Source organism: Chamaea fasciata, unplaced genomic scaffold (genome assembly GCF_029207755.1).
Source record: "Chamaea fasciata isolate MVZ Bird 193981 ecotype frontalis unplaced genomic scaffold, bChaFas1.0.hap1 SCAF_1, whole genome shotgun sequence".
NCBI classification, from domain to species: Eukaryota; Metazoa; Chordata; class Aves; order Passeriformes; family Sylviidae; genus Chamaea; species Chamaea fasciata.
In genome coordinates this window covers 150,087,529-150,375,886 of record NW_027094086.1, presented here as the reverse complement: position 1 = coordinate 150,375,886, position 288,358 = coordinate 150,087,529, and the positions used below count along the sequence as shown (strand labels likewise).

Genomic DNA, 288,358 nt, shown 5'->3' with positions numbered 1-288,358 from the left:
TTTTAGTCTGCTTTCGCACTAATCCCCCTCTGTTCCTCTCTCCCCAGTTAGCAGTTCAGCTTCTGTGAACCACTTCTGGAGATGTTCACCTCTCAGCCTTGATTGCAGAAAACACCTACAAAGTTCTGTTTCACCTCTTCCAGTGCTGTTCCCCACCCAAAAAGGATAAAATAACCATGAATTTAAATCATTCCTATCTACAACTTGCAGCATGACTCTTCGCTACAGCATGTGAATTTATTGTCAGGATAATGGCAAACTCTGCAAAACATGCAATATATATTTGTTATTCATATCTTTAAAATATTAGCTGGCACATACACAGTTTAGTAACTATGGCAACACTGATAAATTTGAAAATAATGGCTCCTATTTGCTTTGTACAAGAAAGGTCAAGGACTGAACACTTGGTGCACAAACAGGAAGAGCCAATTTTGAGGATTAACTGCTGGAACTGGTGGTGTTAGCATTCCCCATCCTGGTAACATTCATCCCTGGACACAAGGGACCCATTAGGGATTCAAAAGGGGAAATATCTCCCTTGAGTAGCAACCAGGAGGCATGAAATTTCCAGTTTCTAGCAAATGTTCGATTTCCTCTTATTTTTCTCTCACCCTTTGAGTGATTTCATTTTTCTTAAAATCACCCTAATGACCTTAAAGCTTTCCCAGAACTGGGATAATAGGCTATAGTATGACTCCACACATGGACAAATATTGACAGAGAACACTCACATAGGAACTTGCTACAAGCTCTGCTAGGCCTCCACCCTAATTGTTATTGCCAATACCTGTGGCAGGCTTTTTATCAGAGAATTAAATACCCTGGCATTGCCTCATGCTGAGCAAACGGGCTGGAAACCCAGGAAAATAAATCTGGATGGCCTCAGTTTGGACATAACCTGGCTGGCCTGAAGTCTGGCATTTTATATGATTTAAAGCCAACATCTAAACAGGCTTTAAATAATAATAATAACAACAACAACAACCCCAACAACAACAGCAAAAAAAAAACCACAACCAAAAAAACCTGGCTTTAAATCAGAAATGTTAAAGAGGACTCTCTTCAAGGTCTGGAACAGCTTAAATAAGAAATACTGCAGACATCCATGGTTTTTCCTATTTATATCAGGGACAATTTGCCATCAGCAGGATTTGTCTGTGCATGAGAGTGCTCAGGGTGCTGAGTGGGAGAAGAAAAGCTCTGAGTTTTGGGAGAGCTTCAGCAGACACAGCAGAACAAGGGGGCAAAGCCCTGGCACAGATGGGCTTTGCCAGGAGCTGGCATAATTACAGACCAAAAGTAACAAGGCGCTGCCACTTGGCAAACAAAAGTAGGATGGGAATGGAACCTGGGCTCAGTCCCAGAACAAAAGGTTTTGATGAGGCAGAAGGTAGGAGAGAAGTTTAGGCCGGGCACCAGGATTTTCCCTGTCATTTCTTTTCCACAGAAATCACAGAATTCCAGAGTGGTTTGGGTTGGAGTGTGTGGGTTTGTGATCTTCTTTTCATCTGTTAGAGCAGGGTTTAAATGCTCTAGAGATGGTGTTCATGTTCAGACTCAGATGTTTATTAATTCTTATCTATAGCACAGTCTCACAAGTAGTGAGTTCCAGCCAACAAGGTAGAAAATGGCTGTCTCTAACTATTTCCAAGGTCTTTTAAGCACTAATTGTCCAATAACACGATGACACCGATATTTTTTTTTACTTTTAACCCCATAACCGAACACCTGTGGTCCTCAATGAGGATTTTTTCACCCAATTACAAAATACCACCCCAACCCATGAAGAAGAAGGTGAAAGAAGAAGAACGTAGCCAGTGCCCTAAATCCTCCGTCATGCTCTATATACATTACTATAAACTAAAACCTTAAATCCTAAGTTTTGCACCCTGTGAAATCACACACTTCTATTCAAACTACACACCCACAATCCCAGCGCTGTCACTCAGTTTTGGAAGCCTGTTCCACAGCCACAGGTCAAATGTGGTGCTTGCTTGAGAGTCAGTGCCTTTTAGCACAGAAAGCCTAAAATCCTCAGTTTTCAGGGTTCCAACAGGAAGGGACCTTAAAGATCATCTTGTTCCAACCCCTGCTGTGGGCAGAGACAACTTCCACTGGAGGGAAGGTTCTGATGGATGATTAAACAGGATAGGCAAGGTCATCATCTTCCCTTCTCTGGACACTCTGGGGCAAGAGGCACACTATCCTGATGGGTTTCACAGGATATTTTGGTAGCACATGTGGGTGCTGTGAAAATGCAGAGATCCTTGTTCCTGCAGTGTTTAAACCAGGTGAGATTTTCCTCAGCTGCTGTCTAGGGAAAGACATAATCCATCCTACCGAGATTTTTATAATTGTTTTTGGGTTTGATTGCAGGGTCTGCAGGGTGGATCTCTTTGTCATATTCCTCTTAGTGTCAGCCTGAACAGAGCTGGGCAATAACTCAATTTCTCACTGTCCTTCCAGTGCTTTGGATCACCAGGGAGGCAGTTGAGGAAGAGGAGCAGCTTGTAAATCTGTCACAGCAGAATTTCTCCCCTGCTTCCAAGCACACACGTGCTGGATCTTGTGCTGGGTGCGGACATCTGACACTCCAGAGTGTGACAGATAACAAATGTTAGTCTGAGCTCTCATTCCCCAGCCTCAGGAAGTGTTGGAATGTTTCTTTGAATTGAATTGCAGTTGTCTCATGTGCTTGGCAATTTCAAACGTTGTGTGTGTGTGTGCAGCACAATCTTTTTACAGATTATTAAATTAAAAAAAATACAAAAGGAAGTCATCTAATCTAATTTTATGCATAGCAAGAGTTATTAGTGTCTCCTAAATTAACTCCTGTTGAATTAGTACTTGTTTATGAGGGAAAAAATACCCCAAATTAATGCAAAAACTCCTAGAAGTCAAATTTTTTTGCATGCCTGAAGTCCCTCATATCCCAAAAGTAGTTGTTCCAATTGGTACAAATTGTTCAATTGGTTCCAACTGGTACATATTGTTCAAAAAATGCATTTTCATCCAAAAATATGGATTTCAGAAAATAATTTTAGAGCAAATTTATATTCCATTTCTGCTTAATCTATATCAATATACCCTTGATATTCTTCACTTTTATTCTGATTAAATAACTGCTAATCAAGGAAATTTTTGCATGATCAAGAGAAGGGTTGTTGTTTTGTCACCATTTTCCTGTTAAAAGCAAACACATTCATAAATTAACTCCTTATAAAGTGCTTATAAACACATTAAAGAACACACCAGTCATTTAAAATTATTTCTATTTTCTAGCTGCTTTCAGAGGTTCATTTTTCACTATGTATGCTTTGAATATTATTATAAATGTTTTAACCAAACTGTGTTTTGCTGCTTATTGCGCTGATTGTATCTTAATGGCCAGGTCACTCACTCTGGATTACATTGTGGCATCACAGACTATTGTTAACTGAGAACTTCTTGTTGAAAGCACAAATTATTCCTTTCTTGACCAAATTTATTTATTTAGTTTTGTCATGACACAGGTCACAGCTTTCCAGAGGAATAGGGTTGGTTTTTTGACACAATTTGCAAACCCATAGAAGTTTAACAATGCAATTGATGAGGTGAAAATAGGATCTCTTGTTTCTTACAACCTAAGCCCAAGAGTGAAGAATGTGATTCCTGCTCACCTATCGGAAAAAATTAGTAGCAGGGACCCCAGACCCACAAAAAATATCCATGTGGTGTTTCCTGTAAATGTCTGTATTCCAAAAGTGAGGAATAAAATGAAGCACATTGAGTAGAAAACATTTTCCTTATGGAAATTCCAGCCTGGGGAGGAACTGATCTGAGACAAATTGGGAAGGGGCAGAGCCCTGCCACAGTGGAAGTGCTACACCTGCTGAGTGTGGTGCTTTAATCTGCCTTTCCAGTTCAGCTCCTGGAGGAGGAATAGCCAGGCAGGCACGAAAACAGGGCTGGGAAAATTCCCCATGGAAAAGCTGGTTTTGGGGATTGCCTGGAAGGTGCAGGACCTGAGTGACGCAGGCTGAGGTGATACCAGTGCAGAAGATGTGAGAATACACAGGACAGAGGGTAATCCAGACTTAATTAGCATGGCTGGCTTGATAACCAAGATGCCATGACAAGAACAAACAGGGCTTTGAAGATTATGGAAGATGGGATTAAACCAGTTTATAGGAAGAGGAGAGATTCAATCAATTCCCTGCAAGCAAAGATGCTGTAAAACATATAAATTGCTTGTATGATCTTTTAACCTGATTATTGTAGCAGAAAATTCTTAACCTTCTTGAAATGGTATATAAGCTTTTGGAAAACCTGAGTAAAATCGAATCCTGATCACTGAATCAGTCTTCCCGTCTCTCCATCAGTTGTCAATAATAGGGACAAAGGACTTCTCTTTTGTGCTTTCCTGAGGTGGTGGATAGAGAACTCCTGTCAGGTCTTTAAGAGAGACAGAACCACTGGGAGATGTCTTAAAGCGTGATCTATTGCCTCAGGAGTGAGAACGTCTTCTCCACATACTCCAGGAGTTCGTGGCCAGTGGTCCTCGGTGGTCACAAGATCACAGGTTACAAGGTCTCTTAAAGGTTAATTAGCCAATAAACTACTGCCACAAAGAATGTTTTTGCTATCACACCAATCCCTAGTTAATTTGTCCTATACATCTCTACTGCAGTGCAGACTCTGTTGACCAATCATCTCATGGCACACAAACTTACAGAGCTACACCTTAAAACTTCTTATTACCTTTATAACTACTTCTATATCTTAAACTTTAAACTCTAAAATTTTCCACTACCTATATTAATGTGTTTCTGTCTAAACTACAAACTCACATTTTTACTTATGGTCTCTAAGCCTGGAAGCCTTTTCCAAGGTCTCAGGTCGAACCCTGTATTCTTTTCTTGTATTTGGGCCTGCAGGCACAAGATCTTGAGAACTTTCTGGGCCTGGAATTCCCACAAATTCCTGCTTGGGCAGCTCCCTCAGCCTCATCAGAGTGGTGCTCCAGCCCCATTCCCAGCTCCATTCCTCAATGTCCTCCTGGTATCAAGGGGCCCCAAAATCACCCCAGGATTGGAGCTGTGGCCTCACCAGGGACAGTCACTTCTCTGCTCCTGCTGGCCACACTAATTTTGATTAAAATCTGACCACATTTCATTGATTTTGGTGGACTTTCTATGCAACCCATTCTCATTATCTTAAATAAATTATGTGAATCCCTAGGGGTCTCAGTGCCAGCACTGAAAAGTTGCCTTAAATGTACACAAAGAAATGATTACTCTTAGCAGTGAAATAGTGAACAAAATGTCATTGCCTTTGTTACTGTTGGATGAGTTTGTTTATTTATTTAAGCTATTTTTAACTGGAGATTTAAGTTCCATTCTGTAACAGCCGTCTCTGAGCTTACACAAATACGTGTTTTCATCCAAAATAAAATGTCACCTTCTGTTCCTGAGGGGTTTGATAGCTGTTGGGAGAAAGAAGAGACTGCATTTTGTTTGGACAGACATGAACATCATCTAGTGAAAGAAAAACAAATAAAATCAGCCACAGAATGGTTTGGTGATTTATCTTTAGTATGCAATGCCACATCCTGTTAAATTTTGGATATTTGGGTCAAAATATTTGCCACATGCACACAGAGGTTTGTGATGACACTTTAACTGACCACCCTAAGTCTGGTGTGGAAGCAATTCATGTTTCCTCAGGGTCACGTCAAGAGAGATATTGAGTGGTGTCCCTTCAAATGAAATATGAAATTACCTGCAAGCTTTTTATTTATTTATTTGTCTATTTCTTTATCTATTTGTCTACTTATCTCCTGGGAAGGGTAGAGATCTCTCAGTGTAACCTGCTCCCTGCAACTTGTGCTGTGAAATTCAACCTCAGTGACACAATTCATTTCTTTCTATCAGTGTCAGGAATAATTAAAACATTTTCAAGCTGATAAAAACTGGAGAAAATTATCTCAGACCACGTAACCCTAGATTCCTGCTGATATAACACCTACAGTACATTAGGAGTTTTGGAATGGGGATTTTGAGGATTTTTTTTTCTTTCAGAATATTCACCTTGCTTTGAGTTGACACATCAGATAACAACTGACATAATAATTTGTTCATTAACACTTCAGGGTCTTCTGATTTTGAATATTACTTTATTAAGCTACTTTTCCTCCAGTTTCTCCAAGGAACTCCTGGTGAGGAATGGCAGGAACAGCAGGAATTCCCTGCTGGAAAGGATGTGAATATGCATCACCCTGCTAAGAGCTGACATTGATTTCCCATTTGCAGATACCAACTCTGCAAAAAGGAAAAGGCAACTTCCTACTCCTGCCACCTTTGCTGCAGAAGGACATTTGGGTTTGCAGCAGAAGAACATTTTGGATTGCTGAAAAAGAACATTTTGGTTTGCTGCAGATCAGCGTTTTGGATTCCTGGAGAAGAACATTTTGGATTGCAGTAGAAGGACATTTTGGATTGCTGAAGAAGAACATTTTGGATTGCTGAAGAAAGACATTTTGGATTGCAGCAGAAGGACATTTTGGATTCCTGGAGAAGAAAATTTTTGATTGCAGTGGAAGAACATTTTGGATTGCAACGGAAGGATGTTTTGGACTGCTGCAGGAAGGAGAAGTGGTGCCTGAGACCCTGTCAGTGCCTCCCACAGCAGCAGATCCATCCTGGCTCATTCCTTGTAACAGGGAAGCAGCCCCTGGGGGAGGTTGTACCCTTTGCATGAGACCTTTTGGAGATCTCAGGACTTTCTACTGCCTCTGCAGAAGCCTGACAACAAATACGTTGTTTGTTACTATTATTAAATTAATTCTTTGTTGTTAACACTGCGGTGGGTTGGCACTGGCTGGACGGGCAGCCAAGCCATTCTGAGACTCCCCTCTTCATGTGGGCAGGGGAGAGAAAAGGTTCATGAGCTGGGATAAGGACAGAGACACACCAGTGGCCAAATGCAGGCACAGGCAAAGCAGACTCAAAGTCAAGGGTGTTAATTGAATTTATGATTAACAAACTCAGAGCAGGACAATGAGGAGTAAAATAAATCTTAAAAACACCTTCCCCCCATCCCTTTCTCCTTCCCAGCTCTACCTCCCCCCAGAGGAGATGGAAATGGGGATTGTGATCATTCCCGTGTTATTTCTGTCACTTTTCAGTGAGAGGAGACAGAGTCCTTCCTCTGCCCCACTGAGGAGTCCCTCCCACAGGAGACAGCTGATCTCCACATGAAATCTATTATCTGCCTCATAATGATGGAGAAAAATATTCCTGCCTCTCATAATTCTGCGGGAGGCGAGGCAGGAATGACTAAACTATCTGACCATTCCAAAATCACAGATTTAGGACAAAGGCTGCTCCAGTCACCCAGGCCAAGAGGGGATCCTTGCTCATGGGGCAGAAGAGCTGAGGGTAACTGGAGCTGCCTCACTCCCTGAGAGCCCTGCTGGCTGCTGGAACTGGCCTGCTCTTGAACAAACACTGCTGAGGAGGAGTTTTGACCTTTTCATCTGCTGTTTTGTCTCCCACATAACATTACTGTAGGCCGTGATTATGTCTGTTCATTTTTTTTCTTCTTGACAGATGGTCTGATACAGCCCTTAACTCTTGACAGCAAAGGAGCACTAGATATTTCTCTGACATTCCTCTTTATCTTAATTTATTTTACAGTACTTCAGAGTCCCAGAAGTATTATTGTAAAACTTGTTTTAATGGTACCCCTGAAATCCCAAGAATTAAAGTCAGTTGAAGGAGAATATATGTAATATTTTATTACGATGTTAAGGAGTCTCTCCCAGGTTAAGCAATCTGTTTCACTGATATGCTCCTTCTGCATTTTCATTCTTTTCTGACTCTGCTGCAGCTTAACAAGATATTTCTATCTGTCAGGTAATTCTTCCTCTCCTTCTTTCCATTTTGACATGTAAATGTAAATTATCTTGCCGGCGGGATTTGAATAACTTTTGGTTCAAATTTTAGAATTAGGATTTAAAAGCTTAAATGCAGTGATTGGACAAGGGAGAATGGATTTAAGCTTAAAGAGAGGAGATTTAAACCAGAAATTAGGGAGAAATTCTTCCCTGTGAGGGTGGTGAGGCACTGGAACAGCTTCCCAGAGAAGCTGTGATTGCCTCTAGATCCCTGAAAGTGTCCAAGGCCAGGTTGGATGGGGCTTGGAGCAGCCTGGGACAGTGGAAGGTGTCCCTGCCCATGGAAGGGATGGAACAAGAAGAGTTTTAATGTCCCTTCCAACCCAAACCATTCTATGACGTTATGATCCTTGTCCCTGATTTTTTCCAAGGATCATTCCCACCACCCAGTTCCCCTTTAAGGGCTTTGTGGCTTTGTTAACTCACAGTTTTAAACCACTCAGAACGTGCTACAAGCTCTGTGCACTCTGCTAAAACACAAATTAGTCCAGTATTGATTGCACAGGATGGGCATTGAGGCATCACCTCAGGTAAAGCTCTTGTCTGGTGCTAGAACACTCTGCGCTGACAATTGGAGCAGCTGAAAACTCTTGCCAGGGTTGACTCATGCCCTTGAACTGTAACAGGAGAGCAGTTGGATCAATATATTTGACATTTTTCCCATTGCCACACTAAGGTCAAAACTATTGTTCACCCTCAGGAATTCCTGTACTGCCAGGCTGGCGCAGCAGCAAAATGTGGGGAACAGACATGGAAGCTCTTCAGCTCAGCAAAATTACCTCATTAAGAGGGCAACAGGGAGTGGCTAAAATGAGATAAATGGGGGATAAAACCACATAACCTCAGCTTTGAGTGATGTCCACAGAAATTCAGCTTCCAGGTTATGTTGTGCCTGCACAACTGCTTCCGTGCTCCTGAAGTCGAGTGGTTTTGGCTGGAGAAGCCTTAAATGTACATCATCTCTTTTCCTTTTTCATGGTGGGAGTTAGAAAACCAATATTTAGGCCAAGAAGCCTAAGTCCTGTCAATTCACTTGAACCTTTGCCCTCAAGTATCTCTTGGTGCTGTTTTCTTTCTCAATGTCTCTCTTGTTGTGAGGGGCCGAAAACTGACCCCAGGACTGGGGCCTCAGCAGTGGGACACAAAGGGACAATCCTTGCTGTGGTCCTGCCGGCCACATTTGCTGCCACAGGCCTGGTGTCATTGTATTTTGGACAACTGGGCACTCCTGGGCTCATGTTCAGCCCCACATCCAGTAAAGGATGGAGATTCCCCTCCGTCCTCCTTTTGTTGTTGATCTATTTACAGAAAACTCTCGTTTCGTTCCCGACTTCTGCTGCTTTTTATCTTCTTTTCTGCCAGAGTCGGGATTAAATGCACAAGACAGTATTTCTTGTTTGGCCTCAGATGTTTATTAATTCTTATCTACATTACAGTCTCACAAGCCACGAGTTCTACAGCACCACAAACTAACAAACTAAAAATGGAGCCGTATCTCTCTCTCTCCACAAGGCCTTTTAAGGATTTACTGTCCAATTAAGAAATGACACAATCATTTCTACTTTTAACCCAATAACCAACCACTCGTGGCGCACAATGTGGATTTTCCTACCCAATTACAAAACACCACCCAGACCCATGAAGAAGAAGGTGAAAAAGAGGGACTCAGCCTCTGTCCTAAAAACCTCCATCTTGCTTTATACATATTACTATATTCTAGACCCTTAAACTCTAAGTTTTCCACCCTGTGATATCACACACTTCTATCCAAACCCCACACCCACAATCCCAGTCCTGTCACTCAATTTTGGAAGCTTTTCCACGGCCTCAGGTCAAATGCAGTGCTTGCTTGGGGGTCAGTGCCTTTTAGCACAGAAAGTCTAAAATTCTCGGTGACCAGGGTTCCAACAGAATTCCACGCAAAACTCTGTGCTGGTCCAGGCCCATCTTCTTATTTTTTAAAATTTTCTATCTTTTCCTTGCTTTGAATCTTGTGAGCCACAGGCACTGACCTTGTTTTTGTGCTATTTCTCTGACACTCTGTTGGGACCACGGGAAAGACATTAAGGACAACTTACCCACAGAAATTTCTACTTCCCAGCAGCTGTGCAGAAATGAAGCCTTAAATTTGCATTTGTTTCAAAAACAACATAGGTCCTGGAGCCCTGTAACTAACCCCCAGTTTTGGATGGTTTTGTGTTTGGGATGGTTTTTTCACAGTTCTCCCACAGCTGAGGCAGAGGAGAGTGAGGAATCAGGGATCCCAATCAAACTGAACGAGAGTGTTTGAGGCTGAGAGGGGAAATGCAGCTCTCTTTTCTTTCAAAGTATTATGAAATGTCCTGATGTGATTGCCATGTCTTTCATCTCAAAAGAAAGATGAGCCTAGCTCAGCCTAGCTCTTAAAGATGAGAGGTTTTCATAGGTGCAGTGATCATGAGCATGAATTTGTGATGACGCCCAAAATACAAGAAGAGGAAGAATGAGGAGAGTGTAATAAAGGAGAGCATAAATAAAAATAAAGGTGAGTATAAAGTTCTTTAAGTGTCAGATTCTCAGTGAGGGGATAAGGGGGTCACTTCCCTGCAGAAATGTTGGTTAATGTTACTGAGCTTAGTAAACTGTTGTGGTATTGCTGGGTGTGATCCTCCTGCTGGGTGTTCCCTGTGCAGACATCCTGGGCTTGCATTGCAGATCAGACCCAGTCAGGGCAAATTTTTACTAGACCTTCATTAGGTTTAATCATCTTCAGCTTTCTGTGAGCAGAATATCTGTGATTTTTAGTGGAACTTATACCCCTGCAAGGACAATCAGTAAACCTACACCCATCTCAGCACTAGGGTCTAACACCTCTGAAGTATGTCCTGTCTCCTTAAAATTGTGCACGGAATAAAGAATGAACAAAAATCACTGCTCTCATGGCAAAGAGAACAGAACAGCTTCCTCTGAAAGGCTTCAGGGTGGATGGCTTGGATTGCTTTGTTCATGCACTCACCTCCTTGTCCTAATTTTGGAAAGGAATTGAGGCAAAATCAAGCGGAATCAACATGGTGAATAAATAATGCCGTGCCTTTATATAGCTTTTTCTACACCCCAGTCTCACAGAGTACTCGTGGCAGTGCTATTCCAGGCATTTTGCACCTTATGTAACAGAGCTGTCCTACTGCTGACTTTGAAATGGATTGCTCTTGGCCTTCAAATCATCTCCTGACAGAACACACCACAGATCCTCAGCTGCTCCTTCCAGCAAGTTTTACTCTTTGCTTGTGCTTTAGTTTTAAATGTGCAAAGGGAAACATGGAATTCTGCATTTTCCAGGAGTTTGAGCTGGCAGATGCATCTCAACAGCAAAAAAATGTTGGAGAGACTTTGCCCACACAAATATAGTTTTCCTACCACATCATCGATAATGTCCTACACAAAATGAAGGAAGAGAAATTAAATTAACAACTCTGTGTAGTTTGCCACTTCTTACTTTGTTGGATGATTGAAATGAGTCATCCAGGTTTTCATGCCACTGCAGCCATCCTCTGCTGTTTAAGGTAAGGATAAATCCCCTCCAAGGTGTAATTGATATTATCCAAGGGATACCCAAGAGAGGTCGAGTGCATGACTGGTTCTACAGGTGATGTGCTGTGTCTGTTACGTCTATGAAGTGAAATATTCTTAAGTTTAATTCTATGCAAAATAGCTTTCCTCGTGAAAAATAGTTGTAAGTTTTAGATATAAGGGCTTTTCTCATCACCAATCTGATCCAAAAAGTGGCCTCTTCCAAGTTCTTATTTGCAGAATCTTAGAAAAAAAAGTGTTCATATTAACTAACTATATTTATTTGATAATTTTAGTTTTGTACCTAAACTTCTTTAATAAAGTAGCTCAGTTTAGTTCTTAATGTAACACAGACCACCAGGCATCCAGAAATCTTGGAAGTGAGAGGTTTTCTTTTTACCACTTTGTTTTTTACACACCAAAGGAGAGAACACAGTGTTCATCTGAAAGCAGGAGAGCTTGTGCCTGATTATCCCCAGCTATTTAAATACTGGTTCTTATTATACTGCCAAATACTGCATGCATTTATTCATTTTTTCTTCTGATTCTTCCAAACTGAGGTAATCTATTTATTGACGTGCCATAAATCTTTCTGTTCTGCATCCTAATGCGTCAAAAGGAAACATATTGGGTGACAAAAAAAATCAAGTGTCCATTAAACTCAAGGACATATTCAGGTGTTCTTCACAAATACCATATTACAAATATATAATTATTAAAAAAAATTCCTGAAAACCAAACATTTCAATAAATTTTTTTTTCCCCTACTGTTCCCATGAGGGGCCATTTTTATCATATCATCTGAACACTGAGCCCAAAGTGAAATATTCTGTGCAGTAACTTGTGGGATGAGCACAATTAGTCTCCTCCCTCATTTGAAAACAAATAAAACTGAGAAATGCAGTACAAAAAACCACTTTTGAGCTGGCATAGACTAATTAGGGAATCAATTGCAAGTAACAGGACTGATGGAGGCAAAGCAGAAACACCTGCGTGACACACTGGGAAAGATTGGTCTGATCATATTTACCCCTGGACAGAGGGAAAATTTAGATATTTATTTGTTTTACTCATGCTAAACCTGCAAACTGAATGGTGTTATGTTTTAGAATTTGGTTCCAGGGCTGGCTTGAGCAAAGCCAATGATAGCCAAAGGTATTATTGTCTCATCCCTCTTCCTGGGATGGCTCTGTCCCATCCAAAACACATCAATCCCAAGGAATATCCACTCCTGACCTCAGGAGCAGACCAGTCCTGGAGCTGAAAGGATGAAGTGACCACATTCATTTGGGAGGAAGAACTGAATTCAGTCCTCTTTATCTTAGTAATTATATCTTACTTGCTTTATAGCCCAGATAAATCACTCTGGCCTATTTTATTTATTTCCTTCTGTGGTTAAAGTCTGTGGATCCTTCTCTCACATCCTGTGGTGAGGGATTTTTTTTGCAAGCTCAGTGCCATGGTGTTGCTACCTAACCTCTAAATTTATTAACTTTTTTTTTGCTTTTCCTCCAAATTTATTAACTTCAATGCAAGCTTGGCAATCAGAACTTTGCAGGTGTCCTGAATATTAGTGACGAAGAAACCTGCCCTTCTCTGATGCATGCACTGAAGTCTGGATTTGTGCGACAGGGAAAGGTGACACAGCTCATTTGCTTCAGACATGTGAGACCACACAGAAGCAGATAAAATTACAATGCCCCACACTGCCCAGTGCCCTGGCTTGTGCTTTTGCCAGCATTATGAAGAGCACCTCATTTAATCCACAAAAAAAATACGGCAGAGGGAAATTGCTGGCAGCGAGAGTGGGAGCAGTTTTGCATTTGTGATTTTGAGTTTCTCACTGAAAGCCAACTCTTCCTCAGCAGCTCTCCCCAATAAAGTGACTGCCACAAGAGGAATATTTCTATTCATCTGCTTAGAGAGATGCTCCCTTTGTACTATGTCCTAAAAAATCCTAAAAAATGTGTTCACCATCCCTCAGAAGTTTTCCCCAGAGCAGCAACTGCTCTGGTCATCCCATTACTACATCCCCGACTCCTGGATTCCAGTCAGAAAAGAAAAATCATATTTGTTTGCACACTTTGGAGTCTTGAAAAACTTTTACTGCTGTGAGAGACCTCCAAGAGGCAGAGCATTCAGCTTGTCTGACCTGCTTGCCATGGACCACATCAGTCCAATTCCTTTGGTATTTCTCATGTCCATGGGGCTGGATTACTACACTGTTTTGTTGTTGTTTTTTTTTTTTTTTACGTTTTATCAGTTTCTTTCAGCCAGGATTCAAACTTCCTCTCTCTGCCTTCCTTTGCTGCGTGTAAAACTCGCTTTCCCTTTCTGGGCAGAGAAGATAAAGAGATTCAGAACTGGGCAGTGTTTGTTTGGGGCCAGCTAAAACTCTGCAGAGAGGCTGGCTGATAAACACCAAGAAATTTATAGTTTTGGTTGGTGTGGTTTTTTTTTTATTTTTTTTTTTTTTTGTCTATTAGTTGTGGGTTTAATGAGGAAAATGGAGTTACCTGGGAAAAAACCAAAAACAGAAACAAAAACATAGTTCAGACTGAAAAAGGGGAAATTTAGGTTACACATGAGGAAGAAATTATTCCCTGTGACAGTGATGGCAGAGATTTCCTAGAGAAGCTGTGGCTGCCCCTGGATCCCTGGAAGTGTCCAAGGCCAGGTTGGACGGGGCTTGGAGCATCCTGGGATAGTGGAAGGTGTCCCTGTCCATGGCAGGGGTGGAGCTGGATGATCTTTAACCTTCCAATCCAAACCATTCCAGGATTCTGTGGTTCATTATTCTAATGGTGGATTTGAGGGTACTGGCATTATTTAGTGTGCAGTACATTCACACCCTGGAGCTGGAGCTGATTTCTCAATCCCTTTCCTCACCACTTCTCTCTCCCCTCCCAGATCCATTTAATTCCAGGATTTGAGAAGCCTGTAGGCAGAGAGAGGGAAAAAAAGGAGAAATAGAGGGGAATGGAGTCAGGGGAAAGCCATGAGGTGAGGGGGTTCATGTGGTGTGATTTGAATTCCAAACCAAAGGTGAAAGAAGGAAAGCTTGAAGGAAATCTAACCCAGCACAGGGGGTTTGATCTGCTCTGGCTTGGCAAACCAGATAGGGAGAAATGATGCTGCAGTGTTTTCCCAGAAGAAAAGTCCTGTGAAAGGGCTGTGAGAGCTGAGGAAATTAAAGATTAATAAAGTCAGAACCAGCAGTGATGAGGGACAGCAAACATCTACATCTGGGCTTAGTGGAGCAGTACAGCTGGATGGAATGTAGAGATTTTTGAGGTGTGGGGTAGCAACAGGATTTGGCAAAGTATTCCCTGTGAAATGGCAGATTAATGGGGGAGAAGTTGATCTTCACACAGTCCGTGTGACAAAGTCGAGGACAAAACCAGGAGAGCTTAGACAAGATTATGTTTGGCTGTGACAGTCATCCTAAACCACCAAGAAGCTCCGCCTGTTTCCCTCCAGATAAACTGTTAATCCTGATAAACCCATGTCCATACTTCAAACAGATAGAAACCCAGTGTAACTAAACCCATATTGAATTGCACACTGGTGCAAGGTTATTCCAGTTAAAACACAACATTTAGAGGGGAACATTAAACTGCACTGAAATAATGAGCCAGAAAAAATAACAACTGTATTTTACAAAACCCTTGTGTATGGGCTAGATCAGCCTCCTTAAACCACCTCTAGGAGGCTGAAGGCTGATTTCTCTGCTGCTGAGACAGAAAAGCTGGAGCACGGAGGAATGAAACCATTCCTAAGAAAGCACTGGCAGAAATCAGAAAGCCTTGCTGAACTATTTGTTCTCTCCACTACACCCATTTCTTCCTCATTCTCAAGAACGAACTGAGACTGTAAAATATTCCAGGTCTTAGTTGCACTTGGTTCATTGTGTGACTCTGTAAAGTACCTTTCTTTTCATTGTGGGTGGGTTGAAAGGGAAAAGAAACATTTAGTGACAGGTTCTGCAGACCATTTTAAAGCCTGCTTTTTCTCTACCCAAATTATTATTTATTCTTTCTTCCCCTTTCCAATGAGTTTAATGACATGGTACCATACCAAATGTTATTCTGATGCATTATTTCTCTTTGTGTGTCTTGAGTAGGTTAAGATGTCAATAGGGAATAAAGTCCAACTCACAAGGACAGGAAATGGAGAATATTCCCTGTATTTCTTCTCCCCTAGAAAGTTGTGCAGAATTACTTTCCTTAAATGGGAACAGAGACTGGAAACCCTGCCAAAAGCCCAAGCACAAAGGTAAATATTAGTGTCAGAGTACAAGTAAGGAAAACACTTCTAGTTTTATAGTGCCTTTCATCCGAGTGTTTCAAAACATCTCCCAGATATTGATCAAGACTTTCTGAGGGAATTTTTGGAGGTCAGGCACGTCAGTACCAATTTCCCATCACAATGTAAGAGGTAAAAAGCCACTAGAATGGAAAGAATGCTTTCTGTGGTTTGTTTCTGACAGCTGAGAAAGAAATCAAAATAAAAGAGTTCAATTATTTTTTGCAATAATGGAGGCTTTCATGCTGATGAGTGTGTTTAAGGGGGTATTTGGTGAGGAATCCATAAAGAAAAAGTTCCTGGAATCAGAATTAACCTTTTTGCGTCATCCCTTTGAAATAAAATCGGTGGGGTTTAAATAAATAAACTTTATTTAAAGTTTATTTCATAGACCCTTGGAATAGCAGATTAAATGATGCTGAAATCAGATCAGATGAAATTTGTTCATGTTCTTTCCTCATCCTGATTCCAGCAGTTACTCAGACCCTGTGGCTGAAGTTTTTTCACCCCTCCCATTGCTTGCACAGATTTTTTCCTTATCAAATTCAATTCCAGCTGATGCCACAACATTCATGTTTTCCATGGGATGCCTTTTCCAACCAGATTCATTTTGGATGTGGTGAATTAAATATAAGGATACAAACACTTTACACTGCTGGTGTGAAGGTACTCCCCAGAGTAACCTGTGAGTGGAATGTAGAATACAAATCAAAATTCAATCAAAACAGGCTGAAATATGGGTGACCTCATGATTGGTGTAGTTCTGAAATTAGCTGTACATTTATATTCTGTTGTGTGAGCTCAGTATCCAAAGGGATTTCCCCACCTTTTCAAAAACAGAAGCCAGATTTAGGGGGAGCAGTATAAAAGCTAAGAAAACTTGAAGGCAGAAAAATTTCTTTCCACTGCAAAACTTAAAACAAAAGGCAGGAAGGCTGGAAGAAATCTTTAGTATTCAGGAATGTATAACACTGTAGATGAGGTTATTACTCTGACAATATCAAGGGGAGTTCCAATAAAACTTTACAATTTGAGACATTTTCTTGTATTCCAATTGAATTCTTGGGGAACAAGTTTATGGGAACTATATGTAAATGAGACTTGAAAAGATGTCTTTCTAAACTTTTTTTTCTTTTTTTTTCAAAACCCAGTTTACATAAAGCTTTAACAGTGACACAGGTGTTGTTAAAAAAAAAAACTAGGATGTAATTATCCGAGATTCAGAGAGTTACTAATGATTCTCAGAGAGAATGAGAAGCAATTTGGTCGTGCTCTGTTAAAGCGTGAAGTGATTTATGAGGGGAGCAGTAATGAATGTTGTCACTTCTAAACAAAACAAAGTACTTGTAAAGAACATTGATCTGTCCTTTTTTTTTAATTTCCTCCCCCCAGAACTTAGATGGATGAAGATTGCAACATCAGCAAGTTTGACTAAGCGGAGTTAACTCAACTCTGCCAGCTACAAACCCTTCTTCAAAGATATTTCTCTCATTCCACACAAACCAGACTTTTTTCTTTTTGCTTCATAATACAATTCAACTTTGATCCACCTAAAGGCAAATGCATGTCCAAATAAAGCAAACTAAACTAGGAATCAAATTATCAATTTTTCATATTTATATCCTCTTGCTCAAGATGACAACCAGGCTCTAATTTTTTTATTCCTTTTTTTTTTTTTTTTAAATAAAGAACATCCTCCCCTTGATCAGAGGAAAATTAACAGAAGTTTATAACCACAAGCCCTGCAATTTCAGCCAAATTATTCTGCAGTCACTTCTCAATTACCTTTGGATCCATTATCCTGTTAAATGTGGCAAAAACTTCTCATAGGATCATAGAACATCCTGCAGGACTTCTCTCGGTGTAACCCCCACATTTTTTTATTGTTAATGTCTCTTTGTCATCCAAAAATGTTCAAAAATATAAGTAGCATTTTTTTTTTAGTAAATGTTGTATTCTTGGTTAAAAAAGGTAGAACAAATTGTAGGTACTGCAAAGATAATCAATGAACAAATACCCTTGTGAGACACAGAAATTAATTTACAAAATTAAATGTGCTAAAGATGTGCTAAATATATCGACTACTTTGCCTTTTATGAAAGATCAAACTTAATGACTTTTTGCTTACTAATCTTTCATTTTTTTAATTAAACACAGGCAAAATATATTGGACCAATATCCCATTCCCTATCTCTTGATCCCAGAGAGAAAATAAATTCTTTGGTTTCTACAAGGGCACATCCCAGATGCACTTTCCCAGGAAAAGGATTCAGGTGTCTGAGAAGTCTGGGAGGATTAAAGGACAAACAATTTGTCTGTAAGTTTAATATCATTTTTTTTTCCTTAATAAATCGTCCCCTCCCTCTCCCTGGGGACAGGATGGTGAAATCCAACTCTTTTGCTGTGGGACATCAGTGGGCACAGCAGATAAATTATTCCAAGGAGTATAAAACCAAGTAAATTATTTGGATCATCACACCTAGGTTTTGATCCTGTGCCGTGGCCCAGCATGAAGAGCTGGGAACTACATCATATCCAAACAAACTGAGAATTTTATCCAAATAAACAGCACAACAAGATCTTTAAAGAGAGCTGAAAGTCACCCAGAGAATAGGCAAACAAACTGCAGTAATTTCTCCAGCTGTCAAAAGGCACTTGTCAGAATTAACCAAAATTAGTGGGGATATCTCCAATTCATGAGTAAATGTGGCTTTAGTTCTCATTTTGCTTTCATAATTGGAACAAGACACGGTGAAATTGTCTGGACGCCTCCGTGTTAGAAATAAATTAGTTCCCCTTCATAGTCTCTCAAGAAGAGGGACTTAGCAAAGCCTTCTGCTTTCTGCTTATTTACTGAGGCTCTGCAATTAAAAAGAGGCAAATACAACTTGCTAAATAGTGAGAATACAAATGGAAAATTTAATCTCTGAGGAGATGCCTTTGAGCACAGACAATAATTCAGCTGCACACACCTATTGGCATTTGATCAGGTGGGAACATGAGAGTTCTGCCACAACGTAAGCAAACGTGGTTTGGACTGAAAGAAGTGCCATGAGGGGAGAGTTCCAGATCCTCAGGTGGCTGGGGTCATCTGAGATGACCTAATTCTACTCAGGGTACTCCTTGAGGGGATCACAAGTTTGACTGAAATGCTCAGGGATTTTCCTCCAAGAAGAGGCATCAGGCTCACTGAAGATGGATTGATGCAAAGGAGGTGATGGGAGCATGGATTGGATGTTGGAGTAGTTTGGTCAGTGCTCAAATCCAGACTGACCCTGAGGTCTGCAGGAGCAAACATGAGATTGGGGAGTTTTAACCAAATCTACCTTCATGTGCTTCTCCCCACCTCAAAATCCAAGTTTGCCATGTCAGATGGGAATGGTCTTTATAGGGACGTCCCTCAGTAGATCTATATACATCTCCCAGCTTCCCAACCGTTTTTCCTAAGGCTTCCTTCTCTTTTTCTTTCATATTTGTATCCCCAATTCCCTCACCTCAAAATATTAAGGATAATGGATTATCTTCTAGAAACTCCAATATTATTTTGCTCTCTCTCTCCTTAACCCCACTGACCTTTCAGTTCATTTCACTGAGTCTGTTGGGGCTGATCTCCCTGAAAATCCCTTTCTCTGCATTCCATCCTACCTTTTAGCCTTCCTGAGGTTCCCATCCCATAAACACCCAAAAGCCTTTAAAATTCCCACCAGCATATGGAGCAGCACTATCATATCCCCTGAACTTGAAATGAGGAATTGTTACTATCCATCCAAAGTCATGAAATTAACTTTGCTCTCAGGAGCTTTAATTCTGAAACTTGTTAGACTCAACTTGTTTCTCTGAAATTCATTTTGATTCATGAACACAAGGTGCACCCACCATGGTGAAACAGGTATCTCACACACTACTTCTCATGCCCTTAACCATGTTTTTTTTATTCCAAAAGACCCCAAGTTTATTTGTTTACTTCTTTGTTTGCTTTCTTCATCTGTCTTTAAGGAAAGCAACAAATAATACTCTTTGCTCTGGGAAGGTAATAACTCTTCAGGGCAGTCTCTTGAGTATTCATATTCTTCAGAAAGTAAAATAATTTTTCACATAGTTAATAAAAAAAGGAAGAGGTCAAGAGTCGAGCACCCATTGATGTTCTAATATTCAATTTCTTTATTGCCTTTTTTTTGCAGTGAGAGAACAAAATTAAAATTACTGGAATTTTTTTAAAATAAATTGGATTACAGTGTTGGTTGATTGATGACTCTCAGCACTCAAAGTCGTTGAACAAACAAGAAATGCTGAAAGAAATCCTCTTCTATTAAAGTCAAGCCAAATTTCAGTGGTGGCTTCCCAAGTCCAGCATTTCAGTGTATTCTAAGTGCTCTTCAAACAGATTTGATGATGCTCTTCAAACCTCGACTTTGACAGAAATAAAAGTCTTGCCCATGCTTCCCCCATGACTCCAGAGTTCCTTTTGGTGATTGTTTGCCTTCTCACTTGTCCTCCCTCAAAATATGAAGAATCCAGTGCTAAAAACTGCTTCAATTTTTTTCTCTTCTTTCTCACTTCTTTCCACCATCCCTTTCCATGAATTCTTGTGAAGTTCTGCAGTGCTGCTGACACTGAGTGGGAGACTCTTACCCAGTAATCACCTGTGCAGCTGAGGTGTTGGCTTCCTTGTTCACTCCTAAATTTCCTTTATTTTTATCTTGAGGAATATCTCGAGCATTTGTGCTTGGAATTCTGATTCACTGAGTGGGCTTTCAGCTCTCTGGAATTATCTAGATCCAGCTGTACAGGAGTGTTGTGGTTTAAAGCCAGCCAGGAACTCAACACCACACCATACATGCTCACCTATTCTCTGCTCCCAGCAGGACTTAGGGAAAATAAATGGGAGGGTAAAAGCGAGAAAAATCACAGGTTGAGATAAGAATAGTTTAATAACTGAAATAAAATAATAATTGTGACAAAAACAAGAGCAGTAATAGCAGTAACCATAACCATAGCAACAATAACTGTAATCATACCCTAAATATAATATAATGTAGAGGAAAATAAATTTTAAAAGAGAGAGCACAATAAACCTGCAGAAAAACAAATGATGCAAATGAAAAACAATTTTTCACCACCAACCAACAATGCCCAACCAGCCCCCAAGCAGCCATCCCTGGCCAAATTTCCTGCTCGTTTATATGCTGCGCATGGTGCCAAAGGTCTGGAATACCCCCCAGGACAGCCGGAATCAGAAAAGACCTTGACTCTGTGCAAGTGCTGCTTAGAAATAACTGAAGCATCACTGAATTATCAACCCTGTTTTCAGCACATTTCCAAAATTTAAGCTCATATTAGCAACCATGAAAAATATTAACGCTGTTAAAAAAAAAAAAATCAGCACATGGGGTTTTCACTGTGAAGGGGAGAGAAAGGGTATCTTGTTCCCTGGAAGTCTTAATTCCTTTGAAGCCTTAATTCCTTAACACCTCCATTGGGACAGACAAGAACAGAGGTTGGCTACCATCATAATGGGGTTAAATTAACAGGGATTCATGACTTTTGAATGTTTTTCTCCCTTGTGTCGCTGCAGAAATCCCTCCTGACCTCATGGATTCTTTTCACAGAACTCACCACAATAAATACTGGCTGCAGAAATACATCATTCACAACACCAGGTTAGATTTGATTTACTTCCTGGAACCGAATTCCTTACCAGTTCCCAGGGAGCCACAGTCATTCAGACGAACATTCCTTTTCCATAAAAAACCTATGAGGACTTTCAAAAATCCAGCATCTCCAGCACAGTCTCAAAAGCATTTCTGGGGGCCGTTCAGTGTCCTGAGTTTCCAGGAAGGTCATTAGACTTTAAAGTTGTAAGTGGCTAATAAATTTTAAGTTCTATCCCTGTAAATGGAATCCAAGAGAAATTAGGATCCTCTTGCAGTGACTTAATCTAGGCAATGTCCCTCTGCAGTAAATCTTTCCTCTGTGCAGTGATTAGAGCTGTGATTTAGGATCTTTTCAGTCATCTACAGTAAATAACGAGGCTTTTCAGTGGTTGTTATGTCATCATATATCCTGCAGCCTTCCCATTCAATTCTTCCTTGAGGATTGATTTTAGGGGACCTACAGGAGATTATCTGGAATGGTTGACACTCCCTTTTTCCTTGCTTTTGTGTGGATTTCTGTCACAGGCACAACTACACAGGCTCCTGGGCTCAGTGCCCAAACAAACCGGCAAGTCCCCTTCAGGAAAGCATCCAGAAGCTGTTGGCAAGATAAACTTGGCTCCAGACAATTGGCTCCAAGCAGTTATGGATGTGAATCCTGTCTAGTTCTGCTGCCCTTCATCCAAAGCAATCCTTCAGCGCTATCCCAGAAAGATTTGTGCATTCCAACACTTCTATGTCCAACCTAATAAACGAGTGAATCAAGGAATGAAATGTGCCCTCGTTGTCATCCTGTAGAGACAGAGCTCTGGAGCGTTACACCACTATGCCCCCACAGGAACAAAACACCCTCAAACAAATCCTCCAATAATTCCATTTCCGTGGCTTTCCAAACCATCTCTACCTCTCCCCACCTTCATTTCTTGCTCAGATATGGAATCACAGAATCATTGAGGTTGGGAAAACCCTCCAAGACCATGGAGTCCCAGCTGTGCCTCATGCCAACCTTGTCCCCAGCCCAGAGCACTGAGTGCCATGTCCAGGTGTTCCTTGGACACCTCCAGGGATGGACACTCCAAACCTCCCTGGGCAGCCCCTGCCAAGGCCTGAGCACCCTTTCCATGGGGAAATTCCTCCTGATGTCCAAGCTGAGCCTCCCCTGGAACAACCTGAGGCCATTCCCTGCCCTTCTGTCCCTGTTCCCTGACCCCAACACTGGTCGCTCACTCCTGTCGGGTTCTGCACAAAACCAAGTTCAGAACCAACAAATTCTGTCCTGTGCCGCCAAAAACTTCCAAACTTTTGTGTAGGAAACCAAAAGTGAGAACAACAATTTGTCTGAGATTCATTCCCTGCTTTGTGGCAGCAATACTAATAAAGCAAATTTCACGTATTTACCCTGGAAGACGCAATCATGGATTTAAAAGGGCCATATCTAAATGCAAGCCATGTTTTTTGGAAATACTTTTCTCTTTGTTCTTCATCAACTGCTGAAAAAGTGTAGTTTAAACTTGCTTTTCTTTTTTTTTTTTTTTTTTAATGCTGTGTTCTGGAAAAGACAGCATTTAAAATTTTATATTTAATAAGGTAGACCAAGAACTGCCAAATTTAAAAATAAAGGGAAATGTAGGTGTTGAAATAATAGCACAGGAAACATTTTGGGTTTTCTTTTTCTGTAATAGATAGATTTAAATTCTAATTAGAAAACAAAAATAATGGCTTTTGGGTGTTCGTTTTTAAAAAGAAGTTTCTACACTTTTTTTTTTCCTTTTTTTTTCCCTGCTCTACAAGTCACTACTTCTTTAGGAATTAAAAGAAACAGATTCTTAGAGAAACAACGGTAAGACTGTGAGGCAGCTACACATAATTTCAGGTTAAATTGTCTTCAGCCTGTCTTCTATCACAGCTGCTTTTAGTGCATGTTGGGATGTGGAAATGTCTCTGTAGCAGCTAAAAATAAAGAGCACTCGAGCAGGGGTGGAATGAAAAGCCATTTTTGTCTGTGTTTAAAAGTGCACTGTACTTCACACACTTAAGTCGTAGTTGAGATTTTATTAGGTGGAAACAGAAACCTCTTTTTTTTTTCTTTTTTTAAATTATTTTTTGGAACGTCTAGGAGCAAAATGGTTTTTGAGCAAGAAAAAGAATGCAATTTTAGGTTTTAAATCCAACAAAAACTCTATGACTTTTTCAATTATTGCGATGTTGAAAATGTTTTTTATTTAATGTCAGACATAAAATAATCCACAATGTGTATAGAATATATACAGTATATATCTTTTAAAAAAGGACCAAAAGGTAACAGTTAGAATGAAACATAAATATTTTGACATTGGAGGAACCTTTGATCCAAAATTTACCTTTTTCTTTATCATTTTGTTCTTGTCTTTCACTTCTCAAGTCTGTGTAACTCCATGAAATGTTTGGCCTTGAGTCAAGGTTTTTCGTTGGGTTTTTTTTCAGGAAAAGTGTTTTACTGGATCATTTCCATGGATGTCAGCACCTGGTTTTGATGGAAAAAGTAAAGATGGTCCTCTGGTTGAGTTTTTATTTATTCAGGTGTGTGTCTGGAGAAAATTCTATCTTGTTCCTTTCCTTCTTTAGACGGTTGGTACAGCACATCACAGTTTCTCAGACTAAGTCAGAAAATTTTAGATTCAGAGCTTTTTTGATATATTTACTCAAATTCCATGAAGCCAAGCTTTGTGATTGATTAGAAAATTTTAATAACAAACAAAATGGCTGAAAATGTAATAGAAACTATTTCATCCCTCTAAATGGTCAGCCTTGGTTTTTGAAGAGGTGTTTCTTCCTTTTCTCTGACCACACAGAAACGGGTATTTAAAATGGCCACACCATACTTTTTTCAGTCAACTGAATTAAAGTAAAATCAGTTTAAGTCCATTTTCCAGGCATTTCTTCTGCTGCTAATTACAGTATTGGTTGTGAGTTGGGTTTTCTTCTCGGGAGAGGGATTTTTAAAGACTTTTTTTCTTTGCTTTGCATTTTGAGGGTTTTTAAAATATTTCCTTTTTTATTTTTCTTTTGGAAGATGTGACTTTTTTTTCCCCCTCTTATTAAGGTTATTTGTTTCAGGACAGTAAAACAACATAACCAATACAATGCATGAAATACGGTGTGGTGGTGGTGTCAGCCAGCCAAGGGGAATGCAGAGAACAGCACCTCATTTTTTAAACTTCCCCGTTTTATTTTGGATTACAGAAATTCCCATTATGAACTATTTCACTCTTTCATGTGTGTTACCTATGCCAAAATTGCCTATTAACGGGACACCAAAAAGTGAGCGGCATTCATCCTTTATCCAATGGCAAAATCCATTTTGCAGTGATAGGACAAGGAGTAATGGGTAGAAATTAAAAGAAATTTAGGGGAATTTAGGTCAGATGTTAGGAAAAAAAATTGTTTCCTGTGAGACCCTGGCACAGGGTACCCAGAGAAGCTGTGGCTGCTCCTGGATCCCTGGAAGTGCCCAAGGCCAGGTTGGATGGGGCTCGGAGCAACCTGATTGTAGAACTACAGCAGCCTGGATTGGGACAATTTGTAAAATTCTAGAATGAATTTACGTTAAAGAAACTTAATTTCGTCTTTTCATGTTTACTTGAGTGGAAATGGATCAAAATCACATCCATGGCTTGAATTTTTAATAATCACATAGACATCTGCAAAATTAGAACAGAAATTTAAAGAAGTCAAGAATGTCAACAAGAATCATCTTTATTGGAAGTCAAATTCCATATTTTTTTCAATATATTTTGTTTCATTTTAAGCTTTTTCTCACTCATTATGTTTTTGTTTTGATTACATTATTGGCTAAGAATATTAAAGTGAATAACCAAACACATTTTGAACCTTTTTCCAGAGGGACATGACATTGCAAGTTTGCTGCAATATACTAAAAAAACAATCTTCTTATGCTTTTTTGTTTGTTTTAAAGGATGCTAATACTCATTGTTGGAATACAGTTACAGAGGACCAAAAAAATACTTAAAATAGTTGAAAATTTGGTATGTGATAAAAATGCTTCCCAAACTTGACATGTATTTCTTATTATTAATTTTCTTTTTAGTGTCACATTGCATTTTTTACCCTTTGTTTGGAAAACAAATCCTGTTGAAGAGTTTTTCTCTCATTGTTAACTGGGATTCATCTCACTCAGCTACAGAGACCTGAACGCCTGTGGGTGTTGGAAAGTTTGGCTTTTCCAGAGTGGTGATTCCAAGTATAATTTCCAATGAAATCAGACAGGATTTCTGAGTCTGGCAGGGATTTCTGGTGATCATTTTGTCCTGGCCCACTGCTCTGCTTTGGTCAGAGCCTCAACTAGAGCAGGACCGTGTCCAAATAGTTTTTGAACCTCTACAAGGATGGAGACTCCACAACACCCTGGGGCAAACTATTTGTGTTCTGTTGTTGTAGGTCACGAAAGAAAGATTAGAGACTCCAAATGTTTCAGAAAGCAAAGAGAAAAAAGGCATTATTGTCTAATTCTTACTACTTCTTATAAGGTGCTCCGATACAGGCTTAACATAGTTGGTGAATAGAAACGACACCTCTCTAATCTCATGGGTTAAACTAGAGAAAAACAGCAAAACACCACCTGGAGAAAGATTATTTTGAGAAAGGATAGTTGTTTGCCAAGATTGTTTTGAGAAGAAGCTTTCCTGAGAATTTTTTTCTTGGGAAAAAGTTAGGAGCTGCTAGCAGGCTAAAATCTCTCAGACCCAGAAATATCAGGCTCACAGTGTTCAGCCACCCTCACACTAAACAAGACTTTTCTTAAGCTTAAACTGAATTCCTGGTATTTTACTTTCTGCCTTATTGCTGTTCTCCTGTCACTGAGAGGACATTTGCTCTGTAATGTAAACACCATCAGGTGTTTGCACCCTTTGGGAGATCCCCTGAGCTTTCTCTTCTCCAGGCTGAGCTGTTCCAGCTCTCAGCCTGTCCATGTGGGTTAGATGTCCCCATCCCTTTACCATCATTATGATCCTTCCCTGGCCCCACTCCATGCCCTGGTTTAGGGCAAATTTGGGAGGAAACCTCCACATGGAGTCTCTCTAGAAAGCAAATTCAAGTTGCCTCCCCCACAGCTGGTCCGGGAAAAAATCTCTTTAGAGAAAAGTGGAAGAAAACCTGTTTATTCAACAAGCAAAGTGTTCACAAGCCTAAAAAATGAATAGTATTAAACAACAAAACCTCTCGCTGTTCTGAAGAGAGATGGTAAATTGAGAAATCCTTGATGGGGGTAGCTCAGCTCACTCAGTCTCTTATCAGTCCCTCTGGTGCTGAAAAATGCCGAGGCTCAGGTCCCAGTGGGCCGCAGGTGTGAGATCTGGGTGTTTTTCTGAGTTTTTCAGTCCAGAGCAGGTTTAAACAGTCCCGAGAAAAAGAAAAGAGAAACAGTCCAGGGAGCTTTTTTCCCTCAGCTAGCTAAAAACTAACTAAAAGCACAGGAGATCTCTGTCCCACTGTCTGTCCGTTCTGCAGACAGCACAGTCCAGGAGAGGAATGCAGAGGAGGGAGTGCTGTTTCTGAAAATAAACTCAGCGCTTCTCTTTTCCTCCCCTTCCCTCTCAGAACCAGTCTGAAAGGTGTAGAACTTAATATCCAGCATATACAGAACAATTGGGGGTACAAGCATCATAAAGTCTCCCTAAGACACTCCAGGCTCTCCCAGTCTCTTTCACTGGTGCTCAGTGCTGGACTTAGCACTCCAATTGTCCCACCAGAGCTGAGCTGAGGGGAGATTGCCCAGAAAAACTGTAGAAAACTCATCCCTGGAAGTGTGCAAGGCCAGGCTGGACAGAGCTTGGAGAAACCTGGGATGGTGGAAGGTGCCCCATGGCAGGGGGGAAAATGAGATTTCAGGTCCCTTCCAACCCAAACCATTCTGGGATTCAGTGAAGGATCATCTCCCTTGAATTGCTGGCCGTGGTTCTCCCAGTGCAACCCAAGATGCTGGTGGCCTTTTTTTGCCACACGGACACAATCAGGCTCATGGTCAACTCCTCATCCCTGAGGGCTCCAAGGGACTTTCCGGCTAAGTTACTCTCCAACCTGTCGGCCCCTGGTCCATACTTCTGTGTGTAGTTATTCCTGTTCAAGAACTAAAATGAAGTGTAAAACTGACTTAGATTTAACACTGAAATATTAAGATGCTGCTACATGAATCACTCTCATGGCAATGTACCTGCATCTAATTCCTCTTGGCTTTAATGCATTCCAACAGGAAGCAAGTACTTATAAACCTTTCAAGGGCTGGAACTAATCAGTCTGCTAAAAATCATAGAGAATATGTATGAAGGTAAAAAACCCCAATCACTGATCCTTTTTCTGTTTCTCAGAATTACCAGAGTCTTCTGAGCTTCCTGATCCGGTCCATTTTAAATCACCTCAGCCTGACTTTTGATGCTGCTGTTTGCTTCAAGCTCCTTTAATCTTTGAAGAAAACTGTTCCAGTCTGCAAATTGAATAGATCATCACTGAATCAAAATCCAAGGAGGGATATGAAGCTCTACTGGACTGAATCTCCCTCCCACTGCCTTCATTATTTAATGTAACACTTGAAAAGTGGCCTAAACTTATGGGAAATTACAAATCTCCTCAATGCATTGAGCAGAAGGAACAATTCTATTTCCAGGGCAGTTTTTTGATCAGAACCCTTTGTTCCACATGAAGAGGGGTGTGCTTAAGTCATTTTGCTTTTCAGAGTGCAGAAAATCACCCCTTTAATTTATTCTTCACACCTGAATGAGTCTCACTTCCAGCAGGAACTTTGAGAACTTCTCAGTGAAAATGAGAGCATTGTTCCTAACAGCACATCACACACCAAAGCTGCTTAGAAAGAGAATGTGTTGCACAAGACTGGAATGGAAAATGACAGGTAAAAGTCCTCCCTCTTTTCAGGTGTTTTCTTTGTGGGGTCTGAGCCAACATTTGAGACCTTTGGCAAACTGAGTGAAACTCTTTGCCTTTGAGCAACCCCCAGAAAACAAAGGAACTCTCCGTGGATGGTGTTCTGCTCCCAGAGAGAAGAGACAAAGATACTCTGATCCGTGAAAGAGCAAAATTTTCATCTGGACAATAGCATATCCTGCTGGACAAGATTTGGGCAGACAAATGCTTTAAAAAGGCTCGTGGTAGATGAAGGGACAGACCCTTTATCTGGCACTGTTTGGGACTCATTCTCCTTTTTTGACAGAATCTGTGTTTTCCATCCTGTGGCCTTCAGCCGCCATCAGATGTTGCCTCTGATGTTGTTCACTCTTTAGGTGGGGTGAGGCCATTCCCCTGTCTCATCTAGAAGTGTGCAAAGCAGGTTTCTTCTCACACCTTAGGCTAGATCACTCCTTTATCTAATAGGTCAATTTATTATTACTGTTTTATCCTCCTTTTTGCAGGAAACCTTCATCCTAGGCCCTGGAAGGAAATGCACTGGGGTGTTCTTGCAGACAAGTAGAGATATTATAAAAGAAAAGCCTTATAAAAGTATAGTTTAGGCCCTGTTACTCTAGGTAAGCTAGCAGTAGTTTGCAAGTTCCCATTAAAAATTATAAGAATGAACACAACAGCCTATTCTTAAAGAGAGAAATAAGTTTGCACCTGCATAAACAATGAATCTGTTCCATGAGAATCAGTGAAAAAAGTATCAGTGAATAAAAGTAAACATATCTAGAGAGAGGAAATTTAATAAACGTATACGATAGCCCTTACCAACCAATGAACTAAGTTTTACTATATAGATGACCAGTTAGGTTTAACAAGGTGCTTTCGAATGTTTCCTATAAATATAAGTTTTGTAAACAAAGACTTGGCTTTTCTCCATGAGAAAATGAGTCTGATCTACCTATTTATTACAACAGGGTGTGACTGTGTTTTGAGTGTGGTTTTGCACCAAATGATCTTCAGAGGTCCCTTTAAATAGAATTCAGTCTCTGTTTATGGCCTGAAGCCAGGGCAGGAATATAAAAGATGTAAATCCAGGCAGTAATTCATAGCTGGCATTGCTGGGATGGTGCTCTGTGGGTGATGAAGTTCTTCTGTTCAGACCAAAATGAGTAATGGGTCTGTCCCTCAGCATGCAAGACATCCCTGCACTTAATTGGGCAGAGGCAATGGGAGGGGAAGGGGAGAAGAGGACAGCAGTACAGGCTCCAGGTGGACATTCTTGTGCCTTTCCTGGTAAAGCTTCCCTCAAATAAGTAAACTCTGTGAGCCTGGGGCCTAAAGTTCATCCTAATTATTGAACACGTGAGTGTTTCGTCATGGTTCTCATCACCACAAGGCAACACAGATGGGTCAGACTCATTTCTCAGTTTTCACCTGCAGACTGTGATTCCAGCAAGCCTTTTGGTGCTATCCCAGAATGGTTTGGATTGGGAGGGACCTTAAAGATCATCTTGTTCTACACCTTCCATTATCCCAGGTTTCTCCAAGCCCCATCCAACCCGGCCTTGGACACTTCCAGGGATTCAGGAGAAACCACAGCTACTCTGGGTAACCTGTTCTGGTGCCTCATCACCCTCACAGCCAAGAATTTCTTCCTCGTATCTAATTTAAATCTCTCTGTTTTTACTTTAAGACCTTTCCCATTTATGCTTACCCATGTAAAAAGTCACTCTCCCTCCTTTTCCAGAGCCCCCTTCAGGTACTGAAGAGACTCTGAGCTGTCCCCAGAGCCTTCTCTTCTCCCTGAATAATCCCAGCTCCCTCAGCCTGGCTATTGAAATGGGCTTTATTAAAACCCCACCCTGGTGTCAAAACCAGCCAGATTTCTTCTCACGTAGGATCCAAGCTAAACCAGATTTTTATGATGACACCACATCCACCTGCCAAAACTGAAATCAAAATAGTGGTTCAAATCAAAACAGACAGTTTTTAAGGCTTTGTTAGAAATCACCAAAAAAATACCTACCTAAATGTACTCTTGAAAGTATCAGAATATATTCTACACACCTGCCAGCTGTCCTTAGTGCTATGAAATTCATCCCCTGGCACCAGTGGCTCTATGTCAGCATCACTGCATGTACAGACAGTGGAGCATGGACAGGACAGCAAAAGGAAAATTTTCTTTCTGCAGGAGATGATGTAGACAAATGTAGGAGAGAAACCTCTTTTTTTCTTCCCCTCTCGATTTATTTCAATCCAAGCTGCCCTACTTCATTTATTAAGCATCTGTTCTTGATCTCTGTCAGAACAGGATCTTGCTTTAGGCAGAGTCTCAGTTCTTGTGCACAGAAGGGAATAACTTGATTTACTTTGCCAGAGTTCTTGGTAGTTCCTGACCCCCTTAAACTAAAGTAACTCCCACTTCTGTCTGGGGCAAATTGTAAAAATATGTCAAATTCATGTTATTTGAGTTGCAGGTAGGAATCAAAATTTTACTACCACAAATTGGATCTTCTCTCTGCACAATTCCTGGTATGAAAAGAAGAGAACGTAGGGATAATGTGTGTAATAAAAAGGGCAACCTTCCAGCAACTGGATCTGCTCTTCTGGCATCATGATTCTTGCATCCCATGATTTTCTACTGGTTTTTGTATCTATTTTATCTTCTTATGAGAAGGGAGAGGGACTGGAGGTGATGAGCACCTGTATTGGATGGATGCAGCCATGGGAGATGCACAAAACCAAGGGAGGAAGCATTTTGGAGTTCCTCAGCTTTTCCTGAATAAAAAGGGGACAAATTGTTTAATTTAGTTCTGCCTCATTTTATCCACATTCAAAATGTGGAGTGCAACATTAATTTCTCAGCTGTGTATGAAACACTGTGTCAAATTTGGAAAAAAACCCATCATACAGTAAAAAAAAAGGGTCTGCACAAAAGGATAATGTTTTTGATGATAAAAGGGACAGTTCCCAAATCATCTGTTTTATCTCTGATAAACTCACTTCAATCACAACCTCGATTGGCAATGTGGCCACAGAAATGTGTGAGTAAGAGGATGGCAAGCCTCTGAACAAAACCCTGTCTCTGAATGGCTTTGCTTTGACACAGTGGGACAGAGGAATTTCCATATCAGTATTTAGGGCTGAAGAGGGAAATGGAGGCAGAACCCTAAACCCCACAAGTGTGTGCAGGTTCCTGCTGTGCCACCAGGTGGGGCAGTGTTCTTTATCTCTTCCACCACCCATCCTCCCTCCAGGGGATATCTGCTGTTCATGGGCCATCGAGGGTCACTGCATGGCTGATACAATTACATCATCCCATTGGGAGATGCTCCACCCAGGGGGAGGAGCCAACCATTCCTACCTGGATAAAACCTGAGATCCAGAACACCAGCACGGCCCGTTTGCACTGGATTCCCAGAGGAAGACCAGACCCATCTCACCACCACTGGACCTTCAGAGTAAAACTCCACCCTTCATACAGGATCATCTCTGCTCCAACAGAACCACATCTGTCACTGCAGGAGGACTTGACTGGGCTGCTCCCAGCAGCCTGACCAACAGGGTGTCAGGTTGTGTTCTGACTCTGTCAGTGGTTTTTTTGTACTACTGCATTTTCATTTTAATTTTCCTAGTAAAGGACTGTTATCCCTATTCCCATATCTTTTCCTGAGAGCCCCTTAATTTCAAACTTATAATAATTTGGTGGGAGGGGGTTTGCATTTTCCATTCCAAGGGAGGCTCCTGCTTTCTATAGCAGACACCTGTCTTTCCAAACCCAGGCAACCTCCTTCTCCTGGGTTCAGAGTGACTTCAGAGGCTTAAGAGAGGGAAAATAAATCTTTGACAGCCTCAAACTCCAAGGATCAGAGATGTAATGGATATTGTTTTACAGTGATATTTTTAGGCTAAACAAAAATAGTTGGGAGTCATTGCTGGCAGTGGAATATTTGCTTGCAAAGGTGATTGATACTGACTTTAATTAAAATAGATCCTCCCACGCAAGTCCCTCCTCTCCCATTAAAACTCTTCTTGAAATTACTACTTATTGTTTATAAATAGCCAGAGGTTTTTATAGCTCATTCTTGGCCTGATCAACAGTAGCTTTGACCTTGACTTTGAAAGAAGTGGGGTTTAGAGTTAATAAATTCTATATTTTTCCATTTCATTCCTATTCCCATACAAAAAATTGTTTAGTTTCTCCTTTCTATTTCTCCTCAATCATCCATGTAGTGCTTTATTTTGTTTTGTTCTACTTTATTTTCCTTCTATAGCACTCCTATTTTTTGCCTTATCTTCTTCAATTTAATATATGCTCTTTGTCAGTGTTTGCTCCACAGCTGAGTATATTTTACATTTATCTGATTTAGATCTCATTTCTACCTGTAATGTTGATCTTGAATTTAAATTGTTCCTGTTTTCCTTCATCTGGCTACTCATAATTCCTGAAACTTTAATCCATTAACTTGAAATATACATTTTTCAATACCGTGGTCTTAGTTATTTATATAAATATCCAAAAAAACCCTGCAGACGGAGAGCAGATCTTTCCATAAATCAGCGACCCAGATTTGCTCTGAGCTGTTTTTAGATGTAGAACATTTACTGTGACAACCCTTAATTTATATTGGGAAAGATGAAAATGTAACAAGAAGTGATATTGGAAAAAATGCATTTAAACTTCTTTCCTTTGTGTTTAGAAGGGTCTTCCAGCCAGAAACAACAAGAAAATGCAGTTGTAGGACCATTGAAAAAAGCTCCTTCAAATATGGAAGGTTTAGATTTATCACCTCAAGATCTCTTCTTCCACTAAAACTTATTATTTTCCTCACTTTTTTTCTGCCCTTAGTGCACCTTGACTGGCAAGGCTTTTTCTGGATCATGGCCTCTCCAAGACTGAGGACTTTTGGGAAAAGGGAAGGCTCAGCTTAAACTAGCAAGAAGAATGGGGCCACAACATCCCCTGGCAGGCAGAGTTCTGCACTAAAATATTTCAATTTTTTCTGTGAGCAGCAGGATGTTTCTGGTAATTGTATTTTCCCTGCGGTTTGGCTGTGCAAAGCCAGCTCTCCCTGTTTCCCGGCTGCTCATTTGTGAGGTGTGAGCTGCGCTCTGCTGGGCAAAATTTTGCATCAGTGACATTTGAGCTGCTCTGGGGTTAAACCTGGGCTCAGTCATGGGGCTGGGCTTGATCTGTCTCATTATTTTTGTGACTCACCTCATCCTTCCATGGTGTGGGGGCATCCAGATGAAATCCCACGTTTCAAAACACAGACAGAAGTATTTCTCCTTTTAGGATGTGCAGTCAGTCCAAGTTAATTGTCTATAAACATTTTTCAGTTGTGGGATGAGGGGTGTTAAGTCAATATACCAGAATCGCTGTTGTCAAACATTATGCAGCTCGCAGCTGATATGTCACCAGACATTTCAGTGAAATTAGGAAGAAATTACCCTCACAATAAGGAATTTATTCCAAATATTTAATCTAAATCTACTCTTTCATCTTAAGGCCTTTTCTCCTTGTGTTATCACTGCATGCCCTTGTGTAAAATCCCTCTCTTTTTCCATAGGACGTGGTTGGGCAGCAGTTTAAATTCCCATTGAAGTTCGGACATCTCTCAATTTAGTGTTGCTTTTTTTTTAACAAGCCATAAACTAGGCACATTCCATATATATATATATATTTATATATGCCCCCAAAGTTCAGCTGCTTATTCCCAGTGAAATAATCAGGGAATTAATTCTGGTGTTCTCTGATTTGGAGGGGTGGAAAGATGATAAAAATAGGAAACTTCTCAGCAATCCTGTTCAAACCCTTTTTTTGTCAGAGCCTTGGTACTTCATAATTCCCTTCAAAAATGTATTGTTCTCTGCTTTGAATGTAGCTGGCCTTTGCCCCCTTCCCCTTCTTGAGAGGCTGTCACAAAGCTCTGAAAACCATAAATCCTTTAATTTCCATTCTGTATGCATTCCTATTCCATTTCTACCTGTTTTTTCCTGACCCTCAGTGGCTTTTCATTTAAATCTCTCTTCTTCTGCTTTCACCCACCTCGTTCCTTCTCAGTGTTCATTTTTCAAGGCTGAAAACATTCTCTGACTCCTGGAGAGTTTCCCATTCCCTGGCCAACCTGGACATTGCTGTTTTTCCAGCTTGGCCTTTCAGGTTCAGTTGGAAAGTCCAGGAGAGCAGGTAAATATCCCTGACCATTGGAATTTCACAGCAATGGTTATATTTCACTCTGCTTTTGGCTCTGAATAATGAGTTTACTTTTCATTGTTGTGGACATACTGGGATAAGAGTGTTGGACTAGATTTAGGGATGTGTGATGAAGATTAACAATGGCTAAAAGCATTTAGCATTATTTGATTTTCTCATTAAGTCATCTGGTGAAGTTATGCCAAGCCCATTCCCAATATGAAAGGGTTTAAAATGAGGGAAAAGACAGAAAATGCTGCCAAACCCAGAGATCTTTCACCATAATTTGTTCATATCTTGGATCCAGGAACATGAACTGGCATTCTCAGCTGCCAAGGCATTCAGGAATGCTGAAACTCACATTTATCCTGCCTCTCCCCCGGACACCTGTGTAATATCCAGAGTAATTCCAAGAGACATGTTTATTATTGCAAATGTGATATTGGCATGTGCTAAGAGATTTTCTGATCCAGGTATTTGATCTGTTTGCTTTACACAAAAGAATCTTTCTATTTAAGATGATGTTGAGAAAACATTTTGCCATTGGCCTCTAGAATTGCACAAGGAGCCTGGAAAACACCTTCATTAAAACAAAACAAGAAAAAGGAAAAAAAAAAAAAAAAGCAAAAATTCAACACCAAATGTACTGAAATTATCAGAGAATCATAGAATGGGTTAGATTGGAAGAGACAATAAAGAAAATATTTCCTGGTTCTCTGAAGTCTAGGTCTGAGTAGGAAACACGGCATGTAATTCAGGGTTCATGGATTAAAGGAAACAGAAAAAAACAAAAGAAGGAGAAAGAAAAATTCAGGCAGAAAACCTCTGTTTATCTCTCATGAGCTAAAACTATTACCAGAATGTCAGGAAAAAAATGTATTATTGTATTATTATTTTGAGATGAGATGTTAGGGTTCCAATGCTGGGCAATATACAATTTTCTACCCATGCTGAAACTGTAAAAATTATAGGATTTGGAAACCTGAGGTGAATAATCACGGAATCATTTGTGCTGAAATAGATTTTTAGGTTGTTGAGTTCAACCATAAACTTAACACTGCCAGGTCCAGCAGTGTATATAAATAAAAGGTGTAATATACTCTTTTTACCATAGATTTTTTTATGTTTTAAATTCTCTTGGTTCTGTCACAGTCCAGCACCCAAAAGTGAAGAGGGTTAATATTGAGCTGGCAATGAATGGGTAAAAAGGGTTGAAATGTTTAATTTTTGTATTAGGCAGATGTGGCTGCAGAAATTACTGTGAGTCAGGCCAGTGTGGGTGCAGGGACAATTTTGGTGGAGTTCCACAGTAAATAATCTCATTGGTAAATTTGGTGCGACACTTTTCCATCCAGCGCTGAAGACTCCCAGCCCACACACCTAGTGGCTCAGGTGTCTGCTTGAAATTAGTGACAAACCCTGTCCTTTTTTAGGATGGTTCCAGGAGAGTTTTAAGCACTGTTTTAAAGTGAGATTAATTGGTCCAAATGCTTCACTATTGACTGATGGTAATGGGGACCAAAACTCAGCTTGTTTTTACATAAACATTTTCATTATTTTTATTCCTTGAACTGAATTACAATGACAAAGCAAAATTGAGTTTGTACAATGATTTAACTTCCTCAGCTGATATTTTCCAGTTAAAAAAAATGAGACTATCACAGAATGGTTTGGGTTGGCAGCGACTTTAAAGCCCATTTCATTCCAATCCCTTGCCATGGGCAGGGACACCTTCCACTGTACCAGGCTGCTGAATTAATGGATAGAATTCCTTGTGCTCTATCTGTAGTGTTTGGGATGCTGGGATAATGTCCAATCTGGGTAGTATTTGGGCCTGGATTAAGCAGCATAGGAAAGAAGAATGAAAAGATCCTGTGTGCATTTCTAAGATTTCTTTCAGGATATTTTCCCATCCTACAAGACACTGAACACTGCTTCAATTTCTAGCAAGATAAACTTGTAGGTATGTGGTCCAGCTTGGATTTTGAAGGTCTACAGGACAGAAATAAAATTCATGCGGAGATTAAAAAAAACTTCTCTCTTTTCCATTACAACACACCTCAGGGAGATTACTGGACTTTGAATAACTCTATTTCTTATTCCTTTTTCTTATTTTCTTTTCCTGAACAAATAGTCTTAGTAAATCCCAGTTGTATGATATTAAGTAATATCAATTTTAATAGGAGCTTTATGTTCCCATTCTGCCAATGCACTCACTAAAAGATCATCTTTTTCTCTTCACTCCACAAATTTCCAATGTAAACATTAACTGAATTACCAGCACTTTTGAAGGCTGGTCTCTAATGAAAGAAAATAGAGATTAATTGCTAAGAATGACAAATTATTAAAGACAGAAAAATGAGCAAAATCAGTCATTAACGAGAGTGGCATTTTGCAAAGAGAAAATTCATCTTTCAGAACTCTGCAATGTCTGAATCAAAACTTTTTTGAGACTTAAGGCTGAGCCATAATTATTCCTTTTTAAAGCGTGAATGCATACACAGTTGGGTGTGATAAAAATAAACCCGTTTGAAACACAGTTCTGAATAAATAAAATGAACAATAAAGAGCCCAGAAAGGCAAGTTCTTTTCAGCTATAACAAAAATAGTAAAATCTTTTTTGATTTACTGAAATATGGAGAATATAAATTTAATGCTGGAGTAAAAGTTGAGGAAAAATGAGAACACACCTTGACACCTGCAAAAAAGGACAATATTTGCTGAAGAAATGAGATCCCTGATTATTGCTGGAAAGTAACTTTTTTCTTTTCGACCAAGTGGAAAAGAAAAATCACATTAAATGTCAGGTAAAGAGTGTGGACACTGACAAACCACCTGCAGATAATATTGCACTGACAATTCAAACCTAAATCCAGCCTATTTTATGACTTCTACTTGATCCTGCATTTCCCATTTGGAACTGTTCCTTTTAAATCATACAGTTTGTTTTTGAGGTGGCTGTTACCATACTTGTTTTATTGGACAGCACAAATTCTTCTCTGATACATTTGGAAAATCTCATGAGGTTAGAGGACAAAAAAAGTAATAAGAATCCCATTTTGAGTGTTTTGCATTTATTATTTTTGGAGCCTTGAAGAGTTCCCAGTTACACTTTCTATTTCTACTATCCTTTTCCCATAGTCTTTGTCCAGCTATGTGTTAAAAGGGCGAAATTGTAAATTTCAATATGTATTTGTGTTAATAAAGGATTTTTGAAACTAATCTTGGAAGAAAAATCGGGATAATTTTTGTATTTTTTTCCTTCAAAAATACAATGAGAACTCTAAGAGTTCTTTACTGTTGGAACCAGAAATGAGATAATCTTTAGAAGCTCAAACCAGGACATGCAAATCTGGGGCTATGAAATACCTGCACATAACGTGCCTCAAATAATCATGTAAAGTCTCTTAGCTAAAGGCAAGAACTGACTCTGTTGGTCTCAGAAAAGTGTTGGCATTGGGGCTGAGCCCCTTAGTGACCTGAATTGGCCAATCCAGACACAATACACCTTAATATTTCTTCCCCTGGCATGAATTAAAGTGATAAATGTAACCCCAGAGAGAACAAGATCTTTTTAGTTTTTCATTGACTCCACCAAGGACTAAGATTGGACTTTCTTTCATCACTGCTTTTATGTGTCCTTTATCAAACTTGTGATGCATTTTAGTCATCTTCTATACTTCTACTTTTCCTTTGGAACCTTGGAGCAAAACAATCAAAGAAAATAATTTTAAAAAAGGAACAAAAAGTAATAATACAGCAGATCTTTCCTTGGATGTCAGGCTGTACAGGAGTGACTAGGGAGAGGAAAAGTGGAGATTGAGAAAGAGCTTTCCTTTCACTGCATGGTAGAAAATAATTTATCATTGCTGTCTCTTGGGGATGGAAGAACAGGACTGGGGCAGAACACATCCCTCATGTTAAAACTGCTTCCTGAGAACATCAGAAACTTTTGGATAAAACATTTCTTGCACTATAGAGAACCTAAGGGGATAACTCGGTAAGTTTATCAGTCCTGGACCACTGAACTTATTCTAAATGTTGAATTTTAAGCCTTCAGCCATGCCTCTGTCTTGTTCCTTGTTATTTCTTCATCTCCAAGTATTTCAAGTGCTTCTGTGTCTTGCCTTCTTGTAGTGAAGAACAAATCTGAAGAACAAATGAGATTATCAAAGGCTTTTTTCCCCTTTTTCTTCGTTCTCCTTTACCTAGACTTCCCCAGGCTGGTACTCACTGAGGTAACCTGTGCTCTGAAATGAAGAACATATGAAAACTCAGTTTTCTTCTCCTGTCAGAGAATTAGAGTAAAATAAGACCAAATTAGCCAAGTATTTACATCAGAAATCTGGTTTACTTTGAGCCCCTATAAAGTTTACACAGGAACATGTTGCCCAGAGAAGCTGTGGCGGCCCCTGGATCCCTGGAAGTGTCCAAGGCCAGGTTGGACAGGGCTTGGAGCAACCTGGGACGGTGGAAGGTGTCCCTGCCCATGGGTTGGAACTGGATGGACGTTGAAGACCCTTCCAACCCAAACCGTTCCATGATTAAATAATTCCAAAAGTGAAATTATTGTGCTCCTACCACTAAGGTCCCATTCCTGGAACTAGACTGGATTTAATTTGATGCCACTCCCATGGTGAGGAGTTTATTTGTTGAATTCCCATCACAACTATTTCTGTTTCCAAGACCACTTCACTGATCTGAGCACCTCACTAACAGAGATATAGACATTGGTTCTTGAGCCCGAGAATTGTTTGAGGATGCTGTTTGGAGTAGGAGGAAGACTTATGAAGGATAGACAAGTCTGAGGAACTCACACCATTTTTACTTGAAGTGATGTATTCATATTTTATTTCTGACCCCTATTACATGTGCAATGCTACTTTTAAAATGAAAACCAATTAATCACAAAAAAAAGAATGCAAAATCTGTCAACCCCTTTAGCTTGCAGTGCTCTGATCAGAAAGCTGTTCCAGCAATTTCCTTCCATATTTGTCCAAAACTCTCCCACTTCCATCTGAATTTCCTGCTGATATTAGCATTGTCTTGGGTTGCAATGCAAGACTTAACGAAAAGTGTACTGTATTACCTTGTGTTAAAACCAGGTGAGGGAGTGTTCTTTATCTCTCCCACCACCCATCCTCCTTCCAGGGGATATCTGCTGCATAATGGGCCATCCAGGCTCACTGCATGGCTGATACAATTACATCATCCCACTGGGAGATGCTCCACGCAGGGGGAGGAGCCAACCATTCCTACCTGGATAAAACCTGACATCCAGAACACCAGCAAAGCCTGTTTGCACTGGATTCCCAGAGGAAGATCAGACCCATCTCACCACCGCTGGACCTTCAGAGGAAAACTACACCCTTCTACAGGATCATCTCTGCTCCAACAGAACCACATCTGTCACTGCAGGAGGACTTGACTGGGCTGCTCCCAGCAGCCTGACCAACAGGGTGTCAGGTTGTGTTCTGACTCTGTCAGTGGTTTTTTTGTACTACTGCATTTTCATTTCAGTTTTCCTAGTGAAGAACTGTTATCCCTATTCCTATATCTTTTCCTGAGAGCCCCTTAATTTCAAACTTATAATAATTTGGTGGGAGGGGGTTTGCATTTTCCATTCCAAGGGAGGCTCCTGCTTTCTATAGCAGACACCTGTCTTTCCAATCCAGGACAAGCACATGGCTCAGAATTGTCAGGAGACAGCAGTGAGTCAGTCCCGAGTGTCAGTGTCTGGGACTCAGGCTCTGTGGAGATGTACCCAGAGGATTTCTCTGAGCTCAGCAGTGATTCTGGACTCTAGAATAGGTGGTGAGATAAGACCACTTTCTGTATTCAAGACCTTTGGGACTTCAGCTGTTGATTGGATCTATGAAAATAAAATTCTTCAGCCACAGTTGTGGTGCAGCTGTATTAGGATTGTGTCTTCTTGCGTTTAAGCCATGAAATCCCTGGCTTTTTCAGGGACTGTGAAACTGCTTGTCTGCACAGATGAGATAAAGGGCTTGGTGTCTGGTTTGAGATATTGCTCAAAAGTGTAACTAATGGACTGACTGAACAATCAACCATTTAACTGAGTGTTTCATAGCGTGGGGATTTAAAATATTTCTGGAGATTCCCCCAGACATAATCCTGTTCAGCCCGGGCCAATTTGTGTGGTTGATTCGTTGATGAACACCCTGGGACAAGTGACTAAGGGATTTCCAGGCAATCCTGGAAAAAAACCGTGCTGAAGTTATTAAAGAGTGCAGAGATGTCTGCAAACAAACAATGCAAATTTCCAGTGGATGCTGAGATGTTCACGTAGGACAGTCTTGTACACGTGGCTGAGTTTTAGGAGGGTTTTTTCATGTGATTAATATTATTGATAAAGATGGATTTTAGAATCTGAGGGAGTGTTCACATGGGACCAGGGAGCAACTGGATTATAGAATGTGAACTGAAGGGTTTGGGAAGCCTCACCAGATTTAGGTAAAGGTCTTTTTCAACAGAGACCCCTTTGACCCAAGCCCATGGTGAAACTTGAGAGATGTGATTTCACACCTGATCATTGTCCTATAATAAGACTAGTAAGACACTAAAACCTCTTTTTTTCTTTTTTTAAATTTTTTTTTAGCAAGCATCCAGCCTTTGAGCATCTGTGCAAAATATTTATTTCAGGATGAACAGAGTTTCTCTGAAGACTCCATTCTTTAGAGTGAATAAATAATGTCTGTTGGCCACAAAGAGAGAAGTGGGTGACACTTTTACTACCTCTTCACTACGACTGCATTCACCAAGGCACAGTACAAGACACACGTGGGCAGATAAATTCCATCTATATGAAATTTTAAAAAAATTAGTCTTTCAGGAAGCAGTGGAAGAGCTGATGGAGAAATCCATATGGGCTCCATGGCCATTTATAATTCATAGTGCCAAAGGTTCGTTATTATCTTTTAAATATGCTGTATTTTACTTTTGCTGTTTGCTTATTGACTACTTTTTTGCTCCTTACACCATAGCATATAAAATATAATTTAGCACGGCCTGGAGGAATTTTATTAATGCCGATGTGCAGGCTGAAAAACCACATGGCACCCAGTATTATTTAAAAATGAAATGTCTTCACACAGCCATTGAAAGGGGTTGGTCATGTTGATTAATTAATCCGAGTAAATAAAATAGCAAACTATGATTTTTTCAAACACCAAAAATTCCATTTTAATATTTTAAGCTCCCTTCATCCTTTATTGAGTTATAAATTTCAATAAAGTACGGGTAAACTCAATTGTAAAAACATTATACAGTCATTTCTTCAGTTTAGAAGTTTGTTTCCCTCAGTACCTAAAATATGGTGTCATTAGTATCCACCAGGCTTCTTCTAGTGATGCAAATCTTTCTGTCAGGGCTTTTTTGTGGTTTTTTTCAGTGATGTATAGCAACAGTAAATGAGCATAAATGCATTTCACAGCATCCTAGGTCTGAAAATTCAGTTTGCTTCTCCCAGGTACATAAATACCTGGTAAAGGAAGAAACAGAATACTCGGAAAAATAAACCCTGAACTGTTTAAAGGTTTAATGAGACGGCAGTAAAGTGTTTCAAAATATGTAAGAAGGTTCCCAGTCTGCAGCTTTCCCCTCCTCCTACTCACTGGAGCCGTGGAGATCAGTCTTCAAGTCAGCCACATCTTGGGAAAAGGGAGCTTTAAAATTGATTTAAATTTGAGACAGCGTACATTCCCTCAAATGTATTATAAGAAAAAAATCATTTTTTTTAAGGTTTCAGAACTCTATTTAGCAAAGAATCTCTCATGAAAGTACCCCCGTGCTTGGCTGCAGGGTTTACATCATTTACTTCTCTGTTATTTCAGTGGGATGTATTATAAAGCTGGAAAAGCATCTTGCAGAGGACTCCGAGGTTTCCTTGCAGTGGAGTAAAGGAATGTTTCCACAGCATCCTGCTTTCATGCAGGGATTAATGAGGGTTGAGACGGAACAGGGGAAGAATTTGAATAATTGGATTTGCCGTGTGGCTCCTGACTGGAAGATGAGGTAATTTGGGAATTGTTGTGCTGGGTGAGCACCAGCTGATGTCGTGGAGGGTTCAGTGACACCAAGGGAAGTCCCCAGGCCACTCCTGGATTTCTTCTTTTCTGCAAAGCCATGCTCTGAGCCCTGGGCTGAGCTTTGCCTCACTGACATCTCCCACTCCCTTCATTAGAGGGGTCCTGGCTCTTTTTCTGGCGCTTGGGAAGCAAAAATCTGCCATTCTGCAACTGTGAAACTGAAGACACTACAGGAGATCAAACCAGAGCCTGACATGCTCCTGCTTGTGCGATGAAATCAAAAGACTTCCTCAAGGCTCCAGAGCTTTGTGTTCCTTAAAGCATCGGTTTCTAAAATAATGAAATAACATGAAACAGTAACTTTCCAAGGGGAAAAGAAAAGTCCCAAAGAACCAAACAACAAAAACTTTGGACTTTTACTTTTGGAGAGACAAGTTTAATAAATACTGGAGTGTAATAAAAAGCTCAAGTGTTGACAAGGGAGGATTAAGAACAAAAATCCCACAACTTATTTACAAAAGCTCCTCCAAACCCAATCTTCTTTTAATTCCTACATTCTTAGTGGTCGTGACTGAAAAAAATGGAAGCTGCTGATAATGAAGTAATGTTTCTGAAGCTGATATTGTGCTCCTTACAAATCAGTGATTTACAGTTTGTGCACAAATAAGCTTCAAATTGATTCTTTTTCTCCTTGGACAGATGGGCTTGAAGGTATTTTTTGGCTGTTCGGATTCAGCAGCATTGAAGCATGGCTAAAAGTGAAATTCTTTCTCTCCTGGTGGCGTGATAATACTGCCAAATATGAAAAATACCAACAGAAATAAAACCTGATGTGGAAAAGTCTGTCAATCAAAAAGCACAGATTATTCAGCTTGATAGACTGGGTTTGAGCACATAAAACAGGGCAGCAGAGTCCAAAAAGAAATGGTGAGAGGATGTGATGTGCCTTTGCTTTTAGCTTTGATTGCTGAATATTTATTTTACGTCAGTTTCTTTCAGTATTGTATTATTCACATAATTTGTGACAGAGATAAAGAAAAAAATCAGCAACAAAAATATCTTTCTTCAAAATCCAAGACGTCACAATCTTCCAGGTCTTAAAATTTCACCTCCTTTTCTTTTTGATTTTCAATATTTAAAGAAGAATGACACAAAGGATGAGTCAGGAAAGCACCTTGCTGGAGCAGCCGTCACACAACTCAAACACTGTGAAAGAATCTGAGAATATTCCTCGTTTTCTAGAGCTACCCCAATAAATAATGTTACCTCAGTCATTAATTCTCCAAATAAATGAGCAAGGGCACATCCTGCTCTCTGCAGACATCTCAGGAAAGTTCATCTCTTAGGATCCAAGGATGTTCCCACATTTCCACACCAAATGATTAACCTTAGCAGAAATTGACTTGGGTTATTTTTGTTTTCTTGGAGTGAATCTGGGGAGGGTTTGGTTTTGGTTGGATTTTATTGGTTTGGCTTGGCGTTTTTTCACTTTTTGTTTTGTTTTGGTTGGTTGCTTGGTTTGTTTTGGGGTTTTTTGTTTTGGTTTTTAGTTTGGGGGTTTTTTTGAGGATTCTTGTGGCAGTTTTTTGTTGGATTTGTGTTTTCCACGGAGATCCAAGGGACAACTTTGTGTGCTTCTATGGATGGAATATGGCAGACAGGGGAGGTGGACAGGGAGAGAAACACACCCCATGTCCTACCCAAACTGTCCAACAAGTCAGTTGCAAAATAAAGAGGGAAAGGAAACATCCTCTGTTCCAACTTTTTTTCCTAATTAACTTCTGGGCTACAAGTTCAGGCTTGGGGTTCCTAAATCAAAATTCCCTAAATCCTGTGTTCCTATCCCCTCACACACCCCAAGCACAAAAAAACCCGTTCACCCTCTGACCCCCCAGCAGAATTAAGAATACAATTTTCTGCAATCTCTGCTTGGGAAGTGTACAGTGCAATATAAATTCCAGGCTTTATTAATATTTCAGTTCTTTCTCCGCCGTGGTGTAGGATTCCAAGGAGATCCTGCTGCTCTGAGTGTCTCTAGGAAGGAAATCCTCCCATAAAGTCACACATCTCCAACTGGTTTTATGTGATTTGTTAGAAAACAAATTAGGTTCGACTTGGGCAGGAATTAATCCTCCTCCTATCAAGCAGTCCAGCTGAACATGGTTTTGAAAAGATGTCTTTGAAAAGAAAGAGATTTGACCACACAGACATTTACGAACTCTGTATAATTTTATGCTCACCCAACTTTGGCATTTTAACCCCTGGATTTTATGGAATCAAAGCTAACAAGAACCTGTAACGTGCATGAAACTGTAGAATACAAAGGGTTCATGTCCAAGATAATTAAATATTGTTATCAAATATGCTCTGTTTTAACAGCTCCACTCTTTTGCAGCTCCAGAGCTGGAAAACCTCTTTCAAAAACCGAAGACTCCCAGGCCTCAAAATTTACTTGCCTACACGAATATCTAAGAGAATTGAACTGCCAGCCAGTTTATCTTCCTTTATTTTAGGATATAGACAGAACCCTCATCAGCTACAGCTTAAAACAAATAAAACAGGGAGAGAATTTCCTCAGCACAATTACCCATGGTGTAGTGGATAATTTTTCAGGTGAAGGCAGCACTGTTAGTACATTTCTCAACATTAAATAAAAAAAACAGATAATTCCAATGTTTGGTGAAGATGTGGGGACCACAAATTTGCTCATTTATAGGTTCTGGGAGTTTCAGCCTCTCCAAGTCCCACTGAAATACCAAAGAAGTTTGCTTATTTAGGGTCTTTTGATGGTCCCAGGCTTGCTCGACTCAGACATCACTTTTTAACCCAATTGAGTCAAATTCACTCGTTGTCATTTGCTGAATTCAATAGTGGAAATACAGTTTGGGGATCTCTAGACAAGGCTTTATCTCCACCCACAACCTGGTAACTGCATTATTCACCTCATGGCAATAAATATATGCAATTTATACAATAGACGCTTCAAAGGACTGTGTGTGTGAAGGAAAATTACTCCTGAAACACAGGGAATCAGCCACATTTCCTGCACCTACGCCTGTAAATGTTTCCTGTAGCTCGAGTTGTAAAGGCCTGTGATCTCACTGCTAAAGAAAGCAATAATAACAATAATAACAGGGCTCTCATCCCAATTCCTGGTCTCTAGTTCCCACAGGACTTGTAGATTTATTGCCTCTTGTTTTCTGCAGCATCTGGGTTTTGCTGCATTGTACAGAAATACTCTTTCCTAGGAGTTTGCCGCTTGTGTGACTTTTCTTTCCCCTCTCTCTGTAAAGTCCCAATTAATGCAGACCAGCAATACACGGAATTAAGGGGTCGATTCGAAGGGTTGGTTGGGAATTTTTCCCTGGACTGCCAGTTGTTTACCTTTGTTAGTACAACCTGCTTTTACAATTATATTGCAGATCCAAAAGGGACACATTGTCCCAAGAATTAGTCATCACAACAGTATTCAAACCATACTAAAACCCCATCTAAGGACCAATTTTCATTCTGATTTTTATAGGAGTATATTTAGCTTTTGGCAGAACTAATTTAGAAAAGGTAATTCATTTTGGAGCAATCACACCAGGGCTATTGAGATGGGGGCATTTTAATGAAAATGTTAATAATAATTATGAAGTGACCTTTTGCTGTTTATTGAAACACTTATTTTATGAGTGTCTCCTCAAGAAAAAAAAGAAAAGAAAAAAGTACCAGGTGACACAGAAAAAGGGTAAAAGAATGTGTTGAAGATTTATTTATAGTTCTACTTCCAGTATTGTTATTCTCAAACCTAATATTCTAATCCAGCTTAAAACTTCTTTCTGCCTTACTGTTATGAGGCAGAGACTCCACAGACTCCTCTCCCATTTCCTCACGGTGATGTTTCACCCACAAATCCAGGTTCCAAGTTTTATTTATTTAGGGTCAGGGTTATCCTGGCACAGCCTTGGGTGCAGCTGAGGCTCATTTACCTGATCGGGTTATTTGGGTTCCCTCTGCATTTGTGGAAATCAATTTATTTTTTCTTTTCCAGAACCAAACACAACCTGCTTTGCAGAAGTAACAGGAGCACGTCCTAAATCTGTCTGTCTGAAAATACAAAAAGGCCTTGAATGTTTATCTCTTCTATTCTCGATAATTTCTGCCACTGGCTGAGCTGTGAGCGCCTAGGCTAGGCTGAGTGCACTGGAAAATAAATAATAACATTTAAAAATATAAAAAAATAAAATAAATAAAAAATAAACAAAAATAAAATAAAATAAAATATAAAATAAAATAAAACCAGATTAGTTTTGAAAGATATATTTTAGATGTGCTTTATGCATAAGAAGAAGAGGAGACAGAGGGAGAAAAAGCTTTGGAAATCCCTTATACTCAGGTAGGTAGGGTGCAAGCACTGGGAGATTCACCTGGAGACAGAATTCTGAATAAGTGTGAAATTTTAGAGCCAGACGAAGTATCTGGGAGATTTAGAACAGTCCAGTGCTCCTCTTTGGCTACAGTAGACCACAATTTTTACATAAATATTAGAAAATTGACATTTTTAATGTAATCAACATTTTTAATTTGGGAAATACTGTGGCATGAAAAGACTCTCCAGAACAACAGTTGGCATCTTCCCACTGTCCATAGGAGCAGGGCAAGGGATAAATCAAAAGTGCTTTGGCTACTGGTGAAAAGGATTACAGCAATAACAAAAATTCCAGCTGGGATTTGGGAAATTAAATTGCCAGAGCAAACCCACAGCAGTTCTGCTAACAACTCAGAAACAGGAATTGGAAGCTTCTATCTTTCAAGAAAGAAAAATGAAGCATCCAGTGCAATTTCTTGAGAAGAAATTGGGATTTGGTGCCTCCATGACGTGGATGGAGCTTGTCTGACAAAAAAGTTTATCAGGGCTGAAGAACAAAGTCCAAACACAATTCCTTGTCTTGCTGGATTTGTTCTCAAATCTTATTTTGCTCCTCAAACATTTCAGGTGTCTCTGTTGTTCAGAGAGGACGGCAGAAACAGGAGAGTGCAGCTGAAAGGTCAATGCCAAGGAAGCTGGAATTACATGTTTAAATTACTCAGCTTGGTGACATTTTACATGAATTACTGTGGATTGCAAAGAGTAGAAAAATCTGCATAAAAGCAACATTGAGGAATGTGCAGAAATGCTGCAGAGCCCTCCAGTGCCGTGAGCACCCAGCAAAGAGCTTGCAGTCATTTTTATCTCCAAGAAATACAAGATTAACTCAGGCTGATCTATTTCTCCAGGTGAAATAACTTGCACAAAAGTAGGTTACATCGATGACTGTGTGTTCAAATTGTTAATTACAAGTTTTATGGGTTTCCAGTTTGGTGTTGGTGGCACAGCATTATAAATCAGGCACAACCCCATCAACACTGATAAACTGGTGCTGCTTTCTATTGGTGTGAGATGGGAATTGAAATGAAAAAGCTCAGAGGAAAAGTTGTGTCCTTAAGTGACATATCTGGAGTGTGTTTGAAGCAGTGATTGTTGTTTTATACCAGTAGGAAACTGAAATTCCTGTGGAAATATGACCAAATATGAAATAAAGTAATATTCCAGTAAAAGGGATATATTCTGTCCATCTAGACGTGCAAAAATATCAGGTTTTTGTTTGGCTGGTTGGTTTTGGGGGGGTTTGTTTGTTAGTTTGTGGGTTTGTGCTGGTTTGGGGTTTTGCTTGTTTGGTTTTTCTGCTTGTTGAAATGAAAGTATTTTGGATCAATTTCGTGCAACATTAAACATTTGTCTCAACGGGGGTTTTCAGAGCATCAGTCTTCACCTGCACCACTCACCTGTGCTCTGTATAAGTTGGGTCTCACACACCCAACAATCCATAGAACCTCTGCGGAATCAACTGAAATTGTGTGATCCAGTGCTAAAAGGTTATTTTTTTTTTTAAAAAAAAAACCTTAATCAGACTGCTGAAACAACTCTTTTTGTTGTTTGTTTTTTGGGTTTTTTTTGGTGGGCTTTTTTTGGGGGGTTTTTTGTTGGGTTTTTTTTTTTCCCCCAAGTAACAGTCCATCTGTAACAATTTTTGCTCCACATTTCAGTCCCAAGAGGCTATTTTAAAATAGCACTCATCTGGGGACATAATTCACATAAAGGGTGGGGCTTTACAAGTGGGGAGTTCACAAAGAGGGGAATTCTCTTGTCTGATGCAACGAATGAGATCCAAGTGAAGGGAAAACATTGGCCAGAAGCAAAATTCTTTCAGGGTTTTGAGAGGTATTTCTGTTCAAATGGGTTTCTCACAGTAACATTTAAGAATTCAAAGGAGTTATCACCATCATCTACAGGGGCATGAGGCGACAATTGGTTGATATCTTGTAAGGCATAGGGACATAATGGCCAGAGATTGGGAGAAATTTTGTACATCGGGAGGAATTTCTTTGTGGAAAGGGTTGTTAAACCTAGGAATGGGCTGGCAGGGAGGTGGTGGAGTCCTCACCCCCGGAGGTGTCCAAGAACTGACTGGTGGTGGCACTGGGGGACAAGGTGGGAATTACCTAAAAGCTGGACTTGATCCGGGGCCTAAATGACTCTGTGCTAAGGGTTAGATTCAAAGTTTATAAAATATAGAACAAAAGCAGATGTATTTGTGCAAGAATCTTTTTTCAAGTAGGTCAGGAAGGAGTGGCTTTAGAGTTTCCTGTGAGGTGAGGGATGGTTTAAATCTTCTTTTATTACCTTAAATATTAATCATTAGCAAAGTTTCTGAATTTGGAGTACTGTGACAACCACAGAAGGGGTTAATCTAAGAGGTGTAGAGCAGAAAAAGGAAATGGCAGGAAACAGAGGGGAGTGGGGGCATGGCCAACAAGAACAGCTAAAGATGGTGTTTCCCACCAGGAAAAGCTGATGGAAACCAGCACCAGGAGAGCTGCACAGCTCAAATTCTCAGCCTCCAACAAGTTGCTGCAAATAGAAAACAATTTTCTGGGATCAAAATCTGGGGATTAGAAGCTGTATTTCAAATTGGAATCCAATCCGTGCTGCAAGATTGGAATCCAATCCCTAAGAAAGAGGAGACATCTGGAAACACGGGACAAGGGCAGTGTCTTCAGCTACCTCCGAGCCTGCAGAAGGAAGGGAAGCTGAAATCCCAACCTGGCTGTGGTTTCCCTGATCAGTTGGAAACCTGGCAGCAGCCCAAGGTTTAATAAAATCCCTCCAGGTCCTTGCTGGAGTGACAAGCTCATAATGCAGGATCTAACCAGCAGTGGAAGGGATAATAACGTGTAGGCTGATAAAGTCAGAGCTCTTTGAGGATTAAATTGGCCCCACAGCTTCATTCCCACACCCCAGAAGAGGAGGGGGGTTCATTGCTGGGGAAATGATGCTGTCTGTTCCCTGACAGCACCACTCTGTGCAATCCAGCTTTAATCTGGAGCAATTTCCAAGTTTGGCTCTGTCATCGGGCAGCAGGGACAAATCAGGAGGTGGCTCCTCCCTAATGGATGTTTTTCCTCTCCAGGCTGACTGTGCAGAAGAATGGAAATGGCTCATTTGACACATTGCAAGCACATGGCCAAAGGACCCCTAGTCCTGACACCCTCTCAGTGGGGTTTTTACACCACTTTTCCCTCCAGCAGGCAGGTGAGTGGAGTGGCCATGGAACAAAACTTCAGTTACAGAGGAAAATAATCACTGCTTGGAGTTCCCAGGTATGAGGAGTTTTATTGCCTCAGGCTCTGAGCCTTTCTGGGAGCCAGAGTTAATTACAGCTTACATTTTGTACGCTGCCTTAGGCAGAGTGGGGGGGATTCCCTGGGCTGTTTTGTGACATCTGATTTCCTTTTTCCCCTGGGTAGTGGAGTGACAACCATTAAACCCAGCTGCCTGTAAGAATTAGAGCACAGAAATGCCAGCAGAAATAAGCAGCTGTGTTAAGTTTTTCAGATTTTCCTGTTCTGTTCTTGATGCCAGCAATAAGGCACAAAACCCATCAGATGGAGCCCTGCACATTTTCCTTAAGATTGCTCTTGTCACAGCTTCTGGGACAATTTTTCTAGTCCCAGGTACTCAGAGACATGCTGTTATTACGTTTCTAATGTCTGGCACTCATTTAAGGGCAGAAACTGCAATCAGATGATTTGCAGCATCTTTCTCTGATCAGTAAAATTAGGCTGCAAGCTTGATAAGGAATAATAAATCTCTTATATCCTTTCTCGCCTTGTCTTTCTTTTCCGAAACACTAAATTATTGCCAATCGTGATTTTTTTTTTAATGCAACATCTACTTGCAACTTACAGCGTTTAATTTGGAGTTTTAGTTAGTTAATTGGCTGAGAAATAGGGATCATAGAATATGATTGAAAGGGACCCACAAGGATCAGCACAATCTGATTCCAAGCAATATTTCCAAACTTTCTTAAGGAATGGATTTTCTCCTCACCATCTGTCACACCTGTAGGTATTAATTTGGCTTTCTAAGGAAAAATCTCTTCAGCGAGAAACTTTTCTAAGACAGGTTACGTGCACGAAATAAGTGATGGAGAAGAGGCCACATGGAGATTTTATTATTTTTTAAAATATATAAAATACAAATATTAAGAAAAAAAAATTTAAAACCCCCTTCAATTAAACAAACATTTCAGCTCTAGATGAAGCCTGGCTGACTCAGTGTTGCTACATAAACATTCGTTTAAGCAGTAACTGCTGTAGGAAGGAATCAATTAACAGGCTAAATGGTCATGTCAATTTGCAAACAATTAAGAATTAAATGGAGAAAAACCAATTTGTGGTTACTCATGGTCTGGCTCTAAGTCTCCTACAGAGCAAATATCAGCGAAACAAACACCAGCAGTGGTAACTGGGGGGTTCTAATGCTCATTCATTATTTCTGTACTATGAAACAATCAACATCAGCTCCCTGACAGCCCAGAGTCTGAGACAGGTCCAGCAGTGAGGCAAAATAAAAATCTTGAATGGATCAACTCTGTTTCCTATGGTGTCCAAAAGCACACCAGGCTAAAGCATAGATAAATACTCAGAATCTCTCTCTCAGAGCTTTATAAAATCAATTACTGAGTGAGATAACCAGGGTCCCCCATGCCCTTCCCAGACATCTCTTTTGGTAAAGGCAGAATTCTATAAAACTATTTCCGCACCAAAAAAACAAAACAAAACAAAACAAAACAAAACAAAACAAAAAAAAAAAAAAAAAAAACAAACAAACAAAAAAAAAACCCCAAAACTTTTCAAGATGCAGGCTGAATTTGTTTTGCAAAAGCTCATCCTAGAGAATCACTTCCAGGATAATTATCATAACATTCACTTGGGAAGCAAAACTAAAATCAAATTCTGAGTGAAAAGGGCTGAAATTTTGTTCCCTGAATCCCGAGGTGGTTGAATCAACGTGTCCATGAACATGGATACAGCATCCTCATCATTTCCCTTAATTTTTTCATGGATATGAGGAATTAAAAAGTAAAAGCATTTGACTAAATGCAAATACATTTTATTTTTGACCAAATCAGCCCCATTAGTGAACTTTCTGGCACAATTCACTTGACCAGAGCATCCAAAAGGCCACAATGAACCACCCTGGAAGTTTTCCTTTCTTTCCCTGAGTTTCCCAGGGGGAAAAGCTGATCTTACAGAGCCTTAGAGCCAAACAAGAGGAATCTCACCAGCAACATTTAAATCCAATTTACTTCATCAAAGAGCTTCCCTCACTAGATTTATAAATGATGGGCATTTATGGACATGATATGTCCATAAATGCCCAGAACATAAAGACTAAGGTTGCCAGCAGGAATTTAAGGAGTTAATGAACATTTACTGGGATTTACTGAGGACAAATTTCTCAAGGAGAAGGGAGAACCTTGATTCTAACTCTACTTGGAGTAAACTTGGAGAAAAACAGAACTTTCCTCACCCACACCTGAAATTATGTTGCATTGATGGATCCTAGGAGGCAAACAGGGTTACCATGAGCCAGTTCCCAATACAGATTTATAAACTACCGCCACCAGAGAGGTGGGCTATAAATTATCCCTTTTTGGCCCATTCAAGTCATGTGCAGTTTCCTGGCTCACATCAGTGACTTTGCTGATTGAATCTTGCATTTATTATCTGCAAATATTGCCAGATAAATTGGTAAAATGAAATTATTTCCCTGCAGGGCCCATTTTTTTTGTGGATGCAAGATTGTGGAAATTATTGGAAAATAATTTTAATAATTTAATTGAAAAATATCTGTTTACCTATGCTTGTTTACCTTACCGTATTTTTTATAATAAATATTACTGTGGAAAAAATAATTTTTAATTTGTTTCCTATAACTCTTTCTTAGCAATGTCTTGTATTCCAGAACTCCAAGAGATGCCTGTGCAAAAGCATCAGGAGAGAGGATGTGCAGCACTAATTATGGGATTTAATGGATAATCCAGCCCAAATATCCTCCCTTTATGGGTGTCCCCAGAGATCAGGAGGGTGTGTTTATATGGTCAGAGGCACGTCTTCTTCTGCCTTTATTAAACTTTCCCAGCTTTGTATCCCAATCCACAGCAGGATGGAGACCTTTATAAAATTCCTGGGATAATTTGTGGCATGGATAATTTGTTGTGTCCTTGGCAAGGTAACAGAGGAGCTGAAGTGATCTTTGTGTTAAAAGCCTTTCCTGATGAGAAAGGTTCAAAACCAGGAGGAAGACACTGAGTCAGGTTCACCAAGGTGGGTAATATGGCAAATGTCACAGGAAAAATTGCCGTAAATCAAGTAAAAGATCATATGAAACTTTTCAAGAGTCCCAGACTCTTACTTTTAGGATAGAAGTTTCTTTATCCATGGAAACAGGACCACAAAGTGTTGCTTTTTAGAAGCATGTGCCTTTTTGTTTGATTGACAGAATTTTAGAGGAATGTGATACTCACTTTTCTCACCGATTTGTCATACTTTAGCATTCCAAATATTAACTGTGAGCAGGAGCAACTTAGTTTTTGTGGTTTTTGCCTTGGACCAAGGAGGGAAAATTCTCTATATGAAAATCACTGGGTTTTTTTTTTTTGTTTGTTTGGTTTTTTTTTTTTTTAACCTCAAGAACTACTGTAACATTTCCAAACCAAAATCAAAGCAGAGGTGTTCCTTTAAGGTTTTCAAAAGGTTTAAATGTCATCATGGAGTCACAAAGCAATGAGAAACAGTCCAATTGGAAACACCATGAGAAGCTGCAGAGGTCTCACATCATGACTAGAAAAGAAGCCAAGAAATTGGATTTAACATTTCTGCATTAACAGGAATTTCAAAGGGAGCAACCTAAGGAAATTTTAGTTCTCAGTGAATAGAAAAGGGCACAGGAAAAATGCAATTGCATACAGAGGTGACAAGTAACTGCAATGTAAGATTGTATCCAACAATAGCACATTTTGCAAGAATCTTTATTTGCTTCCTGAGGCTTTGTTGAAGAATTGTCTTCACTCTGGCGGCCTGGGGTCCAGTGTGTTTTTTTATAACAATTAGAGCTGCAGAAGGAATAAAATACTTTAGACTGTTCTAAACTTAACACAGAGACTCCGAAAATCCCTTTAACAAAGGTGGGTGTCCTTACTTCTTCCGGATCCAGATGGATGTTTTGAATGGAGCAGTTTTTGAGGAAATACCTTTCTGAAACACAACAGTTTCAATTCCAAGCAGAAGGCAGCACCAGGAACAGTCACAATCCCCAAAGCTCCCCTTGCTTCCCAAATGGTGTTGAGAAACAAACTTTTTTGGCTCTAATTCGTGTCACACCAACAGCTCCGGACCCTCGGTGGGAAGTGTGAGACTCCACTGCAGCACCTCTGATGGGTCCCTTCCAACTCTTTCCTGAGCTACAGAACTTCTCACACGTTTTTGTGGGGTTTTTTTCCACTCATCCTACTGCAGAAGTTCAAAATAAGTCAGCAAAGGGTGGAAGAAATACCCTTTTCTCCCCATGGACTGTGTGGTCAACATCAGTAGCCTTGGTGGAGACACCTGTGACAGTCTGAAATCATCAGTCTGAAAATTTCTTCTCTCCTCTTGTGGTCTCCAGAGTCTGTGTTGAACTGCTGCATCTCAGACTCTGTGGCCTCATCTGTACTGTATCTAAATTGGGACAAATCCATTCCCTCCCTTCAGGAAATCATCCAAACTGCTTCCTGAAAATCAGTGATGGCTTGTCATAATTGATGTGAACAAATCCAGGAATTGATTTAAATGCATGGCCAAAACCATGTTAAAAATGTAATAATTCAGCTGCATGAATAGTCAAATCTGCCCTGGTGCTGAAGTGTTTGCTAGGCTGAAAATGTAACATTTGATTTAAAAACTGATGGATATTTCTGATCCCAGCCTCTAAGTCCCCCCAAAAACCAGAGGAAGCCCAATGAAATTAAAGGTATTGATGGGATCAAGCTGTTTGAATTTACACAGAATACTCAGTATATTACACAGAATACATTTAATCAGGATATTATCAGCTACAGAAACCCATATGGCAAAACATGAAAGTATGGTAGAAAAAAGAAACCATTAATAAAAATAAAATAAATTCAAAAAATAAAAGAGAGGGGAAAAAAAGAATTAAGTTTGTTCAGAGTGGAAAAAAGCATTGTAGCTTTCTAAAACTTTATTTAATGCAGCAGCTCCAAGAGTTAGAGAATCTACCAGGCCTCTTTATCCCATTATTAGGTCACTTAATAGAAAAAAGCTGCAACAGCTCCAACCTGCAATTAAACACTGATCTTTCTCCAAAAAGCACAACTTTCTAAAGGAAGTGCTGCCTTCCCATCCATCATTTCAAATGACAACTCCTAGAGACATGTCAAAAAAAGCAAAAAAACCCCCGAGATGGTTCAGGCTCAGCATGTTCTGTAACAACATAATTGACACAACCCCAGAGGGGAAGGATTTGTCAGACACTGTCAGCCCCAGCAGCTGCAGAGGCTGAATTTTCTCAAAATTATAAGGTTCCCCCTAAGCAGTTTTTGTAACAGAGTAAAAAAGAGTAATGTATAGGAAAGTTTCTTTTTAGGAATAAAAGAGCTGATTAAACCTCCACCATTAACCCCAAAATGCCAACCATTTGCAGGAGGCATTTAAACTTCCTTTGTACTTCACTGTGCAGCTACTGCAAACATACAGCAAGAAAGACGAATTTGCAGGCTAAAAAACACTAATTGAAGTAAGATATTAATGACAAAAGTGTGTTTAGCACAATAGGGTCAGCAATAAACAGCTTTAAATAGTTAAAAACCCGTTGCTTTGGTGAGACAGAGACTTGGTTTGGAAAGACAGGTGTCTGCTAAGGAAGGCTGGAGCCTCCCTTGGAATGGAGAATGTAAACCCCCTCCCTCTGAATTATTATCATTCTGAAATTAAGGGGCTCTTAGGCAAAGATATGGGAATAAGAATAACAGTTCTTTACTAGGAATATTAAAATGAAAATGCAGTAGTACAAAGAAACCACTGACAGAGTCACAACACAACCTGACACTCTGTGGGTCACGGTGTTGGGAGCAGTCCAGTCAAGTCCTCCTGCAGTGACAGATGAGGTTCTGTTGGAGCAGAGATGATCCTATAGAAGGATCCAGTGATGACAGATGGGTCTGATCTTCCTCTGGGAATCCAGTGCAAACAGGCTGTCCTGGTGTTCTGAATCTCAGGTTTTATCCAGGTAGGAATGCTTGGCTCCTCCCCCTGGGTGGAGCATCTCCCAGTGGGATGATGTAATTGTATCAGCCATGCAGTGAGCCTGGATGGCCCGTGAACAGCAGATATCCCCTGGAGGGAGGATGGGTCCTGGAAGAGATAAAGAACACTGCCCCACCTGGTTTGAACAGACGGTGGTAGAATGCACACCTCTGGTTACATCTTGCATTGCAACCCAAGACAGACAGGCACCCCTGTAAACCCTATTTCTGTTTTATCAAGGATAACAACAGGTGCATGTGGGTGAAACAGGCACAGAGAGAGGGGTTTGGTGTCCACTCTCAGAACAGAAATCGCAATGAAAGCTTCCTTCTCATCCATGTGTCACCGCATTGCTGTTTTCCACAAAATTACAGTTCTGGATAGCAAGTCAAGCGAGCTGACTTTTTAAATTTTGTTGGAAGCAGTCTAATAACCCTGATAACTGTTCCAGGTGTTCTCATAATTTTGTTTAATTTTTATTGAGCAGAAGTTGAAGTTTTAAAGTAATTGCAGACATCATTCTGTGTTTGGAATTGGTTTGGACCAGATTCCTAAAGGAATATGCAGTGCCTCTTTATTCAGTTTTATAAGACCTGAGAAGTCAAAATGATTAAACCCCATTTCCAAAATACCCCCTTTTTAAAACCCCTAGGATTATAAACTTATTTCCAACAAATTCCGTGTGTTTCACTATTTTATCTTGTGAAAATCCAGTTACCTTCAAGAATCTGCTTCTAAATTGCCCTGTGGTCCCTAAATAGCTGAGTCAGAGAAACACAGCAGGTTCAACATTCCTTAAAAGAAATTAATAAATCCAGGCTTGATCTCATGGGTTTCAGCCAACTGTAAAAGAGAGATAATCTTATGTCCCTGTCTCTTAAAGAAGCTGTCAAGATAAATAAAAAAGCCTGAAATGCTCAGATCTCTCAATAATGAGGTCATGTAAGTGTCAGAATTAGATAAGAAGAACTGACAGTTCTGATAAACTACATGAAGATTGTATGGATAATCCAGCAAGTCCCTGTAGATCTCCTTTAGCTGTACAAATATTTTCCAGTGTTACATTCAGTTAACAGAAAAATCAATCTAGCAAGATCAAATTGAGTTTGGGTTAATTGAATGAATGCCAATATCAGTGGCAATATTAAAAGGAAAGACAAAGTAGAATAGGAAAGGACATGCAGCTTCTGATTCATAACATTAAAAAGCTAAAACTAAAGGAACAAAACTATGTTTAAAAAAAAGCCAGGCTTCAAGGTTTGGGTTGAAAGGGATTTTTAAAGACTGTCTCATTCCAACCCCCTGCTGCCCCTTCCACTATCCCAGGTTGCCCCAAGCATTTTTTATTCAGATAAATAAGAAATGGCAGAAATATAAAGAAAAAAAAAATTAAATAAAATCCAGAGGATTGTTTTAGAGGCAAACAAGGACTTGCAGGCTAAGTGGGGCCCCCAGTGGGGTCCAATTTAGAGTGCAAGGAAGGATATTTAACATGCCAATTTAACTGGAAATGTGCCCATCATTCCAGGGAACTTAATGCCAGCTTTATATCCCTTATTAATTGTTCTCAGCCTCAGAAAAGCTTCCTTCAGGCTTGGTTTTCTCCACTGAAGCTGTCAGTAAAACACCATTTGTTGAAAAATAGCACATTGCTCAGTCTTTCTTCTATGTGCCCTGTGACCCTGTGGCTGGAACAATTCAGCTGCAGGAGTTTTCATCATCAACATTTTAAATCTTGCAGTTCCCTTTTTTATGTTTTTTGGGTTTTTTCCCCAAAAAAAAAAAAAAAGAAAGAAAAAAAAAAGTGTTTTTCTCCAAGAGGACACAAAACATTGGGAAAAAAACAAGTTAACAATGGGCTGTGATCTTAGCAGGGGCCTGGGCTGAGAAAAGTCCTTTAACAGAGATGTCAAAGTCAAATCCAGGCTCCAAATTGGTTTCTCTAAATTTTACCTGTCGGAGGTCAGAGACCTGTGGATCCATAGGGATCTTCCTGAGATTCATGCAGGGGTTTGCTCTCATATCCAGCATTTATTACAGCAGATACTCTGGGGGGTGGAAAGGCAAAGAATGACTAAGCAAACACTCAAAAACCTGATTACAGCAAAGGTCTGCCTGTAAAGAAGTATCTTTGTACTATTGTTCAGGGGATGAAGGGGAAAATACAATAATTAATCCATTATTGGGACTGCAACATACTAATCATCCATGACCCTTGTTCAAACCTGGAAGGAAATAAGCACAACCTCTGGCTAGGGCAGAATATAAATGTGTGAGGAAGGCTGCAAGTGGGAGATGCCTGGGTCAGAGATGTAAATGCAACATGAGGGGAAAGAAAACACTCATGAAGAGCTGGAAATGAAGTCAGATAATTAAAAATAATAAAATTAAGGAGAGGAAGAGGAAGAGGAAGAGGAAGAGGAAGGAGAAGGATGAGAAGGAGGAGAAGGAGGAGAAGGAGAAGGAGAAGGAGAAGGAGAAGGAGAAGGAGAAGGAGAAGGAGAAGGAGAAGGAGAAGGAGAAGGAGAAGGAGAAGGAGAAGGAGAAGGAGAAGGAGAAGGAGAAGGAGAAGGAGAAGGAGAAGGAGAAGGAGAAGGAGAAGGAGAAGGAGAAGGAGAAGGAGAAGAAATTTAGAAGCCCCTGGAGAGCAAAGACCACTTCCTTGGCTAAATGAGCAAGCTGAGGGATCTAAATGCCAAAGTTGGATGTGGGGGCTGAGCTGCAGCAATGAGGGGTGGGTGTCTGTGAAGGCTGCTTCGTTTGAATCTACTGAATTAAACAGTGTCCACGCTGCAGTGACAGGATGGAAATCATTGCTGTCCCTCCCTCAGCCTCACTGGGAGACAGGCACAGGCTACCAGGCCTAATCATTCCTTAATATCACAGAATTATGGAATGGTTTGGGTTGGAAAAGACCTTAAAGATTATTTTGTTCCACCCCCTACCATGGGCAGGGACACACTTTCCACTATTCCAGGTTTCTCCAAAGTCTGTCCTACCCAACCTTGGACACTTCCAGGGATAAAAATTATTATTCTGAAAATTCCCCAGGATTCCATTTGGGGGAAAAAAAATTGTGGCTAATCCTGGGAAGTCCCTGCAGCTCCCAGCAAAAACCTGCCCGTGGTGGTGCAGGATAGATACAGTGCCCTTAACAGAAGTGGGTGTTTTATCCCAGTGAGGTAGGAATGAGATAAGGCTGGGGGAAAGCCAGCTAATCTGGGTCACCAGATGGGATGCTGCAAAAGGCAGAGGAGCCTGAATTCTCTGAATGGGAGCAAAACAAAAGGGCAGAGCCATTACAGAAGCTCTAATGTTCCTTAACGAGTGGGGATAGCAGAGAAAAACCTACAGTTGACTTATGTTGGTTTATAAGCAACAGCTGTTTAGGAGAACAACATTGCACAGAACAGAAACAGTGCAGAATATTTATTATCAGGGCAATAGTAATGAGAACTTTTCCTGTGGAGACAGAGAGAGCTGCCACTGCTCAGCCTGGAGAAGAGAAGGATCCAGGGAGAATCTCATTTTGGCCTTCCAGTAAATAAAAATGGCTTACAAACAGGAGGAATAACTTTTTACATGGGCTGAGTAATCACGGGACAAAGGGGAAGGATTTTAAACTGCCAAGTTTTAATGGGTAGGGCACATCTGTGCTGTTCTAAAAGCATTTCTGATGTTGCTTTGTGTCTTTCATTGAGGTTTATTCTGCAGGACCGAAGAAATTCATATCTTCTTTTGTAACAGCAGCAGAAATCTGCTTGGTGGCCACTTCACATGATGGACTCAAGGTCTGTCAACATCTGGAGGTAAAATAATTGTCAGCTCCTGTGAAAGAAGCATCAAAGCCCTGAGAAGTACAAATACACTGCCGGAGGCTGAGGAAGAGATGGGCCCTTTCCCTGTCAGTAAGGGCTGACGTGCATTAATTCTGCTTTTCCATTCTACTTCTCAGAATCAAAGTGTATTTGTGATTATTTTAGGAAAAAAAATATAATCCCTAAATATTCCATTCTACTTCTCAAAATCAAAATTTATTTAGCACAATTAGAAGATACATATATAAAAATATAAATATACAAATATATAAAATATAAATATAAATATAAATATAAATATCTAATTATGAGCAGCCTGGGATAGTGGAAGATGTCTCATGAGGTAGAACAATATGAGCTTTAAGATCCCTTCAACCCAAACCATTCCGTGATTCTGTGATAAGCAGTAAAAAAGGATTACATCTCCACAAAAAATACAAACTTTCTGAAAACATGAGGGAGATGTGAAAGCAGAGAAAAAAGCCAACAAAATTTCAAAATTGTTTTCACTTAAGGAAAAGAAGCATTAAAATGATAATGGCTGAACAGAAAACACCTCATAGCAAGTTCTACAAAATTAAAAGAAAATTAAAAATCAGGACTTAAAGCCTGCTTTTAATCAGCTGTGCTGGTTTATGGATTCAGCTCTAATCAGCTGTGCTGGTTTATGGATTCAGCTCATCAGCTTAAGATCTATCTCAGCACCATCCTCTGCCAACCCCTTCTTCCCCTCAGGTCTGAAAACATCCCTGCTCTCCCAGGAACCTGCTTGCAGGCAAAACCACTGCTTGGCACAGCATGGGATTCTCGTAATTAGGGCCTGAATTCCTTTCCCTCTGCCATCAGTGGTCACCCTGCATTAAAGCAAAAATCACTTTTTAATGCGAGGAGAGGCTCCTAACACAGGATGTTTTCCTACTTCAGCAGCGAGTGGCTAAATGAAAGATACCCAAAGAACTCTTTGGAAGGTTTAAAGGAAAGAGTCGGCTCACACAGCACTCAGGGCAGAAATGTGCCGTAAGAGTTACAACAAACCAAGCCATATTCCCTGATGCAGAACTCCTTTGATGGACTCTTCTCCCCACAGACTGCAGCATCCTCACAGCCTGAGCGTGTCCTGTGTGAGCTTATTAAATTGTTCCTTTAATTAGCCAGATCAAATGAACTTGCTGCTGGACTGACTGCTCGGAGTTGGGGCTTGTTGTTTAATGTTCAGACAGCTCCAAGAGAAAAACTGCCCACAAGGAAATAAAGTTCCCTGATGTTTAAGGCAGAGCAAAGAGCCTCCAAATATTAGGAGATTATTAGGTTAAAGGTTTTGGTGAAGGGCCTCAAAGACAGAAAAGATCCCCATCCACAAACAAACAGAAAAAACCCACAAAAAATGCCATACATAAAGAGCCCTTCCTTTCCCCTTTTCCTACAGAAATTTGTTTCTAGGACTCATTATTTCCCTGTCCAAAGGACTTTCCATCCCAGGAATGTAAATACCACTTGGAGTGGTACAAACCAGCCCTGGTGGCCCAGCCTGGAGACCAAAGTTGGGCTGAATTAAATAGATTAATGACATCATCTGTCCCAAATAAATAATAAAAATAAAGGTATTTAGGGAGGAAATAAAATTCCAAACATTTAATTAATCAGTGAGTGAATGAAGAAATATTTACACTTCAAATGATGATTTTTCCCTTTTCCCAAGGTCTCCTTTTATTTATGTTCTGGCTGATCAGAGCAAAATTAAACATGGGACAGCTCCCCAAGCCCAGTTTAGGTGGAACATTGTGGCTCCTGCTTTATCAGACATGAAGAAAAGATCGAGCTTTGCTTTTTCCCCCTCGTGTCTGCCACTCTGACAAAAGGTGCCGCCTCCCTTTCCAGGCTTTGCTTCATTAAATCCAGAAGCAATCCTGCTGCTGGACAAGGTCAGGTTTTTCATGTTGCCACCAGCCACAGAGCAGACCACGGACGTGTGAGGCAGCTGCTCACAACTCTGCCCTTTTCAAAGCCAGACCTCCTGCACCTCGTCAAGGCAGGCACCTGATGCAGATGAAGGCAGTGGGAAAAAAAAAAATGGCTTGAGCACTGCAAAAAGGAGGATTCCTACACATTAATCCAAAAATTAAACTGAAATCTAAATAAAGATCAAAACAAAAATCTGTTTTTCCCCAAGAGCTGTCATATTCGTCTGGCTTTCTGAGAGCGATAGACAGAACAGCAGAGTCAATTAGTTCTCTTAACTAATTAGTGACTGAATAAGGCAGTAAACATGGCAGAGTTTATCTTCCAGGGAAGGCAAAGATGAAGAAATGTGTGTCTAAAATAGGACAAAAATGTGCAGAGACATATTTTATAAAACTTATATTTTAGATAATGATTTATCCAAGGTATATGGCTTGCTAGGGACATTAAATCTAATCCCCTTCTTTTGTCATCTGATAAGGAGAAAGTACATCTGCCCAATTTACCTTGGAAATGGGAAATATGCTTCTAAAATTGCTGTAGAATCACCATTTTGGATACTATTCTCATCATGCAGTTTTGCAGCGCACTCCCACACCCAAGCAGGTGTTTCCATATTAGGAAAAGAGTTTCAGTTTCATCCCTGAACTAATAAGGAGAAAGAACCAGAAATTTCAATGCTTTTCTCACTGTAATTGGCCCAGTGCCAGGACAAAGATACCTGTTGGACTCCTGAACTGTTCCTCAAGGAATGTAGCTGGTTTCTATTGGACAGCAAGCCAAAAACCCCTCCTAGGTCATTGAATACTTAAGAGAGAGCACGGTGTCTCTCGGGGCTTTTTTGGGGTGTCTTAGCAGGTGCAAGGGACTTGCCTGCACTGCACACGGCTTTTTATTCTGTTGTTCTGTATAGTTTGTTATTTTCTCTTTAATTAAAACCTTTCTGCTTTTTCAAAACACCTCTGATCAATTTGTCTCACTGATACAGGCTAACATGGCCAGAGTCTAATAAGCCACATGTTAATGCATCAATATCTGAGGGCCCAGCCTTTGCAGAGAAGTGGTTAAAATTAATTAGCAAGACTGCTCTTCAGAGGTGTTTTGTAATCCAAAAGGTTTAATAAAGAAAAACATCAAAATAACAAATGTTACAGAAAACAAACGATAAGCTGCGCACAGGTGTCAAAGAAATCTCTGACACCCTGCTAGAAACACTTCAAAAAGCCTGTCACTTCCTTTGGGTTCCTTCCTAGATACTGAATGTTCTAGGAGAGACAATCTGGCTTGCTTCCAATAAGATCACCAAGAGGCTTTGATTTACACTCTCAGAGCCCTTGTGCTAGCACTGAGCCAATTACAATGAGAAAAACACAGAACTTTCTAGTTAAACTTCCTAAAATGTCTAGAGGTAAACCGAAACTCTTTCCCTATTTGGAAGCACCTGCTGAGGGTGTGGGAAATGCATTCCTACATCTCACTAATTATTCTTAAGCCATTTCTGGGAGGTTGCTGCTCAGCCCTCAGAGCCTGATACACCTTCGTGGGGCTGATAACAATGCAGGGCGTTATTAGGACAGTCCCTGGCAGCTTTGATTGCCCTGTGGGTCCCTTGTTGAAGCTGCTCCATCTCCTGTCAAAATTCCCTTAATTACATGCCAGGAAATCTAGCAATGATGAGCAGTCATGATCAGCTGAACATTTTGTTTTGGAGTGGGACAGTTCTGGGATGGTTCAGTGTTTGGCTGGGAGACCATCTGGAATTTTGGGAGACCTTGTGCACAAGGAAGGAGGGAGCTGAGGGCGAGCATTAGACCGCATGAGCTGGGTGTGTAATTTGCTGAAAAGTGAGGGAAAAGAGAGGATGGAATATCAGAGGCATTGGGATGGCATCTCAGGGCTGTCCCACAGCCACACTGGTGGTGGGAAGCAGTGAGGAGGGATCCATCTGTCTCTTGTGCTTCTGCAAAGGTGCAGCTTCTCAATCCCCCCAACTTCAGTAATCCTGTGTTTGCGTTCCCATCCTGCATTCCTGAGCTCAGGAAAGAATCCCAAAGCCATGCTCATCATGAAGTGTTGGGTCTGGCTGGGACCGATTTAATTTTCTGCTCTGGGGCTGTGGCAACACAGGGTTGTTTTTGTCGTGGCTGAGTTGGGCTTGAACAGCATCAAGGCCTTTTCTATCTGTCTCTGACCCAGTCAGGAGGCTGGGGGTGCACAAGAACTTTTAACGGGACACAGCTGGGAGAGCTGATCCAAATTGATTGGAGGGGTATTCCACACCTTCTGACATGCTCAGCATAGAGACCTGGGGAGAAGGAGAAAGGGAATTTGGAGTGATGGTGTGTACTAATGCACTCCCACACCTGAGCAGGTGTTTCTATATAAGGGAGTTTCAGTTTTCCTTGGAGCATGCAAGGAAATTAACCTAGAATTTTCCATAACCTTCTCATAGTGATTGTCTCAGTGCCAGTACAGGGAAACTGTTTGGATCTTTAGGATGTTTCTCAAAACCTGCAGCTGTTTTTATTGGCAGTTTGCCAGTAGAACCCTCTTGGGTCATTCAGTACTTAGGGATGAGCACAGAGGTGCTCTGGGCATTTTTGGAGTGTTGTAGGAAGGTGTCAGGCTTCTCTGACACCCGTGCTCAGCTTTTCCTTTTATTTTTTGCATTGCTTGTTATTTTGCTTTTATTAAAACTTGTTGCTTTACAAGAGACCCCTGAGGAGCCATCTCACAATTATTTTAAGCCATTCTGAGAAGTGCAGGACACCCTCAGAAACTTGATAAATTTTCACGTGGCTTATTCCATTCTGGCCACGTGCAAGATTTTATCAATGGTGCTTTCTTCCAAGTCCCTGTTGTACCTGATGGATTTCTGCTTTCCAGGCGTGGCTGAACCCCTGCCTGCCCATGGGGAGCAGGGAATGAATTCCTTGTTTGGCTTTGCTTGTGTGTGGGACTTTGGCTTTTCCTGGTATTAAACCATCTTTTTTTCCACCTGTGAGAATTGTAAGTTCACTCTCAGACTATTTTCAGAAGTTTAATAAGGGAATAAAAAAGGACAATATCCAACACTGGGGTGTTCCTGACTAACGAACACCACAGTACATTAAAGTGGTGTTCTCTATACACTGTTACTTTACTAAGGTACATACATATTCATAAGTTTCATGCATTATTCAAACATTCTTGGGAGCTTTTGATGTTGTAGGAACTTTCCTTTGTTTTGGTTTTCTGCTCTGACTTATCTACACGACATCCTGCAGATCAGGTCAATACATTTTATTCCTGCTTGTGGCTTCATCCTGTTGTTCCACCCTTCCCTGATAACGAGGAGTTAACGAGTTCTTCTCTAATTCTCCTTCAGTGCTCTGGTTTGTGTTGATGCCTTGGGTACGCTGAGCTGGAACAGAGACTGGACTGAGCTGGAGAATAAAGAAGATATTTATTAAAAGGCCTTCAAGGACACACCTTGGGCAGGACAAGAGCCTGGCCAGGGCTACACCCAAGGTGGACCCAAAATGGTCACAAAATGGACCAGAGGTCACAAGGTCTCACACTTTTATAAGTGTTGGTCCATTTGCATCTTGGGGTTGAATTTTCCAATTCCAGCTGCAGGTGATGCAGTCCCATCCTTCTTGTTTCCTCCCTTCAGCCACCGTTGTTTGTGCTTTTGGGCCTGAAAACTTGTCCCAGTTGTCCTTGGTGTGCAGCAGGAGAAGGATTTGTTTTGTGTCCCTGCTGTGTGCAGAGAGCTGAGTGACACTGACTGTGAGCTCAGAGCTGCACCCCTGGGCACCACAGAGTCTGAAATACTTGAAAGATAAAACTTAAGGCATCAGTGTCACAGTTATCACTTGGAGAGATCAATCAGCAGATGTGGGAAACAACCTAATTGCTTTATACAGTTCTCTCAGTTACATAAAAGTATTTTAACAGTTGATATTTTGCTAAAGCCTACAGTAAAATACATTCATCTCATTATTATTTCTAGAAGCTGTAAGGTGTATATATCAACATAAAATATTTGTCACACTACTATTTCTATGGGCTATATGGTGCATACTTAAAAATGAAAAAATAGATTATATTAGCAAGCAGCTAAAAGGGGTTATAAATATATTTAAATAAAAATATGTTTATACAATATTTAAATGAATATATTTATTTATTAAATTTAAATACTTAAAATATTTGCAGTATTTAAATACTTACAATCAATAACCACATTCAAAGACTAATACACAAATGCAAAAGCCAGTATTATGGGGTTGTTTTTAACACACCCATGAGTTTTCTCACTTGCTCTCTCCCGATTTTACTCCCCCATCTCAGGGGAGGGAGGGAGTGAGCACCTGCCTGGTCCTTATTTGCCATCTTGGTTAAACCACGGCACAAAGACATTTCCAAACTCTTTGCTGAGCACCTTTGACCATCCCATCTCTTTTCTACTTCCAAAAATTCGCGTTTCTCAAAACTCAGTTAAAAAATAAAATAAAATAAAGTAAAATAAAATAAAATAAAATAAAATAAAATAAAATAAAATTCCCCTTTGAGACAACCGTAAACCACAGGGATTGAATCAAAGCCCACGTTTCCAAACCCCAGAGTGGATTTTGGCTCGGATCGGCTGGTGGAAGATGCGAAGAGCTCGGGGTCCCTCTGCGGGCAGGAGGAGAGGGATGGAGCCCGGAGCCTCCAGCAGGTCCGCAGCTCCATCTAGTGCCACACAGCCGGGAAGAGAGAGGAAAGCTGGAAATACTGCCAGGAAAATCTTTGGGATGTGAAGTTCTCAAGGGTTAAAAGGGCTTGGTCTTTTGGGAAGGGTGGTATTGCTAGCACATTGCAGTTACAGGTCTTTTCATTCTTTTTCTCCACAGAATTTTGAAAGGGATAATTGTCTCCAAGGACTTGAGATACTCATAGGAAAATTAATGTATTCCAGAGAGTTGCATTTCAAAGAAAAACTGTAAGAGTGTACGGACCAAGATCTAAATTACTGTTGACAGACAAAGCTTTATTTACTGACATGTACAACAGTGCTATGTGATCTTTTTCTGTGCCAGCAGGGCAGAAAAAAATCACCTTTTACTCAGTGTTCTGAGATTTAGATCCTGAATAACAAACGTAGATCTATGATTAGTGAAAACAGTGAAGGAATTTTTTTTCTAATAAAAATGAGCCAGATAATTTTAACTATGATGTGATTTCTGTGTTTTCCAAGTGTTGGTCTCATGCACTGCTCATACACAACAAAAAGTGATGAAGAGTTCGTGCTGCACTCCATAAAACCTTATTTTTATTATTTTGTCCAGACTGTCACTTTCTCAGGACTGACTGAAGTGGGACGTTGGATTTCAATTTTTTTTGGAGGGGAAAACCATTGAGGGCACATAGATATACAGGAATCACACCTTTCATCCTCCATGAAACCACTGAAGTGTCCACAGAAGGATTTAATTTTCAGATGCTTCATATCACCATTTGTCTTCCTGGAGCAGCAGCTGGAGACCAGGCAGAATGTCCCCAAAAATCTCAAATGAGGCCAGATGTTCATCCTTAGACACTTGAATTCTTCTTTAAGTAGCTGCCTGGGGAAAAGAAAAAAAGGATTGCTTTATCAGATTCACGGTAGGAATAATTCCTTTTTTTTGTTTTGACTCGGAGGGTTTCAGTGAAACATTTAAACTTTTTGTCTGAAAAGAAACCTCATAAAAATCACACACATAAAATCATGGCATTTTGAAGATAAAAAAAAAAAAAAAGTTATACCTATTTGGAAAATTTCTGAACTAATTTTAAAGCACAGATTAGGGTTGTTTTGGAAGCGGGGTGAGAATGGAAGGACAATTTATAATTACAAAATTAATTGTAATTTTAATTACAGACTTCCTTCATCTGCCTTCAGATGGTGGCATTCTGCTTCTAGAATTCAGGATTCCATGAGGAAATTAATATTTCCGCTGCCTTCAGGTCTAGCTTTGGATATTCCATGTGAATGACATTAATACTTTGAGACTCAGTTAAGAGCAATGCAGAGATCACAGAGTGTCTCCCCAGATATCACCTTGTTGGTCTGGTTGCAAATGTTGCATTCAAAGTGTGAGCAAACACTTTTTGTGGATGTTCCACCCTTTCTTAGAGGCCCAGACAGCAATAAAACCTGATTATCGTTTTTTTCTTATCAGGTTAATTGGTTCTGCTCAAAGAAAGCCCCAACCCAAAACAAAACAAATAAACCAAACAAGAAAAAAAACCCCAAGAAGAAAACCCAAACATTATTTAGAATTCTTTTATTTCTGACTCCATTTTGTCTGCTCTTTCTTCGTTTGTCATGGGATTATCATTAAAATTTATGCAGCAGCAATCCTTTAAAGAGCTGGCTTTGTGCAAACATTTACCAAGTTTATAAATGTTCATTACACAGACATTTCTTGGTGTGCCCACGTTTCTGTATGGGTTCCATAATGAGGGTGAAGATTTTAATGAAGACTTAAAATCCATCCATGTGATTTCTATTAAGGTCTGCATGCTAATAAACCATCGATTTTCTTGCAGTTTTCTTAGCTCAAATCACCTTTCCAAGGGCTTGACTTGCCTCTGCTTTCACATAAATGTAGCGTTTATATTCTGGCACTTTTCAATATTTGCCCCCTCCTTACCTGTTCTAGCTTTGCAGAGAAATAAGGAGATAAATTAAGGTGACCAAAACATCACAGAAGGTTTTGGGGACAGTTTCTCTTTCACAGTGTTGATATTTACTTTGTTATCTCTAGCAATCTGGGATTGTCCATGAACTTCACTTAAAAAATGGAGATTTCATAAAACCTAAGCAAACTATTCCTACTTGTTTAAGGTTTGGGTTTTTTTGGTTCAGGGGTGTGTTGGAAGGGAAAAAACCCAACCAGGCCAGCCTGAACATCTTTTTCATTTATAAGAAGCAACATTAAGATGGAAAACCAATCATTCCTGCTCCTGCACTTCAAAAATCTCAGTTCTGTGGGGTTCCACACTCTTTTCCTTTTCCTTCCCAGCCAACAACACTGCCTCACCTCCAGTATGAAAGAACCTCAGGCCATGAAGTTTTTGCACATTTAGCCAGCAGAAAAAAAAAGCACAATCTCGCTCTTGCTGCCTCGTGTTCCATGAAATGTCTTTTTAATTATGGTGATTCTACCTCGGTAGCTTTTCCACTAAAATAAGCCCTTCCCTGTCAGGAGGAGAAACAATAATAACAACAAGCCCTGCATTAGGAGGAAACGTTTAAGCCCTCTGTGCCAAGCTCGCTGCCATCTATTAATTAGCAGAGGCCACGGGAGCTGTTTTTGTCCCTCTTGGATGAGAATTATATTTGCAGCTGATAGTTTATACCTCTTGTAATAGGAGCTTGCAGAAATAACCCACTAATCACCTTGTTTCAACCTGAACTGAAGTGCTGGAGCTTCCAGGAAGAGCTCTGAGGATGTGTGCTCAGGGCAAGGATGTAATCGTGGGTCTCTTCAGGATTCATCTCCCTGCCCGGAAAGCGATTCCAGGAATAAACTACCAACGTGGAAAACTCCTCGTTGCTTTCTTCATTCATCCTCGCCCACCTTCTACCTCTGTGTAATTTGATTTGCTGTTAATATTTCCAGCCAGAATTAGATCCAGCAGCAAGTGTAAATAGGAGTGTTGTGACGTTGTTATTCCCTTAATAATATCTCGGGGAAAAACTCAGGGTCTCTTAATGGCAAGCATTACAATAAAACACTATTGCTCCAAGAGCTTTTATTTAAATAGCAGAATCAACTTCCCAGTCCTGAAATGTTTAAAATGAGAAAAGGTATTGGTTTCTCGGTTGTTGAGCGAGGGTTCTTTTGTTTGTTTCCTGCTTTTTTAAAGCTTTAGAACATGAAAACCACCTTGAAAGTGACTTTCAAAAAGGTGAATGTGCACCACAAACATGCAGTGATCCTTCCAAGAGTACATGGCTGATTTCCTGCAAATCTGCAGCTCAGCAGCTCCTGAAAAATGTTCCGGGCCAAATCTGTGAATGGTTTCATGGCTTTTTCCATTGGTCAGTGGCATTCAGCACAATGGTTTAGGCACAGCTGGTCACATTTGGGTGCCTGTGGATCCATGTGGCCCTAGAAATTGATATTGACTGCTGCTAAAAGGAGATATTTATTAAGGATGGTGTCTGATTTCGCTTTTTTCAATCTGTTTGCACCATCACCATCCTGAATTTTTGGTATTTCAGTTGCCCTGTGTGTAAATCTTGACTCTCCTCACGGATTAGAGGATTTTTTCACCACCACTATTGCAGGGATTTTGTGATCCTGTTTTCCGATTTCAAATTTTCGCAATTATTTTCCCTGGTAGAGAAGAAAATTCAGGGAAATAACCACTTTCATGATCTCACACACACACACACCAAAAAAGGCCAAATATTGAAATAATCACTTTAATTTTTGCATCAGGACACAAAAAGCATCAGCAAAGTCGGTGTGGTTAGAGCATGTAAAGGTACCATGTTGTCAGTATGTAAGAATTATTCACCAATTTTTCAAATAAATCATCTGGGAGAATTAAAATCTCTTTATACAAAAATAACTACCAGGAAAAGGGGATCAGTGAATGTGTAGAAATGGCGAACTGCTCAGCTCAGAAAGCTCATTTATAAAAGTAGAAATGGAATTATCCCTTTTCAAGAGGAAATTTATGGGTTTATGTGTTCTGGCCTGACTACTATAATTCCAGAGTTTTTCTTACAGTTTTTGAAATACTGGTGGAGAAAGAAGAGGAAGGCAAACAAAACTGTCTTTAAAATAAAAGGAATTTTTGACTAATAAAGGAATTTAACACAGTAAGGCCTTTGAATAGACAGAGGCTTTAAATCTTAAGGTTTCCTCTGTCTGTTCTTCATGGAACATTTATTTATTCCTGCTCTCCTGGGTGTAAATCAGATGTAACACTGAGTTAGTTTTGATGAACATTCTGTTTGTGAGTTTTTCAGTATAGATCAGTCCTAAGGCTGATGTGGTTTTCATCCAACTATTTGTATTGGGGTTTTGCAATAAGAATTTTCTCACATTATTCAACACAATATAGTATTGAACTGTAGGAAGTTGGCTCGTTCTCTGATTATAATTGTGTAATACACTTGCTATTGCACTGTTATCTAAAAAAACCCCAAAAACCCAAGCAAAAACAAACAAAAACAAAAACAACCTAGACATGCCCCCCCAACCTAAACAAAACAAAATAACCCCACCAAACAAAACCCCCCCAAAACAAACAAACAAACAAAAAACCCCCAAAAGCCCACTTTGTGGTTGAATTCCCTGGTTTTTATTTTAATACCAGAGACTGATGGACCTCCTGTTCCCCTGAGGTTATTACATTTCTGGGCAAATACCAGTGCTCTGATGACCACAGCTTGAGCTGGAAGACCTACAAGAAAGTTTCATCCCTTATAAGACCAGATTCACTCTCATTTGAGGGTTCTGACTCAGAAATCTTTAGTTACAGCATTTTGCCCTCTCAGAAATTGAATCAAATAATTTCCCCGATATATAACTTGCAGTGCCCGGCCTTGAGCTCAAAGTTTCCCTCATGGGAAAAATTTTGGTTCCTGTTATTGTTTCCTTTTTCTTTCATTCTCCTTTTACAAAGTGCCAGCACTCAGAATAATGAGTCTCCAGTGAGCAGATCACATAAAGGATTTATGTGTTGTGTTCCTTTTATAAGTACAGGCAGTTGCATAAAGGATCTGGTTGGCCTAATGGTAAAATGGAAGTTGGTAAATGATAAAATAAAAACCAGAAAATTTTCATGAAAAAGATACACTTAAGCATGTCCTCTTTTCTTCTTTCATTATAAGTAAAATATTGCTTGGGAATTTCAGGTGTACATAAATACCACATAAAACATAAAAGAAGGAGAGAAAAATCTCATTCTTTCTAAGATCAGGGATGAATGAATTAATCAATGAGGAACGATGGTTGATGATACATCAGACTTGTGCCTGTACTTACTTCTGTTTAGATTTTTACATTATTTTTTAAATAACAGGTATTAAAAAAAAAATTGAGTATTTACATCTTCCAATCTTGCTGTGTGTGCAATCTTTAGCTAATCAAAAGGCAACCAATCCTCAGCTAATTGTGCTCTTAGATGGCTCTATTTACACTGTCCCATGACTATTAAGAACTTGGCCCTTCCCAACAGTTTGGGGTTTGGGTTAAACTGAGCCAAGTGTGATATTTCGACAAAGCTGAAATATTGAAATTTCAGGGAGAAATGCTACAAAGGTTGTGTTGAATGACAGGAAGAACTGGAATAGACCAAGAACTTTGATTTTGTTTTTTAGAGAAAGTAGTGGTGGAAAGAGTCTTCTGTTCGTTGTTCACAGAAAGGTTTGTCTCATCAATAACAGACCTGAGCAGGATTTCTCATGGTTAAGGCGAAGAGTAACACAGGAAGGCACAGAAACAACTGATCTCCCACAATTTTTGGCAGCACAGCACTCTGGATTCCCACCAACAGGAAAGTTGTGGAGATCCCACAGATGTCCTGAATCAGCTCTTGCCATAAATCTGCTTTTCTATCACCTTCCCTCCCACAGCAGTTTCAAATCATGTTTGTGTTGACATCCATCTTTAAAATCACCACAGAAACTGCGTTCTCTTAGGAGTGGTATTTTACCACACCCAGAAAAGTCAAGGATAGACTTTGTGATGTAAACATGTTCTGAGCTCTTTAATAAGGGAGTCACAATGTGCCTGTAGTCATGGACATAAATCCTTTTTTATTGTGAGTCCAACCATAAATAATGGAAGATTTGTTTGTGTGGTTCATAGTAATATGCAGAAATACAACCAACAAGAAACAAAAATCTTATAATAATCTCCTCTCAGCAAAAGAGTTTGTTTGGGTTTTTTTTTTTTCTCTTTGTGAAATTAAAGAGTTTACTTTAAATAAAGGAAGTGAAATCTTCCACCAGATGATACAACCACACAAGAAGCTCCATGTCCTGAGGAAAAACAGTCTGGGATGGTGTGGACAAAAGGTTTAGGTAAGGCGCTTGGGTAAAAAAGGAAAATTGGTTTTGATAAAGGAAGCCAGGCTTTGCAATTCAATTCATCTTTGAGAAACACGTGGCAAGGGATTCCTCTTGCTAAAGATGAATGTGAAAAGTCAGCCAAAATCAGATCTCTGGTCTGGCTGGGATTTATCTTATTTGATTTCAGGGCTTGATTCATTTCTCCACACAAAGGAATCTGGTTCCCTTTGCCCAGGCAGCCTCAACCTGTCATGCCTTCAGTGTCTCTATGTCATATCTGGCAGCTCTGAGAGTGTTAAACCAGGGAATCACAAACTGGGGAAGGTTGGGAGGGGGACTGGAGGTGTCTGGTCCAACCTCCTGCTCCAGCAGAGCCCCTCAGAGCAGGTTACTCAGGATTGTGTCCAGATTGCGTTTGAATATCTCCAGTGAGGGACACTCCACGCCCTGTCTGGACAGTCCAGGGCTCAGTCACTGCGAAGGGGAGAAGTTCTTCCTCATGTTCAGGTGGAACTGCTCAGTCATCAGTTCCTGTCCGTTCTTTCTGTGCCATTGCTGGGGCCCAGAGGACAGAGCCTGACCTAACTTCTGACTCCTCACTGCAAACACTTAAAACCACAGATGTCCATATTCTATTAGAACGCATCTTAATTGCTTACGGTCTCCTCTTATTGGGAAACACAACTGAGCCTTGAAGTGTGTGAATTTGTGCAGGATCTTGGGTAATACACTCGATGGACTCTAAAGAACCATCCAGTGGACTAAACAGACAGGAAGGTTCCATTTTTGGTGATTTTTGACCCCAAAGGAAGCTGAAACGTCCAGTTTGCACGTGGACACCGTGGACACCGACACATTGATGTTTGAATTTCCCAATGTCTTTAATAAGCTGCCTTTGAAGTCACTAAAAAAGACAGGATGACTCTGGGTTCAGGATCTCCTACCACAACACAGCACAAACGAGGTTCTAACAGGGGCTGGAAGGGTAAACTGAATAATTACTTTAGTCTGGTGATTAACCACAGTTGGAGTTCACTTTTTTAGCTTTCCCAGCCTGCATTAGGTATTCATAACCCAAGGTGTGAAATGTGTGGAATTTCACCCCCCAGGCAAACCTCCAGATCTGAGCTCTCATCCTTCCCTCCTTTCAGTGGTGGTGGTGGAGAGGAGCTCACCCTGAGAAATTATTATCTTGTCCTCCGTAGACATCCAAATTATGTCAGGCAGATTGCATTCAGCAGTGGGACTGTGAAAATAACCCTGAATGATCAGTTCACATTTACATTCTTAATGTCTGAAATTGAGTGAGATGAGTACTGCTTTGGGGGTGGGTGAGGTGAGTCCCCTCTGCAGTCATTGGAGAAATTGGGAAAATCAAACAGAAAAGTCTGGAAAAATTATGTTCTTTTGGTGGTGGGAGCCTGGCACAGGTTGTCCAGAGAAATTCGTGGCCGTCCCTGGGTCCCTGGAAGTGTCCAAGGCCAGGTTGGACAGGGCTTGGAGCAGCCTGGGAGAGTGGAAGGTGTCCCTGCCCATGGCAGGGGGTGGAATGAGATGAGTTTTAAGATTCCTCCCAACCCAAACCATCCTGGAATTCCATGCCTCTCTCTTTTAAACATAAAAGAAACAAAGACCAGTATGGACCAGTAACTGGACTTCTGCATTGTTAAAAACAGGTTATTCCTCTTTACCCAAATTCAATTTAATAGGCTCAATCTATACCTAGGAGAAACATGAAAATTCTCTTGGCCCTTAGAAAGGGAACAGGCTTAGTCTTAAACCTGCATTTTAATGAATAAAAATCAGGGTTGTTCTCCTCCTCTTGAAAAAAGAAACAGAATTGAAATCGAGTTGAAGTGGCCAGAGGAAAGCAAGAAAACCAATGAATAATACAATGCATAAAACAATTTCTGAGGACAGGAACAGCTGGTCTGTCAACTCTTTAGAGACTATTAATAGCAATGAAGATTTCATTGTGTGTCACTGGGAAAAGTAACTTCCCTTAGGTTGGAAAAAAATAACTTGCTTATTCTTGAATAAAATACAAGGGAAGTGGAGAAGGGATCACTGACAGATTTGTGGTTTATTTTCAAGTAGAAATGCTGAAAAGATGAAAGGAGTTTATTTTCAAAAGAGTTAAATAATATGTTTGTGGAAGACGAGTACAAATTAGATCTGTTTTTCAAATTCACAAAGTGCCTTAGATACTTGGGTGAAATTAAGTTTACAGATCCAAACAGATAGGGCAGAATCCACATAATCCAGAGGTCTGTGATTTCTGCCTTTATTTTGGAGGTGTCCCTGGGGTCAGTCCGGGGAACAGAATATGGGCACAGATGGAGTCAGAGCCCCGGGATGCAGCAGGAGTCAATTTTATCCAAGAAAAACAGTAAAGGAGATAACACAGGCAGGACTTACAGAGAACATCAACTGGACAAATTATCCTCATGCAGCTCCAAGCACTTGCCTGATATTTAGTGCCTTCCCTCTTTAGTATCTCCAACCCAGCCCGTTGCCTTCAGTTGTTTTATTTTCCTGCTCTCACCCCTCTGCCTCAAACACCCCACAGAGATCACTCTCAGGAATAAAACCACCAGCCTTTTTTTATACCTTTTTTTTTTTTTTTTTTTTTTTTTAATACCGTGAAGTTCTGCTGTTAATTACACTCACAATATGTTTCTCAGTAACACCATGTTCTGCCTGAGCACTGAATTATGTACACTCTGTAATTGCAGCCTTCTTCTCATAATCCCAGGGCTTTTTGTTTTGCCTCTTTAGTCAGATTTATCAAAAGATTGTTTAGAAATGTCAATAAATTCACCTTTATGCTCTGGCTGATGGCTCAGACTGCAGTGTGGGGCTGGGACACCCTATTTTCCAGCCTGAGGAAGTGCTGGTGGAGGAAATTCAGGCACATTTCAGGAAGATTTTTTACTATGAAAAACCCATTTTCAGGTAACATACGGTGCCGAAACCCCATTCTCCAGCTTCCACAAAGGTGCTCAGCAGCTCAGCAAATGTCAAGCAATTTCCATTAAATGGCACCAATTGATTCAGAATATCCATGAGGGGGTTTAGGAGGGATCTCAGGTCTGCTGCCTCATTGATTAAGTTTCATACCAACACTAGGGCCTGTTGTTGTTAACGAGAGGACATTTTTATGCACATCTGTTGTATTCGGAGCCCTGGCTGATGCTGTGGAGCAGCAGAAAAACAAACAAAAAAAAATTTCATCTTTGATTAGTTATCCCTTAATTCTTGGAGAAAAAAAATATAATAATGCTTAGTTAAAGGCAGCTTATCAGGCAAGGACCTGCTTTGTGACAAAAAAGTAGCAAAATGCGTCGGAGCATACGAAAGCATTATAAGAAATAAAAATTATTTCTTTCCTGCATTATTTCATTATTGGATCTTTGGGTGCATACAGAGAAACAGCAAAGAGCAAAATGAATAGAGCAAATTAATATGATGAACGGAAATTAGTTTTTAAACTAAATAGGGTTTCAAGGATCTGTTAAAAGTAATGAAGGGATGTAAGAAAACTGAGGAAATTGGAGACTTTAATGTAGGTGAGGTTTATAACATTAACTACAGTGAGATGCGACAAAAACCCAATAAAACAGGCCTGATTTCTTTATTAGGATGGAAAAAATATTCTTGCATATTAATTGAAGTCTCAAGGACGGAAATGTGGACTGATTTTTGATCAGCTGGAGATGAGATTGGAAAAGCAGATGGAGGAGAGAAAATGTATGAGGAAGCAAATATAGAGAGACCAGGTCTGCTCCATCACGCAACGCCTTCTCCTAAAAACTGCTTGCAAATACTCATGTCAAAAAAACTATGTAAAAAATTACAAAAAAAGGTGGTTCACACTTGGGTTTGCTCCAAGCTGGTGGTGATGACCTTAAAAACTTTATTGAAGAGACATTCAAGGCATTAAATAATATAACCCAAGTGAAATACTGGAGGCTGGAATGCCACACATGTTCCTTTAGTGGCATTTTCATGTTTGGAGTGTGGCTCCTCAGAGCAATTCCCTTAGAAACACAAATTCCTGAGCAACAGGACTGTGAAACTTGAGTTGTGAGGGGAGAAGGTTGGGGCCAGAGCTCCATCTCCTGACCCAAATTGTTCTGCTATTCTCTGATCTTGGATATTTGAGTTGGTTGGATAAAGTTCAGCAGGGTTCATGAACTGCTCCTGTCCCGGGGGTGTTTGATAGCTCTGCACTTTGCATTTTTCTTTGCATTAGAAGTAGGAACTGCCTGACACCATGTGTGGCCTGACTTGTAGTGGGATCCTAAAAATTATTCCAGTGTGACAGGAACCACCTTGCTGATGAGTGAAAGTGGCCACAGTTTTAACTTTTCCATTACAGACAAGGAAAAAGTCAAAATCAGACTTTTTTTTTTTTTTTTTTTTTCTTCTTGTCAAAGTTTTAAGTCTCTATTTTCTCACAAATCTGATTTTTGGAGTAACATTTGAGGCTGTGCAGGTCAGGGTTCAGGTGCCATTTTGCAGTAATGAAAGACAAACATAGAAAAGCAAAGATTAAATGAGAATTTGATATACATATAAAACATACAAATGTAATATATTGTATATCTGAAATATTTAGGTGGAGCTGGAAAGCAAGACACAAGACTTGTAGGAGAGCTGTACACCTCTGGACAAAGCTGCAGAAAGAAATATTTCTTCTAATGCTTATTTTGGGGTAACTTAAGCAAGCCTTGAATTTCCTCTGACTGTCTAAAACTTGGGCGCTTCACCACTGGGAAATAGTGAATGATAAACAGGATATGAAACAGCACTTCAGTCTTATCAAGGAAAACTGCTTCTGTCATGTTCATCATTTTGGTTCTCCCAGGTCCTGAAAAGGGCTCGGTGCAATATTCAGTGGGATAAAATCCAGAGCTGGTGCTTGGGTGCTATAAACCTTGACACTTAAATTATTTTTTCCTCTTTTTAAAATTCATTTTCTTCCCCTCCCCCCCTACCCCCCCATCAAAATCTAATCTGTAGGCAAGAAAAGCTTTAACTTTCTGAGCACCACGAAACAAACCTGAGCTCAGGACAGCTTTGTGACACAGGGGCCAAAAAGATCTTGCTCAAGCTGTGGAGGAAATTCTGTTATTGCACAAAAATCTCCGTCTGAGAGGAGAGGGATGCCAAAACCCAGAAACTCCATCTCTAAGGGCCCCAAAGGGAATCCCACTCTGCCAGACCCACTCAGACCCCAGATCCTTGCAAAACCAGCAGCCACACTCCTGGCCCATTCAGCAGAGAACTGCACAGAGAATTTCTGCTTCCCAAAACACCCTAAAGCACACACTGCTGTCCCAGCTCCCTGCTCTGCAGATGGGAGACCAGACAGGTGCGTGGAGGTGAATCCAATATCCCTGGGGGATGCTGGAGAATCCTTGCCCCTGTTCCCAACATTATCCCTCTGTTCCCATCCTTGTCTCTTTGCTTCAATCCTTGTCCCTGTGCCCCCATCCTTGTCCCCCTGCTCCCATCCTTATCCCCCTGCTCGCATCCTTGTCCCCATATTCTCATCCTTGTCCCTTTGCTCCCATCCTTGTCCCTGTGCTCCCATCCTCATCCTTGTGCTCCCATCATCATCCCCCTGTTCCCATCCTTGCCTCTGTGCTCTCATCCCTGTCCCCCTGTTCCCATCCTCGTCCCACAGTTCCATCCTCGTCCTCCTGCTCCCATCCTCGTCCTCCTGCTCCCATCCTTATCCCTCTGCTCCCATCCCTGTCCCTGTGCCCCCACCCTGCGGGGGCTGCCGGGGGTCTCGGCGAGGTTCGAAGCTCTCGGGGCGGGCCCTGGGCAGGTGGGGGCGGGCAGAGTCTCGGCTTTTGGCAGCATCACAACAGGCAGAGGCAGCGGCAGGACCCGGCGGCTGCTGCGGAGGATGCGAACTTTGCGCTGGCTGCTGCTCCCGCTGGTGAGTGCGCGCCCGCGGGGGAACCGCTGGGGCGGGGCGGGGGGACACCGAACATCTGGCTGCCGGCCACAGCTGGATGGCTCCGCAGCTGCCCCACTGCAGCCGGGGTGGGGGAAAGTCCGCAGAAGCTGGGGAACTTTTCTCCTAACAGGGAGCAGGCAGAAAGAGAGAAAAACGAGGAAAGGGTTAAGAAAAAAAAAAAAAATTAAAAAAAATATATATAATGAGACAGAGATGTTGGAGAGAAGGAAAGAAAAAAAAAAATTATCCCTAAGTTAATGTGTTGACCTAGCTCCTTTCATTAAAATTTTCCAACCTCAAGATGCTGTTAATAGATGTCTTTTCATTTCCATTCATGAGAATTGCAGTTTGCAGAGGACAGAAGAGCATGCCCAAAGCAGAACGGCTGTAGCAGGGCTTTAGGAGGACAGGAGGGGACAGGTCACTGTCCCAGCTGTCCTGAGAAAGGCAACTTTGCAGGAGAAGGAGGATAACTAGAAAAGAACAGTTCCTCCTGATGGATGGGGGATATTTTTTCCTCTGAGAGGGCACGGGTGTTTTCAGTGCTGGAGGTTTCTGATCTCATCAAGCAGGAGCATGAACTGTCTCATGTCTGTGTGCACTGAGGACAGCAGGTGAGGCTGTGCCACTGGACACTGGGGAGGATGGATGAGCACAGCGACACAATCCAGGCACGACCAACCCTCCCTGACCTCCACCGCTGGCACTGCCTGGGGTGCTTGACAAAAATCAGTGCAAATCCAAGCACAGTGATTCCTCTTCTTTGCCCTCAATCTTTAGCCTCAGGGAAGTGTTTGGAACGTTTCCTCCGGGTGTGATTACCAGGGACTCGTTAATTCCAACTTTACTCATTTCACAGTGAAATGTTCAGCGTGGGCTGAGATTGAGGTTCCTGCTGGAGCCAGGAGGGAGAGAGTCACCTTCCCAGGAAACATTCCATCTTGTCCTGAGATAGCCAGATGGAGTGGGGGCTTCTCTAGGGCCTGTTTTCCTCTGTGGGTAACTGTGACAGCCTAAATTACAGACTGATCCTGACATTTCATTTCAAAACAGTGAGAGATGGGATGTAAACTTTAACACGTGCACCTCTGGATCTTGTAATTTCCTCTGTATTTACACAGATTTACGTACAAGGGATAGCTTGTGGGTCCTTGCTATGCAAACCTCACCAGTGTAGCTATTATCATGTATTACACTGTTCTTTCATGAAAACCAGTCAGCCTAAAGGGTTAGACTGCTGCAGGTAAAGTGATTTTGGCGTCTGGGCCAGCCTTTTTACACCTAATGGAGGCACAACTCATTCTTGCAGCTGTCAGCAGAGTGGAGCTGATCCCAAGTGATGGATCATGCACATCTGGGGCCTGCCATAGATCATTTTAATATTGCAGCATATTGCAGCAGGCTGTGCCATAATAAAAGAAATTCTATAAACTGCCTGATCTGTGCAGCTTTTGGCCTCAAAATAAGAGCATCAACCTCATGTCTGGTGAGAGGCAGTGCTCTGAATGTCAGTGGGGTTTGTGCCTCAATCTAGGTCTCTTTGCATGTTCGGTTAGAGTCAGGGAAGACCTGAGACCCCCAGGATACAGTGAGGAAATAAACCTTTCCTATTTCAAAGGATCATCTCTGAACAGAGCAATTATTCCTGTATGGGTTCTGCAAAGAAGTCATTAATCAGATATGAAAATAAACCCGGGGGCTAATGGTGAAAACTTCCTCTGAGGAACTGGGTACTGCTACCTTCTGTCAGCTCCACAGGGATGTTGCAGGATACACTTTGTGCCTTGCAGAATAGAGTCCTTGATACTAAAGAAATTACCATTCACTGGCAAGTGACAAGGAACAGAGAGCACTGGAGGCTGAAATGCCTAAAAAATGACTTTTCCTGTCTTAAAGAGTTCAGAGTCTCAGGAAGCAGAGGACAAGGAGCAGAAAACACACAGAAAAGGCCTTCACTGCCTTCACACTGAGCTAAACTGCTTTCCTCTTCAAACACCTACATTTCCCATTTCTGGGAAGGGCTTTAGTCTGATCTAATGAGGGGAGGAGAGAATGGAAGCCCAGGTCGGTCACTCCTGAGCTGCACATTCCCTTCAGCAAAGTATTTCTTGTGCTAATGGGCCCATGGAGCCAAAACCATGGCAAGATGCTGACTCCCAGTTAAACAAAGCTGGGTGTCTAAATTTCCGTGTTTAATTTGTGCTTCTTCCACTGGTCTGGTCCCTGCAGACCTACAATTCCTCCCCATGGGGAGCTGGATGTGTGGAATAATCTGGTTTTCGGTGGTTTTTTTTAGCCTGGAGGGAGTCAATGGAGGGAGACAAGCTCCTGTACAGGTTGTCACTGTCCTGAAACAGGTGTCTGAGCAAAGTAGGAGGAATCCTTCCCTGGAACTGCTTGTTTGCTTTCACTGATCGTTAAGGGAGGCTTGATGGGGGAATTTAGATTAATCATCTACAATTAACTATCTAAAATTAGGAATCTGGTCTAAAGCTACTCATTGAGCCTACTTCAGTGTTCCTGGGAGGAGATGAAAACACTCCAAGAATACAGATCAATTAAATGAACTTGTTGTAGGACTTTGCCTTCCAGGTTTCAGAATTTTGGGATTAGATAACATGAATCTCACCTGCAGGCAACAAAAAAAAAAAAAAAAAAAAAAAAAAAAAAAAAAAAAAAAATTATACAGAAAAGGAGAAATCTCTCTTTAATTTACAGAAATACTTGCAACAGCAGAAAATGGGGATGCTCAGTTTTTAGTGTTCTGTTATTTTTCAAGCGTTAATAATAATTAAATGCTCCAACCAATTTAGCAGAGCACTGATCAATTAATCTTTCTCAAGGTAATATTAATTACAGTGTTCATAAACAAAGTAAATTAGTATGGCTGTGTTGTCTTATAAAGAATACATGTGAGTGAATAAATGTAGTGATATACATGAATAAATATGTATAGCAAGTGTTGTTCTCTATAAGGTCATGCAGTTAAACACAGTCATATAAATACAGTCCAATCCACAGAGGAGCATTCAAGCATTGCTTCAATGTCTTGAAAACAATATTGAAAATATGTTCCTCTAAATGAGTGTGAGGCAATCAGTGTCTCAGCTTCCCTTCTTCCATAGGTAATCAAGTTAGAGAGAGAGAAAACAAACACAGAAAATATCCTCTAGGTAGTCATTTTCAGCCAAAAAGACTCCTGAAATAATCTATTTAACTGGCTGAAGAGAAAGATTGGAAATGAGGCTGCAGCTTTGGGGTTGGAAGCTTCTGGGATCAGGATGGAGTCAGAGCTGGAAGCTGAGGGCAGGATTTTGTGTGAGAGTTGAATTTATTGCTGGGGACTGGAGTTCTGTCACTGCTGAGGTCACCTGGTGATTTCCAGAGTCCATGATGCCTTGGGAACCTAAAACAGAGACTGGACAGAACTGGAGAATAAAGTAGATGTTTATTGAAAGGCTTCTAGGATACACCTTGGGCAGGACAGGGCATGGCCAGGGCTACACCCAAGGTGGACCCAAAATGGTCACAAAATGGACAAATGTTCACAAGGTCTCACACTTTGATAAGTTTTGGTCCATTTGCATCTTGGGGTTGAATTGTCCAATTCCAGCTGCAGGTGATGCAGTCCCATCCTTCTTGTTTTCTCCCTTCAGCCCCTGTTTGTGTTTTTGGGCCTGAAAACTTGTGCCAGTTGTCCTTGGTGTGCAGCAGGAGAAGGATTTGTGTCCCTGCTGTGTGCAGAGAGCTGAGTGACACTGACTGTGAGCTCAGAGCTGCACCCCTGAGCACCGCAGAATCTTAAAAAACATGAAAACCAAAATTTAAGGTATCATCCACAGTGGCAAACATGGCTTGGGGATGGTGGAAAAAAACCTAGATGGATGCAACTGAGCTTTTAAGAGTTGAGTTGACTTTTTTTTACTGCATGACAAATTGTTATTTTTTTATTGTTTCTTGTTTTTTACAGAACACAGCACTACACATAAGGCATTATAAATATCCCAGAATTAATTGTAGGCCAAGGCTTGGACAGGAAGGTTTTCACTGCAGTGACTGGGAATGTAGCTATGGAATGGACAGGGGCTCATGGAGCTCAGGGTGAGCCCCAGGTCCCTCCAAAGCACATGAGAAAATTGGCTTCAGTGTCCTGCGCTCCCCAGTCTCAAAGATTTTTAATTAGCGCTTGGTTTTTTTGAGGAGTTAAGCAGATGGAACGTTTAGATAAGATACATTTAACAGACTGGGAAGTTTATGAGAAAGGCTGAGGTTTTCTTTGTCTGTTACTAAACCTGTCTTCAACTTTTTTTTTCATGAATCTTCCTCCATCCTAAAAGCCATTCCCGCCCATCAATATTTCACTGAAAAATTGTGTGTATTTCAAAGCATATCCTGATTTTCCTGCCTGGTGTCTTTGGCAACCCTGTCCAACTTTCAGGACTAACTGAGCACTTCAGACTTAAAAATGGGGATGCAGGAGTTGTCTTTTCTGTGCTTTTCTATATTCAAATATACCAGGTGAGTTTTAATCCTCCAAGGTGGGAGTCTGTGTGTGACATGAATGGCAGACAAGCCGGTGTGAGGGAGAACTAAAATATTCAGGCATTGGAGTCATATCAGAGCTGGGGAAGCACAGACAGCAGGAACTGGGAGTACAGGATTAATTTCAGAGCATATCGGAGATGGGATCTGGGTGAATGCAAGCTGAGGAGACAGAGGCGGAAAGGAAAGCGATGAATATTCTCAGTCAATGATTTATGTACTTGACGCAAAACCCATTTGTGAGGCTTTAGGATTGCAGGGCACTGGAAGCAGAAACAGATCACTGGAAAGAGCCTTCAAATTCCTGGATCCTTCTCATCTTGCCAATGAATTCAGCCAATTCTTCGAGCTTTGATTAATTCTCAAAAAATGACTGAGTGTTACTGCTGGCTCTTTGATCCCATGGAATTGCTTTTTCAAAGGTGAATAATATATTCAGTGCCCAGCTTTGAAGCACTTCCCTAATTTTCAGAGAGCATAGAAAATGTCCCTACTCTTCCCCAAGTGTGCTAATGGACTTCTTAATGAGTGAAGATCTGTCTTTTGTGTGACATCTAAATTACAGTTTTTCTATCCCCATAAGCAGCTTAGGGGCACCATTTTTGAATGGACTCTCAGGAAAGATTGCTTTTAATTAAATGGCACTAAGCATGGCATGAGGATGTTGCTGGAAATACTCCTCCCAGTGCTTGCTAAATCTGTAGTCCAACATAAACGTATCAAAGCCCAAAGTGCCGTTACTTTGATTTTTCTGTGCAGATTTGGGGAAATAAATAAACTATCATGGAACAGAGGAAACAGAAAACAATGTTAAACTACTCACAGTGAATAAGCCACTGAATGTTTTGGTGCAATGACCTTAAAAGATGTGAAGAAAATGAAGTCCAAAAGTAAATGCAAGCCCAACATCTGTGTCTCTAAACTGTCTCAGGTTTTCAGCATGCTCATGGTTGTCATAGGTAATTTTTTAGCAGTCACTGTGTTCCAGGCAAGATTGTTTTTTGTGGTAAGAACTAGGAGTCAAAACGGTGAATTTTGACTCAAATTGGTCAGTAACATTTGATCCAGGGAAAAAATAAACAAACCCTTTGTGTTACGATGCTCAGGAATGCAAAGCTCAATGCCTTGAGGAGCGTCCACAACATTTCCTGAAATCTCTAAGTTTTATGTGTAAATCTCAGAATGAAAGCACCCCACTGTGGTTTCCAGTGAGAATCAGGCCAGGTTACTGCCGAGATACTGGGAAATATTTATCCAAGGAAAAACTTTTTCAATCAGCCTCTTACACTTCTCTCTGTGGCAGGGAACACAGTGCCAGACTGGACAGTGTCTGCCTCAGAAAGCTCTGCCCTGCTTTGCTTCCTAAGTTTTCCCTTTTTTTTATGCTGAGCAGGAGCTACTCTTTTCCTACAAAATCCACCTTTTCAGCAGATGCCTCCCAAATTGCCGTAATATGTCCCTGCACCAAATGCAGAGAGGTCCTGCTTTCTGGACAGCCCCGTCACCCAACCCTTGTAGGCAGATTAGAGCAAAAACTTTTAATTCAAGGCATTGTGAGACTAATAACAGAAAATAAGCCACAGACGACAAATTGCAAGTAATGCTCTGCCCACAAGGCTTTTCTTTAACTATGCAATGGTTTAATGTCTTTCCTTTCCTTAAAGCCTGGGGAAAACCAACAGATTGAAGCATCATCACTGCTCTTGATTTCTTGTATATGTGTCATTTTAGCTTTACTTTTTCTGTCCAACAGTGGCTTTACTTTCAGCGAGGCTGCATGATTATAAATTAATAGCAACAGCCTCGTTTTTGTTTCTTAGGGGGTAGTCTGTGGGTTGCATCTGAAATAGGGCTTGATGTTGATTTTCAACCCCTGAAGTGTCAGTGATACGGAATCTCTGTGATAAAGTCTGGGTTCCTGCGGTTGTAGCCCTGCCCACCCCAAATCCAGCAACCCAGAAGGAAACAAACTTTGGGCCAATGGTGAATTGCTCTGAGTGTCAGTGGGATTGACTGCAGTACCACCATGGGTATCAGAGTCCCAGAATGGTTTGGGTTGGAAGGGACCTTAAAGCTCATCCAGTTCCAACCCTGACACCTTCCACTATCCCAGGCTGCTCCAAGCCCTGTCCAGCCTGAGTTGGACACTTCCAGGGATCCAGGGGCAGCCACAGCTTCTCCAGGCCATCAGTGCCAGCACCTCCCAACCTCTGAGTATCACTACCTGTTGATCAGGACTTCGCAAAGAAACCATCAAATCATGTTTTCTGATGATTTATCACAGTTTTCAGAGGCAGGAGGTAGAACTGGCTGGACCTGTTTTAGCCATTCCTCTGTTATGTGTAAAACCAAGGCAGTACCACGTCCTCAGGGGTGGGGTATGAGCTTCCCCAGGCACTGTAAATTGAGAATCCTTCAATTTTGCCAAAAACTCTGATGGGTGATGGTGTTTGAGGCTCTGGTTCAGCAGAGGATTTACCAAAGGAGAGAAGGCAGGAGATGCAGCCTGCTCTGAGCAGGAGTCTGGCATCCTCAATGTCCCTCGTTGCCCCTGCCTGTGTCTCTCTGACTGACTTTTGGAGAAAAGATTACTCTTCTTCCTCTGAATTTTTTTCAGAACTGATTCTGCATGTTTCTAGGATTCCCAACTTTTCTGGCATGAGGTTATTAATTAAACCCACCACTCCCCAGTGTTTTTTTTTTTTTCTAAGACATTTAAAATATTGTGGTTTGTTTGCACTTTGGGTTATGCCTTTTAGCACAAACTCTTTTCAGAGGACTCAGTGAATATGGTAGAGCATCATCTCAGATTGCCATGACTTTTAAACACCAAACCTAAGAATATTCCAAATACAAAATTATCACTGTAACAGAATCCAGGAATTCCAGAAAGTAGACGGATTTTTTTTCCCTGTCCAGCTGAATCCACCTTTATGAACTGAAATAGTGAGAGATTTATGGAGCAATTATTTTGTTACTTCTACTCAGGGAATTCATTTGTTATGTGGGCAAACTGCAAAGTGAAATGTCTGTTTAAATGTAAAGTGATGAGCAGGGGATCCTATTAATACCTGAAAGATTTCATTTCAGAATTGAGTTACTACAGTCGAAGAGCAAAAAGTACTATTTTAAGAGTCACTCATGCTGATTTATAAAATGTATTTTGAATTACCCACTGGAGTATTATAATGCATGAAAAAGCACCATGTCTTAACTTTCTTTTCAAACAGTGCCCCTAATCCTCTTTCTGTTCTAATATTAGCATGGATGAACCATCTCTGGGGCCTCATAATTAAGACAAGTCTGTCTATGCTCCTTTAAAACCCAAATGTAGGCAGAATTTTTTAAAGGTTTTTAAAGATAAAGTTGTGCTCTAATTTTTGCCCCTTGGCAGATATTATTGCTAAGATGGAATAGTTTGCATAACTTCCAGTAGCATTTCTGTGGAAGCTAAAAGAAATCCTGGTTGCTCTGCTCACTGAAAACATTTTGAAGGCAAATAAATCAGTTTTCTGAGATTGAAAAGGCAATATAGAACTACTGTTCACATCTGCATTGACTTTTCAGTCATTAGAGGTTAAAAGATCCTACAGTCTTCCTCAAAAACATGTTGGGAAGTCTTCAGTCCATAGTTTTTCCATTAAAATCCCTGCTCACTGAGCCCTTGGCTTTGTCTTGAACAGCACAAGTTAGAAAGAAGCAAGAAAAAAAAAAAAGAAAAAAAAAAAAGAGAAAAAAAAAAAAGAGAGAATTTTTGTTCCATATAAAACTGCTCATGTTTTGAGGATCCCAATATCCCAAAACAGGCTTTGGTCCAGTATCCAGTTCTCTGGATACAGTTCAGTGGCTTTCTTTACTCAGTTTAATTCATTTTCCTAAAGATGGGTGTGTAGAAGGATTTGAGACATCAAGTAACGCATTTGAGACATCAAATAATGCATTTGAGACTCCTGCACGTGGCTGACAAAATTCATGCAGAGTCTACTCAAGAGGGCTGAGATACTTTTTCACATCCCAAACAGCACCAACCATTCCTGGGGGTCTGAGACATCCCTGAAATCCCCAAGGGCTGCAAAGGAAACTGAGATAACAAATCAAGTGTAGACACTGACATGTAGTTTCTTTCTCAGAATTTATTTGCCTTTGCAGAGGAAGCCATTTTTGGGTTGTGTAGGTTATTAAGAACATCTTCACAGTCACAGGAGTTGTGATGCAGGACTACAGGAGACATGAAACTTTCTGGAGCGGAAGATGGAGGTCAAAGAAAATCCCTGTCAATAAATGGGACTAAATATCTGTAGCTAAGAGGATGAATTTAGACCCTATTCAACAACTGCTGTCTAGAAATCCATTTAACTGTTTAAATGTACCTTAATCTGTGAAATAAAAAAAAAAATCCTTGAGATTCCCAGTCGTTAATTTTTTTCTCATTTCTTCATCTGTTAAAATGAAAGTAGCTCCTCAGTCTGATGTGTGTGCAACACCCTCAGATAACACATTCATAGAATTTTTCAATCATTCAGATTAAACTATGGCCAAGACTACCATTCTTTAAATAAATTTATTTAATTTCAGTTGACTTATGGAGAAGAAATATTTCTGTGGGCAGGCTGCATTTAAGTTTGGAGAACCTGATGTGAATAATCCCACAGCTAGTGGATTCATCCAATTTTGGCCAGCTGGTAAATACGTGAAAATCCAAAAACTGTGAACATCATTTGAGTTATGTGGGAAACATAACTGCAAAGGGAAGGGGATAAAAATGTCCATACTGGAGAAGAGGTGCTGTATAAGCTGAATATTATGTCACAGTGAAGAATCCATGTGGAATGTACACCCAGAAATGTACACAAATTAATAATTATTTGGGATCACAGACTCCTCCTGCCATTTATATGTTCTATTTGCAAACAACACAAAACGAACAAACAAACAACAAACAAACAAAAAAAAACAACAAAAAAAACCCCAAAAAATTCAGCTGGAGTTTTCATATTCTTAGACCTCAAAGTTTAAACCACAAGGTACAAAAGGACTTTTCTCATTCTGATAATCACAGAAGTTCTTGGTGGTTTTTGGTCTTTCTCTTGCCAAGGTTACGGGAATCCATCCAGAATGCAAAATATTCCAGCAGGTGGTCAAAGAGGAGGCTCTCTGCTCGGAGCACAACGAATCTGCCTCACCTGATCTTAAAGGTAAGATGGTCATTCCCTGGTCCTGAGGGGCATTCCCTGGGTTGGAATGTCTCACATTACTGGAGGGTGTGGTGTGTTCTCTATTTACATACAAAACTCCAAAGAAACTCCCACAGAAGGTACTGAAGACCCCACTGAAGTTGTATCAACGTTGAGGATCATTCCAATCTGGTGAAAATATTCTTTGAAGGGGGGAAAAGATGTTAAAGAAAACCCCAAGTTCTTCTAAATGTTGCATTTTTACGATTTTAGTCATTATTTGTCTGCTTGTAAAGGTTTATTGTGGTGGTGTTCAGAAGTCTATCGCATGCTCAGATATAAAATTCAAAAACTAAAATGAACACGTAACAGGGCCTGTAAAATATATTTGGAATGTTGTGTAAGGTGTTCCCTCCTGGGGTTTTGGCATTGTGGAAACACGCTTAGAAATAACTCAACATGGAATTTTAAAATGCTCAGACTCTTTGAAAAATTCAGTCACATTTTATTCTGGTCAGCTTTACTTAGAAAAATTTGAATCCACCTCAGTGAGATTTTTCAGTCCCATGAATTTTAAGATGTTTGTTTTCTGCAGAGGAATTATGAGACAAAAATACCTCATGCATTTAGTCAGGAGAGAATTATTGGAAACACTTGGAAGTCTGCCTTTAGCAACCTGGTGAAAATCAGAGTCTAACCCCAAAATATTTCCTTTCTCTTTCATATTATTCTGCAGAATTTCCAATCACTCCCTTGTTTTGTATCTCTCATCTAGTTTCCTATTTTATTTTGGTGCTATTTCTCACAGACGCTTGAGGAAAGTCCAAAATACCTGTTTTTGCACTTAGAACACACAGTAACCCACCACAAAAAATCTGGTACAAATTAGGCATTTTCAAAAATGATTCATTACCTGCATTGCAGGAAGTCATTCCAGGCATCTTCCTCGTCAACACAAAAGTAATCACACGGTTTTAGCATCCTGTTTATAGCAAAAGAAATAAAAATCCCTGAGAGTTCTGTTAAACTTTTTAACAATCTTCAACCTTGTCCACTCTGAGCTTCTCAGAGCTCCCCTTTCCTCCTTTTCTTCTCCAGAGAAGGAAAGACTTTAATGAAAGTCTGTTCTGGTATTGACAACATTTGTGAATATAGTTTGAAATTAAATATTAGAGCTGGGAAAACAATTTTTCCCAAATATTTTATCTGGAGGATAAAACTACACTAAGATAAGTAAAAGTCCATTGCTTGTGCTTCAGTTTTTAGGAATTCACTGAGACCAACAGAGGGATCAGAGTTTGTAGGATTAAACTTAAGCAGTCACAGACAATCTGTGCTGGAATCAGTCTGTGTTTTTAAAATCAGGCAGAGTTTTTAATCTAAAGTAGTTCCACATTATTCTTGTGCAGAGCAACATCCAGTGAATGCCACCAGCAGAACCCAGGGTGAAATTCCTCTGATTTTGAAGCAGATGTGTAAAATAGATCAAATTAATCAAGTCCTAACTCCACCTTTTTTTTTTTCTTTTTTTTTTTTTCCCCTTCACTGTCTAGAAATTCCTGGATTTCTGAACAAGACTTAAATATCTATGATGTCATAGATACATTTGTAGATACAGCTCCTACTGCAGTTGTCTTTATGGAGTCTCTGATGGCTTGGACACCACCAGTCTCCTGAAAACCTTGGCATGCAAAATTCCCTTTCAGCCTCTGCACTCAGCAGTGCCTTTGATATAAACTGTACAAGTCACTGGAAATAAATAATTTCTAAGACTTAAGACATAGAGGTTCTGTTCCTACACAAAGTCACAAAAATATAACTTTAAACTCCACATTGCCAAATAAAAACGATTTTTTGACCCAGCTCCTCAAATCTGCCAAGCCTTTCTAAGAGGGACCACTTCAGCAGCTAAGTGTAAGTGTTGGGGCCACTGCATGTCTCAGTTGGACTAATTGGCTTCATTAATTTAACAATTAGCAGCCAAGTTTAGGCTGGGAGCATCAGTGAGAGCCAGGTACTTGCACGGTGTGATTCATCCTGTCCTCAGGAAGAAGCTGCCAACATTTGAGATGAATCAGCTCTGAAAGTCTCTGTCTCTTTCTGTTGTTCACAAAGGTAGACAAGATTAGCTGACATGTTTGAGGCAATTAAAATTTCAGCTAATGAATGAGGGCCTCTATTTTCCCTGGAAAATTTGGTATAGCAGGAATTTCATCCTCGCGGGGGTGATGTGAGGATAACGCTGTGGGAGATTCTCAGGACTATCCTTCTGAAATCCAGGGAGTAACTTTGCTCAGCTCCAGGCAAGAATTGCTTCCACATTTCAACTTGACAACTTGAGATTTGCCTTGTCATCCATCGGCAGAGGCAGCAGAAAAGAATCACGGAAGAAAATAACACCTCCCAATTCGACCCCCTGCTTTATAGCCCCCTTATGACTACCTAGAGATTAGTTTTGGTTAGAGCATGATGCTCTCTTTTATTGTTTCAGGCACATTTACATGCTGGCAACTTTTCTGTGCTGCCCCCACACCCATTTGCCAAGAGCTCCAAGTCTCAGTGTGATGCAGCTGTGACAAAGCTGTGATTCACTGAAACTCCTGAAAACCCTTTTTTTTTAGGGCACTCAGAGCCAGCAGCACACCCTGTGTCATCAGCCAGCAGTCTCTGCTTTAGGGAACACTGTGAATTCCAGACTCACTCCCAGCGATGGTCGTTTTTTATAATGCTGAGATGTTCTCCTAGTTTGGGATGAATTTAATCCCTCAGGAAATCCACCACAAAAATGGCATTGATTGCCTAAGACTGGGACTTCAGCCCGAATTTCCTTTAAGCCAGGTGGAACTGGTAGACTTTTAAACAGGAATGAAAGAGAGGTTCAAGCTGAGTTTTGAGTCTGATGTATTTCAGTCAGACTCTATAATGAGGCATCTCCATTAATGAGAAAGGAGTAATGAGAAATCTCAAGTGCTAATCATTATTCAATACTTTTATTTCGGTGGCTTTTGTTTTGACAACAGGAAAGAGCTCCAATTGATTTGACTTTTGGATTGTGTCTGCTTGAATTTCAGGTACGTTCTCTTATGAGATAAGGAGGGGGAAGGTCCAGCTGGAATACCAAGTGTAAGCAAGGATGTATTCAAGGAGAAAAGGAAAACACTCCATTCCTTCATCTGCAGAGCTGCACGTCCTGCTGTGGCTCTTCTTGCATGTGAATGAGTGGGAAAGCCACAATCTCGTTATGGAAGATCAAATGTGTGATGTTCCCTGTGATTTTCTTTCTTTAGAGGCACATCTGTTTATTTGTCTTACAGGGTGTGCCAGAGACTGGGATGGTTTAACCTGCTGGCCCAGAGCCACATTTGGGGAAGTGGTTAAAATTCCCTGCCCACAATTTTTTGAAGAATTCACCAGTACCCACGGCAAGACTTTTTCGTATTCTTCTATCCCTATTTTTTAATTATTATTATTTTAAATGAATTCTAGTAGTTGAGGATTCCTTTATATTTTCCTGATTTACAATGCTCTTGTGTCAGTCAGCATTCAGTAATTATCCAGACACAAATCTCAGCTTGGGGTCAATATTGACACTCTTATGTTTTGTGTTGTGCCCTACTGAATTCTTTAATCCCTTTGGTGATGTAAATATGATGGACAAGTTCACCATGCTGCTAAATGTATAAAGGAATATGTCTTAGAAGCACTGATTTATAAAACTGTACATTAATTAATATTAGAAACAACCTCCTGAGGTCATCCAGTCCAATCCTCCAGTCAGAGCAGGACCAAGATCAAAGCTTGTGTGGAGCTTCCAATCTGGAAAAGACAGCTCAGGACTTTGCCCAAAATCCCAAAATACGTTGTAAATGTATAATTTGATTTCCTCTGTGGAAGGAATGAATTTGCAGAGTTGATTTCCCTTATGAAATGCACAAGTCCCACTGCATCTTGAAATGCCTGGGAACACGTCCCTCAGGTTTTTCCAAAGGATAGATATATAGAATATTGTCATTCTTATAGCTAATCTCCCTGAACATGACTAAACCTATAAGTCCCACTCTTAGGAACCAAAAAAGTAATAAGAAATTATTGCTACCCATCAAAACTTAAAGAACAGCAGCACCAGCAGCCCTAAATTAATTTTCTGCTGTGTTTTCCCACTGAAGGTTTCCTGCAGAGGAACTGCACACAGGAGGAATATTGGTCAGAGCCGTTCCCCCCATACACCGTTGCCTGTGGCTTTGATGAAGGTTCCAGTAAAGGACCTGAGGATCAGGTGGGGTTTGATTTCCTGTTCCTGAACATCTCCAGAGCATCCTCTCCTGAGTAGCTGGATGGTCGACACATCTGAGTCCTGTCAGGACCCAGTAATTACCCATTTTCAGTGCTAAACTCAAAGGTTTTAGGTTTATTTAGAACTTGCTTAACAAATTAGGCTCAACATATAGCAGCCAGCACTTTCTTCTCCATCCAAATGTCTCCTCTTGGTGTTAAACTCATGTTTAGTTTGCCTGTCCAAACTAACAAAGACTGGTCCTCTGACAAAGGTGGTGTAAATCCTCATCATCCACCCATCTCCCAGGGAAGCCCTACCCACCAGTCCTCAGGGATTTTTTCAGGGAAAAATTCCTTTGGATCCCACCTATTTGTATTGTTTTCCAGATTTTCTTTGAGTCATAGAAATAATATTTCCTAACTTTATACCCTGGTGGTCAACACACATCCTTAGGAGGGAATTCTTGGAGGCCACTGAATATTTCCACACTTTATTTTAGGTGTTCAGTGGAGCAGGAAGTGAATATTTTTCCTATCTAAAAATCCTAATTCATGCTCAATTAAGCTTCAGAATTTCTTTCACCTCCACATTTTGATACGATTTAAATTTTCACATTCCTCCTCGTCATACTGGAGTTCATATCTGGAAGCTCAGTGACCTTCTGTAGATAAGAATATTTGTACTTTGCACTTTGGAGAAAGATAAATGCTTTCAAAGCTTAAATAAATGCTTAGAAAACTTAAGTAACTGCTTAAAAGCCTTCTGGAAACATGCCGGAAATTATCTGAATAGTTCAGAAGGGATGTAAGGTTAATAAAAGGATGTGTATTCCGGAGCACAGTTCTCCAGCACCATGGGGTTCTCCCACAGGACTAAACTCACTCTCCAGATGGCTTTCTACAAGCAGCCACTGGATTAAACTAAACCAGGCATAATTTCTGGCTGGTCTAGGCTAAAATCAAGCAAGGAGCTGTGTTTATATTTCGACAGGATAGCAGATTTCTGCACAGAGCTGCTGTCTGTGCTCTGGCTGTGTTTACTTTGTCATTCCAGTCAGATCCACAAGGTTTGACTATGAAAAGAAGATAAGATCAGCAATCTCTGCTGTGCTGCACACACAGGGAAGTGAGTCAAAATCCCAATTGTGTCCTAAGAGAACCACTTTGTACTTTGTATGTACAGTGAGCACTTATGATGTCTTTTGTATTTCGTGTTGTTTCTTAATCCATCCTACAAAACCAGATACAATAAATTGAAACACTTCATTATGCAATTAAATAACTTCTTTTCAGAAATATTTCTGAAACACCACGAAGATTCCTGTCATGTCAGGCTTACAAGATCTCTTTATGGATCTATTTAAAATTGCTAATTTTTTGTCTCAGCCTAGAATTGCAGCCTTTTGGATAAACAGATTTGGGATAAATTTGAGAACAAATTGTCCACTGGATTTATAATAAGGAAATTTTCCTGGGTTCAGAGAATTTAGTTTCTGGGGATTTTAAATAATTAGGTGATGTTGTGGTGAATCAGAATAAAAATTGCATCATTAAAGCTAAGTAAACAAGCTTTATTTTTCTTGGGACACAAGATTAGGATTTCTTAGGATATAGGTCTTTTAATTAAAAACAAGTGAATTATGAAGAATTTACAATGCTACAATATACAGCAAGGAATTGACTGTCCAGAGAATTAAGGGCTGTGAGATGATTTTCTTGGCTTTAACATACCTCCACAACATGATGCAACTCTTTATCAATGTTTCAGCTTCCTCACCAGCTAATAGAGACTTTTCTTTCTCTTTCAGCTATAGCTGTTTATGAAAATCAATATTTATTGAATCTGGCCCAGGTCTAAAGTAACAGATTCACAAATCTCCCACCAGAAGGTTTCAGTGCTCCAGAGTTTTTATGTACTGACATGAGACTAGGTGGTTACATATCAAAGTTATTATTTTCCTGGTGAACATGCTCAGAGGGGTCAGATGAGCCTGTGGGCTGTGGAACTTCTCTCGTGTAGGGTTAGGTAGGACACAAAGGAAAACATTTGTTAGTGGTGGAGGGAAAATCCTGAAGCAGATCTCGAGCATGAAAAACAGCAGAGAGACTGTGGGGCTGAGCAGTGAGAAATATGAAATATGTCCCAGTGGAATGAGCATCCCAGGGTGCATCCAGTACAAGCCCCTGCACTGGGCTGTGTCTCTTTTTCCCACAGAAATCCTATTATTCTGCATTTTGGCATGTCTACACCGCTGGATATGCAGCATCCATGACTTCGCTCATTACAGCTCTAATTGTTTTTGCTGCCTTCAGGTAAATACAAATGGGCTTTTTATCAGGGTGCCTTAAAACAATTTCTCTCAGATCCTCTGTGGTTTTGTTTAGCGGGATTTTTTTATGGTTGTTTTCTCATCATTCTAAGCATGACACCTTTGATGGTGATGGGTCCTTCTCTACTCGTGCTGTTGTGTTTCCTGCAGATGTTAAAACAATCAAGCTGGGCAGTCTCTCCTTATCTCCTTCCTGACACCATACACTGGAAATTCCCTAACTTTAGATGATTTTGAACATTTTTTGGTCATTCCTACAGTGCATGGCGGGGCAGACTCTGCAGAAACAGTATCCCATGCCCCCGAACCAGAGTTTCCTAAATTGTCCATTCCCCCTGTGAAGGGCCATTTCTTCCATAACTGAGAGACATAAAAAGACATTTGATTAAATTTAAATGCCTCGTTTGATGATGTTGGCTATTAGGAAGTGGATCTGGGGTTTGGTTGAGGCAGAGCCCAGAGCAGCTCCCTAACTGGAGTGGGTTGGCAGCCTCAAAGGTCTTGGCCCTTGCAGAGGGACCCAGGAGCGCAAGGCTGATGTGTCCAAACCCTGAGGGAGATTCCTTCAGCCCAAGGTACAATATGCACAGGGCAGTCTAAGGAAAGGGAATCATAGAAATATTGGGCTAGAAAAGACATTTAAGATCAAGCCCAATAGTTAATCCAGCACTGCCAAGTCCATCACTAACTCAGGAGCCCAGGCATCACAGCCATGCGTGTTTTAAATATCCACAGAGACAGGGACTCAACCACTTCCCTGGGCCAGTACTCAACAACCCTTTCCGTAAAGAAATTTTCCCTAATATCCAGTGTAAACCTCCTCTGGCACAACTTGGGGCCTTTGCCTCTTGTCCTGTCCTTGTAACTCAGGGGAAGAGCCCAGCTCCATCTGGCTGTCCCCTCCTGTCAGGGAGTTGTGCAGAGCCACAAGGTCCCCCCTGAGCCTCCTTTTCTCCAGGCTGAGCCCCTTTCCCAGCTCCCTCAGCTGCTTCTCCTCAGATTAATGCAGTTTAGGTCAACTGCTCTGGGAGCTATCCCATAACATGCGACTGACATCAATCTAATCCTTTCTTGGACCCGAAAGGGACCAAAAAGCTGGATGCAAGCTTGTTCAACAAGAAAAGTTATTAAAAATAAATAAGAGGTATTATCATAATCCAGCCCTAGAGTCCCACAAGTTACTCTCTGCTTCTGGCATCTCCTTTAAATGAATGTGTGGTGATCCAGGGACAATTATCCTGGAATTTTTATTAGCTGAGAAAGGTAACAACTTCTCTGCTCCCTCCTGTCTTGCTGCCTCTCAAGTAATGACGGATCATTTATTGCTTTGCAAGGTGTCTGCAGAATTGTGTGTTCCTGTTTGATTTTTGATAACACCATGAGAAGCTTCTCTGAGAGAACAATTCTTATCTTCTCTTTCCATGCCAGAAAATTCCACTGCACACGGAATTATATCCACATGCACCTGTTTGTCTCCTTTATCTTGAGGGCAGTCGCTGTTTTCACCAAAGATGCTGTTTTGTTTGCAGATGAAACCATGGACCACTGCCTCATGTCAACGGTACTGACTTTCCCCTCTCTCTCACCCCTGGCTGAGCATTTAATTCTTTACCTGAAGGCAACAGGGAGATCTTTTCATCCTATTTCTCCTGTTGCTAAAACTGAAATCTTTAAACAAACAATATTACACAAACCCAAAGACCAAGTGCTAAGGTTGCACTAAGCTTTGATATTTAGGTCTGCTGGCTCTCATGAAACTCTAACAATTTCTACCAGTAAAGAATTTAATCTGTGAGAAAAACTCCACCGTATTTCCCTTTCAAAAATCTAAAATAAAGTCAATTTAAATTGCAAGACCCCAAACCAACAGAAATTTTGTTATTTCTTCATTCTTGTGCGGCGACACTGAATTTTGCCTACATTTCTGTAGAAACCAGCCATAAGGAGAGTAGACCTAAAAGGTTTTTCTTCCTCTGCACTTCCAGGTTGCCTGTAAGGCTGCTGTGGCCTTCTTCCAATTCAGCATTTTAGCCAATTTCTTCTGGCTTCTCATCGAAGGGATCTACCTCCAAACCCTGCTGCTGCTGACCTTTGTTTCCAACAAGAAGTTTGTGTGGTGGTTCATATTTACTGGCTGGGGTTAGTACTTCCTTCCTCTCCACGACTTTCAGTATTTCTGGTTGCTTGCAGAAGTGGATAAAATCTGTGTTTTGAGGTAAAAGGAGCCTGTTGAAGGTGACATTTTTAGAAAGAAGTTGCCTGTTCGTCCAGTGCTGTTACATCAAAGTCACGTCATTGTATTGCCTTTTATATCTCAGTTATTTGCACCATGGTGGTGAATAATCCAGGCCTCAAGAGGATGAGTGATACGGCTGGATAATATCCTAGAAATATGTTGAGTTTTTCCACTCACTAAAGAAGTTTGGGTGACTAAGTCACCTTTTGTTTTTAGCAAGCAGAATTTGACAGATTAATCTTAAATCATGTGAGTCCAGGCCTAGGAATCAAATGATTCTGTTTTTCTTTTATTTTCAGAGATCTTCTGACTTTAAGGAATCTTTTGAGGTTATACAGCAATTGAAGTTATCTCTGACATTCAGAATAGGAATGTGAAATAAATAGGATTTCTTTCACTGCTCAGAATTGTGTATTGTGACTCTCAGATATTGCCATGTCTCACCTTGGCTACTCTAAAATACAGACACCTAAACTGAGTAATTACAATGACATTTTTTGACTTAGATGTGAAATCCAAATTATCCTGAATAAATATTAATTTATCCTTCACCTTCAGATTTTTTTTTTTACTTTATTTAATGTAATTAAATTCTTGTTGGAATTATTCCAAATAGGATTGTCTGAAAGTAGACTCTCAGCCCTTGATTAATCATGGCCAACTTGAGATAAGAAAGCAAACAACTCAATTAATAATGTGGTAATCCTCATCTCCTTCTGCAATCAATGGAAGGTGAGAGATACCTCAGGGGTAACTCACATCTTAGGTGATGTGGAGGGAAATATTTTTTTTCATTAATTAAAAAGCCAACTTGAACTTAACAAGGTCCCAGCTTAAAGGACTTGAGCAAAGGGCTAAAATTTAGAGGGACAAGTCCTGGGCCTTTTCTACAGATCTCAAATGATACTTAGAAAGAAATTACCTCTATTTCTATAGAATAATCAGTGAAAATGTTACCTGCTTCACATTAGAGTCCCAGTTGTGGCAGCTTTGAAAGTCACTTAGTCTTTGGAAATTCAATTCCACAGGAGGAGAGAAAAAACAATTTCTGTTTTATAGGCCTTAAAAAACCCCAGTCAAAAATGTAGAAGGATAGAGTGATAAAGTGAGGCTAGAAATCACTAGATCCTGGATCCAGTTAATTTTTCATGGAATTCTTATCAACTGATTTGTCTGGGGTGATTAGTAGAGTGGTTAGGACAAAATTATGGGCTCTTCCAGCTGCTGTACAAAGGGTGTTTGTTGGCCACAATTCACAAGATAAAAGAGCCCCAGATAAACAAATGATTACTCCATCTTTACAAGTGTTTGTAATTCCTATCCAAATCTTCAAGTAATTCTTTACATTTATTTCTGAAAATGTAGTTTCACACCATCCCCTATTCTCCTTTGCCATGATATCATTCTCCTGCCCTTTCATTCCTTTCCTTTTTCCTTTCCCTGGACTGCAAATTAAATCCTTTCATAAAGTTGTTGAAAATTGTCTGACCCATAACTTGACCTTTAATCCAACCTGGTGCCCTGTGAACCTGCTGGAATAAAGATTCCATGGGACACGAAATTCAAACCAGTTGTTGTGTTCCTGTTGGTTTGCTCAGGAGCTCCCACTGCTGTGATGTTTGCTTGGGTCCTCACACGAATCCATCAACAGAACACTGGGTGAGTCAGAGCTGGGATAAGGAACACGAGGATATCCTAATTTTTGTGGTGTTCTGTTTTTCTGGTGGGGGAAAAAGAAAGATGTGTACAGAAAAAAAGTAAGGGGAAAAAGCTCCCATGATTCAAAGTTTTACCTCTAATTTTTGCAGCTTGTACTGAAGTAAGTGAGAAAATACTTTAAATCTTGTGATTATTATGTCCATACATGGGGTAACAAAACCTAAAAATGTCATATCAACTATTGAAATTTCATTTAAGTTCCCTAATGCCCAGTCCTTGAAATAATTGCATTTCAAGAAAGTTGCTGCTTCTGTATAAAGTCAACCACAAGTTATTAGCCCTAATCTCTTCAAATAAGAACTTTGCAAACAACCAATGTTGTCTTCAGTAGTTTCTTCTTCTGTTTCCATTCAATTATTTTATTTTGTTTCATTTTTATCTGTGTCTTTAAACATGAGCTCCAGACAGAAAGATTGTTTACTGTAAGCTATCCTGGAGGCTTTCAGATCATTTCACATCAGCTGGAAATACAATATTTTATACCTACCTGCTCAGAACTCAGGATAGTTGAATAAGAAGTTGAGTTGAGAGTAGTAAGAAGAACAGAAAAGAAGCCTGAAAATAAAAATTTGTTTTTTTTTTTTTACTTTGCTTTGGTTCTTCAATCTGTGATTCTTGCTGATTAAATTTTCTTTAGATTAGACTACACAGAAACCAGAGACATTTAGACAGTGATTTAGAACTTAGTGTCCAGCACTTTCCTTTCCTGTGGCAGAAGTGCTTTTGTGTGTGATGGGAAGCTCCCATGGGACAGATAAAAACCTGGTTTTGTTTGTTGTTTCAGATGTTGGGACGACGATGAAAATGGAGTGGTGTTATGGATCATCAAAGGCCCCATCCTGCTAACTGTATTAGTAAGGGTTTTTCATTTTCCCTCGAGTTTCTGCATATAGATAATTTTATCTAGTATGCTTTTAAAATGAGTTCTTATGATTGTAACTTAAGACAAAAAAAAAAAATCTCCCTTATCCATGAATTTATACCACCTGAATTTAGGGAGGGAGCGATCTGTTTTTCAGATCTGTTTCTAGTATAATCCCTGTCATAAACAATGACAAGTACAGGGGGGACTTTTTTAGACCATTTAAAATCTAAATTTCAAATCTAAATTTAAAGTTCTGACCTGAAGTACAAGGCATTAGTATCAGACATAAAATGATATTAAGATGTGCAGGTCTACAATAATTCGACATAACTTTCATCATATTTTATGTACAGCTATATATTGGTGGGAAAGATAATTATTCTTTCTAAAGCTATTGATCTGAGCTGAGAACAGATGAGCACTGGTTTATAGCAGTGCAATTCCTACAAGTGGGGATTTTTAGTTATTTGTATCAGCTGAAAGCATGTCCTGGTTTGTAGTAAATTTTTAGATTTTGTCTTGTCTTTACAGATTAACTTTATTATATTCATTAATGTGATCAGGATTCTAGTCATAAAATTGAAATCCCAGGAGGGAGGAGGGAGCCATTCAAGCCACTTTGTGTAAGTATTTCTGGGTCTCTTAGGACTGACGTGTTCTAACTGCTGTAAGAAAATTTTTATGGGTAGGAGAACAGAATGTTCTACTCCTCCTCTAACAGAAAGAGAAGAAATGACAATGTGAACTTTCTTTTTCATCCCAAATCTCACATCTTACTTTTCTTCAGGGGAAGAAGTGTGGGATGGATGTATTGGGGACAAAGAGCAAAGCAAAATATAAAGTACGAAACTTCAAAAGCTTGAAAGTGTAAACACTAAATGTCAGGTGATGAATCCAGCTCACTCCCAGCCCTTTCCACACAAATGGGCACAGAGAGAAAGATGTAGATAATTTCCTTTAAACTCTTTGCAGTAACAGGAAACAATCTGTAACCAAACCTGTGAGAGTGCACTTCACATGGTGGAGTCTGCGCCACAACAGTAGCAGGGGTTTCCATTTTAGGACAGGATTTGGGTTTCATTCATTGTTTCACTTATAAGGTCAAAACCAGAGAGTTCAATACCTTATTTTGGCCGTGTTCCAGCACAAAGACATGTCGCATTTTGGGACATGAAAGAATGAGGCAGGCAGCAGGAAGGTCAGCAGGAAAGTCCTATCTTTAATTTTCTGACTCCATATTATATACAATTTTTTCAGGAGACAAAAGATTGGCTACATAGGTTGCTACCTCTTTGACCCCGTTGGTGAAGATCACCATCAATCACATTTCTCCTCCCAGAGGAGAAATATGTGAACAAAATAGATAAATCTAAAAATAAACATTGTTTTCTTGAAGCTGCATGAGAACAAAATGCAAACATTGAAAAGCACAAAAAGTTAGGGAGACAAAGATGCCTGTTGGATCTTCGAAGCTGCATCTCAAAATCTTGTTACTATTTCTATCGGCCAGGATGCCAAGAATCCCACCTTACTTGGAACATACTTAAAAGAGTGCACAAAGACTTTCAGCACATTTTTGGGGTGTTGTAGCAGGTGCAAAGGTCTGTGCCTTGCACCTGGCATGGTTGGGGTTTTATTCTGTTTGTTTGTTTGGGTTTTTTTGATGTTTGTTTTTTGTTTTGTTTTGGTGTTATTTTTGTTTTGGTTTGGTTTTCTTTGTTTTTTTGGTGGGTTTTTTTGGGTTTTTTTGTTCTTTTTTTTTTGTTCTGTATGGTTTGTTATTTTCATCTTAATTAAAACATTTTTGCTTTTCGAACATCTCCAATAATAATAATAATGATAATGATAATGATAATGATAATAATAATAATAATAATAATAATAATTCCATATTGCTAATATTTTAAGCCGTTGTGGGGCTTAAAATCACCTCAAACCCAGAGGAGATACACCTGTGAGGGGCTCATAACATTCTGTCCCACCATAAATACATCACAAACCTAGTCTTGGTTGCTGGCAAACCCCTTCACAGTCACTGGAAATCCCATCAGTGCAGCCACAGGACCCTTCCATAACTTCTCTGGATGCAATTTCCTACATTTGGTGCAGTCCTCTGAATTAAAAAATGTTCCAACATATAATTTCTGTCACTCGTTTCCTGTTCCTAACAGTGCACTGTTGTTCAATTCTTGCTTTTCCAGGCGCCTTGCAAAATCCACGTTACTTTTGATCCCCCTCTTTGGGGTACACTACATTGTATTTGCATTTTTCCCCGAGAGCACTGGTCTGGAGGCTCGGCTTTATATCGAGCTGGGCCTGGGCTCATTTCAGGTAAGATGGACAAAATGCTCAACAGGTTGAGGTATTTGGTCTGTAATAACCCACTTCAGGCTGGTTATAAGAGCAGGATTTATTAATGCATCCAAATTCAACTCGCTCATCCCATCTCACTCCTTCACGAGCTCTTATGTTGCTTCTTCTTCCCTTATTATTCGAAATCTCTGAGTCAGACTTCATGTGAATAATCACCAAGAGTAAATACAACAGCTACTTTTATTGAATAACAATGGCAGAACACCATGAAGACCAGTCTGTGGATTAAGGTGAACTGGTTGAAAATTATTTCACATGTAATAACAACAAGAGGGGTGGTAAATAAGGGTACATAACCACCTGGTCTGCCCTTACCCTTTCACAGGAGTGAACCACGTTAACATCTCTGTTTATTTTACTGTTCCATGACTCAGAACAGCAGTGTGGATTTGAGAGGGTCAGGGCCTTGTACTGAACAGCTGAGTACTTCTCCCTTCCCCTTTCCCCTGTACCCCACCATGATTTGTCCACATTGATCCGTGTTGCAAATGATTTGTCTCCCATGCTTGCCTTATCTGAGGGAGAGCTTGCTTGCAGGATACAGTAAACAGCAAGTCAATCCTTGTTGTCTCTCTACAATGGCAATAATAAACATAAAATGTCACCTTCATTGAGGAGTTTAATTCAATTATGAAAACTCAGTAAATAGTGTCACGTTGCCTGAACTCCAAGAGAAAACTGGGAAATAAGCATTCTTTGTTGTCTTACACAAGCTGTAAATGAAACCTGATGTCTTTCATTGATTCTAGATTTTAAATCCATGTTTTATCCTCTCCCTACCCTCCCTGTCCTAGGGTTTCGTTGTTGCTCTTCTATATTGCTTCTCAAATGCAGAGGTGAGTAGCCAATCCATGAGATTATCAAAACCTTTAGAACTCACAGTCTCCTCTTGTTTTTTAATTTCTTTTCCTATTTTCAGAACAGATCTGTCTTTGATCTACTCCTGAAACTTTGACATCCCCATATTTTTTTGTTCCTTGGTAGCTTTGTTGACTTTATTTGTATTCACACACTTCTGACAGAAGGACACAAAATAAACTTTGAAACAATGACCCTTTAAAAATGGCCCCCTTCACTTGGCATGCTCCAGCACCTTCCAGGAATGGCTAAACAGAGGTGCAAGATGCAAGTAACCCTACTCAAGGATGAGTAATTCCTAAAATAAGTTTGTTACTTAGGAGAACCATTTATAATGGCCATTCCAAGAGAGTCCCTTCAAGACTTAGCTGTGAATGCAGAAAACTCTGCTTCCAACCTTCCTTCTGTATCATAGACTCCTTGCCAGCAGCCTCTTAATTGCTTCAGCAGCCTTTTAATAGCTTGCATATTGCACCTCACAACACAGAAACCCATTAGGTGCTGAAAACGGGTCAGGCAGAGCCTGATCTCTGCCCCAGGGTGAAGCTGGGTTGGCTTTTGTCCACGTTTCTTAGGGATAACTGTTCCTGCAGCAGCTTGGCCACTCATTACCACTTGGCAGTGCATCTGTCGTGGTTCCCTGCAATCCTAAAATCTAATTATTATTTTCTCTGTGTATATGTGTTTCCGCAGTTCTGAGTGTCTGTGACAATGTGAGAGACTGTGCTGCTGCCAGGCAAGGTGTTATGAGTATGGATGAAACTGAGGAGTGCTGGAGGGCCTTGAGTTTGCTGGGATAGAGCTGGAATACTGGATAATGGTGGAGGAAATCTCTCTTTTATTTATTTGATTCTTGGAAGAGCCACAGACCCATCCATGAAGTTGCACTCGGGGACTGTCTGTGTCTCTGTGTGCTTAACAGGGGAAATTAAGGCAGAATAGGAGACACCAAAATGATAAATATTGCCAGTGACTTGCCCTGGTGTCCAAATGCACTTCTGCATGCCATCCTCTGAAGTTTTGAAATTAAATCTGTTTCTTTTCAAAAGGGACGAGGACAGAGTTCAAGTTCTTCTAAAAATGTGTTAAGGCTTAATCCTGACTTACATGGGCTAAGTAGTCAGGTAGACTTTTCGGCATATTTTACCTCCAGTGTTCATTAAGTCCTAATTTTCTCTTTGTTTGTAACTTCCTGCAGGTTCAAACTGAGCTGAAGAAACAACTGTGCAAGTGGCAGCACCAGGAATATCTGACCTTCACCCACAAACACGGGGCTTTGTCCAGAGAAACCAGCCCGGTCAACTACGTCACTCAGTTATCCCTGCTGGACAAAATCAGCCCCAAAAGGAGAACCTCTGTGCTCCAGGATGGGGTCACCACTGTCTGAGGGTGACACTGCAATGTCCCACCCAAGAAGTGGCCAGCTGGATCCTTTGTGGCTTCCCAGAGTGAGGAGCCTCCTTTAAATTCCTTATCCTGAGCAGGGGCTGCTTTTTTCACCTGGTGCAGATCTGCATCACAACCCTGGTTCTCTCTCTCCTGAAACATTAAGCAAACTTGTTTTGTTGTGAAAAGGCAGACTTTGAGCTAGAGTGAAATGACAGGTCAGCAAACAAACAAACAAATAAAAAAGAAACCCCCCAAAAAAACAAAAAAAAGCAAAACCCAAACAAAACCCCTACATGAATTCCTCCCAGGCCCAGCATGTTTGGCATGCCTTTGTTAGCATTTCCCAAAATTTCCAGTTTCTAAGACCATGATTCCTAACCGTCATTTGAAAAAGTTATTTGCTGGCCAAGCTTTGCCATAATGATTTCTGATGTTTTACTACTTTTTTTGACATGTCTTGGGACAATCTAATGGAAATTAAGCACAGAAACCTGAAAAACACTTACCTATAGAACAGTAATCTGCTTTAAAAGGAAACTCAGACTGTCTTCAGTGACACAAACAAGTGACACAAAACACCTGCTCAATTTTTTTTCTTCTTCTAAGCCTGTTGAACAGAGATTAAATTAGGCCGGAGGACCCCAAACCCTTTCTTGTCCAAAGGAAAATATGGAGCAGTGGAATATCAGGCAGATGTTGTTGTGAAGGAATAAATCAAAGCAAACCCAATGCCAGGTGCCAGCTGGGCTACCTTGTGCTCAGAATCACTCACAGACCCAATCTTAGTGCCCAGATGTTGTTTTTTTATTTTTTTTGTGGGACAGACATTCAGAACCTTGAAGATCCATCTGTGAAACACCCAATTCTACCAGTATTACAAAACTGGGAAAGGAAGTCCTTTCGCAGGAGCAGACCTGGAAACAGGAAAGAGAAAGGAAAAGAAGAAAGACAAAGGAGGAAAAAGTAAAGATAAAGGAGAAAAAGTAAAGGGAAAAGGGGAACAAGAAAGAGGAAAGGAGAAAGGAAAAAGGAAAAGGAATAGGGAAAAAGAAAAGGGAGGGGGAAATGAAGAAAATCACCAGGAGAAAATAAACCCAGAGAAAGTGAAGAGCACTTCAAGCTTTCCACTGAGCCATCATCATGATAGCTCTCCAACGTAAATCAGGAGAAAAATCCCCTGACAGGAAAGCCATCAACCATTTTCAAAGGGTCATTGCTTCAAAGTTTATTTGGTGTCCTTCTGTCAGAAGTGTGTGAATACAAATAGAGTCAACAAAGCTACCAAGGGACAAAGGAGATTTGGGAATTGCCATGGTTTCAGGGATCAGGATGCACACCCAGCTGTGAGGGCTGCTGAAGCAGAGGGAGCCAAAGCTGTGCCTGCACCATTCTTTGTGTGACCTTCCTCTTTCTTCAAGACTGAGCTGGACTCCACCTCAACCTCTCCAAAAGCAAAGGAAAGGCAGACGAAGTACATGAGATGAGTCAAGACAGGAGCATTCCCAGGAGAATCTGCATCAGGCTTGGAGAACGCTGCCATTCACTCACCCTCTGAGTTACAGTATCAACTCAGCTTTAAAAACCCAGTATTCCAGTCCTTCAATTTGCTCTGCTTTTGGTTAATTATTTAGACCAACAGGCATATGACTCCTGGAAATCACTTTGCTGATTTTAGGTGCTTCATCTCTAGTTCTACTAGAGCAGAGATTAATTGTCTAGGCTTCTCTAAAAATGATTCAAATGAGTCATTTATTAATTAGGCATTTAACCCATCTGTCACAGTGTCATATATTTGTGGTAAGGAGTAATTTTGTCTATTCTGACTTTCTTACCAGCTTTATTTGTAAAAGCAATCTCGGTTCCTGTGTTTTGTTGCTGAGCATAGCAATGAGAATTTGTATACAAAATGTATGATGCACATCTATAAAATTCAAGTGGCAATTACTGCTGTTGTGAGTTTGTACATTTATTTTATGTCGGTTTGGATATTTCATCTGAGTTTGTGCATTTAATTTGTGCCACTTTGGATATTTCATTTGAGGCTTTATAAAATAAAAGGTTAATAACCCTGGGGAGTGCTAAGATTTCTTGGATAAATATTTGATTTGTTCTGTGAAAAGAACCCTGATCCCTCTTTGGTGACACACCTGAGCCCGTGTGTGTTTATGAGTCCGAAATGCTTCAGGAAGGGATGTTTTGCTTCTCAGAAGTCCTGGGAAGGCAGCAGAAGTGTCCCAAGCCGTGTTCAGCCGGGCTATGTGTTCCGTGTGCAGCCACTGCCACCTCCTGGAGCTGGATGTGTGCAGCCCAAAAACCTCCAGGCAGGGCTCCCAAACCTCTCCTGAATGAGTTTTAAGCCACTCCCAAAGGGCAGCTGCAAGTGATCATTAAATTACATCACCTGCCTTCTCCTCCTCTAATCCCCCTGATGTCTTCTGCAGAGTTTAACTCCCCAACAATTAATTTTAAATCCCTTTACAAACTACATGACACCCTGAAAAGATCAAAATCCACTTTTTTCAGCTGTTTTTATGATGTTGCAGCAAAGACAATTTGTCAAGGTAACTGAAATTTCTAACTGAGGGTAGATTTCTAACTCTGATAATGTTTTGGTTTTTTTTTTTCAGCAAGTCTGATTGATTTGGCTTCAAATTAAAAGAAATCCTTCCAGCAGGCAGCTTTACCTGTTCTGCACATTGAGAACTTCCCTGAGGCTGCCTAATGCACCCAGGGCAAGAATTATTTGAGTGTCCGAGGAGGATTTGTTCAATTGCAGAAAATACAACTGAATTCAAGGTAGTTGCTCCTTGGTGTGTTGATACACCAACTAAATGAAGTCTTCCTCATTGAAATCAGGTTTGGGATTTGGAGTAAATGTGCTCTAGCATGATATTTTGTCTTTGAAATGGTGGATATTATATAGGGCTTGTAGAGTGGCTGAAATACTTTTGGAGGTGCCTTTTCTTTCTATGCTTAAAAAAAAAAAAAATCACTCAGGCTGCATAAAACCTTCAGAAATTAGAGTTTTTCCAGATTCCCTGTTCTACATTTGCTTTTTTGATTAGATTTCCATGATTAGGGAGGCACTGACTGGTGCAGCCATTCTGCACAGGGTGGGAAGGGGAGACACATCCCGTGTCCCATTTTCCAGCCCAAAAAAAAAAAAAAAAAAAAAAAGGCTGAGGCTGCCTCATGTGATGGTGGAAATCCATGTGAAGGGCATTTTGAGTGATTTGAAACGTAGCAAAAATGAAAATATCAGCTCTGTCCTTCCCAATTCCCCACATGCCCATGGCTCCCCTTACTCCCAGGTCCTGCCTCAGCGATGATGTGGGATGGTCATCTCCAGCCCTGCTGCTCCCTGACACATCTCTGGCCTCAATTTCACTAAATGTGTGTCCATTTTTTTCCATCAAAGCACACTGCACTTTGTGTTTTACCAAACTGACTTTGTATTTTACCCAACTGACTTTGTATTTTACCCAATTGACTTTGTAAAATACATTTACCAAATGCCTGTGCTTTGGCTGAACACTGAGTTCCAGGATGCAGCCTGTGTGGGGGATTCATGGATTCATGGGGGACAGGAAAATGCTTCTGGTAGCTGAAACAAAGGATGAAGCTGGGGATGATACCAGAAATAGCTCATCTTCAGTGGAATCCTCTGTTTCAGGAGTTCGAATGCACTTGATGCTTTAAAAATTACCCTGATCATAAAACTCTCCAGGTTTGTTTTGACTGTAAAAGAAAGGAAGCCTTGAAGCACATCAGGTGTTACAGAGGCCAAACTCCTTCCACCTCTTCCAACTGGAAAACATCTTTGACGTCTTTGTGACAACAGAATTTCTTCTCCTGTTTATACCCTGTAGGAATAATATTTAATCCCCAGAGGACCTGTGGTGTGAGAAATGGATTTGTAGAGGATTCTCAAAGCTGAAAGCTCACAGAGTCTTTACATCTGTGTCCAAACTCTGAGATAAGGTGTGCTGACTTATAGGGGCTGTGGGATAGAGAAGATGTTGTTGAGAGAGAAATTGAACTGGAAACAAGTATCAAACGATGGCCTTGCAAACAGACCAGATATTTAGGATAATTAGGATGGTGAAAGATGCATTGTAGCAAGACCACGTGGGGTAAAATAATCGGTGATTGGCGTTGGAAGTGTTAGCAGCATTGTGTGGCAAAAGCTGATAGGCTGAAAAATAAGATATTATAACAAAGAAATAGGTTGGTTTCTGATAGAATGGCATTGAATTTTACATCTCATTTCACCCTTCTAAGAGGTTGATAATGGAAAAAAAAATCTTTAAAAACACCTCTCAGTTGCCCTGTCTCTGTAGAGCTGGGTTTTCCCAACAAATGGTGCCCCACGGGGGCTTTTAGAGAGTGTGTCACACTTGATTTGGTGATATTAATCCACATTCCTGTGAGATACTGATGCAGGGAGATAAACACCAGTGGTTTATGGAGAAGGAACATTGTGCATGGCAAAGATCTCACCCCTGGCTGGTCCAGGACTGACTTTGCCCAGCAGATTTCAGGGTCTCCCTCCCATGAAGAAGCCAGTGAATCCTTTTAGCCCAAAGAGCTTCTGCTTCAGGAAAAGAATACACTACCCTGTAAGTTCACAGACAAAAAGTTCTCTTTGGTGCAGTTTTATATCAGAACAGACTTTTACAAAATGATAATACATTTATTGTGTCATCTACAGCAGTATACATGTTAAAAACAATTTCTCAAAACACAAAAAAGGTTAGAAAGCAGCAGTTGATATCTGTGTTTCCACCTCATAACAAAGCTGAATAACCCCAGATCCCATGACCAATAAACCAGTTTTGACCAAAAAAGGTCAGTATTAGACCCAACAGGCCAGTAACTTTGTACCTTGACACAGTCAAAAGCCAAAATACAGTTTTCCATCCAATAACTTGGTTCTTCTCAGAGCTATAGCAGGTTGCATTGCCACTAAATTGACAAGTAGAAGGGAAAGAGAATGAACACACCAAATATTTGTTTTCTTTTACAGATTATACTGATACACAAAGGCCTCTTGAGACTTCTCTGCAAGCACAAAGTCCATTGAGAAAGGCATATGCAGAAGCCTAAGTAATTTCAGACACTGAAGAGTGTCATATCACACAGTGTCATATCACACAGTAATTCTTCACATGGATGAATTCCCCAAAAGAAAGCCAATGGGAAATTGCAACTTGAATCATAAGAAGGTGAAAGACCATGAGGTTCAAAACATTGTTCAAGCTCTGCTGGTGTGTTTTCATACACAAAGTACAATGTGTATTTAGCTGAATTTAGCTCTTTAGTACAGATATACACGGAGCATCATTAACATCAGAGCATCCTCAGCTGCTACTGCATCCTCCAAATCTTCCTAACTTGCTCTTAAATGCAATTCTGAACTGGTTGCATGCATGTGCCTGACTGCAAATATCAGAGGGTAAAATCCTTTTTTGTTGTTGTTGTTTTTCACAGCATGTGCACTATATACTGTGGTTTGCTCCCGGACACAGAAGTGCTGGTTGTGTGGACACATTTTGACAGGGAGTACAAAACATCCTGAAAACTCTCCATGAGAATTCCTGACTCCTTACCAGCCATCCACCTCCCCCAAATCTAACTGGTAGTACCCAACAGGAGCCAGCCCAAAGTTTTAGAGGCCATCATTGCTCAGCATGCATGAGACAGAACAAGAATGACTGGGCAAAGCTGCCAGGGAAAATTAATTTCTATCTAAGACTCCCCAGGATCAGCATCTGTCTCCAGTCTGGTCAGGGAGATGCCCTGGTGGGGACAAACAGCCACATGCAAAGTGTGAATCATCCCGCCCTGGAGTAGGCATCAAAAATACATTTGATGCTTGTCCTCTGAAATTGCTCATTTCTCCCTTGTGACGAAAAAGGGCAAAGTGGAGAAACCAGATTAAAGGAAGAAATCTTCACTTTTTGTGTCTAAGTGACGTGGGTGTGTCCCTAGCCTTCTGCTCAGGAACACAAGATCCCTTCCAGAGGTTTGGCTCTGAGCCAGAATACCTAATGCCAGCAGTGCCAGATGTTGAAAGGGACACGTATCTAATATAGCCCTTAATATTGAACTCCTAAGGAAGGAAACTACTTAAGAACAGGTATTTGGTTGTGTTTTTGCATTATGTACTTATCTGCAGCTGCAGAAAATGGGAGCCTGTGGGGAATGGATTTGTAGAGAATTCCCAAAGCCTGACAGAAGGCTCACATAATGTGCATCTGTGTGCAAACCTTGAGATAAGAAATGCTGACTTAGAAATGCCAAGGAATAGGACAGACATTGTTTAGAGAGAAATGGAACTGGAAACAAGTTTCAAAGGGTGGCCTTGCAAATAAGACTGGACACTTTGGAGAAATAAGACTATGAAAGGTGCATTGTAGTAAGACCCACAAGGGGTGACTTTAGATGATTGGCTTTAAGGCATTTACAGCATTGTGTGGCAAAAGCTGATAGGCCAAGAAATGGTTATAATAGATTGTAATTAGGAAATACTTTGCCTTCTGACTGTGATGGCGTGAATTATAACATCTGTATTGTCTCACCCTTCACATGAGACTTAAAATGGAATAAAAGTTTTTAAAATGTGTCTCAGTTGCCCCATCTCTGGGTCAGAAAAGGGTATAATCTGACAGGAGTCCAAGGAACACTGCCTTCACTGAGATTATAAAGCCTGAGTTTGCCCTAAATCCCACCCTGTGAGTTTATCTGTTTCCTAGATATCCATGGACAGGACTTAGGGACTAGAGCAGATACTAATTCTGTCTGGATAATGAGCAGGATCCCATGGGGTGTCCACATTTCCTGTTCTCCCCAGGCCTTCAGCCCTCCCATGCTGTGACAGCTGTGCTGAGGTCACAGTCCCTGCCCTGCAGGGTCACAGAGCAGAGCAGGGGAAGCACGATGTTAATGATATAAACACACCTTGCTCTGGAAGCCTTGCCCACATGAGAAAGGTCTCAGAACAAAAGAGAGAGTCTGGTATCATGGAATCACATAAATTTATGGGAAAATCTTAATTTATTGAATTCTCTGTTTTTGATCTGTGGGAGCATTTGCGTAAATACAAATAGGACCAAAGCTCTTCAGTAGCCTTAAAGAATCTATTTTTATACAAAGAATGAATTTATTTTCCTTAATAATCACCCATGGACACTTTAAAAACCACCTCTGGGCTCTGAAGCCTCCACTGGCCACAGACTGAAAACTTCTGATGTGGGCAATTGTCTCTGAAACACTATTAAAAACCAAGTTAAAATATTGGCAAATAAAGCCAATAAAATTAATGGGGTTTGCAATTCTTTTGTTGCTGCTGTTTGCTAAAGTCCCTGTGAACAATTTTTAATTTTTTTTTTATTTTTTTTTTTTTTTTTTTTTTTTAACTCTGAAATTTTGATATCCAATTTTGGTCAGGACTGGGTTGGGAAAACAGTGTAAAGTTGGATATTTGTATGGTTCACAGGCCAGCTTTAGTAGAGATTTAGTAGTAGTGTCAGGCAAAAGCACTGAAACATCCCAAACTGATACTATCAGTGTATTTTAATGTATTTTAATGATGATTTCCTGCAGTATTTTGACTGAATTTTTGTCCCATCCATTTGACTGGAAAAGCTTTCCTTGCAAGATTATAACTGAAAACAGAAAAGCAAAATATTGGAGTTATTTTCCTTTTAGGTTTGGCTGAACAGAAATTGCTCAACCCCCAAATCTCAATTACACACTTTCAAGAACTGGAAACCTTTCTCTCAATTTTTATTGTTCCTTTTTTATTTCCTTTTCCCCCCAGGATGCTTGGCCTGCTGCTTCCTGGCAATTTTCCTGCTATTCTTAATGGATCCATTTCTGTCTGTAGTTGATTCTTTGCATTGGTTTTGCTGCCCAAATTTGGATTAGAGCAGAGAGAAATGCAGCTTAATAGCATAGTTATTTTTAGTCTTATCTTGCAGCTGTATGATCAAAGACAAACTGTGAAGAAAAGCTGTTTATATCTTGGGAAAAGAGAAGGAAACTGGAGGCAAGATCAGTATGACAAGGAATCCAAGCGAGCGAGGAGTTACTACAAGTCCAGGTTCAGCTAAAGGTTTTTAACTGCCAAAAAATTTTACAGTAAATTTCCAGTGGGAAGAGAAGGTGCTGAATTTTACAAGGAGACGTGATCAGCTTAGGAATGGGAGTAAAATAATATGAAAATAATGGCAATTAAAGAGCTCCCTTCATAATGAGTGAATATGTTTTGTTCTTGACCATTTTGGCTTTGCCTGTTTTTAGTTACTGGTTTCTTTTGGCCATGGCACTTCTGAAAAAAAAACCAAAAGCAACCCTGAATTTTTAAGCTGAGCAGAGGTCCTTTCATATGCAAGCACTGGATCTGTCCTGCTATTCAGAAGCAGAATTTCATCCACCTTTGATATGAAAATATTAAGAAAGAACACAATTTTATAACACATGGCAACTAATCCTTCTGTCACTGCTGAGGAGGATCAGTCTCATGGCCAGGCTTTCAGCATGTGCTCAAGAAACTCTACCTTGTGTCTGATCCTGATCTTCAAAATGCAAGACAGAAGTGGCCAGACTGGAGAAGGTCAAAAGGAGGACCACGAAGATCATCAAAGGGATGGACAATGGGGGCTGTGAAGAAGAACTGAAGGGATTTTTCCCTGGAGAAAAGAATCCCCAGTGGTGACCTCACCAAATTATTCCAGTGCTAAAGGAGCGGCCAGAAAGAGGATGAAGGTTCTCCTTTTCGCAAGGATCCACATGGAGAATGCAAGGGTGACAAATTGCACCAGGAGAGGGATCAGCTTGATATAAGAAAGAAATTTTTTGAGAGTGAGAACAGCCATTCATGGGAACAACCTCCCCAGAGGTGTGCTGTGGTCCCTTTCAGAGGAGGTGACTGGACAGGCTGTTGGATAAATTCATCTTGGCTCCTTTTCTCATGAAAAGTTGGACCAAATTTGTCATTCAGGGTGGCCTCCAGCCTTGGTTGCTGATTCTGTGAACTTCATTCCCTTCTGGAAGGTATCTCACACTTGCCATTGGTGTTGGATAGAGTCCAGGGAGAGTCATCTTTGCAAAGATAAAGTCAAATTATTCAGCACAAAGGTAATCCTTTGCAAAGGCAAACTCAAATTTATCAGCTCTTGCCCACCTCTGGTTGTTATTTAGTCTTGTCATTGCAGGGCACTGTCCTTAAGGTGCAGTGAGAGACAGATGCTGAAAGGGAGGGGCCAAACACCCAATGAAGTGTCTGGATTTAACTTCCAAACTGCATTTTCCTCTGGACTCACCTACCTCCATCCCTTCTCCCACCGTTCTATTTTACCACCTGGTTTTCAAATGCAAATACTTCAATGGCACAGAGGAACTTGGGTGTTTTGCCTCTATGATTCAAAATTTCCCAGAGCTCAGCATTTAAGGTTCTTTCCCTGGGCTCTCAGTTCCAGAAATGCTGGAAGTGAAAGTAAAAGGAGGTGACATGGGCATGCAGCAATGAAACAGCCTCGTCCTTTACAATCTAGGTTGTAGTTTTCATTTTTTGGGATGTGAACTGTCCTGCAGTACCAGCACTTCACACTGACAAATCAATAATCAAAACAGTGGTTAGATACAGTAAATAGTCACAAAACCTGCAGCACAGAAAGTTTTTTTTGTACATTTATAAAAGCAAAATAATAAAATTAGACAGGAAATACATTATGGACATGGTAGAAAAAAATGGCTCAAGGAGCACTGCACACTTTTTTCGTTTGTTTGTTTGTTTTAATTGTGTACTGTTTTTAATAACACAGCCTTTCTAGCTCCAAAATATATTTCACAGTGAAAAATCAAACAAAGCACTGTTACACTCAGTTGGTATTTACACACACAGAGAAGCAAATTGCCTGTTGGATTCTTCCCTCTTGGAACAAATGGAAAAACAGCCACTGTGGGGTGGCCAGGCCTGGCCAGCACCTGCAGTTTACATTCAACAGAGAGATTTGTGGAGAGCTCATTTGTGCCACGGCTTCAGAGTCTGGATCCCAGAACTGCATCCACCTCAAGTGTGAATTTTCCAGGGACACTGGGAAAGTCCCAGTGACTCAGGAAAAGCCAAATCTGCCAGTGCATCTACACTTTTATTCAGAGAAATAAAATCATAATAGAAGGTTATTGTTTTTGGGGTTGTGGAGTTTTTTGGTTTTTTTTGGTTTGTGTTTTTTTTTTTTTTTTGTGTAATATATTAATATATTTAATATTTTGTATGTTGAAGACCCCATTTCTTCTGGTAAATTCAGTGCTGGTGGACAGATTCAATTTTTGTACTGAACAAGAAACACAACATCTGCAACAGTAGAAACTTCCCCTTCTCTGCTCTCCTAACTCCTGAGCATTGGCTCAAGGAATTAAGGAGCAAATTCAACTTTTCACAATTTTTCCATTCTTGGACTCTCTAGCTGGGACCACCAAAAACCAATGGTAATAACGGTGTGCTGAGGCCAAATCCCAATTCCAGGTGAAGTGGGTTTATTCTGACAATAACCGCAGTTTTCTGGACTGATTTTAATGTAGCTGAGGACCTGGTCTCCAGTGTGCAGGGTCGGAGGGTGGTTTTGGTGATGTGGACATTTGCCCACAAGGCACTGGACTGACATTCACCAACTCAAACTGCAGAGCACTGTAGGATGGCCAGGAAAACAACAAAATCCAGAAGTAAGATCAGAAAAATTTCAACAAGAGGGGGGGAAAAAAAAAAAAAAAATCCAGACACCTTCTTGCTCTGGACTGAAACAAGAAAAAGTCTCCAGCTAGAGGCAGTTATTTAGTTATTTGACATATTTTTCTCCACAATTCTAATTTATTAATGATTGAAGACTGGCCAATAGCCATTCATGCAAAAAATAGCTTTTGATTTTTTTTAAAATAATACATTTATGGTGTTGGCAATATAATCCTTGTGAAAGCCCATCTGACAGAAAATTGTCCAAGTATGCATCTGCCTGAAAAATCTGCCTTTCCCCAACTCTGTCTGGACAGCAAAGTACCTGGTTCCTGGGGAAAATTTCTAAAATAACTTTAAGAAGCATCTGAAGAGAGACAAAGGGCTGATCAGTTAAAAACACTTAGACTTTTGCAGAGATTTGGGAAGAGGGAAATAAATTCTGCTCTCAGAGCAGCAAATTAATGCTGTAGACTTGGGGGGGGGGGGAAAGGTATTTGGATCAAATAAATCCCATTTATGAACCTGGAGTAAAATGGGAGTGGTTTCAACTCTTTTGCTAGTCTTCTGTGCCACGGCAGATTTCACATGACAGGGCTGTCCCCAACTCTTAAGAGCATGATCCTCTACGAATATGACCTCAAACAACATTTCCGTCTGTTTTGAATAAAATTTACATTCATTTAGATGGCTCCAGCCAAGAACAGATTATTCCCATATAGAACTATATGTGTTAAGTATTATTATAATTAATATTTCTTTTGCAACTTTCTGAGACCTTTCTTCTTTTCTTCTTTTAAAAATAAGTTAACTAGGATTATCTTTAAAAATCTTTGCTTAAAATGACATCAAAACTCTTTTTTCCTCTTTTTACTTAAACTAACAAAAACCAGTGAAATTAAAAGCTCACACTCAGCTGACACTAAAATTCCGAGTATTTCACTTTTTTTTTTTCCATTTTTAGTTTAAGTTCATGTCAACTAACACCAAAGAAGAAGCCTGAATTTTGAATTTCCTGGTTACTATTAGTTTGAGTTCAAAACCTCACATTTAAAATGCCATTTTCGCCTTTGTTTGTAATATATGCATACACATACACGCACATATATATATATTTGAGATATATATATATATTTCTCAGTTCATAAATTCATAAATCCAAGATGAAGGGAGCGCAAGGACGGCCCTCGAAGCCTTTTTTTTTGCGCTGTATAAAGACTCTCTAGAATTGACATCATTGGGTTGAAGTAGATTTTGTAGCAGTCGTGGCTTTAACTACAAGGCAAAGGTCGAAAGAACATTCGAGTTCCTCTCCAAGAAAAGCAGTGTAAGACCATTGGTGGTGAAACAAACAGGATATTCCAAGAGAGAGAGAGAGAGAGAGAACTGCCAGGTGTGGGAAGTCATCCAAAGTCTTCATCCATTTTTTCCGTGCCATCTCAGGGTTCAGTTTAGTTGGTTTTTGCCCTCACCAAATGAGATTTTTGACCTTCCAAGGTGATCCTGCCAGATCCTTCTTCTCGTGCCTCTTTGCTCTGGCAGGGATGAGTCAGCACGCAGAAGTCCAACCAGGTTGCAAAGGCACGGCACTCCGTGTGACAGTGCTGCCCCAAGCCACCAACGCCACGTCTGGCCCCTGGAGCAGAGGGTTCAAGGTCATCCAGAGGGAAAGGCCGCCCTGGAACTGACTCTTGCTCTCAAGGTGGGAGGGAAGGGACAGTTATTTGTGTTATTCAAAGAGTCCAAATGATCAATCTATCAATCTATGCCAAAAATAGAGCTATATCTCAACTGCATGGCCCTTTTAGAAAATTCACAGCTTAGCTAGAACAGAAAGCATTCCTGGGAGTGTCCCTGGGTAGGGAAAAGCACAGCAGATCCCACTGCTCACGCCTGAAGTTCCTGCACTGATGTGCAGTTCTGTGTTGGCACAGCTGTTCCTTTAAATCCATTGGGAATGTCTGACTGAATCCAGCCATGGACTTAAAATTTTCTGGAGATCCTCCTGAATCAGCTGGATTGATCAACACAAGCTCCATCCTAAGACTCCAAAGAGAAACACTGGAAATTCACGTGCCAAAAGACAGGGACAGGCTAAGACATGTTGGACTAGGGAGAAAAAAAAATTAGGCAAATACAACCCAAAATGGAAACCAGGTGGAAAAAATGACAACAGTCATGTCCATTCACAGACTAGGATCAGTTTGGCAACCAAGGATCACAACTGCACAGCAATCACTTGTTACTTTGGACGGACACGGATCACTTGCAGATGCTCTGAAATGGGAATAGTTGAGTGGGTGGGTTTGGCCTCTTGTTTGTCTTTTGAACATTCTCCATTGATGGCCTTGAGTACAGCTGGGTATTTACAGTGACTGTTAAAAACAGATATTTACACTTTTCCTTTGCTTTTTCAGCCCAAAGGAGGAGAGGAGAGGAGAGGAGAGGAGAGGAGAGGAGAGGAGAGGAGAGGAGAGGAGAGGAGAGGAGAGGAGAGGAGAGGAGAGGAGAGGAGAGGAGAGGAGAGGAGAGGAGAGGAGAGGAGAGGAGAGGAGAGGAGAGGAGAGGAGAGGAGAGGAGAGGAGAGGAGAGGAGAGGAGAGGAGAGGAGAGGAGAGGAGAGGAGAGGAGAGGAGAGGAGAGGAGAGGAGAGGAGAGGAGAGGAGAGGAGAGGAGAGGAGAGGAGAGGAGAGGAGAGGAGAGGAGAGGAGAGGAGAGGAGAGGAGAGGAGAGGAAGAGAGACCTGCACCACCACCAAAACTATTATTTCATATTTTTCTTTTCCAAGGGATGGTTTTTGGTTTGCTCGTTGGTTGCTTTGCTCTCCTCAGCTGCTCATGTCGCCAGGTTCTCTGCATTTATGCTGGACATCCGAATCTGAGAGCTGCTCTTGCTCAGAATGGAGAGTTGTGTCCCCCCGTTCACTCCGCTGCTCGCTAGAGAAGGATGGCGATGTTTGAAATCCACAGCAAAATACCGGTTGACTTTCCAGCTCCTCCATTTTCTCTTTATTTCTGATTGCACCTTTAGGGAGAAACTTCAAAAGGTCATTTTTTATGTACTTAGCCGCTCGAGGACATGCTGACAAATTATCAAGATTAGAAAAAACCCCACAATTCCACAGAACTATTTTTTTAAGGTTAATGTTAAACTCCTCATTTCAGCAAAATCTGAAGTCACTTCTCCATGGCTGGAAGAGGTCTGGGCGTGTAGTGAGGAACTACAGCCCAGCCCGGGTTCTGTGTCTGACTTCAGATAATTTAGGATCAGCCCAGAGGTGCATGGAAGACCTGATCAACACCACCTGGAGGAAAAAAAATAACCTGTTTTCATCAATGGCCACTACCAAAGGTACAATAAGGAGCCAAAGAAAGCAGCAATCAAAATGTACTGGATAATATGGAAACACCCTGTCCACAGAGGCAGCTTCTCTCACCTGCCATTAATGGATGGATGTTTACAGAAAAGTTTGACTCCTGTTTTCAGATCCTCTCCAAGCAGACCAGCTCTGGGATTAATTGCATCTGTGACACCTTCCTTTTCAGTAGAGTTTTTTGGTTTCTTTCTTTGGTGTTTTTTTGTGGTTTTTTTTTTTTGGTGTGGTTTTTTTTTGGGGGGGGGAGTGGGTTTTTTTGTTCATTTGTTTGTTTAGGTGGGGGGGTTGGGGTTTTTTTGGGGTTTTGGCTTTTTGGTTTGTGTGGTGTTTTTTTTTTTTTTTTTTTTTTTTTTTTTCTTATGGGCACCCACAGTAAATTACCAAAAGTAAAACAATCCAGGGTCAGAAGTTCAGTTAGGCGGTAAGTAAATAATTCCATAGCTTTTCTACTTTTCACTCATTCCCAGTTTCCTGGCAACACTGCTGGGGTGTGCACAAGCATATAATTATATAAAGTAGGAAAGATTTAATATAAGAGAGATCATAGTAGCTCAGACCAACATTTACTTGATTCCTCGTTCCTGTTATCATATTTCTGAATGAAAAGGTGTAAGAACAATGAAATACGTAGAGATGTTTGCCCAATATATTTTTTCCAATCTCCAATGAGCTTCTGTGTCAAACATGTTTGTCTTGTCTGTAACAGTCATTGCTAGATTTTCCTGGATAAATATTGTCAAAATGGATCAGTGTAAGTCAAAATGCTAAACAAGGGCTTCAACTGTAGGGACAAAAACTACAGGGAGGAAAAATCCAACTGGAAAACTTACATTATCCTTCTAGGATCTCTAAATTCTTGTTTTGGCTAAAGCACAGATCTTTACAGATTAGATAGAGGATGGAGTTATATTACCTCTGTAAAAAGGGAATAGTGTTTGCATCTGGAAGAGTGAGACATTCCAAACATTCTCTTGCTGTAGAAAATTTAGTGGAGGCACAAGACATTCTCTAATTACCGTTTTCTGATATCTTGAGAGGGAAAATGGCTTGAATTAACCTGGTTGTGTTGGTTTGGCTGGGAGCCACCCCCCACACTCCTTCCAAGGGGCTTCAGGAGATCTTGGCTATGCCTGTAAGTTTCTTTGATGAGCTTGGAGATTGTTGTGGTTTATCTGAGAAGGAATCACTTGGATTAAGGAGTTTGGAACCCGTTTGTACTAGAGGTCAGCAATGCCAGGCTATACCTGCACTCAGCCCGCTTGAAGAAAAGAAAAGAAGGTGATTTTAGGAAAAGACTCCAACTGTTGGGCTGCACAAGAGATGTGTAGCAGTGGAGGAGAGAATGGATGAACTCTAGATGTCCCATGTTCTTCTTAAGGCAACACTGCGCAGGGAACCCTTTTCCATCAATTCAGAAAACATCTACCTCAGATATTCAGTCAGGTAAATCAGCCAGGGAAATGCAGATTGGAACAGGAGAACCAGAAAAAAACACAGATGTGGCTAGCAGCAGCAGGTGCCATGTGCTGAGAGGAGTGTGAGGTTTGCAAGACACCCAGGTGGTGTCTGGGGGATGGCTCTGGGCAGGTGACACCCCTGAGCTGTTTGTGTAGGGATGAAGGTGGCAGGGCTCGGGAGAGAAGCTGGCACCAGTTGGGTGGTGCCAGCAAAAGAGGCCAAAGACCCACTAAAACTCAGGCTCCAGTTTCCCTCAGCCTTTTCCTGGGAAATCTGGTAAGATTTAGAGTTGGGTGGATGATCTGCAAGAGGGGGAGGAGACCACACTGAGAGGTCAACAGTGTTTTTTATTTAGTCTGGCACCTCATCACTAATGGTGTCCTCCAGGTGTTGATATTGGACCCCACACTGTTCCACAGAGAGCATGGAATGGTTTGGGTTGGAAGAGACCTCAAAGGTCATCTCCTTCCACCCCCTGCCACGTGCAGGGACACCCTCCACTATCCCAGCTTGCTCCAAGCCCCATCCAACTTGACCTTGAACACCTCCAGGGATCCAGGGGCAGCCACAGCTTCTCTGGGCACCCTTTTCCAGGGCCTCACCATCTTCATCACAATCTCAGTGACGGACTTGAAAGCATCATCACCAGTTTGGCTGATGGCTCCAAACTGGGTGGTGACAGGGACATGTCATCTCTTGGAGAGAGCTGGACAGGCTGGGAGAGTGGGCTGGTGAGAACAGGGCAAAATTCAACAAAACCAGTGCAAAATTCTGCACCTGGGATGACATGTCAAAAGAGACCTGTCGAAATCCTACCCCTGTCAGGAGACTTTTATCTGAGCCATCATCTCTGGTAAGGCCAATGTTTTGGTTTGATAAAAACATCACAAATCCTTTTTAAGTGTTTTCTATTTTTTGGTTGGTTTGTTGGGGTTTTGTTTGTTTGTTTTGTTTTAGTTTTTGTTTTGTTTTGTTTTTCTGAGAATTGTGCGATTCAGACTAAAGTATCAGGGATTATGGTGGATGAGGAGTTAGAATGGACAGCTGGAACAGCAGTTACTCCCACAAGAAAATGGGATGTTGGTGACAGGTGAAGGACATTAACTATTGAAAGTCTTACCTCCCCATTCAAGAAGCAGTAGAGAACAGCAACAACGAAACCCTAGGGAAATTGGAGAGGAAAAAAAAAGTAATTCAAATCCTGAAGGAATGTCAGAAAATAGCTGGAGTTAAAAAAACAACAAGCAAGCCAACAAACCTCAAATCCTGGTATACGAAACATACACATAAATGAGCAGAGAAACACTCTGGGAGCTGTGCATGCAAAATAGCTACGAAGAAGAGAGATTTGTTTCTCAGGAAAGCTGAATTCAGTGTGTAATCACCTGGAAGGATCCCAGTCCCAATTCAAACACCAGCCTCTCCCGCTTACTGACATTCTCAGGAGAAAAGGCAAACACCGTGTAGTGAATTCCAAACAAGGGGATCAGCAGCAGGGTGGAACGAGCCAGTCTCCTGTCACAACAGAGGGAAAGAACTTTAATGCAGCCTTGCAATTAGCAACCTGTGCTTTAATTAAAAGAAGAAAGCACAGAGAATATTTTGCTGACGGACTTTTGGGAATACGTACAGCGCGTAATTATACAAACAAATATGCAACGTTCCTGTTTTTTCCCAGAGACTGTTTGCACACAGACTGCAGTTTGCTCCCCCCTTCTTCACACTGCTACAGTAATGGCACATTAATTATGCTTAATGCTCTCTGCTGCTATTTTAATTTGCATCATTATAAGCAGGAATTTTCTCCTTCCATGCCAAAAAATGAGGGGAGTCTTGCTAAGGGATTCAGACTGCTACCATGGTACAATTATAAACCTCTCACCCAATTGCTTAATCCCAGTGGAACATTTGAAGTCACTTGTTTTTTGTTGATTTGTGTATGTGTGTGTGAATAGGTTTCTGCACAGCAAAAAAAAAATTTCCAAAACAACCACACAAATGAAGCTAAAAAACCAACAGCCATACAAATAAAAGTTAACCCCTTCTGCAAGTCCTTGTACTTACAACTATTCCTGAAGGCTTGATTTAGTTCTCAATTTATACTGTTGGAAACCTTTGTGCAATTCCACTGTTTAACTACTTCACTGCTTCAAAATAAAGAGGTTTCAGAGGGAAATCTAGCTCGGTAGATATAAACAAAAGGGCTGGAAATGAATATTTTACATGTGAGCATTTAACTGCTGAAATTCCCCCAATGCAGGGGTCAGCCAAGACTTGTGCATGTTTTGGTGGAATGTCACTGTCTGATTGAGCAGAAAAAAAAATTAAAAAAAAAAAAAAAAGAGCAAAGAGAAAGCAAATGTTGATCTGAAAATAAGGCAAGTGCTTTATTAAAAACAAAGTGACCTAAAAAACCTCCAGGACATTTTCAGAGGGGAAGAATATAATTGATTACATTCAGGTAAGTGAAGAAGGCAGATGGAGGACAAAGGAAGGTAAAAAGCCATAAAGAATTTTCAAAGAGCTGAATTATTTGTTAAAACTCAAATGTCCCCTCCTGCTTTTATCCATTTGCTACACTGCAGATGGATTTGAATTTGCTAATACATGCTCAGTGATAACCAAAAATGATGTGTTTGTTTCAGCAGCACTGGAGATTTAATTAACACACTTTCAAGAATTTTGTGAGCACAGTTATCACCAGTAGTGTTCTGGGAATGGGACATGAGTGCAGTGCTGGTGTCTCTCAGTCAGACTTTGAGCCCCAAACTGGGGATAAATTGGGGATAAATTCATCCCAGCTCTTGCCTGGAGACTGCACTAAACACACCTGAGCCATAAATCGGATGGACACCAAACCTCAGGTCTTGGTGGAAGACCCCACAAACCAGAGAACAATGTTCTTGTGGGTTATAAAATTAGACATTGGCCAAAACCTTTTGAAAAAAGAGGAACAGCCTTGGAACAGGGTGATGAAAGGCATTCAGAGTGTGCAGCTTCGATGATCTCTAAAAAAAGTAATTTATACAGGAGTGAGCCAGTGTAAAAGACCTTTTGGAGCCCTCTCTAGTCCTTTTTCTCTATGGACCTGCAGTCAGGTTAATAAAGCAGAACAGAAACATTGAGGAAGAGATTGTAGAATAATAATGTTATCTCTGTAAAAAAGGGATGTAAAGAATATAAGTGTCTTAAACTAGTCATGGAATTAAAAAAAATCAAATTAAAGGTAATAAATGGGACAAAGAAATATCATCTTTCCAGATCTTCTATCATTTATATTCAGACTTAATGTCAACAACGACAAAAGGATAAATGTTGTTTTGATCTAAAAGTCAGAATAGAATTGTCTATTAATATGTTCTGTCTCACTGCACTCTTGGGGGATTAATTTAGGGGAAGATGCAGAAGAAGTCTTTTTATTGGCAGTTTTCTGGCATTAATCATACCTGATTAATCACACAATTAGTTTTAGGATCCGGAAATACAATGCCATCATCAACTTATTCGGGATGTTGTCTTCAATATTGTCACAAAAGTGAGGAAGAAAATGCATTAAATAGCGTATTTAGGAGTTTATAGATTATTAAGATCAATAAAGAAGAAAAGAAGATTTTAATGATAAGAAAAAACTTGAGAGAGATTAAGGCCTGTATGGATGATGATAAATTGCTTTTTTTTCAAGAATATGTGGAAGAGAGAAAACTTAAAGCAGGTCCTGTGAGACATGTAAGTTTATGTGCAACAGGGAATGAAAATCCCAATGGATACAGTGGAATTCTCAGGTATGTAGCAGTCAAAGATATTAATCCTCATTTCTTCCCCCACTCTTTCAAACAGGAAAGAGAGGTGGGAGGGGGTTGGATCTAGAAGTTCTGAGGACAATAATTGTTCAAGTGGCTGTTTGAAAGATAATGTTCTCTAACATTCCAACAGAGACGAAAGTCTTAAGGTTACTTAAAAAAAACCCTCCCAAATTGATATTTGAATATCAATTTTTGTTGAGGCTGACATTCTGTTCTCCAGCTGTTATTTTTCTCAAAATCGCTTCGAACATAAGACTTTCTCCAATGGCACGGCTATGAACATGGACTTGTCATTAAGTGTCAGTACGGACAAATAATGGTACTCTCTGTTCTCCCTCATTCCTCTAATGAATAAAGAATTCCTTCAAATTTCTAATTGAAATGGGAACTTTATGATAAAATAAACACTAAGGAGGAAGACTGTCTAATTTGACCAGTATTTGAGGGAATCATGTTTTTGTTTATCCATTGCACATCCACATTTATTAAGGAGACTGTTAAAGTCTCAACCGCTCAACCTTTTTAAGAAAAAAAAATCAAAAAAGAAGCAAAAGATCTCCAAACCTTAGAGTTTGAAGGAAGATTATATCGTTGTTTTGCCATTTAGTCCTGCCTTTCTAGAGTAAGAGAATTGCCCAGTTTAAAAGCTGTTCTAAGTGAAATACTTGGATCAAACATGAACTTTTGCAATGAAGACATCAAGGTTTGTACTCTTGAAAAGCAAAGTACACCTCACTGAATTTTGGACATACACAGCATAGATATTGAAAATGTAATTGTTTTAAAAATGTCTCTAAAGTCAATGCAGAGAAAAAAAACACACTTTAAAAACATAATTATTGTGTGCTACAGATGTCTTTTTAACAAGAGGTGACTCCTGTTGTAAACCCTGTGGGTACTGAGTACATCTATTAATGTAGGTATTGATTAACTTAATGCTGTGACATATCTGCAGTGATGGCATCTATTTTTAGTTAAATTAAATGCACACTTAAATTCCCTATATTGTCTTTAAAGAGCAAGAATCACTGACACACAAGGACAAATCCTCTGCCCCTAAGAAAATTCTTATCACATCCTAAATCTATCTATTGACCTCAAAGGGAGCCGTGGATTGAGTTTGTCACACAAATTTCTGCCCTGTAGATTTGTGACGTTTAGATTAGAGGAACCCAATATCTCTGGCCAAAGGTACATATTCATCATCCCTGTGATAAATCTGTGCAAAAAAAGAAATCGTGACGTTATTTCAAATTGAAGGATAAAGAGCAAACCAGGAAGGCACAGGATGTCATTAGTAATGAATTGCTCAACACAGCTCATGTTTAATAAACTGAAAGATGTCTTTTATCACATAATGCTGAACATATTAACATGACTTTCAGGAACCTCAGTAATATCCCTGACAGATCATTTCCAGTCTTTCCCAAAAATTTAATTGTGTCTGTAGCGTCACTTCTAAAACACCTGAGGTAACACCTGAACACCTGAATGATTCCAGATTTTTAGTTTTCCTATGCATAAACCACATCTTCAGACCTAAGACTTGAAAAACAGGGAAGCTTACCAAGACTTTTATACTTCAACAGACACAAAAACCATGGGTTTTAATACTTCCTGTTTAGGCTTAACTCTTCTTGCCCTTGACTAGGTGGAGGATTTCACCTCAGAGAGTTATCAGTCTCCCATCTTTCAGAAACATTTCAGAAAAATGTAAAATTTGGTTCCCTGCAAAGTCCCAGCATGACGTGTGTGCTGCATCAGGATGTCCATTAGGCAGTGAACTTTATACTTCAAACTATCTCCTCCTAAACCTAACTCCTAGTTTTGCCTCACTGCTCTTAGTCTTCAGCAGCTCTCTATGTAGAAGATGGAGTTGGTCCTTTCTGTGTTCTCTATTTCTAGCTACTTTTCAATGGTTCTAATCTGTTGACTGAATATTTTTCAGCATCTTCATTGTTCCATTTCTTAAATACCTCAAAGATATATGAAATCACACAGAAAATGCACCTTAATTTTGTTTCTAACTAAAAAGCATAACCATATATGCAGTTAAGTGTCAAATCAATCTTTTTTGCTTAATGGTGTTGAAGATAACTGCTAAATATTCTTTAGAAAAATCCTGGAGTTTTGGGTCTGTGTGTCAGGACACCTCAGAGAATGTTGATTCACACTTATAAAACTGCTGTGATATTCAGGAGACACATATAATAAGTGTCTGAAATTGCACCTCATCTAAACGAAATGAGAGGATGACCTCGGAGCTCTTTTCCAACCTTAATGATTCCGTGAATCTGCGAAAACCTGTGAGCTTCTTGTGCAAGGAGCAAGGAGTCAGGTGGACTTTGGGATAGTGATTAATTCACACAACTCTTGGCTGAATGGCTTTTATTTACTCTTCTAGATACCTCACTCTATATTTGGTGATATTTGACCATGTTGGACTGAACTTGATGATCTTGGAGTTCTTTTCTAATTCAGTCATTCTATGATTCTGTAACTTCTGATGGACACAATTCATTTTGATATTAGGTCAGCTTCAGCCTTTCCTTACCCCTGGGTGTCTATTAAGTTAAGTTCACTAAGTTCAATGGACAAAAGATGTTTTATACCCACTGAGGGTCTGATTGACTCAATCTCACCCAGCTTTTCTAGGAAACTTTCAGGTGAAACATTATCTCTCAGTATGAAGGTGCTCACCTCTTTGCTGTGCAATAAAGAACAGCTATTAATTCTGTACAGACACTACTCAAAACCATAAATAGCATCAGCCATAATTCAAAAAAAAAAAAAAAAAGAAAGAAAAAAGAAAAAAATTAAAACCACCTTAAAATCTTCAATCGTGGCGCATCAGCAAAAAGCACAGTACAAGAACAAAAAAAAAAAATTCTACATGCAACAAGAACTAAATGAATGCTTTTCTCTGTGGTTTACTTCCCCTCTGCTCTCATCCCTTCATTTAATTGCAACATGCGTCATACACACACAGTAATGTCACAGGAGTGCGTACACTTACAGGGTAATGGTTGATAGTTCTGACATCTTGCAAGAGTGCTGGTTAGCCCTCTTAGGCTTACAGTAGCATTTCTGAACGCAGCTGCTAAATATGACAAGATTAGCATTTTTTTCAGCATATCGTGAAACAGGCCAAGGTAGGTCACTTTCAACACAATTTCATGAGACACGTCACAAGGATGGAAAGCGGACACGACAGAATGGAGTCACGGCACGAACCAGCTGCTCGACTGAAGCAGAAATTAAAAGAATTAAACAAAAAAATTAAAGTGTGCTGGCTGCTGCTGGCCGTTGTGATGTGCTGACTCACGGACAGACCAGAACTCAAACACCCTGAAGGCAGGCGGGCAGCGCTGACGCGTCCGAAATACGCACGACCTGCGCGGTCTGGTTTTGTACAGAGGGTCACAGAACAATATACCAAATGGAAGTTGACTGCATGCTCATGGAGAACAATCAGAGAGGAACATAAACTCGTAAGAAAGGGATTAATCTAAGGTGAATTGGATCAGGTGTTGCTCATTTTCACTGTAGTGTGGATCCCTTCTTTTTAACAGAGTTCTAGTAAGGACACCAAAGTGCTTTTCCCATCTTCCTTGGTGAGGGGGCCGGAGCTCAGTGTGGGATCTGCATGTCTGGCTGGTAATTTTGGAGGTACCACTTATTTTTTGTCACACTCACTAAGACAGCGTGCTCATCAAAGCAGCAGGCTCATACACTGTGGAGCAGGACCCTGATCCCTGCATGTTGGATTCCAGGAACAGCTGCTGCAGAGAACAAAATAGTTCCTTTCCAACCAGCCAGGAGAGGACATTTAAATCAGTCACAAGAAGGGTAATCTGAAACATGGAAAGGCATTTGGAGGGATCCTAGGAGAGATTTTAGATCTGGCCAGAAAAGTGTGAAAATTGAAAATAGCAATTTCTTGTCGACTTTCAAAGTGAGAATTTTTGTTTTGTTCTCAATACGTGGTTGTTTTGGTGGGATTCACCTCAGGAGAGGTTGGATGTTTACAGTACAGGTGTCTAAGTAAAATGGACATCCTTAGGACCCTGAGAATCATCAGAATAAACAGTTGAGAGAGAAATACATTTATTGACCAGGTACATACGACCTGTTTTGGATATCCACTCTAGGACAGATGAACACCAAACACCACTGAGTGCCCTGACTAAATCTCCATTAATATAAAAAATAATACTTTTATTTTTAAAATAATTGCCTTCAAGGCAAACATTTAAATTTCAAACAAACCCAACTCCATTTCTGTTACATAGTCTAAGATCTGTGTTCACAGCTCATGGAATTTATAATCTGAACAGTAAACCAGGATGAATTGAAAACATACAAAATTTCTCCCTCCTTTTAACTCCTTTAAGTCAATCCCCATTACTGGAATTATGTTTTGCTTCCTTTTTGGATAATTAAAGCCTGATGACTGTGCTGTTACTTAATATTACAGTATAAGAGCAGGAAAGAACACAGTCTTGTGGCATGCACGCATCCAACAAATAGAAATAGTAACTGTGTTTCCACTCATAAAATGGATTTCATTTCTGGGGTGTTGCTAAGGAAGTAAACATGAAAATGACTGCTCCTTTTACACCATAATTTCTGTGCTAGAATTTTGCACCACCTGCTTTTCACAGGGCTGAGTTGGGTATTAATTGTCTGCTTGGAGTGATCAAAAATGAGCAAGGAGGTTTTAGGGGTAGTTCCATTTTACTGTGACTGAGGCTTTCAGAAGGGATCATGGATTTTGAGCGTCACTCATTTTTTGGATCACTTGATCTGAGCCACATTTCTCAGACCAATTTTTGCCACAAGAGGACTGCTCAACCTGTGTTGAAAAGAAGCACCTACGAGGCTTATTAAGGTACAGAACCTGAAAAGGAAACATCTAAAAATCAATAATCGCTTTGAAAAGTCTTAGCCATGGGTTGTTGTAGAGGTTTGTGGTCTTCAATCATATACTTAATGTTGCCATGGCAATCTAGAAATAAATTCCCATCCATGTTTCCTTTACTGCTTATGCCCCATTTTATTTGTCAGGGATTGATTTTTTAATAGGTTTTCCTGGTGAATAGACCAAACGTGACAGCACTTGGTATTTACTAGAATTATTGGAAAAACAAGAGTTGATTTTGAAAATATTATCTATGGATTAACTGCTGCTCCCCACCCAGTGAGGGGACCTTGACACATGGGTTTGTGATGGAAAACAACGCTAAGGAAAACCTTAATATTTTAGTGTTGTTAGCACTTATTTTCTGCCATTTCTAATTTCAGTCGAATCACCTCTCTGATCTTAGATGGTGTAAAGTGTCCCAGATCTTTAGAGTACAAAATATATAGACATTTTCTTTCCTTTCTCCCTCCCCTTTTATTTTGCAAACTTTATTTATATTCCAAGTAGAGACGTTGGTGGAAGGAAAGGGAGAAAGAGAGAAGAGACAGAGGAGGCAGGAACCAGAAAAAAAATATATATATGAAGGAGGAAAAAAATAGACAAATAGAAGAAAATGAACAGAAATGAGATCATGGCTATGAAGACACTGCATGGATCAGGGCAGGATCCTCAGACCTCTGTAGGCACACAGAGAACGGAACCGGCCACATCTAACTCTACGTGCCAAAGACAGATTCCAAACTGAACTATCACCTTGGACTCAGTCAGGGACAGAGCAGGGACCCCCAGGCTGAGCTGGCCTGTGTGACAGAGACACCTAAGGCACAGGGTATGATGCTCTGTGTGACGGAGGTATCCCTGGTGTCCCCGAGTGATCATAGACGACGACCGGACTGCTCAGATTGAGCACGAGACTTTAGACAGCTAAAGGCAAACAAGCTGAGTCTCACCGCAAGTGTCCTGGGCAGGGACTGCAGCTGCATCTGGGAGGAAGAGGGAGGGTGCTAGGGTGGAAGGGGAAAGAAAAAGTTAAACACTCCCGGGGTGAAATGAGCGATGGATGATGTGGCTGAAGGCCACCGCGCCAGACCGAACACCTGGACGTCTCAATGCGAATGGGAGAGAACACAAACCTGAGGCAAAAGGAGTTGCAATTTGATTCTAGATGTCTCAGAGGTGTTTAAGAGGAGAGAAACGAGCATGCTGATCCAGGGGAAGGATGTTATGATGCATTATTCAGGTACATCCCTAATGAAAATGGTCAGGGCTCTGAATTTAGGTCGCTACCAGCACACAGGGAATGATGAGGTTTGTGCCTTGTCTCTGAATGTGCCGAAGGGGAATCCTTTGGGAAATGCAGTAAAGGCAGAACTTGACTCATGCAAATTAAAACTGTGCCTCATGAAGAATCTTTGTGCACCCTGCTCGAGTAATTCTGTGTAACCTCACCATGAGTAGGATTGGCAACTGTGTAGTAGCAGGAGAAGGAATGCAGAAATAAATGAATGAAATCAAGCATTGGAAATACAATAGAAAGTTAACCAAAGTGGAAATAGAGAGATTGTATGGGAGAGAGAGGAGAAAATTGAAAAGTGGGTCCATATAATATATTATTTATACCGCACACCCGCTTCCCCTCAGCTGATACTTCTCCATCATCTTTTCCTCGCTGCTCAGTAGCTGAGGATTCCCTGAAGCTGCACCTCGTTTCCCTTCAAAACACCAACTACCTTTACAAACCCCGTGCCCTTACAGGTCAGATGGGAAAGTTTGGCAAACAGGACTTGCTCTGTGGGCAACAAATAGATCCTACAATTCCATCCCACTGCAGTGGCTGCAGCTCTGGCCCACTGTGTGCAGGCAGAGTCCTTCACCCCTCTCATCCAGACAGAGCAAGCACAGGTGCTTCTCAGCAAAGCTCTCTTTTAGTTGCATTTCCTTTCATTTTTGAGGTTAACAAAATATCTGCGTGCTTTTTTCCTTGTCACCCCGTGCCAGCTTGGCAGGCACTGGTGAGAAACAGGCCGTAAAGTGAGATTTACCTGGCCTGTTTTAAACTTGTTGTTTGAAGTGAAATAAGCTGTAGTAAAGGATATTATTCTCTGGACTGGGCAGGTCTCTACTCCTGCTGTCTTGCTAAAAGTACAACAAATATTGTGCTCTTCATGGAAAAAAAACCCAAAACAAACAGCAGCAAAAAAAAGGAAACTGTATCTCTAGCCTTTAATGGAAAACAAATCCCTAATTCTTAGTCTGATTACCTAGAGTTCTACTTCTCCTTGCTAAGGCCACCAAAATAAGAAGCTGAAGCTGAATGAGTGCTTGCAGACTAATGCTGTGGTTAAAAATAAATGTTTAACAAACATGAATTTGGACTGGAACCTCTTATCCAGTAAATCTGACCCTTGAGTAGATCTGAAGCTTGAAGGTGGAACAGAATGGTCAAAGAGATCCAAAAATCCCATTTACAGTGTTCATTCTTGGCTTTTCTAACTTCTGCAGAGTGGATATAAAAAAAGAACACCATTGCTATACTTGGAGTAAAATAATGAAGAGATTAAGCCTAATATTTCCCTGTGCTCTAGAGAATAAAGCTGGTAGCAGAGAGCAGAATTTTTCCAACAAAAAACAGCCTTTAAATGAACTGTAGCTTCAAAGTCCTGTGTCCTGATCCTCCCCCTGTATTAATTCTGGAGCTCCTGCTTTACTAAGCTGGGTTATTCTCCCTGACTCCAGAGCACAGATCCAAGTCGTGCACTATGGAATAATTCTGATGGAGGTGCAGTAAGGTAGCTGAGGTGCAGCAGACCACAGAATGTTCAATGAGAAAAATGTACCAGGCCAAATGAGATTCTTATATAAATTAAGATTTTGAATACTTTACTGTTTCAAATGAAGAATGTGCATATCCAAATTCAAGCATAAACATCTGACAATGGGATTTAGCTCATTGTCCTCGAAAGAAAGCAAATGAGCAAAGCCCACAGAGTGTTTATTGTCCCAGTCTGACACAAGAAGTGGATTTTCAAGCATTACAGACAGGTTTTGGTTCCTGTCAGCTGGCAGAGCTCACCATCACAATGACTACGCTGGGTTTATGTAATTTGCAGCTCTGAAGCTGCAGTTACACTGTTTTGACTCACCTACCTTACATGTTACACAATCCCTGCAGATTCCCAGTACAACCCATCTCTACAACTCACCTTAAGGAAAAAAGAGAGCACTGCCTTTGTTAAATAAGCCTGGGCTTGCAGACATTTAATCAGCTGAACAACTCCAGTGTTTCCATTGGAAATATAAAGAGGAATTACAGTTTGGAAATCCCTCAGTAATGATACAGATGGGACTAAGATTGTGATATGAACCTTACACATGGCTTTGGATTGATCCTATCTTGAGGTAGTTTGCATTTGTTTAAATAACCTTTATTGAAACTTAATTCTGTATTAAGCCACCGTAGCCTGGTGGCCTTTGAGGATGTTCTTTTACTCTCCAAGGCAGGCAGAGTCTGTTCTTAGAAAACTGATTATATGCTTTGCACAGTTCCTTTGACACATGGTGTTAGTCACAAGGTCCTCTCAAGAAATTTGTCCTTCCAGATCAAAAAACCTTCTGCACTGGGACAGCATCATCTTCCTTGTCCCCTCCCTACCTCAGGCTGTGTGCTTGCTTGGAGCACATCCTAAAAATTCTCCATATGTGAAACTAACCTTCTGGATGTGAAACAATGCCAGCTGCTGAAGTGAGACACAATAAGTCAATGGCAAGGAGAAACAGAGACACTGAGGGAAAAGTAAATTCCTGTTGCCCTCATATGATAGAGGCAAAAATGTTGATGGTGGGAAAAACTAAGAGGAAGACCATGGTTGCTGTGGGCATTGAGCCTTGGTATAAATTGAAAGCACGCTCGAGATCAGAGATGTCAGAATTAATCCCCATTCCCTGCAGTTTCACATCAACTGCTGCATGACCAGTTGCTTCAGCTCCACCTTCTTCTCTGCATTAAGTGACTGATTCAAAGAATTAGAGGTGCAAACTGATTTGGGGGCAAGGAAAAATTCAGATCTATCCCTTCCAGTGCACTCAAACCAGCAAACTTAGAATGAGCAATGCAAGAGGAAAAGGACAAACAGACAGAATGGTCTGATTTGCATATTCCCAAGTCAATGCTCAAGTTTCAATTTGAAACTTCTAAAAAATTTTCTGATTCTCCAAAGCCATTGTCTTTCCCAGGATCTAAGCAAGCAGCTCTGATAAAAGACAATGCACCCAAATCTGTGGCTAATTCAAAAAGACCAGTGGCCTTGGGCACAGGACGTTCCCTGTCCTGCTGATCTCCACGACAACTGAAGAATATCAATACACATGAAAATTAGGTTATTCACTCTGACCAAGTGCAGTGACTTCAGAAGCACATTTGAGATCTGTTCCTCATTTTCTTCCCAGAAGCTGCCTTATTTTTGCTAATCAGGAAGTTCCAGAGCGTGGCAAAATTCACAAGGTTACAGGAAATTTAGTGAAGTGCAGCCACTCTCCCTTTACAATACAAAGTTTTTGTGTTGTAAACATTGCTAAAGTATTTGTGGCCTTTTAAGCAGCAAGGCTGGAACAATTTTAGATATCTAAAGTGTTTCAGAGAGCACATGCATGGGCAAAATCCTGTATCTACACAGGCACCCTACAGACACAAGCACTTATGTATAAATCCCTCTATTCTGAGCTCTGATCCATACCAGTTATGGTAATCAAGACATGATGGCTTTGGTACTGCCTTTGAAAAATGTTTAGATCTGAAATTTTCAGATGCATGCCTCTAGCATTTCAATGGGAACTGGTAAAACCCTGTTTAGCCTTTTTTTTTGTGCCTAAAACTCTATGAGAACAGGGCTGTTAGGGCTAATCCAAGCCTAGATAGAACTGTTGAGAGTGCAGCAAGCTTTAGTGTGTTTTCTTAAAAAAAAATTATAAAAGTTATTTCTTTAAAGAGAATTGTAGTGTTGGATAAAACCTGGCATTATTCTCTCCCTCACTAATCTGCACACCACCTTGATCTTTCAAGAGCAGGAACACTTTTTAATGCCTTCTCTTCTAATGCAAAATTGGGTTTTTTTTCAGTTCATGGCTTGCTCTTGTGACAGATGGGGGGAAAAGGTCTGTGCTTTGCTCTTTTAGGATGCAATTTGTGGACAAAGAACTTTGTTCTCTAAGGTCTGACTGCCACAGGCCATGGAGCCAAGGAGAAATTTCAAGTCATCTTTAGAGAGTTCTTACACGTGAAACTCAGGCACATTTCAAAATCTCACGAGTTCATCAACAACAAAAATCACCATTGTATCCTTTTCTCTGTCTTTGCATCCATTTAAACTATAAGATTTCCCATAAAAATGCCTTATAGCCACAGAAACAATGTTTAAAGACAAAGTCAGCCTATTTTTCAATTCTACTGCTAAAGAAAAAAGGACAGGAGTCAACCTCAACCACACAGGCACCACCTGTACAGGCCAAGGCCTTGAACCCTAAAATCCCCCTACTAAAGATTTCCAAATAATAGAAGCAGAACCCTTTTTAATGTTGCATTAATCACAGGTGATTTTGTAACAACAAGAAATAAGATTTGTGACCCACAATTTCAAAATCAGATCCCGCCAAAGCTCTGGTCAGGTGCTTGGATATCACTGGAAAAGGAATGGAATTTCCTTTATAAGTATTGATTTGCTCTTCTGGAATATTCCTCTGGCAGGTGGCCCATGGAATAACAAAACTCCTTTCAAGGCAGAAATAGTTTTAGGTCTAATCTCATCATTTATGTAAGAATGTAAAGGATGCACTGGATGAGAGGACAATGCTTAGGTTGGGAAAGTAGATTTGACAACCAAAAATTCATCTTCCTGTCCTTGCCACAGGCGCCTGAGGGATTTAGGTGCATTTCACCCTCAGTTGTTCAGTAGCAATAACAGCTCCCAGGAACATTATAAACACTCTAAATATTCTGTGCTGTTTGATTTTATGGCAATTGAAACCACAGATAGGTAATCAAAGCAGAATAGGGCTTTTGATTATTTTATCTGAAAATAAATAAATTCCTGTTAATTGCACTCCTTCTAATTATGGCACATAGCCTGCATGATCTTACATTCCTAATGAGTACACTCAGTTTTTTTCCAATCCCTACCTGAAAAGACTGGCACAAATGAACAGCCCCATCTTTTCCACCCAAAAATTCCAAAGTGAAAAAACAAAACCAAACAAAACAAAAAAATCCAACCAGCACCCAAAATAATAACTTGCCTTGGGCAATGCACATGTGAAGTATAGTAGTGAATGAGCACCTTTTTTTCTAGAACTTAAAGTAAATCCATCAAGAATTAGTCTCGATAAAAGCGGGAAGTATCTGCTCCCCTGGCATTCCTGAGAAATGAGCACTAGGCCCTTGCTGATCATGCACTGACATCAAATGACCATCCTCTGTGTTTGGCAGTGTATTTTCCTGTGGTAGAAAAGGATGAACCCAAGGACTCGAGTTCCTTTTTGTTGCTGGGTCGTTGGGAGTCCCAGCACCCAGCTGGCGGCACCTGGGGGGTCAGAAATTGCAGCGCCCTGCTAGAGAACACCCTGTCCAACCAATATCTGCCATTTGCTCGTCCAAAAATGAGCCTTTTTTGGCACCAAGAGCCTGTCAATAATTATCAACTCTGGCAGTCTGAGCACTTGCAGCAAGACAAAGCGGTAGCAGAATGAATCACTGCATGTCCAGTGGCTTTGGAGGTGAATTTTAGAGGAGTGTTGTTTACCAAAACATCTGGGTTACAACATTGCTTTGGCTGCCCTAACCCTCTAGGTTGCACCATAGGTAAAATCATACCTACCTATGATATATGCCATGATTCTCCTTTCTTTCCAGCAAGATGCTGATTGGAGGAATGACGTAGACCTGAATTAGCTAGATATATATGTGGGGTTTGTTTTCTTTTCATTGAGCTTTCAACATGTGATACCAAAATTTATGAAGAATCTGTCAAAGCAAAAGCAGAAACAAGCTTCCCCCTCCCCAATTATACCAGTCGTGGTAAACTGGAAATCATAATAAAATAAAAAGAAGATTTTTTTTTTTCAGTTATATGTGCTTGATCCTTGAAAAATGAATGAAGAAACAAAGATTCGATGGAAATGTGTGGGTCTTTTTATTCTTTAGGGTTATTCCAGCATGCATCTACATCATGCACCCACTAAATACTGTGGTCTTTTATGGTAGTGATGATGATGATTTTTCTCTCTAGACTGAATATTTCAGCAATGCAACAATGCCTGTGAAAATAACAGCATGGATTTAAGCTTTGTGTAGGAATTTCTGTAGAAATATGTTTGTTTTTTTTCCTGGGTGGGGGGTGACGTACTCTCTCTACAACAACTTGACCAAAACCAGGATGTCTGAAAACAGATTCTGACACACCAGGTTATACGCTGTTGGGTGGATTTTTCATGGTAAAAACAGTGAAGGATGCCAGATCAAGTTTATTATCCATTTCCTAAAATTCCAGGGAAGAAACTGGTAGATGATAAATCCATGTAAATTATGTGGGCCTGATGTGCTGCTCTGGGTGCTGAGCCAGCCATTGCAGGGCTGTGAAAATGTGTTTGCAGTCCCCAGGACTGTGAGATCCCATTTAATTCATGGACTCCTGATGTGGTGCTCCTGGGCTCTCAGCACATGGGGTAACTACCCCTAAATAATCTCCTACTTCTTCAAAATACCTACAAACTGCAGTTGGAGGTTGCTAAAAATCAGGGGGGTCTTTTTGCTTGGAATCATATTCCTTAATTTATAACTGGATGGGAAATACAGGAACCAATTCAAGACATGGTCATTTGTTCTGTGAGATTAAATAGGAGATGTCACAAGGGGGAATGGCTTAAAATGGAAAGACAGCAGGTTTAGGGTGGATGTTAGGAAGAATTTATTTACTGTGAGGGTGGGGAGGCCTCGGCACAAGGTGCCCAGAGAAGCTGTGGCTGCCCCTGGATCCCTGGAAATGTTCAAAGCCTGGTTGGACAGGACTTGGAGCAACCTGGGGCAGTGGAAAGTGTTCCTACACATGGCAGGGGTGGAACTGGATGATTTTAAGACCCCTTCCAACCCAAACTATTTTGTCTGAAAATCATGGCTCATTACTGCTGTTTATTTCACCAGCTGGGGTGAGAAACCTGCCTGAACTACGTTAATAGCTGTCTTAATTACTCTAAGAAGATGATCAATAGCCCTTTATGCTTCCCCACCACCTGGGATCTCAGAACTTCTCCCTCAGATAAAAATCTATTCTATTTGCATTACTGATCTTGCTTCAGTTCGATGCTTAATTTGGCAGAATTATTCAGGACTGACAAAAGATTAAGTGAAACCAGACACGTTTTAAGAAAAAAATCCTACATCTTTGGCACTCCTCACAGTAAAAAGTAACGAATGGTTATGATGAATATTGGGAGGAAGTATGAAAGTTTCTTAGAGAAATAACCCAAAATAATAATAGAATTAAAATTATCATTAAAGGAGTGTCTTCTATGTAGTTTTTGAATTCCTACCTCAGCTGCTTAGACATTTTGATGAATCCAACCCCCAGTATTTTCAGCCATAAAGAGTTTCTATCAAAAATATCAGCAAAACAAAGATGGAGTGATTGCTCTCCCAGAACCTGGTGGGTTTTTGGGATCTCAGGCTGAGATGGGATCAGCAGCATGCAGGCAGCTCTGAGGGGAACTAAAGGCATGAGGAAAGGCTGGGGTGGCATGAGACCGGTGATGAATGACTGAACACACAGGTGGAGAAAATGGAAGTTTAGAACCATCAAAGCACTTGGCCACTCCAGGAAAATCATCAGGAATTAGCAACATGCTTCCAAGTTTTTCCAGCCCAAAGGCAAAGGCTGTTGCACACAATGATCAGGTTGTTTAGAGAGGAAGTCTATTTTTTTTTTTTTTTTTTTTAATGGGAGCAAAGCCCTGGTAACAGGCGACAAATGATACAAATGATTGTTTGATTTATTTTCAAACAAATCTTACATTCCTCAGTGGCTACACTGCATTAATTAAGCCTCAGCTCCCCTGCAGTGCTCTCTTCTGCCATGGTCCTGCCACAGCTACCAGCCAACTTCTCCAGAGGGAGATTTAATAATGAATGCACAGTGGTAGCAATGTATGATTAATCTTTGAATTTAAGCCCATCCCCAGGGCTTTGAAAATCAAATCCAGGCTTAAGTGCTTGGCAGAACCATCACCACAATGTCTATGAAGTAGAACCAGAGGCAGATTTTTTCTAACAAAGATAGTCATTTCAAGGACCTGAACCTAGGCATGTACCAAACATATAAAAAAAACCTGCTCAAAGTCAGTAGCCGAGTTTTTTGGGGCTTCCATTTTTATATATATATATATATATATATATATATATATATATATATATATATATATATATATATATATATATATATATATATATATATATATTATATTTATATTTTTATATTTATATATTTATATATTTATATATATATATATAATTTTTTTTTTTTTTATGATGGAAGTATCAGCTGTCTAAAGGGTTATTCCAAAAAATGGAAGACTGGTACTAAGATAGATCTCAATCCCTACTGCAGAACCATGTGGTATTACCTTCAGAAACAGGCTGAAAATCCTTCCTCAACCTCATCGTTCCTCACTACTAAAGGGAAAGTGCTTAAAGATGTTCTGGAATAAAGACCTGGATGAGGAGTTTGGTCTGATGGAATGATGCTGTAATAGCTTGAAACAGCGAAATAGAACATGGAAAATGTTCAATATGAGCTGCAGTCTAAATGTGAGATATTTCAATATGGTGACAGAGCCAGATCGTGATCTACTGTCTTCCTTGCTTAAAAACTCTCTTTTTACAGGGTATGTGTGCACAAATATTGACTCTGTCTGGTGTACATCTGCACAGAATTATTAATTTCGTTCCTTTTAATTGTCCCTGTGTGAACTTTCCTGCTGTCAATTCTGTTTGGATAAACAACACTCCACTCCATAACACATACATCAATGCGAGATCGATTTACACACGCCCGGTTATAAAAGTTGCAAAAAAATATATGAGAGGGAAAAAAAAAAAAAAAAGTAATGGCAGCGAATGGAACAGAAAATATGATGTTTTCTCTTGGTTTTGGTGGCTAACTATACACATAGGAAAAACACCAGCAAAACCCAGTCACCATATTGATCCAAGATGCCAAGGGGATGTTTGGTAACCCAGTTAAATCTTTGGGGTCCGTGGCATGCTTTGCTTCATCCGTGAGAGGTGCAGCAGACACCAAACATGCACTTCAAAACTCAAGACTCAGCACGAGCTCTGCGCATCTCGGGTGTTAATTGCAATCTACAATTACATCAGGGGAGACTTCCCAGCAGCACATCTATGGGAAGCCTTCATGCAAGCCCTAGGCAGACCATGCACAAGTTAACCCAGTCACTCACTCTCACCCTGAGTTTGATTTCTCAGGTGAATCTACCCACAGAATCAATTTAAAGCATTATTTTTTTGGCTGTGTAAACACAGTTTGGAGCAAGGTGAAAGGGCCTGTGCTTTCAGTAAGTGCATGTCTGGCTGCAGACATGAAAATTGATATAGAAAATATTATTATTTAATGCGAATCTAAACTAGATAACAGGGGAAAAAAAAAGTAAAAAAGAAAAATAGGCAGCTGGAGAACATATTTTTCCCTGAAGATTGTCATTTAGATGGATGACATCATTATACAATGATTGTGCTTACTTAGGGTGAAACTAATCACTGGATAATTACATTTGCTGCAAAATAAGCTTCTCCTACTTTACCCTACACCTTTTAGTTTTATTTAAGGTGTTCATAGCTCGTCTATTTTAACCAGGAGTTTAGTACTAAATTAAATAGTCCTACCTATCTCTTTGAGTGCGTCAAAACACCCAAGCTCAAAAAAAAAAATCCCAAATCTAAATAAATGTGTGTGGTGTTTAGGCCAACACCAGATGTGCTGCCCCATATCCTAGTTATTTCAGAGGATAATATAATTTTTATAAGGTGAATGACTCCATGCACTCAAAATGATAATGACAACCACCTCAACTGGCCATCCTCTGCCTCCTTACGAGGTGGAAACTAATAAAAAGGATTACAGCTTAAAAAAACTTATTAATTGCAAAGGTACAGACATCTAGAGGGAGATTTTAGGATTTGTGTGCATTTTAAAACAGTTTTAAGGGTGTGTGTGTGATATGTTTGGCTTAAGTGGAATGCATTTAAGTTTACAAGAAACATGGACATAAGCATGTCTAGGGGATCTTCCTACACTATGATTCAGCCTGATGCTAATTAAACTTTTTCACCAAATCTCATTGATGTGACCTTTGAACCATGTCCTGGAACTCATGAAGCACAGCAAACCATCCCATGAGTATAACAACAATTTTTATACCTGGTCAAGATGTTAATTTTCAGATAACTGACGTGTGAAAACGTCAGATTTGGTTTGGGTTTGTTTTTAATCTTGTGTTTATGGTTATTTTATAGGCCTTTTAAAGAAAGGTGAAAGCTGGCATTAAAATGCACTTTCACGGCTGATGGATTAAAAATTAAAGTAAAAATCAAACAAAATGATTTAACAGACCTTGCAACTCTTTTCAAAAATCAACCTAATTCAGCTGAAGTTTCTTTTTTACTTTGTGGGTTTTTCCTATGTGTATATCAGTAATTTAAATTGATTGCTGTTTTGTTTGTACTTACAAGTAAATGCTGGATTCATTGCCCCCGATATCAGGTGACTGGAGTTTCTGCACAAGTATCACAATTATGCCAATAAAAAGCACAAAGTTTATCTGGGGGAAAGAAAAAAAGGAAAAGAATTGTGACAATGACATACTTTTACAAAGTATGAGAATGAGGCATTCCCAGTGATTTGCTGGTTACATTCTCTTTTTCTTCTCCAAACCACAGTCTAAAAGTTTTATAGGGTCAGGATTAATGGGGAAAGTTCACAAGAGTCTTATCCCCCTTGTTTCAGCTAAAATGAGGCAGAATTTCTGCAGCTTCAAGACAGGCAAAGAGCAACATAAATGGAAAAGTTTCAACACTTTTCATTATCAGCTTGTGCAGAGCACAAAGAAAGATTCCTGCACACAAAAATCATAAAATAGAGACCTCAAGAGTAAAGGCATTTTTAACTCCCATTCTATGATCAATGGACTTCTCAGTTTAACAGTTCCCATCAGTTTCAAAACCCTGGAGACTGATAAAATTATGTTTTTTCAATGCTTTGGCTCGAGATTTGGCCATAAACTCCACAGCTTCTTAAAGCCAGAACAGTGAAAATTTAAGTTGGACTGTTACAAAAATCTTATACTCCTTTAGGGAGACCAGAAACTAGACATGAGCATCTTTTCCAGCAGTTTCCATCTGATCTGAGGACTACAAAGGGTTGGAGAAGCCCAGCTGTCCCTTGCTGGTTGCTTGGTTCTTTAATGCCTTCGATAGAAACCAGGTTTAACTGATTCCCCAAGCAGAAGGTGATCCCTCACAGAACACGTGTGTAAAACAGGGAAATTCACACAAGGACGAAAACCTCTGAACCCTCTCTATTTCAGTGCTGAAATTGGCTGATTTACCTTTGATTTATCTGGCAATCGCTGGACTTTACAGAGCTGCCCAAAGTCTTCAAAAGAGAATAAAAACCTCCTGTTTTATTGGTTCCCCGTGAGCTAGATGGCTGAATTTCCAAAAGAGCCACTGAAAACCTGTTTAATTCTATCTGTGGAGAGCAACTTGGGGTGCCCACACTGAGACTCTTACAAGTGGCAAGCCCAAGATTTTCAGGTGCCTCTGACCATATTGTCCAGGGGCTCAATTTATTTTCCTAAAAGCAGGAGTCCAACTGCATTTTAAAACCCCCATGTTATTTGGAACACCAGAATATCTCCTTGTCTTCAGATATTCCAAACCCATCTGTACACAATCCTGAATTATATGTTCCAGGAGATCCTGCTTAAACAGGGAGGTCGGACTAAATGACTTCCAGTGATCCTTTCCAATTTTAGCTATTCTGTGAAGCCCAAACAGGGCACTTTAGAACCCCTCAGTCCTCCATGTGCAGGTATCTGTCAAAATTTGAGCCAAATCCAAGGGTTCCATCAACTAAAGAGATCTAGACACCTTGCTGACAACTCAGCATCTTGCACTATGACCAAGTTCTATTTAAAATCTAATATTAGATAAATAAATGTAGCAAAATTATTCCCCTTCTGCAGAAAAAAGCCTAAAATCTTGGTCACTGACATTTACTATTGTTTTAGACGCCCTGGATTGTCCCAGTTGGTCTTCAGCTGGCACCCCAATTGGCCCAGAATTTCCATACATCCTATAACATGTCTGTCAGCCCCAGACAAATGTTCCACATGCTCTGGGGTCTTAATTACTGCATTTGTGCCTATATTTAAGCAACAGAACAACTCCTTTCCCACAGGGTCTTTGCTTGCAGGCAGAGCTCCATCATTTAATTTGCATTAATCCTTATCAACAATGAAATTCCTTGGCATTGTGGGTGGCAAACGATGAAAATTTAGAGGATTTGCCCACCAGTCCAGTACGGCGATGGACTTCAAATACTTCTTCAAATACTTTACAGTTTGTAAAGTGTTTGAAGGTGTTTGAATTGGTGATTTGTCCTCGGGAGAGCTGAGGAAGTGTCTTCTTCAGGGGCTACTCACCATGATTGACCCAACCACGGGACCTTTGATCACCCACCACAAGGCAGTGTTGTCGTTCATGTCCCAGCAGCTGCAGCCAGCAGGGAAAGAATGGGATGGGGAAAGAGAAGGAAAGAAAACAAGATACAACAATGAAACTAATGAACTTGCAACTGGTTTTAAGGGGGCAGAATGTGGGAGATTGGTTTCGCAGCTTGAATTATTTTATCTAAGTTCGAAGTGATAGTTTTTTTCTTTGTCTGATTGCAGGTTTCTTTTACAGATTTTCCACAACCATTTGGAAGTAAAATAATTGTGGCAGTTTCAATGGTGCTTCCTATTAAACAGCTTAGACATTTTTGAAAAACCCTTTAAGTGTGTTTCTGTTTCCATAATACCACTGTAAATCTGTCTCAAAAAAAAAAAAAAAAAAAAAAAAAAAAAAAAAACCACAAAAAAAACCAGATACGCCAATGGATGCAGGCTTTTTGATTGTTATTCCAAAGTTTGATGTCTCATTTACTTTTCCAGGGCTAACAGACACGAATGTGGGTTTTTGGCCCTGACACGAAGAATTTTACACATTTCCAGTACACCAGGATCCTGGTTGTATTCACATATTGGAATGATTTTCCAGTCATTGGGTTTCAAGTCTTTTCCAGGATTCACCTGAGAAGGATCAAATACTGGGCAACAGTTGGGGTCAGCTCCTTTGTTAAGCTGTTGTTAGTGAGTAATCATAAATAAAATGACGTTTCTACCCCAGAATTTAAAATCTGCCTCTGAAATCACCAGAGGATTCTGCAGAAGTTTATTTCACACAGGCGCACTTGGACATTCAAATATATGGTTTATATTCATAGAGGGTTTGAATGTTAATGTACATTTTTAGAGCTAGAAAAACAATAATAATGAAAAGAATCTTATTTTCCAGGCCCAGCTACACTATTATAATGACTACTATTTATTATTGAGAAATGTCTTCATCACTATTTTAAGTCATCGAGAATTTGTCAGCTAAAATTTTTCTCCCATTTTCTTCCACTTTCTTCCCCTTATTTTCTCCCTAGAAAGCACAAATTCACGGAAATCTGTCTAAACTGTACCTGCAGTTCTGAGAAGGAGTTTTTCCTTCCCACTGGAAAAAGAGCCAAAGTCCCAGCAGAGGCTGTCATGGTGCATTTGTCAAATGCCAAAGAACAATGGGAAAGAACACACAGGAATAAAACACTGCTGCTCTCATGAGAGCTTAATGCAACTTGTGTGTCATTTAAATGGTTGTGTGGCAGCATCTGGGGGGAAAGTGAAAATCTTTAAACAAAGCTGTGTACACGTGTAAAAGTGAGGAGGCAGAGCTAAAATCCCATCATCAAAGTGCCTGTGGGAGAAATCCCAAAAGGCTGAGTGATGCCTGGTTTAGAAACTTCACTTAAACTTGTTTTTGCAGTTGAACAATATTCATTATTTTCAGTTGAACATTTTTTATTCACTTCAGATGAGAAAGAATTTACTGGATTCCCAAAAACCAACAATAGGGATGTGTGTGGTGCAGCTGGTGAGAAGTGAGAAAAATTTAAGGTGGGGTGTCAAATTTACACAAAATTATGTATTTTTGCTTCTGTTTGCACAGCAGGGAAACCTGAAATCACCCAAAATCTAAGGGGCTGATGACTGAGATTTTCAAGTGCAAATCAATATTTCCTAGTTATCTCACTTTGGATGCCCAACTTAAAATATTTGAAATGGGGAAAAGTGCTCAGAGGGATCTCCTCACCCACAGTCTGGAAATCAGGCTTTTTTGTCAGTGATCAACAATGCTGTGGACCTAAAATCGCCAATTATCTTTTAAATTCTTTGTCTTCATTTATAAGTTAGGAGTTGTCTAGTGAAAATTACCCATTATTTGCAGAGCTCAGCCTCCTTATGATGGACATTAAATCTGCCCTGAATGTCTTTAATGAATTGACCAATGTTGGAAGATTCTGGACAAATTCTCATATTAATTTAGCTGCACAAATAGATATTGATGTATGGCAGTTTTTCCATGTAGGAATGAGGAATTACAGGAATCCACCTCTAATTCCAGTTATCTGGATTGTAGAGTCCAACAGCCCAGTTAATCATCCAAGAATCTGTTTGTGACAGAGAGAATCTTGGAGGCTGTTTTGGGTGTCCTTTTCCCACACTGAGGTGTTTTTAATGTGTACTCTGGGGTGATGCATCATCCCCTACAAATCCCTATTCTTAGACCTCTCTGCCTTTTATTTCTCCTCTTCTTAGACCTTTTCTTCTACTTAGACCCCTCCTCTGTTTTCACAGGACATGTCCCCAGCGAGCTCAATTCCCAAATTCCACCTTGCAGATGTCAACAATGAATCAGATCAAGCTCACACAGAGTTTTTTTTCAAGAACTTTCAAGAATGTCCAGCCCCCGTGACACCTACGGGATAAATGTGGGGGAAGGAGTCACCATCCCCTTCTCAGATAAAAATGTGGGAATGCACAACAGAACATTTGGGATTTTCTGTACTATGTAAACAAACTCCCTAATTTCTGTCAAATGCTTCCCTGTGGGCAGGATGAAAAGAAATTATTCTTTTCCAGGATGGATGAAGGGAAGGGAGCCAGGGGGCTGGGGAAGAGATGTGATTTCCATTTGCAGAGGCCAGAATCTGAATCTCTGGTACAGGTCTGAAATAACTCCACTTAAATCAGAACTCTGGATCAACAGCCAGCTGCATTCATCTCCTCGGTCCTGCCACTTACAGGGATGGAAGTCGGGAGCTGAAGCTGAGGGAGCTCTGCCAGTTTGATAAGGAACAGACAGGAGGGGACTCAGGTTCTGAGCCTGGATTTCAGTCCATGCCTTTGCCACTGTGATTTTCCAGTTCAGTAATTTCCACAACGTTTTCAGGCTCATGCTGGCTTCTCCCTCACTCTTGGAAAAATGCTGGCTGATTTTTAAAAAGTGACCACTGAGACTCTCAACTAGAACCTTTCTAAATGTCTTGCATACTAAATAGCTTCTCTAAATAAAAGGAATGGGTTTTAATTTTTTTTTATTATCATTTTTTTTTAATTCTTTTTCCTTCTGCAAGACATTCTCCCCACCTGCAAAATGCAAGGGCTGTTTGGACTTGTAAAAGAAATTAGTGCTTTCAGGGCCAGTGCTGTAATCCTAATAATGACACAACAGGGGTTTCTGGCTTGTTTCGCATGGAAATAAATTATTTAATTTGTCTTAATGTCAAAATAGAACATTGGGTCACAGCACTGGCATCCCCAGTGGAGGCAAGGCTTTATTTGCTTTCCAGAGGGAGTCTGAAAGAACAAGGATGAAGTAAACCTGCCAGAATAATGAGTTTTGTGGAAGTTTTGCATCCAGGTATCTCCAGTATTAGGTAAAATTAAAGCATAAGTCTCAATTACTTGGAAACAGGATTTGGGTACAGAGTGCCTTTCCCTCAATTCTGTGTTTTCAAGGAACCACCGACTGATTTTTGAAATTTTACTCAGTCTGCCTCATTTTTTCTAGCATTTCACCAGGTTCAAACATAGCTCTCATGAAAAAGCTTTGCCAAGTTTGTCTTTTCAGGGTGTAAATACACATCCACTCCTGCCTGCCACACCTGCTGCTCCATTGGAGCAGATACCGATGACCAAAACATGCAGGTCCTGCTCTGGGAGAAGCTTTTCCTTCTGGTCCTTTAGAATAGCATCTCTGCAGTTTTTTTTTTTTTTCTCTACCAAAAAAGACAATTTGGGAAGGATTTACCCTTTTGAATTCTTTATGATTTTTTTTTTTTTCCTCACAGAAGACAGAATGTGGATTTCCATCTCATCCCTATTCATCTCCCCGGCAAAATTCATGGAAAACCCTCCTCAGTGGGAAGCTAAACTCCTAACTGCCCTGGTAAATCAGGTCAGCAATGCCTTGTGCAGATTTCCCTCACTGTACTAGATTTTATCTCCAATAATTTCCACTGCTGACTTCATCACCTTCATCTTCCTCCACAATCAGTGGGAAAGAGGCAGAGAATGATGTGGGATTCCACTCACAGCTCTTGTAAGATGAGACAAACCATACCCTGGACTCCAGAAATTTAGTGGAGCAGGGAATGGGGTCATCTGCAGGTTTACAGTTTTGCTGCCTGAATCTTCTTTTAGGAATTCCCCGGTGCAGTGGTGGCACAGACACCAAACTGTAACTCCATGAACAGAAAAGTGCTTGGACCCTGGACCTAAATCACGTGTGTACACAAATGGATGTCAGAAATGAAAGGAAGAAACAGAACAGGAGGAAATGGCCTCAAGTTGTCCCACAGGAGGTTCAGGCTGGACATCAAGAAGAATTTTTTTCACTAAAAGGGTTTTTGAATTTTGGATGGGGCTGCCCAGGGAGGTTTGGAGGCCCCACCCCTGGAGGTGACACTCAGTGCCCTGGGCTGGGGACAAGGTGGACCAGTCACAGCTTGGACTCGGTGACCTTGGAGGTCTTTCCCAACCTAAAGGATTCTCTCACTCTGTGATTCTGTGCCCTGCTATCACCACATTCCTATGGCACCCCTGCCATGATGCTGGATGCCCCTGGAATAGTTTCCCACCCAGCAACACCTACCCAGTGTCATCGAAGTGAAGCCTCAGCACTGCCCAGACAGTGACACAAATCGTTGGAGTACCTGCCGAAGACAAGACAGGGACACATTAACAGTCCAGACACACCTGATATTCAGCAAGGAGCATTTATGCAAACCCTCCACTGGAGTTTGGTTCCCTAACAGCGCTTGTGCATGGGATAATGCAATGTATTGAGTTAATTCAGAGTTCCAGAAACATCTCTCTCTCTGTCAGGAGTGGGATTTCAGGGGCAAAACTGATGACAGGAAAGAATGGTGCTGTGCCAGATCATTACTTTATAATGATATATATTTATAAAATAAACATAAATACTAATAAATAAATAAAAAATAAATAATACATAACATGTAAAATAATATAAATAACAATAATAAATATTAGATAAAATGTATCAATTTATAATGATATTTTTATAATAAAAAACTATTTTATAATTTTATATCATTATGTAAACAGATCAGTGTTTTACTGCATCTTGCTGCATGAAGAATGAAACGAAGTCTGGACAGAACACAATCAACCACATCCGTGTTTGGAGCTACTGGAATCATGCAAGAATTGCAGTGCCAGATGTTGAGCTGGAATGGCATTCCTGGATTCTGTGTATCCTTCTGTGGTTTTGTTGTAAATGATTTACATATGTTGCATTTTCTCTGTTGCTGTGTAAATAACCAGTTTTCTTTATTTATTCAACCAAAACAAATCCATAGATGAGAAGTTTCCTCTGCTCGCAGAAATATCTGGGGGTTTTTTCATTTAAAAAAAATACCCAAACAAAACAGCAGACTCTAAAAAGAGAATATTGGAGTAAGGATTTAATTCCTATTTCAGACGTTTCTTCACTTTTAAAAAATGCATGTATAATGCAAATTTAATTAAAACAGTAAGAATCCACTGAGAAACCTGGATTTATTTTCCTTTCTGAAAATCCTCGATTTTTTTCAGTTGAAGCATTTTTCTAAAATAATGCATTTATGCAAGACAACCCTGGGTAAGTTGGATCTCCACTGTATGGTAAAAAAAAAATCTTTGACTAAGAAACTGCTGAAATCTGTTCAGGCACCACTGGAAAAAATAAAGTGTTAAAAAACAAACAAAACAAGGACCTTGATAACCCCAGCTCTCAGCAGAGCAAGACTGTGGTGAGTTGACAGGAACAATTATCTTTAATACATTTTGCAAGGCTGTGTTGATGTCACATTAATTAGTCAGTCATTTGAACCCACTTAGATAAGTCTTTGCCTAATCATATTCCCACCACCAGAAATAAAAATATCCCTGTTAGACCTGGGTGACTGATGGAGCCCTGCTCCTTCAAAAAAACATACAGAGAAGAGTTTGAAAGGAAAATGATACAAAGAAATAAAATGACAGGCTTTGGAGTGAAGAAATCATGCATGTTTAATTTCTGTTGAAGTCTGCTTTTCTCACAGGTGAATACGCAGAAAACACTGAGAAAAACCCTTTTTGACCTTAAAGGAGTGAAAATTAATATTTAAATGGCAAAATTTAATTTTAAATTTATCAAATTAACCTTGAATCATCAAATATTTGCCCAGAGAAGCTGTGGGTGCCCCATCTTTGGAAGTGTCCAAGGCTGGGCTGGATGAGGCTTGGAGCAACCTGGGATGGTGGGAAGTGACCGGGGAAGGAGGGTGGGAATGAGATGAGTTTTAAGGTCTCTTCCAATCCAAACCATTCTATGATTGTATAAAACTCAGTTTCATGTCTTTAGGTCTTTCGTTTTAGGTCTCATGTTTTATTTAGTTTCCTCTGTATAAATTGTAATGCTATGAATAGGGTTCCAAACCCGTAAAATGTGCAGGGAGGCAGAATCAAAACTAAAAGTGTCATAAAAACACATTAAAAAAACCCCACGTTTCAGATCAGCCTGGAGTTTTGAGCCATCTGCTGTACGAATATACATATACTCACAGCACTTCTCTTTACATCAAAAGATTTTTATCTCTCCATCGCCTCCTTTTCAGCTTCTGAGGAACGTTAGAAAACAGAGAAGCCCCAAAGGCTGAGATTTATTCTTGCTGACTTGTGCTACTCTGACTTAAGAGCAGGCATTAGCAGAGAGCTCAGGAAGACAGCAGTCTATCCAGAGAATTCACCAGCATATTGCAGATTTAGGAAGAACCAACTGCCTGGGTGAACAGAGCCATATGTAGCTCTCACTAATCCCTGATGACGAGGACGCTCTGCACATTGGAAGAAACAGATCAACACCCAGATGCTGCAAAGTGCTGAACTCTTGTCTCTCACTGCCTCAGTGCAGCTCCCTCCCCACCAGCCCCAAGCTGAGGGGCTGCTTTTGCCCTCCACGGATTGAATCCAGAGTCTGGATGTGCCTCTGTTGGCTCTGCGAATTGCCAGTTGCTCCCACCAGGTCAGGGGAACTGTGAGTCCAGCTGAAACACGCAGGAGATGAGAAAATAACTGTGTTTAAAGAAAATAAAGAAAAAGCCAACAAGAAAACCATCCAAATATGGAGACTTATCAATGGATATTATGGGTGCTGCTTTGAATCTGAAGTGATTTGAGAGTTGTGCCCACCAACACGACGTGGACCTGCTGAAATGAATCCAGAGGAGGCCACAGAGATGCTCCAAGGGCTGGAGCTCCTTTACTGTGGAGAAAAGCTGGAAGAGCTGGGAATGTTCACCTGGAGAGGAGAAGGCTCCAGGGAGAGCTCAGAGCTCCTTTCCAGGACCTGAAGGGGCTCCAGGAGAGCTGGAGAGGGACCGGGGACAAGGCACGGAGGGACAGGACACAGGGAATGGCTTCCCACTGCCAGAGGGCAGGGATGGATGGCAGATTGGGAAGGAATTCTTCCCTGTGGAGGTGAAGAGGGGCTGGGATGGAATTCCCAGAGAAGCTGTGGCTGCTCCTGGATCCCTGGAAGTGTCCAAGGCCAGGTTGGATGGGGCTTGGAGGAGCCTGGCATAGTGGAAGGTGTTCCTGCCCACGGCAGAGGGTGGAACAGATGATCTTTAATGTCCCTTCAAACCCAAACCATTCTGGGATTCTATGAAATTTATAAATGGAACAGCCAGTCATTATCTCTGGCACTCAACTAAAAAGTAAATATTTTGAGGTTGCATTATGGAATGAGTCCATATGGGAAGTTCATTCATTACGAGGACTAATAACAAAAATATTGAAGTTAATATATGCCGGTTTTCAGTATTCTCACATTCAGACAAATCTACAAATATGAAAACTGTTCAAACCTAATTAAAGGAACTCAACCTCTGATTTATATTCAGATTACAGAGATTTCACAGTTTGCAATTTTGCATTGCTTTCTTTTCTAATTGTCAGATTTTCATGCACACAACTCCCAATTTCTCCTTGGAAAATCACTTTTGTCTCAGCTATAATGTGATTATACAGCTGTAGATGGTACAAAAGGAACCCTGAACACCCTTTCCAATAGTTTTTTTTTCCAAAAGCCTTTTCCAGGAACCCTCCATTTCCAACAGCATTTTTATGGCACAGATTATTTATGATAATTTGTTCACTCATTTCTCTCTATACCTTCTCTACCTCTATACCTTCTAGAAACACTTTTTTCTCCCTACTACCAGGAGTCCTTGCCAGGAGATGAAAAATTTTGGTTTGTGTACAGCTGCTTCAGGAGGCAAAAAACAAGACCATCTGTTGATTTTTTGAAGGTTCAGGCTGCATAAGGATGGGTGTTTTTCAAAGGAGAGTAGTTTGAGGCATGGGGTTTGTGTGTAGACTTTACACATGAATATAGAGAATTATTTCTATTTCAGAAGTGTCTAAAAGTATAAAAATTGAGTTTAACCTTCTCATGGAACATTTTAAATTAATGTATTCTTCTGCATTCACCATCTGACTTCTGCAGAAAAAACATCTGCAAAGAATTGCTTGCATTAATATGTCACGGGAATCAATTTATATCCAGAAGGCCAGAATGAAAAATAATTACCATGGTTATCATCATTTAACTGGCTTTTCTGAAATAAATCTTCATCCTTCCCAGTGCAAGTTTTTATTTCTCATCCAGGTAGGATAAGCAGATGTGAATACCCTTTGGACACATTTTCAATTTAGGTATTATCTGGAAGAAAGGCACAAATGAAGCCTTAGAAAATGGACTTGCAGATTTGATTAAGCTGGAGAAGTTGATGTTCAGATCATATCTCGTAGGAGGCAATTTTCTGTTGCAGATTACACCTCTGTGAGGGATGTGGCGTCCTCCAACTCCATTCACACAAAAAAATCACAGCCCAATTTGGGCTGCAGCAGTGCTTTGATACAGTCTCACACGTGGCCAGAGTGTAATGAGCCCAGTCAAGGTGTATCAAGTCTGAGGGTTGATCTGCAGCCTCCCAGGATGGCTCAATAGTATTGCAAGGGCTCCTTGGGTGAGTTTGGTAAAGAAAAGGTTTTAGTAAGAGAGAAAATAACAAACAATACAGAAACAAAAGAACAAAAGCTGTGTGCAGGTGCCAGAGGAGCATCTGACACCTGACTAAGACACGCCAAAAAGCACCTGAGCACCTCTGTGCTCCTTCTAAATACTTAATGTTTTAGGAGGGGAAATTTGGCTTGCTGCAAAGAGAATCCAGCTACATTTCTAAGGAACAGCTAGAGACACCTATCAGTGTTTTTATCCTGGCATTGAGACAATTACTGTCAGAAAAACAAAGAAGTTTCTGGCATTCCTCCTTTACAAGGTCCTTGGGTGAAACTGGAACCCTTTTCCTTATATAGAACGATTTGCCTGGTGCAGTGCAACAGAACTTCCCTATGAAGACTGAAATCATAGTTTGGAACCTGATGTGGAAATGCTACGCACAGTTTGTGGAGTCCTCCTGCACACCCAGACATGAGTGAGAGATGAAGTGCCACCTACCCCAGCCGATGATCGTGTACCAGTAGAAATATCTCCTCTCCGGGAAGAAGGTTTCCACCAGCAGAGTGAAGAGGTACAAGCCCTCGATGAACAGCCAGAAGTAGTTGGACATGACACAGTAGTGGAAGAACACCATCACTGCTTTGCATTCCACCTGCAGAGGATCAAAAAGAGCAAAGTTATTTCCACCCTTGCTTTGGTCTAACAGAGAAAATGCTTTCAACCTCTCCAAATCTCTGTGGAAAGAGCTGGGACTGGTGTCACACACTTTTAATGGTGAAGTGTAGGAATGCACCCCACACCCGTGCAGGTGTTTCCGTGCAGGGAAAGGTTTAAGACTCACCCCTTGCTGTTATTATAAGGTAAAGGACCTAGAAACTCCAATGCTCTTTTCCCAGTAATTGGCCGGGTGCCCAGCAGAGATACCTGCTGGATGCCTGGACCTGCACCTCAAAACCTGTTGCCAGTTTCATTAGGCAAAATTCCAAAAAGCCCACCTAAACCCCTAAGTACTTAAAAGACTGCACAGAACTGCTCAGTGCTTTTTTGGACCGCCTTAGCCCGTGCAAGAGTTCTCTCTACACTGTGTTTGACTTGTGTTTATTTTCTTTGATACTGTTTGTTATTTTTGTCATTATTAAAACCTTTTCTTTTACAAAGCACATCCAGAGAAGTTGTCTCACTATTACTAATCCACTCTGGGAGGCTGCAGGTCAACCCTCAGACTTGATACATCTTCAGGGGGCTCATTACACTCTGTATCAGTGGAGGTTTTAAAGAATGTGAAGAATGTCAGGTATCAGACAGCAAAGCCAGGATGGGGAAGAAGCCAATTTTACCAGTGGGAAGTGGTCAAGGAGCATTTCAGAGCAGCTTGAGCACATCCTGTATTGCTGAGGGCTCACAGCCCCAGTGAATACCAATTGCTGGACTTAAGCTCCTTTCCAGGATTAACTGCAGGGAAGGAGAAAAATCCACCTGTGTACCGAGAAGCCCAGAGAAGGATGTGAAATGGCAGGATGACTGTGGAAAGCCCTGAGAGTGGGATCTGAAAGGATGAACCCTCCTGGGAGTTGCACTTCCTTGCCATCCATCATCAGTGCTATCACTCAAGGACAGAAAATGGAAGTAAGTGTGAGGGAAAAGGAGGCCGAGTGACCAGCTGTAAAAGGAAAGATGGAAGCTTTCATTCAAGGATAGGAAGAAGAAGGAGCAAACCAAAGAAAAATGAAAACTAGAAATAAAATTAAAATAAAATATAAAATTTAAAAAAAAAAAAAAAAAGAAAGAACAGAATGTTGTTTAGGCTTGACAAAAGGGGGCTCAGGGAGGACATTATTGCTCTTTACAACTCCCTGACAGGAGGTGGTAACAAGGTCGGTCTCTCCTCCCAGGTAACAAATGCTAGCACAAGATGAAATTGTCTTAAATTACATCAGGGAAGGTTTAGTTTGGATATTAAGGAAAATTCTTTCCTGAGAGGGTTGTCAATCACTGGAACAGTGTCCAGGTCAGTGGTGGAGGCACCATGCATGGAGGTGTTTAAAAGATGGGTAAATATGGCACTTGGGGATGTGGTTTAGTGGTGGATTTTGGAGGTGCTTGGGAATGGTTGGACTCAATTTCAGAGGACTTTTTCAACCCAAATGATTCTGTGAAAAAGGCCTAAGGTGGCAACCAAGCTCTACCCTGTGAGAGTAGGACACACTGGTCTTTCCAGTGCTGCACCCCAGTGAGATGCCATTACTCCTACAAAAGTAGAATTTTCCAACAAATCTGAGCAGAATCTGTGTATAAAATGGAAGCTCCTGCTGAAGGCAGTGATTAGTTCCCACTTTGACTTCATCCTCTGGGCCAAACCTACCATCAAGGTGCTCAAACCCTCAGATCTCAAGTTTCATCATGGAAGCTCTACCCAGGCTGAAGATCTGGTCATAGAAACGACTGATTTTAACGTGTTTTATGCTTTAAGTGTTTCCAAACAAAGAGGCCGATGCCACCACTGGGAGAGTGGCAGGAACAAATTACAGACCTAACATGGCTTCAGCTGTCTCATGGAGAAGAACTGAGAGAAAAACTAGTTTCAATGACAAAGAAAAGGCTGACTAAGAAACTACACAGCTGCACTTGCCTTGTGGAAGTGACTCACAAGGAATTCAGCTCATAACTCGGTGGATAAAGGAGAGCTCAGTTTGTAATTCTATCATAATTACACCCAGTGAGCTGATTTATATCAAATACTAGCCTTAAATGTGAAAGGAATTGGGATTTACAAATAATAAGTGCTAAATGCATCAGTGAAAGAGTGCTCTGCATGGAATTACATATTTAAGAGACAAAGATGTGGGAAATGCTGGTGATTTTCTGAGAATGTGGCCATCAGGTATATTCTCTGTGTCTGAATGGTCACCCTGTTTACACGTGACTCTGCCTGACATCCAGAACAAAGGAGGCTCTGCAGGAAAACCAGACCCTCAGATGAAGGAAATTGCTCATGTCTGCTCTCATCCCACCTATCACTGAGCAGATCTGGGGAAGGCAGGAACAATCAGGGCAGAGTCTGAAAACAAAACCTGTGGGTTTGTTCTGAAGGATGCTGATGACACCATGAGATGAAACATCCAGTCTGGCTGTGAACTGGGAGGGAAATTAAACACCAACTACCTTTTCCTCTAATAACTTCTCAGCTTGTGATACTCCACAGACTGCTGCCTGCCCCTCTGCTTTTTGTAATCTTGTGCTGAAGAAAAGCGAAGGAGAAGGATGTGGTTTCGGTTTGACTCACCGTGGAGATAAAACAGTGGTTTCCATCCTGCTCAGCATAAAGAACCCCGTCCTTAATGAACACAGATATTGCACGGAGGATGAATGAAACAAAAAGGTTCATGTGGATGAAATTCCGAGTGCAGTGAAGCTTCCTGGAGAGGAAAGAGGAAAGGAGGGGGGGTGGGGGGGGTGGGGGGGGGAAGAAAAATAAAGAAGAGAATACTTTTACTTTGTGGAAATGTCACAGTGGGCCTGAACACACCTGACCAGAGCACCTTGGTGGTAAGAACAGCAACGTCTAAGCCAAGACTGTGTTAGTACTGACCCTAAACCTGAGAAAGAGGAGGATTTGGGGATTTTTCTTGTAAAAGGATGTAGAGAAGCATAAAACAGTGAACAGAACGAGCCCAATGCAGCTCATGAAGTTTCATAAACCAGACCTACAGCTTCTCCTGCCGCATTTACACTCTGCTGAATTATGACTTCTGGAGCGTGTCCAAGCTGGGGGAGCAACTCAGCTAAATTGTTATTCTACCTAAAGGTGAGAAAAAACCTTTAACTCTGTTTGGGGCAGCTGGGCTCCAGCTCCCTTCCTCCAGGGCCTGAGCAGCTCTGTGCTGGTGTCCCCACTCACCTGAAGCGACAGAGGATGACCATGGCAGTGGTGAGGGAAACCAGGGACGTGCTGTATCCCACGGTGTACAGAGCCTTCACCGAGAGATAGTAGTAATCCTTGGGAGGCAAAAACCACAGGGTTAAACCCTCACTGACAGCCACACACCTGCCAGCATGCAGGGGGAACCAGAGGCAGGATCTATGTCTCAGACAGCCTGGTCTGTCCTCATTTCCTCTGAGGTCTCACTGTACATCAAGCTCTGCTCTATGGCTGGGCCTGAATACCACAAGGTTATTTATCAGTGAGCTAGAAAAGGCTATGTATCTATCTATCTATCTATCTATCTATCTATCTATCTATCTATCTATCTACCTATCATCTATCTATCTATTTTAAATAAGTGTCTGTAGGAAAAAAAAATTGGTTAAGAGATTCTTTATCAACAGGGGTGTCGTAATAGGACACGAAATAAAGATGCTTGACTCCAGTCAGGAGGCAGCAGAAATCAGAAGGCTTTATTTACAATTCATTCAGTTTTTTTATAACATGCTGCACTAAGAAGACACATTATTGGTTCATAGGACTGGCACCTCTCTTATTGGTTAAATAACAGAAATAGCAAACAACACCTGTTGTTATGGGAAAGGAATATTGTTTACACAAGGTTGTTTTGGGAAAAAGAAAACTGTTGAAAAGTTTCCCTTGGGAAGAGCTAGCAATTCTCAGGCTCAGAAAATATCAGGTCCACACAGGAGTAGAACTGAGGGTTAACCTACAATTCCAGGAGTTCCAAGCTACATCAACACTAAAAGCTCATCTTCTATAAACGCTCAATACAGGCCCAGGAAGGAGTCAGATCTCACCTCTCACAGTTTTATGTCCATCTGATTGATTGTTCCAATCACTGTCAAATCAGAACATGACCAGAGGCTGGACAGAAAGCAGTCTGCTGTTTCCCATCTTCCCCCTTCATTAGTTTTTAATTATGAGAGTAATTCCCACCTGGTTATCGGACTCCGTTTCGTTCTCATCGAAGCCGCAGGCATCATAATAATGAGGGAAAGGTTCAGACCAGCCATCCTCAGTGCAATTCCTGCTGATGTCCCCTGTGCCAAGGACAGGTGGGAATGTGACATCACAAGAAAAAAACCCCAAGACATCCCCTTCCTCTCCCTGGTGCAAAGAAAACCCCACAGTTCTAGTGGAAGCACTGCTTGTCTGCCTATCCACAGATTTAATTCTGGAAATTTAATGATCTCTTTAATGATCCAGGCCTACAACAGGCACCTGTGGATGGCTATTACTACAGTTCGCCACCAGAGAGGAAAAATAGTTAATTAGTACATTCAGTGTCTCCAAAAATCTCATTCTCAAGTCGGTTTCTAAGCCAGAAGTCAGCTAAATGTCCATTTCTTTCAAAAAAGCACCTCGAGAGTACAGCTTTGAGGAAGATATCTCCACTCCACGCGGCCAAAGGGGAAGACCAGTGCTTAAAACCAGCCCCTTTGTGCTATTTTTAATAGTTTATATCTGAGGCACACGCATGGGACTGGTGAGAAAACACCAGGGTTACATTATTTTTTTTGGCCCAGGTGCTGGAAGCCACTCAGGATCTTGTGGGATATCTCAGAGAAACGTTATATATCCATGGAGAGTCAGCTGGATTGCTCTCCTGTAGGAAGATAAAATACATCCCACTCATTTATGTCCAAGCCCAGGCTCTGATCTCAGAGTGACTTTGTGGGAAGGGTGTGCAGAAAAGAAAGGAACATGGGCTGAGAATCTCCCTTCCATCCCTGTCCTCATGGCAATGTGTTCTTTTCCATCTGCAGACAGCCAGGGTGGCCTCAGTGAATTCAGAGCTTCTCATGTTCCTCTGTCTACTAATTATCGCAAACCTCATTTATAACCTTAGTTTTAAGCAAATATTGGCTTAAATACTGTAATTTTTTTGACTAATATCATATAAGAACCAGCTCCTAAATGGTTTCATTGACACTGTAAGGCTTTAAAACCATACTGGGAATGAAGAGTTGGAGGCAGAAGAGGAAGAATCTTCTGACACTCATTTACCCAGAAAGCTGCCTGAGGTGGGACAGCCCCTGTGGGGCTCTTTTGAAGCCCCATTATTCCTCCCAATATTCTTCCCAAAGCTCGGTGGCTTTCCTAAAAAATTAGGGATGGGTTGCTGCTGCACTCCTTCCTCTCCAGCACAGAGGAACAGCCTCAGTGTTGGGGGTTAGGTTCCCAAACCAAGACACTCAGTTTATCAAATTATCACACTTCTTGGAGTTTCAGTTGACCAAAACTGATGGAAATTTCCAAGGTTTGGGTCTGCTTTTTGCTATTAGAGTTGTGCTGCTTTGCATTCTTAGAGCAGTTTAGTCTCTCATAACCTCATTTTTAACCTTATTTTAGAGAATCTGTTTGCCATCCATGCAGCAGAATCTATCTCTTTAATCACAGCATTCATTTAAGAACATTGCATTACTTGGCAATTTTTGTTAAATTACTCTTGCACATTCATCTCTAGTTTTCCATGGGAAAAAACCCCCACTGAATCATGGTGCTGACTCCATTTAACACCATTTAATAATTACTGTTAAGCAGGTAGATATAATTTCTAGCAGCACACTTCTTAGATTAAGGCTTAATAGAGGAGGAATAAATTTTCATAATATTGCTAAAAGTAACAGAAGAGAAAATGTCATAACTATTAGAACTGATTAGAAAATAATACCAAAATTGCAGGAGAAAAAAAAACCCCAAAAACAAAACAACAACAAAAAACAACACACACACAAAAAAAAAAAAAAAAAACACCACTGAGAGCTTCCTATTTAACAGAGATAAATAAAAAAAGAGACAAAAATTTCCATGGTTTTGTTTCTTACCTAGGAGAGACTGGGCTGTGCTTTCCAGCAGGTCATAATCACCTAGAAAAGTGGAAATTTGGTATGAAATTGTTTTGATTGTGTTTTCTATTAGAGCCCAAACTGGTCTCTATGGAAATCAGTGAATGGAGTGCAATTGATTTTTATTTGTTTAGATCAAGCCCAAAGGCAATAAATACTTGGTGCTGTCTTCTCAGGAAGTAAACAGAGCTTTACTTGAGAGTTTAAATCAAAATGGAATCTCTAAATTTAGAACTGAAACCACATGCAATAAACAGGGGCAAAGTTCATTGCAAAAATATAGAAGTCAAATATTTTTTTCTGTAAGAATTTACATTTAAGATCCCCAGGTATTTAAATATGGCTAGTTTTCAGAGAACTAATGAAAATTATTTCCATCCATCAATGACAAAGAGCAGTGACTAATTGTTTTAAATAAGATAGTTTAATTTTGTGGCTTTAGGTAAAATCACGTTGATTTATAGAGACTTATGAGATTTTCATTTCACTTTTTGTGCAAGTATTACAGTTAAGTACATGAATCATTGTCATAATGGTTGATACACAGATAACATTTTAATAATCTGAAATTATCACATGCACACAATTTTTGGGAGCAGAAGTACTGAGGATGTACAGCACAACTGGTTCTTACCTGCATGAGTTTGCCCCAAATTATCCACTTCCCAACCTGAAATTAGAAGAATGAAAATAATTAATTCATAATGATAATAGGTGGCAATTCAATTTTGATCAAAGTTTGACTCCCATGAGAAGAATGGATGTAGCAGAGCCCAGAGAAGAACTGCAACTTTAAATCTTTATTTCTGTATTAGCCCTGGGTATTTATGAGTGGAAAAGGGTTTTCAGAAGATGGTTGGTATTGTTAAATATCTGGTTATCATGAAGTTTAATCAGACTCTAGGAAGAATAAGAAAAATGGATGTAGGAGCTTTTCTGTGGATTTTTTAAAAGATTATTATTTAAGGGAATGTTCTGAAGTAAGAAAGACTCACATATTTCCAAAACACTGTGCCCAAACCCACACTGCTTAACAGCCTAAAACCACAACTATCGCAGTTGGAAAGGATAAAACCTTGGATTTACATTAGAAATCTCCTGTTCCCTTTCTTTTACTCTTCCAAAATAAATCGTTTGAAAGATGCGAAAACCACCTCCCAACCCCTTGTGCCCGATTATTAACCCGAATTGGGGTGAATTTTTTTTTTTTTTTTTTTTTCTTTTGCCGAATCCTGGGGGGATTCTGTCTCAGCTGGGGATGCAGGAGGAGGATCTGCCTTGAGCCAGGGGGTGGAGCTGCTGCACCGCGCACGGAGCAGCCTCGGGCAGATGCTGCAAATCGCTCTGACCGTGCCCCAGAAACCGGGGAAAAAGGTCCCCGGCACTTCGCCGACCACTACAGCAGGATAAATGTCCACATCAGTTTAGTTCTGCATCCTCTGGAAAGGCCGCAGGGCTTCAGGTTGTTCCCCTTTTAACCCTGGCTGTCAAATGTAAACTAGGGATTGGAAAAACCCTCTCCAAATTGTACGAGAAGGGTTTTGCTATAAGTAAAATCCAAGCAAAGATTGATTTTGATCCTATGGGAAAGGAGAAAGCACCTAAAGAAATAAAATAATAATGGGGGGCTTTTCAGCACAGCATAAAATGTGGGGGGTTTATTTTATAATTCACATAATAATTTGAAATTCCTTGATTTCTGTACTCCTATTGATTTTGTACTCCTATATTTTCTGTTACTCCTCTAAAGTAAATCAGATGTGCTTCGACACCTCTTAAGACAGAAAAAAGAGGGTTTAATGTGAAAATGATGGTGGGAGTAGAGAAAACTCATCTGAAGCATCAGGCAGGCTGTATTGTGACTTTGGAGGGATTATTAAACATAAATCTGATGCTTTAAGTTTCAGATTTCATGTATTTCAGGCTCTGTGGTGCTCAGGGCTGCAGTTCTGAGCTCACATTCAGTGTCACTCAGCTCTCTGCACACAGCAGGGACACAAAACAAATCCTTCTCCTGCTGCACACCAAGGACAACTGGCACAAGTTTCAAGCCCACAAAATACCGACAACAGTTAGTCTCATTGATGTTAGAATATTACAGTTTAGTTCATTTTTACTTTCAGGACATCCATAGTAACACTTAAAACACATTAATGCAGTTTTTCTGCAAGCTTGTTATAGAAATATTTTTGTATACATACTGAAATTATTATTACATTTCACTGTGTTTGGACATTATGAAGAGATTCAAATTTCTAACATTATTTGTCGGATTTGTAGGAGAAAACCAGCCTTTTATTAACATATATTTCTATACCTGAGTCCTAACTAATGTACTGAAGAAAGTTCCAGTACAACATTTGTCTGTACAGGCTTTTAGGCTTGATTCATCAACTCAATTTTCACTAACAAGTCAAGATACCAGGAAGCTAATTAGATTTACATTGAACATCATGTCCTGAGTGACGACAAAAAGTCAAAGTTCATCTATTGAGTGCTGGGATAAAATGAACACATATACAATTATATTTGTGGGTGTATGGATAGATTTTTGTATTTGTATGTAACTATTTAAATATATGTGCTGATACAAATATGCAAAATATATCTGTATATATACATACATATACAAACATATATATTATATGCTATATGTTATATATATTATATATTATATATTATATATTATATATTATATATTATATATTATATATTATATATTATATATTATATATTATATATTATATGTTATATATTATATATTATATGCTATATATATTACAGTATATATTATATTTTGATATAACATATAACATATAAAATACAAAATAGAAAATAGAAAATATAAAGTATAGAATGTAATAAATATATAAGATATATTATAAAAATATATATAATTATAATCATAAATATAATTATATACTATCATTTTATAAATATATATAATTATGAATTGATATTATATATATTATATATATATACAAACAGATATTTTATATCTCTGTGAACAGATATATATACAGACATATATATAAAATATATAAATAAATTAATTATAATAACAAATATATATATACATATATACATATATACATATATACATATATATACATATATATACATATATATATATATATATAAAAGAGGACATGAGGGAACATATAGCCACCATATGCCTTTGAGTTCCTGCAAGCTGCTGCTGCTGCCCTGCCCTCAGACAGTGCAAGTTTCTGTATCCTGCAGTAAAAATGGATATTTAATGGACAGAAATCCATGGCATTGGTGCTGTTTCCTCATGTCTGAGAATGAAATGGAGTTCAAGTGGATTTATTTTGTGCACAACATTTGACATGTTTACATAGAGAGAAACAAGACCTGACCTTGTATCTAAAGGGTTGTAAGGAATCTCAGACACAGAGGAGTCACGCTCATTTTAAAAAATATTACCTCAAAGTGTTGTTTTTCTGGGTTATATTTTCACCTTAGTGTCTTTGAGGCTCTAGAGAGAGTCCTCAGTAAATTTACTTTGCTGTTAGTGATGGAGTGGACACGACTATGGAACCCCTCACTGCGTGGACTTTCCCACAAACCTTCCTGTTTTCCTACTCCTAGGACACAAACAATGAGAAATTGGCATGTTTGACTTCACTGTTGAAGAAGAGAAAGCCCATTTGTATGATTATACAGTGATCTAATGAAATGCATTGCTCTCTCAGAAATGAAGAATAAATAAAACATTTTCATCTGCATTTTAATTGCGAACACATTTTTCGGGGGTTTGATTCAAGGGTTGTGTTTACAAGGGACTTTTGAGAAGAGCACGTAGTGACAGGATGAGGAGGAATGGCTTTAAACTGAAAGTGGACAGGTTTAGGTCGGGTATTAGGAAGAAATTCTGTTCTCAAAGGGTGGTGGTCAGGCTCTGGCACAGGGTGCCCAGAGAAGCTGTGGCTGCCCCTGGAATCCTGGAAGTGTCCAAGGCCAGGTTGGACAGGGCTTGGAGCAACCTGGGATAGTGGAAGTTGTCCCTGCCCATGGCAGGGGGTAGCACTGGATGAGCTTTAAGATCTTTTCCAACCCAAACCATTCTATAATTCTATTATTCTATGATAACAACATCTTAAATATCATGATTTTATGACTTATTTGGATGACATCTGTGCTTCTCACATGAAGCTGAGCCCAAGCTATGGAAATACGGACACGACAGCAGATACTAAACAGTGCCTTAGAACAGCACTTATTAAATCAATAATTGCTCTTATCAGTCAATAAACTGCTGAGGAAGCTGCTGTAATCCTCGACACAGGATGGTTTATCCGGTGTATTGATAGGCTGTGTTATTTGCTGTTTGACCAGACTTAAGTAAGTGTCACTCTTTGGGAAGTAAATCTACAATTAATGCTTTAATTGACATTGTTAATTAGATGTTATTTGCAGCACTGCTTAGAGATCCTAGAGAAGATCTATCAGAATGCTGAGTTAGTAATTCTAAAGACCAAGTACAGAAAATACTTCTTATTTCTGTTTTCTGCATGAAGAGGTAAAAGAGGGAGGAAAAAAAAAATCCAAGGACTTGCCAATGGCTCCCCATAGAGTTGGTGGCAGGGATCCAGACCTTTCCTGCCCTTTCCTTGCACATTTATCAGACTTTCCTCTTTGATCTTTATTTACTGAGACCCAGAACTCATAATTCACCCCTCACTATGCAACGACTGATTAGAAACTCGACAACAGCAATTGCTCCTGATTTAAAGTGGACAGGGATGGGGGAGCTGAAGCCAAGAACCAGCCTGTGCACCATGAGCCTCAGAGCCTTTTAGATCCTCTCCTTGGTGCCAAATCTGTGCTGGCTGCTCTCCACCTGCCTGGCCTCCCATGGCTTTGTTTATCTGAACACAACTTGCATTTAACCCTTTTGTTCCAGCGTTTGTCCCTTATTAGTGGCAGGGCAGGAGGGGATGAAAGGCTTCCAAAGATGTTTGGTCCTGAATTGGCTTGCCCACACTTCTCCCCTAGTCCTGTCGTTCTCAGCTCAGTATTGTGGGTTGGAGGGCTGCTCCACAAAGGTAATTCTCCAAAAGGTTTTGGGTTTTGGCAGCATTAAAATCAACATGCAAAGCCCGCACTGTATTTACTGTACGTTGTGTCCCTACAGAAAGTCCAGCGACTGGGGCAGGGAGAGGCTGTAGAAAACATTTTCAACCCCTTGTTATCCTGCTGTTCAGCTATGTGGATAACGAGCTGGACGGGCGGGAGTTTAATTTTTTCTTTCCTGCTTTATATAGCACTGGTTGGAAGTTTTACATTCCCGTTTCTAAACGTGAAGTAAACCAGCGAGCTCTCACACCCGACTCGGCGGCATCCACCACGCTGAGCCTCCTCTCTGCCTTCCCCATGGCTGCCTGCTGCTCTCCTGCTCCAGCAATCTGTTCAGCCGGCTGGCAGAGCCACAGTCAGGAGCAGCAGGCTACTTAGCAGCTTTTCTGCAGCTCTCTGAGCTCCCCACACGGGTTCTTGCTCCATCCCCTGCCCGCTGCTTCCCTAGAAGGGACATCAGCCCTCTGCCCCGTCCTGTGCCTGCACACACATGATCCCACACACACATTATCCAACCATCCCGGCTCCTTTGTTACGGCTCTTTGTTTTCCAGAGAAGCTGTGGCTGCCCCAGAATCACTCGAAGTGTCCAAGACCAGGCTGGATGGGACTTGGAGCAGCCTGGGATAGTGGATGTTGCCCCTGCCCATGGCAGGGTATGGAACTGAGAGAACTTTGAAGGTCCCTTCCAACACAAGCCATTCTGGGCTTCTATTATTCTGTCATTTTCTGTAGATCTCCATTTGCCTTGACAAAGGGATTTGTGAACATAATGCTCACACAGAGACTGTACAAAATGGTGCTCATTTTATTTAGAAAACAAGAAAACCAGGGCAGAGGATAATCAAGGTTAAGATTAGGAAGCCTTGTCCATATTTGTGTGTTTGAATAAGAACTGGTGCCTAAAGACATCTGAGTAACTGATCCTGTGGGGCAAACTCATTCTATCCAGTTTATCTACATGAGATAAGTTCACCTGTTTTTCAAGTCTTCTCCCATAAGGGGCAGAGAAACTGGAATTTCCAGAGGGTGGCTGATTTTAGATATCTGTCCTACCATGAGAGGAACAAGCTCCTGCAAAGTCTTCGTAACCCAGAGGTTTGTGGAAGACATTGCAGTGAAGGCATGGACAGACTAATATATAATTAATTTCTTCCTATTTCCCAGTTTACCTTCAGGGCACAGGGACAAGATCCAGTGAATCATGCCTGGAAATCATGGGAGAATTCCAGTGAGGTCCCATATGGAGAACAGAAAGGTCAGAGCACACAGGGCTGGCTAAGGTGGGACAGATGCACAGATATGATCAATAACATCTAAGGGAAATCATGGCTTTGTTCTTTTCTCCCTCTTTCTTGTTAGAGGATGTGAAACTAGAAGTGGACTGAGGTCACCATAGCAACTAAGCATCATCTAAACATTGTTTGAGTCCTTCCTTTGAGTCTGTCTGTCACAGGAGCATCCATCAGAGAGCAGGATCAATGCAATTACTATTGAAGGGTCTCCTAGCTCTGAAGAGGGCAGGGATCATATCTGAGAGAAAAACAAAGTTTTTCAAACAAGAACCATGAAAAAATTTGGAACGTTGCCCAACGGAGATTGTCAGTTCTGAAATAACTCCTAGAGAAGAAAGCAAATTAAACGCCTTGCTCAAAGCTAAGAATGCACGTGTGCCCACCACACCTAAAATCCTGCAATCACCTGGAACTCTTCCCAATCATTTGGGTCAAGAGGAAAAACATGAACAGAGCAAAGACTGTTAGGAAAGGTTGAAGGGTCTGCTCATGTTGCCCCTACAGTGATACTTCAACATTTTGCAGTCCGTGTTCTCCAAACAACTCTCAGCAGCTCTCAGCATCTTCCACCTTTGCATTCTTCCCAAAGATGCAGGATCTTTTTCTTCCCCCAAGTTCAAATTAGCTCTCAGATCGTTGACAAAGTTCTTGAGCTGTGTTGCAGCTTTCCCCTGACCACTGCAGGATGTTCCCCTGCAGAGGACCAAGGACTTGATCTTGAGCTGAAACGCTCTTGCTCATGCTGCACTTTTGAGTATCAGAGCTTTATGTCCCCATAATTTGGTGGGAAAGGCCATAAAATGTCATTTTCTTTTCTGCTAGAAAACATCTGAGAGGACTCAGCTACTTGATTAGAAATATAGATCCAGTTCCTGTCCTTTGATGACAGCATTTTCCTCCCATTTTCTCTGCACTGCAGATGGACTTTGTGATGCTGTGACCATGGAGGCTTAATTATAGCTTGTCCTCCTCTCATTGGAAAAACTGGAATAATCCCATGGCTTTACTGCCTGTGCAAAGCCCAGGGATGAAAACCAGCTGTAAATGACTTGTTATCTATCAAGTGCCATTTTAAATATACATTTTTTTTCTTTCTCCTTTTTAAAATTTTCCTCTAATGGTTTATCTATAAAATAGATACCTTTGCATTGAACTTGACTGTGACTGCTATGTAGGATCTTATGTAAAATTAAGAATGAAACAAAGGTTTCAGAGTCCTGGATGCTTCAATATATAAATATAAATAAGCTCCAATGGCTCATTATTATTCCCATGATGAGAATGCTTGGATAGGTCATACCTGTTTTCCAGAGAAAACTTGGTTACAGGGTTTTCCTTCCCTCAGTTTCCAAGCAGGATGCTGGAACGCTCATCCAGGCAAAACATCCTTGAAGAGAAATCTGGACCTTTGAATTGATCTTTTGCCTTTTTGACAGGCAAATGCAATTTCCAATTTCACTCTGCTGCAATGCTGACCTTAATTTCAGTAGTAGCAACAAACTGAACTGCATCTTTTACCTCAGTAGAAAATAAGCACACAACCTTCCAGGGTTTAGGATATTTGGGTGTTTAGGAGTCCCCTGATCACCTTTTCTTCCTGTCTAAACAAAAAACTATCAACGCATAACCCAAAGTAATAGAAACTGTGACCTGCAAATATTTTCAGCAGCTTTCACTTTGGGAATTCAATGACTTTTATTGTCTTTTCACCCAGTTTGGGGGTTTTGTACCCTTTTCCCACGCCAGCTTTTAAAGGCTTTACCAGGACTGTCTCCCCAGAGAGGACATAAAAGCCTCTCCACATTCAAAGATGGAACATCACTTCCCCTCTCATTAACTCTTTCCTTGTCACCTTATTCTAATTGATTAGGGATAACATCTAAACTCGGGCACAAACTGCTTCCCAAATCCAATTAACTCCGTGTTCCTTAATCCCACTGTCCACCCGTGGCATCTCTAGTGCAGCATTTATGAGGCTTGGGGTTCTCACAGAACCAGTTAATCAATTAATTAGTACAACAGAGTACTTGAGTGTTTCCCTGTGTTTTAAATGGGATCAGTGACAAGACTATTCCCAATTTCTTGGGATAACAGAGCTCGTTGCCTGAGCACTGACTGTGTTCAACCAAGAGAAGCAACAAGCGAAAGAGTTTGGTTCTGAAATGTGAGGATAGGATGTAATTCCCTCTAAACTCTCTAATACCTGATTACATCCCTTTATTCTACTGGATTTTAATTAGGAACCCTTAATCCTGGTACCAGCATAGGATAGATTTTATGCCTTTGATAAAAATTAGGAGAATTTTCTCTGTTGTACATGTTGAACCATGTTTTGTGGTAAATGCAGCAGGGAGTGTCCTAAACTGAGCACCAGATAATCTACCTGAATTGCTGGAAGATTCAGTAAGAGCTGCTCATATTTATTATTTGGATTTGTGAATGAAAGTGTTTTCCAAATGTGGAGCATATGGAAAAGCTCAAAAACTATTATAGTTTGTATTATTTTTTACTGCAACTCAAAGGACTGAAAATATGTTCATTTCTGATCTGGTTATTGAGTTTCATTCTGTGGTCCCTTTGGGTGTGTGTTTACAGGTTCCAGAATACTTCAGCTGTACGGTGCAAAGCAGAAAAAAAATAGATTTTGCTTCTGTAGATTTACATTGCCAGGCAGAATCACCTCTGGGAAAAAAACCAAAAAAAACCCAAAAAAACCCCCAAACCTAAACAAAACAAAAAAACCACAAAGAGGAGAAAATTCTCCAGCTGGGAGTGCAGATCACTGTGTTAGGGCCATCTCTAGGTCTTGCTGTGTCCTACTGAAAGGCAACATCACAGCTTGACATGGTTTTCTTCTTTTTACCTCAGGAAAGATGCGTTGGAAGGCTTTAAATATGTCCTGTTGTAGAGTGGGTGTTTCTGGAGCCAGTGCTGGGAAGGCACTGGAGAAAGAGTAACATACAACAGAGAGGTCACGGAAGCGCCAGCTCCTAGTGGAAATAATGATTGATGGATATCAATCAAAGAAATCCATGTAGAAGAGGCAAAACAAATAATTTTGGGGAGCTATCTAGGAGGATAGACACTGAAATCCCTAATTTACAAGATGAGAAAAGACTCAGGAACAAATAAGCTTTTTTTCCATTGGAGGAAAGGAATCTCCAGTGGAGAGATTTTGAGAACTACACTTTCGTTCACAGTCTGCATCTGAAAGGAATGAAAAATTCTGGTGATTTTGGAGGATCAAAAAGGTGAAATGAAATTTTAGAAGGCAGAGTTGCCAAGCATACAGAATTTCCCTTTGAACTTTCTGCATGATGTTGACAGTAGCTCAAATGTTACTCCTTGGTCCTACTGCAGCGAGGGTTAAAGCAGAGCAGATTAAAACCAGCAACAGCTGGTATTTTTAGCTAAATACCCAGCTAATTTTTCCAAAAAGCATCCCTCCAGATGACAGCTTAGTTAGTTAATTTTTCTTTTGTAGTGTCTTTTATTTTTTTTTCCCATTTTACTCCATATGGAAATCAGACAACCAAGTAAAGGCATGCAGATTCCTTTCTGAAGTTCATAAAACAAGCAGTGACTTTGTTCATCTCCAGACAAGCATTGGAGAGGGGACAGAGAAAGAATCTTCTACAAGTGCCTATTGATTTCTATCCACTCAACCAGAAATCCACGTGATCACTTCAGAAATTCACATAAAAATTTAAGGCCAAGTGAGGTATTTCCTACCCACTCTTCGAGATTAGCACACCCCATTATTTCCCTGTGATTACGTTGTACCTAGAGGTGCTTCAGAGCACAAACTGAACAAAAATACTTTTTTAAAAAGTATAATTTAAAGTTATTGCTGTGTTTGTAAAAATTATCCATGGCCATATAAAAATGTTGCTGTACTAGGAATGATTTTGCTATTAATAAAAATTAGTGTCCATGCCCAGCCTCGCTCCATACTCTAGAAACGGAGCAGCAGCCAGAGGACACTGTAACAATCCCTAAAATGTGATTATCCATGTCTTAGAAACATTATAGTTCTCTAATAACCCGTTATTTAGGGAACCATCATGAAATGTGACTTTTTTCATTAAACCCTCATTGAACAAATACACTTGGCTAATTAAAATCAGCAGCAGCAACGGCAAAGCTGACACTGATTCACCCCGGAGAGCACTTTGGGATGTTGGTAATTCCACCCTGGGGTCAGCAGTGCAATCCCAGCCACATCTGCTGAGATTTCCAGCTACTCCAGGTTAAATGTTTATTTGTTTATCTAGTGAATTACGAATCTTGGGTTCTTCCTAGTGAACAGATGTCCAAAAACCCCTCAAACCCAGCCCTACATGAGGTAACAGCTGCCACTTTTATTGGGGATCCCGTGAGGAGGTAAAGGAAGGGAACGTGTGTTTCCACTGGATGGAATATTCCTCCCTTGAGGTCGTACTGTCACGACCTGGGAAAATGACTTTAAAATGTTATTTCAGCCCTTTATTTTACATAGGTAAAATAAATGCAGATATAAATAAATAAATAGAACTTACATATATATATATGTATGTGTGTGTGTGCGTGTGTGTGCGTGTGTATGTATATATATATTTAATTGCTCCTCTAAAGGCTCTATTTTTTTATTGACAGAAATTATTTTAATGCAATTGTTAATATTTTTGTTTAAATAATTTTATGTAAATAGGTAAAATCTTTATTTAAAGAAATAGAAGCCATAAATGTAGTAAATACAATAAAAATCTTGATTTTATTTAAATAGACTTTTTTTAGTTTAATTATTAAAAATATAATTAAATTCTGATTGTTTTTATTAAAATAATTTAATTCAAATAAATAAAGTTAATAATAGATTATTAGTAATGATAACAATAAATTAATAAATAATTAAAATTTCTATTTAAAAGCTTTTTCCATTAACAGGTAACCATTTACTTAAGACCTGGAATGGGTCAAATTGAGTTAATTAGTTATTGTTAATTCGGTCAAATCTTGTTTCTAATGTGGGTCATGGTTTAGGTGACACTGGTGATGGACATGCTGGAATGGATGTGTTAAAAGTGAGGATTTCAGAGCTCCTGGAGCTGTGTTTGAAATTCTGTCTCCTAAAAATGGTGCTCTGTGTGTGTGACGATGCAAAAAAAAAAAATCAGATTTTGGACTCAAGGCTGTAAATGAATAATTAATTGGTAAAATAAACTTTGAGAAAAAGGATCCTGGGGGACAGTGACGAACTTGTTCCTCAAAGGACAGTGCTAATTAAGGATCTGCGGTGGGTGCTGGCTGCTGGGAGCAATTGGACCAATTTGTGTTAATTACCAGCACAGGGACAGAGGGATGTTTACGTCTCATTTCCACAGACCACAAAAGAAGTGTGATGGAGCTTCTGCCTCTCGCCAGGAATCTTTAATTCCTCCCTGGACCCCCAAGATGGGAGCTCCTCACTGCTCATCTCAAGCCTGTGTTCTCCTTCAGCACAAGAAGAACCTGCTCTACATTTTAATTATTTGCTAAAATAGATTCCAGCTGTGTTACCCAAGGCCCAAATACAGATTTGGGTCCCCACTGAATTCAGTGAGACCCAAGGGCAGAATATTCCCTCTGGCAGGTAAAATTTGTGGTATTTTCATATTTTGTAGTCTATGAAGGCTTTTTTTTTCCACACCTTTCCTCCCACCCCACCCACACTCATGTATCTACACACAAATATCCTGGTTTTCTGCAATTTATTTATAGCTGTAGCCCAGCTATAGAGTTTTTTGATGTCTCTTTATCCCGAGGATCTAAGTGAGGTTTGACACTCGTGCTGGCCACGATGCTTTACCAGGCAGAGGTGAATAACAAGGAGAAAATACTTTACCATCTTCAGAGATGATAAATCTGAACAGTGCAGGACACTTGACAAAGACAATTTCTCCCACACTTGCAGGTTTCCAGCATGTGATGTTGTCCCACATTCCTGGGCAACCTGTGGAAGAGAAGGAGGGATAAAATACTTTAGTGGTGGAAATCCATCCCTTTCCTCACACTGTTATTGAGCTTTGTGGTTGGTTCTTCTTTCTAAAAATAAAAAAAAAATATTCTTGTTTAGAATAGTAAACAGTGCCAATTTCCCTGGGAAAAAAGTATTTTTCATTCATAGGAATAGTATAAAATCTTTAGTGGCCATCACACAGTAATGGGAAGACTCTACTCTCCCAGAAGATGACATTCCTTAGTCCCAATTAAATCACTAAAAATGCCAGAAACAAATTTTCCCCTGAGTATGAAACCTGCTGCCATTTAGTTATCTTTCAGAAGTGCTGGGCTAAAACTACAACAACAACAACAACAATAACAAACTTATGGATCATCTCTTTGATTAAATTCTATCAATTTCTCTGAGTTTTAATTGTTGTGAAGGTTTGGGAACTCGCTCATTTTGGAAGTTTTCTGGAAACTGAAAAGCAGTTTCTACTTCATCCTGCAGCCATTTCTGTGGGTATGTGAGACAAACTCACTCTTCCATCCTGTTTATTTTCTAAAAAACTTGTCCTTCCTCACCAAAGAAATGTCCTAACATCATTCATTATTTTTACTGCAGTCTTTACTCTAGAGAATATAAACTCACAATTTCAAAAGAGGATTTTTTTTGACCTCTAATGATTTAATGCATACGCTAAAAATAGATTCAGGTCTTTAGTAACAGTTCAAAGATGAGGCTTCAGGTAAGAAGCAAAGGTCTGAGAGGTAAAAAATCCCAATTTCCTGCGACATGAATGTGGGATGAGGAGTTGATGGGACTGTGGGTGGAAGCTGTCTTCTCTTGGGATATAAGAAAAATTAATTTAAAATTTATTGTAAATACAGTAAAGGAGCCCAGCTCCTGCTTCTTTCTGGTCTCTGTGCCAGAGGTGTGGAAAACTGGCTTTCAAGAAGAATAAATCTTCCTGTAATTCTGCAAACCACCATCTATCCAGCTCACAAACCTAGAAGGCTTATCCAGTGTACACAAAATTTCAAAGCAATCTCTCAAATTTCCTACTAATATTAAAAAAAAAAAAAGAAAAATACTTGGTGAGTGAATCTTAAATGAAAACCACAGCGGGAAAAGAAAGAAGAACCAAACTGAAATATTTCCGCTGCTTATTTGCATTTGATGTTGAGATTGAGCAAACAATTCTATCAACTGAAAAAGAGCCTCCAGCTCCATGATTTCCTACGAGGTTTTCTGTCAAAATTCTCTCTCTTTGACTGCATGCCAAGGGAAATAAAACCTTCAGGAAAAGCAGATAATACTTCCAAGTGTTACTTTCTGCCTGGCACGAGTCCAATGTAACGAGATGTGGGTGATGGACTTGTAAAAGCTGAGTGGGCTCCATCAGCTCTGGTGATAGCAGAAGATCCCCATCAGTGGAGGAGGAATTCTGTTGTCAGGACAAGAACTGGTGCCTTTTTTTTTTTTTTTTTTTTTTTTTTTCCATCAGCTTCAGTGGCTGCAAACCCAATCCTGTGCTTTCTCACAAAAAAATATAAGGCTGAGAGTACCACGTGTGGCGAGCAGAGCAGTTCTGGGTGAGTTGGTGTTTGAAGAATTAGGTCAGGGTCAAGCAACGTTGTTGTGATGTTCAGCACCATAATAACGAGACCCACCAGACCCACCAAAATACAAAATTGTGGCAAAAATGCTCATTAAATCATCACAGGAGCTGGAAAAAAAAAAAAAAGAAATCCTTTACATTTGCTTCTCTACCTCTCTTCTCCCACTGCTACCCCAGAATGTTTCCTCTGCCAGATGAGGATCTCATCCCAGGAATGCTGTAATGCGCTAGAATATTTCTAAAAGTATCACAACTGGGGTTTGAAAGGTTTGGAATCCCTCAGCACACGGTGGGGACATTGGGGTGACCTGTGCAGGGCCAGAAGTTGGGCTCCATGTTCCTTGTGGGCTCCTTCCAGCTGAGGATATTCTGATTTTATAATTTTGTGATCCTCTTTGCGTACTAAAGATGGAAATCAAGATCACGTTGAGTGCTATTAGATTTTATTGTCTTTGATAGATTGTGTCTGTCCACGCAGAAGGAAATTTGTATGTAAATCTGAGGATGTGCAGCAATAGGTTTATAGCTCACTGAAGTGTGGCACCATGTACAAAAGTAAATTATGTGTGAACATCCACGTTAATGAGACATTTGCTTACAAGAGATGCCGGAGATAATCAGTGGTTAATGAGATCTTTGGAGAAACACCTGTTGGTCTTGCTTGATTTAACTGTGTTGAGTAAGAATAGGAAAAATTTTCTTATTTCTTCTCATTGTTTCAACATAGATTCCTTCCAAGATATAGATATTATCCAGCAATGGATAATGCAAACCAGAGAAATGCAAAGATATCCTCAGGCTGCAGAACAGGAACAGCCACAGTATAAATATCCCACGGCAGTGTGGATGATATTCAGTTATAGCAGGTGGCTGATTTTGTGGTAATTCCATGCAGAGATAAAAACCAGCCCAACTTAAAAAGAAATTACAAGTTCATTGTGTTAGAAAACACTGATGTGGCTGACATTGGGAGAGAGAAGCAGGAAGTCAAGTAATTTACCTCAGAACAGGGGGAGAGATGGAGATTGTAAAGAATTCCCCATTGATAAGAGCATTGTCTGATCCCGCTTGGAAAAGTGTACTTGAAACAAACGATTTAGAAGAGCAAAGAAAAGGATGACAACCAAAAAAAAAAAAAAAAAAAAAATAAATAAAATAATAAAAAAAAATGGAATAAAGGGCAGCATGCACAATCTCCCTGAATTTGTAAACCAGGCTGCAGCCAGCAATTCCTGCTGGGTGAAATCTGCCCACGGAAATCAAAGTGACTTGAGTGTGAAACTGCCCAGCAGGGCCTCCTCTGGCACTGATGGGGTCTCCCCACTGCCCAGTGACGTAGGAATGCCCAAAAAGGCCTGGAAAGAGTTGGTTCACAGACTCCAATTGAAGTTGGACAAATTTTCCTAATTTTTACCATCTTAGGAAGTCAGTAATAACAAGGAATGGTTTTAAAGTATAAGGTTTCACATGGGACAGAATGAAAAAAATGAAAAGATTACAGATAGTGGTCTTGATAATGAATGGTCTTGGAAGCAAAATAATCACATATTTAGAGAGTCATTAAGGTTGGAAAATCCCTCTTAGAACACCAAACCAGCACTCCAAAGTCCACCACTAAACCCTGCCCCCAAGTGCCACATCCGTGTGTTTTTTGAACACTTTTAGGGATGGTGATTCCACCACTTCCTTGGGCAACCTGTGCCAGTGCCTGACCACCCTTCCAGTGAAGAAATTTTCCCCAATATCCAATATAAACCTCCCCTGGCACAAGCCAAGGCTGTTTCCAGAAGGCACAAATCCTGCTTTCCCTTCCTATGTCTGCACTGCCACCTGCAGCTGGAATTCCTGCAGGATTCATCCCAGATAACACAAGTGGTGCAAAACTTGGCATCTGCTCCTGGGTAAGTGCTTCTGTCCTTCTCTTATGATGGGCAGAGAAGTGCTTCCATTTATTCAGTTATTCCACTTACTTACCCCTCTCCTTTGAGGGATGGATGATCCTTTGGGAGTCCCTATCCTGTGCCATTGACTTTTGAGGAAACACAAAATCGTGCCACTATAGATTAAGTCTGGATTAGCTGAACTTCAGATGTCTAATTTTTTTTTTTTCCTTACCCATATGCCCTACTCATCAGAGCAAAGTTTCCTCTGTAGCTCAGGGAAAGAAACTTTCCAGACAGGAATAATCCCATTTTAAGGTGGCACTGGTGGGGAATCACCCTGTAAAGTGGACTTGCATCACCTCACTGACTACACTCAGTAGAAGGGGGGTAAGAAAAAGCTTAGTTTAGACAGCTGCCTTTGACACGGTTTTTAGTTTAAATGTTTGCATTCCCTACAGGTGCTGTGTGGTCTTCTGGGGTAGAAATGAACCAACTCTGTTCTTTGGTCAGAGGGATCACCAGTGGCTCCACAATCTCCTTTAGACACTTCCCAATCCTGAGAAAAGGAGTCCAGCTGAGGGCTGGGACGTGTCCCTGAGAAATCTGAACCACAGGCAAGCCATGGTGGCTGCTTTTAAATCCCTCATGATCAGTCCCTGTATCTCTGCCTCAAACTTCTACTTGTACAAGGGGAATAAAATTCATCTTTAGACTGTGAGGTCCATGTGACTGGATCCACTTTGTCCTTTTCTTTTACTTCAAAAAACAGAGTCCCTTCTGCTGAAAAACAATGTCTGTGTAAATTTTATATGAATTTCTATGTGAATTTCAGATTGTGGATTCCATGTTGTGGATTTTATATAAATTTCAGGCAAAGCCCGTGACACCCAAGTTTAAATTCCACATTGAAGCCGAGGGAGGCTCCTCACACACCTAAGGATGGCTTGGCAGCCACTGGAAAAGAACAGCTCATTCAGAGAAAAGGCTGCATTTATTAAAGAGGAAACTACATTTTAAAATTATATTATTAAATAATAAATAATTATTACCAATTATTATTATAGTAATGATATTAATTATTAATAGCAAATATTATAATTATTATTAATAATATAAAATATTGGGTTTTTATTGCAGAGCATCCTGATGCATTTTTAAAAATATACCCAGCATTAAAACCATTCTAGTCATCCTGCCTCCATGGATGTCCTCACAAACCTAGTTCCCATTTTTCATTTCACACTCTCCCTAACCTGCTACTCCTGGCAGCTGAAAGGCTCCCACTTGCCTGAAATTTCTGGACAAGCACCAAGAGGAAAGAAAAAAAAAATATCCCGAAAGCAAAGCCATGCTGGCAGGAGAGCAGTGATAAACAGCTCTTCTGAAATTGCTGATGGTCCTCTTGCTCGGAATCAGAAGAAAAACCCTCAAAACAACATTAGAATTGATAACATAAAGAGCAGTCTTTTAATGAAAGCTCTCAGGTGCAAAAAATATCCCCATGAGCAGGCATGGCATGGGATTTTCAGAATTTTTATAAGGCTAATTAATTATCTAAAAAAGAAATCCCATAGGAGACTGGTTGCCCTGGTAACCCACCCTGCCCCGCCGGAGTCCCTTCAAGGGGTTCTTAACCCTATATCTTGTTATGTCCCGCAAGTGCTGGTGCAAAACAGGGCATCCTTGTTAGAATTCCTTTTCCTCTAGAAATTCTAGAATTACTTTCTTTAGAAAATCTAAAATTATTTTCTCCAGAAATTCAAAAATTGGGCTTTTTCTCATCGCCTTTTCCAATTATGGGGAAGAAAATACGCATCTCCAGGTGATCATTTATCTTAGAATAGGCTGTCCAGAGAAGTGGTAGATGTCCTGTCCCTGGAAGTGTCCAAAGCCAGGTTGGATGGGGCCTGGAGCAGCCTGAGATAGTGGAAGGTGGCCCTGAGACTAAACAGAATTTCAGGAAGGTGACACAATGTATGAGAAAGGGTAACTACTGTCCCAAAGTGTAAGACAGTGCTAGAAACTCTACAGCTAGATGTTGAAAACCTACAAAGCCACAAATTTATAAAAAAAAATTAAAATCTTTGGGCGTCAGTCCCTTATATTCCTTTTCTCCTCTGTCTAGGGCTGTCTTGACTGTCACAGTTTACTAGGGGCTAGATACAAACCCAGATTTTAGGCAACCCCAAAGGTGAAGTTCACTGAGTTGAAGGAATGGACCTAATTTTAAACCAGCTGAGGGCAGGGCCTGCTATCTTCCACCAACACAGAGTCACTGTGTCACCAGGATTGTGTAAAAACTTTTTGGTAGATCTGTGTCCTGTTTTCTTATGTTTTCATAGATTTATGTCCTGTTTTCTTATGGTGCCTGTATCTCAATCTCCTCTCTATTTACATTCTCTATACTAAAATCCTCTTTATAGTCTCCACAACATCCTGCCATGTCCTCATCTTGCCCCAGTGGAAAACACTTCCTCTCATCCCTGACAACTTTTTGGCAAAGAGAAGGTGCAAAGCAGTGATGGTTTTTTTGGATGGCAAATCCCTGTGTAGTAACTCACTATTTACTCATTTCCTCCTCTGGAAAAAAGTGGGTAGCTCCTACCTGTCTCCTTCTTTATCAAAGTTGTTATTTTGACATTTTTTTATATCCAGCACTCCTTTTTCAAAAATAAGGGACTGAACAAAGGAGTAACAGTGTGATGGGCAATGGAATTTATGGATTCATGCATAGACAGGAGGTAATAGACAAGAATTTGCATAAAATTTGTTCCCTTGGCAAATCAAGAAAAAATGTAATTACATAAATGTTAGACTTCTGTATTTTTCATGTAAGGAAATAAAGGTCTGAGATGAAAATCCACCCTTCTGGCTTACAGCATTCAGTTTGATTTTCCGTTCCTCTCCTCATTTATTGGTTTAAAATATCACCTTCAAGGTCGTATTGCCTTCAGGAGAGTAATATCAAAGGAAACGTAATGTAACAAACCAGCATATTAAACTGAATTATGTGGTGCACAATAACTTCTAAAGGGCACACTACATATAAAGCCTTTCAGAGAGAGGGGAATATGAGATAGGAGCTCTCTGTTCCTTCATAAATCTGGGTAAATACCAAAATAAATAAGGGCTTGAGCGTGGCCTGGGTATGGGGATATGATTTCCAAAAGTAATTGACATTTCAAAGCGCAGGTGTCTTTGAGGAGCTCCTGTCATGGAAATGTTGTTTCTGGAGGTGTTTGGAGCTGGGCACCAGCCCTGGAACCCTGTCAGACCCAGCCCAGAGAGCCAATTGTGCTCCAAAAGCAGGGTGGGCAGCAGGACGAGGGAGGGGATTCTGCAGCTCTGCTCTGCCCTGCTGAGATCCCACCTCCAGCATAGGAAAGATGTGGAGCTGCTGGAATGAACCCAGAGGGGGCCACGGAGATTCTCCCAGGGCTGGAGCTCCTTTACTGTGGAGAAAAGCTGGAAGAGCTGGGAATGTTCACCTGGAGAGGAGAAGGCTCCAGGGAGACCCCAGAGCCTCTGCCAGGCTCCAGGAGAGCTGGAGAGGGTCTGGGGACAAGGGATGGAGGGACAGGACACAGGGAATGGCTTCCCACTGCCAGAGGGCAGGGTTAGATAAGGTGTTTGAAATTCTTTACTGTCGGACACTCTAAGAGGTTCCTAGAGAAGCCCCTGGATCCCTGGAAGCGTCCAAGACCAGGTTGGAAGGGGCTTGGAGAGACCTGGGGTAGTGGAAGGTGTCCCTGCCCATGGCAGGGGGTGGAACGAGATGATCTTTAAGTTCCCTTGCAAACCAAACCATTCTAGGGTTCTGGGATTCTTCTGCTTAACTTGAAAGGCCAGACCATAACAGAGCGGAAACGTAACATCAACTGGAATTTCAGGGTAAGTTATAAAAGAGAGAAAGATTTTGTTTTTCCCCTTCCCAGTTCTGCTCCTGATAAATTTTGGAATTGTGAGAAGAAAGTCTATTCTTTCATCTGACCATTGTCCCAGTTATTACACCAGGAAGCTTATTTTCTATCCAAGCAATGCTGAGAGATCCAAGTTGCTGCTCAGAGACGCACCTTGTGCTGTCTAACCTGGTATCCACTCACCTCATCAGTATAAAAGCTTTGTGCGTAACTCTAATGGAAGTTCTGCATTTCTTTTACAGTGCAGAAAATTGAAAACAAACAAACAAACCCCACAAAAAAACCAACAAAAAACCAACAAAAAACCAACACCAACATCCACACCCCCCCGAGCCCCCCCCCCCCCCCCCAAGCCAAACCAAAGAAAACCAAACAAAAAACAACTACAACAAAACACACCCAAAAACCCCACAAACAACTGTGGGGGGCACTGCCAGAAGGTTTCTAATTATCACAGAACCACAGAATCATGAAATGGTTTGGGTTGGGAGAGACCTTCAAGCTCATTCTATTTCACCCCCTGCGATGGCTGGGACACCTTCCACTATCCCAGGTTGCTCCAAGCCCCATTCAACCTGGCCTTGGACATTTCCAGGGATGGGACATCCACCACTTCTGTGCAGAAACATGTTCTAAGATAAATTATCACCTGGAGATCCATATTGTCTTCCCCTAATTAGAAAAGGCAGTGAGAGAAAGCCTAATTTTAAGCTTAAAACAGCAGAAATCAGAGGAATTCCACAGGTACAGTCCAAGATTCTGTGCCAGAGTGGTATGTGAAGAACAATAAACTCTGATCCAACTCACCAGCACTTGACCCACCTCAATATTTTCCATCAGCTCTCCTTAGACAGCTGCTGCTTCAGTGTAGTTACTCAGAAATATATTATGATTATTTAGAATCCGTTCTTTTTGTAATGAGACTTAAAAACCACCAGAGCAATTTCTTCTGTTGCAGCATTATCAGTAAAGTCACTTTTTTTTTTTTTTTTTAAATGGGATGACATTCTGAGATCCAAGTGCAGCAGTGATTGCAGTGAACTTTTAAAAATATCACCTTAATTAATTAAAGAGAATGTTAGAAAAAAATTATTTGAGATATTTTACTTCTAATGTAAGAGTTAGTAATAGATTATATTAAAAACTAAAAGGGAAAGCGCTCAAAACATTTTTAATGGGAATAATGGATTTTATAGCACATTATTTTTACAAAATAAATATTACACTATTCTAAAAATATGACAATGATAAATTAAATAATTAAATCATAAATTAAATAATATAAATTATTCTCATTATTTTAATTATAAAAACACATTTATTGTATATTATTATCCTAATTATATGATGTAAATATTTTATATTATTATATATCAAATCATTTATATATTATAAATGTTATTAAATATTTTACAAAATCCATCACACTTGATGCATGAAATATGCTGTATTTTATAACTTTTTTATTCCTTGAAGATTTTATACATGGCAAAGATCAGCATTCAGATTGAAAGTTGAGCTGTTATTTACAATCAGAGAAGTGTAAATTCTTTTTCTCCTTTTAAAGCTGTTTAGTTCTTTGCAGTCACAGGATATTTATTTCTAAGGTCACACTTATTGCTGCTCTCGCATTGATACCTGCCAAGAAAACCTCATCCAAGAACATCTCCAGAATCTTTTAAGTGCTGCCAGCCAATTGGCCTTAGGTGAGCTTTGGAGAGCTTTAAAGGGAAACTTCAATTTGGCAAAATCTCCGGAACATTTCTTTGTCTAATTAGGCAGGAGAGTAAAAAGCCAATAAGCTGGGAAATCAAGAGGAGCTGTTGTTTTTTTAAAACGCTGCTTTAAATATAATTAAAAGGATTGGCTACTCCTCTCTGAGAAAGTCACTGCATTGCTGTTTGGGAGGCAGGGAGAATCGGTGAAATTACTGAAAAATTTGGGAGATTTTTGTTGTTTTGTGATTGTGGGGTTGGGTTTTGTTTGTTTGTTTGGTTGGTTGGTTGGTTGGTTGGTTTAGGTTGGGATTTTTTGTTTGGTTTTTTGGTTTTTTTTGTTGTTGTTGTTTGGTTTTTTGGGGGGGTTTGGTGGTTTTGTTTGTTTGTTTTTTGGGGTTTTGTTTTTTTTCGTTTTGTTTTAGTTTGGTGGTTTTTGGTGGTTTTTGGGGTTTTTTGGTTTTTTTTTTTTTTTTTTTTTTTTTTCTGGTGGGGTTTTTTTGTTTGTTTTGGTTTTTTGGGGGGGGGGGTCTTTTGGGGTTTTTTGATTTTTTTTTTTGTTGTTGTTGTTGTTGTTTTTCTTTTTTTTTCTTTTTTCTTTTTTTTCTTTTTTCCCATCACTGCAGGAGGACAGGATGACACTCCCAAGCTGCCAGAAGCCGAGGCAGTGCCAGGCTGAGCAGCTGCAGATAATTCAGCCTTGCTCAGGACACGGGATGCGGGGGACCACGGGGAGCTGCTGGAGGCAGCTTCGCCCGGCACCACCTGGTCCCTCTCCCTGCCTCTCTTTTTGGGGGCAGCCAGAACAGCATCGTTCTCCCCCAGCACCGGTTCTGACTCACTTCCCTCCCTTTCTGAGGGGAAGGAGACGGCATACTGCACTTTATCAACTCTGTCTGTCATTAATTCTGCAGGCTGAGGCAGATGGGGAGAGGGAGCTGCTGCAGCCGTGCCCAGCGGGCTTCTCCTACAGCAGCACACTGCTGCAAATTTTAATCCTCACACGGCTGGGCTCAGAGTAATTTCTGGTAAAGGCAGCATAAAAAAACCCTGCCTGAAAGGTTGCAGAGTCAAGACAGAGTTTGAGAAGATGGGTTAATGACCATAAAAAAAGTGTTGCTCCTCCACACAGCTTCATCTTCCCTTGGTCACATCCTATGGCCAAAACCTGGCCATAAAAAGCACTGCCACCTGTAGCCTGTCTTTGTCAGTAGTTTAATTAATATTATCTAAGCAGGCAACTGGTTGTGGTGTTGAAGTAGCTGGATAGAAATAAATGTGTAGATATAAAATATTATATATATTTAATATATTTTTCCCACAACTATTAATGTGCCTCACAGTGAACCTGGATTTCAGCTAGGGCTAAAAAGGTAAAAAAATCTTCCCAAGCTGGAGAGCTGAACAGTCCACTGACGGTTTTCCCACCCTTGGAGTGATATTTGGCCCATTATGAGATTTATGGGCCTGTGAAGAAGACATCTGGAAAGATCTCTGGGATAAACAGTTGCCATGGAGACAGAGAAAGCAGAATTTTTTTCAGACTTTTTTGGTAATTTGGAGTCTGCATTCCTTTGAAAATGGAGACAGGATTTAATGGCATGAAAGGAGATGGAGAGAAAATTTAACATCAGGTCTCTTGAGCCTTGAGGATTCGCAATAATAAATTCACGGCTTCAAATCTTTTCTGTCTCAAAAGAAAAGAATGATTACATCTTTCTTTGATTTGTTCGTTTCTAACTAATCTCACAATAGCACTGGAGTGGGACACAAACCTTGAAACAATTTCTGAGTCTGAGTCTTAAAAAAATCCCAACACAGGAGAACAGGATTTTCAATGGAAATTATTCAGCAAAGCCTGAGGTTAATAATTACCCAGTCAATAACATTTTCCAGGAATTTTGACTTGCTTCTAAAAGGATAAATAGACCAAAGAAAACAAGCAAGAAATGAACAACTGAAAAGAGCAACTGACCTCAAGTCTAAATGACTGATAATTTCAGAAATTCAATTAAATTGTGGTACGCATATATTAAGATCCCTCAAAAGGATTTACAAATTATTACTCTGTCTGTTTCAGGGTGGCTCTGGGTGTGAGAAGATTTTCTGCTTTTTTTTACAGCTGAAAAACAAAACCAAACAAACCACAACAAATGGTGACACTGAAATCTAAATGGCTCTCCAGAGCCAGAATTCTAAAATCAAGCTGCCCCTTCGTATTCTGACTCCTGCTCCCCACCTTCTTGCTTTTCTGGTGTTTATAAATAGAATTATCTCAGTGGGAAATGTAGGAGAAGATAACTGATAACCGATCTTGGGCCAAATTCACTCCTGATGTAACCAGAGTGACGCCAGTGGGGACACTCCTGAGAGGCATTTGTTCCTTGTTCACTCCTGCAAACCTTCGGAGGATGAGGAATGGCTGAATTAAATAATTTCTTCCAATGTGCAAAATTCCATAATCTGTCCTGGAAATTGTTCTAGTGGTGAGTCAAACAATTCCTTATTAGAGCTCGTGGGACCTCATGGTTTAGTGGAGGAAACAAAGGAAATAAATAGATTATCAACAGCCAGTCGAGTCCCCTGTGAAGGGGGATGTGCACATGCTGCATTTCATGCTCCTGAACAGGAACAAAATGTTAGTTTAACAAAGTCTTTCTCCTCTTCCACATCAAACTTTTCGCAGTGTCCACAACGTATTCAGAGAGTGAAAAAAAATGACACTGCAAATTCAATGGGATCCAGCCTCACTGGAGTTACTGGAAATGGAATAAACAGCACGGAAGATGCCAGAAGTATTTCTGATGTTTGGGTCCAAGGAACGTGTTGGGTGAAAATGCTCAGAAAACCATCGGAAAACCCAAAATTACAGTTGCGTTAATGCAAAAATCTGAATAAAGAGAGACAAGATAATCCCTTTTTGCTGGTCTTCGAACCAGCAGAAATGTGATGGGTCTGGCTTTCTTTGTCTAAAGGCTGGCAGGATACATGAAGAAATGGGAAGTGGCTGCCAAGAGGACTTGACAATTTATGGTCAATTCACAGGAGCAGTAACACCAAGAACATGAGCCAGAGATGTGGATCAAACCTTCAACAGTGCTGGGTTGGTCACTAAGTCCGCAAAATACACTGATGGAATCATTGAAAAAAAGTATTTTGAAAAGAACGTGGATTTTAACAGTATTTGTGGGGGGGGGAAAAAAAGTCGGCACATCCTCAATTTCTTATGGCTTACTCCTGTAAATAAAGAGTTAATTCCAAAAGAGCTAATTAGTTTCTCCATGTCTAAAGCTGCTGTCAGTCAGAGATTAATTGATTTAGAAAATTTAGAGATGGGTTAAAAAAGAAATATGAAAATTAGGCAAGTATATTATTATTCCTTCACCCCCTCTTCCTATTAGAAAGAGTTAAAGATCGAAGAGGAAGGAAATTGTTCTGTAGTCTTTATCACAAATATGTGTGGGCGGGTAATTACCCCTCCATATGAAGTAATAAATACCTATGAAAATTTGTATACATTTAGTCAATATTTTTTAATCAGAATATGGAATCATTATGGAAAAATGGAAAATAATCCTAAAGGGACCTGTGGAGTTCACAGAGATCCTTCCTGGCATTCAGACAAAATAAACCCATAACCAAAGTATCTAAAAGGAATTTGAGGAGTTCTCATTGTCTGTGATGTTTTCATTAGCTGGACAAAGCATTAAAAAAAACTTTATTATGGGGCACAATTCTGTGTGCTTGAGTTACAAAGACCCAGAAACTTCTTTATGTTTCAGTCGCTTGAGAATTTTTGTCTTGCAGTGATGGCAATAACTTCAGTGTCATATATAAACATATATTTAAAAACATATATAAATTTCTTCCTGATATTCTAAGAATGAACAGATGTTGTGTTATTTAGCAGATTTAAAATTAAATCCTGATGTAAACCTCAGTTAGATGTAAGTAGGTGTGTATTTACGCAGGTATAGAGTACAGGTTTATACATATATTTATCTTCAGATAGTTTACTCCGTGCACAGTCTATTTGAGATACAGGTAGAAGAGAAATTAGGAGGCACACAAAATCCGCTCAGTTTATAACCCAAGTGAGAAATCTTATTCATGTGAGCGGGAATGCTCAGCTGCTGTAATCACGCCACTGGAAAATCTCTTTATCAGTTCTCAATCCAGTGGAATAATGAGAAACAAATCAGTGACTCTGGTCTGTCCTGCATGAAGACAATTATGAAATAGTTTTGCTGACTGGGAGCGCTCGGTTTAATCCTGTTCAGGATTATTCAGTTGTGATAACACTGGGTTCTGGTGTGGGCTGTTTGCAGGTTAGCAAAGAAGGGGTGGAATTGCATTAATCACTAGTTTTTATGGCCAAAAACCTGGAGCAGACTCAAGCCCTTTCCTGTCTTGGGAATAAGGATGAAGCACGTTCTTAAAATACCCCCAACAATCCTTCAGAGCATTTTATTAATTGTTTGTGTTCATTATTGCAATTTGGCTTTGTTCTTGGCATATGGCTTGGGCATACTCATTACACACTCTAATAATTGTTTTCCTTCTCTAAAGCATTTCCTTGTGCATTGACTTCTGTATCCAGTAATTTTTTTCAGCCAGGTCCTGGCTGGTCACCCAGTGATGGATCCTTCCAGCCTTGCCTTTTGTTTGGGTTGTGATTTGCACTTGTGTTGTTTCACTCTGCTTCCTTCGATTTGTTTTTTTTGTGTGTGTGGTTTTTTTTTTTTGTTTTTTTTTTTTTTTTTTCCTCCAGAAGGACACAAACCAATCGATTCCAGCAGCTGTGGGAGCAGGAAATGTATGGCTTGATTACCAAAAGTGCAAGCTGCCATGGGAGTCTGAAATGGCTTTTAGGGTAATCAGAAAGGCAAGGAAAAGGATCAATAAGAAAAGCATCTGCAGGTGCTCGTCCTCAAGACTCAACTATCTGCTCTTGAAGGGTGACAATGAGGCTGTTTACCCATCGTCCAATTATTTCCATGAGGTTCTCATTTTTATAAGGTTCCCATTAAGGTTCACCAAAAAACCAACAAAAAAAACCAAGCAAAAAACCCCACAAAAAAAAAACAAACAAAACCCACCAAACCCCAAAAAACCCAAAACAAGAAAAAAAAAAAAAAAAAAAAAAAAAAACAAAAAACCAAAAAAAAAAAAAAACCCACCTCCAACCAAACAAATAAAAAACCCCAAAAAACCCCAAACAACTCAACAACCAAAACACCCACCAGAGAAAGAAAATAATGTCTATGAACACTGAAAAAAAGAGGAATTCCAGGACTGGGTAGTGAAATAGGCAGCTCAGCTCTCTGAGATTATGGATACACCTTCAGTGGGACTCAGCTTGCTTATTAAGGCACCTTAATTTAAGTTTTTTAATATGCAAAATGGATGTAAATCTCTGTGTCTATAACTCTGCAAGGAGTCTTGGGAGACTCGCCAGCTAATTTAGCCAGTAATTTAGATGTCTAACATCCAGTGATGCAATTTTTCCCCAAAGGGGGCATTTTTTTCCCTTAATACGGAGCCCAGCACAGTTCTCTTCACTGAAACACACGCCAAAAATGCCTGTTGGAATCAGTGAGAGTTGAGATGGGATTGAGAGCAGCAGAATTCCACCTGTTCTTGGGGCTGACAGCAGAACCCTTCCACTGCCAGTTGGGGATTGGCTGCTCTCATTTTGGTAAAAGAATGTGTTTACTTAAGGAATCATCAAAATTTTAAAGATGCGACTTGTCAAAGATCTTTTTAAAAAACAAGCTGATCATAGTTATAAATATTTTATTAGCTGGGAAGTGAGGTTGTTGGCTGTCAAGCCATTTCCACATGGCTTAAGGCTCAAAAATATTCAAGTTAAAACTAAAATTGCCTCTAAACTCCATGTTTACCATGTTGTGCAAGAGACAGGTAATTGCTTTGATTCATCTGTAAATAATTTATAAGACATTATACATTCATTGAGCTGTCAAAATCGTGAGCCTTCGTGGCATCATCCGGGAGCAAAATTCACAAAGGAAAAGAGGAGGAAAGAACATTTATTTTAACAGAACAATCTGAAGTCTTGTTGGCAAGTTTTCTAAATTCTATTCCTTTTCAACTCTTTTGCAGGAATAATGGCTATACTGGGAAGAAAACGGACTCTAATATTCGACATTCCTGTTCATAGGAAATGAAGGAAAAGCAGATGACACATCAATAGGGCAGAAGGTCTTCCATCTTACTTCTCAAGTATCTTAAAATTAATATATTTTCTTAAAATTGGCTGGTCAAATCAACTTTTCTCCTCTCATTTTTAAAACTTTTCCTTTTCATAGGAGAGCCTACACGTCCACTTTAAACAAGCACCCTGCTTTCATCCAGCAAAAGTGAGAATTATTTCACCTTTAAACCCAAGAGTGACATTGCTAAAGAATTTCTGCACCACAGAATAACTTGTTTCTGTGGTGGAACTCATATTAGAAAATGAAATCTCAAGCTGGGAAGCAGAACAGCACAGGCCAAGTTAATTTGTTTTCTTGCACATAATGCAAAATTCTCCTCTCTGGAAGGAAATATTGCCACATATTAAGCTTTATGACCCCCCAAACAAAAGATGAGTTATTTTTTCCTTCATTTCTGTTACAAAGGACTGGAAAAATCACATGACAGAATTTTCCCTTTCCCTGTTCCCTCCTTTTCTCGTGAGGAATTTGGGGAAGGAATTGCACATTTTTCATTCCCTGCCTTTTTCCAGGAGCAATTTACTATGTCCACTCTGAGCCAGCAGTGCTGGATAGCAGTTCATGGGCAAAGCCAAGGATCTCCCTTCCCCACCCTCATCCTCCTTTGCACAGAAACTAGGAAAATAAAAAATACAATGAAGATTGGACCCACAGTTCCTCCTCCATTGTTCTTCCGGTGGTGGAAAAGGCCAAGAACTTTGTAGAAAAAAGTAAAGCTTAGTAAGGGCTCAGAGAGTAAATATTTATGGAATGGTTTGGGTTGGAAATAACCTTAAGGACCATTTAATTCCAATTCCCCTGCCATGGCCACAGAACATATGAATGTGACTTTGTGCAGCTGCTTTTGAGGGTAAATAGGGCCGAATTATCTCGTTTTTGCCATGCTGAGATAAGTATATACAGAGATTTTTCTACCACTTAGCAGACAGAGCAGTTAAAAACTTGTTACAGCACTGTAACTTGCTCGTCCATCTGAAGATGATTTAACTTACTGTGCTTCGGTTTTATTTTGCTGAGGAAAAATCAATATGCAAAGCCTGTCAGGAGTCCAAATTATTACACTTATTCAGCTGCATGTATTATTGAGTAGGCAGTTCCCTGTAATGAAGTTCTTGGCTTAAGTCTGTGAGGTATATTAAGAAGTAGTGGATGTAGCACAGAAGAAGCTGCAACAAGAAATGAAATTGTACAGTTGGGCAGTTCTAAGCACTGGCCACCTCTGTGAGGATATCAGTGTGTGGTGAAATCTCGTAAAAAAAAAAATAAAATTCATGGTAAGAGCAGGCTTAGAAGCCTCTTGAATCTTTGGTCTAATAAAATTTTATTCACAGCTAGAATTTTCCAAGTGATCCTAGAGTACAGGCAAGCAGAAAAAGGAGTGATTTTAAATAAAATGTCAGAATGTTCCTTCAGAAAACCAAGTGCTGGTGAAGAGGTGATTCTAAAGTGGGCACAGAAAAATCTTCCAATAGAAGCGATCAAAAAGAAAGCCATTGAAGTTATCAACAGAACACCATGCGAATTTCTTCCACCCTTTTTTTGCTCCCATCACTTTTATTCTTCTCCCATCAGTGGTCTAAGTACAGGCAACCATTCCTCTGAACAAAGGAAACAGCACCTGGCTAATTTGCTTTCCAGAGTGGGATTTAATGGACCATTGCCAACATCTACATTTGAATGGCCCTCGAAGTTTTTGTAGGAATAGATAGGAACTCTGGAGAACATTGTCCTCACTGGAAAGCAGATGTTCCAAATGCATCCCATGAGTCACTCCCTCAAAAAGCAGCTTTTTTTCCTGGGACTGGGAAGGCAGCTTTGGGACAACAGCCAACCTGGAAACACCTAAGGCACAGAAACCTGCAGTTCTGTGAGGAAAACTCACAGAATCCCAGAATATCCTGAGCTGGAAGGGACACACAAGGATCATGGAGTCCAGCTGCTGGCCCTGCCAGCTGTTGACAAACCGGTGCCACATAGAGTCTCTGCTGCAGTGACTCTGCTCCTTTTCCTGCTCCTGCCCAACAAAAAGCCAGAAGGAACAGGGATCCTGATTGTAATCCCCAGAAACAGGGACAGGGATCCTGATTGTAATCCCCAGAAAAAGGGAACATCGTTACAAACAGGGAGCTATTGCAGAGCACAGATCAAGGAAATGGGCAGATATTACAGTTTTCCCATGACACCACGGGCATAAACATGCCCTTAACGCAGCCCAGAGTCCTAATTTCAGTCTGTGTTGGTAGATCCTGTTATATTCCCTGGCCATATTTAATAAATTAATAGGCTACAGAAGCCCAAAGCTGAAGAATTGAGGAAAGTATCAAAATCTGTATTTTGTCCATACTAATGGTTATATCAACAACTTTTACATCCTTCTAGGCTCTTATAAGCTCAGGCAGGGATCATAAATTTTTGCAGTACCACCCTTAATTGCTGAGCTGTCCTCTCCTTGCCTTTGGGTAATTTGACTAAAACAACCAAATTTCCTGGATGTGGTATGCAGTAATTCTGTGTTTCTCTGTTACAAACAACAAGTGCTCAGAATTATTCACTTTAGTAATCTTTTTGTGGATTTCTTTTTCTTTGTGTCTACAACCAATGTATTTTTCCATAGTTTGGTTAACATCCTCCAGCAAAAAAAAAAAAAACAACTACTTTTTTTTTTTTTTTTAAGGTTTTCTTAGGAAACAAGTCTGCTTCTCTGGAAATGCTTCTCTCTTTTCACTGAGATTCAGAGAATCATTCATTGGTTTGGCTTGGAAAGGACCTTGAAAGATCATCTAGTCCGAATCTGCTGCAATGATCAGTGACATCTTTAACTACATCTTCAGTGTCTCACCTTTCACTCCAGTCCCTGAAGTCAATGTATTCCCCTGAAGCTTTGAAAGTAATTCCAGGGATAAAATGAAGGTGTCTCTAGGCAATGATCTACGCTTTGAAATCTTCCATTTTCCATCGCTTCTATCTATTTTCCATCACATTCAGGGAGCCTGGGTGACAGACTTAGATGGGGCATGGGGTTTTGTGGAAGCTCTGTTAGGTACTCTGAGAATTTAATTTATTTTAACAAAGGTAAGGTTTTACTGCAACCTTAGATTTTTCAAGTGACTGAGTTTCCAGCCTGGATAGACACAAATCTTCTAAAGGTCCCATGTCAGAATGTCTAGATACCCTAAGGAATAAGGGACTCTTGTGTTTATGTGCACCTGCACCTGGTCCTAAAAATCTCCAAAGTAATTCCCTATATCTCTTGCTTCAGGAGCTTATTGGACACTAGAAAACAATTTACAGGCAAAGTCTAGGCTTCATCCAGGATTCCTCTGAAATACAATCATTGCCACAGAGGAGAAACCCAAAGTCCATCAGTGCTGTCTGATTCCATGTCTCATCTCTGGAAATGAAGATCCTAGAAACCAGTCAACTGTGCCATTGCCTCCAGTAAGGATTGAGCTCTCTCTCTCTCACTGCTGTGTTTTCTCAGGGACACAGTCTGAGGCAGCAATAAAGCCTTGCTTTGTCAGAAAAACCAGCAGCCAGCCACAGAAAAAAGCCATGGGAATAGGAACAAAAGAGATTTTCACTGAATTCTCTTTGAAAAGAAGATCCAGCTGTCTAAAACCTGCCTCACTCATTTTTACAGAAGCACAAGATGTTTGCAGGACCTTTATGAAAACACAATTTCCATGCAGAGAAACACAGTTTTTCCAGCACTGTGGAAGAGTGCAGCAGCTGCCTGCTGGGATAGAGCAGTGGTTTAAAAGGAGTTTGCCACCACAGATCACTTATCAATTATCAATCACTTATAATTCAGATGACTCCTTAACAGTTTTTTTTGGGATTTTTTTTAGCCATGGTACTACAGACATTTAAAATTTGATGAGTGCATGTTGTCACAGCTTCCAGCTGCTCATGACTCTGCAGATATTGACAGATGAAACCATCACTCCTTAATTGGGTAAGTTTTACTGCTGCTCATCTGTTGCAGCAACCCTGTTGTTAGAGGGTAGAAATGAGCTGAGGCACAGACTTCTTGCTTATCACAGCATGAAAAGGGTCCTGGTTTATCCCTAATTTCAGTTTAGCCATCCTGACTCCAAATATTCACTGACTGGCTGCAGCAGGCTCCTACTGGAGGTTTTCCTTGCAGCCTCTGCTGGTTATTCCCTGCTAAACTGTGACTGCTGGGATTGGTTTGCAGACTGTGACTGCAGGCTCTTCCGTAGCTAGACTGTGGTTGCATGTATTAGTTTGCAAACTGTGAATGCAGGTATTCATTTGCAGACTCTGACTGCAGGCTTTTACCCAGCTGGACTGTGGCTGCAGGCTCCAAAACCAGCCTCTACCTGCAGCCCCAGACTGACCTCACAACAGTGATTCTCTGTCCCCAGGATCTTTCTTCATGATCCTCTCACCACCAGCTAACCCACTCTCTTTTATTGCACTTACCTTTATTGGATATAGCTCTGACTCATCAGAGGTGAGGCTGTACTGGGCAATTAACACAGCTGTTACTTATCAGGGACAAGGTCACCTGTATTCCTTTCTCCTACACTCATCATTCATGTTTTGACTGCAATGGCCTGGTAGAACATGATTGCAATGACGTGTGCTGCTCACAATTGCTTGGGACAACGTGAATTAGAAGAGTACCCATGTCCCAGAAGTAAAATCGGTTGCAAAGGCATCTAAAATCAAGGAATTATGGAATGGTTTGGGTTGGAAGGGACCTTAAAGATCACCTCATTCCACCCCAACCATGGGCAGGGACACTTTACACTAGACCAGGCTGCATCTACTACGCTGTGTATTTGAAAATGTTCATTAGAAGCCCCAAACCAACCAACCAACCAACCAAGCAAAATTAAACAAAACACAAATAAAAAAACCCACTGAAAGTAGACAATAGATGGGGCAAACCCTCACACTTGAATAATCTCCGCATAAACTGGAAAGAACCTGCTCTCTTTGCTCTTGATCATCATGTACACCATGAACTAGATGGTCAGAGAGGTTTTCTTGATAATATTTAAGTCTGGACCAAAGAAAATAGAGGATTTAGTGAACTAGATGTCACCATAGAAACAAGGAACACAGGTGGCACTGTGTAAATAATGCATATTTTATTTTTAAACACAACACTCACAAAAATCCTGTTCTGTTCAATTAGGTGAGATTTTTTTCCTTTGTCTTGTCTAACATGAAAACAGAGAGTCAGACAGGCAGAGAGGAAATTTCATTTTTAGCTTTTTATCTTGAATTTTTTCATTTCTTTACTTTTCATCCCTAATTCAATTTAAGTACCAATACCTCTGAAACAATGTTCTGTTGAACAGAACAATATGAAATGGCCATATATTTTCATTTTCCAAATTTGTTAATGGTTGCTATTTTTCAGCCTTAATTATTTTAAAATGTTACCTGAACCTGCATTTTTCAATGACTAAACTGGTTGCAGAGAAAGACTTTTATTCAATTCTGGTTCCCAGAAACTCATCTTATCCGAGTCATTATCTTACCCAGCTGCCTGGACAAATTCTAATTCACCTTTCATTTTCTTTTAACCTATGTTCCTTGCCTGTTACAGAAGGACTTCCTGGCAATTCTGGAGATGACAAAAGTAATGGCTTTGAAAGAACCAGGTGGGAATCATCACAATGAATACACTATGGGATGGGAACAGTAGCTCATACACGTGTTTCACAGCTAATGGTGTTTCAGAGACGTAGGTATTAAATTCCAGTACTTTTTTCCCCCTTTTTTTTTTTTTTTTTTGTCCTGAATGTGAGTCCAGCAAATGCTGGAAGATGACTAAACTCAGATTTATCAGCCAGGCTTGCAAAGGTGGCAGTCCTTGTTTCAACCACCAAAGCGTGCTCTTGCTGCCCGAGGCGGCAGTAGAAATCTCTGCCCTATTACAGCAATTTTTGCATCTTTCCCTCTGAGTCATCTTCCCTGACCATCCCCAGGCTGATGATCACCTCACCTCAGCTTTAACCAGCTTAGAGAGCCCATAGGGCTCAACTCATCCTCTGGCCTCCCTCTTGAGACAAGGAAGAGAGAAAAAGGCCACTACAGAGAACCATTTATCCCCAAAGGTCAGGAACCCAGAGCTGGAAAGAAATAGCTCCAAGGAAGGACCCACGGCTCTAAAATGTTCAGACTGTCTTTTAGGTCAGAGAACTGAGGTGTTATTCACTAAAACCCAGAGAGAAAAAATTCCATCCCTGGAGACAAGGCGGTGAAAAAGAACTTGTGAACGTTTGAGTTTAAGATTCTCATGGCAGAGAGTGAAGTAACCACATCTGTCCTGTGTGCCGTGGAAAATCCATGGCAGAGCTGCACCCAGGTGATGCAGGGCACACCTGTGGCCCTGCACACTGCACCCCTTGGCCATGGCTCAGCACTATCCCATGGACAACACACAGCTCTGAAGACAAGGGGACACTGCATTTAGGAATGATTTTTCTGAAAATGAAATGCACATGATTCCAACTCTCCCTGATGGGGAATGGTCCCGACATTCCCAGTTTTGTGGCAATCCAGCTGGACCTGGAAGAAAAAGCTGTTGAATCACATAAACACTATTTCTGCTCCCAGCACCATGAGATTTACAATGCCAAAGGAATATTTCTGCTCATCTGCTGTTAATATTATGTCTAGGGTGAAATGTGGATGGTATTTGAATCCCTCTTTCCACGAATTCTTCACCAGAAAATTTATTAATGTACTGTTTCCCTCCCAGGCAGAGCATCTAGTTAATATAGCTTGGCTTGGCTCTGTATTAAAGAGGGATGAGAAAGAAACCTCCCACAGGCTTTTTCCAAGAAATGTGGTGGTTCATCCATTTGAGTTTTGTCCTGTCTGCAGCCGTGTCTAGCAAAAAACCCTTTCCTTAAATTATTCCAGGGCAGTTTGACTGTGACACAACAGCCTTTCTTTCCCTGGCCAAAGCTGATCCTGAACTTTTCCTGTGGTAATGCACTTCCAGGCTTTCAGCCTCACTGATGTGACTGAATTCACAGTAGGTCAGCATCAACCATTTCATCTTCAGCTGCTCCATTTGAGCAAAAGATTCTTTATGGAGCCAGAAGTTTGGTTTATGCCTGGAAAATGAAGATTTTGGTCATTATTACCAACAGAATTCATTCAACCCAACTTCAGACCTCCACAATGATTGTGTTAACAGGCAAGGCAGAAAAATGGGCATTTATCATACAACCTGCTCAGCAGGAAGTGGATGCAAAAATAGGGCAAGTGTAAGTTCTGTAAGTATTTGTAAGTGTCAGAGAGTTCCAAGTTCTGATTTTGACCTCTTGATTATAACCAGTTTCAATATCTAGCAGTGATAAAGAGCTCTCTCTTTTCTAAAGCCAATTTGAGGTGACGTGAATTCATCCACTCTATCAGGTGAACAAACTTACAGAATAGTAGAATGGTTTAGGCTGGAAAGGACCTTAAAGTTCATCCAATTCACACCCTCTGCCATGGGGACACCTTCCACTATCCCAAGCTGCTCAAATCTCAATCCAAACTGGCCTTGGACAGTTTCAGGGATGGGGCAGCCACAGCTTCTCTGGGAAACCTGAGCCAGGGCCTCACCATCTTCACAGGGAATAATTTCTTCCCAATATTTAATCTAAATCTACCCTCTTTCACTTATACCCATTCCCACTTTCCCAAAAAACATCTAAAAAGCACGATGATAAAGTCAGAGAAATTCAGCAGAGAGCTAAAGAATGAATCAATGCAGGGGACACAGAGATAAGTGAAGCACTTTTCCTTGTATTTGCCTGAGAAAAAGCGTAGTTTGATCACAGCTTGGGTCCCAAAGGGTGCACAGGAGACTTGTACAAAGACTCTACAGAATGGATACCAGAAATAAGCACAGACCCCGTGTCTGACATCACATGTCCCTGGCTTCTCCCTTGAAATTCTTCCTTGTTCCTACCAGCTCTAATATGAATGTGGTAGAAGACACTCTATGCAGTGTCACATGGATAAATCCATCAGTGCCAAAAAAAAAGCATCTTTGACCAAGGAGAGACGTATCCATAGAGATCAAAGCTATCTAGGTCTGTATTCTACTTTAAAAGGAGCCACAGAGAAAACTTTCAGGTGTAGAGACATTTTCTTATCTCTGCCTTTCCAACTCCAGGAATTCATTAGCTTGGATTCAATCCTAGTCCTGTTGTTCTTGGGCACAGCTGCCTCAATAAGGGAGACACAGTGAAGTAATGTCTTCCCAGTGGTGCCAGTGGAAATAACAGCAGATAATTCAAAGGCTCTGAGAGAACAAGAGGCTGATGAGACACTCAATAAAAAATGTGAAACTGAAAAAAACCCCCCTGCTCCATCATCTTTGTATGATGGAAACATAATTCAAAATCTCTCCTTGCATCACCACTCTGCCTCCTAATTACCATCTCTTACCCCTGTGGTGCCCTCACCAGTTTCTTTCCTGTTGATTTACAGGGTAATTTTTAACAAGGACTCAATGTGATTCCTTGCAGGAATCATCACATCCCTTCAAACCCTGATTTCCTTTCAATTCCTTGACATGCCTGGGAATGTTGCTTCTTCTCAACATTTTTCAGAGGAAGGACGGGAGGAGTGGGACTGGAAAACAAGGGCTGAGGGTTAAAGATTGATTTGACAGTGAGTCATGAACCACGTAATCACCAACGAGGCCTCATTACTTCTTCCTCTATTCAAATCCTCCTGCTGAGTTCACTTTTCTTACACCTTGGCTTGTTCCAGGTTAGTGCATTTTAAGCACTTTGAACACTAAATTTTAGACACAAATCTGAAAATCCCTCAAGGAACTCTCTCACCATTTGAGAGACAAGTCTGGAATATCTTGTTCCAACAGTGGAAAGCAAGACAGGGAACAGGCTGGGAAAAGTACTTCATGCCAATCTACGGTTCTCCATTTCATCAGCAGGGTTCTTTCCACCACAATTCAGATTTTTTTGGGTAATCCAGACCTCCAGCATGACCGAGCCAATACAGCTAAGACAGAGGCTGAAGGCGGAATTTATCTGATCAAAAGTAGACACCTAAATGTGATTATTTAGAGCTGACATGGTCACCCTTTATACCACGTGTCCAGAGTGAAAAAAATAGACATCATCTAATCTGTATTGAGGATGAAATAAATTATGTCTCAGTCTCTACTTGGTAGACATCCAGAGATACAGACTGAGGAAGGTGAGTTGCTTATTTGTAGTGCAGATGCAATTGCAGGTATCAACATTTAGATAAATCCCCTGCTAAATGCACATAACCCAGGAAACTGTCATTAATATCTGAGTAACTCCTGTGTTAGTCTTTCCTAGCCTCAGGGTTGGGAACAGGTCAGAAGAGCCTGGATGGGAGAAATAAAAATTTAAAAAGGGTACATGTGGATCAGCAGCGAGATTTATCAATTCTGATCTGGCAGGAAATGCTTGGAGGGTTGGTCAGAGCTAGAAGAGGGTCCAGAACAAACTGGGGGAGCTCCACAGCAGGGCAGGGATAAAAACCTCAAACAAAGGAGATTGGAAACACTGATGTAAGAAATAGCCTGGCACCACTGCCTGGGGAAGTTGAGTATGAAGTAATCACTGCTCTCCTTCCTCTCTTGTCTGCCTTTGGCTTTCATTACTCCTCGTTATCAGTTTAATTCCTTCTCCAGAGTGAGGGAGTCAGATTCTGGGTCCTGCTGAGATTTCATTTCCTTCAAACTCTCCTTTCCATTCAGGCTGTAAGTGATGACTGAACGGGAACGGACACATAGGGTCAGCACATGCCCCCTATTTCTTCTCATATAAAGTTTTCTAAAGAGTTTAGAGCATTTAAGAGGAAGAATCCATCACAAAACTGATGGGGAAAAAAAAATTAACCAGACAGAAAATTTCAAGGCAACCATTGCCTCTGAAGCATTAAAGGCATGGCCCAGCAGCAGGAGGAGAGAAAACAGTTCTGTAAAGGAGAAAGAAGCAATGAGCAGAACATCTGGGCATGAGAGGTAGAGTGGGAGAGAAAGGAGGAAACGTCACAAACCCCATTTGGCCGATGTTTGTGTTCACTGAACACAGCAAGGGGGTAAAGCAAAGGCAGCAGAGATGAATTCTTGCAAAATGTAGGAACCCACAAGTTGTTCTTCCTCCCTTGCCACCCAAGGGTGGGGCTTCCCATGCAGAGAATCATCAGTGCAGAAAACAAGGTCTCTAAACAACAGCAGAGAACCTACTTTAGCATTATCACATTTTGCACCATGTGGGCACCTTGGAGGATTAATGAACCTTCATATTTTATATTATTTACTAATATCTTTTAATATTTTATAGTATTTTATTGTATTTTATAATATTTTTCTAGATACTGTAGAAACACAGAATACAGAGACTGGTCATGTCCCAGACCCAAGTTCTGTACATGACCCTCCTTGTGTCACCTGCCCAAAAAGGTGGATTTTTCTTTTAAGTCACAGTAACTTGACCATGTTCACAAGCCCCTGCAGGCCTCCTAAAAGCCCATGACCCCATTTCAGACCTTGCAGCCCCACTGAGGAGAAATAAATTCTCAAAAAATTTATATATTGAATTTTTCTATGGGAATTTTCATGCAGGAAGAGTCATAGAGGTAATTGTGTGCTTCTCCTCTGAATAAACAGAATTTTATTCACAGATCAGGAGGGATTTCTTCCTTCTTTCAATTGTTTCTGGCAAGCAAGGGAGTTATTCCCTTTCTTTCTCTTTCTTTGAAAGAAACAAGCTGAAAGCATTTCTCCACTAATTGCCATCATGAGTAAGTCTTAATGCTGAATATAAAATAATCATATGGGGCAATTTTCATTTTCCCCAAATAAAAAAATAATTTGTGTGCAGCAGGAGAAATTCAAGAGGGACCAACACCCTGCACTTACAGCTGCTTAGTTTCTGGAGAGTTACTGCATCTTCAGGGAGTTTTGTGGTGAAACATCTCCAAAAATTCAACCAGTAAGGAGGCAGTAGAATTTTATTGATATCCCCATCTTTTGATGGAAGAGATAAAGTTTTATTGGGAATGAGGGTGGCAGGATCTGACTTGAAATAAGAATCATGAAATCATGAAAGATGAGTCTCCAAGTCAGGGTTTAGAGTGAAATGCTGCAGTCCCAGAGGTGAAATGAAATAAACTTAAAACATTTCTACAAAAAAAAAAAAAATTAAAATGCAGAGAAAAAGGCCAGCAAGCAGGATCCATGGAATGAGTGAAAGGACTTTCAAACAAGAAATATACCAAATTCCTTCACTGGAAGATTAATCTCTTGGAGGGGATATGTTGGTTTTGTTTGGGTTTTTTTTTTTTACTCTAAGCCACATCAGCTGGGAACTCGTTGACACAGGATGTGGGGAACAACTAAAAGATGCTCAATGAGCCTGGGAAAACCTTCCCAGTGATTCAGCCTGCAAATACTGGGGGAGCAGAATAGGGAGCAGCTGGGTTCTGCTCTGAGTCTGAGAGCCTGAAAGGATCCTGTCCCTTCCTGCCTGAGTGGGTGATACAATTTCACCACATTGAGATGCAAAAGCCTTTCCAGTGGCTCTGGGCTTCCTCTGAGCTGTGTCCTTTCCATTTGGAACAGGCATGGGAGGAGCTCAGTGTGAACAGACCCCAGCTGTCGGGGTTATTCTGGATTTGGGCGATAAAGAAGTAAAAGCTGGCTGGTGAAATGGTCTCTTTTCACCTGGGGAGTTCTATGAATTCCTGAATCCAAACAATAGGCATTGCATAAGCATAAGAAATAGATCTCATGATCAGCTCCTGGCATCATTATGGGGGTAGGAGACAAGAAACAGGATTTTTTTTCCTTTTTTCCTTGCTCATGCCGCTTCTGGACCAGGGAAAAATTAGGAAGCTCTTCTGCAAAGCACAAAGAAGGTCTCAAAAACACATCCCTGGGGGAGAAATGACCTGCCCCAAGTACACTGAGCCTTCCTCACTTCCACCACACCCCACAGTTCATCTGCCCAGAGCTGGGCAGCAGAACAGAAATGAACTTGTGCATGAGAGGAACGGCAGAACCTTGATGGAAACCCTCCTCTCTCATGGAAACACTCCTAGCAGATAAAATGCAGGAATGGGCTGCTTTAGAGGACACTGGTAACACAGATACCTGCGTTCTGCCCTCCTTTGCCCCTGCACTGAAATGCCCTGCAAGAAAAAGGGGAGACAAACCTCCCCTCCTTTATCACGCACAATGTGATTTATCAGCTTTTATCTGCGGGTTTTATCAATTCCAGTCACAGCAGAAGCAGTTTGGACAGGACTCAGCAAATGGACCCCGATTTCCAATTAGTTTCTTTGTCATTCTTTGCCCTTCTCTCCTCGGTGCTGGCCACAGGCAGCTCCTGCTGCACTCAGGAGGAAATAAGGCAGGATATTAAACTATAAATTTCTTTGCTCGCTGCCTCAGTTTCTTATCTCAGCGGCAGCACAAGTATCCTTCATCAAGATTGCAGACACCACCACGTTCATCCCTGTAAAGGGCTTCAGATCATGTGAGAGATACACAAATTATTACTGAGACGAGGAAGGAAAACGAGCTGCTCTAGAGCAGCACTTTGTGTCACATCCTGTCCCCAGAGCGGTTGTCATCCAGGCAAAAATCATACAGGCATCCTTGCTCTTTTCTTTTCTTTTTTTTTTTTCTTTGATTAGTTTTGCAGACATATTGCCACTCCATTACCTAAAGCGAAGAAACAAATTCCTGACCTCTGATAACAACCAGGAATGGTTCTTATGCACACCCACAGATCGAACTTTTGTCCTTATTTTGCCAAGCTCGTTCAGCCGCAGAGATGCTCCTCTTATCATGAAGGGTTTTCTTTGACAGCGCTGAAAACCCCTCCAGGCGTCACAGGAAATGGTGAAAAACACTTTAAATGGTCAGCTCAACGTGCAGGATCTGAAACTCACCTGGAGAGGAGTCATTGAGAGGGTTCAGGGCCGTGGCCCTCCGGATCTTCTCCAGACAAGTCTCTTGCTCCTTTTTTATGATGCAGTTGGAATGGGTTGCTGCAACCTGAAATATGGGGGGAAATGGAGAAAAAAAATACAGTTACAAAAATAAAATAGTTTTTTTTAACAGTGAGGTGATCAGGAAACTTCAGTAAGTTTTAAGATCCCATTACAAGGAAAAAAAAAAAGGGAAAAGGAAGAAAGAAAAATATCATTTAAAGTTGAGAAAAAACTGTAGCAAACTTCATTTTCTTTCTTTTTTTATCTTCTTTACTTTTTTGTCTTTTTTTTTTTTCTTCTAGCAGGTCTAAGGCCAAGTTAAGTAATTAAAATTCTCACAAGTTATGTGGGGGTTTTATATTGTTGTCCCTGTCAAAATGTGATTTCTAACTTTTTTCTTTATTTTATTTTTTTGAATTCCTTCTTCACATAGAGCTGAACAAGGATATCTCTAAATACAGAACTAATTTAAAGAAGAATTAGGAATAAATTTAGGCTTGGTTTGATCATCCACTTGTTTCTCACGAGTCTTTGCACAATTCATTAAAATCTCTCTGGAATCTAAACCAAATTAAAAGCTGTTTCTCTTATTCTGTCACGCTGTTCATTCCTCAATGTTACCTTTATTTATTTCCAGAGAATTCAAGGCAAATTCTTTTGCCAAAAATAATACTATGTCAAATAAACCAGGCTGACTTGATTCAAATATTTTCTTTCTTTATTTCTATTTTCTGTTTTTAACCCTCTAGTACAGCCCACTACAAAAAAATAGTAAAGGGGGGTGGGGGAAAGAAGGGGATAAAAAATGTAGTTTATGAGAGCATTGCCACCAACACAATCCAGGCAATCCCAAAGCAGCAACAAAATAAGGATGTGACCCATTTCTGGAAATCAATACAGGATTTCATTCCTATAGCAGACAGTGGCCAGGGAATATCAATTCAAGGAGAATAAAAGCTCAGATTTCATGAGATCACTTTATATGGGCACAGCTGAGGTTCAAATCCCACACAGTGGAAAACTTCATGAAAATCAGTGTCCTGGCAGGAGGTAGTTCACTGGAGCAATGTTATTATTTTATTTCTCATCCCACTTCCTTTACTCTTGACAGTGGAAAACCACAGACGGAGTGGCTTGTGACCTGTTTCCCCTTATCTGCTAAGAAGGGACAGGCAAATGGGGAAAGAAATACCCAAATTTAATCTGCTCTGGGTTATCTTGGAGCCCCATCTGCACAGTTCAACTTTTCTTCCCCTCGCATCCCAGGGAAGGGAGTGAACAGTTCGGACCAGGGATGCACCAATCAACAATACCTGAGAGCAAATCCCAAGGCAGGTGAAATCCTTTCAGCAGCTGAAGTGGCTTAGAAAAAAAAGGGAGAGAAACTTCTACACAGGCAGATAGTGACAGGACAAAGAGGAATGGTTTTAAAATGGAAGAGGGGAGATTCAGATCAAGACTAATGAAGAAATTGTTCCCTGTGAAGTCGGTGAGGCTCTGGCACAGGGTGCCCAGAGAAGCTGTGGCTGCCCCTGGATCCCTGGCAGTGTCCAAGGCCAGGTTGGACAGGGTTTGGAGCAACCTGGGACAGTGGAAGGTGACCCTGCCCATGGCGGCGGGTGGAATGAGATCTACCTGTAAGGTCCTTTCTAACCCACACTATTCAGTGTCTCTAATAATCCAGTTTGATGGTGCTGGTTTTGTGCTTTTGTTTGGGTGATGATGCTCTGAACCATCTGTAGGTTTTTTTTTATTTTTTGTTAAATGTTAAAAGCCACCACTGCTATTTCAAGGACAGAGAGGGTTTCCTGATGAACTCTCTGGAAAGCTTTCCTCACCATTTGTAGGAACTCATAATGCTGCACAGTTTCAGCATCTCCAAGATCCCAGTAATAAATTTCAGCTATTTTCCCCCGGGGGACACACCAGGCACAACCATATTAGATTTGTTTGTCTTCAAAACAAACACAGTTCTGTTTTAAGGGCTCCCGAGTGCCTGGAAAAGATAAATTGTCACAGATCTCCAGGATCTCCCAAGAACATAAGGGCTTTTGCTACATCATCCCCTAAGCATCCCCAAAGATAGAGAAAATTGCATTGGCTGACATTCAAGTTCTTGGAATATATTTTAAAAAGATAAAGGGGAAATAGTAAGAAAAACAGAGTTCTGCTGTTGGTGCAGCTTCACTCCCCACAGCTGCCCAGGGCTGACAGGAGTGTCCAGGGGTTTTCTCAATACACAAATGTGGCAGTTTCTATACAGTTCACCAGGTACAGATTAGAAAAGTTGTCATTTAGTAATAATGTTGTCTTTATAATTATATTGTTAATAATAATAATAACAATAATAATAATAATAATAATGCATTGTCTATGCAAGCAGGATATGACAAAACAGAAAGAAATATTCCTTTACACACTGTTAACTTGCAGAACTCTTCAGCTTGAAACTGTGGATGTTAAATGCCACACGTAGATGCACATATTTATCCAAAGTCCATCAAATGATGGAGGTTAGTGAGACACTAGAACAGGCTATTCCAGGTTGCCCCTGGATCCCTGGAAGTGTCCAGGACCAGGTTGGAGATGGGGTTTGGAGCAGCCTGGGACAGTAGAAGGTGTCTACTGGCAGGGGTTGGCACTGGATGATCTTTAAGGTCCCTTCCAATCAAAAGCATTCTGTGATTCTACTCTAGAATATTAAGAAACCCACCACACCCCGTCCTCAGAGAAATTTGATAAGAAAATTTAGTTTCAATCTACCATGAAAAAAACAAAAGAATCTGATTTATCCCTATTTTTTTCTGATCTATTGATTGCTAGACGTGTCTCAAAGCCAGGACTTGATTGATTGTAAAGAAAGCCAAAGGTTGAAAGCTCAGACTTTACTGTTCTCCTTGCAGACTGGCACATCTAGTCAGACGTCTCTGGCTACACTGATCAAATTTAGTCATCTGTGTCCCAGTAAGTCTGGCTTGGGAGGCTCAGGTGTGGACAGAGCACCAGAACCACGTGCTTCACCTGCAACTTTCCTCAAGCTTTCACTGTTGCCGCAATATTCTGATGTGACTTCCCATCACCATCTTTGTGCCATTTTGTAGCACTTCATCAACAAATTAAAAAAAAAAAAAAAATTGGGGAACATGGAAAACGAAACAGAAAGCAAAGAAAAGGAGAAAGCATCAACCTCAGTGTCGGAGGAGAGAACAGGAGCTGCCTGTCATCCCTGCTAACAAGTGATTCTATATCTGGGATAATCAAAAAGGCTTGAATTGTTAATAACACAAGGTTTGTCTGTTGAATGCAGAGACAATTTAACGTTATCAAATTTTCCTGAAAGGATCCAGGACTTTGGTGTTTCCCCATTGACCATGGAGCCTTTAATCTGCCAAGTCAGGCTTCAACAGCTGAAGGCAGAGCTCAATTCCAGTGGCAGTGTAAGCTCGAACTCCAGGCCTGGTGATTCCATTTCTTTTCCCTCGAGGACATTTGTAATTTCCTGTGCTCAGCAGAGACAGTCTGGTTTCAGTTTCCCAGAAGAGATCAGTGATACATGCAGTTAAAGAGTGTTTTGACACATACTAGGAAAAAATCAAGAACCCAAGTCGATAGTGCAGGAAATTCACAGGTCTTTGAAAAATTTATTACTCTCAATGAAGTGAAAGATTCTGCCTCACATCAGTTTAGAAAACGTGTATATTCATTTAGATACAAAGACAGCAAAAGACAGTCAATATCTGTTTAGTTCTGAGGGAACAAAGAAGCTGGCAGGACAGTATAGAGGTACAACAAATTCAGAGCTTTCATTTTCCTTATGTGATTTTTGCTTTGTGCAAATTTCAGTACTAAACTCTTTTCTGTTCCCGTGAAATGATCCTAAAATTAATAACAATCATGTTATATTATTTATTTATATATTATATAATACTTATATAGTTACAATATTTACAGCTCATGTATTTACAATAAATTTTATATATATTTTTTTCACATATATTTATATTTTATAAATTTGGTCTATATAATTGTATATACACACCAACTGTGCAGAACAGTCCAGACAAAAAAACAGAATGTCTTTGACTACAGTCATTCAAAAACACCATTTTGCTCATTTTGTTCTCAGTAAGAATATTCACAACTGCGATCAAACCTGATTTTTCTACGTGAGTTTACTCAGTGGACCTGCAGAAGCGAGATGTCCCCAGCACTCCTGAGAACCTCCAGGATCAGAAAATCTGCATTGAAGCCCTAGTAGTGCTGTGATGGTGAGACAGGAATTCACTTGGCATTTCTATAAAGACCAGATCAAATATGGAAATTCAGTACCTCTGGCTGTTCTTTCCTCTTCTGCATTTCTGTGTAAAGTCTGTAAAGTTCTGATTTTTTTCCTTTTTTTTTTTTCATTTTTTCTTTTCTTTCTTTTTTTTTTTTTTTTTTTTCCTAAGTGAATGGGAACATTTTTACTCCATTTAGGATATGCCATATCAGGCACAGTGACAATGTGAGAGTAGAGAAGGACAGATAAGAAGCAACAACAACAACGAGAGCAAATCTTCATTAAATCCTTCATGGCCATGGTTTTACATACACACAAAGATGAATTAGAGCGTGATTCAACTTATGCCTAAGTGTTGTTTCTAAAATAATGCAAGAGAGGAGTTCAATCCACAAGGTAGATGAGATCACTCACTTCAAGCTGAATTACACACATTTAACTAATTCTATTATGACTTCCAGCATTGAAAAGTTAGCTTCAAAAATGATAAATTGTTCCGTGAGTATTGCCAAAAGAGGCTCACTTTGTCATGGAAACAACACCGTTGAGTCCCTGTTCTCACCAAGCAATGATTCAACTGGTCACACCAGGGCCAAGACTTGCAAAATGCTGTGTTAAAAATAAAGGGCTTTGGGAAGGAGCTCTGATTATCTGGATTTTTTTTTTTTTTTTTTTTTACCAGAACTGATTTGCATCACTGCCGGGCCCCACAGCACTGGTTTGGCAGTCCAACAAGTTGCTGGCCCCAGAAAGCTCTGAGGTTTGTCACTGGATTGAGTTTTTTGCCTTCGTGTGTAAATGACATCCAAACCATGGCTGTGATTCCAAAACACTTCCCACTGAGTGAAAGGCTAAAGCCATTGGGAACTTGTTCAAACCCAGCCACAGTGGTGCAGTCTGCAGCAGAGTCTGGACACCACGCTTTAGACAAATCATGCAAGGAGAAAGAAAATACTCACTGCTGCTTTTTATTTTCTTTTTGCCAAGGTCGGGATTAAACAAGCGAGATGGTGTTTTGTGTTTGGACTCAGATGTTTATTAATTCTTATTTATATTACAGTCTCACAAGCCGTGAGTTCTACAGCACTTCAAGCTAACAAACTAAAAAAAATGACCCCCCAATCTCTCTCACGAGGCCTTTTAAGCACAAACTCTCCAATTAAGAAATGACACCTAAATTATTTTTGCTTTTAATCCAAAAACCAACTACCCGTGGCCCGCATGCAGAGTTTTCTATCCAATTACAAAATCCCACCCAGACCCATGGAGAAGGTGGTGAAAAAGAAGGACTCAGCCTCTGCCCTAAATTCTCCATATTACTTTATATCTATTACTATATTCTAAAACCTTAAACTCTAAGTTTTCCACCATGTAACATCACACACTTGTATTCAAACTCCACACCCATAATCCCAGTGCTGTCACTCAATTTTGGAAGCCTTTTCCTCAGGTCAAATGCAGTGTTTGCTTGGGGGTCAGTGCCTATCAGCACAGAAAGTCTGAAATTCTCTGTACCCAGGGTTCCAACAACCCACCAGCAGAACACGCTGCCAAGGAAAGTCATCAATCCTTTTCAAAGCGGCTGATGGAAATTTAAACTATGGGAATCTTCTAACACTCCTGGCTCCTGGACAGGTGCACATCCCACTGCAGATTCAAAAATAGCAGCAGCACAATCAACAGCTCCCTTCTCTCAGTGGATGCCTTGTGAAATGAATGCTGGACAAAAAGATGTGATACACAACATGGGGCAAAACTATTTTTGAGTTTGCTTGAACTGGCTTTTTGTAGTATCATAGAATTATGGGATGGCTTGGATTGGAAGAGACTTGAGAGTGAATTTTTTTCCAATTTTCCTGCCATGGGCAGGAACACCTTCCACTATCCCAGGCTGCTCCAAGCCCTGTCCAACCTGGCCTTGGACACTTCCAGGGATCCAGGGGCAGCCACAGCTTCTCTGGCACCCTGTGCCAGGGCCTCACCACCCTCACAGGGAAAAAATCCTTCCTAATATCCCATCTAAACCTGCTCTCTTCCACTTGGAAGGTAATTCCCTTTGTCCTGTCACTACATGCTCTTGTAAATAACTTCTTTGTATCTTTTTGCAAGCTGCCTTATCTTGGAAATCAGTTGTAAATCCCCTCTTTGAGCATTGTGAAGCATTCCCAGGATAGCTGAGGATGTCCACGGGAAGTGTCATCTTGGATTAAACCAACATTTGTTTTTTACCCTATCTCTGATAGCAGGTGATGCTTCTCAAAGCCTTGTACTGGCAGGATGAACCATCCACTGGAAAAGTGATTAAAAAATCCTGCTAGATGCAATGTGCTTGGAATGAAACTAAGGGTTTAAAAGCCCTTATGATTGCTGATTTTTTATTTCATAAAAATGGCTTTCTCCAGCAATTCCTGAGAATTTCTTCTCCAAAGACATAATTCTCAACTCCCAATAGCAGTTTGGATCTTTCCTTCATTCCTCAAAGGCCAGCATTGACCTGAAAAGCTGATGACCTCCTGCCAGCATTGCAATTCCCACTAATTTTTCAAATTGCTCAAAAGAAAGGGAATTTAGGTGTCCAATTCAGGGTCTACTCCCTTAGAAAACTTTATGGGAAGACTCTCACAACTTTGAGAGCTTTTAGCATGGAGCAAAATTGGGCTGCAAGGCCTCACTGCAGGATATCAGGGGCGCAGGGCTCGCAAATATCACTGACAACCTCTTCCAAGGACACTTTCCAGCTCCCGACACAGGTTGTGACATGGCAGAGCTGTTGGCAAGAGGAGAGCCCAGTGTGGGTCCAGGGTTTGGCCAAGTCTCTGTCACAGCAAGAGATTTCCTCGATGGGAGGTTACAGGCAAGTCATGCATATGTAAATTGCTGGAATTTGTGATTGACAAAGCAGGAAAAATAATGAGGTTTTTTTTTTCCTCTGTGATCGTACTGCTCCAGCCTCAGACAACAATTTCAGATTTAGCACAGAGGTTCAGATTAAGCAATTAATAAAAATGACTGGAGTGGAAGTTGGAGGGTGGGATCTATGTTTTTTAACACATTGTGCCCGGTTGAGAAGTGAGGATTTATATTGACATAAATCTGGGATGAGATGTTCAGATTCAGCTGAACACCTGAAATGAGAGAGCTGAAATAGAAACACTTTAATTTCTGAGCAATCTGGGACACGCTGTTCACATAATATGAGGAGCTGCTCACCCAGAGGGGTAAATCTGTAGGTGACAATGTTGATTTTTCAACTCTCAGATTTTCTCTGTTAGATCAATCTGTTGTCTTGGCAAAACTACTGGTTACTCTGAACCCTGAAATTTCCACATAAACTCTGAATAGGGAGTTCCAGATGATCTGTAAGAAGGTTCTGGACCATAATTTCTACAGCTGTATTTTCTGTCAGCAACAGCAACAGACAGAGGCATCTTCTCCTTTCCTATTTTTTCCCAGAGGATTTTCAGGAAAAGCACAACTTTTTCACTCTTTAGGCAGTACTGGCAACACAGGAATGTCCCCTGTTTAAAGCAGAGTCTGCCAGAGCAACCCAAAAGCAATAGGATGTTAAAGATAACCTAGAACTTTACCTTTCTTTTCCTGGTCTGCAGACATTATGTTAAAAGCTTCAGTCTCTCCTGCTCTTTGCCTTCACCCAGACATCCCTGTCCCTGGTGGCTTTCTCTGAATGATGTCACCTGCCACACGTGTCTTACAGGGAGAACCATGGAAGCACAGGATAATTCAGGTTGGAAGGGACCTCCAGAAGAATCCAGCTCAACCTTGCACTGAAAGCAGGGCCAGCAGTGGAATTGGTTAAAGCTTCTCAGGGCTTTTCCCACCTGCGTTTTGGAAAACTCTGGGAATGAAGACTGCACAACCTCGGTGGAACTTATTCCAGTGCTCACTTATTCTCAGAGTAAACAGGATTTTCTCCAATATGAACCTGCCTTGTTCCAGGTTGCACCAACATTCTCCTGCCACACATCATGATGAGAACCCTGGCTCTTTCCTCCTGATGGTCTCCTCATAATTACACAAGATTGCTGCAAGGTTGCCCCTTAATTTTCTCTCCTCCTACCAGGCAAAAAAGCCAAATTTCCTCATCCTCTCCCCACAGGCAATCTCAGTGTCCTTCCCTTGAACTTGCTACGGTTGACTGAGATATTTTATGTATTGAGGAGCCTAAAACTGGATGTAATGTTCTAGAAGTAGTAGATTTAGATGAGATATTAGGGAGAAATTCTCTCCTGTGAGGGTGGGGAGGCCCTGGCACAGGGTGTCCAAAGAAGCTGTGGCTGCCCCTGAATCCCTGGAAGTGTCCAAGGCCAGGTTGGACAGGGCTTGGAGCAGCCTGGGATAGTGGGAGGTGTCCCTGCCTGGGACAGGGGGTGGAACAGGATGCTTTTTCTGCCCCTTCCAACTCAAACCATCCTGTGATTCTGTGATGCTCTAAGTGATCCATGAAGTGCTGAGTAGATAGGGATAAACATTTCCTTGCATCTACTGCCTCTGTTCTTAACCCAGCCCAGGGCACTTTTGGCCTTCTCTGCATTCCTCGGGACCCATGCAAAGTGTGCGGAGCCAAGGCTCCCAAAAATCCTTGAATGGTTTTTCACGCTGCAAAGGACTCCTGGGGCCATTCACTGAGGGGATATGTGCTTACATCAGGCCTCTCTCACTGCAGGGACATCGAGAAACAGAGGAGCTTTCAGGAGCTCTGCAGCTGTCGTGCCCCTGGATGCCACGTTCATTTGCAAAGCAAGCTCTTGCCGTTACTTGTTATTATTTGCCCATTTTTACTTCATTACATCTAAACAAAACCCTGAGGAGAAAAGGTCCCCGACAGGAAATTTGTTTTGTAGAGGCTCCCAGCAAGCTCAGTGGAGCCCCATCTGAGTCACACTTGGAACGGGGACGCGCTGATGAGCAGCCACGGGAGGCTGCAGAAACACTTTCTACTCACACAAATGCACGTCCCCTGCCCAGGGGAGGAAGCTTTAATTAATCTGCTAATTAAATTAAAGCTATTTGCCCTCAGCTAGCACACACGTTGTTCCTTTTCTCTCCTCCCTGCAGGCAGCTCCAGTGAATGCAGCTCTTACTCCAATATTCCCCGACGGGGCTCCGGGGATGGGGAGACCACTGGAGATGGGAGGCAAAGAGCTCATTACAGCAGTGGTGCTGTAATTGGCAGTGCTCAGGCTTATTTTTAGTTCCCCTTCTTCTCCTTTCAATGCTCAGAGACGTTGGGATGGGCATTGTGCTGAAGTGGAGGATGAAAAACAAATCACCTCACAGCTGAAAGAACCCCACCGGGATCCCAAAGGAGTCAATTCTTCATACAAAAGGCTGTGCTCAGAGTTGTTTTCTCAGCAAGCTTTTCTTCCTCCTTCTTGTTTCTGGAAAGTTTCATCACTATTTTGCTGTAAAAACTCGAGGAGGGGAGTAAAGTTCATATTTCTGAAGAAAAGAAAGGAGCAGACTGAATGGAGTGTCAGAGCACCAGCGTGGAGCTCAGCTAAAGGGATCAGAAAGGAAAAGATGGAGTAGCCACAGTTTCTCTGGGAAACCTGTGCCAGGGCCTCCACCCCCACACAGGGAAGAATTTCTTCCCAATATCCCACCTAAACCTGCCCTCTGTGAATTTGAAGCCATTTCCCCTTGTTCTATCACTACATGCCCTTGTCAAAAGTTTCTTCGCAGCTCTCGTAGAGGCCCCATGAGGTGGCATTCAAATAATCCAGTTTAGAGGCAGGAAAATTTTTACTTTGAGTTTTAGAAGGTGATGAAATCTCTTCCATGGGGAAAAAGAAATTAGGCCAACAAACCAAAACGACACCGAAAAAAAGCCAAACACACAAACAAAACCCTAAAAGCAAAAAACCCAAACCAAAAAAAAGAGAAGAAAGAAAAAATAAGGAAGAAAAAAAAAGTTGAGCTATATTAACACACTCCTGCAGGATGACAAAAGATATTAAAACAACTGAATTTTCCACGAAATAGAGAATTCCAAATTCTTCCCCTCTAAGGTTATTACCCCCCGTGGTCCCTCAGTCTGGGTTTATACCACGGAGAATGTCACTAATGCCACTTTTATTGGGTGATCTAGCAAAGCAGGGTTCCTGCTTTTAGGATTGTCTGCCTATTGATGGGGCACCTTCTCTCCAATGCTGAGCTGCTGAGGAGCATCAGGAAACACTTCTCTCACAGCCAGTCAATGCTTTGGACACGTGGTTTTGATCAATATTTATGGCTTAAGTTTCCAGGGTGAAAAAAAAAAAGGGAGAGAGGGAGACTTGCAGCATCAGTGTCTCCTGCTGGTAACAAATATGGGATCCCAAGGTGACTCGAGTGGCTGCAGATCCAGCACTGGTGAATCCCATCCCCATCCCGCTTGGAAATTCTGATTTGTGCCTCATTCTTGCACCTCCAGCACCCCAAACTGTAGAGGCCAGCAGAAGTAGTGGACACGTGGTCGAACACCAACATTTAAATATCGGGAAAGGGCTCTTGTGCAGAAATATTTCGTTGCAATTCTCAGGAAACAAAATCTCTGATGGAGCACAGTGGCATCCTGACAGTGAGCAATCAATCCCTGCCAGAGGAGTGATCAGTTCCACCAACACGATTCCCCCCAGCCACGCAGCAGAAGGGATTTGGTATGTCTGCAATTCATTGTTGTTTAACCACACGCAGCATTTCTGTCTTGGGCATCTGCAAGCTTAAAAATAACAATTTGATGTCATTTAATGATGCCCTGGACGCCACTGAGTGTGGGAAGACACATTACCTGTTTTATAGTATCTGTTTCATTAAATGTTTTAATTTCTCCATTAATGCATATTAACAAATAATGACTTTCAGTGGGAGATTTGGCCTTTGTCTTTAACCCTATAATCTATATTGTAGTCATATTTTATATATATTTTATTTTCAGAGCCTGAGAACATGCAGCTCTGAATTAGGATCATGCCATGGTCTGGATGCAGCACAAACGTGCCCCTCTCAAGGACATGCAGTGAACAGGTGATGAAAAACAACTTTGAACCTCAATTCCCCATCCCTGACGTTTCAAAGGAACAATAAAACAACAAAATTCTTTTAGAGATGCCATAAAAGAGAGGCCCAGACTCACAGTCTGTAGGGACTTGTGTATTAGCCACAATTAAACCAAAATAAGCAGTAATTAATTACTGACATTTTCACAGGAGCTTGAGAGGCAGGGAAACACAATCACACCCAGTTCCTCTCTTCAATCACAAGAGCTGAGCTCCAGAACGTCTCAGACAAAGTGTGACAATTAGAGGGCTTTCCTCTTTACAAATCGTGAAAAATTCAGACACATCCACCTCAGTCCATTTCCTGAGGAGCTGAGAGCAGCAGATACAGGAGGAGAGCAGAGATGGGATAGCAAATGACCAGAAAAAACAGAGGAAACCTCTGGGTTTCACATTGGTTTTCTCACAGCCTGGGCAGAATATCCAGAAATGTTTCCTACTAACAACTGGAACCTTCTATACTCTGGAAAATCTTCCCTGGCTGAAGCCAACCCTGAACATTTCTGATTTTTTTTTTTTCCAAATTGCTATGGGATGGGATCCCCAAAAGTTGAGGTTTTTGAAAGGAAACCTACTGTGCAAAAATTTGGACGAGCATGGAACAACATTTGAGAGCAGTCCTTGCTGCAGGTGTTACCCATCCAGCTCACTCTTTCTTTCCATTTTTTTCCTGGTTTTTTCCCTTTTCCTAACATTTCATGTGTTAATATAATTATTTACCATTTCTGTATCAAGAATACTCTGCCATTATAAACTGTCACTCAAAAGTTCTTATGAACCATGATGTAAAAATGCAACTTAATACTTAATCCTGCAAAAATTGCATTTCTTATCCATGTGCTGTGATTCCTTATCTGAATGCTTTACTTCACGTGGCATCAGCACAGGAGAAAAAAAGGTGTGCAAAAATTATTTTATCATGCACTGCTCCTTAGAAAACCCTACCAGTAACCACACAACATTTGCTGAGCTGAACATCTAGGAGGTTTCAAAAGGCTCAGAAATGTCTTGCAAAATAGTATCGGAGAATTACTAGAAACCAAACTAAACCAAACAAACCCCAGTGCCAGACTGCACACCCGCTCTCAAATCCCTGTTTTACTCTTTCAAAACTGTGGGGTAGGGTTTGATTTATGGAGGGACAACATCCAGGGACTGAGATCCTCTTGATGCCTTGGAAGGTTAACCTGAAACAGAGACTGGACAGAGCTGGAGAATAAAGTAGGTATTTATTGAAAGGCCTCCAGGATCCACCTTGGGCAGGACAGGAGCCTGACCAAGGCTGCACCCAGAGTCTACTCTGAATAGCCACACACAAATGGCTGACTGATCACAAGATCTTACATTTTTATCATTTTTGTCAAAGTTCAGAAATGTCTTACAAAACAGCACTGCAGAATTACTAGAAACCAAACTAAACCAAACAAACCCCAGTGCCAGATTGCACACCCGCCCTCAAATCCCTGTTTTACTCTTATATCCCTGCGGGGTAGGGCTTGATTTAAGGAGGGACAACGTGCAGGGAGTGAGATGTTCTCATGTCACCAACAGATCTCCCCCTTAAAGGGTGACTTCACTCCAAACAAACCAGCAGGGCTTGGCTGCCGTTCAGACCCTGACAGATCAGCCACAGGTCTCGCTGTCAGAGCCTTGCCATGACCCAGATTCTGCTCCAGCATCTCCTGCCTTTTGTGCCACACAGAAACCTCCTCAGAAAAATGTGACTAAACAAGGGATGGATTTCATTAACCTGGCAGCACAAGCCCCGTTGTTCTCAGCTCTAACAAGGTACAGCAGTTAATCTGCATTTAATAAAACGTCAATAAAAAGACATTTCTGAAGCGTTGGCAGGTACAGGGACATTGTGGATGCAGCACTGGTGGCACAGGGGTTCTTCCCCAGGGTAGCAGAAGCCTTAGCTGTGCTGTTTGCAGCTGACTGCAGTGTGCAGCCTGTGAGAATCAGAACCTTTTGCATATTTAAACAAGAGACAATTTTTCTTTTTCTAGAAAGGGAAAAAAAAAAAGAAAAAAAAAAAGAGGGCTTTAGAGCCAAAGTATAAATGGTTGCAGCTCTACATGACAGATAAGAAGTGCTGGCTGATATATTCAAGCATCTCTTCCTAAATTTAATGTGCTAAATGTGGAGAAGTGTCAATAACTTGGCACCCTGGAGAAAGAGGTGAGAGTTCTGCTGGGGTTTTTGTGCATTCCATACAAATGGGGTCCCTGACTGTTGACTAAGAGCCCAATCTTACGTATTTGAGTTCCAAAATGCTGGATTCTACCTGATCTGTGACACGGAATCACAGGATATCCTCAGCTGGAAGGGACTCACAAGGACTACTGAGTCCTGGCCCTGCACAGGACACCCCAAAAATCCCACCAGGTGAGAGAAATGTCCAAATGTTCCTTGAGCTCTGTTGGTGCCACGACCACTTCCCTGACAAACCTGTTCCAGTACCTGACCAGCCTCTCAGGGGAAGAAACTCCAGGGAGACCTTTGAGCCCTTTCCAGGGTCTAAAGGGGCTCCAGAAGAGCTGGAGAGGGATTTGGGACAAGGGATGGAGGGGCAGGACAAGGGGGAATGATTTTAAGCTGAAAGAGGGCAGGGTTAGGTGGGATATTGGGCAGAAATTCTTCACAGTGAGGCTGGGGAGGCCCTGGCACAGGGTGCCCAGAGAAGCTGTGGCTGCCTCTGGATCCTTAGAAGTGTCCAAGGCCAGGTTGGACAGGGCTTGGAGCAACCTGGGACAGTGGAAGGTGCCCCTGCATGAGGCAGGGGGTCGCACTGGATGATTTTTAAGGTCCTTCCCAACCCAAACCATTCCATACTTCTCTGATTTTCTGATAATTGTCCATCCTAGAGCCAGACATGTGCAATGGAACAAAGATACGCAGAGCATTTCTTCTCCACTTATTTCTGAATTTCAACATGACAAAAAAAAAAAAATAGAAAAAAATAGAATATAGTTCTGAAGCCCTTGAAATGGTAACATTAAATTGTGATAATGTTCTAATTTATTCGGATTGAAGTTAATAGAAAGAGGAAAGTTTCATTTTCCAGGGAGAATGACAGGATCAGAAATGGGAGCAGCTCTTCTGGCTGCTTTGATTTCCCTGCTCTCAGAAGAAAACATTAACACATGTAAATACTCTCTGTACAATCCATGCTGAAGAGAGAAATAGAGCAGGGATTCCTCTGCCAGGAGAGCAAATTGCTGTCATACTTCAGCTAAACAAAGATTTGAAAGCAAAACTGGTGAAACCCCTTTTATATTATCCCTCATGGATTATTCTGGGTGATTCCAGTATGTTAACTCATTTATTTGATCCTTGAGATTACTGTGTTCAGAATTTCTACATTGCACCTTTGATAACAGATAAATATTTCATGTTTTCTCATATGGAAAAAAAAAAATCACAAAGCTCTGAATAATACAAACAATGCCCCAAAATGCCATCAAGCAGTACTGAGAACAGAATTTTCTCTAGATTAATGTAATTCGTACACATCGCTATCAAACTCCCTTTTTTTTTCCTTGCAATACATTAAATAGGATTTAATTCTTCCTCAGCTTTAACAGCTATTTTACAATGGCTTCTGCCAGCTTCTGCAGCTGGTTGGTGTTTGGTTTTTTTTTCCCAGATCCATGAGCGCAGCTGGAGAATTGCCACTGCACATCCCTCAACATCCCAAAGCTTCCCTTTGCAGGCAGCACCGTGTCATGGGGAGCTGCCCCTAAAACACTGATTGTCGTTCCCAAGGCATCATTTTGGGTTTTGTTAACAGAGGTGTTGCAAAAATCCAGGGATACAAAAGGGAAAAGAAGTTTCATTTCTATCTTTGTATTCCCTAAATCAAATACCTGCAGAATCCATGTTATAACCAGAAGGTGAAAACCAATGGATAAGAAACTTTAATATTTTTTTGCCCTCGTGTACTGCTTTAATTAACAGGAAAAAAAAAAAAAGCCTTGAGTATTGATATAGAATCAGCAAACAGCTGGATAAATAGAATAAATAAACTGCTGTGGAGAAGGAAGAAGTGATCGATGCAAAATTGTTTGAAACAGCACCCAGGGTGTCTCCAGCTGCTGTAGCACGTGCTATCCATGGATACAGATTTCAGGGGGTGAGAATAATTTAGATATGAGGCCATGTACAAAAAAAATGTTTGGGAAAGGCAGAGAAGTAAGGATGTTTGATCATCACTTCAGTGCAATGAAAAATAACCTGAGGTCATCAGATCCAGCTGCTGAAATGTTTTAAAGGCTTGAGCTACAAAAGAGATGGAACACACAACCCAAAATTCCTTTTTTTTTTTTTTTTTTTTTTTTTTTTTTTTTTTTTAATTTCATTTCAGGATATCTGAAAATAGGAAGCTCAGAGGGTCTGAAAGCCAAAGGTCAGACAGCTTCTTACTCTTGGACAAATGGGCCTCACCACCCTAACAGGGAAGAATTCCTGCTCATATCCCATCTAAATCTCCCCTCTTTTAGTTTAAAGCCATCAACCCTTGTCCTAAGATGAGCTCCAGCTTGGATACCCTTCTGCCTAACAAATTTCTTGAGTTTCTTGTGAAATGTATCTTTTTGTGCGGAATTGAGAAAAAACCTCTGCCTCAACATTCACATGAGACTGTTGGAAAATTAATTTTTCTGAGAATGCGGTTCTTCTGTCAAATTCAGCTGAACTGACCCACGGCATTCAGGTTTTAAGGGGTACATGGATGACATGGAGGAGCAGAAAAATAAATATATTTTCATATATGGGATCATATTCGTTTGGTGTCCTCAGGGTATTAAAAGCCCTTCAGCCCTTTTCAATTCATTCCCACTGATGCTGCCTGCCTGTACAAAATTCTTGGCTCTCCCACAGCTGCTCTGCAAATGAAGTGTTCCTGGGAATGCCCACAGCTACAGCCACTTATGGATGAACAGTAAATTCATCATTTTTTGGGGGGAAAACCTTTTAAACTGAAAACACAAGTGAGAGTGGATAGTTATTTTAAATGAGATGCCGTTTGTTCACCTAGTGTTTCTGTATTAGTTCAGACACAATAAACAACATATGATGCCCAAAAGGTTTAGATTTTGCACGTCTGTATTGCTGGAAGAGGCACTAAAACGGACTTAGATTGAAGCTACATGAGAATTTAATTGCTGTTGCAGAGCAAATCTGTTATTTGTTTTATGGCTTTTAAATAATGGAGAAAATTATCATAACTGGCTAACAGAGACCTAATAACTAAAACCAGCTCAGCCAGAGGGCAGCAGGAAAAAAGAACATTTTAATATCTCTGAGGAGGTGAAAACAACTTGCTACCCTTGAGCTTTAGCATATCTCTAATCCTATCCAATCTACATTTTGCATTATCAGTTATCTTGCAAGCCTTTAGCAAACAAGAAAGCAAAAAGTAAAGGTCTAAAACAATTTTGTGCCAAATATCAAAAATGTTCAGATCTGCCTATCAGGGAAGAAAAAAACCCCAAATTAAAATCTCTGGACTGCCCCAAATGTGCAAATATCAGTAGCTGAAATTGTTGACAAACTGTTTTAGAAGTCTTCAAACCAAAGCAAAGCCTGGATTTAGCCTAAATAACCCAATAACACATTTTGGTCACAGATTCTGAGCTGGAGAGAGAGACTGTGGGGCCAAAATCATTTGGAAAGAGGACACAGCAGATCAGGCATTTTATTCTGTCTAAAGCTCTTAGAGAATTAATATTCTCTTAGAGAATTTTGCACTCCAAAAGGAGCCCACTGAGCAAGAACAGAGCACTGCAGAAATGTCTTATTGGGAAGGGCAGGAACAGTAAAATCCTTTATCACTCTGAAATCCTCAAGAGAAATCCAGATATAGAGAAGGCTGGAACAGTGAGGTCAGGCACTGAACACGTACCAAGGTTGGAAAACCATCAAACTCCCCAAGCACAAATTAAATCTGGCTGAAAGATGTTCCTTGAGACTATCTTCCCTCTACATGTTGATTGGATTTACAGTTTAAACCATATTGATAGGAAAAAAAAAAAAAAAAAGCAAAACAAAACAAAAAACCCCCACAAACAACTGGCATTTGTTCCTTTTTAAAAGAGCTGAGGGGTGTTTAAAAGTGCTCATTTCCACATTGTTTCTTGTTCGAAAAAAGTAAGTACTTAGAAATCTTAGATGATACAAAAAAAGAGGGGAAAGTGGTTTAAACTGAGATTGGGTTCTTTGAACTCCATTGGAAATAATAATTCTATGAAAGTACTACAGAATAGTTTTTAAATGTTGTTCTGCAGAGAACATATTTTTCTTGTTTTGTTTAAAATAGATTTTATTTGGGTTTGGGGTGTTTTTATGATGATTCTGAAGTGTTTAATGGATGCATTTGTCTTTTTCTTTTACTCCTGACAAAAAGATCCATTGGCATCTGCCCTCACCCATGCAAGAACATACATTTAATATTCAATTTTAAAAATGTGTTCCAGGAACCAGCAGTAGTAAACAGCATTTGTGATAACCTTACAAACCGCCCTACCAAGATGAGTCACAAGATACTGAAAATTCAAAAGACAATCAATAGGGTAAGGGTGATCTGTCATCTATTCCTGATGCACAGAACATTTATAAATGCCCAATAAAAATGAGATTTCTAAAAACTAAAGAGACCAAAGTCTAGCCTAAGACAATTTTTGTGGGCCCTGCAGTACAGAGAGCATGAGGGGGATTCATGAATGGGTTACACCAATATCTAGAGGTGTCTGTCACCAAGTACAGAAGAACACTTAGTATAGAAGAATCAAAATTATATATTAATAGAGATAAATATCTTAATCTGAAGGGTGCACAGAGAAGCTGTGGCTGCCCCTGGATCCCTGGAAGTGTCCAAAGGCCAGGTTGGACACTAGGCCTTGGAGAAACCTGGGCTAGTGGAAGGTGTCCCTGCCCATGGCAGGTGATGGAACTGAATGATCTTAAGGTCCTTTCCAAGCCCAATCACCCCAGAATTCTCTGATTCTAGTCCAGACATCCAACATTTCGGGGTCTAATTATTGCTCTAAATAAATTTCCTGACTTATTTAGGTGCAGAACTCAGCTCTAACACACACAGGACAGTACAGAGGCAGCTCTCATTCATTCATGGTGTCCTTTTAGGCAAAAAATGGCATTATATGGCATAAAATAAAAACGTCACAGAGATCATCAGATTTTGGGAGAAATGGGATCTACAGCTCCAAAAATCTGCCCTTCCAAGTGATTTCCACACGGGGAAAACAGACCTGAGAGAAACACAACTTTCTTGCCAGGAGCACAGGTTTCCCTGGAGAGAGGAATTCCCCCCTCGCCCAGGGAGGCAGAGCAGGGTTTGTGTGGTTGGGTTCTGTGCCCCTGGGGACTGGCGTGACGGCAGCCCGTGGCCTTTAGGGCTGGCAGAGCTTTCTCAGGGGCCTCACAGAGGTTAAACAGCTGCTTGGTCAAACAGCCATGTGGCCATTGCTTTGGAAAAGAAGCCCTGGGAGCCCCCTCAAGCCTGGAAAACTCTGCTTTCCCAACCCCACAGCTTTGCTTGGGTGATTTTTGGAAGTTTGGTCTGCAGAGTTTGTGGGGTTGGGACCCTGGGATGAGCACTGACCCCATCTGCTCCCCCAGGAAAGCTTCCAGCACCATTCCCTGATCCCGAGGCAGGGCCCAGCACCTGCCACAAGACACACCCTCACTCTGGGAAGCAGCAGGGTTTATTTCATTGATTGGGAAAAATCTCTTTATTGCCAACCCTGATGAGAGGGGCGGGAGGGAATACAAGAGACAAATCCTTAACAGAGGAATTGTGCTGTAAATGTGATTTTTTTTTTTCCCCATATTTTTTGTCCTCTCTTCCTGCTCTTTTGCTTCCCTTTCACCCTCCTCTCCATGCAGCTTTGGTTGTGAATCACAACTCTCTCCTGGAGCTCCCTGCACAGGAAATCCTCCTGGGCTGCTGACTCAGCAAACCCAAGGAATTGCAGGCAACACTCTTGCTAGAGACTTGACAAATATCCCTCCAGGAGCTAGAGAATAAACAGCTGAGCAACATGAAAAATCACTGATTCTGATTAGACTTTTTTCTCTTTTTTATACAGCCTCCTTTTTTAGGAACTCCTCCTAATGCCCAATTTGTTATTTGTCTGCTCATCCAACCCTCCTCATCAATACAACACCAGCAGGGGAAAAAAAAAATCACATTGATTAATGCTCTTAAATCAACGTTGCCATAATTTTATTTGCCTCTCACAGAAATTATTGCTACTTCCAGAGGGCTAAAAAGGGGAACATTTTAATGTAATATAGGGCACATATTTTTTGCTTTGTTACCTGATGCTTTGCACTTCTAAGACCGAGATATCTCGTCTGTCTAAAGGAAAGTTGTGGTGGATACCTGTGTTTGTTCAATGTGTTGTGAACCACATTTTGATAGAATATGCGCATTTTTAGACTTTTTTCTCTCCCTGTCATTCATCTTTTTGTGTGAATCAGCTTAACAAGCTTAAAAATCTTCATGACCAGGCTGGACAGGGCTCTGAAAATCTTGGTTTCGTGGGAGGTGTCCCTGCACATGATATCTGACATTACCTGACCTTTAAGGTCCCTTCCAACACAACCCATTCTATAATTCTATGAAAAACATTCTAACATTTTAACCAGGTGTCTTTCTTTAGTTCCAATAACCCTGACTGGCACCTGGGTGCCCAGGTGAGGTCACAAGTGCCAGGGCACCAGAGAGAGCTCCAATACAAGCTCCAGAGCTCCTACCACCTTCAGGTGTCTTAGGCAGGAGTGTAAACACACAGAGTCTTCTCAGAAAAAAACCAAACCCCAGGGACCTGGAGATGTATCAGGTGGAAATCTGACCCTGAGAGAACTCTCAGTCTGACACTCCCTTCAGTCCCTGTCCCACCTAACTGACAGGATAACTACCATCTGGGACACGAAATCCTAATTTTTGTGCTTCTGAAATGTCCTTGAAGTTGGTTGGTATCAAGGCCTCTGTGGTTCTGCCGCACTGATTTTCTCAGGTGACTTTTTGCGACACTAGAATTCTCAGCCTGCTCTTTGAAACTGCTTTTCCCAGTATTACACACCCAAAGACCTTGTTTTTCTATTTTAAACAAGGCTGTTAAGAGGTTGCTATTTTCTCCCGATTGCCCCCAGCACCAGCTCCTCCTATTAAAATGGAAAAGCTACAATAGCATTAATGCCCTGGTTAGTTGAGTCTTTATCTCCTATGGAGAACATTCCCAGCAGTTCCCTGGCTGTGTTTGTGTATAAAATATTTATGTTTTCATTACATAAATAACTGGGAAGTCGCATGCAACTGTGCACTGTATTCGAGAAACCTGCAGTCCCACAGAGAGCTTGACTTCTCTAACAGGGTTATGAGATGCTACAAATCACCAGGCAGGTAAACTCATTAAAAGCTCTCTCATTAAACCCTGGAATGGATAAAAATAGTTTACTTAAAGAGCAGGGACCAACCCAATCTTTTATGTCTGTGTCTGAGGAGCCTCACGTTTGGGCTGCACTTAAAAACGTTGCAGGCTGGGAGAGAAACTTGTAGAATGTTGTGTCTGTGCCTCATCTTTTAAAAATAACAGAGGCTGGAACGCAGATGATTCTATTTGAAGGTAGCCTGGCACTGGAAGTGACAGCCACAGATGAATGATAGAGGATACAGAGAGTTCTCTGCTCTGTTGCCTATACACACCCTGAGAAGACTGAGAAATATTCCCCCCTCCAGCAAACAGGGGCTGAGCAAACACTTCAGCTCCTCTCGTCACCTCTTCCTGAATTACTCAGCTATCACCAGATCCAGGTATCATTCTCTGCTCTGTGAGGTGCTGCCTGTACATCCAAATCTGCATTTGCCCATCTGACTCTCACTCAGAGATCACACTTCAATGTTGTTATACAAGAGGCATCACTTACACCCTCCCTTTTCCACATTTCTCCCTTTTTCAAAGGAGAACATTCTTCCCAGCTGATCAAACATTGCAGAGAATATTCCACCACTGGAAACGTTAAAGCTTAGCAATATTAAAAGTGTACCCACAAGAAATTCCAAGTATTAGGTGAAGAAACACATCTGATCGAATTATTCCAGACACTTAGAGCACCTGCATTGCAGTTACATTTAAAATTCAGTTCATACACCAAGCCAACTTTGTGAGTCATGAAACTCATTGTTTCTCAAGTACATTTGGAACCAGATGAAAGAACGATGGTTTAGGATCCTTTCTCCTCCATAATTTTACCATGACTTTTGTTAATATTTTCCAATTAAAAAGAAAAAAAACCCCATAACCCAGTGTTATCACAGATGAAGGGAATGAAAAGCCAATCAAAATGACAGTGAAAGTGAATTCAGAATAAGAAAAAAAGACATCATAGAATCCTGGAATGGTTTGGGTTGGAAGGGACCACAAAGACCATCCAGTTCCAACTCCCTGCCATGGACTCCTCTCACGATCCCAGGATGTTCAGGGTATCACCCAAAGCAAAGAATGGAAATGACTGGTAAGAGTTGAGCCAGCTGAAAGAAATGGGTTAAAACCAGCTGAAATAGCTACACAGGCATTTAAATCTAGGGAAGTGGAACAAATGTAAAGCTCAAGAATTCCTCTAAAGGCCTTGCAGGCCTCATGGTGCCTTCAGTCCTGAGTGGTCCATAGGTTGGGTTAATGCAAAACAGCCTGGTAAACACATGAAAAGCTGAACCATCCTTGGTTCTGACAGTTAGAACTGGTTTACAACGCTCATTTCTAATTATTTCTTAGCGTATTATATTCTAATTGCCTGGTCGGAGCCTATACTTGAAAGGCACCTGGGATTTCCCATTCATACTTGGTTCTCTTTTTGTCTTTTCTTGATTTGTTTACAGATGTGGACATCAGTTTGGGGGCTTTTGTGGGTAAAGTGGGTCTGACCAGATGTGCTTAGAGGAAAGCAGTGTATAAACAGGATTTTTCCAGGAACTGTGGGGAGTCTAAGATGACTTTCAATTGCTCTATGTTTTTTAAAAGTCACATCCACTCCCTTGGTAAAAAATTGGAAAATCTGCATGACAGGAAAATGCCAATTTGAGGTCACCAGCACAGTACATTAGAGATGGTTGGCAGGGGAAGGGTGTGCCCCAGTGGAGAGGAACGTGTTACCACAAGAACTGCAAAAGCATCACTGCAAGGGAAGAAACATAAATAACATTATATCATTCCAGAAATTTGGCCTGGGAAAAGAAATGCAGGGATTTAATGTGAAATGAATACTTATACACAACTTATTGTATAATCTCTGTGGTGAGCTCTGTGTGTGCAAACACACGAATTCATGTGTGTTAAATGTTTTACTTCAGTGTCTGGATTCCTGCAAAAGACTGCAGTAAAACCTTATAACCATAAATAACATCACAAACTTTGCAGAAGCAGCAAATAAAAGCAGCTTCTTTTTTTCTTATTAGCTCTGGTTTGCTATTTGATATTTCATTAAGAACTGTTCTTTCCACAAGCTGGAGCTGATCACTAATTATCCAGCTCAGCAGCCACAGTTATGTCCTGAAACGTGAGCAATTGGGAATTTGCTGTCCTTCTCCATCTGCCAGGAAGGTCACCCCTCTGAGAGCTCCAGAGATTTGTTCATTTATTTCCCTTAATTAAAAACTGTTCACCTCTAAATAACAAGGCACCTTTGGAGGGTCTCGAGCTGCGCACCAAAAATCTTGAAATATTGAAGGTTGTTGGTCATTTAACAGAAATGCCTTTTGTCTTTCGAGTCATTTAATTATTTTGGTTGCAGTCTGAAAAAATACACTTTAATGGCCAGGAATTCAGCTCTCCAGTTTCTCCTAGGGCAGGATCCATGTCATCAACACTCCTATGTCCAAAAAAACCAGCATCTGAATTTGAGCTAAACTCCTTGTATAGTCAGGAATCTCACACGAACATCAGTACCTAACTCAGGTTAAATCTGGGGGGTTTCCCCTCTCCCCATTAGCTTAGAGGAAGTTTATGGTAGTAATTTTAGAGATTATTATACTATTATAAAAATATATTATTATATAAAGCATTATAAAAATTAAACATACTCAGTTTTTAATATGTAATAATTTCTACCTGACCAGGAAATCTAAGGAAGAGTCACAGGAGTCATGCTCCAGATAAAAAATTCCAGGACCACACATTTGTCTGTAAAGGACGGTATTATTTGGATGAACACAACTACGGTACCAGTTCCAACCCAATTCCAATAGAATTATGCCACATGTCAGATGAGCGGTGAAATGGACTCTACATAAAAGCCAAAAGGAAAGAAAATGTGGTTTCGTGTGCCACAGCAAAAACAAGTTCTGTGTGCTGCCTGCTACGAGACTGGCCACATAACTGATACGCAAGAGCAAAAAAACTCTGCAATAACTGTCAAAAGATGCTCTGGTCACACCACCGTCCCGTTAAAAAGCTGCTATTTAAAAATAGAACTAATTAAATGCCATGAATTCTTTCAAATACTGGCTCTTAAAGTGCACCAATGTGAGAATATCTGTGTGTTAAGCAAGTGTAAAGCATTTGCATGGAAGTTGTAGAGGGCTCTTAATGGGAATGAGCTGGAGGATTTAAACCCTGGTGCTATTTGTCACTGAATCCCTGTGAGCAATGCTCCTGGAGAAGAGCTGAAAAGCACATTTGTGATCAGTGGTTCTGCACAGAATTGTTTTGAAATGCAACAAGAGGTTATTGCAGTGACGCTGTTTTCCACCACAACGACATGGACTCCCAACTTCAGAAGGCTGAAAACGACTCCTTTATTTTCGGGATGCGCCTCCCTTATATACTATTTTACACAGACCAATTTGGTTGCTGAACAAAAGACAAATCTCTTTAATCACATTGGTCAGACCAGAGGGACATCAAGAAGAAGTCCCTCCTAGGGAAAGGAATGAAAACATAGGTACAGTTTACAGAAACACGTCTCTTGTTTACAGAAAATTCCCTGGGAAAAAAATTTCAGAAAACCAAAACATCTCAGGCACGAAATCAGGGCTACAATTGCAGGGCTCATGTATGACTCCTCACAGCTACAAAGGGACAAGAAAAAAATTTTTGTTCAGTGGTTTTGTGGCTGTTTTGTGAGGAGAGATGCAGTCACTGTGTGTAGGGACAATGGAGAGGGAGAGTTACAATCCCCAGACATGTTAACACGGAGTTATTAATGGAAGAACACCTTGTTTAGTAAGTAAAGGCTTGTGGGGAAAATTAATACCTGTCATCTTCATAGAGAGTCGAATATCTTTGGAAATATGATGGATGACTCTAAGTGCCTTTAGTATCTTTAGAGACCCATTTGTATTTTTTCTTAAAATTACTCCTCTGAAAATGGAGGCTTCCAAAAGCACTGCCTGGGATAGCTGGAGGTTTAGGTTTCACAGGGGGGGATGAAGGGAATTACCAATTTTATCCCTCTGTCTGGAAAAAAAGATATTCTTAAACCAATGGATTTGAAACAGAAGACCCACTATTTTTTTTTCTAATTATTACTTTATTTTATTTTGAATCTTGGTTAAAAACAACCTCAAGGGATGGACTTGCCCTTCTCAGGATGAGCAGTGATCACAGTCCTAATTCATTAACAAAGGAGGCTGGAAAAGCCTTAACCCAAACTTTAGGACCACCCAGAAAAATCCAGAATAATTGTCAGCAGCAGATCCTTCCCTCTTGGCAAGTTCTGGCCTTCAGAACATGTATTTATGTCAGAGCAATGCAAAAAAAAAATCATTTTTCCTTACCACAGGAAGCAACACAAGGCTGAAGAGGCAGACCTTCCAGTTGATGGCCATCTTCTCTCCTAATTTTGGACAGGGTTTGCTCATTAACGTTGTGATTAGGGCTGAAGCACAGATCTCTCTGCAAATATTTTGGTTTAGGTCTTCACGTCAAGGCTCAGATCTCTGCAGCAAAAGAGGAAAATTATTATAAATATGAAAACCACTGAGAGAATGAAAAAAAAAATGGACAGAAAACAGAGTAACCCAACACTTGAATGGCGAGTTGCACTTTTTAGACATCAACCAGGCTTTTGCAGATTTAATGGTGGTCTTGGATATCTAATTTAAAGGCAAAGGACTTTGTACGATCAGTAACTTGTGTCAAATAAATTCTGGATCTGTAGCTGCAAACACCTGAATTGCACCCAGGGGAGAATGAAAGGTGGATTATTTTGGACAAGAAAAAAAGACCTGTCTGCTTCATCTCTGGAGCTGTGGTTCGCCCTTCAGGATTTTCAGTAGCACAAAAAGCACTAAAGCAAAAAGGACTTAGAAGCAAAACTGTCCAGGGGCTTTTTAGGGGTCTGGTTCCCAAGAGAGTTTGTCTAGATAACAAAATCCATTACCAGACTTGTTAATAACTGGTTAATAAGCTTGTTAATAACCTTTCTGAGAACTTGGCAGTAGAGGGCAAATGAATGATTTGTAGTCTCAGGCCAAAGATTCATCCAGGATATAATCAGGAGTGATTTGTATGAACAACAATGTCATCCATATCTGTGACTCCCATTGCTTGGCCTCTGGCCAGAAAGAATTGAGGACTGGGGGGAAGGTGTTTTAAGATTTGGATTTATTTCTCATTACCCTACTTTGATTTGTAAAGGAATTATTTGTAAAAGAACTTCTAGAATCAAAGGACACTCAAGTTTTATACTGACTGCAACACACTGCCAGGACATCAGCATTTAGAAAGCAGAGAGTCTTTCAATTAAAAAATAAAACAGGAAAATTAATCTCGCTCTACATTTTGGGAGCACAATGATTCATGAAATTCACCCTAAACTGATCTGTTTTCTTCTATCCTCACTTGATCAGTCGCTCACACTCTGTTCTGGCACTGAATTTAATTACTTAACTGTATTTCTGATGATTTATCAAATAATGAGCAATTGATAAGATCTTAGCTGAGGAGAACAGCAAACATCCCTGGTGACATTCAGCCGTGAGGACTTGGAATTCCATTAACAGAGGCAAGACAAAGCCAGACAGACGCATTAGCAGCCATTGGATTTGAAATGACTTCCTGATCATTTGCACTCCTGTGGGCAGCTCAGTCCAGAAAAGCCAGAGAGGGGAGTGGAGGTTGTGTCCTGTCCTTTCATTCTGTCACTGTAATGCATCAGGAAATGATTAAAATGCAGTGGAAGGGTGGGACATGCCTGACTAAAAGGTGGACAGGACATATACCAACGCCCCGAGGGAAAAGTGGTGACCTTTAGAACACTCTTTTCACCTTAACCTGGAAATCCCTAGGTTTGAAAAGTGGAGGGTGGCTGTTTTCTGTCTTGTCTGAGTTTCACAGGAGCTCCTGAAGAAACAACAGCTGCAAACCATTTCGTGGCTTTTCTTTCACATATTGCAGGGAAAATAAAAAGAATCTACTTCATTTTTTGCCTTCAGGGTAGTCATGGAAACCTGTACCAAATACTGGGCTGAGGCCTTCGTGTCATCCATGGAGACTGGAGTGTTTATTAGGGAATAACAGCTACCAGAACTTCTGCCCTGGATCTGCAGCAGAACCTTTTATATTGTTAAGCTGTTCCTGGCATGTATGTTATACATACAGAGTCCACCAATTACTAATTAAAGGCTACTTATCTTTATTGTCAATTAAAGGGTAGTTATCTCTATCACCAATTTAAGCCCAGCTACCTCCCAAATCAGTACTATCAGCTATTTAAAAATAAACTTTAAAAAAATATTATCTTATAAATACTATAAACTTTTTAAAAATATTATCAATGCTGATAAAGCATTTCCATTCAGTGTTGAGAAAAAGAAATATCAGTATTGGATTTGGAAAGGAAGCTTGAATGATTACATTTTGTTCTGATGTCACTGGTTGATAAATCCTGTAATTTCATTACTGATGCTCCATGTTGTTGTTTTATCTGCATCTGCCACTGTAATTAAAATTAGTGAAGTCAGGAGAGCCAATAACGGAGGGGTTGCACCTTTCAGTTATGGATAAATAGTTCCTCAAAATATTCCTCAGTTATCTCTGGTGAAACAGAAGGGCTGGTGAAGTGTCTGAGAATCTGGAAATCAGATGATTGTTGCTAAAATAGAATGGGTTTCAGGGGTTTATTTCAAGCACGGCTGATAGACAGGAACAAGAAAAAAGAAAAAGAACATTGTTTTGGTCACCTAGTGATTTAAAAAAAAAAAATCCATCCCCTCTGAAGGTGAATTGGTTTGTCCACTGGAAATACTTTCAGTGCCACAGCAGATTCTTTGTGAAAGTGTCTGAGTTGCTTCAAGGGCAGGTTGGAAAAGCTCTGGCAAAACTTGTTCTGCTCCAAGTGAGCACCTCTTCCTCCATCTGAAAAAGGTCCCTGGAGGCTGGTGAGGAAGCTCCTCCATGAGAATCCCACAAGTGTCAAGTGCACAATCTGAAGTCACCAATGAACAAAACCACACAGTGAAACCTTTCTAGGTGCAGTGGGGCTTCTCCCAGGGAGGCACAAAAAGGGTAATAAATCACTGATCAAAAGGATAAAAAGTCCCTGTATCAAATAAGGGCAAAATACCCACTGAATGAATGAAATTGAGGAAATTTTTTGATGAATGAAAGAGGAGTTTTAGTGGCTTTCTGCGGTAGTTACAAGCTCTTACTGACATCTCACCCAAAAGAAACCACCTGACCTTCTGGGCTCTTTGCTGTGGTCCTCTGAGATGTGTGCCAGTGGTTGGAAAGGAAACCAAAACATTTCAAAGCTACCCCACAATGGTTTAGACCAGTGATGGTGGAATGGGAATCCATTACTTAATCCATCTCACTGCAGTGTCCAGCCTCCCACCAAACCCTGACCAAGATACTGCCCAGATGTGGAAATCTGAAAGTTCCTGACAACGTGCAGGAGGAATTGAGGTTTTGCAGACTGAAAACATTTCAGTTAAGTCAACCACCCCCTGCACAGTTACTCCAATACTACTTTAGAGACAGGAAGAACGTTTCCCTATGGAGAATAAACATGGATAGAGAATTACTGGGTGCAAAATATATGAACAGGTAATTATCAAAAAATCCCTAAAAGGCTTTGGGTTGGAAGGAACCTGAAAGATCATCATTCCAGCCTCCTGCCATGGACAGGGACACCTTTCACTAGAGCTGATTTCGGGCTTTGGACACCTCCAAAGATTGTCAGTCTACAACCTCTCTGGAAAACCTGTTCCAGTGCCTCACCAACATTACAGTAAAGAATTTCTTCCTAATATCTAATCTCAATCTACCCTCCTTCAATATAAGGCCATTCCCCCTTGGACTTTCACAACATGAAAAGTCCCTTTCCATCCTTCTTTTAACCCCCCTCTAGGCACTGGAAGGTGCCCTAAGGTCTCCTTTGAGCCTTCTCCAGGATGCACAGTCCCAATTCTCAGCCTGAATCCATAGGAGAGCTCTTCCAACCCCCTGACCAGCTTAGTGGCTCTCCTGAGGGCAGGAACTCCTTTCATTATGCACTTGATATTTTTCTATCTTTAGGCTCTCAATAAAAGGTGCAAAACTCACTGCATTTTATGATTTCCCTCCTATAAGTTCCTAGATTTGGTATTCCAGCTATCTCATTTATTTAAAAGGCACAGTGCCCCTTCCTCATGTTCCTGCTCACAAGCCATGAGCAGAGTTGGGAAATCAACCCCTCAGTGACCTAGGACACGTCTCCTAATTTTAGAAACCGTCTCTCTTTAGGTAGAGACATCCTCACACATGAGCTCATTGTCAAGTCTCTTTTTATATCAACAGAGAGAAGCAGACATGTGAAGAAAGTGTTTTGTCTGACCTATTTTAACCATCTCCTCTAAACTTCCAGCTCCTCTCCCAGAGCGTAAAGGAATTCTGAACAGCCAGCTTGTTTGTTGACATCTACACTGTGGATATCTAAATCTGGGCAGAATAACTCCACCTCCAGTCTGAAATATATGGAACTGCAATATGAAACCCAAAACAGCAAAGTCTCACCTACCACAAAAAATTGAAAAGGAATTTGATTGTTTTGGGTGTCAATAAATTGATGCTGATATATTTGAGGCAACAGAAAAGCTAAAGAAGATTTAATAACCAGACAGCATGAATTCTAAAGCTTTCCACGGAAAATACTCCACAAAGAGTATCCCTATTAAGGCAAAGGAAAAGAACATCATGATCTTTCCACTATCTTTTATAGAGTCGTTATTCTTTCTTGAAGTTTAAGTATTTTCAGTTGGTTTTGTTTACCTACGTTCTAAATTTTCTGAAATTAAAGCTTCTTCATGGGTCACAGCAGCTGAGGGTCTGACTCTATACTTTCTTTTATAAACCAAGAAGATTTTTATTCTGTCTTTATGTACTTAACTGGGAAAGTTTCTCAAGTCCTTGTTCCCACTCACCAAGTCTGCTGTCAATGACAAAACAGGATTCAAAGGGTCATTACATCAGGAGGTCTAAGAGGTGGATTTTCAGAAAGGATTTACTGCTACAAAGGATAAAACTCTTTTTCAGCTGCATATGAATGTCTTGAGGGCCTCAGGCAAAAGTCCCACACTTTTGCCTGGAAGAGCTGTCCACAAACAGCATGGAATTTTTTCACAGAATGGTCCACAAGGATGGATGCAGGCTGCCCATTGCTCTAACATGTGAGCTGATGTGGGAATTACAGGCTGAAAAATATCCATTCATGACAGATACATTCAGGCAGACTCTGCTGGTATTCAGCTATTTCACTATGCAGGAAAATTGCTTCTTAAGAAAACAAAATTTAAAAGGGAGCTGATACAGCACTGAAACAATTTTGCATGGATATATTTGAAAGAAATAGATTTAGCTGCTGCCTGGCTTAGGCATTTCAGTGTTAATGAATATCCAAGTCTGTTAGCAATACTCAGTAATAATCCTTTTACTTTTTGGAAGAATTGGCTTTTGATAATTTTTTTTCCTTGCATAAGACTCAGGAAACACCTGTGAATTTTACTAGAACTCCCTTTCTAAAAGTGAAGATAAAGGTGTGATTACAAAAGTAGGAAATTGTAAACTGCAGATGCTGAGGCTCCCATACGCAAATGAGAGCTAAGGCGTCCAAATATTTCTATATGAGGTAGGATTATTGTTTTAATTTACTTCCATGAGGACTTGTGTAGGAAATAAATCAAAGCAACGAGGTTTTGCACGAAAAATGACTGCTAAGGAGGATTCATAGGATTGGGGGTAGGAAGGACCTCTGGAGATTGTCTAGTCCAACTCCCCCGCTCAAAGCAGGGTCAGCTACAGCAGGTTATTCAAAACCCATTTTCAATCAGTGCCTGAATATCTCAAATGTTGAGACTGAACAATTTATCTGATCAACCTCTTTTAGTATTTGGCCATTCCAACAATAACCAAGTGTTATCTTACAGTTGAATTTCCTGTATGTCTGTTTGTGCTTGTTGCCTCTTGTCGGCACAGAGAAGAGCCTGGGTCCATCTCCTTTGCACCCTCTCATCAGGTATTTCTACACATTGATAAGATCCCCTCAAAACTTCTCTTTTCCAGGCTAAACAGCCATAGTTCTCTGAATCTCTTCTTATAATTCCTTAATAATCTCTGTGGCTCCTGACAGAAACCACTGTGTTCACACTCTCAGCAGCCCAGCACTGGAGCAGGCACTCCAGGGCTGAGAGAGAGGAATTATCACCTCCCTTGACGTGCTGCCAAGGCTTTTCCTCATGCAGCTGATGCTGCTTTTGGATTTCATCGCTGCAAGGGCACTTTGCTGGCTCAGGATCCACTTTGTGTCCACCCGGAGCTTTAGGTCCTTCTCTGTAGAGCTGCTTCCCAGCAGCTGATTCCCAGCCTGCCTTTGTGCATGGAATTACTCCTCTCCTTTCTTTCTGCATGTCTCTTTCTTCTTCATCTTTCTGCATGTTTCTCAAAACGCTCTGGTTCCCTCTGAGCAACAGCACAATCAACCTCTTGGTCAACTCGTCCTAAATTTGTGTAACCTTCAACCTTCTTGCAAGTGCACTCTGTCCCACCATCCTGATCATTAGTGAAAACATTAACCAGCATTGCCACATCAAAAAGATCTTTATTGTTCAGCCCAAAAAAAGATTTTTTTATTGTTCAGCCCAACTCTACAGTCAGTGGAGATCTAGGTAACCTCAGGGAGCAATTTCTGTATCCAAAACTTGATGCTTTAAGGCCAGGTTGGATGGAAATTGGAATGACCTGATCAGACTGAAGGTGGCCCTGCCATGACACGGGCTTGGACTGGGTGACTTTTAAAAGGTCCCTTCCACCATTCCATGGTTCTGTGACAGTATGCCTAATTCTGGACAAAGTGAATTACTGCTTTGCAAGAACCAGTTTTCTTGTCCTTTGTTTGTTCAGGCCTGATGAGGGCAAACACAGAAAATTCCATTCCCGGAGTTTAAGACACCAATGCATTAATGGTAAGCAAAACAGAGCCCTGACTTCCCTCCTTCCTGCAGCCTTTTCTTACTTTCAGCACTATCTCGGTTCCTTTTATTAACACAGCCTAATAACTTCCATGTATGTTTGACTTCAGCTGTCCCCCATTACAATTTTGGTGGAGTGTTGGTTTTTTGGGTATTTTTTATGATTTTCCTTTGAGTGGCTTCACTTAAATTGAAATTCCCGGAAGATACGAGCAGTGTAATTTGTCCTTACAAAGTACTTTCTTTATCACTGCTGTATAAACTGACAGCTCCTGCATTTTGTAATCCTCTGGCTTTACAGAATTTTCCTAACATATTAAAAAAAACCCCATCTTAAGCTCTTCTAAAACAGATTTTAGTAAGTGCCGCTCAGCCAAGATATTGAAATTTACACCATATGAAGATCTGATTAATTTCGTGATTATCTGCAAATTATCAAAAACTCTTTGGAAGTCCTAATCCTCTATATCCCATCCCTTCATAGATGTGGGCATAAAGCCCAGCCTTTCCTGAGCTTTAATAGTTTATGCTTTTCTGGGACATATGCATAAAACTACACAAGACTTGATTTTTTTTAAAGCAAACTCCATTTAAAATGCCTGAATTTTACAAATAAAAGAAATTCTCACAATACGGCAATTCTTCTCCTTCATATTATGCTGCTTCACCAGTACAGATATAATGAAACATTGAAGGTTAATGACATCTCAGTTCTGGATATCTGAGTATTTTGACATTGTAATAACTTTGAATATCTGTTTGATGGAGCTGCTGCTTCAGGCTCTCTGAAAATTCAAGTGGACACAAGTGGATCATGCACCCAGAGGTCGAGATTTTACAGCTTATCTTTGCAGTGATATTCTTATGATAGCAGAGGCTGTGGAACACAATTCATCCCTCCCTGGGCACAGAATTGCTTTTCTTGGCAGGTCTCCCACATAACATTGTCAATAAAATTCTTGCCTTGATTGGCATTATTATCCCCATTGCATTATCCATCAGATTTATTGCGCCCTTATGTTATTGATGTCCCCAGAGGCCTGGTGAAATGACCAAACTTCTTAACTAAAGGCCATAGACACTCCAATGCAGGGAAATAATTGCAAACTACCACCCATTCAGGAAGCATTCGGCAAAGCAAACAACAACAACAACAACAAAAAGTGAGAAGATTCCCTTTTCACAGCAGATCAATTATCCTTTTTAAGCATCTGTGGCAAATGTGATACTTCATTGCTAATATGAAATTAATACTGGGATCATAAAGATAATGATGTGCTGCTCCATTCCAGCAGGGCTTTAAGTGGTGCTTGGCAGGAGCCTTCAGAATTATTACTCCACAACCAGGAAAACATGTTCCTACCTGGCACATCAACGTTTTTGCAAGAGCTCCTTAATCAATTTGCTTTTCTTGACTGGTGGTCTGCGTTTCCTTCCCTGGTTGGAGGTGTAAATATTGTTTTTCATGATCACATAGGAGGTTGTAAGAGCTCTAACCTGTCCATCAGCCTGTCCATCAGGCTCTGCTTTGAACCTGTTCAGCCCATGTGGAGCAGACATCTCTCACAGGCAGAGGAAAGAGGAAGAGTAGAGCAGAAAACGCAGTTCTGGCCTTTTATTCCCTTTGTCTCTGAGGATCTTCCCAAGTGCAACAGCTTCAAAACAATTCCTTAACTCAAAATATTCTATTTATCAGAGTGTGGTGCCACCCTCAATTAGCCCTGTTGATGTGCTGAGCTGATTATCTTAAGATCCAACTGCCATTATAAAGCCACCATTGCTCCCCAGACCTGAGCCAGGCTCCATGCAAGGTGCTCTCAGCTGTGAGGAAATGCCAAGGGTCTCTTTAACAAAACATTCCACTATTTATTTATCACAGGCAGACTCTTTAGGAATGTTCCTGTGGCTGGTGATGGATCCAAGGGCAAGATCCCAGCAACAGCACAACAAACTCTCATCACCCCTGGGAAACAAGACCACCCTTCCTGTCTGAGGGCAGGACAGAAGTAATAAAATAGGCAATAATTGGGAGTAATCGGTTGGTTTGGAGGGTGGTGAATACAATGAGCAACTGATTGTATTTCCTGGTGCCAAAGGAATAAATACAAGATGGTGTGAAGAAAACAGTCTGATATGACCTTGGTGTTGAGAAAAGGGCGCTTGGGAATGTGGAAAAATTGCCAAGTTGTTCAGAGAGGATGATCAAACAATCTTTCTGTGCCTCATGTGTACAATTCCTTGTCGTTTTCCAGTGCAAAGTCAGAGGCATTCTGAATAAAGCAGCTTGTACTTCACTGAGCACTCTGAGCTGACAGTCTGTGGTGATGGCCCAGATGGAAGCTCCACGCTCCTCCTCTGCACTTCTAATCGACATCAAAAGCTTTCATGGGCCAAGCTCCAGCCCATCTTGATAAAGGGACAGACTGATATAATGTGTTTCCCAACTTCTCGCTGGGTAGAGGAAAAGATACTACTCTGTGAAAAGATACTACACTACTACTGTGATTCCTCAAGGGAATATTGTCAAGGAAATGTATCCCAGAACAGGCCTGGGGCTACAATCCTGTCTCTTCCATTCTTAGGGAGGTTGAAATCCCTTTTTTCCTTTGTTTTAACAGTTTCACTCTTCTCTGCTACACTAAAAGATGAGGTTAAGACACTGCATGAGCACTTAGAAACTGTAATTTTTTTTCCCTCCACATTCCCTTTTGTCCTCCTTTCCTATTGCACTTCTGACAGCCTGGGCTCCCAGCTGTGTCCCATATTGTGCTTAATAAACTCATTACGTTTGGACATTATTAGGACCTTCCACAGCACGTGCTCTTGCAGCACCAGGGATGGAATCCAAGGCACATAAATCTGCCTGTCTGAACGGAAACCATCTCTATCCACGCTGGCTTCTCTCAGCTGCTTCCACAGTGAACGGAAAATGAGAAATTGCCCTCAGCAGCACATGGATTTGCCTTGCTCCCGGACAATGTGCTACTAATCTTGGAAAACTGAGGTAATAAAGCACAAAATCGGTTTGATTAGCTCAGGAGAGCCTGGGTGGAACAGGCACAGCCCTGAGAACAGCAGAAGTATCAATTTACAGAGGAAGAAAAGTGATTGAAATCAAAGTCACCGTTGGGTCAAGAGGTTAAGCTGGGAATTGGAAGAAAGCTTTGGATGATCAGCAGAAAAAAGACCTGAAAGTTCCTTCCAGAGAGAGGAGGAAAGTAAAAATAAACTTAGAATTTTGAGAGGACTCCATGTAATGTGAATATTTGTAAACCAATTTCTCTGACACATGAAGACACTGCAGTGTTAACAGATACAGATTTCCAACCACATGGCTCTGGTTCAGAGCTGGATCTCATCTTTCACCTTAAAGCACAGAATAAACTCATGTCACTGCAATGAGGAAAACTTTGATGAGGAAAAATATGTCCCTGGAGGTGTTTCAAGGGTGTCTGGATGCAGCACTTGAGGACAGGGTTTAGTGATGAACCTGGTGATGCTGAGTTAATGGTTGGACTTCATGATCTTGGAGGTCTTTTCCAGCCTAAAAGATCCTATGATTCCAAAAGTTCTGACACAAAAGGCAGTCATAGCCTGACAAAGAAAGAAATGAGTCTAGAGAAAATATTGTCTAAAGAAATGAGTCTAGAGAAGACTCTGGAGATACTTTTTTCCCTTTTCCCTTCCTTTTTCCTTTCCCTTCCCTTCCTTTCCTTTCCCTTCCTTCCCTCCTTCCTTCCTTCTTTCCCCTATATAATGTAAATATTCAGCTTAATTCATACACCACCACTTGACTATAATTATGAATAAAGAAGCTTTACCACTTCTAGAAAAAAAAAAAAGTGGCAAATATAAATGAACGGAAGTGAATCATTCCCACGTAATCATCTTTTCAGCCAGTGATTAAGACAATCTCTATATTCATCTTCATTATCTGCTCATGGTTCTCCATATCCAGAAGATGAGCTGGCCCTATGGTGCTCTATAGGGTGGCAGAATATGGCCCTAAGAGAATACCTGGGAAGGTCAGAACAATGCAGGACCAAAACAATTTCATATGAACACACACACACACAGACATACAAGTACACACAGAACTCTTAGGCCAATAAATGATGTGTTCTCTTATTTTATCAATTCTAGAGGTGTCAAAAAAAAAAAAACAAACCTCAAAAAAAAGAAACTCATTAAAACACAACTAGAAGATATCAGATGTATCCATTATAGGATTGTTTACACTTCTGTCAAATTCCAAGCTACCACAGCAGCAATCTGATCTGCAGATCCTGCGTGAACAGGAGACAATGGAAACTAAAAAAGATGTGTAATTTTCCTCTCTTAGATGTGTCTGTTGAAGTGGAAGCTGGAAATCCTGATGATAGATATCAAGCTGTCTGATGATGAAGTTTATAAATTGACAGGATGGCCACCGGATCAGACGCAACCCAACTTGCTGTGATTCACATTTCCCTTTAGGTGTCACGTGGAGCTGGAATATCCCTGGTGGCCCAGAAAACAATCAAAGTGCTATTCCTTTCCAGTGGATGGCTTTGTCATTTCACCGTCATGCATCCCAGTAAAACCCAGGATACAAACACGTAAATCCAACCAAGCTGAAATCCCCTCTCCTCCACAGTGCCCACTGCTCAGTTTGAAACAGGCTGACTCATGTCTCAAAGACACACTGAAAACGCCTCTCTCCCCATGGGGGGCCCTTCAGAGCCCTGGGTGAGAGTTATCTCATTAAAATCTCTACCTCTAAACCTGAGATAATTTCCACAGATTCCCTGTATAGTCCCCGAGATGTAATCATCACGTCCCATAGAGTTCACAGCCTATGTTAGATTACCCTAAATTATGTATTTCAAAGCAACAGATTAATTACGTCCTATTTCTCTGTACTTTCTATCAGGAGGAAGTGAGGGAAAGAGAAGGATTTGAGAAACAGCATTAAAGAGATTCAGTCCAAACATTAAAAGTTGCCAAAGCTACACTCAGCTGATGAGTAGCATCTTACAGTGGGCAGCAAATTAAGGTTAAATAACATGTTTAGCAACAGTTTTTTTCTTGTTGCTCCAACATCCTCCCTTTACTTTCCTCACATCAGATCAAGTGTAAATTATGTTCAGGTCTTCATTCACACCCACCTTGAGCTTAATATGTAGTTTAAGCTCAGCTGAAATGGGACTGAAAAAAACATGATCATTATCATGTGCCCTTCAAGCACACTGGGTAATGAAGGGTTGATCCTGTACAAACCCTTTAGGACAGAGGATTTTGGCCAAAGATTTCACAATTTCATCATGGTGTACAATTTATCAGATTCATCTTTTTTATAATTTAAATTATTTATTTATAATTTATAATTCAATATTTATAATTTCACCTATTTCCTTGGATACTCTGTGGAGAGGGTTTCTTCTAAGCTCTTGGAATAACCACAAGAACAATGCTGTAGACCAGGACAATTTCCCAGGCTGGCTTCTAATGGAAGCACAGGATCTGCCCACCCTGGTCAGCGTTTGATAAAAACTTTTGGAAATGATCAGAACACTTCCTAATATCCAATCTAAAGAAAAACAACCCAAGAAAGAGAAAGCTTCATTGATCTCCAGCGCTGAGAGATCCACTTCAGCAGCCTCCAAAGGATGCAGTTTATTAAGACAAGAAATCCAGCTGTCCCAAAGCCCTCATTTCTGCAGGCTGAATTATTGATGACCATCATGTCTGCAGATGGCACAGAGCTATATTCAAGTGACCTCCCTGGGCTCCCTCATCCAAATAGAGAATTAAAGAGAGGATTAAAGGTGGACCAGGAGAAGAAAATAAAGGAGAGACTATCAATGACAAAACCTAGGATAAATTTTAATGGTTTTTCTGTGCTTTGGGTGACCTTGGATATAGCCTTGTGTTTAAACATGGAAGCCACCCTAAGAATTAGGTGCTGGTAGCACAGAATAACTTTGAGTTATCTTCACAACATTTTCTGGCTCAGGCCAGGCTGATGAGCATTCCCTGGGTACGTATCGTGCACCAAAGACCAGACTTTCTTTGAAGGCTTCACTCACATAGAACCACAAAAGCCAACCAACCAACCAACCAGCCAAATGAAAACAAAACAAAACAAAACAAAACAAAACCAAAAAAAAAAAAAAAAACCAAACAAACAAACAAAAAACCAAAACAAAACAACAACAAAAAAAACCACATGGAAACAAAACCCCAAAATGCCCTACCCCAAAATAAACAGAACCCAACCAAATCCTCCCCAAATGCAATAGAAAAGGTGAATCTGCATTTTATGGGATTTCCTCCCTCATATCCCAGAGTTCACTCCTGTCCCTGGAGTTTGCTTCCAGCTGCAGCAAATGAGGCATGGGATGAGTTTATATGTTTTTCTGAAACATGGAACTCACTGGGGAGAGCAGTGCAGGGACACAGAAAGGAAAGGAAGAGAATGATCTTCTCTCAGCAAATAAAACTAAATGTGTGATAACCTGGAGTCAGCACAGTGGGAGCCTGTTTTGGACAAGTAGAATAAATTTTGTGCTGAATTCAGGATAGAATGGTGCACAGAGAACCCTCCAGGGCACAGCTTGGCTGCCATTAAACATGTCCAGAGAATTGGGTATTTATTGAAGATTTTTTTGTTTTATTCAGAAACATCCATAAGATGAAAACTCTGTGTGAGGCAGAGAATAATTTTTCCAGTAATATTTTACACATTTTTGGGTGTGTGTAGGTCTCCCACCAAGAAGAAACCAAAATGTTGTGGCATGGATTTAGATGTCTTTTGGATTGTTTAATTCTATCCAGCACTGCTTGAGTGTAATTGATCACAAAATCCTCCTTGATGGACAATAATCACGGGTTTTATAAAAATAATTCTGGCTCATGGTCTCCAAAGGAGTGTGGAGTTCTGTGTTATCTTCAAGTCAGTAATGACAATAATGACAGTTTTTAAATCAAAATTATGTAGGATAACATGAAAACAGCCCTTCCAAAAAGCAAAGCAAACTAATAAATAAATCTCAAACTCAAACCAGGACATTAGGACTTACAGGTCATAAATAAGCAGGTGAATAAACCTAATAATTACTCAGTGACAGTCATCCAGCTCCAGTCCAAAAAGCCATGACTAGCATCTCTCTAAAATGGAAATTAATGTGTTTTTGTCTTTCTCCTGCCTTTTTAATGTGTTTCCCAAAGCAAACCAAACGCCCCAGTTTGCTCCCACATGCAGAGGGCTCCTCAAGGCAATCTTCATCTCTGAACTTCTGCAGAGTGCCTTGAGTGAGAGAGGAGAACACTGAGTTCTTCACATCCAGGTAACTTCAGCATTACAGATACACACAGGATTAATTTAGCTCCAAGTACTTGCTGTACCTCTTCTGATCATCAGCATAGGGAATAACACCAAATTCTCTTTTTTCATTCTTCCACAGTGTTTTTCTTTTCAAGTATTTTAAAGTTAATACTATTTGTTTGCATTAGCTGAGAGGAAATTGAAATTTCTCCATTAGAAGATGTGAATTCTTTCCTTCTGCTGACCCTGTGTAGAAATGAGGTGTTCACCACTGGGTGCAAATCCCACAGGGATGCTTCAAACACCTCAAGGAGGGTATAGACATTCTTGTCCCCAGCTCTGGCTGTGCTGGAAAGGACATTACCCCCAGTCTGAGTTAAATATTAGGTTGAATTAGATTGGATATTGGGAAGAAATTCTTTATTCAGAGGGTGCTGAGGCCCTGGCACAGGTTTCCCAGAGAAGCTGTGGCTGCCCCTGAATCCCTGGAAGTGTCCAAGGCCAAAGTGGAAGGAGCTTGGATCACTGTAGGATAGTGGAAGATGTCCCTGCCCGTGGCACTAGGTGGGAAATGGATGATCTTTAAGGTCCCTTCCAACCCAAAAATGTTCTGTGATTTTATGATTTTGTGATTCTATGATTTTGTGATTCTATGATTTTGTGATTCTATGAAAAAAAATGAAGCTTTGCCAGCCAAGGCCAGTGGGACACAGTCAGGTTAGAGAATTTTACTCAGCAGCTCAGCAGGGAGATCCAAGAGGTGATGATGAGAGGGTGGACCTGGCTGGAAGTTCTGGTGTCTTCAGGGAGCTGCAGGGCTCCAAAAACAACTGCAACGACTTCATACTTCAGAACTCATGGACCCAAGGTCTTCCTATGATCCTATGGGTTTTTTCCCCTTTTTCTTATATGAGCTATTTCTTTACTCTTGGTGTTCATGATTTTAACCCTCAAACAGCCAGATTAATTTTGTCATTCTTGACAGTGCAGGTGAAGCTGGGTCTTAGCAACGCATATATTCTAATTTTCTGACTGGAAACAGTTTCCAGTAATAATATCTGCAACAAATTCTCCTGCTCTTTAATCTGCCATTGAACTGATGTGTTCGCATCACACTCAGTAAATGTCCTGCCCTGTCAGTTTAATTTGTTCAACTCTTGTTGTGCTATTTCTTTTCACCCCTCCTCTCTTCCTCCCTCCCCAGTACATAACCACCATATTTTGCATCCCATGTGGGATTTCTCTGCTTTAACCTAGTCAATCTTTCAGTTCCTAGTTTGACATTCTGCTCTAATAGATCCACCCATGAAAAGAGCCCAGAAAGCTGGAGCCAAGAAAAATCACTTTTGTTTTTCTCCGATACTATCGAGTGGTTTGATGTAAAATACACATGCAGTGCACAGTTTGGGATCTCAGATTTTATCATCCACGCGTTGCAGAGCTGAGTCAAACCTGATCAGGTTTTTGATGAAGGGATAAAGATTCAAGTCCAGGCTGGAACCACTTAATAATGGTGAGATACTGAAAAAAAGAAGTAGTTACATAACAGCAAGGAGCAGTTCACAAGAGAGACTGAAATTTGGCTCCAAAGCACTGGTGTGAAATGTGGACACAAGTCATCCAAAGCAGAACAACTTAGAACTTAATTAACCTTGCTGCTTCATTATTAGGTATCTCCATTTAAATTAATGATCCAAAGTGTTAAAATAGCAAATCGACAATCTATATTTAATCATAAATGCTATTTCTGTTTGTCATTTACATTTTTAGCTTTTTTTTTTTTCCCACCCTGAGAAAAGGTTGATGATAACTGAGCTGGGAGAAAGAGTTTGAAAAATTTTCTTTATAACTGCGGAAGGTATTTCAGGAATATTTTAAGTGGTAATATATTTATATTTCTATTTTTTCATTGATTTTTCCATATTGGACCATGCCATATGGTTCATTCTGATTTAGTTTCTAGCAATTCATAATTTAATCAAGAATTACTGTCTAAGAATTGAACAGGAATTAAAAGCGCATTTGGAAATGCACACACATGATGTTCTAAGCTCCCCTGCCCTGACTGAGGAAGGAAAAACAAAGTTGCTCATGACATTGAAATTTATTGAGAATTACATGACGCCCTGAACAAAGAAAGAATCATGTGGTGTTAGTGAATTGACTGTACTTCTCCTGGACAAAGAGTTCTTCCCAGTTAATTATTAGCACTTAAATTATAAGCAGAGATATTTTAGTCTCTTTCTGCTGTTAACAAAAAAGAGCCTGACACCTCCATGGCATGAATCATATTTTGACTTCAGTCACTCTTTGGTCTCTTCGGTTAAAGATGAAGCCTGTACAGACTGCCCACCTAATTCAGAAATTATAATAGAGTTTGTACTTTTTTTTTCATGTTCTGCCTCCGTTTCACAACATGTTGTGACCTCTAAAGGTTCTCCCAGCCTCCAGACTGAGTATTTTCATGAGGGTTTCAGTCAACCTTGTTTTCTCGGAAATCAAAACTGAATTCCTTTTAAGCGTGCACAGGGTCTTTATTTGCCAGGATGAAGAGTGGGTGTTTACCCTGCACGTTTTCTTCAGGAAAGACTGAAAAATTGGTCTAATTGCTACCACAGTCCCATCTTTCAGCTAATTCCAGGTCATTCTCTTGCAAGATTTCCCATCTCTGGAAGTGTCCAAAGCCAGGTTGGACAGGGCTTGGAGACAGGGGGAATAGTGGGAGATGTCCCTGCCCATGGCAGGGAGCTTGAATGAGGTGAACTTTAAGGTCCCTTTTAACCCAAACCATTCCAGGATTCCATGGTATTTTCTTCCCTCCACCCCCAAATCATGTTACAATTTTTATTTTTTTCAAAATTTACTGTGAATGTTGACAAATACAGAGGTTGATGACTTTTGTCAAGAGTTGTCTCTTAAGCAAAATTTTGTGGGTTTTTTTTTTTTTTTCACTTCTTTAATTTTTCCATTTACAAGCCTAGTTTTGGGGGTTGGTGAGTCCCTTCCACGGCAGTGGGATTGGCTTTAAGGAGTGTCCACCCTCCACACCCCTCACCACTAATGTCACAGGGATAACCAACTTGCAACCATTTACTGAGCAAATTAAAACCCCTGCAAGATCTTCTCCTTCAGCTCCCAGGGTGTCTGCGGATTTAAAAATAAGAACAGTTTTAAGAGAGATCCCTATGAAAAAAATTCTGATATGTCAACGTGGGTTACAAAAAGAGAAAAAAGAAAGGACAACCCAGTAAAAAACAACACTTCTGAAGGAAAAGTGCCAGTTGTACTCTGACTTTTGAACATCTCTAAAGCACTAAAAACAGACATGAAGAAAATGCTCTAAAATTGCTCTTGTTGTTATTGTCACTAAGGAAACAGCATCCCAGGAATCTGTAAGTTGAGTATACAGGCTCTTTGATGTGCAGTCAACTCCCTCTTCCAACACACTTCCCAACTCTCTGGTAAGTCAGGTCTGTCCACCAAGGGAGATCTCTCCTGCCCTGTCTCAGCTGAGGCCTCACTTTGTGCAGGGTTTGAACCCTGATGCTCCAGAAAAGCCACAATCCAGGCTTGCCACAACACGCGGTATCAAAGCACAGAGTCACGACTAAACTGAGGGATTTTGCCTTAAGATACTTCTTGCAATCCAACAGCACTGCCAGGAGATCTAGAATAGCACAGGAGCTGGGGAATGTAGGAGGCACGAGGCAGAATTTTTTTCTGTCTGTTCGTTTGTGGTGTTTTTTTCGGCCACACTTCACACACACACCCCCCACACACACACGGTGACTGAGATGTGTGCTGGGTTTGGATTGAGCCAAAGGGGTTTGTAGGAATTGTTTAACCTCTTCAGCCCTTCCAGCAGAGTGGCCATCTGCACACTGCCTGTTGGGAATGATGTACGAGACTGGATCATCTCTGATTTGAGCCCAGGCATTGTAAAGAAGAATCTCAGCTGACCTGCAAACCCACTCAACACACAAATTATTTATCATTCATTTAATAATAATTTAATAATGGTTTTGTGACAAAATTCTCAGAGTTTAGGATGTTCCCTAGTGGTGTTCAACTTCCCAGCATCAACACAGACAATGTTTTCCTGAGTTGCAGAGTCCCTCTCATATCACAAAAAGCTTGATAACACATTCTGCTGAAATACATTCAAACAGGAGCATGCAGAGCAGATATTCCCTGTCACCAGTTCTGCTGAAGACTAAGGAGCAAATAGTGGCTAAATTAATTGAAAAGAGACAGCACAGAACAGGCAGCAACTCAGGAACAAAATTATTTTTTTAATTACTAGAGACTAAACCAAGACTTAAAGAAAACTGGTTAAATAGAATCCATGAAAAGGCTTCATTAATATAAAATCATTTTAGAGCATTTGAAATTTGAAAATATTTTCTCATTACTGTGGACAAGTATCCATGTCAGATCTGACTCCCTAAGGCTCCTTGGAGGACTAAAGCACTTTTATCCAAGAACCAGAACATGTCTTTGAAGATAAGTTTATTTCTAGATTGTCCTTATCTTCTTGCAGCCTCTAGTCTTCTAGTGTAAAAGGGTAATCTGGCTCTCTTTAACTCTCATTTCTGAGCTATGTAGACAAAAAGTGCTTAAAAGGTCTAAAAGCAAAGCTGTTCTGTCCAAACCAGCAGCTGGACCACAGTGAATCCATCTGTCAATGGCAACAAATCAATAACCACTGAGCAATTCCCTGCCAGGGCAAAAATCTCTCTGTGCAGCCAGCGAGATTGCTTTTGTGTTAAACTCATCACCCACCTTTGGATCAGAAGTGATTTCTCAGCCACCTCTTTGTGAACAAGAGGGAGCTCAAGGAGTAGCCAACAACCACCAGCGGTGGTTTCATAGCAGGGGCAAGAAAATGGCTTTAATATTGTAACTACAATGTGAAATACGCCAGGTTGGGAACCTTCCTTGGCCTTGAGGTCAAGCAATGGCTCTGCCATCACCCTTGCTCTCTCTGCCAAACTGCTTCACCACCAACCAGGACAGCCTCAGCCCAACTGCCTGTTGAAACTCTCTGGGCCACAATGTTTTCAACTTCTGTTTGCCTTCATTTGAGAAATGCCTTATTTAGATATTTCATAGAGAGTTTGGAGATCAGATTCTCCCAGGCTACTGCAGATTCTTGCTGTTTCCCTCCCATCAGAGCCCTGCAAATGATTATCTGCTTTCCTCACTATTTCCAGTCTCATTGGCATTCATGCCAGTGCTGTCAAGCAAGTGCACCTCTGCTGAAGAGATCTCAATGAAAACAGTTTCCCCTCATCTAGGGAGATTAATTTCATCTCGGAAAGACAACAGAAATTTCTGTCACTGTGCAGCGTGGAGATAAAAAAGGCACAAATGCAAAACCCAAGCAATTGAAAAATGTTTGACGACGAGTCTGTGCCTGTCTGAGCACACAAGAACTCTGATGTGAGTTTTCCTCAGATAATTCCTTAACTACCAATTTAGGATAATGACAGCGACACTTTTAAGAAATCCTTTGGGAGAAGAGTAAGTATTCACTTTTAAATTCTAAAAAAACCTATGAAAGAAATATTTTGATCTTTTTTTTTTTCACTTTGAGTCTATTAACCCTACGTCCCAACTTTGACATGGAAAGCCTTTGTTTTGTAAATCCATAAGGGGAGTTAAGAGAGCATTTTACAAATCAAAGTGGATTTTCCTCCAGTAGCTTCAGACCTGTACTTTCTGGATGTTTATAGATAACCAAGTCATTCCAGACTCCTGTAATGGACAGTGGCAGGGTTGGGGGGGGGAAGCTATTATGCAGCACATCTGATTTATTTGAAATTTTTGCTTCCAGCAAAAGAAAATTAATTGAACTTTATATTCTTATGCTCTGTAGATATGGTGTAGAAATTTGTATCTATGTAGATGTGATGGAGAGAGTCTATTTACAAGGGCGTGTAGTGCTAGGACAAGGGGGAATGATTTTAAATGGAATGAAAGCAGGTTTAGATTGGATATCAGGAAGACATTGTTCCCTTGAGGGTGGTGAGGTGCTGGAACAGGTTTCTCAAAGATGCTGGGGATGTCCCATCCCTGGAAGTGTCCAAAGCCAGGTTGGATGGGGCTTGGAGAAACCTGGGATAGTGGGAGGTGTCCCTGCCCATGGCAGGGGGTGGAAAGGGGTGATCTTCAAGGTCTCTCCCAACCCAAACCATTCTGTGATTCCATGACAATGATATATTGTAGAAATTTACTCAAAGTGTAGCCCTCCAGCAGGGTGTTGTGATTTTACAATGGAATTTCATTGCTACTGGAGCAAGATGTTGAATAAATCCCCAAATGAACAAACAAGTTTGGATACTTAGACTGATTTGTCTAAATGATTGATTTTAAAAGAATTCAAAAAATGTCTGTAAATATTTGCTAAGAGACATACTAACAATTTGGGGTCATGCCTCATTTATCCCATGGTATTGTTGAAAGGCCAAGTTGCAACAAGCAGTTTGAATATACCTGGCAGACACTTCAGCATTGCTGACATTAATAACACGGGTTCCTTCCCTGAGCTCGTTGCACAACATTGAGGAGGAGCTCTTCCAAAGCTGCTCCCAGGAAACACAGAGGGGAAAACTCAAAACAACAGGTAGGTCACACTGTGTTTCTCCTGCTTTGTACTGTATTTCACGGGTCACTGAAGGCAGCAGTCTGCTGAGAGAGGCAATCAGGAATAAAGTATGGGATCCTATAGAGCGTTTTGTAAAACCAGGCTTGAAAATACAGAGCTTCCAGCCATTGAGCTCATGGTGATGTTGGTGAAGTCGTGGTAAGAACAGCCTGAATCCCAGCCGGACAAAGAGGGGGACACAGCAAAATAGGGTAGAGAATGATAATAGCACAGAGGGGAGTGGAATGTGCTTGGAGGAATGTGCATTGTTTTACTCTTTTGCACATTTGATTATTGAATGGACTGGCAAATCACTGTGATTCCTTTCACTGAGAGCGGAGGAATTTACATCCTTCTTAGAGATGAGAACTTTTTTGAAGGCTAAGTCCAACTTCAGGTGGTGTCATTACTAGCTGCCCAATTTGGAGCACATCAGGGGTTTTTTGTTTCCTCATGTTCCCTTACATCAGTGATTTTTCTTAGCCTTCTTCAACTTAGAGGAGAATAAATTGCCACAAAGGTTAATACAATGTTTAGAAGTGCTGAAAATAAAGGCAGGAGGATGTGGGGGACAACATCCTGATTTATGTTGCTCCAGCAGGAAAGAAAGCCAAGTCCTGAAATGCATTTTGAGGAAAGATGGAAATTATTATTTTCTTTAAGAAGTTAAGAAATTCTTGGAGGTTACTGCCTTCTTTACTCAGAGGATGGTGGGGCACTGGAACAGGCTGCCCAGAGAAGTTGTGGATTCCCTTTCTCTGGAAGTGTCCAAGGCCGGGTTGGACAGGACTTGGAGCAACCTGGGACAGTGGAAGGTGTCCCTGCCTATGACAGGGTGTGGGATTGGATGGGCTTTGAACTCCCTTCCAAACCAAACCATTCCATGAATTTTTAATTGATTTTCTCTCCTATCTATGTTGAGGGCAGTTGCAGAGATGTGAAAGAACAAGGTGGGCTCAGCCATCCTCAAGTCTGTCTTCTTTATCTTTGCCAGTCCTGATAAAAATGCACTAAAAATATAAATACAGGTCTCGCTTTCTGGTCTGACCTTCTGCCTGTTGCAGGCTAAATGCAAACACAAAGGCACTAAAGGTGGTGATTTTTCAGTCACACAGAAGCAGTAGCACATTACAGGGATGCATTTTGGAAATGGCAAGGATGTGGCAGAAGTACAGAAAAAATTTGGCATGTCGCAACCAGCCCGTGAATCAGAAGCTGTATTATTTTGGGTTAAAGCTCTCAGAGCTGATTTATAAAACGCCAGTCTGAACATGCTGCTAAAGAGAGTGATATGGATTATCCTGGCCATGCAGTCAGACACACCTGCATATCCTTCCAGTCTGGCCAGGCTACATGGAATGGGGAGATCTGTTAATTTTTCTTTTTTCAGATCATTGTTTCTGGCTTACCTGGCTCTTCCACACCACTCACTGCCCTGTATTCCCCCACAGCTAATGGAGGTAAAAAGGATGTCCAAACCAATTAATTATTTTAGAAACCTGATTTGGGATCAAAAGAGTTGAAATCTGGATTCCACAGGTTACATTGTTGTAAAGACAACATTTAATAAACACCATTTAGTTCCACCCAGACATCTGCACACATAAAAAGGTTGTATTTTAGAGCAAGCAGTTATAAAAGAAGCAAAAACGAAATTACATAAAATTATATATGATTGCCAGAAAATTCAAGACAACCTCTGGTTTAAACGAAAGCATTTTTAGACTTCGACATTTCAGTGAATGACATTCATTATGGAATAGTCTGTCAGTTCATTAAGCAGAATATCAGGTTAGAGTTTCTGCAGTCAGTGAAGAAATGAACTGCATGTTAATGTTCAGATGAACTTCCTTCTCACTCTTTTAGAAAATAACTGTGAGTTCCAAATTATCTGATTTAAGCAATCGGGTTCAGCTACCACGTTGCTGGTTTCATAACCATATTTTTCATGGCATTTCACACACTAAACTTCTGTCTGTGAATGGATTTGGCAAAGGGTCACACCCATGGTACTGCATAATGTAGAGAACATGAAAATATGCATAATCTATTTATTGAGGTCTGCCTCAGAAGCTCTTTGGGAATAACAAAGTAGCTAAATTATGTCCTTGCTCTAATTCAGTAGGGACAATGGGAAGGAAAGCAAGAGGTCGATGCAATGATCCATCAGGAGAAAAAATATTAAATCAATTAAATCAACTATGTCAAAAGGGAGAGTTCTAGTTTGGAGAAACTTTTTTTTTTTTTTTTTGAAGATGTGAGACTTACTTTTCCAGATGGATCCTGGAAAGAGAAAAAAAAAACATTTTTCTTTCAGGGAGAATTTCATCAGAGGTTTTCCAAACTGATACACATGAAGCTCCCCAGAGGACCTGGGAGATGCTGAGTCTATCAGAAGAATATTAAACCCCAGTGCTTTGAAGAGTATTGCTCTAAATAGGTCATGTTTTGCTTTAATCACCTTGAACCCACCTCTGTGTTTTCTGGAGACAGAGAACATACCAGAAAAATGAAAGCAGACCAAAACCACACAAAATTCCACCAAAGAAAGTGGACGTTGTTCAAACAGGAGAGTTTGGAGAAACTGAAACAACTCGGCAGTAAAGCAAACAGCACTCTGGAACCTGGACAAAAAGGTCTTTTCACGTTAAAAATGCAAAACTATGTGTAGATGGAATTTATGTTTCAAGGAAGCTGGGAAAAGGAGTCACAATGAAAAACTCCAGAATGCAGCTGGTGAATCACAAACATTCAAAGAATCCAGAAGTTCTTTCTCACCCTAGAAGGAGAGAGCAATCTGGGCAACAAAAGCCAGGAGCTGTCAGTGGTAGCTGAATCTGGAGAAAGTCAAATGCAGTCTCGAGGTTGTCTCACGAAAAAATGACTCCAGGAATGTTTTGGACCTAAACAGATACACCAAAAATTAAGTTTTTTGGGGTGTTTTTTTTGGGGGGGGGTTGTTTGTTTGTTTTTGTTTTTGTTTTGCTTTGTTCGTCTGTTTGTTTGGGGGTTTTTTTTTGAGGGGGGCGGGAGAGGGGGCAGTACTTTAGCTGTGGTCCAAGACAGAAAAAGACAGAAATTCAAAAAGGTCTTTTCCAGCCCTGTGTGAGAGCATATGAAAATCAACCAATTCTTTGCGTGTTTGGTAAGAGCACCGGGGCCAAGATTTGATCAGTTTCATTCTACACCAACAGGAGAAGGGATCAGAAAGTCAAAACAGGACTCAGCCAGCAGAGGAAACCATCTCAGTGGTATTTGTGGCAGACTTTTTAGGCTGAAGAGCTGCAGAGCTCCGTCTATAGTGGATAACTGTATTTATCCACATTGACTGGGCACTGGCCAGGGGCCAGAATCAGTAGCCGAAACGCTGGTGTTTGGTGCAGCAACACCCCAGGACATTTAACCTGCCCTCAGGAAGAGGGGAAATGATGTGCTGTAGATAAACAGCACACTGACAAATCCCTGATGGATGTCAGATACCTCAGGGGATCTCAAATGACACTTAACACCTCTGTTTAAGTGGCTGAATCATGTCCTAAACCTCCTTTTTTTTTTTTTTTTTAACAGGAGTTTCTGCACTCAGACACAGGCAGACACTTCAAAACCCACACCCGTCTTGAGGCGTCTTTATCTGAGAGCTGGATCCCATTTCGGGTCAGCATCATAAAAATTATCTGAGCAAAAGGGACCTGCAAGTTCCATACCGAGAAAAGGGAATGAGCTGAATACTAGAGGTGAAAATCTGTCGGGGATACACTTGCTGGAGGCACCAAAAAGGCTGTGCTTTTCTTCTCCTCTTCTGAATGAAATTCAGACTTTGGTAGCCTGTGAAGGCTCTTTTCCATGCATTGCCACATCCAGCTGTGGAACAAGCAACAAGCCAGAGAACAAAAATCTGGAGCAGTGTCCAGAGGCTTGGATGATGCAGAGAAATGACTTCCACATGGCTTTCCAATACTGGCTTTCCTCTCAGTTTGCTCCTTGCAGCCACCGAGCACTATTCTCTAACCAAGTTTGCCCCAGCTGTTCGCCCACTGCACGTAATCATCTCGGCTCACAAACCCATTCAGCAGCACAAAAACCCCATCCAGGCTGTCAAAAGCCACGAAACACGAATGAATGAGCGTGGCTTGTGCCATCCAGGGCTCCAGTGACAGCTGTGACACACTCTCAGCCTTAGTCATGAGGAGCTCGAGCATCTGCGGTATTTCAGATGCTCTCTCATCTCCTCTGCATTTTAAGTTAGAGCACAAAACTCCTGGAAGGAATCCAAAGATCCAGCTCTCTGAAACACAGGAAATGAGTAACTTCACTAACTTTAACTTGGGTCTTTAAATAATGCACTTGTGTTGGCTTCTTTATAGAATTTGTTTCTAGGCCAAGAGAGAAAGTTCTGTTGTGTGTCCAAAATCTTAGATGCAAATTAAGCCCACACTCATATTTGGCTTTTGGTACTAATTGCATCAATTTAAGAATGCAGATGCATGTAAAATGTCATTATTACAAATATTTTGTTTTAAAAGGAAATGTTTTCTTACTTCTGACCAAGACCATTTTATGTTTTTGCTAGAAATCAAAAGCACCTTCTCTAAACCTACTTCAAAAATGTGACAGTAAGAGCAGAAACAGAAATGCTGTGATTTAATAAAGTCCTTCCATTCCAGGAAAAGGAATTTGGAGTTAAAGATATCTTAGCTATTTTGAACTCCCTTTCCAAATATATATAATTTATTTCTGCTGCGGAGAAATGTACCTCTTACTGCCACAACTTTACCTCCAGTCTACGTATCAATGTGTTCTGAGAGGTTCATGGTGTTTTTTGGGGTTTGTTTTTGGTTTTGTTTTGGGGGTTTTTTTGTTTATTTTTTTTGTTTGTTTGTTTTTGTTAGTTTTCTTGTTTGTTTTTTTTTTTTTTTGCATTATTTGGTTTTCAGTAAATAATTTTAATAGCCATAGTGAAGGAGGAAGATGATAGTTATGTGTATTTATCAGTGGACTTTGTTAGCTTAGGACAGAGGCTGAAAGCATTAAAATAAAAAAGCGCTGAGCTATTGATATATGGCAAAAAGCTGCCTTTTAGGTCACCTAGTTCTGAGCACAAGGGCTCCAAGCTGGTCAAAATGTATTTCACAAGGTGCCAACCCTGAGCTAATGAGGTCTGGTCAGCATTCATCTCCAGCTCTGTGCAACTTCCAGCGCAGCCATTCCCATGCAGGGCAGAGCAGAGCAATCTGGAGCTTTGCACAGCTCCTGCCTGGCTCAGAGAACAGGCACAGCCGGCTTGTGTGTGACTGAAGAAAATCATGTCACTGTCCTAGATGTGTCCTCGTGCTGGTGTATCCACAAAATCACATCCCAGCTTCAGCTCAGAGGCAAAAAAAATTGTCCAGAGGCAAATCCCTCTGGGTAACTGGACAAAGGAGGAAAGTGTTGGTACACCAAGGAAGCCTTTCAGATCTCAAAAATCATGGAGTAATTAAAAATAAATAAATAAATAAATAAATAAATAAATAAATAAATAAATAGGTGGTTTATGTCTGGGACGTGTGGCATGAATTCTCTGGCAGCTGTGTCTGTCGAATAAAGGGAAGTTGAGGATAAGGAAGATGTGGGCTCCACCACAGCAGTCTTGGGCATTTCAAAAAACTTAGACTTCCCAGCTATGAAAATTTCTGAGCTAGCAAAATATGACCAGCCTTCCCCTTCAAAGAAAGATGGGAGAAGGAGGCATTTCACTTCTCGGGGATGGCTCTGAGAGCCATGGACACTCCATCTGGCTGATGGTGGATGCATATCTGAGTCAGCTGCTGCAAGAGCCTCCACGGGGTGATTCACCTGCCCCACTCCAGGGTGGGATCAACCACTCTGCTCGTTCCTAATGCAAGGAATTAGGGGGATTGGCTTGGATGTGAGAATTTCATCTTCAGACGCTTTCAGAGCGTAGATGAGCATCATCCAGGCAGCCAAACATTTCAGAGTGAGAAAGCCTTCCCTCCACATGAAATGAGCAATAGTTTTGCCAGAGGATCCTTTGGGAACAAGCTTCCTCTTGAGAATGAGTAAGTTTATACATCCTCCACCCCTCAGAGATGGACCTAATGAAAAATCTTCTCCCCAGAAACCAAGGATTTAATTCAGTCCCATTTCCCTTGAACACTATATTTTTTTTTCTTAAGAATCCTCACAGAAGCAGATTGGACAATTCACTATCCCTTGCAGGGTCAGAGCATAGCAAAACTTGCCTGATTCTGAGCAACAAATGAATAAAAATAAAAAATCTAGGCTATTAACCCACCACACAGATTAAAACATCTTTTCCTGCCCTAACCCTTGGGTCCATTTAGCAAACCAACAAATCATAGATAACAGACCATAATTATCCTTCCATTTGCAGCTACTGAGCAATCGTGACCCAAGCATTTCTAATGGGGTGCAAAAGCCACTGTGACTGAGGCATATTTCTTGTGAAATGCCTCAAACTGGATGGACAAACCTGAAAACAGATCTGGCAGATGCTTAATGTATGTTAGGGAGCTCTTAAACATCATTACTCCCAATGTGTTACAAAATAAATTATTTATTATTATTATTATTATTATTATTATTATTATTATTATTGCTATTGCCGTAATCATTATCAAGAAAATTTTGACCATACACATATTCATCCCCTTTTCTCTCAATTTTAGAGTGCATTATGAATTGCATTAACAAAAACAGGAATTATTAAGTTATTTGTTGGGTATTTTGGTGTTTGCTTTGGTTTGGGCTTTTCTAACAATGCCAGAGATTTTTCCACCTTTAAAAACTTTTTAAAAACCTCAAAACTATGGCAGTTAAATAGATCAAAGTAGTTTCAGATCGCAGCTCTCTATCAAGGAGTAAAATATGACACCCGAATGAGCAGGGATGACACTGTCAGGGTGTCTCCAGGGCAGATAAATTGAAGAATTTGTATTCAACAGTAGCCCGGAACCAGAGCAGCAAACAAGTCCCTGCAGCTGAGTATTTCTGCAGAACCCCTTCCGAGGAAATATTCCTCAGCACAGCAGCCACACTGGCTTTGAATCCTCTCTGTGGTGATGCTCCCACCTTTTCTTTAGGAGATGGAATGGCTTAGCTCGTCCGAAGAAGTCCAAGGCTGAAATTATGAATCCAGCTACTCTGGAGATGAGCTTGCAGGGGGACACAACCACTGAGCTGCAAGGAGTTACATAAACAAGGCTTGAACAACCCGGTGAGTTTTATACTCATTCCTGGTTTGCCTTGTGCAGATCAAACTGCAAGCCTAAGATAATAAATTGAGAGAGAAAAAGGTGGTCAGAGGAAAAAACGCCAGCAAAGCAATGGGCTGAGGGGTAGACAATCTGCCACAAAGCTTCTGGAAAAAAAAGAAAAAAATCTGCCTTTTCTCCCCGTATATTTGTGGCCACTCAATTACAATCCAAACAGCGTCTCAGCAGCCACAACAGACACGGGAATTCTAGAACTTGTTTAGTGCTGTGGAAAACTACCAAACACCTTTCTGTATGCAAAGCATTCCCTAAGAACAGAACAAGTTCAGCACCAAGGGAACTGGGAAAGTCTCCTCAGGGATACTCTGAGCAGCCTGTTTCAGCGGTGCCACAGCTCACCCTGACGAGACACTGTAAGCAAAGATGACTTTGAAGTTGTGGATGGCAAAAAGGAGAGAGTTCCTCGCTGCTGCATTTGCATCCCTTTCAGCAGAGCTGTTCCACTTCTGCCCTGATGTGGAAAATTCACTCCAGGATCCTGTTGACTGCAGTGTGTGCCGAAGCACAGATGGTATGGGATTGGCTGGACGTGACAGGAGCAGAGGAAATGGAAACAAGGAAACACAAGCCAACAGAAAAATTCCCCTCATTGACTTAAAGATTGTGGCTGCACTCTCTGGGCCAAGGAAAGGGGTGAAATAAAATTCAGCATCTCTACTGGCTGCCACATCCTCAGATCAGTTTTCCTCTCCTGGGAACGGTGGCAAATAAGTAATTTCTCTGTTAAATCAGGACTAACTGCAAGACCTGATATTTCTGCAGGTTTCTCCACCAGGCATGAGTTGCAGCATGATCCTGCCCTGAGTTCACTTTTTCTCAGCGCTTCTTAACTCAGATACTCTGGTTTCATTAAAAGATAATCTGAGCTAATTTAGGAATTAGACTGTTTGTACTAAGTGTGCTCAGAAGGAAGGAAAGGCAAACAAAATCTGCTACATTGGAATGAATCAGCTCGGGGACACGGGGCTCAACTTAGCATGAGCACAGGCACATATGGAACTCAACCCCAGGAAAAAAATATCTCCAGGATGTCGCCTCAGCCAGCCAAACGAGGAGAGACGTGATGAACAAAGGTCTGAATGTGCTTCAGCAGAGCAGCCCACGAGCTCAGAAACCTCAGGTTTTCTCTTCCTGGTAGCATCCCACAGCAGAGCTCCTGCCTCCGTGTCTGTGAGCTTCACAAACAGCAGCAGCAGCAGCAGCAGGTCTGGGCAGCTCCGTGAGGCTGAGGCACCACCGTGCCTACAGCAGACACCTCAAACCCACAACGAGGAAAAACCTCTCCAGTTCCCTGCAGGGACCTCATGGAGGATGAAAAACTAAAGCCGAGGAGCGATCTCAAAGCCTGTCTAGAGAGAAATAAATGTATTTATCACACAAAACCCCCACTGTGACCTTGAAGGCTGTGCAGTGCCCATGGTTATCCTCCCAGCCATTCACAGGTCTTTGGTTGGAGAGAACAAAGCAGCGGAAATCGTCTGCTCCGCGATGTCCGAGATCAATGCCCGGGACAAAATAAGAGCAATTGGAGCTGTCCTGAACGACAGCAAAGCAGCAACCCTGGCCCACGGCACATGGAAACAGGTGGGAACAAAAGTGTAAGACCACAACCCACACACAAGCAGACACATCAACTTTAATCCAACTCCCCTTATTGCCCTGACCAGCATTCCTTAATTATTCACCGAATTCCTGCGTTGCCTTACCTATCCTAGGGGACAACTTCTTCCAAGCCAGCTCCAGGGTGTTTGGCGTTAGCCAAAGAGAGATGCTTGTATAACAGGTTCTTTCTCTGCAGCTACGCCAGGAGCACTTTCAGGAGTTTGCCTCCGTGCTACCATTAACCTCCAGTAATCAAACATTCCCTTGGATCAGCCACGGAAGCCTTTCCCTGCTGTACCTGACCAATGCTGCATAGGCTGGACAGAGGAGTCGGGGCTGTGTACCCAAATAACAAACGGCAAGTGCAAATCAATTTGTTGGGTTTTTTTGACTCCAACACATGAAAGAAAAAGAAAAATCCAACAAGCTGCTTCAGTTACATATTGCTGTACCAGTCCACCACTTGCCCTGTAATTAACGTGCACCAGAAGGATGGTAATTGATAATTCCCTGAGAAAGAATCACGTACGTCACTTTGCTGCCTTATTCACTTTAGTTAAGATTTTCTTCTCTTTATAGCTACTACCTCCAGTGCTACTCCAATACATCCCTCAAGCTAGAGGCCAGATTCTGTTTACCTGCAGATCAGATGCAGAAGAAATCCACTGACATCCAGGGAGTTCTTCCAGATCTGCTGCTGTGTAAGTGGGATGGATGGTTGTGCAGCTATAAACACCAGTGTGTCACTAATCAAATCTCCCTTTTTCCCCCCGCGCATTTTCCAGTTCTGCACAGCAAAGCTGCATTATCGCATTCTCGTTCTCTGCCTGTCTGCAAACTCCTCAGATTCCAACACATACCTGAACGCTTGGCATCCTAAATTCAGAGCACAGCGGAGAAGAGCCTGTCCTGCGTGCCACCCCCCTGACTGGAGATGCTGCTATCAGAGCCAGCTGTTCAAACACTGATAAGGAGAAGTGCCCAGAGGCACGCGAGCAGAGGTCAAAGGCACACACAGACCGCAGCTTCTCCCTCCTACCCCACAGTGAGAAAAAAACCAAAAAACAAGCAAGTCCTGCTGCGCTGCTCGAGGGGTGAATCAGAGTTTCTGCGGCAGGTGAGGAGGATGCAGAGCTTGCATCGGGAGCCTGGAGCTCGGAAACGCCGGCAGCAACGGCCGGGCTGCTCGCAATCAGGTTTTATTTACCAGCCATATTGTGTTAAAACCAGACGTGACTCCCATACCGAGCGCCTCAACCTGTCACCGCCAGCAAAGGCAGATTGATTTGTTTGCAAAGAACCCAATTTATCTGGAAGGACGCATCCTCCGAGCCTGCCGAAGGCGGCGAGCCCGCACGCAATTCCCCCCTTCAAGAAGTGTTCCCGAGAGCTGGGGACGCGGAGGGACGAGCCCGTAAATCAATGTCACTCGCAGACAAGCCGGCCGCTCCTCTTCCCCCGCCGGCTGCGGCAGCGCCGCCGTGACATCCATTCCCGGGCTCGGGGGCTGGGGCTGCCCCGGGAGGAGCTGGGGGAAGCCGGGGGAGGACTCACCATTGCAGCAGGGCTCGGTCCCGGCGCTGGCGATGCCGCATCCCCGCGGGCGGGCGGGCGCGGGGGGACAGTGGCCGCGGGGAGCGGTCCGGCCCCGCTGCCCGCGCTGGCTCCCCCCGGCCGCTGGAGGGGTCGGCGCCTCCGAAGGGAATCCAAATTCCTCCTCCCTCGCCTGCCGGTCATGTCCAGGCTGCCTTTGCTCAGGGGATGGGCCAGCTCCTGGCCGTGAAGGAATTTGCCATGGCTAAAGCAAAAAAAAAAAAAAAAAAAAAAAAAAAAAAAAAAAAAAAAAAACCAAAAAAAACCCACCGAAAAAAAAATCAAATCAAAAGAAACAAAACCCAAAGAACAACAACAACAAAATAAAAGCAAGAAGGGAGGCGGGATATTTTAAAACTTTCTTTTTTCCCCTCTCTGCTTTTTGTTTTCTCTTTTTTTAGGGGGGCTGTCAGTGCTCGGGGCGGGGCGGGGGGCGAGAGGGGCGCTCAGGCCGGCCGGGATGCTGTGCCGGGGGGAGATGCTCCGGTGCGCTCGCCCCTGTGCCTGTGTGTGAGTCTCGTACCCAGACAATGCTCTGCAAAGCCAGCCGGTCCTGCGGAGAAATGCAAACACCTCCTCCCCCGAGTGCCTGAGCAAAGGGAAAGCGATATGGAACCAATAGCTTCTCCTTGGCTGCTCTCATTAATATGGAGGGCAAAAAGAAACCAATGAGGAGGAGCGGGAGGAGGGATTTATTCAAATCAAATTTGCTGAATCGAACACCCATTCTCCCTTTTTTTTCCTTTCCTTTTCCCACGTACCCCAAATCTGCCTCCTCCCCGTCACCTTAGCCCGTTTCTGCTGTCCCAGAATTTTTTATTTCTTATTTCATATCTGTGACAGGGTCAGCAGCGCGCGGCAATGAGAGGAAGGATGGCATCGCCGCTGGGAGGGAGAGGGGGCTGTGCGAGGGAAGATAAAATGAGCCAATTTCTCCCGGACCTGCAGAGTTGATTGCGAAGAGATGCGATAAAGTAGCTGGAGTTGTCAGGGAGGAAAACCGAGGGGGAGCAGGGCAGGAATTTCAGCTGGAAAGACCATTTTTGCAGATGGTATTTGCACATGGGCAGGTGGCCTGTGTCCAGCTGAGCCCTCTGAGCTTGGGGAAAGGATTCTCTCCTCTCCCACAGCAGATGCACACCCAGGGAGGGAAATGACTTCACGGGAACAGCAGCACTGCTCTGCATTGCCACAGAGCCACTCAGCCACGGGGATCCCCAAACAGCAGTGGCACTTGCTGCTGGAAAATCAGTGAAGAGGAGCTGTAGAGAGGGCTGAGATGGCCGGTGAGAAGGGAAGGGCTCTGCAGCTGGTTCCATGTCCAGTAGAAGAGAAGACTCAGGGGTGATCTTATCACTCTCTACAACTCCCTGAAAGGTGGCTGCGCTCAGGAGGGGTTGGTCTCTTTCTTCAGGCAGCAACTGACAGAAGGAGAGGACACAGTCTCAAGCTGCACCAAGGGAAATATAGGCTGGATATCAGGAAAAAATATTTTTTAAAATGGTAATAAAGTATTGGAATGGCCTGCCTGGAGAGGTGGTGGAATCACCATCTCTGGATGTGTTTAAGAAAAGACTGGATGTGGCACTCGGTGCCATAGTTTAGTTGAGTTTAAGGTTGCGTTGGACTTGATGATCCTGGAGGTCTCTTCCAACCTGGTTTTTCTGATTCTGATTCAGTACCTGCAGAAGAGCAGGGTCCTGTCCCTTGCACAAGAGCACCCAGGCACTGCTCCCTGCTGCACAGTGCTCAGGGAAGGCTGCCCAGACCTCGGAAATGACCACTAAAGGAGCCTGACAGCAGGCCCAGAGAAGTCCTCTGCCAGGATATTCCATGGAGACACTTGGGCCCATGATGATTTTGCTACTCTCAGGCCCCACAGCTCCATGTCAAGAATTTGAGGTGCTGGATGCCCTCAGTTTTACCCAAATTTTGTGGGATGTGCTGGAAGAGCTGCTGCCTGCTAATGAGGTTCTTCTAATTACCCTGAAATTCTGTGACACTCGTATGCTCACTACTGCTCTTCCTGCTGTGGAAGCCTTTTCCTCTGCTTATCTTTTCATAGGATCACAGAATCATTAAACGTGGAAAAGACCTCAAGATCACTGATCCCAGCCTCTGAACCCTTTTTCAACTAAACAGAGCACTGAGTGCTACATCCAGTCATTCCTTGAACACATCCAGTCATTCCTTGGACACCTCCAGGGAAGGAGAGTCCACCACTTCTCTGGGCAGCCCATTCCAATCCTTGACCACCCATTCAGTGAAGAAATTCTTCTTGATGTCCAACCTGAATCTCCCCTGGCACAGCTTGAGGCCTTTTCCTCCTGTCCAAGGGCTTGTTACCCCCACCTGTCTACAACCTTCTTTCAGGGAGTTGTAGAGAGTGATAAAGTCTCTCCCAAGCCTCCTTTTCTCCAGATTTTTACCCCTTCCCCTTCATTTCCTGCATCTTCCGTCCTCTATTTCTCATGGCACATAAATTAACTTCAAATCCTCCTTGCCTTCACCCTACTCCCTTTAAACAAAGGAGGGGGGGGAGAAAAGCCAATTGTGTCATGAAATCAACCAAATCCATGACCTGTCCAGCATGAAAAGCCCTGTCCCAGTTCCTGCACTGTCCCTGTGGCTCTGACCCCATGTATAGAAGCCTGACGGGCACAGCCCCATGGCAGAAGCAGCAGCCCAGGCAGCCCTGTCACAGTTCCAGATGCCTCCTCTGGAGAAAACCTTGTACAGACACGCTGTGGATGCATTCAGCTCTGATTTTGTTCCAGCACCACTGAGCAGACTGAGGAATCAGCTAGAACTTTCAATGCTTTTCTTTGTGGGTTTTTTGTTCGTTTGTTTGTTTTTTTCCTGCAGGCCTGCCATCTTCTCTAGTCACATCTCACAAAGAAAATAAATTAAAGATTATGGAATATTGGAATGATTTATGTTGGAAAGGACCTTAGAGATCATTCTATTCCAACCCCCCGCCACGGCTAGGGACAACTCCCACTATCCCAGGTTGCTCCAAGCACCATCCAGCCTGGCTTTGGGCACTTCCAGGGATTCAGAGGCAGCCACAGCTTCTCTGGGCACCCTGTTCCAGGTCTTCCTCACCCCCACAGTAAAAAATTTCTTCCCAGTATCCCCTCCAACCCTGCCCTCTTTCAGTTTAAAGCCATTCCCTTTGTTCTGTCACTCCATGTTGTTTTCCAAAGTTTCTCTCCGGCTCTCCTGGAGCCCCTTTAGGCCCTGGCAGGGGCTCTGAGCTCTGCCTGGAGCCTTCTCCTCTTCAGGTGAGCGCTCCCAGCTCTCCCAGCCTGGCTCCAGCCTTCTGAACAAATTTGTGGCCTCCCCTGGGCTCTCTCCAACAGGTCCATGTCCTCCTTATGTTGGAGATCCCAGAGCTGGAACCAGCACTCCAGGTGGGGATTCACCAGAGCAGAGAGGAAGGACAGGATCACCTCCCACACTTGTTTTGGTGCAGCCAGGGCACCACTGACCTTTTGGGCCGGGAGTGCTCAGTGCTGGGTCCTGTGCAGCCTCTCCCCACCAACACCCCAAGGCTTCTCAAGGCTGCTTTCAATCCATTCCCTGCCCAACCTGTTTTTATGGCTGTGATTCCCCCAGCCCAGGTGCAGCATCTTGCACCTGGCCTTGTCGCCCTCCTCGAGGTTTGCTCAGCCTCACCTCTCTGGCCTGTCCAGGCCCCTTTGGATCCATCCCTTCCCTCCTACATGTCCACCCCACCACCATCTCACTGTCACTGCCCAAATTCCTGAGGGTGCACTCGATAATGAAGGGCATTGGATGATGTAGGACAAAAAAAACTCCACAGCAAAATGTTTGTTCTTCCCACAAAGGCATCTGTGTTCACTCTGCAGATTTTAAGAACCTCTTCCCCCACTCCAAAAAACCCACAAGAAAACAAGAAAACCCTGACTGTGTTCTGTCAAAACTTCCAGAATTTATGGCAGTCCTACCTCAAAAGCCCCGCAGTGAGGTGCTGCCTTAGCTTGCTAAGCATGGAAGAAGACTCCCAGGTGTTCAATTATTCTGTGCTGATCCAACATCTGCTCCCTATCTTTCCCAGGAGAAGGGCAGTGGGCCAAGAGAATCATCTAGTGGCCCATATCCAGCAGCAGTTGGGCTGCCTTAGATGATCTCAGCTGATTTTAGTATCAGGTTTCCGGCTGAAGTAGTGAGGAGAGGCTGTCCAAGAACTTTGTTCCCCAAAGAAGTCCATTTTTATGAGTAGAAAAGCAATTAAGCCACTCCCAGGCAAATGGTGGTTTATTTTTTATCCTCCTGAGCAGTCTATTAAACAGGTATTTATTATTTAAGTGTGTGTAAAGCACAATAACCATTCTTGGCTGGTGTGAGGGACAGGAGAGGGGGCAGGAGGAGGCTTCCTGAGGGCAAAGTATGAGTTCCTACTGATGACGTCGACACCCATCCATCCATCCATCCATCCATCCATCCATCCATCCATCCATCCCTCTATCCATCCCTCTATCCATCCATTTATCCATCCATTTATCCATCCATTTATTCATCCACCCATTCCTCCCTCCTTCCCTCCCTCCCTCCCTCCCTCCCTCCCTCCCTCCTTCCCTCCACCCATCCATCCCTCCATCCATCCATCCATCCATCCATCCATCCATCCATCCATCCATCCCTCCCTCCTCCGACACAGGTAAGCTGGTTGCAGGAATATTTGCTGAGACTGGGATAAAGATGTTTTATTAGAAGGTCCTTGCTGTTTTATTTTGACAGCTGAGGTACAATTTAATTAACTGGACAACGAGGTCTGAGCTGGCCAAGCACCTCTGCCTTCATATTAAGGTCAGGTGTTATCAATGCAGCCACTGGAATATGAGGCAAGATCCATCCCAGCCCAAGGAGATTCTGAAAGCACCTCCAAGGAATTGTGTCCAAGATGTGCCTGTTTCTCTCTATCCTAGACCCCTAAGGGTTAATGAGATGAATCCCTCTCTCACTATCAGCTTTGACAAGCCTGGAATGTTGAGGCTCACCCACGTGGCTTGTTCTGCTCTGCTGGACAAGAACTGCCCCCAGACAGAGCCACAGCCTCCCACCCACACTGAGATCCCTCCTGCCAGGCCTCACTGGCCTGCAGATCCTCTGCTGTGCTGGTCAAGCTGTGCTGGGCGTCCAAATGAGAGCCAGAGGAAAGTAAAATTATCTTGTGCCGTGTGAGGTTGAAAAATACCTCGTGACAGATGGGGGCCCTCTGGTCTCCATGTTCCTCAGTCACTTCCCACCCACCAGAATGATGCCTTGGGAAGGCTGACCTGGAACAGAGACTGGGCAGAGCTGGGGAATAAAGTAGGTATTTATTGAAAGGCCTCCAGGATCCACCTTGGGCAGGACAGGGCCTGACCAGGGCGACACTCAAGGTGGATCCAAAATGGTCACAAGATGGATGAAACAGTCACGAAGTCTCACACTTTTGTAAGTTTTGGTCCATTTTCGTATTGGGGTTTAATTGTCCAATTACAGCTCCAGGTTGTGAGGTCCCATCCTTCTTGTTTTCTCTCTTCATATCCGCTGTTGTTTTTGCTTTTGGGCCTGAAAGTTGTCCTTGGTGTGCAGCAGGAAAAGGATTTGCTTTGTCTCCCTGCTCTGTGCAGAGAGCTGAGTGACACTGACTGTGAGGCTCAGAACTGCACCCCTGGGGAGCACAGAACCTGAAAAACACGAAAGCTACAACTTAAGGCATCAAGAAGATTCCCAAAAGTCAGAAAGAGACATTCCCTGGTTCCTGAGGACAATATCTGGTGGGAGTATTATGCAGACAGTGCAGTCACTTGTTCCCTGTTTATCCATGTAAATGAGCTGCAATGTTCAAAGACATTTCTGCTCCTAGAACTGTGTCCACAGCCAGGGGGATGCAGTATCCCAAATCCCTCACCTGCTGTGGTCCTCTGGGATGTTCCTGGTGTGTAGCCAAAGGTCTGCACCACTGTGTTAAGAGGCAGTGACTCAAACCATGAACCAGAAGAGCAGCAGGTATCCTGTTGTGTGACTACTTTTACCTTTCAGCAAATATAAAGTAGCTTATCCCCCAGACCTGTGCACCCCAGGTTGCTGGAAGGTATCAGAGCAGCCACCAGTTGGAGCTGAGTGCTGGAAATTCCATCCCAGCTGGATGGATGGGAGGCTCTTGAACTGAATACCTTCGAAAGGAATTCGTTTGAAAGAAACTCCTTTATTTCTGTATCCAACCATGTGTATTCTGCAGCTCCTTTAGGAATGTTTTAGATCCACAAAATCTACTGAAAGAGTCAAAAGCTCAGGTGCAGGACTCCAGTATCCCACTGCTCTTGAAGTCAAGAGTATAGTCACCAATAAATTCAGATTTCTTTTCCCTACCTGACCTACCTCCTCTTTCTGGAGCTCCAGCTTGGCATGAAGACAAAATTTGTTCTTTCCTCTTCTCAGGTAAATAAACTACAGATGCCCTTTGACAACCCCTTGTGATTCATGATCAGATGTTTAAAGAAATTACATCTTGTGAATCATCCTTCCAATGGAAGTTACATCCCCACTGAAGGGAGTCAGCAGAAGGGAATGTGTGTGAGCTCTTCTGAGAGGGTAAAAACAGGCAAACTAGTGATGAATAAGACATAACAGGAGGTCATCATGGGAATTATACCTGTGGAATTGCTCTGGATTAGGAGCCTTCAACTTCCAATGGAGACTACTGAGACAGAAAGTGGGGTGAACATATAAAAATGGTGTTGAGAAGGTAAATAAGGAAAAAAAGCATCCACTGTCCTTCCTAATGCAAGGATGGAGAGATGTCAAAAAATAATAAAAAAAAAATTAAAAACAAAATAAAAGCACACAAAAAAACCAACACACCCCCCCCAAAAAAAAAATACAAACCAACCCAAAAACAAACAAACAAAAAAAACCAGGGAGGCCTGGTTCAAAACAACAAAATGTCTTAAACTAAAAATGTGACATGACCTGACAGATGCTCGAACTTTCCAAGGATTCAAAGCTACTGCATGGAGGAAAAGTCTCCAAAGGCAATTGAATATCATGGAACCACTTTGGCTCAGGAAGTTTCTGAAGTGCTTTACAGTAAGATGATGGGAGATAATTTAGGCCACTTCTATGTTAATGCTTGCCCCTTGCTAATATTCTCTGTAGGACCTTGCAAGACTTGCTGATTTCTGGTCTAACTCAGTGCAGACAGTCTTACATTTCCTGTTGTCCCACCTGGTCGCCCCCCAGCACCCCCAAGTCCTTCTCCACAGGGTCGCTCCCAATCCATTCTCCTGCCAGGAGAATTGATTGATGCCAGGGGTTGCCTCAAACATGTGCAGGACCTTGCCCTTGGCCTTGCTGGACCTCATGAGGTTCACATGGAACATTTCTGGAGCTTGTCCAGGTCCCTCTGGATGTCCCCATCCCTCAGGAATTTGAGGTGCCAGCTGCAAATCAGCTGGGGCTCTGCTCAGTGCCACTGCCACTGACCACACCCCTCTGGATGTGACCATCCAACCAATTCCTTATCCACCCATCAATTCCACCCCTTTCTAAGCCACAGAGATGGGTGTTGGGGGGGAAGATGTGCCAAAGGCTTTACAGAATTACAGATAAATGACATCTGCAGCCCTCCCCTTGTCCACTGATGGAGTCAGCCCATCAGGGAAAGACATTGGGCTGGTCAGGCAGGATGTACCTTTGGCAAAGCTGTCCTGAATCTCTTCCCTGTCCTCCAGGAGCCTCAGCACAGCTTCCAGGAGGATTTATTCCATGATCTTCCCAGGCCCAGAGGTGAGGCTGAAAGGTCAGGAGTTCCCAGGGTCCTCTTTTCTACCTTTTTAAAAGATGCTTGCAGGTTTCCCATTTTTCCATCACCACGGACTTCACTTGGCTGCCATATAAATATGTAATTTACAGAAATACATTTTAAGAATATACCTTTAAATACGTGTTATGTAATTTATTATATAAATTTCTATTTCGATCTGAGCCAAGAGCTGCAGAATTCTTGCAGTTCTGCTTATAACTCATCTATTCCAATGTGGCCAAGATTCATCCTACCACACTTTAGACATTTAGATGGATGAATTTTCTAGGGATTTTTGTGTTCTGTGTTCTCTGCTTCTGAGGATTGAGCCCTCCAGTGACCATCAGGGGACTTCAGAAACATTTTGGAGTTTCTCTCCTCCCAAAACCTGGATAAAAATGGAACTGGAAGGGAGACCAACAATGTTTGGATTGTGTTTCCACACTTGGCACCCACTGAAGGAATTGTATATTATTATCTGACAGCACCTCTTTATCAGGAGGAAAAGACATGCAGAGTCTCAAAGAGCACAAAAAGGTTCTTTGTGTCTGACAGAAAAGAAAGCTGACGATGAGAACTTCCAGTTCCACAGGAGTGTGGAAGGAGTCTGCTGCTCAAACTTCATGTTTAGCCCAGGATGAGGCTCTGGGTTTTGTCATTATGAGCCTGTGGACCTCCTGTTGTTATATCTGAGGTGGTAGTTAAGTTTCACAGGGAAGACACCAGCCTCTCCCACAGCTGAGGTGAGAGCCAGCCCACTGATTTCCCTTCGGTTGCTTTGCTCCTGAAAGTCCAATTCTCCGACCATCTGCATCCAAGGACAAACAATCACCTCCGGGTGAAGTTTTCTGCCTGCTAGAAATCACGGAACCATTAAGGTTGGAAAAGACCTTCAAAATCCCTAGTCACAATCGGCAATTCAACACCGTGTTCTCCACTAAACCGTGTCCACAATTGCCAATACACAGGATTTTTTGCACAATTCCAGGAATGGTGACTGCACCACTTTTCTGGGCAGTCTGTAGGAACACAGAGGAGAAGATGGACTGGATGTTGGCAGCACTGGACAGGAAAGGAAAGCAGCAACCATGTGCTGAGAAGCTCTAAGGGACAAGCTCTGAGCTGTCACTTATGTCCCCCCAAGGGTCAGCAGGAGGTTTGGAAGAGAAAATTGAAATTTCCAGTGAAATATTTTTATCTTCTTCTTTCTTGTCTTCTGTTTTGTTTGTTGGGGGCTGGTGGTTTTCAAGAGGAGTGGTGAAATAGCACAATGAGAGGCTTGTCCTTAAGCAGCACCAGAAGTCAGTGATTTGGTCAGGGGTATTTCCAAACAGATATTTAATTTAAAAAGCTCAACATTTAGCAACACTTTTTTTATTTCTCAGGACAAAATTTCAAGCCCTTTTTTCCTCTAAAAGTGTTACTACATAGATCTATTTTTCGACCAAAGTTTTTGACACTGTGGAAAGAATTGGAGTAAACAGCATTAAAATAACAAGGAATATAAATCTGTGCCTTCTCTGATAATCCAAATATCAATAATGACTGGTCTTCAGAAGGATTGATTGATAACTCTGAATTACCAGCTACAACAATAAAGAGGCTCAATATACACAAAGTTTTTAATAAGAATTTGCGATTGTTTCTAAAGAAAAGAAACCATAAATAAATACAGGCCTAAGCAGTACTCCTTATCAGTTCTTAGAATGATGGATATTGACTGTAGTGAGGTATGGGTTTTGATTGTAATGAGATAAGGAGCTTAAACTAGAAATATTTGAAGAAATAAATGTTCTCTGAAGGCTGAAAACTGTCTGCGGTTCCTGGTTGCCAACAAGCATGGGAAAAACCTTGCACCAAGCATTCAGACATTCCCGCACATTTATCTGAATGTGACTGATGAGCAGAAGTCTCCTTTCAGGTGCATTAATCTATCCAAAGGTTGTGGATGCCCATCAGAATTGATTAAATCTTCCTTTAAAAGCCACCCAATAAAATACTCGCTTTCAAATCTTGAAGATGGCTGAAGGGCAGTCCACCTGAGAATTTTGTTGTGCTGCAAGTTGATCTCTGAGGGTTTGCGGCTTAAGTCCTGGCTGAAACAATTTCTCCCTAATGAAAGCATAATCAAGACAGTAACAAAGCAGATTTGGGGAAGAACTCACTGATCTCTCCAGCTCCCACCTCCAGCTGACCCGCACACCTTCCCTCACCTTCCAGCCGCCTTTTTCAGCAGCTAGAAGATGCAATATGCCCTCCCCTGACAATTCCTACTGAAATTAAGGATGACCAGCTTGTTGCTCAATTCCAAGGTCGCGCTCCCCATCTGAACTCTCTTGATTTATGCACTGGTTTTGCCACTTGGGACAGTTCTGCCTTCCTTTACCTGCAGGCCACAGACAGATTACTCCCTGAACCCTGAAGTCAAGTGTTTTTCCTTTAATTTCTCTGACAGGCTGCCTTGAGTTCATTCCTGGTGAGGTGAAGATTATCCAACAGTCCTCAAGGTCTTTGATTCTCAAAACACCAGTTTAACATCTGGTCTTCTCTTCTTGTGCAAAACTCTTTGGAGGAAGATTCTCCACTGCTGAATTTTCCAAAACTGGCAAAATTTCAGCTATAGAAGACCAATGAAAACTCTTTCCCTTCAAATAGAAGCAAATAATCCTCTAGTGAGGATGGCAGGAGGTTTGTGATTGGCCTGAGCACCAAGTCTAAGTTAGCCAAACCATCATGAAAAGGTTTTAATGTAAGGAGCTCGTGGCTAGATTTGCAAATGCAACTCATGGAGTTTTCTCTTGAGGGACTGATGCCTGTGCTGCTTTATCTGCTGCAATTATTTTTGTGGAATGAAGGAATTAATCTTTTCTCTACAGAGGAAATTTTCTTTGTTTCATATTTCTCTCAGAACTTCATTATCCTCAATTTCTTACTCCTGTTATTACATATATATATATTTTTTTCTTAATACACTGTCTTGGGTTCCAGGTGCTGCATGTATATAGAACTTATATCTGAAATAGCAACTTGCACGGTAAGTCAGGGTTTGAAAACACAGCTTTAGCCATTACAAAATATCTCCTGCTTGTGCTTACACAAAGGAAGTAGCTGTGTCTGCTGCTGGTAGTTTATCACCATTTAGAAAGCCAGACTGCAAAATAAGGAATATGCTTTGTCACTGGAGTGTGACTGCTAATTGCATTCAGATATGTTATTTTTTCCCCTGATTTTTTCCCCGTATTTTTTATTTTCTGTGCAGATTTTTTCCCCTGCACTTGGCTGAAAGCCAGTTTTCTTAAATGGAATATGACAAAGCTAAAAAATCCTTTTCCTTCTTTAGTAGAAATCTCTTCTGCTGTTCCCACGCTGCACAAAACCCTTTGCATTTTGGGGTACATTGATAAAAAAATCTCATCTCCTACAGGAGACTGTGGCCTCCCTTCCCTTCTCTGAGACTGAAAATCACAGAACCACTGAATGTTTGGGGTTGGAAAGGACATTAAAGATCATCCAGCTCTGCCATGGGCAGGGACACCTTCCATTATCCCAGGGTGCTCCAAGCCCTGTCCAGCCTGGCCTTGGGACACTTCCAGGGATCCAGGGGCAGCCACAACTTCTCTGTGCAAACAACCAAGGGCAGGTCCATCCAAAATTTTTGTCTTCATCTCCTCTAACTTGAATGTAACAAAAGCAATAAATTAGATAAAATATTCGCAACAGGAGAACACTTTCTCCTCTGGCTCTGTCAAACACAGAAGTGAAAAGCAAAAGCCAAAGTTTGGAAGCAAAGGTCAAACAAATGCATTTCAGAAATAAAAAAAATCTGAAGGAGAAGGAGAAGGAGAAGGAGAAGGAGAGGAAGAGGAAGAGGAAGAGGAAGAGGAAGAAGAAGAAGAAGAAGAAGAAGAAGAAGAAGAAGAAGAAGAAGAAGAAGAAGAAGAAGAAGAAGAAGAAGAAGAAGAAGAAGAAGAAGAAGAAGAAGAAGAAGAAGAAGAAGAAGAAGAAGAAGAAGAAGAAGAAGAAGAAGAAGAAGAAGAATCTATCTTCTTAAAGAATTAGGAATAATGACCACTGCAATAAAGTAGCAGAGAAAGTGGAAGGTTTGTGATATCTAGGGGATTCGTCTAATCAAAGGTTGGATATATCTGCAGTGGAGGTGCCTGTTGCTGAGCTAATCCTTGTTTCCCTTCCTAGCCACAGAAATCTCCTTTATAGTCACCAGAAACCAGAGTATGAATCAGACATCAACCTAAGGCAGGCATGCAAAATAAATGAGAAAAAAAATCATATCCTGAAAGTGCTGTTTCTCTCCAGTGGCTTTAAAGAAACCTGTGCTGTCAACATCTAAAGGCGGGTGAGATGAATCCCACTCTGGATGTCTCCAAGACAAGTCCTTTTGCCACTTGAAGGAGATGCTTTATCCAAAAATACATCACGGACTTCAATAAATGAATGAATTGTAATGGCTTCTTAGGCCAGATGAATATGAAAGCGTGGAGCTTAACCCTGATAAAGGGAAATACTTCATAAGACAATTTTCAGTGCTGGAACACATTTCCATAAAAAATGTCAGAGAGCAAGAGCACAGTTTAAAACCAAAGGAATTGGGGGGAAAAAAAAAAAAAGTCAAGATCATCCAGAGGAAATAATAATAACATTGAAATAAATTTAGTGGGGTATATTACGGCTTGACAGCTTTAATCAGTCTGCAATTGCTAAAGGCCAAGGCAAAAATAACAAAATATATTACTCTAGACATGCGATTCTTACATTTTCATCTAATTTACCTTTTCTGGGCAAAGAGAAGATGGGATTAGACAAGAAAAGGATCTGATCAATATAGGACATTTCTACATTCTCAATAATATCCAGTAGTGATATATCCAAAATATGAAAAAGAAAATCCATTCATCTTATTTATTGAGGTAATTAATAATATTCAAACAGGCAAATAAACAAGAACATCACTCTCTCTTCTTATTTGGATCTGGATTTCTACTCTATTCTGAAATTTGTCACTTCACTTTTTGAGTTTCTTATGTTTTTCCTTTTGAACAGGTGGTGGATAACCTGATTTTGGCAGTTCTTCAGCAGGAACAAGGATCATTAATAGAGTTACACAGAGAAAAATACCTGTTACAGAAAGCAAAACAGAGAGCGAGTTAATTACAAAAATCAAAGTCATGCAGAACAAAAGGCCTCGTATTTCACATGGCAGAAAGACATGGTGCAGTGTCACTTCAGGGAAAAGCTCCCCAAAAAATGATTCTTTAGCACTTTCTTTTGTCTTTGAACTGTCTCACTTGCATTTCTATTAATCATTTATACTTGCTTTACATAGCCTTTCAATAAACAGTGAATAAATTCAACGGGTTTAATATAACTTCTTTTGTATTTTTGTCACAGCAAGGCTGTCTCAGAATTCACTGTAACTCTGCACTCATTTTACATTTGAAATTAATAGTTCCCCACACTTTACTTATTTTAAATACCAGATTTGTTGCTGCTCTCTGTTCAATCAAAGCCTTATCTGATTCTAAGACGCTGACACAACAGAAGGTGGATATAACACATTCTCTTCCTAAAAAATTGGTGGTTTGTGAGTTGGTGGGTTTTTTTTTTTTTTTTTTTTTTTGAAGATTAGCAAGAGTCAGATCTGCCTATACTCAAGACAAATACTTTTTTTTTTTATTTTATCCCACCAATATACCACGAATTCACTTAATGCCTGCCAGAAAACCTAATTCTTCTCTTAGTGAATTTAATATAAACCCTTGTACAAAGGTTGCAGCATCCTTCCTCAAATCACCTCAAATCTTTCCACTTCATCCAATTGCAGCTGTTTGCATTTCTGTTTTTCAATCCTCTGGCTTCTCTCCACCTGTGCTGCTGCTTTAAAGATGCTGCTTTTGTCATTTGATCAGATTTTTTACGTGGGCAGATAGTGATAGGAGTCGAATGGTTTTAAACTGAAAGAGGGGAGATTTAGATGGATACTGGGAAGGAATTCTTCCCTATGAGGGTAGGGAGGCCTTGGCACAGGGTGCCCAGAGAAGCTGTGGCTGCCCCTGGATCCTCGGAAGTGCCCAAGGCCAGGTTGGATGGGGCTGGGAGCAGCCTGAGATAGTGGAAGGTGTCCCTGCCCATGGCAGGAGGTGGCACTGGATGTTTGTTCAGGTCCCTTCCAACCCAAACCATTGTATGTTAATATGACTCCATGGTAACTGAGTGTCTCAGAGCCCTCAGGAGCAAACTCATTCCATCCTTATAACTGCTGAATGAAAGGTTTAGAAACATTGGCAAAGATACAAGTCTGGGATTCAACCCATTTTCTCCTAGTGAAGAGATTCTTAAAATAGCTTGTCTCCACTGAAAGTAAAAATATGGGTTTATTCCACTAAGTGGAGATGTCTGCAGTATAAATGTTTACATTTATAAATGTGGAAGGACTATCACTACAGCCTCCTCTTCCATATGTACATCCACCCAGTGCAAATAAGGTCAATAATTCCTGTAATAATACACATTGCTCATGCTGATTTTAAGTACTTTTCCAGCCAAAGATAAAGTACATCCCTCAGATGTCTCCCATGACATCCTTGGCTTTTCACCAAGTACGTGCAGACTTAATACCATTAGATCCACAGGCAGCAGGAATTTACATATTGCAAAATTGCTGTAGCATCACTTCATCTTTCAAAACAATTTCTCCATGTGTTTTCTTTTTTTTTTTTTTTAAGCAATAAATATACATCCTGCAAATACATTCAGAATCAAGGTGAGGTTATTAATTTTTCTGAAGTGTGATGAGTAGAAAACCTGAGCTGAGGTTGTGACAGTGATGGTGTGATCTCATTTCTCCTTCTCTTCCTCAGTTTCCCCATTTAGAAATGTCAGGTACTAGTCTCCCCTGGAGAACACCAACAGCACAACTCTGAGCTCCAGAGTGTTTTTCCTCCATCCCTTGGAAGCAGATGCTGACACACACGTGACTGAGAGCTGCACAATCCCTGGATACAGATGTTTTCCCAGGACACTTCAGCCCAGGGTCACCCACATTTAACAAAGGCTTTGCCATCAGCATGGACAGGCCACAGTTGATTTTCAATTTATTGACTATCCCAGATAATTCTGAAGGATCTGCTCTGCTGATAAATATTTCAATGAACCATGAAGCCAGTTTTCTGCAATGAGCTACACAAATAAAACCCAGCTACAGAGCCCCTGAATGTTCCTTTATTCATTTCTAGTTCTTTTTTTTAAGAGCAGTAAAAAACATCATTCTATCAAATCTGCTGTTTTACACTTTAGGGCCATAATGAAATGCTCTGAATGAACATGGATGGGAGAAAAACCAATCAGAAATGTCGGCGCTGGTAATAAAGACTATAAGCTTTAGAGCTGCAATTTTTGTGGGCATCTCATTCAGGTCTTTTTTTTTAATTTTTTATTTTTTTTTTTTCCCCAAAGAGCTTTCCAAATCATGACAGGCAAGCAGGCTGGCTTAACACAATCATTTAGATTGCACAGAATTGTCTCCCAGTAAAATTGCCAGCGATCATTCTCATTTGAAGCACTTGAGAGCATTTCCTCAAAAATCCTCAGCAGAAATTTGCAATGCGAGTCGGAATTGGCTCTATGGGGGGAAGCAAAACAGGCTGGGGATTCCTGAATAACAAACAAAGTGTTGGTGAAATAATAATGATAATAACAATTATCCTCAGTGCTCGGGAGCTGGTTCATCACAGAGCCCTGCAGTGCCCTCAGGCAGCCCGAGCAGGGTTTGTGTTCTGCACCTCTGCAAAGCTCTGTCTGGGAGGAGAAGCACAGAACCTGCAAACAGCACTTTCAGTACATGGATAATTCAGTGTTAGAGATGGGACAGAGGGTCAAGGTGATGCTCTGATAACCCCACGCCCTCTTTCCTTTGTGTTTTGATTCATTCCAAATAGAAAAGCAGTTTTCCTGCTCAGATGAGTATAAATGTTGACGTGGTAGAGAATGAAAGCAGCAGGAGAGGCGAGTGTTTTATAGACTTGAGATTGCTGATGAATACAAAAGGATTTTAAAGGTTCATAGAATATTTGAGGTTGGAAAAGACCTCGAGGAGCAAGTACAGTCTTTGACCAAACACCTCCACGTCAACCAAATCACAGCACAGAGTGCCATGTCCAGTTGTTTGTCAAACACTTCCAGGGATGGGAACTCCACCTTTGACGCTGTTTTCCACCACAGAGACACAAAGACTCCGACTTCAGAAGGCTGAAAATGATCCCTTTATTCTTGGGATGTGTTTCCCCTTTTACACTATTCAACACAGACCAATTTGATTGGTGAAGCAAAGACAAACCTGTTCAATCGCATTGGTCAGACCAGAGGGACATCAAGAAGAAGTCCTTCCTAGGGAAAGAATGTAAACATGTCTCTTGTTTACAGAAAATTCCCTGGGAAAGGAATTTCAGAAAACCAAAACATGTCAGGCACAAACCAGGGCTACACACCCACAGAGGGTATTTTCCCTGAAAAAGAAGAGAACCCTGGAAAAATGCCTTGGCAATCCCCATTCTCAGTGCCATAAGCAGAAGGCTGATTGACATGCTCTATATGCAAATTGTTACTGGAAAGTTCTCAGTTCTCTGTGTTTTCATAGGTTGATTTTTGGCGCAAGAATTTTAATATCCCTAATTGTTGTCCCCCACTGGACCCTTCCCTCAGACCACACCTTAACTCCCCACCCACACCAGGGTCGTACAAGTACCTCTGTCTGACCCTAAATCCTGCCTTTGGCATTTTGCCTTTTGCCCCTTGTTCCTGCCTTGATCCGGTTTGATCCAAAACAATGGACGCTTTATTGTTTGTTATTTTTTTGTATTATAAAATTACTTTTTGGAAAACGGATCGAAGCTGCCGGAGTGCAGAGGAAACTCAAAGGGAGTCTGATAGTCTGGGTTCAGGCTCCAAGGAGTTTCACCCATCACTTCCCTGGGTAGCCCCTTCCAGTGCCTGACCACCTTTTCAAGGAAGAAATTCCCCCTGACATCCCACCTGAACCGACAGTGGAACAGCTAGAGGCCATTTCCTTTTGGAAAATGCATTTAGAGGAATTTCCTAAGTAGCCTGGCCTTGAAAACCTGAAGTCATGCTGCCCATATTTCATTTTCATTCGGAATGAGCCTAGAAAACCCAAGAAAGTAGTTTGCCAATTTTCTTGTTTCCTTCAGTGTGTTTCTTTAGCAGTGATTTTCAATATCTGATCATCTGTGAACCCCTGGGTATTTTTTTCCCTCTCCAGTGCTATGTAGCAAATTTAAGCCTTAAAAAGTCATCTCAGCTGTGTAATTACCACAATCAGGGAAAATGGGTGAGAAGTAATTCTAGAGTAATTCAAAATTATTACTTTCCAGGCCACTGGAAAATTGCACAGGCAGGAAAGGAAGAGTGCAATGACACCAACCCCACCTTCAGGGCAGGGAGGTTTTGGGTACCAACAAACCAGAGATGGATTTAACTCTGTCCGAAGTCCCATTTTGTGTGGAAATTGGGAACTGTAAAATCGTGGCTGCATGTGGCAGTGCAGTGAGTGGAAGAAGCAGTAATTCAATAAGTGGAAAGTAATTTAATAAGTTGAAAATTTGGAAGGGATGCGGACAATGCCAGAAAACGATGGTGTCAGCCCCTTTGCCTGTCCTTCAAGGGTCTCTCAGGTCCATGTGCATAGGAAACACCCCTTCAAAACAGTTGAGTATGGTTTTTTTCCCAAGGGAAAAATTAAGAGGAAAGCCAGTAAAGGAGAGAGGAAGACTGCCTGGTTGTTTTTTGGTGGTTTTTTGTTGTTGTTGCTGTTTGTTTGGGGGTTTTTTGGGTTTTTGGGGAGGGTTGGGGTTTGTTTGTTTTTTTGTTTGTTTGCGGGTTTTTTTGGTTTATTTTGGTTTTGTTTTGGTTTTGGGGTTTTTTAGTGGGTTTTTTGGGGTTTTTTGGTGGGTTTTTTTGGTCGTTTTTTTTTTGGTTGTTTTTTTTGGTGGGTTTTTTTTTGGTTTTTTTTTTTTTTTTTTTTGGTTTTTTAGGTTTTTTTTGGTTTGGTTTGGTTTGGTTTGGTTTTTTTCCCTCCTCCGGATAATAGAAAATATTTACCAAGAGACTTTGTTCCTCCAAATGTGCAAACCTGGACTCCAATAATCTTCTGGACCAGAGGTGACCCTGAAGGCATCAGGAACATCACTCCCTTCATTCTGGCTCAATGCTAACAAATCCTCGAACAGACTCTGTTCAGTGTAACGGCTGTGGCCGGTGTGCCCAAGGGACAATTAAGCTGCATTTTCAAATTAATCACATTCAGACTGGGAGGAAGGAGCAACAAAATCTGAACATTAGCTAATTAAAGATGGTGGGGGGAGAGAAAACTCCAGAACCCAAATCACTGAGGGGATACATAACATTTGAGACAGCTTTTGGGAAGAGTAAATTTTCTCTGGGAAAAGAAGTGTCTCATCAAGTAACATTTGCTCAATAGTGTAACTTAGGGACCCAACTTTGTCTCTTCATCCTCTCTTCATTGGAAAAACAGCTCCTTCCAAATGTATTTTCCTACAGCCTCTGTTTTCTCAGGTCTGGTTAACACTTTCTGAACATACTGATCTCAAAGAAATGTCAGTCAAATAGGTTTAATTTCCTGGAATGTACTAAAGTACCTGAAAGGAGGATGTAATAAGGTGGTCAGTCTCTTCTCTCAGGTAACTGATGCCTTGGGAAGGCTGACCTGGAACAGAGACTGGACAGAGCTAGAGAATAAAGTAGATATTTATTAAAAGGCCTTTAAGGACACACCTTGGGCAGGACAAGAGCCTGGCCAGGGCTACACCCAAGATGGACCCAAAATGGTCACAAAATGGTCAAAACAGTCACGAGGTCTCACACTTTGATAAGTTTTGGTCCATTTGCATCTTGGGGTTGAATTGTCCAATTCCAGCTGCAGGTGATGCAGTCCCATCCTTCTTGTTTTCTCCCTTCAGCCACTGTTGCTTGTGCTTTTGGGCCTGAAAACTTGTCCCAGTTGCCCTTGGTGTGCAGCAGGAGAAGGATTTGTGTTCCAGCTGTGTGCAGAGAGCCGAGTGACACTGACTGTGAGCTCAGAACTGCACCCTGGGCAGCACAGAACATGAAACACATGGAAGCTAAAACTGAAGGCATCATAACAAGTGTCAAGATGAGAGGAAACGGCTTCAAGTTGCATCACAGGAGGTTTAAATTGGATATTGAGAAAATTTTCTTCTCTGAAAGGATGATCAGGCATTAGAACAGGCTGCCCAGGGCTGTGGGGGAATCACCATCACTGGAAGTGTTAAAAAGTGGATGTGGCACTTGGGGACAGGGTTTAGTGATGGATATGGTGTTGGATTAACCACTGGACTCAATGATCTCAGAGGTCTCTTCCTACCTCGATGTTTCTATGATTCTATGATTCTAAACCTCTCACTCTGGCAAATTTCTTTTTCAAGGAGTGTTTCTTATCTCCAGTCTTGCAGTCAGGCCTGAGAATCTTCATGTCTTCCCAGCATATTTTACAGAATAATTCGTGACATCCAGCTTTACCTCGCTGGGCAGTAATTCCTCACCCACAACTAAACCCATCCTGAGGTGGGCAGTAAGCAAAGGATGTGTGCACCTGCATCTGCATCAGAAGAATAAGAAAAAATATCCACTTGTCCTCCAAGGGCCTGGTAAATGTGTCCAATATCACCAGAACCTCCTTTATCTCAGTCAGCTGATGGACGGAGAAAGAATAATGGAATCCTGGAAGAGCTTGAGCAGGAAAAGACCTTTGAGGGTCATCTCATCCAAACCTCTGCCATGGGCAGGGACCATCTCCACTAGACCAGAGTGCTCCAGCCTGGCCTGGGACACTTCCAGGGATGGAGCAGCCACAGCTTCTCCGGGCACCCTGTGCCAGGGCCTCCCTGCCCTGACTGGGAAAAACATCATCCCTAAAATCAGAATTATTCCTGCGACCACTCTGGAACAGCCAACAACTCTGACACGCAGCAAAGGGAGGCTGGGCTGCCCCTGAGTACCTGGGATTTGTTACAGAGTGTTTTGCTTGTCTGGTTCCTGGCAGGTTTCAAGCTGGGCTCGTTATCTCTACCTTGCCACATCCCTGAGCTGCACATCATGAGCCTGTGCAGAGCAGCGTGAGCAAGGGCAGAGCAATGATGGCACACAAGTGCTGCCTGGGGTCCCCAAGTCCCAGACAGGTTTGGTTTGTGGTTCTGCTGGGGGTTTTTTTGTTTGTTTTTTTTGGTGGTTTTTTTTTTTCCTTTTTCACATCACTCACGAGCAGCAGCAGCATTTACTTGCTGTGTACAGAGTTCCAGTGATGTAAGGGAAGGAATCAAAGACGTTATTCTCATTAAAGCAAAATGGGGAGGTTCTTTTCCTAAATATAATAAATATTAAAATACTGCAACTCTCTATCCTAACTGGCAGCATAGAGCCTTAAAAATCTATTAAAGGAGATTAAGGGTGTGGAAAGCATTTTGGTTCATAAGCCAACAAATAAAAGAGCTTGAAGAGGGAGGGTTGGAAGGTTCCTCGCCTCTCACTGATGATGAATGTGGACACAATTTCAAACAGTGCAGAGGTATCCTTGGTCTCACACAAAGGGATTGATTAGGGAGGGAGGGCTGCAATACAAAATGCAGACTCCTGACTTGTAAACTGAGTTGTTTTCACAAGGCCAAATCTTCTTTGAATCACCACTGCAGATATCTCATGAGCCAGCAGTTCTGGGTCTATTTTCCCCTTGCAGACAATGAGGTTAATTGACAGCTGCAGCATCCTGATAAGACCTCATGGAAGATGAAATGCAGGCTCAGGGACAGATGGAACAAGATAACTCTAATGACCAGCATTAACAATGATGCTGACCATTATTAAATCTGAGCTTCCACAGAAAGAGGGAAAAAGAGTTACTTCTAAATGTGGTTTCTTTTCCAGCAGATAATCAAATAACAGCAAATGAGGCACTTGAATCCAAGAGGACCAGTGCAATGGTTCCTTGTAAATTGGAGAGTTCCACACCTGAGAATTAGGAATGAAAGACGAGTGCGTGTGTATGTGTGTGTTTTGACAAGCAGTTATTTTAAAAAGGTTACAGAAAGAAAGAAAATTCAATGTGATTCTCTTTGTCTGCCTGTGGAAAAAAAAAAAAATAAAAAAAGAAGAGTGGGAATGGTTATTGGCTGTGTGGAGAGGAGAATAATGTGTTATTTTTGCTCTCTATACTGTTCTTGTGGAATTCATCCAGGAAAACTGCATGTCCTTGTGCTCTGCTGCTGGAAAAAAAAAAATACTGAAGATACAGTACATGTTTGACACTACTTATCTGCAAAACTGGCATTTGCTGCTGAGCAGGTCAGACCCAGCTCATTTTACAGTCAGTGGGAAGGAATAAGCCCTTTTCAGGTGTGAGTCACGTGGTAAATTTCAGATATTTATTTTAGGGTGAGATAAATCGTGTCCTGGTTTCCACTGACTCTTTTCACTGGCTCTTCAGTGGCTGCCAAGAGTCAAGAGGGAATAACTCCAGTAGAGAGATTTCTATTGAAAGAAACTGATATTCAGTTGTATAAATCATGGTCTGAAAGACAAACAAAAAAAAGAAGTCCGTTTTGGTTATCACAACATGACTTAGACCAGATTGATAATGGTCAGATAATATATGAATATAACATCTTGGAAGGAAATAAGGCCTCCTGATAAGCTCTTTAACCTGATTGTGAAAGACAGAGGAGGAGTGGCTGGATGTCGAAGCCAGATTAGTTCACATTAGAAATAAAGCATGTTTATAGTACTCCGTAAACAACTCCGAGTTGAGTCATATATTCTTCCTTTCTGGTGCCTTCAAATAAAAATAAAATGTCTTTCTGAAGGGGGTGCTTCAGCCAGGACAAAGCAGTGAGCACAGCATGGGTTGAATGGCAGAGAATTACAGAATTATTTAGTTTTGGAAAGACCCCTAAGACGGTTGAGGCTGGACATGAATTTAACAGTGCCACGCCCATCACTGAGCCCTGTCCCCAAGTGCCACATCCACACCTTCTTCAAATCCCTCCAGGGATTCTTCCTCCACCCCAACCCTGAGCAGCCTCTTCCAAAGCATGACAACTCTTTCCAGGGAGAATTTTTTTCCTAAAATTTCTACAAACTAAACCTCCCCTGGTGCAACTTGGGGCCATTTGCTTTTGTTTTATGCCTTGTTCCCTGGGAGCAGAGCCTGACCCATCTCTGGCTGCCTCCTCCAGTCAGAGACTTTTGGAGAGCCAGAAGGTGCCCCCTGAGCCTCCTTTTCTGTGTCATTCTCCTGTAGTCAAGCTCAAAAACCAAAGTGTTACGTTAATTTATCTCTACGCTTTGCCAAATACTGTTGCCTGAAACAAAGGTGATTTGAGTTTTTCTCCCCACCTTTTGCTCTTTCTCATCCTTCTTCTCTCTTTCTTTACATGGTGTGTAAAAAAATGGGTCAGATCGTTTTGCTTATTCATAGAAAATATTTTTTCTTCATATACAAGAAGTTGTCATGAGTAGTTTGTTTATTTTTTTCTTTATTTCTGGGTTTGAGGTTTTTTTAATATATTTATTAAATCGTGGGATGTAACAATGCTCAGAAGAAGCTAAAAGCAAAAAAAAGACATTATAGTGTAGGTTTAGAGAGAACTGAATCTCTTCACTTCAGCAGGCTCTTACTCTGTAAATGGTTCAGAGATCACACAGTTTAAAAGGACAATACAAAATATGAACTTGACATGCTGTGTCAAATCTTTGGCAGATTTAGTCATTGCCACAAAACCTGGCAAAACTTTAGGGATTGTTGCTCTGATTAGGACCAGTGTCTTCACTGAGTCTGGAGCAGAGGCTCATATTCTGCATCTTCCCTGACCTTTAGGGAAGGAATTTTGGTACTGCTCACAGCTCAACATCGCCTATTTATCTTCAGAGGCTGCAGAGATTCACAAAAGTATTTTTGACTAATTAAACCACCCAGTCTGGGTAATGCCCATTCCACTTACACACAGCTCAAAGTCTCAGCTAAACATCTACTTCTTCTTCCTTCTGTCACTGTCTGCTGTTATTAAATCTCCTATAAGCTGCTATAAATTATTAATTAGGAGAACTGTCTTGTGTCTGACAAGACTGGGTTTGCCATTTTGTCAAGCCCATTAACCTTGTTAGAGGTACGTGCGTGTTCTGCCCCGTTATCCAGCAAACTCTCACATCACCATAAACAAGGTTATCTTCCTCTTGCCTGCAGGAGTATTTTACAGCTCTCTGCACTGGTGAGAGCTGAGTCTTTCCTAAAACTCCTGTGAAAACAAGAAATGCAGATTTTTGGATGCCCCTGCCTGATTCCCTCAATTTCTGCTGTTTTAGGGCCATGTGACAGAAACAGTAGAACACAGAGAAAAGCTGATTTGAAGATTTCTGAATTTAATTATCAATGTTAATATCAGCAGCATGGGTCATGATCCCCAGCTGACCAGACTGACAAAATATTTGCCAGTATCTGTGAAAAGGACATTTACAGCAAGATGATGAGATACTCTGGATACTTACAAGAACTTCTTTCCAAGCACAAGGGAGAGCCCAAGAAAAAGATCACACGGGAAGGCACTGTAAATCTTTGTGAATCTTCATCACTTCTGGGTGATGGCCTCCACATGTAAATTTTGGAGATCAAGTTCACTCTTTTTCTTCAAAACCCAGACTTTTAACTCCCTTTCTTCCTCTGTTTTTCCCTGATTAAAAATAATAAAAAAATAAAATAAAATAAAAAATAAATAAATAATTAAAAAAAATTGGTCATATCTTTTCGGAATGTTTTCAATTTCTCAGACATCTCTCTGTCATGAAAACTTCAGATTATGGCTGTCAACACCATTTCCCTCTGAAAGGAAAATATACCTGAAAACATTTTCTGGTGTTTAGGATTCTAATCTTTAAAAAAAAGAGTGACTTTTCAACAAAAGAAGGTTGTAAACCTCATCCAGAAGTCAGTGCTTTTCTTCAGTCCATGCTGGGCACAGCAATTTTATTGGGAACAAACAGTTGCAGAATAGATACCAAATCAAATGAGGTGTTGGAAGGAAATGGCTTTTGTGATTTTGTGCTTTCTGTGTTCATTAACATGCCAATAACTTGACAGCACAGTGCTTGGTTATGGTCAGCACTCCAGACACCCCTGTGCTCTATAAATAACATTTATATTGCCGACTTTTTCAGATGCACAGGAAGTTTATATTTTCATCATCTTGATTCCTTCCTCTACCTTCTGGGAGGTTGTTGCTGGTTCCCCTTGAATTTCCTCTTGCTTCTGTCTTCTTTTTAAACTCAAGTCCTGTTCTGGAGGAAAATAAGATTTTTTTAAGGTTTGTCTAGTACACAGTGACTTTGGGCACACCCTCGTTAAATACAGTTTTCCAGTCTGCCCTAATTTTGAATTTTTAACTTTTCCATAATTTTAGTTCTTAGTGACTTTTTTCTTAATCCCTTCTGATCAGGCTCTTTATTAGACTAACAAACAAATTTTTTTTTCTAAAAGTTTAATACCTTTAACACTCATTAAATTCCCAGAGTATTGTTCCTAAGGCAAGACTCCAATGGTTTTTCAGCACCCTGGGTTATTTGGGATCTACATCCCCACAAGACTGGAGACCATCATCATCATCATCATCATCATCATCACAATTTAAAAAAAAAAAACAACATCGTGACCTTTCTTGAAATAATTGAAGGATAAAGAATGACAATCCAAGTGTTGTTTGGTGAAATTTATAGGGTCCTTCAGTAGGAGTGAATTTCACTGTTGTATGTGGGGTTTTTGTGCTTTTCAGGGAACCTTGTTGAAATTGCTAGGGAGGTTTGATTTAATCTTCCTGTGAGGTTTTCCTACGGTGCTCGCTAAAGTAAATAATATCAGTATTGCAAGATGTTGCTTGCAAGTATTTTCTTGTAATGCACTTAATGTCTCATTCCCACAACAAGCAAATGACTCAGTTTGATAGACTGTTATAAAAATATGAAATTATGACCTAGAAAGAGAAAGAAACAAATAATTCCCCTCTCCCTCCATTTTATGAAAAAAAGAATTATGTTTCTAAGAAGGAAAAGGAAGCTGGTTGGAATTGTACCACTGGCTAATTTTTCACCAAAAATGTATTTCAAAATTCCCTTATTTGGATGGAAACCTTTTCGCAGTAGAAAATAAAACTACCAGCTCTTCCAACATATTAATGACATTTGTCACTGTTAATTTTTCAGCTTATTTCCACTTAGAGAAACCTTTGAGAATGGAATAGATTCAAGTCTTAAACAGGGAGAATTTTTTTTTTCTCCTCTGACAAAACAGGAATTTTATTCCAATTATGTGGGGACCGATTAAAAACACAGCCAGGAATGGGAGCAAATGAGTCCGTGTGGGTAAAATTTATCCTGCCAGACTTCAGGGAAGAGATGAATTTATTTACCTTTCTGGAAGTGCCTGTTGGTATTAGGGATGCTCACCTGCTTGTGGGTACCAGGCATCCACAGAGGCCTGGCAAACCTGGCAGGACGTGGAGGGATTTTACGTCCTTCTGGAGCACAGCTGTGAAGCTGACAGGGCAAGAAGTTTTGTTCAGGAATGAGAATCCTTGATACAGGTTAGCACGTGGTCAGAGTGTAATGAACCAACTGTAAATGTATTAATCTCTGAGGGTCCAGCCTTTGCAGAGAAGTGGCTGAAATTAATTAATGAGACTGCTCTTCAGAGATGTTTTGTAAAGCAAAAGGTTTTATAAGGAAAAATAACAAACGTTACAGAAAACAAACGAGAAGCCTCTGACACCCTGCTAGAAACACTCCAAAAAGCCTCTTACTTCCTTTGTGCTCCTTCCTAAATACTTGAATGTTCCAGAAGGGACAATTTGGCTTGCTGCCAAGAAGGAGAGATACAGGACTTGAAGAACAGTGACAAGGTCCAATAGGTGCTTGTCTCTTGGCCCTGAGCCAATCACTGCCAGGAGGGTATGGAAAAATCTAGGTAAACTTCTTAAAATGTCTAGAGGTGAACTGAAACTCTTTCCCTATTTGGAAACACCTGCTGGGGGTGTGGGGTGCATTACCACAAATCCTATCCTAGATCTGATCATAAAGGGTGGTGTCCACCCCAGAGTTAAATGTTTGTAGTGTCAGGGTTAATTTTCGCTGAGCTGGATCCTGCTCAACCCCAGCTTCCAGCTGTGCAAAACATCAGCTGAAGGTGACAGAGCAGATTCTTTTTTAGCTTTGTCCCTTTCAGTCTGCAGCTTTGGCCCAGAGGATGAGGCCACCTCATCTGAGAATTCTTCACCTCAGGGAGGTTATTTTCTGGTGCGAAATAAATATGCTGTACTCCAATGCTTCTCTTTACCTTCATATCAGGAAAGAATTGTTGCTTTCTCTGTGGTGTCCCAAGCCAGAAAAGGTGAGATTTCGTAGGGCCAAAGGATTATTTAGGTTAGAAAGAGCCTATAAAATCACTGAGTGCAAATGTTAACCCAGCACTGCCAGGTCCACCACCAAACCACATCCCCAGGGGCCACATCCACACATCTTTTAATTCCCTCCAGGGATGGTGACTCCATCACTTCCATGGGCAGCCTGTTCCAATGTCTGACCACTCTTTCTGTGAAGAAATACTTCCTAAAATCTAATCTAAACCTCCCCTGGTGCAATTTGAGATTATTTCCTCTCTTCTCTTGTTACCAGGGAGAAGAGACCAAGCCCACATCATTCCAACTTCCTCACAGGAAGATGAGGAGCTCCCTTTCCAGGCTGAGCTGCATTTCTTGACTTTTTTTAGGTCTCCAACAGCCTTCTAAGGCTACATGCCAGCTGGGACTAGAAAATTCCACAGAATCCTCCAATCTTCATCAACAACAGCATCCGCAACCCCATGCTGGTTCCAGGTAAATATTTGGACCGTGCAAGGTGAGCTAAACATCAGGCCACACTGAGAGACAAAGCCACTTGTCACCATGAGCTGTTTTCTGTCAGGGACAGATTCAGCTGCTCAGTAGGGACTAAAGGGAAGAGCAAAATTAGCTTCTGTTGTGCGGTGTGCAATGTCAATCCATTCTCCATGCCCCACGGTGGTGACCTGGAAGTTTGCTGCACACAATTTTTTGTTCCATCTGGCTCGTTTGAAGGCTGGGAGGGGGAAAATGAGGCTGGATGGAAGGGTTGGAGTGGATGCATGCAGTCCTAAGTGTTTTCAATAGAGCATTAATTGAAATGTTGTAGATGCTGTTTGCCTCAGCTGTAGCGGTTCATAATAATTAGGTTGATGGATTCAGAGAGGAACAGAAAAAAAAAAAATCTCTTCTCAGAGAGAAGGAAATTTAAGCACTGGATTGGGGATTTGGGGATCTAGTAAACGCCTGCTCCTGATAAATTGGATGTGTACAAGTGCTGGAGCTGGATGGGATGTATCCAGCAGGGAGCTGGCTGACAAAACGCTGCCACTCTTCATCTTCAATGAAAATTTGCCGTGCTAAAGAGGTGTCCTCACTGAAAATAAAATTAAAAAAAAAACAAAACAAAAAAAAAAAAAAAAAAAAAAAAAAAAAAAAAAAAAAAAAAACAGAAAGAAAGCAAAACAAAAAAAAACAAAGAGAGTTCAGAGAGCTGTGTGGCACTTTCCTTACCACAATCCCTGAGAATCATTCCATGATCATTGCCCAGGGAAGAAGTTCTTTCTCATGTCCAGGGGGACATCAGTTCCTGCCCATTCCTCTGGTGCCATTGCTGGACCCTACAGAGCAGGACCTGATTCTGATTCTGCTCTGAGCCCTCCCTGCAGGCAGGGACACACAGGGGTGAGGTCCCCTCTCAGTCTCTCTTCTTGAGGCTGAGCAGCCCCAGCTGTCTCAGCCTTTGTCCATCACGGAGATGCTCCAGCCCCTTCATCACCTTCACAGTCCTCCTCTGGACCTGCTCCAGGAGCTCCACGGTTCTAGTTTACCCCTCTCCCCTGGGTTTCTTCAAGTTCTTGTTTCTTCAAGTTCTCCTGCCTTAAAATATGCACGGACTACAAAACCCACCTGTGATGGGAAGAAACACAGTCTGGTCACCTGATTTGTGCTGTCTTAGACCAGACAATGCAGCACTGAGGGAACCCGTTTCTGTTTCTCATTGTTTTTGATTTCTTTCTCCTTGACCTCGCTCTGTTGAAGCTTTTAAGTGTTTTATAATAAACCACACCTTGCCTCCACTCTCCCAGACTTCCTTCAGCAGCTCAGGAGAGGTGTGGGGTTCCCAAGGGTCTCTTTCTTGCTCTGTCAAGCTCATGAATTTGTCTTGGCAATAACATGGATGGAAAGGGTGGGAGCTGAGAAATGAGCACATCCCATTCTCTGAGTAGTGCTCATGGTCTCTGGTCACAGACCCACACAAAATCTGAGCTGATGAACCCCCCTTAACAGCTGAGAAGTGACTATGGGAGACTTGTCCAGCCTGAATTCCTGGAAATTCAAAGTAAAATGGGACATGTTTGGTCCTGATATGGCTGATTTGGGCTGCACATCACTGGAGTGACAGCAAGCACAGCCGGCTGTGCCACAGAACGTGGAAATTTCCCCAACCACAGACACTCAGGATGCTATGCCTGTGCCTTAAAGCAGATGATCCACAATCCCTGTATAGGAATGCATTGCCCACCCCCAGCAGGTGTTTCCAAATAGGGAAAGAGTTTCAGTTTACCTTTAGTCATTTTAGGAAGATCGCTAGAAAGTTCTGTGTTTTTCTCTTATGTAATTGGCTCAGTGCCAGCACAGGGGCATAGATTGGGCTCTGAGAGTGAAGTCAAAGCCTTTTGGTGATCTTATTGGCAGCAAGCCAGATTGTCCCTCCCAGAACATTCAATATTTAGGAAGGAGCACGAAGGAAGTAGAAGGGCTTTTTGAGGTGTTGTAGCAAGTAGGAGACTTGTCTCTGTACTGTGCTTAGCTTTGCTTTTGTTTTTGTACTTTTTTCCTTCTTTATTAAAACCTTTTTGATTTTTGGAGACACCCTCGATCATGCCATCTCACTAATTAATATTAGCCACTTCTCTGCAAAGGCTGGACCCTCAGAGACTGATACATTAGCGTGCGGCTTATTAGACTCTGGCCACTTCTTAACCTGTATCATCCCTGTCCCTGAAATTTCACCCTGGGAAAAGCTCCAGCAAAGCTGCACCTCAGCAGCTGTTTAATTTAATTTGCCACAGCCACGACCACATCCATACAAGGACAGTTAATTGCTGTTCCTGGTAAAATGGGTGCCCCTCTAACCTTTACCTGATCCCTGACTCGTGTCCCCAGCCAGGCCACCATGCTGCCAGCTGCACAGGGAGTCCCAGGAGGAAATTTTTTGGGAGAAGTCTGGTAAATTGAAGTTGAAAGAGTGTCTGAGTCAAAAGTATTTGCTCCAGAGCCATGGGGGTCACCACTGACACCGTCGCCAAGTGCCACAACATTTAAATACCCTCAAGGATGGGGGCTCCCTGGGCACCTGTTTCAACACTCGACAACCCTTTCCATGAAGAATTTCTTTTCCTAATGCCCAATTTAAACCTCCCCTGGCCCAAACTGAAGCCATTTCCTATTGTCCTGTCACGTTTTCCTTGGGATCTGATTACATGTCATGAAATCTCTCACAGGTATAAATAAATACTAAAACCTCCAGAGCAATTAAAACCTTGTATTTTGCTTCTTGTTTTTTTACAGAGACCTCACAACGTGTTTTAAAGCTGTTCTGTGGCAATCAGGAAAGGGGGAAACTTTTATTTTCCTTTTCAATTATATTTAAGTTTTTTCTCTCTCCGTATTGACACAGGAACTGGGGCTTTAAAGAGAAAAAAAAATAATTTGGCCATTTATTTAAATTTAGTTCTTCATATTACAGGAATATAAATTTATATTAAATAGAAGGTGCCTAGGTAAAGTCACACCCTGGAGATGTCTTTTTTTTTTTTTTCAGTGACTCTGGAGGGAACTGAGGAAGGTGGCTTGGATGCTTTTGTGGAGCTCAGTGAAATGGATTTCACTCTCAAAGACTTATAATAAATAACACAACAACTGAGAACACTCTGGTTCTTCACCCATGGCAAGCAGCATTATTTCCTTCATTGTCATTCTGGTGAAATGTTAGCATGATTTTTTTTTCCTACATGTCTAATAAATGTTTGGCACCAGCATCATAACTTACCCCTTCCAGACCATATCAGAAAATAAACTGGATTAAAAATGTTCCCTACTGATGGAGAATTATCCTTAGTTTTCTTGCTTATTTGAACAAGAAGTCCACATTTAAATTTCAAGTTAATATTTTAGGATTCAAGAGCTTTTTTTTTCTTCCAGAGTATACTGAATTATACATTTTTAGTAGCAAGAATATGTAAGAAAATATTTATTTGCTCAGGCTGTCATTGACTTTTGAATAAAACAGGACAAGGGATGCTCAAACATTCTGAAAAAGAGAGCAGGCTGTACCTCTGCTTCTGCAGTCATGGATCTGCTTCTGCTGCTTATTTTTCAGCTGAAATAACAACTCTTGGTTTGAGAATCCCCCTGGTTGCTGTGGAAATAATGATGAGTCCTGGGGAGAAAAAAAAAAAAAAAAAAAAAAAAAAAAAAAAAAAAAAAAAAAAAAAAGAATTCTAGGTGGGAATATGGAAAAGAAAGAAAGAAGTTCCCAGAGCAACTGGGATTTTGTGTACATATTTTTTAATAATTAGAAAAAAAAAAAAAAAAGGAAAATATGAGGTAAAGAGAGAAGCAAATAGAAGGTTCTGGGCTAAAAAGCTGATTCTGAGTATCTGAGTGATAAAAAAAGGAGACAAGATCTATCACAAAGGATTTACTTTCACTATTCATAAGCACCTGGAAAAAATAGACATTTCTGCCTGAGCTGCTCCCATGGGGCTCCTTGAGAAAGTCTGATCAATTCAGTCAATGGACAGTGAGATCCAATTCCTCTCATCCTCAATTAGAAATCCAGGGTAGGTGACATGAGCCACGCTGAAAAACTGCCTGGGTTTGTCCACTGATGGTCAGTGCAGCCCTGGGGGTTGAAATTATCACCCACATCTGCATTTCAGGCATCCAAGTGATGCCTTATGTTTTATTTCCATGTGTTTCAGGTTCTGTGGTGCCCAGGGGTGCAGCTCTGAGCTCACAGTCAGCGTCACTCAGCTCTCTGCACACAGCAGGGACACAAAACAAATCCTTCTCCTGCTGCACACCAAGGACAACTGGCACAAGTGTTCAGGCCCCAAAGCACAAACAACGGTGGCTGAAGGGAGGAAACAAGAAGGATGGGACTGCATCACCTGCAGCTGGAATTGGACAATTCAACCCCAAGATGCAAATGGAACAAAACTGATCAAAGTGGGAGACCTGGTGACCGTTTGTCCATTTTGTGACCATTTTGGGTCCATCTTGGGTGTAGCCCTGGCCAGGCTCTTGTCCTGCCCAAGGTGGATCCTTGAAGGCCTTTTAATAAATATCTACTTTATTCTCCAGCTCTGTCCAGGCTCTGTTCCAGCTCAGCCTTCCCAGGGCATCATGAGGAGAGGGGAGGAAAATCCCACCATGGGAAAGAGAGCAGGGCCAGCCAATTAACGCTTTATAAAACAGAGTTATCAGGGCCACCTAACCTCATGCCTCGTGTTTCATGGAATCCCAGAATGGTTTAGTTGGAAGGGACCTTCAGGATCATCCTGTTCCACCCCCTGCAATGGGCAGGAACACCTTCCACTGGATCAGGCTGCTCCAAGCCTTGTCAAAAGTTGCTGGAAAAACCACCGAAATATGACACTGTCATAAAATTGTCTAATTTTGAATGCTGTTCCTTCACAGAGAGGTTGGCCCCAAGGAAGTAATTATTTCATTCCAAGACGTTTCGGCTTTTGAGTGCTAAACTCCAGATCAAACCTCAGATGCTCAGGAAAGGGAAAGGAGGATTATTCTGTCCCCCGACAGGACTGTCTTCTCTCCTTCTTCTCTCCCTCAAAAAAGGTTCTTTCACCTTTTCTTCTTGAATCAGGTTTTGTGATTTATTTTTCTTGGATTTATATTCACATTTTACAAGCTTCTCGCTCTGGAAAATTTATCTTTCCTGTAAGAGCAAAATTAAAACCAATAATTTGGGTGTAACAGACACCAATTAGCAAATGCTTCTGCACATTCCCAACTCTTTATCAACCCAGCTGCCTTCTGCAGGATATGGAGCTGAGAATTTCCAGGAAAACCTATGGATAACAGAGTTACAGGAAAAAAGGTCAGGATCTCTTTGAACAGTTGAAACTGTGCTGCATTTGTTCAGATTTTCTTGCACTTTTGTCTGAAATACTTGATTCTGAGCCTTGCAGCCCACATAAAGCTGATCAGACTGGGTAAAACTATGAACTATTTTCATCTTCCAGTAGAGAGTGTGTTCTGGTTTTTTATCAACCATTGGGGATTTATTTGATATGTCTTAGCTGAATTCTTCTGAAGTTATTAAGTTTTTTTTTTCAAATAAACAATGAGCAATTTGTAAAAGTCATTCCCTGGTGGCCTTGGTCGAGCCTAAAGTCTTATACCAGGAAGAAAAAACTGACACATTAACCTTTGTTGCCTTGAATGTCTGCAAAAAAGAGGGTTTAATAAGCTGTGAAACAACATATTTAATATAAAAAAAAAAAAAAAAAAAAAAAAAAAAAAGGAGCCAAGGCAGCAAGAGACCACAAACTGCTACTGGAAGAAAAAGAAATCAGGGCAGGCCCAATTCTCAGAATAAATTGGTGAGATTCCAGTAGAGTCAGTGGTGCTGGGTCAAATTAATCTGAGTTG

At 41.0% G+C, this 288,358-nt stretch overlaps 2 protein-coding genes and 1 long non-coding RNA gene across 5 annotated transcripts; 1 reads left to right on the top strand and 2 right to left on the bottom strand.

Moving 5' to 3' along the window:
• The first annotated feature begins 79,012 nt into the window (after positions 1-79,012).
• LOC136297106 (vasoactive intestinal polypeptide receptor 1-like) lies at positions 79,013-104,848 on the top strand. Its single transcript, XM_066196820.1, has 13 exons — positions 79,013-79,051; positions 88,710-88,809; positions 92,103-92,210; positions 92,955-93,064; positions 95,279-95,376; positions 96,822-96,954; positions 97,379-97,532; positions 99,228-99,288; positions 100,133-100,202; positions 100,745-100,836; positions 102,415-102,544; positions 103,381-103,422; positions 104,643-104,848. Exons 1-13 carry the CDS (start codon positions 79,019-79,021, stop codon positions 104,829-104,831), a joined length of 1,320 nt encoding a protein of 439 aa, XP_066052917.1. The 5' UTR covers positions 79,013-79,018; the 3' UTR covers positions 104,832-104,848.
• A 13,392-nt stretch (positions 104,849-118,240) lies between these two features.
• Positions 118,241-256,249, bottom strand: ADCYAP1R1 (ADCYAP receptor type I). Of its 3 annotated transcripts, XM_066201736.1 has the most exons (18): positions 256,182-256,249; positions 255,620-255,863; positions 224,548-224,709; positions 199,371-199,476; positions 170,955-171,062; positions 159,332-159,367; positions 158,677-158,718; positions 156,785-156,888; positions 155,801-155,898; positions 155,186-155,318; positions 152,401-152,554; positions 147,487-147,547; positions 142,890-142,959; positions 140,914-141,005; positions 127,221-127,304; positions 121,787-121,916; positions 121,522-121,563; positions 118,241-118,591 (listed from the first exon to the last, which is right to left on the bottom strand). In XM_066201736.1, exons 3-18 carry the CDS (start codon positions 224,629-224,631, stop codon positions 118,403-118,405), a joined length of 1,533 nt encoding a protein of 510 aa, XP_066057833.1. In that variant the 5' UTR covers positions 224,632-224,709; positions 255,620-255,863; positions 256,182-256,249; the 3' UTR covers positions 118,241-118,402. The 3 variants fall into 3 exon arrangements, with proteins under 3 accessions (XP_066057833.1, XP_066057815.1, XP_066057824.1); XM_066201718.1 differs by lacking the exon at positions 127,221-127,304 and having other exon boundaries at positions 118,241-118,604; XM_066201727.1 differs by lacking the exon at positions 127,221-127,304.
• A 22,890-nt stretch (positions 256,250-279,139) lies between these two features.
• Positions 279,140-286,118, bottom strand: LOC136297070 (uncharacterized). Its single transcript, XR_010723089.1, has 3 exons — positions 286,016-286,118; positions 279,793-279,866; positions 279,140-279,262 (listed from the first exon to the last, which is right to left on the bottom strand). It is a non-coding gene; the product is annotated as an uncharacterized lncRNA (long non-coding RNA).
• Between the last annotated feature and the right edge of the window lie 2,240 nt (positions 286,119-288,358).

What these genes read in the sequence shown, in the direction of transcription:
- LOC136297106 (XM_066196820.1), top strand. Translation starts at nt 79,019, where the DNA reads ATGCGAACTTTGCGCTGGCTGCTGCTCCCGCTG. An exon ending in ATCCATCAACAGAACACTGG is followed by an intron (nt 99,289 to 100,132) that starts GTGAGTCAGAGC and finishes TTGTTGTTTCAG; the next exon opens with ATGTTGGGACGACGATGAAA. An exon ending in CCATCCTGCTAACTGTATTA is followed by an intron (nt 100,203 to 100,744) that starts GTAAGGGTTTTT and finishes TTGTCTTTACAG; the next exon opens with ATTAACTTTATTATATTCAT.
- ADCYAP1R1 (XM_066201736.1), bottom strand. Translation starts at nt 224,631, where the DNA reads ATGAGCAAACCCTGTCCAAAATTAGGAGAGAAGATGGCCATCAACTGG. An exon ending in TTTGGGGCAAACTCATGCAG is followed by an intron (nt 158,719 to 159,331) that starts GTAAGAACCAGT and finishes CCACTTTTCTAG; the next exon opens with GTGATTATGACCTGCTGGAA. An exon ending in CTTCACTTCGATGACACTGG is followed by an intron (nt 142,960 to 147,486) that starts GTAGGTGTTGCT and finishes TGCTGGCTGCAG; the next exon opens with CTGCTGGGACATGAACGACA.